At 38.9% G+C, this 243,793-nt stretch overlaps 3 protein-coding genes and 1 pseudogene across 7 annotated transcripts; 2 read left to right on the top strand and 2 right to left on the bottom strand.

The window, feature by feature from the left end:
* Positions 1 to 6,304: 6,304 nt before the first annotated feature.
* On the bottom strand, positions 6,305 to 166,455 carry LRRC49 (leucine rich repeat containing 49). Of its 4 annotated transcripts, XM_003818539.5 has the most exons (16): positions 165,975 to 166,455; positions 165,274 to 165,330; positions 162,979 to 163,066; positions 157,900 to 158,002; positions 154,169 to 154,372; positions 146,385 to 146,451; positions 138,785 to 138,928; positions 121,057 to 121,118; positions 94,056 to 94,203; positions 77,801 to 77,884; positions 73,726 to 73,889; positions 47,713 to 47,950; positions 46,337 to 46,522; positions 43,420 to 43,529; positions 19,028 to 19,181; positions 6,305 to 6,967 (listed from the first exon to the last, which is right to left on the bottom strand). In XM_003818539.5, exons 1-16 carry the CDS (start codon positions 166,020 to 166,022, stop codon positions 6,764 to 6,766), a joined length of 2,061 nt encoding a protein of 686 aa, XP_003818587.1. In that variant the 5' UTR covers positions 166,023 to 166,455; the 3' UTR covers positions 6,305 to 6,763. The 4 variants fall into 4 exon arrangements, with proteins under 4 accessions (XP_003818587.1, XP_054954912.1, XP_054954913.1 ...); XM_055098937.2 differs by lacking the exons at positions 165,274 to 165,330; positions 165,975 to 166,455 and adding an exon at positions 164,246 to 164,343; XM_055098938.2 differs by lacking the exons at positions 157,900 to 158,002; positions 165,975 to 166,455 and having other exon boundaries at positions 165,274 to 165,324.
* Positions 166,456 to 166,644: 189 nt separating this feature from the next.
* THAP10 (THAP domain containing 10) lies at positions 166,645 to 177,591 on the top strand. Its single transcript, XM_003818542.5, has 3 exons — positions 166,645 to 167,073; positions 176,021 to 176,168; positions 176,279 to 177,591. The coding sequence occupies exons 1-3, from the start codon at positions 166,645 to 166,647 to the stop codon at positions 176,473 to 176,475; spliced, it is 774 nt and encodes a 257-aa protein (XP_003818590.1). The 3' UTR covers positions 176,476 to 177,591.
* Positions 177,592 to 198,371: 20,780 nt separating this feature from the next.
* Positions 198,372 to 201,426, bottom strand: LOC100996100 (keratin, type II cytoskeletal 8-like; annotated as a pseudogene).
* A 3,107-nt stretch (positions 201,427 to 204,533) lies between these two features.
* Positions 204,534 to 227,218, top strand: LARP6 (La ribonucleoprotein 6, translational regulator). Of its 2 annotated transcripts, XM_034939053.3 has the most exons (3): positions 204,534 to 204,883; positions 222,264 to 222,474; positions 225,652 to 227,218. In XM_034939053.3, the coding sequence occupies exons 1-3, from the start codon at positions 204,684 to 204,686 to the stop codon at positions 226,714 to 226,716; spliced, it is 1,476 nt and encodes a 491-aa protein (XP_034794944.1). In that variant the 5' UTR covers positions 204,534 to 204,683; the 3' UTR covers positions 226,717 to 227,218. The 2 variants fall into 2 exon arrangements, with proteins under 2 accessions (XP_034794944.1, XP_034794945.1); XM_034939054.3 differs by lacking the exons at positions 222,264 to 222,474; positions 225,652 to 227,218 and adding an exon at positions 207,048 to 207,331 and having other exon boundaries at positions 204,558 to 204,883.
* The last annotated feature ends 16,575 nt before the right edge of the window (positions 227,219 to 243,793 follow it).

Below are 243,793 nucleotides of genomic sequence, written 5' to 3'. Positions count from 1 at the left end.
TGGCAGTTTCTTATGAAGTTAAACTTACAACTATTCTGACTCAACAGCTCCACTGCACAAAAGGATTTGTACAAACATGTCTTCATTCACAAGAGCCCCAAATTGGAAACAACTCAATAGAATGGATAAGAAAACCATGATACCTTTATACTAAGAAATAAAAAATTATTGATACATGAAACAATATGAATGATTCTCAAAAACATTATGTTGGGTAAAACAAGTCAGACACAAAAGAGTACCTATTGTATGCTTCCATTTACAGAAAGTTCCAGAACAGACAAAACTAATCAATGGTGAAAGAAATTAGAGCAATACTTGCTTGTAGCGGATGGCCAGGGATTGACTAAGAAAACTTTTCTGAAGTGATTAAAATGTTGGAATTCTTAATTGGGATGTTGATATTTTCAAAATTCATCAAATTATACACTTATGTGCATTTCACCATATGTAAACTTTGTCTTTTAAAAAAATCCTTGAAAGATCTCTTCTCTACACAAAAAGCCACTTTCACGTACACCCCCGCCCCCCACACACACAGGTTCACTAACACATTAGATTGTAAAAAATGAAAGTCCTAATTGTTAGTGAATATATGGAACAACTGGAAGTTGTATTCTCTACTTGTGGGAGTGTAAATTGATACGAATCACTCTAGAAAGCAATTTGACAATATTTAATGCAGTTGAATGTGTCCATATGGCTCAGCAATTCCACAGTTACTGTGTACTCCTAAAGCACACATGTGAACAGGCATATTCAATGCAGCATTGTCTGTACTAGTTTTAAACTAGAAAACTCCTGATGCCCACCAACAGGAAAACAGTTACATAAATCACTCATGGGCTGTACAACCCAATATCAAATAGCAGCAAAAATGAAAGAAGTGGAACTACTCCCATCAATGAATATAATCCTCAGGAACATAATATTGAGTGAAAAAATGCAGAAGAATACATATTGCATGGCCCCACTTATATAAAATGAGAAAATATAAAATCTTAATTCAATAAGCTCCCTATGCATTTATGCATAAATAGGAACAGCCAGAAAATATGAATGAGGTCAGGTGTGGTGGCTCATGCCTGTAATCCCAGCACTTTAGGAGGCAGAGGCAGGCAGATCACAAGGTTAGGAGATTGAGACCATCCTGGCTAACATGGTGAAACCCCGTCTCTACTAAAAATACAAAAATTAGCTAGGTGTGGTGGTGCACGCCTGTAATCCCAGCTACTCAGGAGGCTGAGGCAGGAGAATCGCTTGAACCCAGGAGGCAGAGATTTCAGTGAGCCAAGATTGCGCCACTGTACTCCAGCCTGGCGACAGAGGGAGACTCCGTCTCAAAAAAAAAAAAAAAAAAAAAAAAGAAGAACATGAATGAATAAGCATAAAATTCAGGATAGTGGTTACCTGGAGGGAGGGAAAGAAGGTGCATAGGGGTTCCATGTCTACTTGCAATGTTTGATTTATAAAATCTGAAGCAAGTGTGGAAAAATATTAAGATGTTATGCTTGGTGGTAGATACAGGGCATTTATTTGAGATATGATTCTACAGGCATTTCTGCACACTGAAACATTTCAAGATAAACAAAGAGAAGAAGTCGACTCTCTGAGGACTCAGGCTTAGGGGCACTTGTAAAAGGAATTAATAAATAGTTTCATTGTCTCCTGAAGAGAAACTGCAAACTATTCCACTCCCCAAGGAGTATATTTATTCTTTAGGAGTAATTTATTCTTTGGAGCTTTGAATATACTTTAACTCTTTCCATAAAGGATTTGAGGTATTTTGCAACAAAAGACACATACAATGAATCATGAAAACATAAACATAAGTAGAAAATCAGGATCAAATATACTAAACATTCCATCAATACTGGTTAACACAGTTGCTGTGATTAAATTTCAAACTTGGCTCTGAAGTTCTTGGCAACAGTAACCACTCCATCTCCATCTGACCCATAAAAGCAGATTATAAAAACTAACCTTTGTTCTTCAAGATTTAAATAAAATATTTTCCTGAGTAGTCTCTCTTTATTCTATTTTGCATTTTGCCTTGAGGCTAACTAGCCAGATTCTCTGTCCCTCTTCTTTCTCTTTTCTTTCCTTTTTTAATTTATTAAATAAACTGTGAGATAGGAGAATAAAGCCCAGGTTTGCCCAAAGAGATAAATAGGATGTTTTTTGGTCTGTCAACAAACTGTTAATGATAGAAAATCATGGAATCAAAACAGGAGAAAATATAGGTGAATCATTAACTGCTTTCTGAATAAGCAGTAAATTCTGAATTACAATAAATGAAATCACAAAGAAAAACAATAGGAGAAAAACAGAAAGGAAAATCACAAAGAAAAACAGAAGGAAAAACTCAGATAACAATCAAAATAAAAAGGCAAGTAGAGGCTGGGCGCGGTGGCTCATGCCTGTAATCCCAGCACTTTGGGAGGCCGAGGCAGGCGAATCATGAGGTCAGGAAATTGAGATCATCCTGGCTAACACGGTGAAACCCTGTCTCTACTAAAAATAGAAAATAATTAGCAGGGTGTAGTGGTGGGCCCCCGTAGTCCCAGCTATTCGGGAGGCTGAGGCAGGAGAATTGCTTGAACCCAGGAAGCAGAGGTTGCAGTGAGCTGAGATTGTGCCACTGCACTCCAGCCTGGGTGACAGAGTGAGACTCCGTCTCAAAAAAACAAACAAACAAACAAAAAAAACACAAGTACACTATGATAATCTTATTTAGCAAGTGATAGGTTTATTCTCTTAAATATAAAGATAGCATAAACAAGTACTGCTATACACCAATGACTCCAAATTCTATAATTCTAGCCCAATCTATACTTCTCAACTCCCAACTCATATTCACACCTACTTAACACCTGCACTTGGATATTTAACAACCATCTCAACATATGCTGAGATGCGTGGTATATCTTATATATATTGTACATGTTGAGATACATTGTGTATTCCATAAGACGGAATTCCTGATCCTTCCTCCCAGATGTTCCATTCACAGATTGCTCTCATCTCAGTTGATGGCAACTCAATCTTTTCGGTAGTTCAAGCCAAAAACCTTGTGGCCATCATTGACTACTGTTTCTCATACTCCATATCCAGTTCTGTCAGTAAATCTTGTTGCTTTATCTTTAAAATATACCCAAGATCCAACTACTTTCTGACACCTCTGCCGCTATCACCTTGATCCAAGTCACAATTATCTCTTGCCTAGAATAATGCAGTACCTTCCCAACTGGTCCCCTTAATTTAATTATTGCCCCCTCCTGAAGTTGATTCTCTACACATTATTGCAATGAATCCAGCTGCCAATATTTTATACTTTAATATGTATATCCTTAAATAATACACAATATTGTACATGTGTACTTATACATTTGTTAGTATTTATACTGCACATAATGTCTACGATATGCTTCACATGTAGACACAGTTGAGAAATTCTCATCTTTTATTTGCTATTCCTCAGCATAATGACAAAACATGAAAGTGGATTAGGAACGACCATGGACATCAAAATTCTTCCCAGATGCCAGATCCTTAAGACTAACAGTGAATGTGGGTACTGTCTACTATTTATTGGTTGAAATACCCTTAGTTACGTTTTTTTTCATCCTCTCTATGCCTCAGTTTTCTAGTGTTCAAATGGGATTGCTATCATATATATATCGCAGTGTTAGGAGATTAAATGAGAATGTATACAAAGAGCTTATAATAGTGCAAGACATTGCTCAATGAATCTTTGTTGTTATGATGATTACTCATTGAAGAGAATATGAATCCCAGTGCATTCCTTGCCCAATCAGGAATAGATCAGGAGCATGGTAGGGTTGCACTGTCTTACATGCCAGGCCTTCAGTGGAATGAAGCTCAGGAAGTGAGGAGCTGATACCAGCACCATCCTCTGACTCAGCAGCACAGTTAACAAGCCTCAGGTCCACCTGCACACTTGGTAACCATCCTCAGGTGTAGCAGCACACTTCACCATCCAGCTGCTGTACCAGAACATCGGGTACAGTATCTCCCTAAATGGGGGTACTAAATGTTTCTGCTTTTGAGGCAAACGCAATAGTGTTTCTGCGTGAGATCCCTTTTGAAAAAAAGCAATTCTTCAGCACACATTAGCCTAGAGAGTCTCAGACTATGGGATTTGCATCTCTTCCCCTTCCCTGAAAACCCTGGAAAATTCCAAGAAGAAATGGCAATTTGTTCCCTAGATCACCACTCACTTACAACATAGGACCCTCACTTGATCCCTAACCCAGCAGACCCAGGTCTCCTTGTCTTTTTATCTGGGGATTATCTTCACCAAGGAACTTCAGAATGCAAAATGAGTTTGGAGTGTAGAACTAGATGGGAGGATTGCCATTGGAAGTTTGAGACCTGACAAAATAAGGATTCAAGAAGTAGAAATCAGTATGGGGTAGTGGGAGCAGGTAGGAGCGAAAGGGAACTCAGGTAGGAAGGAAGCAGAGACCAAAGCTGAGGAATGAAGAGGCTTGGTTTCAGGAACAAGAGAGAGACCCTATTACCAGGCCTGAAGCAGGTCTGGATAGAGCCAGCAGTGGCTGGGATGGCTTGCTGCCATTTCACTGAGTGCTGACTTAGTGTTCCTAAGATTCCCAGGGTGACTGGGCCAAGAAAGCATGTGAGTGTCAAGTCTCTTTAGCAGCAGGGATGGGAGGGTTAGGGGAGAAGAGACATGCAGAAAGCTGGACAGATTACTAAACAGCTAGGCCATTCATCTGCAAAGCCTAGAGTGGGAACAGTTACCCAGACTCCCAAAGAGTCACAAGTTCTTACATCTTTCCAATCTGCCAGAATCCCACAGACAATATACTCTTGGTTCTCCTCTCAACATCACCTTCAAGCCGGGATCTCATTTCTATACCAAATAAGATATAAGCCCAGGAGAGATAAGTGTTTACTAGCCAGATGAGAAGTGGTCCATATGTTTCAGTTTGGAGAGGCTAAAGGATCAGAAAGCAATGCTAATAGCTCCTCTGTCCTAGGGCACCAACCCTATTGTTCAACCTACAGCCAAAAGAGTAATAATTAAAGCTCAATGTATTGGGTGTTTGCTTTGTGCCAGGCATGATGAGAAATGCTTTACATGCATTGTTTCTTTTGATTCTCACGACTATCTTACGAAGTGTGTGCTATCAGGAGGAAACTGAGGTTACACACTAGTAAGCTGATGGCCTAAGTGCCAAGATGAAAAAACCAGGACAGGACAGGCATGGTGGCTCACACCTGTAATCCCAGCACTTTGGGAGGCCGAGGCGGGCGGATCATGAGGTCAGGAGATCGAGACCATCCTGGCTAACATGGTGAAACCCCATCTCTACTAAAAATACAAAAACTTAGCTGGGCATGGTGGCGGGCACCTGTAGACCCAGCTACTTGGGAGGCTGAGGCAGGAGAATGGCGTGAACTTGGGAAGCGGAGCTTGCAGTGAGCCGAGATCGCGCCACTGCACTCCAGCCTGGGTGACAGAGCAAGACTCTGTCTCAAAAAAAAAAAAAAAGAAAAAGAAAAAACCAGGACAGCCTTTTAAGGCTATGATCAGAAAAATGGTAACCTGTTAAAGTTAAGCCCGCCTTTTGGGAGAAGAGTAATCAAGAGATCTTAAGGATGTGGGTCTTTCTCAGAACCACAATAGCAGCTTACCTAGCTTCCTTCCAGGTGTCTCTGCATGTCTCTGCATGTCTTTGCTGTCGTACATCTTCTAGTCCTGTTTTCCCATATCCTGGTGGTCCTGCTGACATAATAGCTGCTAGGTAAAATCTAAGCAAACCGAAAAATTCCTATTTATTGACTAAGATTGTTTTTCTGAAGTGGCATCATCTCTAGCTATGGTAATAGGCTCCTACTACCCTTCTCACCAGCATGAATTTGATCTTCAAATGAAATTTTAAAAATTAGAACCCTTCACTCATGCATCCCTAATACTTCTGAGACACAGGTACACATGCATGTCTATTAAAAGAGCATTTGAGAGCTAACAATGGAAGGAAACATCTTTCAGAGAAGCAGATTTACTGATTTGTAACAGCATTTTATAGTCATTCAGGATCTCCTAAGACAAAACATTTTCTTCCTATCCCAGTTTTGACTCATTTGCATATTCTCTGCCCATAGTGATTCCCAGGACCTCCTGTGGTTCCCTGAGAATGCATTCCTAGAAGAATGGGGCATCCTCCATATAGGTGAATAGCAGGAACCGTACCTAACTAAAGAGGAACATACAATAAATATGACAATTCTGACTGAATTAAGGAGGCAAACATACTTTATTTTGACTAATTTGTTAGTAAGTTTATTCTTCACTCATAAAAAGAACATATTTTTGGCTTTGAAATCATGACATAAAATAAAAAGGGAAATAACTGAAAATTATCAGCTAAAAGTAGGTAGATGCAGCTCATGCTGAATCATCAGCAAATACTACGTGCTTTGGGCTATAGCAGGGCACCAATCAAAGCAAGAACCAAGGATGCAGTGCCACGCCATCTCTGAAAACTGCTTAGTTCCCAAAGGTTGTTTGGTCATCACATACAGGCAATTAATCCTTCCTTTCTCCTGCTTTCCTTCTTAACTTTTAGCTATGAGAACAGTGGGCAATAATGCTTTTACACTAGTCTTTCTAGTTTATACGATAGTGTTGTTGTTGTTTTAACATGTATAATCTGCATATTTTCAACCTTCAAAAAATAAAACTGCCAAAATCAACTGTAACTAAAGGCCATTTTTATTTTTGGTCTGTTATCTGCTGTAGGCAGAGCTTCATATAGGAATTTTTATTGCGAATTTCTATGACTGCATCCCTAACAAGCTCAATGAACATCTGTGGCCAAAGCTTCTGCAAAGCCTCATTTTTCATGTTGATTTCTGTGGCTTCCTTCACAAGGTCTTCTATATATGTTTTACAGAATTTCTTCTTTTCCTTTATTTCCTGTTAAAAAAAAAGAAAGTTTTGTATTAAATCATAACTAATCCAAAAGTCAAAGCAACAATTAGCTGAACCACAGAAAATTGAAATAATTTATTCTGACCCCCTATTCCTCCCCCATCTACTCCTCAGAGCAGGAATTCTTTCCTAGTCACTGCTGACAGAGTTCTGCTTGAGTAAAGATAACAACAAGGGCCTCAGTACTTCTCAGTCTACTCCTACCTCTGTTGGACAGCTCTGCTAGAAAATGTGTTTCTTTACTGGAATTGTTGAATCATAACTACTATTTCTCCTATCTCAGTTCAGGTCATTTAGCTCACACAAGTCAGCTGAATGCAGACTCACAGATTCCTGTGGTAAATGTATCAGGATACAGATAGTGACAATTTCAATTGGTATGATATTAGTTAATATCTATGTAATACTTTAAGTATGTATACTCTGAATTTACCCTCTATTATGGGAAAGCATAAAATGGTACACTACACTGACTTACGCAGCCTTGACCATTTGGAGAAAGTTGGGGGGAAGTGTACAATTAGGAAGAGTAAACATATAGAAACCTGGGACCCAGGACGTTGCCTTCTAAAGAAACAGGTCTCCCACTCAACTTCTGGGTCTGGCAGTGTGCAAATGAAAAACCTGGTCCTAAACACAACAGAGGAATTTTGGAGCTGAGGATATTTGAATATTGTGCCCCAATTTCATCACAGAGACTAAAACAAAGTGATTTTGTTTAATGCAAGAATTTAACATTTATTTTGGCTATTGATACTTCTGAAGAGTATCAAGGCATAATCATGGAATGTATAATATATATGGAAGAATCAATGTAACACATCAGATAATCAGAATTACAAGGGAAGTAATGCACATCAATGAAGAAGGAAAGTAATAAATGTCAATGAGACAATACATTTAACTACTAGAAAAAGGATCCATTTAAATCTCCAACTCAAGTCAAAACACCAAAATAATTTCAAGATAAATTAAATGAGCTAAATTTAAAATATCATAAGCCAGGCATGGTAGCTCACATCTGTAATCCCAGCACTTTGGGAGGCCAAGGCAGGAGGATCGCTTAAGGCCAAGAACTCAAGACCAGCCTGGGCAACATAGCGAGACCCCATCTCTACAGAAAAACAAGAATAAAAAATTTAGCCAGGTGTAATAGCACATGCCTGTAGTTCCAGGTACTTGGGAGGCTGAGGTGGGAGAATCGTTTGAGCCCAGGAGTTCAAGGCTACAGTTTAAGCTATGATCATGCCATTGCACTCCAGCCTGAGTAACAGAGTGAGATCTTGTTTCTAAAAAAAAAAAAAAAAAAAATTTGGCCCGGTGCAGTGGCTCACACCTGTAATCCCAGCACTTTGGGAGGCCAAGGCGGGTGGATCACTTGTGGTCAGGAGTTCGAGACTAGCCTGGCCGGGATGGTGAAACCCCATCTCTACTAAAAATATAAAAATTAGCCAGGGTTGTGGCACATGCCTGTAGTCCCAGCTACACGGGAGGCTGAGGCAGGAGAATTGCTCGAACCCAGGAGGTGGAGGTTGCAGTGAGCCGAGGTCGTGCCACTGCACTCCAGCCTGGGCGACAGAGCAAGACTCTGTCTCAAAAAACAAAACAAAACAAACAAACAAACAAATGAAATCCTAAAAATCACAGATAGTGTCATTAAAATTATACCTACGAAGATTTCTAGGAAGTCCTAGCCAGAACGGTCAGGCAAGAGAAAGAAATTAAAAAGCATCTAAATAGGAAAAGAAGTCAAACTATCTCTCTTTGCTGACAATATGATTTCTATACCTAGAAAATCCTAAAGACTCTGCCAAAAGGCTCTCAAATTGAAACAATTTTAGCAAAACTTCAGGATATAAAATCAATGTACACAATTCAGTAGCGTTTCTATACACCAACAACATCCAGGCTGACAGTGAAATCAAGAACACAATCCCACTTACAATAGCCACAAAGAAAATGAAATACATAGGAATACAGCTAAGAAGGTGAAAGACCTCTACAAGGAGAACTACAAAATACTGCTGAAAGAAATCAGAGATGACACAAATAAATGGAAAAACATTCCCTGCTGATGGATTGGAAGAATCAATATCATAAAAATGGCCATATTGCCCAAAGTAATTTACAGTTCAATGCTATTCATATCAAATTCCCAATGTCACTCTTCACAGAATTAGAAAAAAAATTCTAAAATTCATATGGAACCAAAAAAGAGCCCGAATAGCCAAAGCAATCCTAAGCAAAAAGAACAAAGCCAGAGGCATTATGCTATCTGACTTCAAACTACACTATAAAGCCACAGTAACCAAAACAGCTTGGTACTGGTAAAAAACAGATACATAGACCAATGGAACAGAATAGAAAACTCAGAAATAAAGCTGCACACCAAAAACCATCTGATCTTCAACAGGGCTGACAAAAACAAGCAATGGGGAAAGGACTCCCTATTCCATAAACGGTGCTGAGATAACTGGCTAGCCATATGCAGAAGATTGAAGCTGGACCTTTCTTATCTTTCACCATATACAAACATTAACTCAAAAGGGATTAATAATTTAAAGGTAAGACCTCAAACTATAAAAATTCTGGAAGACTCTTCTTGATATTGGCCCTGGCAAAGAATTTTTGGCTAAGTCCCCAAAAGCAATTGCAACAAAAACAAAAATAGACAAATGGGACTTAATTAAACTAAAGAGCTTTTGCACAGCAAAAGAAACTATCAACAGAGCAAACAGACAACCTACAGAATTGGAGAAGATATTTGCAAACTATGTATCTGACAAAGGCTTAATATCCAGAATTTATAGGGAACTTAAATCACCAAGCAAAAACCAAATAACCCCAGTAAAAAATGGGCAAAGGACATGAACAGATACTTCTCAAAGGAAGACATACAAGTGGCCAACAAGGATATGAAAAAGTGCTCAGCATCACTAATCATCAGAGAAATGCAAATCAAAACCACAGTGAGATACCATCTCACACCAGTTAGAATGGCTATTACTAAAAAGTGAAAAAATAACAGATGCTGGCGAGGCTGTGGAGAAAAAGGAACTCTCATACACTGCTGGTGGGAATATAATTAAATTAGTCCAGCCACTGTGGAAAGCAGTCTGGCAATTTCTTAAATAACTTAAAACAGAGCTACCATTTGGCCCAACAATCCCATTACTGGGTATATACTCCAAAGAAAATAAATCATTCTACCAAAAAGACACATGCACTCATATGTTCATTGCTACACTATTCACAGTAGCAAAGACATAGAACCAACCCAGGTGCCCATCAATGGTAGATTGGATAAAGAAAATATAGTATATATACACCATGGAATAATAACTACATAGCCATAACAAAGAGTGAAATCCTGTCCTTTGCAGCAACATAGATGGAACTGGAGGCCATAATCTTAAGCAAATTAATACAGAAACAGAAAACCAAATGCTGCATATTCTCACTTATAAGTGGGAGCTAAGCACTGAGCACACATGGAAGATGGGAACAACATAAATATGGGAACAACATAGAGGGTGGTAGGGGTGTGGGTTAAACAACTACCTGTCTGGTACTGTGCTCATTACTAGAGTGACAGGATCCATACTCCAAACCCCAGCATCACATAATACTCTCATGTAACAAATCTGCACTGTACCCCATATCTAAAAGGTGAAATATTTAAAAATAAAATAAAATAAAAAGATTCATAATAAGAAAAAATGCTTAAATCATAATGTTATGTGAAAAAAATAAAATTTTTTTGATAGGGTTTGGGTTATATGAATGTATGAATTGTCAAAACTCAGCAATTGTACACCTAAGATTTACATTTCAGTATATAAGTTTTACCTCTAAATGGAAAAATTTACAAAGAAAAATACTCTGTAGAATACTGAATCTCAATTAATGAAATGCACGCTGAATTATTTAGGCAGAAGCATACTAATGTCTGCAATGACTGTGAAATGAATTTAAAAAATACGAAGGTAGACTGATGGATGGATAGACACATAGATATGTGATAAAGTAAGTACACTGTATGGTACGATGCTAATAGTTGAGTGTAGGTTTTGGATGTATGGATGTTTATTGTAAAATTCTTTCAACTTTGCTGTATGTTTGAAATTTTTATTAAAAAGTTAGAAAAGAATGCATAAAAACTACTGAAGAAAATATATTGAAGTCTCATTAAGATTGTTTCTGAATTCTTGGCTCACGCCTACAATCCCAGCACTCTGGGAGGCTGAGGTGGGCAGATCATGAGCTCTGGAGATCGAGACCATCCTGGTTAACATGGTGAAGCCCCGTCTCTACTAAAAAAACACAAAAAAAATTAGCCAGGTGTGGTGGTGGGCGCCTGTAGTCCCAGCTACTCAAGAGGCTGAGGCAGGAAATGGCATGAACCTGGGAGGCGGAGCTTGCAGTGAGCCAAGATCACACCACTGCACTCCAGCCTGGGTGACAGAGGGAGACTCTGTCTCAAAAAAAAAAAAAAAAAAAAAGATTGTTTCTGAGTTCTGAGAACATTAGTATGTTTTCCTCCTTTTTAATATTTTCTTCTGTTTCCCAATGCTTATGATTTTTAAAATTAATTTATTTTTTGGAGACAGGGTCTCACTCTGCTGCCCAGGCTAGAGTGCAGTGGCATGATCTCTGCTCACTGCAACCTCTGCCTCCCAGGCTCAAACGACCCTCCCACCTTACCTTCTCCAGCAGTTGTGACCACAGGCGTGCACCACCACACCCAGCTAATTTTATTTTTTGTAAAGATGTGGCTTTGCCATGTTGCCTAGGCTGGTCTCAAACTCTTGAACTCAAGCAATCCACCCACCTCAGCCTCCCAAAGAGCTGGGATTACAGGCATGAGCCACCACACCTGGCCCAAATGCTTATGATGTTTAAAATAAAATATGTTTTAAATTCCTGATTAATGTAAGTTAACAATAAGTCCAACCTGCACTAACTTTCCTTAACAGAGGCATATTTTAAGAATTTTCTTATGACATATAAGGCATCTCTAAGCAATCAATCACCATTCACAGGTCAAAATGCTGATTTGATATAGTCATGCACTAAAACAATAGGTCATAGATTGACCAGTCTTAAAAGTATGTACAGATTTTGATGTGTGATAAGCAACAAATGGTTCCAGCTGGCCTCTTCTCTGAAGATCTTCCCTCACTCTGAAATACTATAGTCTGAACATTAGCCACCTATACTAAGTTAGCTTGTTGATGAGAACAGAATGTAGCTGCTCCCTTTTCGCACTCAGTAAATCTGGACTACATAGGAACTCCTACAAAGAAGGACAAGTGTGAGTCACTAGAGATCAGCAACTAAAATGAGCAATATTTTACAAGCAATGCATTTACAAGTAGAAAGCATAGAGCATATTTAGTGAATGCTTCTTTTACAGATTTCCAAATTGCTTAAAATAGGATTTTGAATTTAAAAAGACAAAATTCTATTATTAAGATTGGAAGATTTTTTATAATAATTTAGGGATAACAAAAATTAAAACAATTAAATGATATATTTTGTTAAATCATTTATGTATTATACAAATGAAAATAAATTCTTCATAACTGGCACAGTATAATTTACAGTGCTTTAAAATTTTCTGCTATAGTTACTTCCATTGTTTCTCTAGGAACATGTTGATATAGAATTGTATCTGCTATAATAATCCTTAATTTAGTAACTGTGTTTGAAAGCATTTCTACTTCATGATTTCTCCTCTCCTCCAAGCCAACTATTCTGCATCTCCTTACAATATGCCCTATAAGTCATCAGGTGTCTGCCAGGATGACTCACTCTGCCTGTCCAGGATGATCCCATTGAAAGCATGTTAGAGACACCTCTCTTGCCCTGACCTGTCAAGGAGTTGTTGCTCCTTGAGTAATGCTTTTTCCATTCCCAAATGCTTTCATATGCTCATCTCTTTTTGTCTCACAATATCCCTGTGGGATTCATAAAGCAAGTATTTTACAAGTTCAATTCTGATGAGATAAACTATATACAATATTGTTTACATTATTTCATTAAACTAGAATTTTGTTGTTATGAAGATGGTTTGGGAAAAAGAAGGTCAACAGTGGGGTTTGTTATAGAGCAATTTTAACTATAATGGTACTTGTATTAGGATTTAATCCATATCTCCATTTTATAAATGGGAAACAAGGTCTATAGAGATTGAGAGATCTGCTCAGGATTAAGCATCTTCTATTAATACTTCCATAGAGAAAACTCTCTAATCTAGTCCTTGAAGAACTTACAGTCTAGTTGGGAGATGGTATGCACATATAAAAAGTCAACTAAAAGCATGAAACAGTAGATACATGCTGAGTAAAACGTCCAGACAGCAAATTACAAACAGTGTTCAGAAAAGAGAGAGCCCTTTGCACTAGGGTGGTCAAGAAAACTTGAGAGAGCACCATGATATACTATGAACGTGTCCAAGGTCAGAATTAGGACTCCATTCTAGAGGCGGCTCAGTCAATAATTCAACGTGACCCTCAGTAACTCATCTGAGTTTCCAGTTTTCCTCATCTAAGAATAGGATTAGATTCTTTAAAGTCCCTTTCAGCACTCTGATTCTATGTCCATCTTAAATCTTTTTTAGATGAGTCAGGAGAATAGATGGACAACTACCAAGCAACAGAGTTATGACATGTATAATGAAAGGGTCTGCTTAACCTGATTTGTGAAGAACTTACCTCAATTAACTTTCTCAACAACTCAGGATGTATGGAAGAGAGACTGAGCACTTTGTGCTGCAGTGATTTAAGTATTTTTCAAGATGTAAGGAGCATGGTATAAGTGAAGGAATGCTGGGCTGTGAGTCGAGAGAGTGATTAAGGGACTTCAGCAAGGTCTTTCAAGTACTCAGAAGTAGAATCAGGGGCTCAAATCCACATCTCCTGATTGTTAGATTAGTGTTTCTTTCCAAATATTTTGGGGCTTCAGATTCCTTCTTTCCTCCTTAAAATTTCTCAAAGCAGGAGTCAACATTCCCTGTCTTTACTTTCTTATAGCTTAATTATTGCTCAAATCACTTTAATCAAGACTCTGCTTACATGACTGCACTGAAGCTATCTGTTTTTAAAAATCTGCATGACTGTAGTTTCAGCTACTTGGAAGGACAAGGTAGGAGGATTTCTTGAGCCCAGGAGTTCAGGGACAGACTGGGCAACATAGAAAAAAACAAAAACAAAAAACACAATCACCTTGAATGACTGTCCAATTTACCAAAACATTTTCCTTTATAGTTTGTGCATCTATGGTGTTAAAAAATCATAGCCAACCCAATCAAGATCATAAAGATTTTCTCTCCTTATTAAAATAAAAACTTGAAACTTTTGCTTTTAATACTTGGGTTTTTATTTGGTCTGGAGTTAATTTTTTGTTGCATGGTGCAAAGAAGGGGTTCAATATGATTTTCTGATTGAATATCCCATTTCCTCAGTATCATTTATCCCATTAGACTATCTCTTTACAACCACCCTGTTTTAATTGATAGGTATTTATAATATGCCTTAAAATCTAATAGTGCTAGCCTTCTTCTCATTGTTCTTTTTTGGAGTTTTTGTAGCTAATTATGTTTATTTTTCCACATGTACTATAGTATCAACTTGTCAAAAAGCCTCAACAAAAAAAGTTTTTGGTATTTTCATTGGGATTATATGAAATTTTTAAGTTAAAGAAAATTGACAAAGTTTGCTTGAAATTCTTCTTATCTAAAACATGGCATGTTTTTCCATTTGTATAAATCTTTTGTATGCTTCACTAATGTTTGTAAAGTTTCTTTATAGATCCTGCATATTTGTTATTAGGTTATTACAAGATACATTATCTTTCTGTGTTGCTACTGTGAGTTAGGTTTTTCCTTATATCTTCTTTCTGCTTGTTATCTGTAATATGGAAGCTGTTGACTTCTGCTATATTACTGAATTTTCTTATAGCTTTTTATGATTTCTAAATTAATATTCTTGGGATTTCCAGGTATTCAATAATATTATCTGCAAATATGTTTACTTCCTTCTTTTCAAATGACCATTGATTTCCTTCTCTTGTTTCATTGCATTATCTGTATTGAGAAAAATATAATAGTGATATTAGGCATCCTTGTCTTGTTACTTACTTCAGTGATGCACTGGTGTTCTAGTCCTGTCTAACAAATTACCTCAAACTTGGCAGCTTAAAACAACGTGCATCTATTAGCTCAGTTTCCATGTATCAGGAACCCAGGCACGGCTTAGCTGGGTGTTCTGCTCAGGACTTCATAAAGCTGAAATGAAGGTGTTGCCTAGGTTGTGTTTATTTCTGAAGCTCAGAGTCCTCTTCTAAGCCTAAGTGGTTGTTGGCAGAATTCAGTTCCTTGCAGCTGTGGGAATGAAGTCCCTGTTTTCTTGTGGGCTGTTGGTCTGGGGCTGTTCTCAGGTCCTAAAAGCTTCTTGCAGTTCCCTGCCATGTGGGCCTCTCAAAACATGGTGACTTATTTCTTTAAGACCAACAGAAAAATCTTTCAGGGAAAGCTTGAATCCTTTTTTTTTTTTTTTTGAGACGGAGTCTTGCTTTGTTGCCCAGGCTGGAGTACAGTGGCGCAATCTCGGCTCACTGCAAGCTCCGCCTCCCAGGTTCACGCCATTCTCCTGCCTCAGCCTCCCAAGTAGCTGGGTCTACAGGCACCCACCACCACGCCCGGCTAATTTTTTTGCATTTTTAATAGAGACGGGGTTTCACCGTGTTAGCCAGGATGGTCTCAATCTCCTAACCTCATGATCCGCCTGCCTTGGCCTCCCAAAGTGCTGGGATTACAGGTGTGAGCCACCGCGCCCGGACGCTTGAATCCTCTTTCAAAGGACTTGCCAGATTAAGTTAGACTTTCTCAGGATGATCTCTCTCTTCATTAACTCAAAGTCAACTGATTAGGGATATTAATCATGTCTGCAAAACCCCTTTACCCTTGCCATATTCCACTGGTTAAAGGCAAGACACAGGTTTTACCTACACCCATGGGAGGGGATTATATAAGGTATGGATACTGGGGTGTGGGGATCACAGAGGCCACCTTAGTTAGAATTCTGCCTACTACTAATGCTAATGTTTCCAGAGTTTCCCCATCAAGCATAACACTATGCAATTTCCATTTATCCTATTTATTGAGTTACAAAATTAAGAATAGGTATTGAATTGTGTGAAATTTATTTTCAATGTCTATAGAAATAGTCATGATTTTTCACATTAGATCTATTAATTCACTAATATTGAATCTTCCCTGCCTTTCTAGGATAAACTACACTTGGCTATAATGTTTGTTATTCATTTAATGTTCTGCTGTATTCTGGCTGACAATATTTTTAAAAGGGTTTTGCACCAATATTTTTAAATGTATGGTTTGGCTTTTCTTTTCCTATGCAATACTGGCATTTTTGGAATCAATGTTATGCTGTCTGTATTGAAAACATGGAAGAGTTTTCCTTCTTTTTCAATACTCTCAAACAATTTTAAAATCATTAGAATTCTCTGTTTCTTAAAAAGTTGGTAGATTTTGCTGTGAAATCCTTGGTTTGAATGCAGCTTTTCGATATTTTACTAAATTTCTTTAATGTAAATTGGCATGTTTAGATTTACTAAATACAGTTGGCCCTCCATATCCATGGATTCTGCATCTGTGAATTCAACCAACTGCAGATTGAAAACATTTTTTTAAAACACATCTGTACAGACTTTTCTTGTCATTATTCCCTAAACAATACAGTATAACAACTATTTACATGGCATTTGCATTGTAGTATTATAAGTAATCTAGAAATGATTTAAAGTATATGGGAGGATGTGCATAGACTACATGCAAATACTATGTTACTACATCATTTTTTATCAGGGACTTGAGCATCTGTGCATTTTGGTATCTGCAGGAGGTCCTGAAACCAATCCCCCATAGAAACCAAACACAACTATATACATATTAATTTTTTCACTCATAGAACCAGCTGTATTCAGGAAGAGGAGACATAATCCTGCCACCTTGGCTTTCATTTTCTTCTTTTGGCAACACTAGGAAACCCCTATTGGCCAAAGGATTATGTTCAATCTCTTTCACATTGTTCTCTTACTATCTTTCTGGTCTCATCTTTTAATACTGTCTACCTCAATCTCTGAACTTCCACAACAATGACCTGCTTATAGTTCCTGGCCCTCTCCTTACATGTTTTATACTTCTATGCCTTATTTGCACTGTGCTATTTGCCAGAACTGCCTCTTTCCCCTTTTTAATATAGCTATATTTTATCTTTTAAGACTCATATCGGCCATCATTTTTTCTAAAACCCTACTTTGATCTGGGTTAGTTGTCTCTCTATGCTCTTGATAAACTGATTGATACTTATCCGTATATATGTCTATCTCCTCCATTAGAATGTGAGATCCATGAGGGCAAGGACAGTGTCTTTTTATAGCCCTAGTATATTACACAGTGTGTTGTGTATGACAGGTGTTCAATACATGATTTTTGAATGAATGAAAGTATGAATGTAGAGAGTGCTAAGATGAAAAAGGGAGTTGACTTCAAGTATTTGAAGCATTTTCATAAAGAACAGACTTGTTCTTTTTACTATGTAAGGTGGTACTAGGATCACTAAGTGAAGGTTATTAAGAGGCAGATTTAAGCTTAATATCAGTAAGAATTTCTTCACGTTTAGAGTTGTTCTGTGATAGACAACAATGTCATGAAACATTGACCTTTCACACTAGAAGAACTTAAAGTAGAACATCTTGTAGGATACTATTAAAAATAGTCTTGCATTGAGTTTTCAAGTAATTTTCAAGCTGTAATGCCTACAGCCCTATGGGTTCCAAAGAGACACTTCAGGATTGGGGGTGGGGAAGGAAAGGAAAGGAAAAGGAAAAGAAGACCCAAACAAATGAAACTCTGAATTTCCTACTTTTCCTCTATAACAACAGCAGCTCTGCTGTTTTGCTTTCTTCTGATACACTGGGTTTTCAGCTATAATACGGTGGTTTGAATAAAAAGGTCCAAACCTGTTAAAAACATTTGAAAACCACTTGACTAGTCATTTCACATCTACAGTATACACACTTCGCCCTGCCACACACACACTTCTAAATGTTATATCTATATATCTAGAGATATGTATGTAGATACTGAAAGATATCTATTATATATCAATCGTATAACCTGTGTGAGGGGATCTATAGATATACTTATATCTGGATATAGATGTATCACCTCATACAGCACCTTGCACATGAGTCATAGATGCTCAGTAAATGTGTTTTCTCTTTCTTGTTCTTTTGCCCCTTTGTTCCCTCAAAATCTCTTGAAGGGTCGCAACGTCGTATTGTTATGTAGATAAGTTGTTTCTTCAGCTTTCCTATGAGCTCCATCAAGGTAAATACTACATAGTTTTCTTCTTTGTAGTTCCTGCAGCACCACAACATTGTATTCCCCTATACAAAACACTCTGAACCTCTGACCACATAAAACATAAAGGTTTAGTTACCATTTTCCTGGCTAAGTAGCTATATTAGGAATAGAACAAGTTGAAATTATATGATTAGGTAATCATAAAAAAATGGTGTAGAATGAAAGGTATGAATTAAAACATCAATGGTCCCAGTAAGGAGAACAAAAACGGAGGTCCTGCTGTGTTCTCTGATGGTCTGGCATGATGTGGCTAAGTACCTACAGCAAGCCTATAACCTATTTCTTACATAGATCGGGACCCTTGGTCCTGCTTTGGACTAGATTTTTGCTACAGATTTATGGTACAGATTTCTTTTGAGCATTTTTTTTTCCTGCTGAAATAACGATACTGAAACCCTGGGTTCTTCTGCATCTCAGGGCTCTATTTCTCCCTAATTGCCTGGGTACCTACTGTCCCTGGCTTTGTAATATAAGGTTGACAAATATTCCAGAACAAAAAAGTTATCTTAACTAAGGGTAAAATGTACAACCCCCAAATTCCAAGCCATGTGGGATATATCCTGGCATTAGATCGCAAAGATTAACAGTAGTTTTACCTCTAGCTTTTCATTATAAAAGTCTCTTGTAGTATAATTTAATGTAGCACGATTTGTGTTTTCTCCTACAAGTCTTTTGCTGTCATTATTTTCTTCGTTGATAATACCAGGTTTTTTTCCTTTGGATTCTAGTAGATACTGAAATTGCTTTTTCCTGTAGAAAGACAGTAAAGAGATTTAGAGAGTTACTTATCAGACTTACTAAAACATGTCTATTTTTTGTTGACTTTAGAGGGGAACATATACTTTTTTGAATATATATTTTAATGAGTTTGAGCTTATGATTTATTTGAGTTCAGTTTGGTACCCCAAACTTTCTACTAATTAAGCTATTCAGCCCCAATTATTTTTTCCATAACTACTAATCATCAATGAAAATATGTCTCAAACATTTCTAAAATGAAAAAACTCTCCTTTAATAAAAATCAACACAAAAATTAATCACAGAGCACAAAACAACCCAAAAAGATATAGTAGGTCAAACTTTCAAAGTCTTTATGTCCCATAAAACATGCTAATTACCACTTATAAATCACACAAATGGTTAATAATTCCATTATGCAGCTTGGCAATATTACTGATAGCTAGAAAATGGAATGGGATCTTGGCTTAAGTTTAGGCAAAACCAAAATAACCCGGAAACCAAAAACCTCCAATTGTGAGCATATCATGGCAAGATTCTAGTAGGGGTTAAATATTGAAACAAGAAGCCTCATTTGATTATGAAGAGGAACATACATAGTGCTCATAGTATCACTTACAGAGCCATCAGCCATGATTCGTCCTTCATGAAGGTGGATTTTTGGTTTCCACCACTTAGGGTGTCTCAAAATGATACTACTACTTTACTGTGAACTGTGTACTGAAGATTGAGGGCAGAAGAGGAATATAACTTTTTTAAAAATTTATTTTTCTCTGATCTAAAAGTATAACACAATACTTTTAGAGATTTTAGGAAGTGCAAATTTGAAAAGTATAAAGAAATGGATAAAAACCACCCATAAGTTTTCATAAATTAATAATGTTCATATTTGAAAAGGTGACCTACAGAATGGGAGAACATTTTTGCTATCTATCCATCTGACAAAGGGCTTATCTAGAATCTACAAAGAACTTAAACAAATTTACAAGAAAAAAACAAACAACCCCATCAAAAAGTGGGCAAAGGATATAACAAACACTTCTTAAAAGAAGACATTTTTGCAGCCAACAGACATATGAAAAAATGCTCATCATCACTGGTCATTAGAGAAATGCAAATCAAAACCACAATGAGATACCATCTCACACCAGTTAGGATGGCGATCATTAAAAAGTCAGGAAACAACAGATGCTGGAGAGGATGTGGAGGAATAGGAGTTCTTTTACACTGTTGGTGGGAGTGTAAATTAGTTCAACCATTGTAGAAGACAGTGTGATGATTCTTTGAAGGCCTGGAACCAGAAATACGATTTGACCCAGCAATTCCATTAGTGGGTATATACCCAAAAGAATATAAGTCATTCTATTATAACATATACATGTATGTTTATTGCAGGGCTATTCACAATAACAAAGACATGGAATCAACCCAAATGCCCATCAGTGATAGACTGGATAAAGAAAATGTGGAATATATATACCATGGAATACTATGCAGCCATAAAAAGGATGAATTCATGTCCTTTGCAGGGACATGAATGAAGCTGGAAACCATCATTCTCAGCAAACTATCACAAGAACAGAAAACCAAACACCGCACGTTATCACTCACAAGTAGGAGTTGAACAATGAGAACACATGGACATAGGGAGGGGAACATCACACACCAGGGCCTGTCAGGGGGTGGAGGGCTAGGGTAGGGATACCATTAGGAGAAATACCTAATGTAGGTGACGGGTTGATGGGTGGAGCAAACCACCATGGCACGTGTATACCTATGTAACAAAACTGCACATTCTGCACATGTACCCCAGAACTTAAAGTATAAAAAAAAAAAATCTTTAAAAAAAATAATAATAATGTTCACATTTGACATATTTCGTTGCAAACTTCTTCTATAAATTTTTGTAAAAAATTAAGATTATACTAAACATACAACTTTGTATACTGTTTTCACTTAATGCTATATATTTTCTGTATCATTAAAAATTATAATTTTAATACCTGAATAAAAATCAATTGTGATATATATCACAATTTACTTAATTGGTTCCTCTTATAGGATAGTTACATAGTATAATTTTCTCACCTTTGTAAAGAAAAAAATGAGTAACATATAGATCTTTTTTTCTATTTATTTTAAGTTCCAGGATACCTGTGCAGGATGTGCAGCTTTGTTACACAGTGAAACATTTATCATGGTGGTTTGCTGCACCTATCAACCCATCACTAGGTATTAAGTCCCACATGCATTAGCTATTTATCCTGATGCTCTCCCTCCTCCTGCCCTCTGGTAGGCCCCAGTGTGTATTGTTCCCCTCCCTGTGACCATATGTTCTCATTGTTCAGCTCCCACTTATAAGTGAGAACATGTGGTGTTTGGTTGTCTGTTCCTGTGTTAGTCTGCTGAGGCTAATGGCTTCCATCTCGATCATCCATGTCCTTGCAAGGGACATGACCTCATTTCTTTTTATGATTGCATAGTATTCCATGGCATATTCCGTGGCATATCCATACCACAATTTCTTTATCCAGTCTATCACTGATAGGCATTTGGGTTGATTCCATGTCTTTGTTATTGTGAATAGTCCTGCAATAAACATACATGTACATGTTATAATAGAATGATTTATATTCCTTTGGGTATATACCCACTAATGGAATTGCTGGGTCAAATCGTATTTCTGGTTCCAGGTCTTTGAAGAATCACCACACTGTCTTCCACAATGGTTGAACTAAATTACATTCCCACTAACAGTGTAAAAGCATTCCTATTTCTCCACATCCTCTCCAGCATCTGTTGTTTCTTGATTTTTTAATAATCGTCATTCTGAATGGCATGAGATAGTATTTCATTGAGGTTTGATTTGCATTTCTCTAATAATCAGTGATGTCGACCTTTTTTTCATATGTTTGTTGGCCACATAAATGTCTTCTTTTGAGAAGTGTCTGCTCATGTCCTTTGCCCACTTTTTGATGGGGTTTGTTTTTTTCTTGTAAATTTGTTTAAGTTCCTTGTAGATTCTGGATATTAGGCCTTTGTCAGATGGGTAGCTTGCAAAAATTTTCTCCCATTCTGTAGGTTGCCTTGTTTGCTCTGATGATAGTTTCTTTTGCTGTGCAGAAGCTCTTTAGTTTGTTTAGATCCCCTTTGTCAATTTTTGCTTTTGTGGCAATTACTTTTGATGTTTTCGTCATGAAATCTTTGCTTGTGCCTATGCCCTGAATGGTATTGCCTAGATTTTCTTCTAGGCTTTTTATAGTTTTGGGTTTTACATTTAAGTCTTTAATCTATCTTGAGATAATTTTTGTGTAAGGTGTAAGGAAGGGGTCCAGTTTCAATTTTCTGCATATGGCTAGCCAGTTTTCCCAGTACTATTTATTAAATAGGGAATCCCTTCCCCATTGCTGGTTTTTGTCAAGTTTGTTGAAGATCAGATGGTTGTAGATGTGTGGTCTTATTTCTGAGATTTCTATTCTGTTCCACTGGTATATGTGTCTGTTTTGGTACCAGTACCATGCTGTTTTGGTTACTGTAGCCTTGTAGTATAGTTTGAAGTCAGGTAGCTTGATGCCTCCAGCTTTGTTCTTTTGCTTAGGATTGTCTTGGCTGTATGGGCTCTTTTTTGGTTCCATATAAATTTTAAAGTAGTTTTTTTCTAATTCTGTGAAGAATGTCAATGGTAGTTTAATGGAAGTAGCATTGAATCTATAAATTGCTTTGGGCAGTATGGCCATTTTCATGATATTGATTCTTCTTATCCATGAGCATGGAATGTTTTTCTATTTGTTTGTGTCTTCTATGATTTCCTTCAGCAATGATTTGTAGTTCTTCTTGAAAATAGAACAAGCAGTTCTCCTTGAAGAGGTCCTTCACTTCCCTTGTTAGCTGTATTCCCAGGCATTTTATTCTCTTTGTAGCAATTGTGAATGGGAGTCCATTCATGATTTGGGTCTCTGCTCGTCTAATATTGGTGTGTAGGAATGCTTGCAATTTTTGCACATTGATTTTGTATCCTAAGACTGCTGAAAAGTTGCTTATCAGCTTAAGCAGCTTTTGGGCTGAGACAATGGGGTTTTCTAGATATAGGACCATGTCATCTGCAAATAGAGACAGTTTGACTTCTTCTCTTCTTTTTTGAATATGCTTTATTTCTTTCTCTTGCCTGATTGCCCTGGCCAGAACTTCCAATACTATGTTGAATAGGAGTAGTGAGAGAGGGCATCCTTATCTTCTGTTGGTTTTCAAGGAGAATACTTCCAGCTTTTGACCATTCAGTATGACATTGGCTATGGGTTTATCATAAATGACTCCTATTATTTTGAGGTACATTCCATCAATACCTGGTTTATTGAAAGTTTTCAACATGAAGTGATGTCAAATTTTATTAATGGCCTTTTCTGCGTCTATTGAGATAATCATGTGGTTTTGGTCTTTAGTTCTGTTTATGTGATGAATTACGTTTATTGATTTGCCTATGTTGAACCAACCTTGCATCCCAGGGATGAAGCCAAAGTGATGGTGTTGAATAAGCTTTTTGATGTGATGCTTGATTTGGTTTGCCAGTATTTGATTGAAGATTTTTGTGTTAATGATCATCAGGGATATTGGCCTGAAGTTTTCTATTTTGTTGTACCTCTGCCAGGTTTTGGTATCAGGATGATAATGGCCTCATAAAATGAGATAGGGAGAAGTCCCTCCTTTTCAATTGTTTGGAATAGTTTTGGAAGAAATAGTACAGAATAGAAGGAACCAAGAGGGCCGAATAGGAACAGCTCCAGTCTGTAGCTCCCAGCGAGACCAACATAGAAGGCGGGTGATTTCTGCATTTCCAACTGAGGTACCCAGTTCATCTCATTGGGACTGGTTAGGCAATGGGTCCAACCCACAGAGGGTGAGCAGAAGCAGGGTGGGGCATCACTTCACCTGGGAAGTGCAAGGAGCCAGGGATCTCCCTCCCCAAGCCAAGGGAAGCCGTGAGGGACTGTGCTACCCCGCTGGGTTACTACACATTTCCTATTAATTTGCAATCTGCTGATCAGGAGATTCCCTCATGTGCCTACATCACCAGGGTCCTGAGTTTCAAGCACAAAACTGGGCAGCTGTTTGGGAAGACATTGAACTAGCTTTAGGAGTATTTTTTCATACCCCAGTGGCGCCTGGAACCCCAGTGAGACAGAACCGTTCACTCCCCTGGAAAGCGGTCTGAAGCCAGGAAGCCAAGTGGTCTCACTCAGTGGGTCCCACTCCCACAGAGTCCAGCAAGCTAAGAACCACTGGCTTGAAATTCTCACTGCCAGCACAGTAGGCTGAAGTTGACCCGGGATGATGGAGCTTGGTGGGGGGAGGGGTGTCCACCATTACTGAGGTTTTAGTAGGCAGTTTTCCCCTGACAGTGCTAAGGAGGCTGGGAGGTCTGGGCTGGGCATGGCAAAGTGACTCTGGCCAGACTGCTTCTCTAGATTCCTCCTTACTAGGCAGGGCATCTCTGAAGGAAAGGTAACAGCCCCATTCAGGGGCTTACAGACAAAATCCCCATCTTCCTGGGACAGAGCACCTGGGGAAGGGGTGGCTATGGGCACAGCTTCAGTGGATTTAATCATTCCTGCCTGCCAGCTCTGAAGACGGCAGCTGATCCTGACAAGAGGGATTCTCCCAGCACAGTGCACGAGCTCTGCTAAGGGACAGACTGCCTCCTCAAGTGGGTCCCTGACCCCTGTGCCTCCTGAATGGGAGAAACCTCCCAACAGGGGCCAACAGACACCTCATACAGAAGAGTGCTGGCTGGCATCAGGCCAATGCCCCTCTGGGACGAAGCTTCCAGAGGAAGGAGCAGGCAGCAATCTTTGCTGTTCTGCAGCCTCCACTGGTGATACCCGGGTGAACAGGGACTGGAGTGGACCTCCAGCAAACTGCAGCAGACCTGCAAAAAAGGGGCCTGACTGTTAGAAGAAAAACTAACAAACAGAAAGCAACATCAACATAAAGGATCCCCACACAAAAACCCCATCCAAAGGTCATTAGCCTCAAAGATCGAAGGTAGATAAATCCACAAAGATGAGGAAAAACCAGCTCAAAAATGCTGAAAATTCCCAAAACCAGAATGCCCCTTCTCCACATGATTGCAACTCCTCCCCAGCAATGGCACAAATCTGGACAGAGAATGAGATTGACAATTTGACAGAAGTAGGCTTCAGAAGATGGGTAATAACAAACTCTTTTGAGCTAGAGGAGCATGGTCTAACCCAATGTTCTTGATAAAAGGTTACAGGAATTGCTAACTAGAATAACCAGTTTAGAAAGGAACATAAATGACCTGATGGAGCTGAAAAACACAGCATGAGAACTTCATGAAGCATATATAAGTATCAATAGCTGAATCTTTCAAGCAGAAGAAAGGATATCAGAGATTGAAGATCAACTTACTGAAATAAGGCATGAAGACAAGATTAGAGAAAAAAGAATGAAAAGGAATGAACAAAGCCTCCAAGAAATATGTGACTATATGAAAAGACCAAACCTACGATTGATTGGTGTACCTGAAAGTGAAGGAGTGAATGGAACCAAGTTGGAAAACACACTTCAGAATATTATCCAGGAGAACTTCCCCAACCTAGCAAGACAGGCCAACATTCAAATTCAGGAAATACAGAGAACACCACTAAGATACTCCTCAAGAAGAGCAACCCCAAGACACATAATCCCCAGATTCTCCAAGGTTGAAACAAAGGAAAAAATGTTAAGGGCAGCCAGAGAGAAAGGTCAGGTTACCCACAAAGGGAAGCCCGTCAGACTAACAGTGGATCTCTCTGCAGAAACCCTGAAAGCCAGAAGAGAGTGGGGGCCTATATTCAACATTCTTAAAGAAAAGAATTTTCAACCCAGAATTTCATATCCAGCCAAACTAAGCTTCATAAGTGAAGGAGAAATAAAATTACAGACAAGCAAATGCTAAGGGATTTTGTCACCACCAGGCCTGCCTTACAAGAGCTCCTAAAGAAAGCACTAAATATGGAAAGGAAAAATTGGTACCAGCCACTGCAAAAACATACCAAAATATAAAGACCAAAGATACTATGTAGAAACTGCATCAACTAATGTACAAAATAACCAGCTAGTATCATGATGAGAGAATCAAATTCACACATAATAATATTAACCTTAAATGTAAATGGGCTAAATGCCCCAATTAAAATAATCAGACTAGCAAATCAGATAAAGGGTTAAGACCCATCGGTGTGCTGTATTCAGGAGACCCATCTCACATGCAAAGACACACGTAGGCTCAAAATAAAGGGATGGAGAAATATTTACCAAGCAAATGGAAAGCAAAAAAAGCAAGGGTTGCAATCTTAGTCTGTGATAAAACAGACTTTAAATCAACACAGGTCAAAAAAGACAGAGAAGGGCATTACATAATGGTAAAGGGATCAATGCAACAAGAAGAGCTAACTATCCTAAATATATATGCGTCTAATACGGGGGCACCCAGATTCATAAAACAACTTCTTAGAGACCTACAAAGGGACTTAGACTCCCACACAGTAACAGTGGGAGACTTTAACAGCCCACTGTCAATATTAGACAGATCAACAAGACACAAAATTAACAAGGATATTCAGGATTTGAACTCAGCTCTGGACCAAGCGAACCTAATAGACATCCACAGAACTCTCCACCCCAAATCAACAGAATATACATTCTTCTCAGCGCCACATAGCATGAATTCTAAAATTGACCACATAACTGGAAGCAAAACACTCCTCAGCAAATGCAAAAGAACAGAAACCATAACAGTCTCTCACACCACAGTGCAATCAAATTAGAACTCAGGATTAAGAAACTCACTCCAAACTACATGGAAATTGAACAATCTGCATGGGACTACATGGAAATTGAACACTCTGCTCCTGAATGACTACTAGGAAAATAGTACACAACTACATGGAAATTGAACAATCTGCTCCTGAATGACTACTCGGTAAATAATGAAATTAAGGCAGCAATAAAGAAGTTCTTTAAAACCAATGAGAACAAATAGACACATACCAGAATCTCTGGGACACAGCTAAAGCAGTGTTAAGAGGGAAATTTATAGCACTAAATGTCCCGAAACAGAAAGCTGGAAAGATATAAAATCGACACCCTAACGTTACAATTAAAAGAACTAGAGAAACAAGAGCAAAGAAATTCTAAAACTAGCAGAAGACAAGAAATAACAAATATCAGAGCAGAAATGAAGGAGATAGAGACATGAAAAACCCTTAAAAAAAATCAGTGAATCCAGGAGCTGGTTTTTTGAAAAGATTAACAAAGTAGACGGACTGCTAGCCAGACTAATAAAGAAGAAAAGAGAGAGGAATCAAATAGACACAATAAAAAATGATAAAGGGGAGTTCACCACTGATCCCACAGAAATACAAACTACCATCAGAGAATACTATAAACATCTCTATGCCAATAAACTAGAAAACTTAGAAGAAATTGATAAATTCCTGGACACATACACCCTCCCAAGACTAAACCAGGAAGAAGTCGAATCTCTGAATACACCAATAACAACTTCTGAAATTGAGGCAGTAATTAATAGTGTACCAACAAAAAAGCCCAGATCCAGATGGATTCACAGCTGAATTCTACCAGAGGTACAAAGAGGAGCCGGTAGCATTCCTTCTGAAACTATTCCAAACAACAGAAAAAGAAGGACTCCTCCCTAACTCATTTTATGAGGCCAGCATCATCCTGATACTGAAACCTGGCAGAGACACAACAAAAAAAGAAAATTTCAGGCCAATATCAATGATGAACATTGATACAAAAATCCTCAATATAATACTGGCCAACTGAATCCAGCAGGACATCAAGAAGCTTATCCAGCATGATCAAGTTGGCTTTATCCCTGGGATACAAGGCTGGTTCAACATACACAAATCAATAAACGTAATCCATCACATAAACAAAACCAATGACAAAAACCATATGATTATCTCAACAGATGCAGAAAAGGCCTTCGATAAAATTAAACATCGCTTCATGCCAAAAACTCTCAATAAATTGGTTATCGATGGAACATATCTCAAAATAATAAGAGCTATTTATGACAAACCCATAGCCAGTATTATACTGAATGGGCAAAAGCTGGAAGCATTCCCTTTGATAACTGTAACGAGACAAGGATGCCCTCTCTCACCACTGCTATTCAACATAGTATTGGAAGTTCTGGCCAGGGCAATCAGGCAAGAGAAAGAAATAAAGCGTATTCAAATAGGAAGAGAGGAAATCAAATTGTTTCTGTTTGCAGACGACATGATTGTATATTTAGAAAACCCCATTGTCTCAGCCCAAAAACTCCTTAAGCTGATAAGCAACTTTTCAGCAGTCTCAGGATACAAAATCAATCTGCAAAAATCACAGGCATTCCTATACACCAACAACAGACAAGCACAGAGCCAAATCATGAGTGAACTACCATTCACAATTGCTACAAAGAGAATAAAATACCTAGGAATACAACTTACAAGGGATGTGAAGGACCTCTTCAAGAAGAACTACAAAGAATCAAATAGGAAATAAGAGAGGACACAAACAAATGGAAAAATATTCCATGCTCATGGATAGAAGGAATCAATATCATGAAAATGGCCATACTGCCCAAAGTAATTTATAGATTCAATGCTATTCCCATCAAGCTACCAGTGAGTTTCCTTGTAGAATTAGATAAAAGTACTTTAAATTTCATATGGAACCAAAAAAGAGCCCATATAGGCAAGGCAATCCTAAGCAAAAAGAACAAAGCTGGAGGCATCACGCTACCTGACTTCAAACTAGGCTACAAGGCTACAGTAACCAAAACAACATGGTACTGGTACCAAAACAGACCTATAGACCAATGGAACAGAACAGAGACCTCAGAAATAACACCACACATCTACAACCATCTGATCTTCAACAAATCTGACAAAAACAAGCAATGGGGAAAGGATTCCCTATTTAATAAATGGTGCTGGGAAAACTGGCTAGCCATATGCAGAAAACTGAAACTGGACCCCTTTCTTACACCTTTTACAAAAATTATCTCAAGATGGATTAAAGACTTAAATGTAAAACCTAAAACCACAAAACCCCTAGAAGAAAAGCTAGGCAATACCATTCAGGACATAGTCATGGGCAAAGACTTCATGACTAAAACACCAAAAGCAATGGCAACAAAAGCCAAAATTGACAAATGGGATCTAATCAAACTATAGAGCTTCTGCACAGCAAAAGAAACTATCATCAGAGTGAACAGGCAACCTACAGAATGGGAGAAAATTTTTGCAAGCTACCCATCTGACAAAGGCCTAATATCCAGAATCTACAAGGAACTTAAACAAATTTACAAGAAAAAAACAAACAACCCCATCAAAAAGTGGGTGAAGGATATGAAAAGACACTTCTCAAAAGAAGACATTTATGTAGCCAACAAACACATGAAAAAAAGCTCATCATCACTGGTTATTAGAGAAATGCAAATCAAAACCACAATGAGATAATATCTCATGTCAGTTAGAATGGCGATTATTGAAAAGTCAACAAACAACAGATGCTGGCGAAGCTGTGGAGAAATAGGGTCTTGCTCTGTCACCCAGGCTGGGGTGAAATTCTTTTACACTGTTGGTGGGAGTGTAAATTAGTTCAACCATTGTGGAAGACTGTGTGGTGATTCCTCAAGGATCTAGAACCAGAAATACCATTTGACCCAGCAATCCTATTACTGGGTATATACCCAAAAGATTATAAATCATTCTACTACGAAGACACATGCACATGTATGTTTATTGCAGCACTATTTATAATAGCAAAGACTTGGAACCAACCCAAATGCCCATCAGTGATAGACTGAATAAAAAAATGTGGCACATATACACCATGGAATACTATGCAGCCATAAAAAAGAATGAGTTCATGTCCTTTGCAGGGACATGGATGAAGCTGGAAGTCATTATTCTCAGCAAACCAACAGAGGAGCAGAAAACCAAACACTGCATGTTCTCACTCATAGGTGGGAGTTGAAAAATAAGAACACATGGACACAGGGAGGGGAACATCACACACCAGGGCCTGTCAGGGGGTGGGGGGCTAAGGGAGGGAATAACATTAGGAGAAATACCTGTAGATATCTATAAGGTCCACTTGATCCAGAGCTGAGTTCAAGTTCTGAAAATCCTTGTTAATTTTCTGTCTCAATGATCTAATGTTGACAGTGGGGTGTTAAAGTCTCCCATTATTATTGTTTGGGAGTCTAAGTCTCTTTGTAGGTCTCTAAGAAGTTGTTTCATGAATCTGGGTGCTCCTGTATTGGGTGCATATATATTTAGGATAGTTAGCTCTCCTTGATCCATTTACTGTTATGTAATGCCCTTCTCTGTCTTTTTTGATCTGTGTTGGTTTAAAGTCCGTTTTGTCAGAAACTAGGATTGCAACCCCTGTTTTTTTTTTCTTTCTATTTGCTTGGTAAATTTTCCTCCATCCCTTTGTTTTATTTTATTATTTCATTTTATTTTATTTTGTGTGTCTTTGCACATGAGATGGGTCTCTTGAATACAGCACACAGATGGGTCTTGACTTTTTATCCAGCTTGCCATTCTGTGTCTTTTAATTGGGGCATTTAGCCCATTTAAGGTTAATATTGTTTTGTGTGAATTCGATCCTGTCATCATGATGCTAGCTGGTTATTTTGCAGACTTGTTGATGTAGTTGCTTCATAGTGTCATTGGTCTTTGTACTTCAGTGTGTTTTTGCAGTGGCTGGTAATGGCTTTTCCTCCAATCTCTTCTGGCTTGTAGGCTTTCTGCTGAGAGGTCCACTGTTAGCCTGATAGGCTTCCCTTTGTAGGTGACTGGCTTTTCTCTCTGGTTGCCCTTAACATTTTTTCCTTCATTTCAATCTTGAAGAATCTGATAATTGTGTGTCTTGGGGTTGATCTTCTCATGGAGTATCTTACTGGGGTTCTCTGGATTTCCTGAATATGAATGTTAGCCTGTCTTGTTAGGTAGGGGAAGTTCTCCTGGATGATATCTTGAAGTATGTTTTCCAGCTTGGTTCCATTCTCCCTGTCTCTTTCAGGTTCCCCAGTCAGCTGTAGGTTTTGTCTTTTTACATAATCCCATAGTTCTCAGAGATTTTGTTCATTCCTTTTCATTCTTTTTCCTCTAATCTTGTCTGCCTTCTTATTTCAGCAAGACAGTCTTCAAGCTCTGAAATTCTTTACTCTGATTGGTATATTCAGTTATTGATACTTGTGGTTGCATTGTGAAGTTCTTGTGTTTTTCAGTTCCATCAGGTTGCTATGTTCCTCTCTAAACTGGTTATTCTGGTTAACAGCTCCTGTAATCTTTTAGCATGGTTCTTGGCTTCTTTGCACTATTTTGTCAATTCATCCAAATCAGCCTTCACCCAGTTCTGTGTCCTTGCTGGAGAGGTGTTGTGATCATTTGGAGGAGGAGAGGCATTCCAGCTTTTTGAGTTTTCAATGTTTTTTTTTTTTCATTGATTCTTTCTCATCTTCGTGAGTTAATTTATCTTCGATCTTTGAGGCTGCTGACCTTTGGATGGGGTTCTTATGGGGACTTTTTTGTTTATGCTGTTGTTGTTGTTGTTGCTTTTTGTTTGCTTTCTTTCAACAGTCAGCCCCTCTTTTGTAGGGCTACTGTGGTTTGTGGGGGGTCCACTCCAGACACTATTCAACTGGGTCCCTCCTGCACTTGGAGGTGTCATCAGTGGAGGCTGCAAAACAGTAAAGATGACTGCCTGCTCCTTCCTCTGGGGTCTCTGTCCTAGAAGGGCACCAATCTGATGCCAGTGGGAATGCTCCAGTATAAGGTGTCTGGCAACCCTTGTTGAGGGGAGTCTCACCCAGTCAGGAGGCATGGGATCCAGCACCAGCTTAATGAAGCACTCTGGCTGTCCCTTAGTGGAAGGGGTGCACTGCACTGGGAGGAATCCCACTTGTCTGGACTACCCAGATACCTCAGAGCCAGCAGGAGAAAGACTAAATCGGCTGATCTGTGGAGACTGTGGCTGCCCCTCAGGGGCTCAGTCCCAGGGAGATCAGAGGTCTGTCCCTAAACCCCTGGCTAGAGTTGCTGAAATTCCTGCAGGGAGGCCCTACCTAGTAAGCAGGGATGGGTTACTGCAGTGATGGCTGCCACTCCTTTCTCTGGGAGCTCAGTGGTCTTAGGCAGCAGTCAGATGCAGTGATGGCATCTGCCCCTCCCCTGGGAAGCTCAGTCGTCTTAGGCAGCAGGCAGCTGCAGTGATGGCCTCTGTCCCTCCCCCAAGGAGTTCAGTTGTCTTAGGCAGCAGGCAGCCTCAGTGATGGTGACTGCCTCTCCCCCGAGGAACTCAGTAGTCTTAGGCAGTCTCCAGCCGAGTGGTCACTGAGAATCTGCACAGCTCTGTGCTTGAGATCCAAGGCCCTGGTGGCATGGGCTCATAAGGGGGATCTCCTGATCTGTGGGTTGCACAGATCCATGGAAAAATTGTGGTTTCCCAGGCAGGGTAGCACAATCACTCACTGCCTCCCTTGGCTGGGGGTGGGAGCTCCCCTTGCCCTGTGTGGCTCTCAGGTGGGCCATCGTACCACCCTGTTTTTCCTCTCTCTCCATGGGTTGTGCCAACTGCCCAAGTCAGTCTCAATAAGAGGGCCTGGATACCTCAGTTGCTGGTGCAGGATTCACTCACCATTTTTGTTCTTCTCAGTGGGAGTCTCCAACCACAGCTACTACTAGTTGGCCATCTTGGCCCCTATTTCCATTTATTTTCTTTACTGATTTTTTTAAAATTACAGAAGCAATGTCTGTACACATTTGTTATCACTTTTATTAGTCTTTTCACATAATCAACTTTACATTAATACTCTTTGAACATCATTTCTTTTCTTTAACTTTCTTCTGGATTATTTTGCTGCTCTTTTGCTATTTTGGTGAGATAAGTGTTTTAGCGCATTCACTTTCAGCTTTTATTCTTTCCTACTATACCCATTGCAAGGCTGTTTCCATTTAGCACCACTTTAACTTGATCCCACAAGTTTTGAAATGGGTATTTTTATTATATTTCAGTTCAAGGTAGTTTCAGATTTCTATTATGAAATTATCTTTAACCTGTGGGTTATTTAGAAATGTGTTTCTTAATTCAAATATATGGGAATTTCCTGGTTATCATTTTGTAATCAGGTTAAAGATTGACCACATTTTGAATAGAAAACATGCTCCATGTGATTTCAATTCTTTGCAATCTCTTGACATTTGCTTTATGAACAGTATTTGGTCAATTTTTATAAATGTTCCATGTATGCTTGACAAGAATGTGCAGTTGCTGGGGGCAATGTTCTCTAAGTGGTAATTAGGTCAAATTTATCACATTATTCAAGCATTTTATATCCTTTTTCTATTAATTACTCAGAGATGTGTTAAAACTTCCCACTAATTGTAATTGTGGATTTGTAGTTCTGTCAATTTTGGGGTTATACATTTTTAAGGTTATGCTAATAAGTGCATACAAATTTAAATGTCCTATATTTTTCTAGTGAACTGAACCTATTATCATTTTGAAATGATCCTTTTTATTTCTAGTATTACTTTCAACTTTCAAGTCTATTGAGTCCTCAATAGCTACTCCATTTTTATTTCGGTAAGTATTTATGTTGTTTATCTTTTCTCACTTTTTTACTTTCAATATTTATGTAAACATATGTCAGATGTATCTCTTGTAAACAACATATAGTTGAACTTCATTTTTTTATTCAGTCTGACAATCTTTGCATTTTATTTTTTTGGTTTTTTTTGGAGACAGGGTCTCGCTCTGTCACCCAGGCTGGGGTGCAGTTGCACAATCTCAACTCACTGCAACCTCTGCCTCCTGGGTTCAAGTGATTCTCATGCCTCAGCCTCCTGAGTAGCTGGGATTACAGGCACGTTCCACCACACCCAGCTAATTTTTGTATTTTTAGTAGAGACAGGGTTTCACAATGTTGAACAGGCTGGTCTCGAACTCCTGACCTCAGGTGATCTGCCTGTCTCAGCCTCCCAAAGTGCTGGGATTATAGGCATGAGCCACCAGGCCTGGCCAATCTTTGCATTTTAATCAGAACAATTAATATATTTGCATTTTATCATTGAGGTGGATTCATTACATTGATGGTTGTATTATGGCTTCCTTGCATCCACGTCCTTTACAATGTGATTTTACAATTACGTAAGGCCTACTCTCAGGCCCCTTAAGTGTTGCTCTGTTATCTGATTTGACCAAAAGTATGTGGGTGAAATGATGGTATGTCAGTTCTTAGCATAGGACTCAAGAGGCCTTGCATGTTTCTGCTTTTTCTTTGAACCCTGCCTCTGCCATGAGAACAAGCCCAGGCAGATTTCTGGAGTATGAGAGACCACGTGGAGCAGAGACAGGTTGTCCCAGCTAAGGCCTTCCTAGACCAGGTTACAGCCAGCCAACCCTCAAACAAGTGAGAGAGCCAAGGTTTGATCAGCAGAGCCACCTACCCAATCCACAGGTGACTACTGACACATGAGGACCCCAGCTGAAGGCATAAGATCCACCTAGCTGACCTATAGTCTCAAAGAAAAAAATATATGCTTCCTGTTTTAAGCCACTAAGATTTGGGGTGTTTGTCACACAGTACTGGCAAAGTGACAGGAACATACATGCTGATATACCACTATTTATGTTTAAATCTACCATTTTCATTTCTTTCTGTTTAATCCACATGTTCTATTTTTCGTTTTCTCTTTGCCTTACCTTACTAATTTGGAAGCTATATATTTGCTTATTATTTGGTTACCATAGAAATTACAACATGAACAACATTAACCCACTAATATCTAAAGTTAGTCACTATATTTATCTCCATCCCAGATAATACGAGGTCCTAGAATACAATATCTCCATTTACTCCTTCCGACTACATATGCTTCTGTTGCAGTGTATTTTAATTTTATATTTTTAAACCCCACAAAATGTTGTTACTGTTGATCTATATCGAACTTGTCCAACCTGTGGCTGACGGGCCACCACATGGGATCCAGGATGGCTTTGAATGTGGCCCAACATAAATTTGTAAACTTTCTTAAAACATGAGATTTTTTTTTTGTGATTTTTTTCTAGCTCATCAGCTATCATTAGTGTTAGTGTATTTTACGTGTAGCCCAAGGCAATTCTTCTTCCAATGTGGCCCAAGGAAACCAAAAGATTGGATACTCCTAATTTATATGGTCAATGTTCATTTAGCCTTATCCAACATAGTTAGTACTTTCCTTGTTCTTTAGCTTTTCTTGCATCTCAGACCTTCTAACTGGGGTCACTGTCCTGCCTTAATTATAAGCTTTATAATTTCTTTTAGTGTAAGAATACTAATGGGAATTCTCTTAGATTTTGTTTTCATTATTTTGTTTCAAATGTCTTTATTTCACCTTCATTCTTAAAAGACATATTTGCTGTGCATAGAATTCTAGGTTGGTAATTTCCTTCAGTACATTGAACATATCATTCATTATCCTATCTTCTGGCTTCCACCGCTGCTGTTATGAAATCAATTTGTTGATCTCCACTCTTTTGAAGGTAACTTCTCTTTTCCTGGTTGTTTTTAAATTTTTTCACCTTATATTTAGAGTTCTGTAGTTTCACTGTGATGTGACTAGGTGTAGATTTCATTTATCCTTTTTGCAATTAGCTGGGCTTATTTAATATGTAGTTTGTGTATTTCATCAGTTCTGAACAATTTTTGCCATTATCTGTTTTAATATTGCCTCTACCCTATGCTCTCCATTGTGTCTTTTTGAAACTTCAGTCAGATGTTAAACCTCCCAACTCACTTTATCCTCCAAATTTCTTAGCCACTTTCTCATATACTCTATCTTCTTTTCTTTTTGTACTACATTCCAGAAAATCTCTTCTAGTCTGTTTCTCAGTTTATGGATCTCTTTTCAACTGTGTCTAGTCAGCTGTTAAACCTCCTCATTAAATTTTAACTTTGTGTATTACATATTTCATTTATATAATTTCTTTTGGTTTCCTTTCAGGTCTTCTGGATCACTTTTTGCAATTTCTTATTCTCTTCAGATATTTTCATGCTTATCTTGTATATCATGAGATATAGCAGGCACAGTCGTTTTATAGTCTATGCATGATAATACCAATATTTAAAGTATTCATGGGTCTGTTTCTGTAATCTATTTTTTCCTTCCAGTTCTTTTACATGATGTCTTATTTTCTTGTGTGACTGGTTATTTATTTTTTCATTGTATGCTGGTAATTGCCCTTAAAAATTAGCCATGAGGATTCTTTGAGACAAGATGAAAGTAACTTCTTCCAGAGAGGAGGTACATTTGCTTTTTCCAGATATTTAGAGACAGTGATATTTAAATCTTTATATTATTTTAAACTAGTTATGTGTTATGAATTCAGGCTGCACATCTATATGAGGACTGCTTTTTGTTTACATTTGCTTAGGGACAACTTTCCTCTTTTCTGCTCATATCAAGGCAACCTTCCTTGGAAATTCCTGAGTGGGGAGAAGAGGTAGTTTATTTCTGACCTGATGGTATAGCCACTGGGGTTTCATTTTAACCCTTAGGAAGACGTCAATTCACATTTACCATTTCATTTCTACTGTTCTAGGCTAGCAGAACAAAAATTTATGTTTCCTTGAAATGCCTCTGGATCAAACAGTCTCTGTGATATGATAAAATATACATTTGGTCTTTGTCCATCCCTGTATTCTCTCCATTCCCATTTCCTGGCAAAAAGTTCCTAAAACCCTTGGAATTGCAAGAGTAACGAGAACGTTTTTTATGCTAATGAGATGGCTGATAACTGGGGTGTGTGAGCCAGATAGCTTCAGGATGGGGGCTGGTCACTGGAAAGACCAAGGCATAATTAGAGGGGTGGGACCTCCAGCCCCATCCCCAACCTCTGGGGAGGGGAGAGGAGCTGAAAATTGACTTGATTACCAATAGCCAATGATTTCATTTATCATGCCTACATAATGATGTCTCCACAAAAACCCAAAAGGACAAGATTCAGAGAACTTCTGGATAGATGAACACGTGGAGGTTCCTGAAGGGTGGTATGCCTGGAGAGGGCATGGAAGCTCTGTGCCCCTTCCCACATACCTTGCCCTTTGCATTTTTTCTATCTGGCTGTTCATCTGTATCCTTTGTAATATCTTTTATAATAAACGGGTAAATGTAATTAAAGTGTTTCCTTGTGTTCTGTGAGCCACTCTAAGCAAATTAATAGAACCCCCCAAGAAGGGGGTTATCAGAATCTCAATTCTTAGCTGGTCAGTCAGAAGCACAGGTCACAACTAGTGCTTGCAACTGGCATGTGATGTAGGGAGGCTGGGTTTGGTGGGGAGGAGCCGTCTTGTGGGACTGATCTTTCAACCTGTAGGATCTGACACTATCTCCAGGTAGGCAGCGTCAGAATTAAATTGAATTAGAGGGCACCCAGCTGGTGTCTGCTGCTGAATTGCCTGGCTAGTGTGTAGGGAAAACCCCCTCACATATCTGTGTTGAATGGTGTGTAAGAGCAGGAAAAGTAAGTTCGGTTCTAAGAGCTTTGTGTCTACCTTAATTCTCAATGTTCTCATTTTCCCATAGATCCTGGCCTAGTAATTATGTTATATCTTACCAGCTCCCCAAAACTTTAATGAAGGTTTTTATTTTGTCTAGCATTTTGTATTGTTTTTAACTCAAGAAATGGTAAAAACAACCAAACTCATCATTGTCAGAAATAGAAGTTCAATATATTCTTAATCTTATACAGATTAAAACTCAAAAACTACTCTTTTCAAACTGTACAGACATAGAATAAAACCTGAAAAGCACTCTTCAACTACTCTACCTTACTCCTCATATCTATATCCTCCCAGGTGTTCATCCTGTCAGTTCCCTTTCTGTGTTTCCATATTTTTAATGTCTACATATTTATTATGTTGTTTTAAAATAACATTGGGTCATAATATAAATAGTTTTATGCCATATTTCATTCAATGAACTGTCTCTGGATCATTTCATGTTAGAACAGGAGATTTACCTCAATCTTTCTCCCCCTCCTCCTCCTCCTTTTACAGTCATATTATCTACTGTAATATAAACAGTATCATATAGATTCTACATCTATAAATGTGGAAGTACTATGATATACTTAGTTTTACCAATTATTTGGCATTTGGTTACTTTCCAAAGTTAAGTAACTACAAACAATAAAGCATGGCAGCTTACTACATAAATAACTTGTGCATATGTGTATTTCATTAGAATATATTCCTAGTACTAAAACTACTGGGTTCAAATATATGTATGCTTTAAATTTTGATAGACATTGTGAAACTACCTTCCACCAAAAGTCATGTTACACTTCTACCAACATGTACAGTGTACATTGTCCTGAATACTAATAAGTCATTGATATTATTGGTTTTTAAATTTTTAAGTCAATCTCATTGGCAAAAATGACATCGCATTATTTTAATTTAAGTTGTATTTCTCTGATGAGAAGTGAGTTGGGCTTACATTTTCTGGCTATTCATATTTCTTCTTGTGAGTTTTCTCTTTATATGCTTTGCCTTTTTTTTCTATTATCTCAACTGTCTTTTTTCTTACTAAATTTGTAGGATTTCTTAAAAATTCTGTTAAATATGCTGCAAATATATTCTCCTGTCTGCTTATGTATTTTCACTTTATGATGTATTTCATCATATAAAACTGTAAAAATGTTTGTGAGCTACATGTTACAAACCTTCAGGAAGTATGAGAAAGTATAGTAGAACATTTTCATTAACATGAGATGATAAATGCCTAAGATATAAAATGTATCTTGTTTTAGGGTCCTGAGAAATCATATTGGGATTTGTGATTGGGAATTAAGTAAATTTGTAATTTAATTAGGATAAATTGGCATCTTTACAATATTAAGTCTTGGAATTTGTTAACATTGTAAATATTCATTTTTAAGCTTCCTTTTTGTTCCTAATTGTATTTTTATTTATTTATTTATTTAGAGACAGGGTCTTGCTCTGTCACCCAGATCAGAGTACAGTGGTGTAGATCATGGCTCACTGCAGCCTCAGCCTCCCAGGCTCAAGTGATTCTCCCTCCTGCCTCAAGCCCAACAAGTAGCTGGGACCACAGGTGCGAGCCACATGCCTGGTTAGTCTTTGTATTTTTTGTAGAGATGGAGTCTTGCCATGTTGCCCAGGCTGGTCTCAAACTCCTGGGCTCAAGTGATCCACCTGCCTGAGCCTCCCAAAGTGCTGGGACTACAGGCGTGAGCCACCATGCCAGGCCTGTTCCCAATTTTATTGTGTATGTCAGAGTTACTTTTTATAAGGTGTATTTTCTGATATTTCATAGTTTCTTTGCCTCTATAAATGGGGTACTTTTTCTAATACTATTTTCAACAGCTGATTATTGGTATGAAGAAATATTAATTATTTTGACATGTTAATCTAGTATCTGGCCTCATTGTTATATATTCCAATTAATTCCAAAAGTATAATAGTTGAATTCTTGGATTTTCTGGAGCGTCAGTGTTTGCTTTTATTGGTCAACTATTCTCTTTCAAATTCTTATTTCTTTAGAAGCTGCTATTATCTTTATGAACTTCTTTTTTCCATTTTTTAAAATTTTGCCTTACTTTGGTATTTCTCTAGGCTCCTGAAGTAAAAGCTTCATTCATTACTTTCTAATCTTTCTTGTTTTCTAATAAGTACATTAAAGATGTATAATTTCCTGTCAGCACAGCTTTGGTCACATCCCAGAGGTTTTGACATATAGTATTCTTATTGTCGAATTCATTTATATATGATTTATTATTTTAGCTTTATTTCCTCTTTAATTCAGAAGCATTAAAGTATTTTTAAATGCTTTTTTAAAAAGGATAAAAAATAAAAAAACAAGATAGAACAAAAAGCAAGAAGATAATTCAAGAGGTTCATAGAAACATAGAGTAAAAAGTATCTATGTACTTTGGAATCCTAGTGCCTCCCTCCAGTTCAACACTTAGAGGCAAGCATATTGAAAAAATCAAATATTTTTAAATTGCACAAGAGTATCTTTGACACATATGCCCCATTTCTCACAAATTGCAGCATACTATACAATTATTCTGTACCTTATATTTTTATTTTCTGAAACACCTTAACCATTTCATATAAGAACATCCAATTATTTTTAGAGCTGCAAGTAATTCGTCTCGCTCTATTGATGGACATTTAGTGAGTTTTCATATTTTTGCTAATATAAACACTGGCTGCAAAGAAAATCCTTGCACATAGATATTTGTGCTCATGTAAAGAAAATTATCTGTAGAAGAAATTCCTTTAAGTGAAATTGCTAAGTCTAAAGGTATGTACATTTACAATTTATTAGATATTGCTAAGTTACTATGAACAAGTATTACAGTAACTTTCATTACCACCAAAAGTATGTAAGAACTCTATTTTGCTATGCTGTATATCAGGGGTTCCCGAGCCCTAGTCCACAGCCTGGGGCTTGGAGACCCCGATATATAGCATGGTGAAATAACTGTGTTATTCAGGCCTGTCCATGGCTGTTAGGAACCGGGCCACATAGCAGGTGGTGAACTGCGGGCAAGCATTACCGCTGAGCTCCGCCTCCTGTCAGATCAGCAGTGGCGTTAGATTCTCATAGGAACGCAAACCCTATTGTGAACTGCACATGCCAGGGATCTTGGTTGCCCACTCCTTATGAGAATCTAATGCCTGTGGTGGAACAGTTTCATTCCAGAACCATCCCCTAGCCCCAACTGTCCATGGCAAAATTGTCTGTCACGAAACCAGTCCCTGGTGCCAAAAAGGTTGAGGACTGCCGCTGCATATCATCAAACTTCTAGTCTTTTCCCACAAAGTTATCTCATTATTTTAAAATTTGGTTGTCTATAACTTTGACCAAACATCCTCTTCTTAAAGTTTAAAGGCATTTGTATTTTGTTTTCTGGAAGCTTGTGTCCGCTGTCTACCCCACTACCCATCCCAATTCCAACTAGATAAGTTTTTGGCTATCCTGACCCATTATTTTCTAATTTTATAATATTATGATTAGAAAATGTGATCTGTATGAGTATGCTTTTTGAGATACTTGAAGATTTACTTTCAGTTTAATAGATGTTCAACTTTTACAAACATTCCATAGATGTTTGAATAAAATATGTGTTTTTTTCTGAATTGGGAATAAGGTTGTCAACACAAGATTTTAAGTATATTTATTTGATAAAATGTGTTAACTATGCTATGCAAATCCTCTATAGTCTTTCTTATGTTAGTTGATTTGATCTGATTTATGAAAGAAGCATATTAATGACTATTATAATAACTGAAAAATTTGTCAATATATGCTTGTATTTGTTGATATGTTTAAAAGCTGTAGTCTTAGTTACACTGTTTCATAACTATTTTCTTGTGGATTGTAGTTTTTAGTGTCATCAAGTCTATCATTATTAACCACTAATATTCCTGTATCTGTTTGTTGTTGGCATTTAGTTCATTATATATTTCCCATCCCTTTGTTTTAAGCCTTTAGGGTTTTTTTAGGAGTATCTCTGAAAAACATGTTTTTAATTCAATCTGAGAGCATCTATTAATAGAAGACTTTATTAATATTTATGGTGATAACCCAAATGCTTTTTTTTCCTTCCTGCTTTTCGTTGATCACTTTTTTCCTTTTAGTAGTTTAGAAATTATCCATCTAATCTTTTTCTATGAAAACCCTTAATATTTTAATACACACAAACGTGTATTTTTCCATCAATTTTTGTTGTTAATTAGTACCTATTATCTCACTTAAACAGGGAAAGAAAGTAAACTTTAACTTACATTCTCTTAGGATTTTCTTGGATTTTTCCTTTTAGGTTATTTAATCTTTTTAACATTATACATTAATACTTATTCAGACAACTATAATTTTTACCGATTTCTTTCTACATCATTGTTTCTTGAATTCAATGCCTCCTTTTTTTTTCAGAATGGTTTTGTGGGTTTTAGATGGGATTTATATTCCATCAATCAGATACACTTGGGTAAGATTTGAATTCAGAACTGGGCTAAGTGGGGAAGTAGGAGTAGCATGCAAAAGACTCACTTTGTTAGTGTAAATTATAGTAGGGTAACATGGTTCTGGAGCCAGATTCTGGGGAGCAGAGTAGGGAACTTCCTGATCCTCAGCGCAGCTAAAGCGGTATGATCCTGGTGCTCACAGCTGGGACAACAGTCTCCTATTGTCCTTGACTGTAGCAAAGTGCTCCATGACCATAGCAAGGAGGCAGTTTCCTTTGTGGGCTTGTTCTATGGTATAATTCTGGGAGATATCTCTGGAGGCTCAGTCTAGAAACTGCTTCCTCAACGCTTTCAAATATTTTGTAGATATCTAATTCCTTGCTTACTCTAACCAGAGTGATTTGTATGATCTGTAACTGAATCATGACTGGTCAACCATCCTTGACTATTTCTTCATCCATGCTCCACCTCGTCAGTTAGTGTGTTCTGTCAGGTTTCCTCTTCTCCAACTTGCTGCCCTGGCTCAGGCCCTCATAATCTCTCCTGGCCTACAGAGTAACCATTTGATTGGTCTTCATTACTTCAAGCTCTGCCTGCTCAAATGGCAGCCTTTCTACAATGTAAATCCAATTATATGATTGCTTGTGCTTCATTACAAAACACAAGTTTTCATTTTTGCTTGCCATGGATTGGAAAGCTCTTCAAAGTCAGACCACAATCAATCTTTCTAGCTTCATTTCCTATCATTTATTCATAATCATCCCATGTTCCAATTATACTGAGCTATTTACAATTACTTGTGCTTTTGCAGATATCTTTCCCCCATATCCTCTACCTGAAAACTCCTACTCATTCCCAAAGAACTAGATAAAATGTTATCTCCTTTGTGAAGCCTTCCCCAGTGTTATTCCAAAATATGGTTAGTCCCTCCTACAGCCCTCCCTTATAGCACCTGAAACATTACGTTTTAATTGTTTGTGTATATCTTTAACTTATTAGACTATAAGCCATATGAGAATAAGGACTTCATCTTATTTATCTTAAGATCCCCAACACTTTCAATAGGCCAGTCTAGGATACATGTTTATGGAACACATAATTAGCATAGTTAGGAGGTATGTGGAATTTATTTCTTTTTCTAGTGTAACAGTAATTCTATAAAAAACTACAAAAATTAAAGGTTACCTGGCATCACCCAGAATGGAAATCAGACGATACTGGGGTAACTCAGAAGATGCTACATGTGCTAGGATTCCAAAGAGCCTTTCAGCCATTATCATATCATTCTGTGTCACCTGAAGAGACACAATAGAAAGGGGTAAAAAAATGACACCATCTCTTAGCTGAATAAAACTCATATAATCCCAAAGAGAGATCCAAATTGAATATTATCTTTTAAGCCCACAAAAGCACATTCTCCTGTGCTGTGGAAAGAAGAGTTTTCATTGATATTTTTCTTTCTTGAGTTAAAATGAAGGCGTATAATTTTGGTTCATGATGATGGAAGCTGATTGGAGGTGATGAGTCAGCTCTGATTTAGAAGCTGTCTTTCCTGAGAATTACACTTGAGGTACCTTCAATTTTTAGTATTTTTTTTTTCAGAAATCCTATAGCTTCTTGGATTAGAATGATTTAGAGGAAAAAATTCCCAAGTATCAATGGGATAGATTCATTTTAATAATGTGTCAAAGGTAAGCCAAGGTGTTGGTCATACCTTGCTCCTATAGGGATAATTTTGTCCCTTCCTGAGAGATGGAACTTTCACTGAATTAGCAAGGATGCTCCTGTTCATTCTATCAGTCTTTCTCCCCAAAAAGAATAACTTGTCACAAGTATACCCTATGAGGACCCATTCTTACATTAACCAAGAAAGTACTAAAAGCTGAAAGCAGTACCTGTATTACTATCTGGGGATATTTTCTTTAATATAAAATAGGGTTGCTTACATTTTAAATACTGTTTTTTTGTCTATATATAATTCAATGATCCCAGCCAAGAGCCATTTTGCCCCCTAAAGAACAACTGGCAATGTCTGGAGACATGTTTAGTTATTTCTGGACATTACGGGCATCTAGTGGGTAGAGACCAGGGTTGCTGTTAAACATGTCACAATGCAGAGGACAGCCCCCACAACAAAGAATTATCTGGCTCAAAATGTCAACAGAGCCAAGGTTTAGAAACCCTGGTATAATTAAATTTTGGATCTTTTGAAAATTTGTTCCTGACACTATCTGTAATACTCTTCACAGGCATTTTCTTTAAAACAAACCAATAATTCACAAACATACATATGAATCAGTGCAGGCTAACTCTCTTCCCTTCCCTGGATCTTCACAGTTAAGGAGACTTCAAATTCTTCCTTAGCTAATAACTAAGTAGTGTTTGGTCCAATATAGTCACCTAGTGGCCAATGCAGGCCACTACTCCATGTTTTCTTGATGCTATTAATTCAATTTAATTCTACCTCAAGCAATATCATTCTTTTTTATACACAGAGAAGTAAAAATGCAGTGTAACATTACTATCTAAGGTCAAGGACCTAACAAACAGGAATATATTTTAGGTATTTTAATAAAGTGTCAAATATCCCTGGCATTGAGATTTTCAGAAATTTAAATCAGAATAAATTATATTGGTTCTTTCTAATTCTTTCTAATTCTTCTCCACTTTATATAACTACACTATTCCTTCCTGATTCAAAGTTTGATAATAATGGGTATTATTCTAGTAATAATCCATATCTGGGTAAATACACCATTTAGGGTTAACTGAGGTAACAGTGTGTTACCTCAATTAAGGGAGACTCACTCACCCACAGTAAAAATAACCATTCTATTTCCAGTCTGGGCTAACTTTGAAAACCTTTAGGACTAATTATTAGGTCCTTCCAGGGACTCACAACCTCACCTCGGGGTAAGTACCAAATAGTATACATGAGTACACAAGACTGAGCCAACCCTCTTGAGAACTAGCTGGAGAAATTAAAAGTCATCTGAAGATTCAGATTTACCCAACATCTTCAGCAGATGGCTGATTCTGAGGTTACAGAAATACCATGGTTGATGCAAATTTCATATAGCTGCTTGTACATTGATCCAGAGATGTACAGTCTCCTCATAGTATGCTGAATTTTTGGAGTTAAGTATCTACCTGTACTGTATCAGCTGCAGGGAAACACAGTTACTGTGCCAGAAAGTTGATTACAGTTAATCTTACAATAAAGAGGTCTTCTGAATTTCAAGAGATATTGTAATAAGACTAACAACATATTAAAGATGTTTTTTTTTCCTCTGGAGGAGTGCTTAAATTTAGTAGAGGTGGAAGCATAGCTTCTCTCTTTCCTTCCAAATTAATATTTTAAAAGAACATGGCTTTTGAGTAGCTGGGGGATTACCTTGTGACAAGCTTAGCAGAATCAATCTAAAAATAACTTTTCACTAATAATTTTCCAGCTATTCAGCTCCAGACCTGAGTTACCCAATGTAGTCATGGCACAGTGGTTGCTACCAGCTATTAACAAAGCGGTCCAGACATTTACTTATACTTATTTTATTTTCTTTTTCTCTTATTTTCACTTTCTCTTATTTTATCTTTCTTCCTGGCTTATTTCTCCTTTTCATCTCTTCTTTCTGTAAGTCATCTTCTTCCTCCCCTTTTTTCCATTTTATTCTTCCCTTTCTCTACCACAATACCCTTATTAGTTGACATTTAGGTTTTACTTCCTTATCCCCTCTTGCATAGCAGGCAGTCTGCAAAGTACTTTGAGAAATACAAAGATCACATTACTTATAAAAGAGTTACTTTTTATTTTTATTTTTAACTGTCACCCCACCATTTTATTTCACTGAATGCTTACAAACAACAGTATAAGTATTTGCCATTCACCATAACCTGGTTACTATTTTATTTTTACAATTTATTTAGTTCTTTGGAAGTTTTAAAATAGATTCTTAGCCTTTTGACATTTTAAATGTCAATTTAAGAAAAACCATTATATCTCAAATGTTCTATCATGGTTACTTAAATTCCTAAACATTTAAAGTAACTATTTTCACTAAGAAGGAATATTTTTATTCTATAGTTCATCTAGTTTTTAGCTTACCTCTGTTCCATTTATTTTCTGCATACTAAAATGGCTTAGCCTAAACAGTACATAGTATTTCCAGAGTGTAAAATTGACAACTGGATTTCCTTGAGGATCAATTGTCAACTGGTCAATACGACGGAGTTGGGCTAGTGCGTTAAATTGCTGCAGCATTACAAGATTTGTTTCCTTGAATTTAAGGTGCTGCAATGATAAAACACAAATACAGATCAGAACATTGATTTTAACCATATTGAAATATTAACATTAAAGCTTCACTAATCATTCCCCAGGTAAATATGTAAACTTTAGGCTTAGCAAATATGTTTTCAATTACATTAAATCAACTGAATGTACTAAACTTACATAACTTTAATTCATCCAATGCACCATTGATGGAATCCATCCAATATTGAATTCTGGGTGACTCCTTCTACAAATGACAGTCTCACTTATAAACCAACATTCTTTAAAGATACATAAATATCAAATAATGCAGATTCTTTCAGGAATTATTGATTTTATATGCTTTACACTGACATTAAATAAATTTTTTTAAAAAGACTGGAAATGAAAATTTCAGAACTTTATAAATACAGGCCCCCACAATTTTCCTGAGAAGAACTAGTTAGTTATTATTACTTGTATCTTGCCAAACACTACGTAGGATAGTTATACTGGCTATAGAAAAATCAAATCACTAAAACTGCAATGTTAACGCAAGCATTCTGTCTGTGAATCTAGATGCTCTTTTCTAAACATACTGTCTTCACCCCTAACTATCTTTTTTAGGGAGAATGAAGTGAAAATAAAAACAAAAACCCACCAAAAAGGCAGGTGAGGGAAGTCTCTCAGCTGACAGAGAAATACACAACAATAATAGAAACTCAAGAGAGAACTCATTACAGAAATCACAGTTTCTACAAATGCATACTAAATAATACAATGACACCATAATTGAGGAAGGCTAATTTCTCAAAGTAATTTTAATGAGCTATTAAAATTATTTTCAACATTGTTAGGGGACAACTGTAAAAATTATACAGTAAATATACATTTCACCATTACCAGGTACAATAGGTGAATACATAAGGCTATGTGGTAAGGTGAATCACTTATAAAGTAGAAATATATAACTTGAATAAAATTATATCAGTCTTTTTCTACTCCACAAAGGATCATTTTTTTTGAGATAGAATTTCAAATGTTAACATAAAACTTCAAGGCCATTTATGAATACTAATTTAAATCCTAGCTCAAGAAAATCAACACAAAACTTAAATCTTCCTGCCAGATAGAAACTACATAAATACAAGTTAAAACAGGTCTTTGGCCTGAACACACAAGTCATTGACTAAGAATATTCAAATATACTACTAAAAGGAAATATTTACCAGAGAATTAGGAAATTTAATCTTCAGTTTAGGAAGCACTTGGACGATTTCATCAAATTCTATGAAAGTGAAGGAGACTGTTGTGATCATTCCTGCTGTTTGAACACTCCAATTCCTATCCAGAGATTCCAGTGCTCCTGAGCCATACAGGGAAAGTGTATCCCCATCCACTTCAACAAGGTATGTGTCTATGACAGATAAACCTTGTAAAGCATTGTTGAGTCCTGAGTCTAGAGGCCTGGAAAACCCAAAGTATAATTTTAAATGAAAGATATCATGCAGAATACCTAACAGTATAATGACCTGTCAGAAAAGCTCTTCACAATTTTATATTCTTTTTTCATTTCAGTAATTAAACCTAGAGCATTAAAGACTAATTTTCAATAGACTATCTGGCAGTTTTGTATTATTCTAATCATATATTTTAATTTAAGAGGCATGTTATGAACAAAAAAGATCACCTCTAAACCCAAATTATTTCTATCCATGAAAGATAACTAATATTCCCTTTAGTTTTAAAACAAGCCGTTTACTACATTATGGTTATCTTTCCATGTCAACACAGATAGGTTTTCCCAATCTATAAACTTTTCTGACTAGAAAAAAGTACAGTTTACAAATCAGTATTTCTATAGTAAGAACCATACATATAAAAATATGTTTATGAACCAAGTAATAACTGCTAAAAATAATTTATTTCTCAGAGGTTGTATTAGGGGGTAACTCTAACTTTCTACTTTTGGATACTTCAATGGCTTTTGAAATTTTTAAAGTGTATACTACAGTTATAATCAGTAAAATCAGTGTAGATTTCCTCCTCACTTTGAAATAAGAAACAGTGAAAAGGAATCATTATTTATATTATATATACACACTATATATATATATATATACATGCTTCTCATACTGCACTGAATTTGGTAATTATTATTTCCAAGGTAGAAGCCACATTTTTTATATAAGGCTATCTAAATCATAGCTAGAGAATAAATGAAATATCTTAATCCAACTCATATTATCTGCTTTGTGAATAGAGACATAACTATTTGTTTTACCCAACCTCAAAACTTAAACAAAGCATGGTTTTTGTTTCTGCATTTTCCTTCTGGGATTTCTCCTTTCATCCAGTATTTATTTGTCCCTACTAAAATTAGTGTCTCACTCTTATTTGTGCTCCCATGGTCTTTGGTACACTCCTGGAACACACTTCTCATAACCATATTACAATTTTATGCTTACAATTTTGCCTGTTATTCCAGATAGTGAGTGAGGCTAGAGATTATATATTTTTTCATCTTTGGGGACCCAAAACCTAGTAATCAGCTTTTAACAATGTATACTGAATGAATTATTAAATATCTTCAAACATTTACAATGATGTTAAGGGATAAAACTAAGAAAGCGCTGCCCTGTTGTTTATCATACTTATTTCAGAGGTACCAGTTAACCTTCTACACATTCGTTTATTCAATAACAAGATGAATAATGACATCAGTCTACTTTAAGTGAATATGCAACCAAGAAAATACAAAAAGGCTTGATTTCTACCAGACTAGCACTTAAGACAATGATTATTATGTGACAAAAATCAAATATCCAATGAGTAGTAGTACATGAATGGTCTTAGATAATAATCTTAGAAAGGTGAAGGTTGATAATAGGAAAAACTAACTTAACAATTAGTTCCATACATTGTGCTTTGTGTGATACATTGAGTTAGATTATATCTCATTGAGGTTGCTTATATAATCAATACTGGAACAGAACAAAGGACAGCTTCACTGCCACTAAAACAAAGAAGATGAAAAGAGTGCATACTGCTATTACAATACTTGCCACATTGTACTGCAATTACTTGTTGCCTTATCTATATCTCTCTTACTAAACACAGTGATCCTTGAGGGCTTGAATTTTGTCACGATTACTATAGTAGATCCAACATCTAGTACAGCTCCTAGCCTATGCTCTGCTCAATACATATTTCTTGGATGAATTAATGAAGTGGGACAATGATGAAGTTTTTAATGAGTATGTATTATATCTTAAGAAGGATGTTTGAACCATAAGCTATAGTTTCAGTAAAGGGGCAGAATCAGTGATATAGACACAGAATCAGGGTTAGCAAGAAGGTTTACCCACATAGGGACGCTTGATGGCCACAGTAACCAGCAAAAAAGTTTAATGTAAAAATGATGGGGAATCAGAGTTATGTATCAAAAACATCAACAAATCCTTTGGGAAATGATGTTGCTCCACATCATATATTTAAAAGTGTCTTGCTTTTCTTTTTCCACATAATTAAAAGTTTAAGAATATAAGCTCCACAATAAAAAGTCTGTCATCAGAAAGGGATTATTTATTTTGTGTAAAGGGCTTGTCAAGTAAACTCTTCAGGAAATAAGTGACATAATAAACAAGGCTACATTCAGTAAAACAGTGACATGGTTACAAAACAAAGCAGAAGTAATTTCCAATTTATATAGCTATCACATGCCCATTTGGTAAAAACAAACGGCAAGTCTCCTGGGCTGCAGACAGGCTCATCCTTTTCACTAGCACCTAGTAAACAGGCCATATAACACCTAACCCATTTCAGTTATTTTCTGAAGGAAGCTTTTGAGTTTAGCCTTAAACTCTGGTCAATGTTTACAAATTTGCTCCTCTGGGAAAGTGTGTTCTGAGCTCCATTAAAAAGTGACTTAGCTTGCCAAACAATGTTTATATTTTGGGGATTGTTCTTCTAGTTTTCCTTGTATCCTTAGCAGATATGGGTACATCTTTTTAGTTATACATACACACATATTAATTAATTAACTAATTAATTCTTTCTTTCTTTCATTCACCAAACATGTCCTGAAAGCCCACTATCTACAAAACACTGTGCTAAGAATTCTGGCACATGCCACTAAATCATCTGTATTGATAAGAACAATCAACACTGAGATCATACAAAGGTTTCTGGATATAGCAAAATTATTGCTCACTTTTACTGGGTCATAGTTTCAGAAATATAACTGCTCTAATCCTACTCTGCAATCAACCTAATAAACACATGGGATATAATTTCTAAACTAAAATGACCTCAATATCTCATTAAACAAATAGGTTTTTGTGGAGAATTTATTATGTGTCCGATATTGTGTTAAGCATTGGGGATATAATAAATCAAGATATATTTGCCCTCAAAGAGCTCTCAATCTGGATGAGTGGGGCAGAGAGGAAGATGAATATATATATTAAATATAATATAATGTGCTTATTGTGATATAACGAATATTTAAACCATATACTAAAGGAACACAGAGAAAGGAATGACTAATTCTTCCAGAGGGGCAAAGTCAATTTTAAAAAGGAAGGTTGAATTTGAACTGATCCTTGAGAGATAAATAGCAGATTTTTATCAGGAGCAGAAGTTGGGAAAACAGAATGAAGAAGGGCGCAGGAATGACTACTTTAAGTTCAGGGGCACATGTGCAAACCTGACACAGACATTATTTTGTATGGAAAATAAAACCTGATTATGTATAATATATTTATGTAAGAATAATTTCTTTTTTTAACTCTTATTTTAAGTTCAGAGGTACATGTACAGGTTTGTAACATAGGCAAACTGTGTCATGGGGGTTTATTTTACAGATTACTTCATCACCCACATATTAAGCCTAGTACCCGTTAGTTATTTTTCCTCCTCCTCCCACCTTTTACCATCCAATAGGCCCTGGTGTGTCTTTCCCTTCAGTGTGTCCCTGTGTTCTCATCATTTAGCTCCCACTTATAAGTAAGAGCATGCGGTATTTGATTTTCTGTTCTGTGTTAGTTTGCTAATGATAATGGCCTCCAGCTCCATCCATGTCCCTGAAAATAACATGATCTCATTCTTTTTTATGGCCGCATAGTATTCCTTGGTGTATATGTACCACATTTTCTCTCTTTCTTTCTTTTTTTTTTTTTTTTAACACAGTTTCACTCTGTCACCCAGGCTGGAGTGCAGTGGCACAATCTCAGCCCACTGCAACCTCCGCCTCCCGGATTCAAGAGATTCTTGTGTCTCAGCCTCCCGAGTAGCTGGGATTACAGGCACATGCCACCTTGCCCAGCTAATTTTTGTATATTTAGTAGAGACGGGGTTTCACCATGTTGGCCAGGCTGGTCTCGAACTCCTGACCTCAAGTGATCTGCCTGCCTCGGCCTCCCACATTTTCTTTATCCAGTATATCACTGATGGGCATTTAGATTGATTCCACATCTTTGCTATTGTGAATAGTGCTGCAATGAACATACATGTGCATGTGTCTTTATACTAGAGAAATTTATATTCCTTTGGGTATACACTCAATAATAGGATTGCTGGGTTGAACAATATTTCTATGGCTGGAACACTAAAATACAGGGCAGGAACATTGAAACATGGAGGGGAGTAGGAGCTGGAGATGAGCCTGAAAAGTCAGATTTTATCCTGCATGGTTCAGAAGCAGAAAAAGGTTTTTAAATTTAAAAAGTGATGAGATTATATTCAATGCAAGTTTTTAAGCACCTCCAAAGTATCATGCATGGATCTAGGTACTGGTGTTAGGGATACAAAGATGAATAAGATATGCTCTCTGCTCTCAAAGCCCCACTTCAGACAGATAAGTCAGTCAACTTTGTGGAGGACATAGTAGGGAGAGGCTGAATGTAGGGGATGAGTAAGAGACCATTGCAAAAGTGTCAACTAGACCATATGCTGGCATAACAAAAAAGGGTATGGTGTAGTCAAAATGGCAATGGCAAGAAAGTGAGATAGACTTTAGTTCAAATTCCAGATCTGCCATTGGTAACTGATGACTTCTGGGGCAAGTTATTTAATTCTTTGAGTTTCAGTTTGCTTGTATGTAAATGATTATCATAATACATATATTTTCAGAGTTGTTGTGAAGATTAGAAAAAAATATTCTAAACTATGCCTCATACTTAGCTCAGTACATTTTCATGATTATTATTAATAAAAGAGAACACAGATTTATCAGACATTCAAGAATAAATAAAAGTAAGACTTAGTGGTTGACTGGAGAATGAAGGAAAGGGTGGAATTAAGTGTGAGTCAGATTTCTAGAGTGGGTAACTGGTCATCTGACCCAGTTTCCTACCTCTGTCTAGTCTAAATCTGTACTCTAAGAAAGCTGGTATTCTTCTCTGGAGGATCTGTTTAAAATGTGTTTTCCCATAAAGTTCAATACATTTCCAATTATATTCTCCAACTGAAATATTAATTATATAACAGCAGGCAGAATGACATCAAATATGAATTCTCTTCAAGATTTTTAGTGGTTAATTTAAGTCCAAAGTTTCATCTATTCAACTTGATCTTTACATAAGAATAAGTCAGGAGGCCGGGCACAGTGGCTCATGCCTGTAATCCCAGCACTCTGGGAGGCCGAGGTGGGTGGATCACAAGGTCAGGAGTTAGAGATCAGCCTGGTCAATATGATGAAACCCCATCTCTACTAAAAATACAAAATTAGCTGGGCATGGTGGTGCATGCCTGTAATCCCAGCTACTCGGGAGGCTGAGGCAGGAGAATTGCTTGAACCTGGGAGGCAGAGGTTGCGGTGGGCCGAGATTGCACCATTGCGCTCCAGCCTCAAAAACTCTGTCTCAAAAAAAAAAAGGCCAGAAAATATCCTATGCCTTTTCAATAAAGGACCCTAAGAAAAGACAGGGTGACTAGCTCAATGCAATAATGACTCTGAAAGCCCAGCTAAATGTAGAACATACTCTTAAATGTCTAGATGAAAAGAGACATTATTTAGGAGGATTATTATTGTTTTTTTAACCTTTAGGCTTTTCGTAACAGGCCTGAACAGAAAGACTTAAAACATTTCGGAAGATTCTTTTCCCAATGAATAAGTGGTGCTGATTCCTATAATAATTTATTTTATGAATTTCTATTACAACATTCATAGGTGTGAAAATTCATTGTATGCATTATATTTTATTATAGTAGTGTTGGCTAAAATACCACAGTGTTCATAGACAGGAAATGACCAAAAATAACCCAGCTTCACTGCATGCATCCAATGTAAGCAAAAAAAAAACATTACACCAAGTACTTTCCAATTTCTGCCAGAGAAAAGAAACCTGCAATATGTCATTTTACTGTAGAGCTGTCCCAAGTACAGTGAATAGTGAAATCATTAGTGGGATATAGCAAAGTTTTAGAGAATTTCTTCCCTTTTTGTGTCTATAATTTTTTCATAGAGACTTGTTTCCAGGCATTTAGTTACACGCCCCCCCCATAAGCCAAAGGTTACAGACATTGTAACCCAAGAAATATCCACTTTTTTGGCATTATGAAATACTAAAGACTATAAATATAAATGATTATTAAAAATGGAAAACCCTATGCAGTATTAAAAAACAAATAGAAACACTAGGTAAGAAACTTTGTGGCCCTCTGACTAGCTTTTTATGTTCAGAAATAGTTAAATTGTATCATTCAGGGTCCCAAATGATAAAATTTAATTATCTTTTTGAAGACTTACAGAAAATGTAGAAATATAACCTCTAATGTTTAAAATTCTTCACTTTGTACTTTCAGATAAAAATAGCAGATAGACAGCCAGGCACGGTGGCTCACGCCTGTAATCCCAGCACTTTGGGAGGCCGAGGTGGGCGGATCACAACGTCAGGAGATTGAGACCATCCTGGCTAACACGGTGAAACCCTGTCTCTACTAAAAATACAAAAAATTAACCAGGCGTGGTGGCGGGCACCTGTAGTCCCAGCTACTCGGGAGGCTGAGGCAGGAGAATGGCGTGAACCTGGGAGGCAGAGGTTGCAGTGAGCCGAGATTGTGCCACTGCACTCCAGCCTGGGGGACAGAGCGTGAGACTCCGTCTCACAAAAAAAAAATAGCAGATAGACTAAGCACATGTGTTTAAAAGCTCTCCCTCCAAGACCCCATTGAAGAATAGTAAAGTAATGAAAAAGACATAAACCCACAACAACAACAAGTGCAGTAGGGGAAGACTATTGGCAGCAGGAGATTTCAGAAAATTTCTGGAAGCTAGAAAGAAAAAGTGTTAAGTGATGAAGAAGGATAAAAAAGGGCTGTGTTCTCAAATATGCACTGGAAATAAGAAAAAGATGGCAGCCAAATTGCTCAGTGGAACTCTGGAAAGCAACTAACAGTAAGTATGATGGAGGATGGGAATGAGAAGTGAGACTGAACACAGGGGCATTAATTGAAGATCTGCAAAAGGTCTCTCCCACCTACTTCTCTCACTGCCAACAAAAGTCTCACAGAGTGGCATTGCAGTTCAATGAGAAAGGAAAGAACACTCAATAAATAGCACTAGGGTAACTGATTATTCCTATGGAAGGAAAACCCCTCCCCACCCAAATCAGAACTTAACCTCAAATATAAAAATCAATTACAGGTATAATAAAAATTTAACTAAAAAAGGCCAAATGTTAAACCTTTAGGAAGACAAAATGGGAGAATGTTTTTAAAATCTCAATGTGGTAAAGGACTTGTTTTCCTAAACACAATCTAAGTGGGTAAACCATAAAGGAACAGGTATATATTTTTGTGTCTTCAGTATATAAATGGTATTTAAAGTCAAAGGCATGTACGAGACTGCCTAGGAGGAAAGCAGAGAGTGTAAACAGAGCCCAGGACCAAAATCCGAAGAACTCTACTATCGAGAGGTTGAGAGGACAGAAATACTTGAAGATATGAGAAAGATACATAATACAAGAAAAAAATCAAAGGCTACTAATAATATGATATAAAATAATAAACTATAAAGAATGGCCCAAAAGCAAATGATGAGTCTAAATTAGATCCCGGAGACAGGCTTCAAAAGAGTAGTTTCTAGAAGTCAGAAATGTAGAAACAGCAGTACATTTCTTTGTTCAATTTTTTTAAAAAGGCAATCAGAAACTCCAGAGAAAAACAAACTATATATGAAAGGCATGGCTCAAATATGGGGCAAACTAAAATGTGGCATGGGTTTGGACAACTTTTAAGGTATAATGAAGAGGGGTCCATTTGAATTTGATGCTATGACTATTCTTAGAGTGGCTTAGGAAGCGGAAAAGGAGACAAACATAGCTTAATTCTTTACTGTAAAGTAAAAAATTGTTATATTATAGAGACTTAAATACTGTTTACCAGTTTTCAAGTTTTAAGTCCTACCAACTGACAAAGTTTTATGATTATAGAACAGATATAAATGACATTAATCTTGAAATTTAAAAGTATAACTCATAGAATAAAGCCAAATTGGAATCCCAAAGAGAGAGCAAAAATGCTAGAGTAGGGAACTCTGAAACACTCCATCCCTCCACAAAAGCAACAAATATGCTAGGAACAAAAAAACCCCAAAAACAAAATCAACTTTTTCAGAAATCTGGAATCTAATAAATTACAAAACCAGGGAAACACTTAATGAAGAAAAGAAAAACTGCTGAATTTCAATAAGAGAGTTCTGAAGCATCTTAACTTACCCTGTTACCATTCCCCACTCCCCAGCTTGGTGGTGGCCTTGAAGTTGAACAGCCCACATTCCTGGTGCAGGTTGCTGACAACAGAGGAAGCAATACAGACCATATTCTCAAAAAGTTGTAGTTGTGTGTTTTGACATGTTTGGTGGCTCTCTGAAGGATTAGCTCAAGGGCTTGCCTCTGTATCACTTGCCCTGGAGCTTCCCTAGGGCTGAGGTGGCTTCTAAGTGGCATTTGTTGAAAGTACTTAAAGGCAAAAATGTATTAGCTGCCACCACATTGGACAAAGGATAGTAGCTGCAGCAAGCAACAGACAGACCAAAAAGGCTGAGAAGGAAGAGGCTAGGGAAAGAGATGTCTGGGAGAATAGAGTTTTGAGAAGCTCCTGTGAGTCCAGGGAATCTAAAAGGCCACATATATGTCCAGGGTCAGACACATGTTTGGAAAAGACCTGAGAAGACACTAACCTTAACCCTAACCCTAACCCCTGGCTGATCTTCAGGTTCCACACAAGCAGGAATGAAGGTTAAGGCAGAGTGGTAAACTGCCTAGATAAGCAGTGAAAGAGTGCCTCAAAACAGAACCAATCTATAGAGTCTGGGAGAGGTTTATTTTTTCCTTTTTTCTCTAGGCATTTAAGAAAATCTCTGAAAATCACTAACTGACCACTAAGCTAAAAGAACAGAGATTTCAGTGGGTACACATGATAAATAATATAGTCTTCACAGAAATAATTAGGAAAGTCATTAAACAAATAGAAGACAACAATCAAAACAAGCAGCAACAACAAACCCTAGGGGGGAAGAATGATCTGATCTCCAGAGTTGTCACATAAATGTCCAGTTTCAACAAAAAATATGATGCATACAAAGAAACAAGAAAGACTAACCCACTCACAGGAAAAACAGAAATGAACAGAAACTGTCCCTGAGGAAGCCCAGGCATTGGACTTACTAGACAAAAACTTTTAAGTCAACTATTTCAAATATGCTGAAATAACTAAGGAAAACCAGGAGAATGATGTCTCACCAAATAAAGAATATCAATAAAGAAACGGAAATTAAAAAGGAATCAAATAGAAATTCTGGAGTTGAAAAGTACAATAACTGAAAAGCTCTCTAGAGGGCTTCAACAGCAGATTTTAGCAGGCAGGATAAAGAATCAGTAAACTTAGATAGGTCAATTAAATTATGTAGTCTGAGGAGTGAGGTTAAATAAAGAATAAAGATAAATGAACAGAACCAGGAAAACTGTGGGACACTATCCAGCATACCAATATAAACATAATGGGAGTTTCGGAAGCACAGACATGAGAGAAAAAAAAAGCAGAAAGAATATTTGAAAAAACAATGGCCAGAAACTTCCCAAATTTGATAAAAGACATAAAACAACATATCCAAGAGGCTCAATGAACTCTGACTAGGATAAACTCATAGATCCACACCAAGACACATTATAATCAAACTACTGAAAGACAAAAATAAAGAGACAATCTTGAAAGTAGTGAGAGAGAAGTGACTCATAATGGACAAGGGACCCTCAGTAAGAAAAACAGCTGATTTCTCATCAGAAATCATGGAGACCACAAAGTAGTGGATGATATATTTAAAGTGCTGAAAGAAAAAAAAAACCTGTCAACCCAGAATTATATATGGCAAAACTGGACTTCACAAATAAGAGAGAAATTAAGACATTCCCTGATAAACAAAAGCTGAGGGAATTTATTACTAGTATACCTGACCTACAGGAAATGCTAAAGGAAGTTCTCTGGAAATTAAAGAACACTAGTTGGTAACTTGAAGTCATATGAAGAAATAACATCAAGAAAGGTAATTACACAGGTGCATAATAAAAGCCAGTATTACTGAATTTTTAAGGTGGTAATTCCTCTTTTTAATATATGATTTAGAAGAAAAATGTATAAAATTAATTATAAATCTATAATGTGCACACAATGTTTAAAGACGTAATTTCTGAAAATAGTAACAGAAAAGGGAGTAGAGTTAAACAGAAGCAAAGTTCTTATATACTATTACAACTAGATTGGTATTAATTCTAACTAGCTAAATTAAAATGTTAATTGTAATCCCCAGGGTAACAACTAAGAAAATAGCTAGAAAATGTATGGTAAAAGGAACAAGAAAGGGATCAAAAATGGTACACTAAGAAAATCAGTTAAATACAAAAGAAGAAAGCAATGAAAGAATTGAGGAGCCAAAAAAGGATATACAACAGATAGAAAGCAAGTAACAAAATGGTAGATGTGTGTCCTTCCTTATCAGGACTTCAAAGATTAAACTACCCAAATTAAAAGGCAGAAATTAGCAGAAAGGATTTTCTTTTTTTCAAGATGGAGTCATGCTCTGTCGCCCAGGCTGGAGTGCAATGGCACAATCTTGGCTCACTGCAACCTCCACCTCCTGGGTTCAAGTGATTCTCCTGCCTCAGCCTCCTGAGTAGCTGGCATTACAGGCATGCACCACCACGCTTGGCTAATTTTCATATTTTTAGTAGAGACGAGGTTTCGCCATGTTGGCCAGGCTGGTCTCAAACTCTTGACCTCAGGTTATCCACCCGCCTCAGCCTCCCAAAGTGCTAGGATTACAGGTGTGAACCACCACTCCCAGCCAGGATTTTTTTTTTAAAGCTCCAAGTATATGCTTTCTACAGGATTAAAAGACACAAATAGGATGAAATGGAAAGAATAGAAACAGATATTCCATGCAAACAGTAACCAAAAGAGAGCCAGAGTAGCTACTAATATTACGTTAAATAGATTTTATATCAAATATTTTTATGAGAGTCAAGGAAGAACATTTTATATTGAAAAATTGGTTAATCCATAAGGAAGGTACAACAATTATAAAGGTATATGCACTTAACATCTAAAATACATGAAGCAAAATGGACAAAGTTGAAAGAAGAAACAGTTCTACAATAATAGTTGGAGACTTCAATACCCTACCTTCAATAATGGATAGAGCAACCAGACAGAAGATCAGCAAGTAAAGAGGACTTGAAGTACACTATAAAACCAACTAACAGACATATATAGAAAACCCCACCCAGCAACAGCAGAATACATATTCTTCTCAAGTACGCATGGAAAATTCTCTGGGATAGACCATATGTTCAGCCATAAAGCAAGTCTCAATCAATCTAAAAAGATTAAATTCTACAAAATGTCTTCTCTGACCACAATGAACAAATCTGGTAAATTCACAAATTAAATACTGCAGTCTTAAACAACCACTGGAAAAAGAAGAAATCACAAGGGAAATTACAAAAGTGTAGCTGATAGAAGTTGCAATGTACAAAGTGGGAAAAATAAAAAGGATAGACTCATCTTGCAAATGCAGACTTGAGGCCTATTGCCTATAGTGGATGAAACAAAAAAATAGAGATTTAGATACACATTACAAAAGCTACCAATAAAGCAACTATAGATATATAGTTTTGGGAGGAAAAGAGGTGAGGGAGCTGAATCTTCATCTATTTTAGCAAGTAGTATATCTAAATCTTACAAATTTAAAAAACTGCATAATATACATTTAAAGATTTGGTAGAGAAGGAGCCAGTAAAATACCACTTAAAAAAAAGAGAGAGTAGCCACATACATAAAAGGAAAATCAGGTGAATGAGGAGTTTCAACTACGTCAAATGCTGTAAGGAGGTCAAGTAAAATAAGGACTTAAAATTCAAGAAGCCAAACTGAATGCACTGGTTAAGAGTTCCTTGTTTAGACAAAATGCAAGGTATAAAAAGTTCTTTTAGAAATATCTCTAAATTTCAGTTCTAGGAGATTTTAAAGGAATCAGATAACTACAAACTGAACTGAAGAAAAATCTACAACCAGTAGAAGTTATAAGTAACTGATTTTGCATTATAATCTCTACCAGTTATATACTATTTATCCCTAAAATTTTATTTTTCTACCTTCATATATAAATATCTTCTGTGGCTACTCAACTTGCTAGTTTTCTGGTCATTAAAAAAAGAATCAAACTAAGAGAATGTAATAGTGTTTCCATGACACTTTAAACATACATTTGTAGAAAGTAAATCTTTTGCCAGAAATTGTGGATCCCTTTCCTAATTATTCATCATTACTCTTTACATCCTCTCCATTGAACCCCCCACATCACTTCTCCCATCTCTCCCAAACTCTTTCTCTATGCTCCCTTCTTAAAAGCTAACGACTTTGTGGAACTCCTAATAAAAATTCTGAAACTCTTGGCAGTAAGCATAAGGCACAACAATTTTCACTAACAGATACTTCCTCTTTCTCTTGGAACAGCTTGCTTGTTTTGAGACCATAAAGACGCTATGATTTTAAATTATTTTAGAGGGTCATAAAATGTTTGGCCATATGCCACTTTAAAAGTTCAAAATGTCATGAAAGTCACGTTAATAGTCTGCAATCCACTGATCAGAGATAGTTTTGCCAGATAAAAGAGTCATTTAATAAAAAAGATACTCCTGCATTCACTGAAGCTGCCAAAACTAGTAAAACTTAAACAGTGAATAGCCCTATCACAAGAGAACAGGATGTACGGCCTCTGGTAGCATACCTTGTTCTACCATCAGTAACTTCAATATCTATAATAATGGCTTCAACGGATCTCTCTTCTGGTGACCTTTTGCTTTTACTCTTTTCCAACAATCCACTCTGATAACCACAACAATGGCTTCCATATTGCTTAGATTTCATTACTTAAATGTGTTCTACCTCTAAAATATTTAACCTCAAAAACTTACTTTGACCATAAATTCCCACTATTCCAGCTCATTATTAATGCTCTTACTTTATATGCTCCTCATTTGCAACTTTAATTAGACTTACAGTCCCAGAAACAAAATTTTCTTCCAATCTGTTGCAAACCTTCTGGTTTTTAATTCTTTAAAAATCTCGCCTAGACTATCTGACCCATCATTTCTATCTTTTCCTTTGTCATCACACTTGAATTTTTTAATTCCTTGCCTTTGATCCCTTGTCTCTTTGTTCTTTTTCAGACATTTAGCTTCTCTTCTGTTATACTTAGCTACTCTGCGATCTTGGAATAAACTCACTCAACCATTCAGGCTAAAGTTGCTATAATTTCATGGTCTCTAACCTCATTTAGTTCCTCAGATTTTTCCTTCAATCTTTCAACATTTTCCCAGTTAGCTCCCTCTGGATATCAAACGAGACCTGTTTCTTAAAGTGACGTTACTGTCATAACAATGTTAATTCTTCTGAAATTAATAAGTAAACTTAAATGTGATTTGAACAAGATTCTCATCATTTCTTTTCTATTTAGGTAAACTGATTTTAAAGTTCACATGAGGCTGGGCACAGTGGCTCATGCCTGTAATCCCAGCACTTTGGGAGGTCAAGGCAGGCAGATCACTTGAGCCTAAGAGTTCAAGACCAGCCTGGGCAACATGGCAAAACTCCATCTCTACAAAAAATACAAAAATTAGCTGGACATAGAGGTGTGCACCTATTGTCCAAGCTATTTGGAAGGCTGAGGTGGGAGGACTGCTCAAGCCTGGGAGGCGGAGGTTGCAGTGAGCCGAGATCATGCCACCGCACTTCAGCCTGGGAGACAGAGTGAGGCCCTGTCTCAATAAATAAATAAATAAATAAATAAAGCTCATATGGAAGAATAGGTGTGTGACAATTGAAACTTGAAAAGAACAGTGGAAACCTATTTCCCCTACAAGTTGTGAAAACTTACTACAAAATTACTATAATCAAAAGAGTCTGGTGTTGGCATTAAAACAGATAAGTGAAATGGATAGTCCAGAAATATGTGCACATATTTACAAAATCTTAACATGAGATAAAGATGGCATTCTCATGAAAAAAGAAGTTTAATTTTTAAAAGGTTATTAGCAAATTGACTAGTCAATTGAAATAAAATCAAGTTAGACCCTTATCTAACATTGTGTATAAAAATAAGTTTGAGGCCATGTGCGGTGGCTCAAGCCTGTAATCCTAGCAGTTTGGGAAGCCGAGGCAGGAGGATCACTTGAGATCAGTAGTTCGAGACCAGCCTGGCCAACATGGTGAAACCCTGCCTCTTTCAAAAATACAAAAATTAGCCAGGTGTGGTGGTGGGCACCTGGAAAATCCCAGCTACTCAAGAGGCTGAGGCAGGAGAATCGCTTGAACCTGGGAGGCAAAGGTTGCCGTGAGCCAACATCGCACCACTGCCCTCCAGCCTGGGAGACACAGCGAGACTCCATCTCCAAAAGAAGAAAGAAAAAAATTTGATGGATTGAAGGACTAACTTCTAAAACCTTATTACAATTTTAGAAAATTAAATTCCATATTACTTGGATAAACTTGAAACTGAAAAATAATTTTTAAAAAAGAAATTAGAAATAGAACTGACATGTATTATTTCATAAATCTAAAGCCCAATGCTATAAAGTTTTAACATTATAAAGTATTATAGTTCTAACCAAGTAAAATTATATTTTGCCATTTAAATAATATTAAATATAGCTCTAGGGCTATATAAGAGTGGTATATTAGTTATATAAATTGTCGCTTCATTAGAATTTTTATTCTTGACACTAGGCCAGGCAGTTCCAAGATGGTTGAATAGGAACAGCTCCAGTCTACAGCTCCCAGCGTGAGTGCAGAAGACAGGTGATTTCTGCATTTCCAACTGAGGTACTGGGTTCATCTTACTGGGGCTTGTTGGACAGTGGGTGCAGGACAGTGAGTGCAGCCCACCAAGCATGAGCCAAAGCAGGGTGAGGCATCACCTCACCTGGGAAGGGCAAAGGGTCAGGGAATTCCCTTTCCTAGCCAAGGGAAGCTGTGACAGACGGCACCTGGAAAATCAGGTCACTCCCACCCTAATACAGCACTTTTCCAACGGTCTTAGCACATGGCACACCAGGAGATTATATCCCGCACATGGTTAGGAGGGTTCCTACGTCCACAGAGCCTCACTCATTGCTAGCACGGCAGTCTGAGATCTAACTGCAAGGTGGCAGCGAGGCTTGGGGAGGGGCACCCACCATTGCTGAGGCTTGAGTAGGTAAACAAAGCAGCCAGGAAGCTCGAGCTGGGTGGAACCCACCGCAGCTCAAGGAGGCCTGCCTGAATCTGTAGACTCCACCTCTGCAGGCAGGGCATAGCTGAACAAAAGGCGGCAGAAACCTCTGCAGACTTAAATGTCCCTGTCTGACAGCTTTGAAGAGTAGAGGTTCTCCCAGTATGGAGTTTGAGATCTGAGAACAGACAGACTGCCTCCTTAAGTGGGTCCCTGACCCCCGAGTAGCCTAACTGGGAGGCACCCCCAAGTAGGGGCAGACTGACACCTCACACAGCCAGGTACCCCTCTGAGACGAAACCTCCAGAGGAATGATCAGACAGCAACATTTTCTGTTGAGCAATATTCGCTGTTCTGCAGCCTCTGCTGCTGATACCCAGGCAAACAAGGTCTGGAGTGGACATTTGCTGTTCAGCAATATTCGCTGTTCTGCAGCCTCTGCTGCTGATACCTGGGCAAACAAGGTCTGGAGTGGACCTCCAGCAAACTCCAACAGACCTACAGCTGAGGGTCCTGACTGTTAGAAGGAAAACTAACAGACGGAAAGGACATCCACACCAAAACCCCATCTGTACGTCACCATCATCAAAGACCAAAGTTGGATAAAACCACAAAGATGGGGAAAAAGCAGAGCAGAAAAGCTGAAAATTCTAAAAATCAGAGAGCCTCTCCCCCTCCAAAGGAACGCAGCTCCTCGCCAGCAACGGAACAAAGCTGGACAGAGAATGACTGACGAGTTGAGAGAAGAAGGCTTCAGACGATCAAACTTCTCCGAGCTAAAGGAGGAAGTTCGAACCCATTGCAAACAAGCTAAAAACCTTGAGAAAAGATTAGACAAATAGCTAACTAGAATAACCAGTGTAGAGAAGTCCTTAAATGACCTGATGGAGCTGAAAACCATGGCACGGGAACTATGTGACGAATGCACAAGCTTCAGCAGCCAATTCAATCAACTGGAAGCAAGGGTATCAGTGATTGAATTTTTATTCTTGCTTTATTTTTGTAGCTGAAAGAGCTGACAAGGTCTACATGTGGATCCCAAGTGAGCTGAAGGAAATACACTGATATAAGTTAATTCTATAACTAAAATTTAAAAAGCATATTTGCCTAAATATATGTTAGACTCTAACTACAATTTCCAAAACATTATTCTCGTGTCACTCAAATTACTTCCTTTACTATATATATTTTTTGCATATGAAAGGCTTAAAGAATTCCAGCTAAAAACCTGAAGTAAAAGCTATATTATATTTAGTTTTAAAAGGTGTTTCAGAGTTTAGTTAAGGTAATAAGACACATATGCTTCATCAAATTAAATAAAACTAAAATGTATTCTATCTTTGATTTTTAGGCTTTATTTTAAAATTATGTAAATATAGTCAGCCCTCAGTATCAGTGGGTTCTGCATCCATAGATTAAACCAAATGGATCAAAAATATCCGAAAAAAATTCCACAAAGTTCCAAAAGCAAAACTTGAACTTGCCACATGCTGAGTACTATACCAAATCCATGCAAATGGAGTGATGTGTAGGCACTGTATTAAATACTATTTAAGTAATCCAGAGATGATTTCAAGTATATGGCAGGAAGAGTACAGGTTATATGCAAATACTATCCCATTTTATATAAGGGAATTGAGTATCTGCAGATTTGGGTATTTGCAGGGAACCAATCCCCTGTGGGACAGCTGTACAAATGTATATTTAAATTATACATGCACTATAAAGATATAAATGCTTTACGTCCCTCTGAATTTACTTGATTCCAATATGCTTTTCTAAGAGGAAGAGAAACATGTGGAGTCTAGATAATGCACTCAGCATTGCTCATAAACCTAGGGATATATTATCATGTGATAAATGTATCATAGAAGAAAAGAGGTTGTGAGCCACTGGAATAGACAGATAGTATAGATCACAGCTGGAGTAACTTTCAGATTATATGCCCAATTGCTTACTACCAGTAGTTAAAGAGTAAGGTTTTGTGCTGGCTGCTGAGGACACAGCAGGAGTCAAGTCAATCAAGCAGGATTCCTTTCCTCATGAAGTTTACATTCTAATGGGGAAGACACACATGAAACAACTACCTACCAACTTGGAGTTAGGGAAGGCTTTTTTGGAAGATGTGAAGTTTAAACCTCAGACCTCTGTGGGTTTGCTGAAGTTAGCTAGGGCGGGATCAGAGAAATAGTGCAGGGAAGTGATTGGTGTCAGGGCAGAAAAACACTATCCCTATAAGAAAGGTTCTGGCTGGAGCCAAGGTGGCCGAATAGGAACAGCTCCGGTCTACAGCTCCCAGCGTGAGCGACGCAGAAGACGGGTGATTTCTGCATTTCCATCTGAGGTACTGGGTTCATCTCACTAGGGAGTGCCAGACAGTGGGCGCAGGACAGTGGATGCAGCGCACCATGCATGAGCCGAAGCAGGGCGAGGCATTGCCTCACTCGGGAAGTGCAAGGGGTCAGGGCGTTCCCTTTCCTAGTCAAAGAAAGTGGTGACAGACGGCACCTGGAAAATTGGGTCACTCCCACCCCAATAATGTGCTTTTCCTATGGGCTTAAAAAACGGCACACCAGGAGATTATATCCCGTACCTGGCTCAGAGGGTCCTATGCCCACGGAGTCTCGCTGATTGCTAGCACAGCAGTCTGAGATCAAACTGCAAGGCAGCAGTGAGGCTGGGGGAGGGGAGCCCGCCATTGCCCAGGCTTGCTTAGGTAAACACAGCAGCCAGGAAGCTCCAACTGAGTGGAGCCCACCACAGCTCAAGGAGGCCTGCCTGCCTCTGTAGGCTCCACCTCTGGGGGCAGGGCACAGACAAACAAAAAGACAGCAGTAACCTCCGCAGACTTAAATGTCCCTGTCTGACAGCTTTGAAGACAGCAGTGGTTCTCCCAGCACGCAGCTGGAGATCTGAGAACGGGCAGACTGCCTCCTCAAGTGGGTCCCTGACCCCTGACCCCCAAGCAGCCTAACTGGGAGGCACCCCCCAGTAGGGGCAGAATGACACCTCACATAGCTGGGTACTCCTCTGAGACAAAACTTCAAGAGGAACGATCAGACAGCAGCATTCGCGGTTCACAAAAATCCGCTGTTCTGCCGCCACCGCTGCTGGTACCCAGGCAAACAGGGTCTGGAGTGGACCTCTAGCAAACTCCAACAAACCTGCAGCTGAGGGTCCTGTCTGTTAGAAGGAAAACTAACAAACAGAAAGGACATCCACACCAAAAACCCATCTGTACATCACCATCATCAAAGACCAAAAGTAGATAAAACCACAAAGATGGGGAAAAAACAGAGCAGAAAAACTGGAAACTCTAAAAAGCAGAGCGCCTCTCCTCCTCCAAAGGAACACAGCTCCTCACCAGCAATGGAACAAAGCTGGACGGAGAATGACTTTGACGAGTTGAGAGAAGAAGGCTTCAGACGATCAAACTACTCCGAGCTACAGGAGGAAATTCAAACCAAAGGCAAAGAAGTTGAAAACTGAAAAAAATTTAGACGAATGTATAACTAGAATAACCAATACAGAGAAGTGCTTAAAGGAGCTGATGGAGCTGAAAGCCAAGGCTCGAGAACTACGTGAAGAATGCAGAAGCCTCAGGAGCCGATGCAATCAACTGGAAGAAAGGATATCAGTGATGGAAGATGAAATGAATGAAATGAAGCAAGAAGGGAAGTTTAGAAAAAAAAGAATAAAAAGAAACAAACAAAGCCTCCAAGAACTATGGGACTATATGAAAAGACCAAATCTACGTCTGATTGGTGTACCTGAAAGTGATGGGGAGAATGGAACCAAGTTGGAAAACACTCTGCAGGATATTATCCAGGAGAACTTTCCCAATCCAGCAAGGCAGGCCAACATTCAGATTCAGGAAATACAGAGAACGCCACAAAGATACTCCTCGAGAAGAGCAACTCCAAGACACATAATTGTCAGATTCACCAAAGTTGAAATGAAGGAAAAAATGTTAAGCACAGCCAGAGAGAAAGGTCAGGTTACCCACAAAGGGAAGCCCATCAGACTAACAGCGGATCTCTCAGCAGAAACTCTACAAGCCAGAAGAGAGTGGGGGTCAATATTCAACATTCTTAAAGAAAAGAATTTTCAACCCAGAATTTCATATCCAGCCAAACTAAGCTTCATAAGTGAAGGAGAAATAAAATACTTTACAGACAAGCAAATGCTGAGAGATTTTGTCACCACCAGGCCTGCCCTACAAGAGCTCCTGAAGGAAGCACTAAACATGGAAAGGAACAACCGGTACCAGCCACTGCAAAATCATGCCAAATTGTAAAGACCATCGAGACTAGGAAGAAACTGCATCAACTAACGAGCAAAATAACCAGCTAACATCATAATGACAGGATCAAATTCACACATAACAATATTAACTTTAAATGTAAATGGACTAAATGCTCCAATTAAAAGACACAGACTGGCAAATTGGATAAAGAGTCAAGACCCATCAGTCTGCTGTATTCAGGAAACCCATCTCACGTGCAGAGACACACATAGGCTCAAAATAAAAGGATGGAGGAAGATCTACCAAGCAAATGGAAAACAAAAAAAGGCAGGGGTTGCAATCCTAGTCTCTGATAAAACAGACTTTAAACCAACAAAGATCAAAAGAGACAAAGAAGGCCATTACATAATGGTAAAGGGATCAATTCAACAAGAAGAGCTAACTATCCTAAATATATATGCACCCAATACAGGAGCACCCAGATTCATAAAGCAAGTCCTGAGTGACCTACAAAGAGACTTAGACTCCCACACAATAATAATGGGAGACTTTAACACCCCACTGTCAACATTAGACAGATCAATGAGACAGAAAGTTAACAAGGATACCCAGGAATTGAACTCAGCTCTGCATCAAGCAGACCTAATAGACATCTACAGAACTCTCCACCCCAAATCAACAGAATATACATTTTTTTCAGCACCACACCACACCTATTCCAAAATTGACCACATACTTGGAAGTAAAGCTCTCCTCAGCAAATGTAAAAGATCAGAAATTATAACAAACTGTCAGACCACAGTGCAATCAAACTAGAACTCAGGATGAAGAAACTCACTCAAAACCGCTCAACTACATGGAAACTGAACAACCTGCTCCTGAATGACTACTGGGTACATAACAAAATGAAGGCAGAAATAAAGATGTTCTTTGAAACCAACAAGAACAAAGACACAACATACCAGAATCTCTGGGACACATTCAAAGCAGTGTGTAGAGGGAAACTTATAGCGCTAAATGCCCACAAGAGAAAGCAGGAAAGATCCAAAATTGACACCCTAACATCACAATTAAAAGAACTAGAAAAGCAAGAGCAAACACATTCAAAAGCTAGTAGAAGGCAAGAAATAACTAAAATCAGAGCAGAACTGAAGGAAATAGAGACACAAAAAACCCTTCAAAAAATTAATGAATCCAGGAGCTGGTTTTTTGAAAGGATCAACAAAATTGATAGACTGCTAGCAAGACTAATAAAGAAGAAAAGAGAGAAGAATCAAATAGACGCAACAAAAAATGATAAAGGGGATATCACCACCGATCCCACAGAAATAAAAACTACCATCAGAGAATACTACAAACACCTCTATGCAAATAAACTAGAAAATCTAGAAGAAATGGATAAATTCCTCGACACATACACCCTCCCAAGATTAAACCAGGAAGAAGTTGACTCTCTGAATAGACCAATAACAGGAGCTGAAATTGTGGCAATAATCAATAGCTTACCAACCAAAAAGAGTCCAGGACCAGATGGATTCACAGCCGAATTCTACCAGAGGTACAAGGAAGAACTGGTACCATTCCTTCGAAACTATTCCAATCAATAGAAAAAGAGGGAATCCTCCCTAACTCATTTTATGAGGTCAGCATCATCCTGATACCAAAGCCGGGTAGAGACACAATCAAAAAAGAGAATTTTAGACCAATATCCTTGATGAACATTGATGCAAAAATCCTCAATAAAATACTGGCAAACCGAATCCAGCAGCACATCAAAAAGCTTATCCACCATGATCAAGTGGGCTTCATCCCTGGGATGCAAGGATGGTTCAATATACGCAAATCAATAAATGTAATCCAGCATATAAAGAGAACCAAAGACAAAAACCACATGATTATCTCAATAGATGCAGAAAAGGCCTTCGACAAAATTCAACAGCACTTCATGCTAATAAATTAGGTATTGATGAGACGTATCTCAAAATAATAAGAGCTATCTTATTATTTTCCCTTTGAAAACTGGCACAAGACAGGGATGCCCTCTCTCACCACTCCTATTCAACACAGTGTTGGAAGTTCTGGCCAGGGCAATTAGGCAGGAGAAGGAAATAAAGGGTATTCAATTAGGAAAAGAGGAAGTCAAATTGTCCCTGTTTGTAGATGACATGATTGTATATCTAGAAAACCCCAATGTCTCAGCCCAAAATCTCCTTAAGCTGATAAGCAACTTCAGCAATGTCTCAGGATACAAAATCAATGTGCAAAAATCACAAGCATTCTTATACACCAATAACAGACAAACAGAGAGCCAAATCATGAGTGAACTCCCATTCACAATTGCTTCAAAGAGAATAAAATACCTAGGAATCCAACTTACAAGGGATGTGAAGGACCTCTTCAAGGAGAACTACAAACCACTGCTCAATGAAATAAAAGAGGATACAAACAAATAGAAGAACATTCCATGCTCATGGGTAGGAAGAATCAATATCATGAAAATGGCCATACTGCTCAAGGTAATTTATAGATTCAATGCCATCCCCATCAAGCTACCAATGACTTTCTTCACATAATTGGAGAAAACTACTTTAAAGTTCATATGGAACCAAAAAAGAGCCCACATCGCCAAGTCAATCCTAAGCCAAAAGAACAAAGCTGGAGGCATCACGCTACCTGACTTCAAACTATACTACAAGGCTACAATAACCAAAACAGCATGGTACTGGTACCAAAACAGAGATATAGATCAATGGAACAGAACAGAGCCCTCAGAAATAACGCCGCATATCTACAACTATCTGATCTTTGACAAACCTGAGAAAAACAAGCAATGGGGAAAGGATTCCCTATTTAATAAATGGTGCTGGGAAAACTGGCTAGCCATATGTAGAAAGCTGAAACTGGATCCCTTCCTTACACTTTATACAAAAATCAATTCAAGATGGATTAAAGATTTAAACGTTAGACCTAAAACCATAAAAACCCTAGAAGAAAACCTAGGCATTACCATTCAGGACATAGGCATGGGCAAGGACTTCATGTCCAAAACACCAAAAGCAATGGCAACAAAAGCCAAAATTGACAAATGGGATCTAATTAAACTCAAGAGCTTCTGCACAGCAAAAGAAACTACCATCAGAGTGAACAGGCAACCTACAACATGGGAGAAAATTTTCCCAACCTACTCATCTGACAAAGGGCTAATATCCAGAATCGACAATGAACTCAAACAAATTTACAAGAAAAAAACAAACAACCCCATCAAAAAGTGGGCGAAGGACATGAACAGACACTTCTCAAAAGAAGACATTTATGCAGCCAAAAAACACATGAAAAAATGCTCATCATCACTGGCCATCAGAGAAATGCAAATCAAAACCACTATGAGATATCATCTCACACCAGTTAGAATGGCAATCATTCAAAAGTCAGGAAACAACAGGTGCTGGAGAGGATGTGGAGAAATAGGAACACTTTTACACTGTTGGTGGGACTGTAAACTAGTTCAACCATTGTGGAAGTCAGTGTGGCGATTCCTCAGGGATCTAGAACTAGAAATACCATTTGACCCAGCCATCCCATTACTGGGTATATACCCAAAGGACTATAAATCATGCTGCTATAAAGACACATGCACACGTATGTTTATTGCGGCACTATTCACAATAGCAAAGACTTGGAACCAACCCAAATGTCCAACAATGATAGACTGGATTAAGAAAATGTGGCACATATACACCATGGAATACTATGCAGCCATAAAAAATGAGTTCATGTCCTTTGTAGGGACATGGATGAAATTGGAAACCATCATTCTCAGTAAACTATTGCAAGAACAAAAAACCAAACACCGCATATTCTCACTCATAGGTGGGAATTGAACAATGAGATCACATGGACACAGGAAGGGGAATATCACACTCTGGGGACTGTGGTGGGGAGCGGGGAGGGATAGCATTGGGAGATATACCTAATGCTAGATGACAAGTTAGTGGGTGCAGCGCACCAGCATGGCACATGTATACATATGTAACTAACCTGCACAATGTGCACATGTACCCTAAAACTTAAAGTATAATTAAAAAAAAAAAAAAAAAAAAGAGGGAACCCCTGATGGCCCAGCCTCTGAGAGAGCAGACCTCATTTTGGAGAGCCCAGGAGCAGCAGCCCTGAGGGGCTTCATCCCCCTTTCCCCAACCTGATCCGATTTTCTCCTTCAGGCTTAGATGAACAGGGTGGGACCCCCTGCCTCTGGGACCCATAGGCGTCTCCGTCCCTTCCCACCCCCGCAGGGGCCCCTGCCTCTGCCTGCACAGGGTACTGTCTTCCCAGCTCTGGTCTGCGCTCTATCTGCATACTTATCAGTCCAGGAGCCTGAGGCCATTAGACTTCAAAGACTATATAAAATGTGTTTGTGATTGTGAAAAAAAAAAAAAAAAAGAAAGCTACTGAATCGTACACTTTAGATGGTTAAAATGGTAAATTTTATGTTATGTGAATTTTATCTCAATAAAAACACAGGGTGGTTGAACTATATAATATTAAATATCCCTTATAGTATACTCATTCATTAAATAAATCTCTACTGAGCTTCTGATGCAAAAAAATAAATAAATGGTGCTGGGAAAACTGGCTAGCCATATGTAGAAAGCTGAAACTGGATCCCTTCCTTACACCTTATACAAAAATTAATTCAAGATGGATTAAAGACTTAAACGTTAGACCTAAAACCATAAAAACCCTAGAAGAAAACCTAGGCATTACCATTCAGGACATAGGCATGGGCAAGGACTTTATGTCTAAAACACCAAAAGCAATGGCAACAAAAGCCAAAATTGACAAATGGGATCTAATTAAACTCAAGAGCTTCTGCACAGCAAAAGAAACTACCATCAGAGTGAACAGGCAACCTACAACATGGGAGAAAATTTTCCCAACCTACTCATATGACAAAGGGCTAATATCCAGAATCAACAATGAACTCAAACACATTTACAAGAAAAAAACAAACAACCCATCAAAAAGTGGGCGAAGGACATGAACAGACACTTCTGAAGAGGACATTTATGCAGCCAAAAAAACACATGAAAAAATGCTCACCATCACTGGCCATCAGAGAAATGCAAATCAAAACCACAATGAGATACCATCTCACACCAGTTAGAATGGCAATCATTCAAAAGTCAGGAAACAACAGGTGCTAGAGAGGATGTGGAGAAATAGGAACACTTTTACACTGTTGGTGGGACTGTAAACTAGTTCAACCATTGTGGAAGTCAGTGTGGCAATTCCTCAGGGATCTAGAACTAGAAATACCATTTGACCCAGCCATCCCATTACTGGGTATATACCCAAAGGACTATAAATCATGCTGCTATAAAGACACATGCACACGTATGTTTATTGCGGCACTATTCACAATAGCAAAGACTTGGAACCAACCCAAATGTCCAACAATGATAGACTGGATTAAGAAAATGTGGCACATATACACCATGGAATACTATGCAGCCATAAAAATTGATGAGTTCATGTCCTTTGTAGGGACATGGATGAAATTGGAAATCATCATTCTCAGTAAACTATCGCAAGAACAAAAAACCAAACACCGCATATTCTCACTCATAGGTGGGAATTGAACAATGAGAACACATGGACACAGGAAGGGGAACATCACACTCTGGGGACTGTTGTGGGGTGGGGGGAGGGGGGAGGGATAGCTTTAGGAGATATACCTAATGCTAAATGACGAGTTAATTGGTGCAGCACACCAGCATGGCACATGTATACATATGTAACTAACCTGCACATTGTGCACATGTACCCTAAAACTTAAAGTATAATAATAATAGTAATAATAATAAAAAAGAAAGGTTCTGAAGTAGGATGTAACTGAACTGAAAGACAGACAGTGATGCTGCAATAGCAGAAGAACATGGTTGATGGCATGAGATAAAAGAGATGAAGTGGGCAAAAGACATCATAGACTATATTAAGCAATCTAGACTTTTCCCTATAAAAAATATGAAATGCCCTATGAAGCATGTTCTAATTTGGAGAATGTTATAGTAAGATTTATATTTTCAACTTTTCCATCTTAATTTCTAATTTCAGCAAGTTTTCTTAAGAAAACCCTTTTAAAATAATTATATGTAAAATGGTTTCTAATTCCCACTCCAAATTCAATTATCAAAGATGCTTGTATCTTGAAAAAATACCATTGCATACCCTGTTTCCTCTGGGAATGCAGAGAGGGTGCTTCCATCAATCTGACAGGGGTCCTGAGGAGAGTCAGAATCTTTTCTATCTTCATTTGTAGCAATATTGGCTACTCGTTGTTGTTGCAAGTCCCACTGTCGAGCTACGTTGTTAATTGTTAACCTTTTCTTCTCCTATGAAAAAGTTAATTGTGACAAAAGTTATATAATGCAATTTTTGTAGCAGAAGTGACATCTAAGGGGCATATTGTTTGTACCTTCTTATAATACTTTTAAAAGGAGCCTGTTCCTTTTAAGTAGATACCCAATACATTCTAAAACAAGATTCAAGAGGCCTGTATTTACTCTCTGCATTCAAAATCTCAATAATTATCTAACTCTAAAGGAAAAAAATGCAAACAATTATTGTTCTTTAGGAACTTAATTTTATTAAAAATAAATATACAACCAACTAGAGATTAAAAATTCAAAATCTGAAGTTTTAATTTCACATAAATTTTTACATACTTAATGTTATCTGAAGTTTTAAACAGAAATTTATATGCCTCTAACACAGTAAGAAAAAACTAATGATATTTTAGTTTTTCTACTCAATAATTAAGACTGGTAAGGTGAAATAATCTTGGAGGGGGGGAAGGGAAGGAGTTGATCAATGTTCCAAGTTTCTCAGAATAAATTATAATGTCTGAAATTTAAAAATTATTCTCTAGACTATTAAAAGAAATTGTACTAGGTTGAAATGTCTCTAGATAACTAGTACCATTCCAGATGAGTAGGAAAGAAATTAATTCATTATAAGCAATGGATGTCTTAAGGTAGTGGTTCTCAAATTTCAGGGTACCTCAAATCACCTGGAGCTTATAACAGATTGCTGATTTAGAGTTTTGGGCGTAGGGTTTGAGAATTTGAATTTCTAACAAGCTCCTACGTATTCTAATATTGCTAGTTCATGGACCTCACTTTGAGAACCACTGACTTCCAGCATTGGAGCTCAGTCATCTCATAGAAACCCTCTTGTGAAAAAGCAGATCTAGACTACTGAAAGAAATTGTGCTAAATTGAAACGTTTCTATTCAATTTATATATATTAATAGAAAAAAAAATCCCTATTCTGGTAAAGTTTCCATTATTAAAAGATAATATTTAATTACAGCTTGTCAATTAGATCAGAATGCTGAAAACAGACACTTTCCTTTTCCTCTTTACTAAGACTACAATCCTGCATTGAAAAATCAGCTGAGTGTGATACTGACCCCTCTTCACCTGCTGGCCCTGAAGCCACAGAAGGCTAGTAGGAAGATTCTCTGTCCACTCCTTCAGTACATGTAGAATAATTCTTTTTAGTTGTACCTCTTTGCATATGTTTGCATAATTTTTGGTTATCTAAGATTTTAGCATGTATGCATGGCATTAGATAGGAATAAAAAGTGATATGGCTTGCTTAATTAAAACTAAAGTTTTAAAAGTTCTATTTCTGTTTTAAACATGTTTTCTGGGGGAGTGCAGTGGTGCACACTTGAAATCTCAACTACTTGGGAGGCTAATGCAGGAGGACTGCTTGAACCCAGGAGTTGAAAGCTGTAGTGTGCTACAGTCACACCTGTGAACTGCATTCCAGCCTGGGCAACACAGCAAGACCCCATCTCTAAAAAAAATGTTTTGGGCCTGGCTTTCTTTTTTTCTGTTGTTTGGTGTTTCAAATTTTTGTGTACAATTCAGTGGGTTATATTTAATATGTATATACTTTGGAGACTTTCTGACATTCTATGTATGTGCTCCTTATATAAAGCAAGTAGAAATCTGCAATTCCTATTGTAAAAACATTTTTTCCCCATTCTATAATAAAAATGCTTCTCACTTTAAGGAATTCTATTTAAGTTACTTGCTGATGACTATGCCAACCCAATTTTTAATCTAAGCAACTCTGTTTTTTTTACTCAGTATCAAGGCCACTTTGAAAGAGGCCAGGGCAGTGAGTTAATGGCTGATGGTTCTCATGTTGGCTTCATGCTTTTGGATTTCTGGCTGGCAGGGGTAGGCAAAAGAAATACTCAGAATGAGATAGATAAAGCAGTGCTTAGAAAAAGGGCATAAAATATCTTTAGACCACTGAGTATGTTAAATTTATAATAAGATAATCTTTGAAAATGCAAACGTTTTCCTATATTTGTGCAAAAGTTAAGCTTCTTTAATTTGGGTTATTAAAATCAGATCATTACCAGGTTGACTAAGAGAATGATTAATTTTACTGGGGCCCGGAAAAGGGAAGACATATTTTAAGACAGGAGTATAGCCTGTCTTAATGTCAGGTGGGGATTAATGGCTGGCCAGGAGGACACATAAGGGCTCTATGCATCTGTGGAGGAAAAAAAAAAAAAAAAAAGAAGCAGCAAAAGAAAGGTTAGAGAATGCTAGAGATTCTGCAAGGCATAAGGGGGTACCCAAAGTAAAGTGTAAAGATCACAGAGGCATTTGGGATATCAGCGACAATTATGTTTCTAATAGCTAGGTGCCAATAAATGGCCAAGTCTGTGCTAAAGTGACAAATATTTTAGAAGGTGCCAAATTCCAATTTCTGCCATTTGAGTCTATTTTTCATAGTCCAGGCAAGACCATACCAGTATATGCCATAAGTTTCACTTTCCTTCACTTTTAAGGTTACAAGGAAAATAAAAAAATAGAAAAGCAACAAGGCAGAAGACAGTATCTATACACTCTTCCTGTAACCAATCCATTCCATTTTCTTTTTTTTATTTTTTAGCATTCTTTTTTTTTAAAATTATACTTTAAGTTCTGGGATACATATGCAGAACGTGCAGGTTTGTTACATAGGTATACATGTGCCATGGTGGTTTGCTGCACCCATCAACCCGTCATCTACATTAGGTATTTCTCCTAATGCTATCTGTCCCCTAGCCCCCCTACCCTCCAACAGGCCCCGGTGTGTGATGTTCCCCTCCCTGTGTCCACGTGTTCTCATTGTTCAACTCCCACTTATGAGTGAGAACATGCAGTGTTTGGTTTTCTGTTCCTGTGTTAGTTTGCTGAGAATGTCCATCCCATTTTCTTAATGATCAATATGTAGAGTTGCACGAGCAATCCTCAGCAAATGCTGAGGGTCTGTTGTATCATGATTCCAAATCTGAGCTAGGGCTAGAACCTGGGTCTCCTGATTCCCCATGCTTTTCCTCTTACTAAAAATAAAAATACTAAGTAAACCTCGTAACTAAAGAGTCCTATTTAGTGACATTTTGTTTTGTCTCACTATATTTTCCAAGCTGGACTTAATTCCTGGGCTCAAGCAATCCTCTACCTTAGCCTCCCAAGTAGTTAAGACTTCAGGTACATACCACCTTGCCTGGCTAGTCATTTTTTTGAATTCTGAGTGCCACTTTAATTTTAAAAAGAAAAGCATCTATATAGAACATGAATGAGTAATGATAATCAGGGTGATGTCCTTAATTTTAGAACATAGCATGATGCATATTATGAACTATAAACTTAAAGCTGCCTTTACTTATACTTTGCAATGTTAATATAAAATATTTAAAAGCGAATATTTTATTTAAGGAAATTAATATCTGCTAAATCATTTAAAACCAGTTTAAAACAAATTTTCATTCCTAAGTTCCACAAAATCTTTATCACTTCTATATCATAAACTTTTTAAATTTAAAAAGCTATCATTAAAAAAAAACGTAGCAGAGCTCATTAAAATATATCAGTAAAGATGACAGTCAATTACAGTACGTTCCAAAATGAAGTGAATAGGCCATGGGATACACAAGATGATGCACTGGTATGAAATAAAAGTGTTATAACTTCAATTATATTTATTTATCATCTCTTCCTTTTAAAACTAGCCTTTGCATTTATTTTATAATGTATATCATATTTTATTTCTTAAGTACAGGTTTATTTATAGGTAATAACTTGTAAAAGTTTTAGGGGTACGTACATTCTGTTGATAGGAACAAAAAACTTACAAAGTTTAGAAACCACTTTTCCAGTAGACTAGCTAGCTGGCTTTGGGGTATGTGTGTCTACGTGTGCACACACATCCATGTAGACATCAGAGAAAATACCTTAAGCAAAGATTGTTTATGACTTTCCCGCTTCTTCTCTTCCTCTTTTTTGGCTAAAACAGATGCCATACGCCTTTCTTCTTCCTAAAAGACATTTTCCAAAAAGTATTATGAAGAGTTTAACCATTTTTTAATGCTAAATATCATTGGTCCTATTAAGCACAGTTTTCTTCTTGAGAGGCATAGTATTTACTAGCAGAAAATATACTCTCAAAGAAAAATTTAGTATGTTTCTCTTTATTTTCTTCTTTCCTCTTAATGCTAAAAATCTGTGCATTCCTAACTCTATACCCAACTCTGGAGGTGACGTGAACCTAGCTCATACAAGAAAGAAAAAAGAATGAGAAGAAAAGGAGAAGTATGTTTGCATCATTTTCCTTTTGTACACTGTGCATCATGGTTCCACATAGGTTTAAGCTTTCTATCATCGAGGTAAGAAGGATAAAAGTGATACATCTAACAATGTTGACTGGATCTGTGATAGAAAATCAGAACTTATTGATGAAAAAACCAGGGTAAATATCTTTTAAAACTCCAATTATATTAATAAATTATTCCCCATTAATATAATTACTTTTGGTTTGTTTTTAAATTGTGTTGCCCAGTCTCATTTTTTAAATTCTAAAAGCTATGAAATATAGCATGATGACCGTAGTTAATAATCTTGTATTGTAATCTTGGCATTTGCTAAGAGAATAGATCTTATATGTTCTAACTACAAAAAAAAAAGATAATCAGGTGAAGTGATAGAAATATTAACTAACTTGATTGTGGTAATCATTTTATCATATATATCAAATCACCACACTGTACACCTTAATTTTATATAGTTTCATCAATCATACCTCAACAAAGCTGGAAAAAGTAGAAATGACAAAATAACCTTACAGACAGTTTAGAAAAATGCTTAAAAATCAGTCATAATCCCAAACACCTAACTCAAATCTTACAATTTCTGTGTATCAGTTTATAATATTCACTATGAGCAATTTTTTAAAGGTTATAATCTATATATACAATCTGGACAATTTTTCCCCCGAAGACTGTCATATTTTAATAAATTATAACCATGTAACTTTTAATTTTCATTACCAAAAGATTTGTAGATACTCAAAATAATACAATAATTTGAGAAAACAATTTATTCATAAAAGACAAGCTTGAAAACATCTTCAGAGACAGGAAACCATAACAAGTAACTTAGCAGATCTGAAGAATAACTCTTTTAGAAACAAAAAATTACAAGAATTGAAATTTAAAATTCAACAAAGGGAGATTTAATAGCAGATTATACACAGCTGAAGAGAGAATCAGTCAACTGGAAAATAGAGGATGAGAATGTTTTCTATATGTTTTAGTATCACCCTACATACTTCTCTATCATAGCACTTAACCTGTTTCATTTTAATTTTTTCTGGTGCTATCCCTCTTGCCTCCCACGCCATAAAATAAGCTCCATGAATGTATGAACCATGTCTGTTCAGTAATTTATTAAAACTGAAACTGCTGTATCAAATGGTAGACATATTTCTATCCTTTTGATATGTCTGCAAACTGCCCTCCATAAATGCAGTTCTAATTTATACTCCTACCAGATTTCAACATTTGATTTAAAACCTGATGGTTATTCATAAAAGCTGTTCACCAAATATTCTTGTGTCTTTGCATATCCAAGACACATTGTGAGATAGCACTTCTAGCCCCCTTGAGGTTAGATGTGGCCATGTGACTTGCTTTGGCCAATGTCATATGGACAAAAGTGACATGTATTTACTTCTGGTTGAAAACTTTCAAAGACAATGTATGATACAACTATTCTCTCTCTCACCTTGCTACAGTACCTGCAAAACTCCACAGGTGGGTACTTTGAAAGCCTGAGTACTAGAATGAGGACAACACAGAGCAAAGATCCCAAATCACACATCATAGGCAGACAGGTATTAGAAGCCTGAAATAAACTTTGTTGTTTTAATTCACTGAAGTTAGAGAAGCTGTTACTGCAGCACAATCTAGCCTATGCTGACCAGTATATATATGTTATATTAGAATTAAAGAAGGTCAAAGAGACTATGAAAATGTGTTCTAGAGGATGGGCCATTATACATGCTCCTGAAAACAAAGAGAAAACCTAGATTAAATAATTATATTTAAAAATGCACAAACAGAAACCAACACAGAGTTTAAAAAGAAAACTAAGAAAGCATATACTAGACAACTCTAATTTTAGAAATAAGGTAACAAATGCTCCAAGACATTAGTAACTTGTATGAGGTCACATAGCTAGTGACAAGGCCAGGATCAGGACCAGAAGCCATGGCCTGCTAGAAACAAAATTCATATTTTTTTTATAATAAAGATGTATTTAAATTAATTTTACTGATTTTAGATAGATAAAGAAGAGTTTAGAACTCAGAAGTGATCTGCCATATGATTTAGTTGTTTTAAAGGAAATGGAAATGGAAATGTAATTTTAGTGAATTTAAAGTGTCTTTTACAATATGGAAAATAATAATAATTATTATTTTTTTAAGACAGTCTTGTATCTTGCTTGTTGCCCAGGCTTGGAGTGCCGTGGTGCAATGTCAGCTCACTGCAACCTCCGCCTCCTGGGTTCAAGCAATTCTCATGTCTTAGCCTCCCAAGAAGCTGGGATTACAGGCATGTGCCACCATGCCAGGCTAATTTTTGTATTTTTAGTAGAGACAGGGTTTTACCATGTTGGCCAGGCTGGTCTCAAACTCCTAGCCTCATGTGATCTGCCCACTTCAGCCTCCCAAAGTGCTACAATTACAGGCGCGAGCCACCAATGCCCAGCTGGAAAATAATTATTCTTAACTTTTAAAAACTAAATAGAGGTAATGAGGAGAAATAAACTAAATTAAAAATGCAGAACTTTGAATCCTAGCTTCACAAAATATCTGGTTTAATAATTCTATTAAATTCTTTTATTCAGTAAATACTGACTTGGTACCTACAGAGTACAATCTATTTCAGAATAAAGTGTTTAAAAGAGCAAAATACATTGATGTTCAATTGTTGACTCATCTATAAAATGTGAACTAGAAACAGATTGTTTTTTCAAAGAGCCAATTTCAAACAGTACTGGAAACTGTATGGATCACGTACTACACATACTTACGAGATGATTTCATCAGATTTTTGAAAAGAATTTGAGCTTCTATTAAAGGCAGTAGGGCTTAAAAGGAAAGCTAAACCTTGGAAAACTGGATTTACACCAAATCAATTCAAATATTGAATATTTTAAGGAATTTATGTATCTGAGAGCTATATTTCAGCCCAAATAATTACAGAGTAACTAAACTTAGAAAAAAAAACCTCTAATTGTGAAGATAAGTTATAAATCTGTTGGTAAGAAAGAAAAACTAAAATTCTGGTATCTTCTTGATAATAGTCCAATTTCTGGGACAAAAGCCATATCCTTTACATAGCAAAAAATAAAAATAAAAAAATAAATAAGTTGGGGGGGAATCTGGGATCTGGGACAAAAAACTACTTTTTCCTCACTTCATTTTGGCCATGAAGACCCAATATAGAAATGATTTCAAGTCAATTAAGCCTTGCAGTGATTTAATAGGTGTTTGATAACCTAGATTATACTTTGTTAGCAGATATTAAGGCCTAAAACAATGCACATATCACACAAGAAAAAGACTGATCCAAAATAAATAATAGTAGTCCTAATATAGGCAGCATTTTATGAAATTTTAAAAATCAAATGGCAAGGTGTGTTTTAACCATATACTTTAGTTATAAACATTATTTTCTTTGAACATATAAAATATTAAAACAGACTTTAAAATCACAAGGTTTTTTCCCTCAAAGAGGTGGTCAATAATTTTTACTCAAACAATCACTTTTAGCAAACAAAACTGATTTTTTTGCAGGGTCACACCTAGTGTTAGAGTGAAGATTAGAAGCCATGTCACCTGACTTCTGGTCCAGGGATATTAGCTGTTAAATACTGGGGAGGGAAATAGTCAGAACAGGATAGGTTATGCTGCTGTAACAACTTCAAAACTTTCACTGGCTTATGACTTTAAAAAAGTTTATTTCTTGATCACGCAAAGAACACTGCAACTGTCTTCAATGTAGTGGCTAAGTATTCCTGAGTGCTATGATCTGATGGCATCCTCAACTTTATATAGGCTTCCGCAGTGACTACCACATGGGAAGGAAGCATGACAATCATGCTTTTAAATGCTTCTGCCTGGAAATGATATACATTATTTCTGCTCACATTTCATTGGCCAAACATCTTCCCACATGTCAAAAAGGAGGAGAACCAGAGCATATTGGTGAACATTAGTAACGTCTACTGAAACAGAAAACGTACACATGAGATGAGCTCCTTTTTTTTTTTGGAGAGCAAATTGTAAACAAGTTCACACTAAGCCAATTAAATGTGAGCTTGAGGTGAAAACTTTAGACATTGTTTGTTTCTGAATTGTGTTGTTGTTTTGTTTTGAGACAGGATCTCATTCTGTCCCCCAGGCTTGAGTGCAGTGGTGAGATCTTGGCTCACTGCAGCTTTGACCTCCTGGGTTCAAGCGATCCTCCTGCCTCAGTCCCTCAAGTCTCTGGTATTACAGGCGCGTGCCTCCACACTCGGCTAAATTTTTTGTATTTTTTGTAGAGACAGGGTTTTGTCATGTTGGCCAGCTGGTCTCAAACTCCTGACTCAAGTGATCTGCCCACCTTGGCCTCCCAAAGTGCTAGGATTACAGGCATGAGCCACCACGCCCAACCCTGTTTCAGAATTGTGACAATACTGCCTGCATTCACAAAATGCTGCCTTAGAAATAAAAAGGAAAATTCTGCCTCCCAGAATTTTCTATATAAGGGTCCTTGTTCTAGCCCCTCAACATGTGTCTGTCCTCTCTTTTTTTGAATAGTTGTGAAAACAGTTGAAGATCACTGGGATATCTTCCTTATGTCTTCTCCTTTGTCAACTAATCATGTCAGATTCTTTGGAAATGCTCTAGTTTATTGTCTGCCCTCTAAAACTAGTAATAGTTCAGGTGTAATCTGACCACTGTAGAAAAAAATGGGATGGGACTGTCTCCATTGTCTGAATTCTCTTTTTCTATAAATGAATATTGTTTTAAGCCATATTAACTTTTAATAATCACATCTCATAATTAATTGAACTTGAATTTAGCAATTCCAAGTCACTTTAACACACGCTGCTAAGTCTAATCTTGTATAATACTGAATTTGTGCTAAGAATTGTTTTGCTTGATTGTTGTTATGGAATAAAGTCCAGGATGTTCAATTCATCTATTTTTTATGTTGTTAAATTCTGCTTACTTTTCTAGACTAGGCATAAACAAACTTTTTCTGTAGAGGGTCAGATAGTATGGTAAATATTTTAGGCTTTGTGAGCTGTATGTGATCTCTATCTCATATCCTTCTTTGTTGTTCTTTTTTTTTTTTTTTTTTTTTACAATGCTTTGAAAATATAAAAGCCATTATTAGCTTGAGAGCTGTACAAAAGGCAGGCTGCCAGATGGATCTAGCCCACAGGCTGTAGTTTGCCAAACCCTGTTCTAGACTATGGAGATACTTTTGGATTCTCATTTGATCAACCAATATACCAAGAACTCTAATTTCTCTAGTTTCTGTCATTCACATACTTTACCAGAATAACAAATATTTTCTCCTAGACATTAATAAAAATGTGAATAGAATGGGCTGGAGGAAAAAAGCCTCATGGCATGCCAGTACAGATTTCTCTAAAGGCTGGCATTAATCCATTACTTCATGTTCTGTAAGTATACTTGAATCAAAAATCTATATAACCATGTCATACAATTTACTCAAAATGATGCCATAAAAGACTTTGCCAAATGCTTTGCTTAAATACCAAAACACTGTCTATAGCACTCCTCTAACAAGGTCTATTTGTAATTTCTAGGTCAGGAAACTAATTTTTTTCTGGCATGAATTGTTTTTTAGTGAGCTAATGCTGCCTCCTAGTGACCAATTCCTAAGTACTCACAAACCATCTTTTTATTTTATTTTATTATTTTATTTTTTTGAGACAGAGTCCCCTTCTGTTGCCAGGCTGGAGTGCAGTGGCGCGATCTCGGCTCACCGCAACCTCCAGCTCCCTGGTTCAAGTGATTCTCCAGCCTCAGCCTCCCGAGTAGCTGGGATTACAGGCACGCACCACCATGCCCAGCTAATTTTTGTATTTTTAGTACAGATGGGGTTTCACCATGTTGGCTAGGATGGTCTCAATCTCCTGACCTTGTGATCCACCCACCTCAACCTCCCAAAGTACTGGGATTACAGGAGTAAGCCACTGCACTGGGCCACAAACCATCTTTTAATAATGCAATTTCAATTTATTTCAGAATCAACATCAAGTTGACTGTCACAATTTGTGGAATTTATATTCTGTACTTTTGACATTAAAAAAACCACAGTGCCACAAAGTCACTGTAGCCAGACTGACTGCCTCTCTAGATTCCTCTTCTCTAAGCTCAGCATCTCTGAAAGAAAGGCAGCAGCCCCACTCAGAGCTTATAGATAAAACTCCCATCTCCCTGGGACAGAGCACCTGGGGGAAGTGGCGGTTATGGGCACAGCTTCAGAAGACATAAATGTTCCTGCCTGCCAGCTCTGAAGAGAGCAGCGGATCTCCCAGCAGAGTGCTCGAGCTCTGCTAAGGGACAGACTGCCTCCTCAAGTGGGTCCCTGACCCCCATGCCTTCTGATGGGGAGATACCTCCCAGCAGGTGTTGACAGACACTTCATACAGGAGAGCTCCAACTGGCATCTGGCGGGTGCCCCTCTGGGATGAAGCTTCCAGAGGAAAGAGCAGGCAGCAATATTTTGCTGTTCTGCAGCATCTGCTGGTGACACCCAGGCAAACAGGGTCTGGAGTGGACCCCCAGCAAACTCCAGCAGACCTGCAGAAGAGGGGCCTGACTGTTAGAAGGGAAAAAACAGAAAGCAATAGCATCAACATCAACAAAAAGGATAACCACGCAAAAACTCCATCCAAAGGTCACCAACAGCAAAGACCAAAGGTGGATAAATCCACGAAGATGAGGAAAAACCAGCACAAAAAGGTTGAAAATTCCAAAAACCAGAATGCCACTTCTCCAAAGGATCACAACTCCTCACCAGCAAGGGAACAAAACTGGATGGAGAATGAGTTTGACGAATTGACAGAAGTAGGCTTCAGAAGGTGGGTAGTAACAAACTCCTCCAGGCTAAAGGAGCATGTTCTAACCCAATGGAATGAAGCTAAGAACCCTGAAAAAAGGTTACAGGAACTGCTAACAAGAATAACCAGTTTAGAGAAGAACATAAATGACCTGATGGAGCTGAAAAACACAGCACAAGAATTTCGTGAAGCGTACACAAGTATCAATAGCTAAATCGATCAAGCAGAAGAAAGGATATCAGAGACTGAAGATCAACTTAATGAAATGAAGCGTGAAGACAAGATTAGAGAAAAAAGAATGAAAAGGAACGAACAAAGCAGCCAAGAAATATGGGACTATGTGAAAAGACCAAACCTACATTTGATTGCTGTACCTGAAAGTGACGGGGAGAATGGAAGCAAGTTGGAAAACACACTTCAGGATATTATCCAGGAGAACTTCCCCAACCTAGCAAGACAGGCCAACATTCAAATTCAGGAAATACGGAGAACACCACAAAGATACTCCTCAAGAAAATCAACCTCAAGACACATAATCATCAGATACACCAAGGTTGAAATGAAGGAAAAAATGTTAAGCACAGCCAGAGAGAAAGGTTGCGTTATCTACAAAGGGGAGCCCATCAGACTAACATTGGATCTCTCTGCAGAAACCCTACAAGCCAGAAGAGAGTGGGGGCCAATATTCAACATTCTTAAAGAAAAGAATTTTCAACCCAGAATTTCATATCCAGCCAAACTAAGCTTCATAAGTGAAAGAGAAATAAAATACTTTACAGACAAGCAAATGCTGAGGTATTTTGTCACCACCAGGCCTGCCTTACAAGAGCTCCTGAAGGAAGCACTAAATATGGAAAGGAAAAAACAGTACCAGCCACTACAAAAACAAACCAAAATGTAAAGACCATCGACACTATGAAGAAACTGCATCAACTAACGGGCAAAAAACACCAGCTAGCATCATAATTACAGGATCAAATTCACACATAACAATATTAACCCTAAATGTAAATGGGCTAAATGCCCCAGTTAAAAGAAACAGACTGGCAAATTGGATAAAGAGTCAAGACCCATTGGTGTGCTGTATTCAGCAGACCCATCTCACATGCAAAGACACACATAGACTCAAAATAAGGTGATAGAGGAAGATTTACCAAGGAAATGGAAAGCAAAAAAAAAAAAAAAAAAAGGAGTGGTTACAATCCTAGTCTCTGACAAAACAGACTTTAAACCAACAAAGATCAAAAAAGACAAAGAAGGGCATTGCATAATAATAAAGGGATCTAATGCAATAAGAAGAACTAACCATCCTAAATACATATGCACCCAATATAGGAGCACTCAGATTCATAAAACAACTTCTTAGAGACCCACAAGGAGACTTAGACTCCCACACAATAATAATGGGAGATTTTAACACCCCACTGTCAATATTAGACAGATTAACAAGACAGAAAATTAACAAGGATATTCAGGACTTGAACTCAGCTCTGGAGCATGTGGACCTAATAGACATCTACAGAACTCTCCACCCCAAATCAACAGAATATACAGTCTTCTTAGCACCACATCGTACTTATTCTAAAATCAACCGCATAATTGGAAGTAAAACATTCCTCAGCAAATGCAAAAGAATGGAAATCACAACAAACAGTCTCTCGGACCACAGTGCAATCACATTAGAACTCAGGATTAAGAAACGCACTCAAAACCACAAAACTACATGGAAACTGAACAACCTGCTCCTGAATGACTACTGGGTAAATAATGAATTTAAGGGAGAAATAAAGAAGTTCTTTGAAACCAGTGAGAACAAAGACACAACGTACCAGAATCTCTGGGTGCTAAAGCAGTGTTTAGAGGGAAATTTATAGTACTAAATGGCCACAGAAGAAAGTGGGAAAGATCTAAAATTGACACCCTAACATCACAATTGAAAGAATTAGAGAAGCAAGAGCAAACAAATTCAAAAGGTAGTAGAAGACAAGAAATAACTAAGATCAGAGCAGAACTGAAGGGGATAGAGAACGAATGACCCTTCAAAAAATCAATGAATCCAGGAGCTGATTTTTTGAAAAGATCAACAAAATAGGTAGACTGCTAGCCAGATTAATAAAGAAGAAGAGAGAGAAGAATCAAATATACACAATAAAAACTGATAAAGGGGAGATCACCACTGATGCCACAGAAATACAAACTACCATCAGAGAATACTATAAACACCTCTATGAAAATAAACTAGAAAATCTAGAAGAAACAGATAAATTCCTGGACACATATACCCTCCCAAGACTAAACCATGAAGAAGTTGAATCCCTGAATAGACCAATAACAAGTTCTGTAATTGAGGCAGTAATTAATAGCCTACCAACCAAAAAAAGCCCAGGACCAGATGGATTCACAGCTGAATTCTACCAGAGGTACAAAGAGGAGCAGGTAGCATCCCTTCTGAAACTACTCCAAACAATAGAAAAAGAGGGACTCCTCCCTAACTCATTTTATGAGGCCAGCATCATCCTGATACTAAATCCTGGCAGAGACACAACAACAACAAAAAAAGAAAATTTCAGGCCAGTATCCCTGATGAACATCGATGCGAAAATCCTCAGTAAAATAGGGGCAAACCGAATCCAGCAGCACATTAAAAAGCTTATCCACCACGATCAACCCAGCTTCATCCCTGGGATGCAAGGCTGGTTCAACATACTCAAATCAATAAATGTAATCCATCACATAAACAGAACCAATGACAAAAACCATATGATTATCTCAATAGATGCAGAAAAGGCCTTCGATAAAAATTCAATACCGCTTCATGCTAAAAACACTCAACAAACTAGGTATTGATGGAACATATCTCAAAATAATAAGAGCTATTTATGACAAACCCATAGCCAATATCATACTGAATGTGCAAAAGCTGGATGCATTCCCTTTGAAAACTGGCACAAGACAAGGATGCCCTCTCTCACCACTCCTATTCAACATAGTATTGGAAGTTCCGGCCAGGGCAATCAGGCAAGAGAAAGAAATAAAGGGTATTCAGATAGGAAGACAGGAGTCAAATTATCTCTGTTTGCAGATGATATGATTGTATATTTAGAAAACCCCATCATCTCAGCCCCAAAACTCCTTAAGCTGATAAGCAACTTCAGCAAAGTCTCAGGATACAAAATCAATATCCAAAAATCACAAGCATTCCTATACACCAATAATAGACAGAGAGCCAAATCATGAGCAAACTCCCATTCACAATTGCTACAAACAGAAGAAAATGTCTAGGCATACAACTTACAAGGGATGTGAAGGATCTCTTCAAGGAGAACTACAAACCACTGCTCAAGGAAATAAGAGAGGACATAAACAAATGGAAAAACATTCTATGCTCGTGGATAGGAAGAATCAATATAGTGAAAATGGCCATACTGCCCAAAGTAATTTATATATTTAATGCTATTCCCATCAAGCTACCATTGACTTTCTTCACAGAATTAGAAAAAACTACTTTAAATTCATTTAGAACCAAAAAAGAGCCCATATAGCCAAGACAATCCTAAGAAAATGAACAAAGCTGGAGGCATCATGCTACCTGACTTCAAACTATACTACAAGGCTACAGTAACCAAAACAACAAGGTACTGGTACCAAAACAGATATATAGACCAATGGAACAGAACAGAGCCCTCAGAAATAATGCCACACATCTACAACCATCTGATCTTTGACAAACCTGAGAAAAACAAGCAATGGGTAAAGGATTCCCTATTTAATGAATGGTGCTGGGAAAACTGGCTAGCCATATGCAGAAAGTTGAACTGGACCCCTTCCTTACACCTTACACAAAAATTAATTCAAAATAGATTAAAGACTTAAACTTAAGACCTAAAACCATGAAAACCCTAGAAGAAAACCTAGGCAATACCATTCAGGACATAGGCATGGGCGAAGACTTCATGACTAAAACACCAAAAGCAATGGTAACAAAAGCCAAAATTGACAAATGGGACCTAATCAAACTAAAGAGCTTCTGCACAGCAAAAGAAACTATCATCAGAGTCAACAGGCAACCTACGGAATGGAAGAAAATTTTTGCAATCTATCCATCCGACAAAGGACTAATATCCAGAATCTACAAGGAACGTAAACAAATTTACAAGAAAGAAACAAACAACCCCATCAGAAAGTGGGGGAAGGATATGAACAGACACTTCTCAAAAGAAGACATTTATGCAGCCATCAAACATGAAAAAAAGCTCATCATCACTGGTCATTAGAGAAATGCAAAGCAAACCACATTAGAGAAACGCAAATCATGCCATTTAGAATGGTGATCATTCAAAAGTCAGGAAACAACAGATGCCGGAGAGAATGTGGACAAATAGGAATGCTTTTACACTGTTGGTGGGAGTGTAAATTAGTTCAACCATTGTAGAAGACAGTGCAGCAATTCCTCAAGGATCTAGAACTAGAAATACCATTTGACCCAGCAATCCCATTACTGGGTATATACCCAAAGGATTATAAGTTATTCTACTATAAAGACACATGCATACGTATGTTTATTGCAGCACTATTCACAATAGCAAAGACTTGGAACCAAAATGCCCATCAATCTTAGGCTGGATAAAGAAAATGTGGCACGTATACACCATGGAATACTATGCAGCCATAAAAAAGAATGAGTTCATGTCCTTTGCACGGACATGGATGAAGCTGGAAACCATCATTCTGAGCAAACTATTGCAAGGACAGAAAACCAAACACCGCATGTTCTCATTCATAAATGGGAGTTTAACAATGAGAACACATGGGCACAGGGAGGGGAACATCACATACCAGGGCCTGTTGGGGTGTGGAGGCAAGGAGAGGGATAGCATTAGGAGAAATATCTAATGCAGATTATGGGTTGATAGGTGCAGCAAACCACCATGGCACCTGTATACCTATGTAACAAACCTGCACATTCTGCACATGTATCCCAGAACTTAAAGTATAATCAAAAATAATCAAATAAATAAATAAAGCAATATTGCAAAAAAAAAAAAGTTACTTCATCTTACCTTTCAGCTGCTCCATTATTCTATAACCCTACCTAGACAAAACTCTCAGTGGTTCAGCGATTTATTCAGTGCTCTAGATTAAGGACTGCCAAACTCTAGGCCACAGGCCAAAGTCAGCCACCTGTTTTTCTAAATAACATTCTCTTGGAACAGAATCATGCTTATTCATATATGTATTGTCCATGCCTTTTTTCATACTACAATGGGCAAACTGAGTCGTTTCAACAGACAATATGCAGGCCCCAAAGCCTAAAATATTTACTATCGGGTCCTTTATAGATAAAATTTGCCAACCCTTGCTCTAGATGTGGGCCTGAGTTCCAACTTATTTATTTACCTATCCTAAGCTTCACTTTTATCTTATTAATCTTTATGCTAATCTTTACAAACTAAAACCCCTTCTTCTGAAGAAAGATAAAGCAAAATAGGAGTTGAGGCCAGTGATAGATGGCATCATATTATCTCTTGCCATTCCTCTGGATCAGATTCCCAGACTCTTACTCTGATTAATCTCCTTGCTTCTCATCTCATCACCCATCGCATCCTCTCCGATCCATCTTCAAGGCTGAACCCAGAAAGACAGTCTTCTTAATAGGCAAATCCAATTTAACTACCTTAAACTCTTCAAGGGTTTCTCCTATTATGTCCAAGACAAAAATCTAAACTCCTTATTGTGATATAAAATGCCCTAGCCCTTGCCTGTCCTTGCCTGTCAGACATAGTTGTCTCCCTCTATGTCCCTCAGCCATGTACACTCAATGCTTAGCCATGTTGAACTCCTGTCAGCTGCTATATTCTCTCAGCTTCCTTCTGCATTTTGCATGCCTTTATTTTCCACAAATACATCCTCCTCCTTCTTTACCACTCTTAAAGTCTTGAGTCAATTATTTTCTCCTTTGGAACTTTTCTGTTTTTCAGGTAGACTTGGGATTGCTTTGCTCTTTGATATCATTTTGCCCTGGGTGTGTGTTGACAAAAACATATATCTCTATTGATCCATCTAGTAATCTTATCTCTCTAGATTGTCATTTTGCATTGTAATCCAGCTGCATGGTTGCCTCTGCAGACAACTGCAAGTAACTTTAGGGCATGAACTGTGATTTTGATCTTTTCATCTCTACTGTCTAATATATATCCTAGTACAGAAACTCGTGAGTTCAAGATACCTAATAGTCTCAGGGATTTTTTCACAGTGCCTCTAGGCCAAAAGAAATATGTGACAACTCTGTTTACTAAGTAGTTTGGTCCAAACAATTTAATAAGTATTCATGGTCTAGCACTTTAGTAGCAATTAAAAAATAATATATGTAAATAGAAAGAAAAAATATTTTATATCATTTTTAAATAACCACAACTACTTATCAATGGAATGTGTACAACCAGGAGGACGTTATACAATTTCTCAAACAGAGAATCACACTGGACACTGCCATCCCCATTTCCTGTTCGATACTGATTTTGGCAAGGTATTTATTTTTATTACAACAACTACTGAAAATTCAGCTTTTCAAAGATAGGAAGTGATTGAAACAAATATAGTGTGAGGTCATGTTGAAATGGTAAACTATTTGAGCTACTAATTTGCCCACAGTTTCAGAGATGTCAAATCTCACTGTGTTTCCCCTGGAAGTTAAAAATCACTCCCTATGAGTTCACTGCAGCATCCTCTGCACGCAGTTTAGGAACCACTGCCCCAGTGCACAGAAGTTCATTAAATATTTGTGTAATCCAGCACAGTGAGAATGTTTATATGGTAATTTACACAAAAATTCAATTAAGATATTGTTTCTTAAAGAGAAAAAATAGTTACTGGCATCAGCAAACTTTTTCAGCCAGATAATAAATATTTTGGGCTTGTAGGCCACATAGTATCCATAGCAACTACTTGACTCTGCCATTGCAGCATCAAAGCAAACATAGATAATACATAAATGAATGGGCATCACTGTGTTCCAATACAACTTTATTTACAAAAACAGGTAGCCAGCTCACAGGCTGTTTGTTGACATTTGTTATCAAAAGTCCTTTAAAAAGGTACAGCTTCCACACTAAAGTTACTAAAAAGTTATAAATAAAAGATGAGACTAAATACCATAAGTCCATATAGATATGAATGAATGAATAAATTTACATTTTTATGAGGAATGGGATTACAAAGGGAAAAAGAGAATCTTCACAAAGAAAAGCTTGGCAGAAATCATCCTAAAGTAAGCATCCTCAATAAAGAGATAAATATGAAGAACATGTTGTAAGACATGCTGGTCTAAGATGCAATGAGAAGAATACAAAATCACTGCTATGATATTAATGCCAAAAACCTATAAGTAAAAATTAATCATGAGGAAACATCAAAAAATCTGAATTGAGGGTCATTCTACGAAAAAACTAACCTGTAATTTTCATAAATATCAGTCATGAAAATCAGAGAAAGACTGAGAAATAGTTCCAGAAAAATGATGACTTTAGAGACATGACAACAAAATTCAGCTATAATGCAATGTATAATTTTAAACTGCATCTTTTTGCTGTAAAGAACAATATTGATATAACTGGTAAAAGTTCAATGTGGTGTGAGAATTAGATGCTAGTAATCTGTAGGTGCCAGGCAAGAAAGAAGAATGGTTTCTGCCTTTAAAGACTATATATTGTTTGGGTAGACAAGACTGACAAATAAATTCACTATGAGGAACATACCATATAATTAAGTACTAATTTATATAAACGAGTTAGCTCTAAATCTTATCCCACTCATCTCAACCTCATTAGAAAGAGCAATTTAAGAAGTAGCATAGATGCTTAACTAAGAAAGACATGGAGATAAGGGTAAAGAGTCACCACAAAAATATGAAACAGTGTTGACACTATAGAGCTGAAATAACTAAGAGGACAAAGAACCATAGCTCCACCATGGAATAGAGAGAGGCAGAACCCTAGAAGACCTCTGGTATCCATCAATTCATCCACACTTTTAGCTATTAGCTAGCCACCTTAGAGGTCCACAGTATTGCCAAGGCATAAATGAAAACTGCACACATTGTGATGCTAATATACAAAGAAATAGGTCAGTTGGCAACTGCATAAACCTAGGTGATCAACAGAATTCACATGAAAATCAGCAGTCCAGAAGAGAGAAAATAGGTAGAGGCTTAGGATATTTTTCTAGGTCAGAGACTATCAAACTGAGATTATTAAAATGTGTTTTCTCATAACAAATAAACCTGGTCAAAGAAACAAAGTTAAACAAGTTTATTTAATTACAGAACTTCTTGGATCCTATAATATGCTAATACACATTGTATACCTAAAAAGAGGGGGATATTATGCACAGCATTTCACTTAGATCAGAAACCATATTAAAACATCTAAGTGTAGAAAATATCTTAACATGGAGATACGATGAATAAAAAGAGGTAGCTACTTTGGGAGATATAACATCAACAATAACAATTACATACAAATGCCTCCTAGGAGCCTCGCAGTCTAAGGTGTAGTACCTTATTTTCTAAGGTGTAGTACTTTATTTCATCTTCGCGACAAACCTATGACTTAATTCTGATCCCCATTTTACTTTGAGGAAAATGAGGTATACAAAGATTAAATACATTGCCAAAGGCCTATCGTTAGAAAGCAGTCAAGCCAGAATTCAGACGCAGGCAATCTGGCTCCAGTGCCCATGCTCTTAACCACTACGCTACGTAACTTAAAGAAATTCTCACTCATTCATTTCAAAATAAATTATTATTTGGATATTAAGCAAGAATGAAAAATAAACATGATGATTAATTTAAACAGAAGGCTAGGAATTTTAAAAGTCTTGCTCAGTTAAACTTGGGAAGGGATCAGGCAGTAAAAACTACATAATTGCAATTATGAAGTATACAATCATGATAACCCATAGTTCACTAAAATTAAGAAGCATTTCAAGCAAAGAATATGCATCCCAATTTCCTAATCCACACTAAGGACAACAACATGGTGAACACTTTGGAAGGGTTCTCACCGTGATTCTCTTCATATCTAGCTGGCGCAGCTGCATCATATTCTGAAGGACAGTGTGTTTGTACCATGACTCTTGAGCTATGGGATTGCCATCAAAGGTGATGTCCGAGAGGGAAGAAGAGTCAGCAAGGCAGGAAACACTGTCAAAACTGCAGGAGAGACAGAAACCACTGGATTATTCTGAGGCCTTAAGATAATACTTTCATTTTTAATAGATTTTATTTTTAGCACAGTTTTAGATTTACAGAAAAATTGAGAAGATAGTACAGAGTTCCCCTATACCCCATACCCAGTTTCCCCTATTTTTAACATCTTGTGTTAGTATAGTACATTTGTTACAATTAATCAACCAAAGTAAACATGTTCTTAGTAGCTAAAGCCTGTATTTTATCCAGGTTTCCCTTAGTTTTTACCTAATGTCCTTTTTCTGTTCCAGGATCCCATGGAGGATACCATATTACATTTAGTTGTCATATCTCCTGAGGCTCCTCTTGGCTGTGACAATTTCTCAGACTTGCCTTGTTTTTGATGAGTTGACAGTTTCGAGGAATACTCATCAGTTATTTTGTAGGATGACCCCCTATTAGGATTTGTCTGATATTTTTCTCATGATTAGATGGGGGTTAAGATACCTACTTTTTTTTTTTTTTTTTTTTTTTTTGAGACCAGGTCTCACTCTGTCATCCAGGCTGGGTTTCAGTGGTGCAATCATAGCTCATCCTAACCTCAAACTCTTGGGCTCAAGCAATCCTCCCACCTGAGCAACCCAAGTAGTTGGAACTACAGGTATGTACCATCATGCCTGGCTAATGTTTTACTTTTTATTTTGTCTACAAAATAAAAAGCGTCTCACTATGTTGTCCAAGCTGGTCTCGAACTCCTGTTTAAGCGATCCTCCCACCTTGGCCCCCCAAAGTGCTGGAATTAACAGGCATGACCACTATGCCCAGGTGGTATATATTATTAATATGACTTATTACTGTTGATGTTGACCCTGATCAACATGTTCAAGGCTGAGGCTGAGGTTATGTTCTTCAGGTTTCTCCAATGTAAAGTTACCATTTCATCCTCTCCTTTTCATACTCAACTATTTGTAAGGAAGTCATCATGTGCAGCCCACACTCAGGGAGTGGGAAGTTAAGCTCCTCCTCCTTGAGGACACAGAGTCTGAACTCATGGATATTTATTCTATGCTTTGGGTTATTATTATCCAATACAATTTTACTATTTTGTTGTTCAAATTGTTCCAGCTTTGGCCATTGGAAGCTCTTTCAATTGGCTTCTAGGTCCCTTTGGTTCCCATCGATGTGGATTTTTTTTTTCTTTTTCTGAGCACTTTCTTACTTTCTGGCACTATAAGATTTTCTATACTCATGTATTTTCTAGACTAATTCCGGTCCTGGTCCTAGAATCGGCCATTTCTGAGGAGCCATAGTTCCTTTTATTGGAGACTAGTATTAGAAACAAAGATCTGGGGGCTAAGTGTACTTCTTGCTACTGTGGGGTCATTTCCTTTAGTCCCTCTCAGCTGACACAGCAAGAAAATATATGTGTATACAGAAACCTGTGTATATTCATATATCTATAAATATTTCTCTAAGTAACCATCTGTCCATCTGTGCCATCTGTGTCTATATTAAGCTAAAGATGAGTTTATACTGACGTCTCCAACTCTAATCCATCACCAAATGAATCATTCTAGCCTCCTTCCCTTGCTTATCTGAACATTTCTACTTCAACAAGAAGTTTGGCTTCAAACCATCAACTCTCCATTTACTTAATTATTCAATTCCAATATGTATGTATAGAGGTATCAGAATGTTTAATGTGTACCCCCAATGAGAAACAACTTTATCAACTAAAGTACAATGATTAGGTATAATTGCTTTTCCATTTAGTCTTACAGGCTCATTTCCGAAGTTTCTTAGATCAGTGCCTTTTCCCCCACCCCTTTAGGGAGGTTGTTTCATACATTTTTAATACAGTTAGATTCTCTTGTCGGTCTGCATTCCTTTCTGAGATCCTCTAAACTCCTAAGTGATTTTTTAACATTTGCATATATTAAGGCTTACTTTTTAATTATGTAAATTTCTACAGGCTTAATGTCATGTATCCACCATTAAAGTATCTTAGAGAACCGTTTCATGACACTAGAAAAATCTGCTGTACTTTAGCCATTTGATCTTCTCTCCTCCTCCCAAATCACTGGCAGCCACTAATCTTTCTACTGTCACTATAGTTCTGCCATTTCTAGAATGTCATATAATTGGAATCATTTCAGATTGACTTCTTTCACTTAGCAATATGCATTTGTTTCATCCATGTCTTTCTGTGGCTTCATAGCTCATTTCTTTTTATCACTGAGCAATATTCCATTGTATGGATATACCATAGCTTCTTTATCCATTCACCTTCTGAGGACATCTTGGCTGCTTCCAGTTTTTGTTGATTATGAATAAAGCTGCTGTAAATATTCACCTGCAACTTTTTGTGTGGGCATAAGTTTTCAACTCAAATGGATAAATACCTAAGAGTATAACTGCTGTATATTACAGTAAGACTATGTTTATTTTAGCTTTGTAAGAAACTGCCAAACTATCTTCCAAAGTGGCTGTATCATCTTGCAATCTTAACAGCTCACCATCCTCACCAGCATTTGGTATCTGTGTTCTGGAATTTCAGTGACTCCAAGAGGTACATAGTGGTATCTCATTGTTTTAATATGCAATTCCCTAATGACAAAAGATGCTGAGCATCTTTTCATATGCATACTTGCCATCCATGTATCTTCTTTGTGTTTTCAGCTCTTCTGCCTATTTTAAATTGGATTCTTCCTTCTCTTACTGTGGAATTTTAAGATTTTTTAAAAATTTGGATACAAGTCTTTTATTAGATATATATTTTGCAAATATTTATCTCAGTCTGTGGCTTGTCTTTTCATTCTCTTAACAGTGTCTTTCACAGAACAGATGTTTCTAATTTTAATGATGCCCAACTTAACAATTTTCTCTTTCATAGATCCTACTTTCGGTCTTGTATCTAAAAACTAATTGCCAAATCCAAGGTTGTCTGGATTTTCTCCTAAGTTTTCTTTAGAAGTTTAATGGTTTTGTGTTTTACATTTAAGTCTATGATCCATTTTGAGTTAATTTAGTGAAAGGTGTAAGGCCCATGTCTATATTCCTTTTTTTCATATGGACATCCAATTGTTCCATTACCATTTGCTGAAAAGACTATCCTTTCTCTATTGAATTGCTTTTGCTCCTTTATCAAAGATCACCTGAATATATTTGTATGGGTCTATTTCTGGGCCTTTTATTTGGTTCCATTGATACATGTGTCTGCTCTTTCACCAATACCACACTGTCATGATTACTGTAGTTTTATAAGGAATCTTTATTAAATAGCTTTGAAATGATTTAAACACTTAGTTTATTTACTACATGAATGATACACGTTTTGCTCTGATAAGAACATGAAGTTTAATTCCTCTCCCTGTAAGATTGTTATATCACTCCTCATCAGACCACATACATGAGTTATTGGGCTCAACGACTGGACTTTAAAAACACATATAAACCCAAGATTTTGACAGATTGATAACTTAGGCTTTGTCAGGGCTACTCTATGTCAGACACTTCTCCAAAGACCAAAATATCAGACTAGCGGGGTTGCTCTCTGTCAGCCTTTGAACTATCCTCCAAAGCCCAGTAACACTGGCACTGCTTGTTAGTGTTGAGGGACCTTGCACATTGTTATGGATGTACACTGTGGTGATCAAACCATCCCTCCTGAAACCACTTATAGAAAAGTACTCTCCAAACTTTGATTAGACTTTACATCCACAGAGGCAAGCTTCCATCCTAATTTAGCAACTAGACTTTAAAAACTGGACTCTAAACTAAATTGGAACTCATCCAATATGTGGATAATGTACTTTATCTATTGAGTATATTCCCTATGATGTTTGTTCCTGTTATTCTTCCATTCTTTGAGCATTATGAATAAAAATGATAAGCTCTTTGTATGGCAATAAACTGTGTGATTTGTGAAAATATACTTTGATCATCTGTTTATTTTAACCATACAAAACAGTCTTGCAAAAGGTTAGTGTGACTCCTCCAACTTTTTCTTCAGTATTGTGTCACTATTCCAGTTCTGGCCTTTTCATATAAACTTAAGAATTCAATTGTTGATATCTATAAATAACCTATGGGATTTTGACTGGAATTTCCCTTCCTTCCTTCCTTCCTTCCTTCCCTCCTTTCCTCCCTCCCTCCCTCCCTCCCTCCTTCCTTCCTTTCTTTCTTTCATGGAGTTTTGCTCTAGTTTCCCAGACTGGAGCGCAATGGCACAATCTCAGCTCACTGCAACCTCTGCCTCCCTGGTTCAAGCGATTTTCCTGCCTCAGCCTCCCGAGTAGCTGGGATTACAGGCATGCACCACCACAGCCGGCTAATTCTTTGTATTTTTAGTAGAGACAGGGTTTCACCATGGCCAGGCTGGTCTTGAACTCCTGACCTCAGGTGATCCGCCCGCCTCGGCCTCCCAGAGTGCTGGGATTACAGGCGTGAGCCACCGCGTCCAGCCGGGATTTTCATTTTTTAAAGAAATAATCACTTTTCTAAATAATACCACAGGGCACCTTGGTAAAACTCATTTATATTAGAGTCATTCTCATTCAGTACACAAATACTTTATAAATACTTTATTTATTCAGGCACTAAATTACCAGTACTTTATAGTACTATAAATACTTTATTTATTCAGGCACTAAATTAAATATCTCTTCTCACTGTGTCAAGAAAAGCTAGATGATATAGAATATTCATGGTATAGAAAATAATGTAGGTACTAACAAGGTTGAGGCAAGTTCTACAGCAAGAATAAAGTTCACTGCTTTTATTGTCATATTTAAATATTTCTTCTATGTTTTCCTCACACTCAAGGTAAAAAGATACCCTGCTATTAATTATTTTACCTCAGAGCTTGTCTTTACCAATCTAAAAGGTAAACCTCACAATTTATATGCAACTCATAGTGTTTGAGACATGTTTAGATAAATATTGGAAGGCATTTTTTAACAAACTAGTATATGAAGGTGAAGATGTGAGTTTATAAATTTAAACTTAATCATCACTTAAAGTATAAACAAGCTTGAACAAACATAATTTTTCCTACCCAGCATTGCCAAAATTCATTTTCTTCATCAGTATAAAAATCTCAGAACAGTTTCTGGTATTTGTGATGGCTTTTCTCTCCTTCCCCCATAGTTGTGTACATAAAGCTTGAATCAAATAAAAATGCTTCTGAAGGCAATGTTTTATTTCTTCCACTTTGTTAAAGTGAACTAACTCATCACTTTCCCTCCACAAATCTGCTTTTCTATGTGTATTTTCTACTTGATAAATGATGCCACCATCAAAACAATAATTAAGAATGGGAACTGTAAAGAGTCATGAAGGGATTTTAAGCAAGGCAGGTAATATGATCAGAATAGTATTTTAGAAAAATCACAAATTAATAACGTCATGAAGGGTATACGAAAAAGAAAAGAGATAAGAATCAAAAGCTAGTTATAAAGTAGATTGCGGTAACAGAGGTGAAAAACAGGGCTTAACATGTCAAAAACCAAGGTAGTAGTCAGGAGAGTAAAGAGGGGAGAGGTTCTATGGAAGTTTAGAGTGTAGCATGGACAGAAATTAGTAATCATTTGGATGTGATAAAGAAAGGAATCCAGAATAACTCCAAGTTTCTCTCTCAGGTGAGCAACTAGAGTTATGGTTACAAGGGTACATACTCTGTCAAAATTCATTGAACTCTACACTTAAAATGTGTGCATTTTATTATATGTAAATTATATCTTTAAAAATTAATTTACAGAGAAATTTTAAACTATAAAAAATATATATTTGACAGATTATCTTTTCATCTATCAAGTCTCCTTTTCCTGGAACACTGTTATGTTGGTGGCCAATGGCCATTAAGATACATTTCAAAAGGGTTTTCACTAAGTTTTCCTCCAACTACCATAGGATGGGCTCACTAATTTCAACCTTAAGGTGTTAACTAATGTGAAGAGCAGAGGTAACAGAGCCAGTAGATGTTGAAGAGCATTTTTTTTTCCAATACTCAACCTAACTCAATAGAATTAAACTGTAAGTTTCTTGAAGACTGGAAAGATACTGTGACCACTGCCCCAACACCTACCTTAAGACCTATCTTTAGTAAGTGTGCAATAAAGTTTCGGTGAATGAATGAAAAAAATGTGATGAACTGGAATAATTCCAAAGGGCTTATCCTTGATTAAAAAAAAAGTGAATGAGTGAATTTTCTTACACTTTTATTGGAATTATTATTTAAAGGATAACGTGATATTTAAGTAGCATTATGACCCAATATATATTACTAATTAGGCAGATGCACTTAAAAGTGAAAATAATATGTACAAAAGCATAGACAAGCTGGAAAACTTAATTTTATTATAGATAGATTCTAATTTTATTGCTATTTACTATTTATTTACAAGCCAGATTGTAGAGTCTATCATTTGTTTCTCATTGCTAAGTAGAATTTTAAACTAAAATGATTGTAACTGTTCTCAGCCCTGTCTCTCAAGTATTCCTTTGGGGAATTAAATTGATCTAATAATTGCCAATGGAATTGGTCTAAGAATGGGTGGTGTCGCACACAAAACTAAACAGTATCTTCATTTAATTAAATACAAAGCACTTTTTTATGTATAGAAGAAAACAGTATGCCCAGTATACATTATAAAGAACTTCAGAGATCTAAAAGACCTGTAGATGCCCATATGGTCTATGTCTGTAATTCAAGCACAACAAAAAAGTGGCATCAGGAATGGGAACATCACTGCAGTCCTCAGCAAGTACTATCCGGGCAACTGCTCCCACATCAGCTACTACTGTTGACACTCAGACTGAAGTCTTTATGCTTTGAATAGTTTTATTAAAGTAAAAATAAATCTGTATTTGATCCAGAAGATTCCTCACAAAATTTCATTTCCATCTGCCAGGCATTTGACCAATAACCATGCCAGACATTCCTAGAAGTTCACTGACAAAGACCATATGATTTTAAAGACATTCTCTAACCAAATAAAACAATACTCTTAAGTACAAATACAGGCTAATGATGGGTTATATTTTACCTAACCAAACAAAATCAAAAGCAGACTGTTTAAAAAAAAACCTGGAAATAAAACAGTAAGTATAGTGAAATACTGGCTTTTAAAAACAGTCTCTCTCTCTCTCTCTCACCACCCCACCTTTTTTTTTTTTTTTTTGGCAGAGGGTTTAAAAACACTCAATTGCTCTCATCTCTTTAGAGTACCAAGAATGAAAAAGCTTTGGTCCAAAGGCTGACATTTAACTTATAATTGACTTTAATCTTTTTCCAGATTACTCATACATTTGTTCTTCCCCTAGTAGTCTCCTCACATTGCCACATCTGCTTCCTATCTGCTAAAGAACCTATAGAGAAACAGTCTGTCCCTACTGACCAAAATTCATATCCCGAAAGGAAAAGAAAATATTTTAGTCCATTTTATGCTTACTTAATAAAATACAGAGAAAGAAATAAAATTCCCATATATGCATGTATCACACAGCATAGATATTTAACTAACAATTCCTAAATATCAGTCAAATTTCTCCAATTAGAAATTTTCCTCCCCTAAGTAAGCTAAGTACTTTAGAAAAAGGGCTTTTACTCTTTTATACCAGCAAGGTACCATGATCTCTGAAATAATCTTAATGAAAAGCCACTTATTTTATATTGATCAGTGAGGATTTTTCTGAATAGTTACTATTTGCCTAGAGGGCTGAAGTGAAATGGAACAATAGAATAAATCATCAAGCGTGCTCACAAGGACTGAAATATACACAACTGACAAACATAAAATAACTAGAAAGATGTATAATATATGATCAAATATTAAAGAGTAATGCACAGTTAAAGAAAAGTACACATAATACAGGTGTTTGTATTCTGAGAGAATGATGAACTAAAACTACTGGTCTCAAATGCATTCATGATCTGCTAAAAAAAACAAATGAGGACTACATAGAAAACTAAATCAATAAATAAACGTAGGAACCAAGAGAGGTAAACAGAATGTAGAAACTGACCTTTATGCTGTGATGGCATTTTGCTAAACCTAATGAAATTGAGATTTGGTTTACATGATCTTCAAGGCTGAGAGATAGAAGACAATCCTAGGAGCCACTCAAGTTGGAGAGTCTAACTAGTAGACACCTGTTGATAAATCTGGGACCCTAAGAGCAAGACCCTCAAAATTGGATTAGTTATAAACTTTCTTACTGACAGCCCCTGAAATATTGCCTATCTCAAAGCTTGGGGCTAAAACTAGAAAGGGTAGAAAATTCTTCCCTTATTACTTGTAACCACAGACCACAACTGTCCCAGGGAAAAGTCTTCAGGGGCTTTAACATCCATGGAGCTGTCATCTCCTAAGATAACAATGCCTTCTTTGGGAATACTTCTTGAAGGACATGCCTGGGGCTGTTTTACAGTTAACTTTTTTTTGATAAGTAAGAATACACTCTAAAATAACAGTAAAAATATGGTCCAGTTGGCCCTCCATATCCATGTGTTCTACATCTATGAATTCAATCAACCTCAGATTTAAAAAAAAGTAAATTCCAGGCCTCCTGCCTGCGGCATTTCCAGCCAGAGCAACCCACCCACCCATGGTTTCCCCCTGCAGAAGTGACCCTACCCACAGCACCCCCAGCTGGAGTGCCTCCCGGCCACAACGCCTCCACCACTTCTGCTGGAGCACACCTCCCAAGCCCACGGTGCCCCCTACCAGAGCACCTCCCACCCTCAGTGCCCCTGCCAGAGTGCCTTTCGCCCACAGCCCCGCCCACTGGAGCATATCCTGCCCACAGTGCCCCTGCTGCCCCTGCTGGAGCACCTACACCCATGCCCTGTCAATGGTCTGGGAACACCCCAGCCTCTCTATCCCAGCCAAAGCTCAACAGTGAGAGACCAGAGGACAAAGCTGCTGACCCAGTCCCAGTCCCACAGGGTTAGAGCATGCATCCCAGCAGTATGGAGCTGAGTCTTGCCCCCTAAAAGCATCCAGAAATGAAGTGATTCAACTATATCCAGCTTACACCACAGTCAAAAAACCCTAAGGGCAATAAAGATCATAAAAACAAAAAGCCTCACCCAAAGGACAATAACTTCAAATAATAAAGCATCATCAGCTGTCACAGAAGAAAGACCCAGCACAAGAACTCTGGCAACTCTAAAAGCCAGCATGTCTTCTTACCTCCAGATGATCACACTAGCTCCCCAGTAGTGGATCCTAACCAGAATGAAATGGCTGAAATGCCAGGCAGAGAATTCAGAATCGGGATGATAAGGAAGCACACTGAGACACAAGAAGAGGTTGAAACCCAACCCAGGCAAAACAGTAAAACAACCCAACAGTTGAAAGATGACATAACCATTTAAAAAAAGACCAAACTGAACTTCTGGAAATGAAAAATTCCAGGAATTTCAAAATACAATTGGATGCATTAAAAGCAGAATAGACCAAGTTGAGAAAAGAATCTGGCAGCTTGGCCAGGCATGGTGGCTCACACCTGTAATCCCAGCACTTTGGGAAGCCAAGGCAGGTGGATCATCTAAGGTCAGGAGTTTGAGACCAGCCTGTCCAACATGGCAAAACCCCGTCTCTATTAAAAATACAAAAATTAGCTGGGCATGGTGGCACATGCTTGTAGAGTCAAGTACTCGGGAGACTGAGGCTGGAGAATCGCTTGAACCCAGGAGGTGGAGGTTGCAGTGAGCCAAGATCACGCCACTGCACTACAGTCTAGGAGACAGAGCAAGACTCTGTCTCAAAAAATAAATAAATAAATAAATAAAAATGAAAAATAAAAACCTCACAGCTTGAAGGTCACTCCTTTGAAGCAACAAAGGAAGACAAAAATAAAGAAAAAATAATTTAAAAAAATAACGGAATAGCTGAGAAATAGGGGATTACAGAGAGACCAAACCTGTAACTCATTTGCATTCCAGAAAGAGGAGAAACAACAAGCAACCTGGAAAATGTATTTGAGGATATAGTCCATGAAAATTTTCCCAATCTTGCTTGAGAGGGTGATATACAAATTCAAGAAATTCAGAGAACACCTGTGAGATACTATGCAAGATGATCATCCCCAAAGCACAGTCATCAGATTCTCCAAGGTCAATGCAAAAGAAAAAATCTTAAAAGCATCTAGAGAAAAACTTACAAAGGGAACCCTATCAGGTTAACAATGGACCTTTTAGTAGAAACCTTATAAGCCAGAAGAGATTTGGGGTCTGTTTTCAATATCCTTGAAGAAAAGAAATTCCAACCAAGAATTCCATATCATTCCAAACTAAACCTCATCAGCAAAGGAGAAATGAAATCCTTTTCAAACAAGCAAAGCTAAGGGTATTCATTACCCCTAGACCTGCCTTACAAGAGCTTCTAAAGGAAGTGCTAAACATGGAAATTAATGAATGATACCTGCCACCATAAAGACATACTTAAGCACATACTTCATTGATATTATAAAGCAACTATATGATCAAGTCTACATAATAGCCAGCTAATAGCATGATGACAGGATCAAATCCTCACAGTCCAATACTGACCCTGAATTTAAATGGACTAAATGCCCCCACTTAAAAGGGATAGTGTGCCCAGTTAGATAAAGAAGCACAAACCAACTGACTATGGTCTTCAAGAGACACATCTCACAAGTAACAACATATATAGGCTCAAAGTAAAGAAATGGAGAAAGATCTATCAGGCTAATAGGAAACAAAAAATGGGTAGCTATTCATACATCAGATAAAACAGGCTTTAAACCAACAATGATCAAAAAGGACAAATAAAGGGCATTACATAATGATAAAGGGCTCAATCCAACAAGAACACTTAATTATTTTAAATATATACACACCCAACCCAACAGTGGAGCACCCAGATTTTAAAAAAAGTTCTTAGCGATCTGTGAAGAGATTCAGACAACCAAACAATAATACTCAGGACTTCAACCCCCACTAATAGCATTAGACAGATCATCAAGGCAGTAAACCAGCAAAGATATTCCGGACTTAAACTTGACACTTGACTAACTGGACCTAATAGACATCTACAGAACACTCCAACCATCAACAAGAAAATATACATTCTTCTCATCTGCACATGGCACATACTCTAAGACTGACTACATGCTCAGTTATAAGGCAAGTCTCAGCAAATTCAAAAATCAAAATAAAATCAACCACACACTTGGACAACAGCACAATAAAAATAGCAATCAATATTGAACAGTCCAATAATGAGTTCAGAAATTAAATCAATAATAAAAAGTCTACCAACCAAAAAAAGCCCTAGACCAGATGGATTCACAGTTGAATTCTACCAGATATACAAAGAAGAGCTAGTGCCAATCCTACTAAATTTATTTCAAAAAATTGAGAAGGAGGGACTACTCTCTAATTCAGACTACAAAGCCAGCATCATTCTGATACCAAAGCCCAGCAGAGACACAGAAAAAAAAAAAAAAGCTTCATGCCAACGTCCCTGATGAACACAGATGTAAAAATCCTCAACAAAATACAAGCAAATTCAGAAGCACATCAAAAAGCTCATTCATCATGATCAAGTAGACTTTATTCCTGGGATGCAAAGTTGGTTCAACATACACAAATCAATAAATGTGATTCACCACATAAACTGAATTAATAATAAAAACCATATGACCATCTGAATAGACACAGAAAAGGCCTTCAAAAAAATTCATCATCCCTTCATGTTAAAAACCATCAACAAATTAGGCATCAAAGGAAAACACTTCAAAATAATAAGACCCATATAACATAAACCTATAGCCAATGTCATCTTACTGAATGGGCAAAAGCTGGAAGCATTCCCCTTGAGAACTGGAAAAAGACAAGGATGCCCATTTTCACTGCTCCTATTCAACATAGTACTAGAAGTCCTAACCAGAGCTATCAGGCAAGAAAAAGAAATAAAAGGCATCTAAATCAGGGAGACAGAAAGCTAAACTGTCTATCTGCATGGACAATATAATTCTATACCTAGGAAAACCCATAGACTCCATCATAAGGCTTCTAGAACTGATAAACAACCTTAGTAAAGTTTCAGGATACAAAATCAATGTAAGAAAATCAGTAGCATTTCTATACACCAATAATGTCTAGGCTCAGCAAAATCAAGAACACAATCCCATTTATAGTAGCCAGAAAAAGAATAAAATACCTAAGGATACAGCTTACTAAGGAGGGGAAAGATGTCTACAATGAGCAATACAATGCATTGCTGAAAGAAATCAGAGGCAACATAAACAAATGGAAACACATTCCATGCTCATGGATAAGAAGAATCAACATTGATAAAATGACCATACTACCCAAAGCAATTTACAGATTCAGTGCCATTCCTATCATACTACCAATGTCATTTTTCACAGAATTAGAAAAAAACATTATAAAAATCTATATGGAGGAACCAAAAGAGAGCTAGAATAGCCACAGCAATCCTAATAAAAAGAATGAATCCAGAGGCATAACATTACCTAACCTCAAACTATATTACAAAGCTACAGTAACTGAAACAGCATGGTACTGGTATGAAAACAGAAACATGGACCAATGGAACAGGATAGAGAACCCAGAAATAAAGCCACACACCTACAACTACCTGATCATTGACAAAGTCAGCAATAACGAACAATGGGGAAAGTATTTCCTATTCAATAAATGGTGTTGAGATAACTTGCTAGCCACATGCAGAAGATTGAAACTAGACCCCTTCCTCTCACCATATACAAAAATTAACTCAACATGGATTAAAGACTTAAATCTAAGACCTAAACCAATAAAAACCCTAGGAGAAAACCAAGTAAACACCATTCTGGACATTGGCCTTGGCAAAGAATTTATGACTAAGTCTTCAAAAACAATGCAACAAAACAAAAAATTGACAAGTAGGACCTAATTAAACTAAACAGCTTCTGCACAGCAAAAGAAACTACCAACAGAGTAAATAGACAACCTACAGAATGGGAGAAAATATTTGCAAACTATGCATCTGACAAAGGTCTAATATCCAGAATTTATAAAAAACTTGAATCAGTAAGCAAAAAACAAATAACCCCATTATAAAATGGTCAAAGAACATGAACAGACATTTCTTAAAAGAAGACATACATGTGGCCAACAAATATATGAAAAAATGCTCATATCATCACTAATCATTAGATAAATGCAAATCAAAACCACAATGATATGCTGGTGAAAAGGGAGAATACTTATACATTGGAGAAAAGGGAACACTTATACACTGCTGGTGGGAGTGTAAATTAGTTCATCCATTGTGGAAAGCAGTGTGGAGATTCCTCAAAGAACTTAAAACAGAATTACCATTTGACCCAGCAATACCACTATTGGGTTTATATCCAAATGAAAATAAATCATTCTACCAAAAAGACACATGTTAATCACAGCACTATTTACAACAGCAGACACGGAATCAACCAAGATGTCCATCATCGATGGACTGGATAAAGAAAATGTGGTACATATACACCATAGAATACTACACAGACATAAAAAATAATGAAATATCTTTTGCAGCAACATGGATACAGATGGAGGACATTATCCTAAGCAAACTAACATAAGAACAGAAAACCAAATATTGCATGTTCTCACTTATAAGTGGGAGCCAAACGATGAATACACATGAACACAAAGAAGGGAACAAAGACACTGGGGACCACTTGATGGGGGAGGGTGAGGGGAAGGCATATCTTGGAAGTCCACCTATCTGGTACTGTGCTCACTACCTTGGTAATGGGATCATTCATATACCAAGCCTCAGCGACCCACAATTTACCCATGTAACAAACCCGCATATGTAGCCCCGAACTTAAAATTTTAAAAATAAAAACAAAATATAAAATACAAAATTTCACAAAGTTCCAAAAAGTAAAACTTGAATTTACTGTGTGCCAAGTACTACACTGTATTCACACAAATGAAGTGATGTGTAGGTATTGTGATAGGTATTGTAAGTAACCTAGAGATGATTTAAAGTATACAGAAGCATGTGCATAGGTTATACACAAATATTATGCCATTTTATATTGGGGAGCATTGGTGGATTTTGGTATCCACGGGAGGGGTCGAGTGGGTTCCTAGAAGGAATCCCATAAAGATATGGAGGGAAAACTATATAGTACATCATAAACCAAAAACAGGGTCACTTATTATAATTAACAAGTATTGTGTACCACAGATAACTGTACGTGCTACACTTTGATATGACTGGCAGCTCAGTAGGTTTGTTTACATCAGCATCAGCAAAAATATATATGTAATAAGTTGCGGTATGATGTTATAATGGCTATGATATCACTAGACAACAGGAGCTTTTCAGCTCCTTTATAGTCTAGGTAACCACCATTGTAAATGTGGTCCATCGCTGACCAAAATGTTGTTACTCAGTGTATGACTATATAGGTATGTGTGTTGTATGTAAACTGAAAGTGTTTCGGAAAGACCAGGACTTGGCAAACTACAGCCCACAGGCCAAATATGCTCTATCACCTGTTTTTGTATGGCCCACAAGTTAATAATGGCCTCTATGTTTTAAAATGGTTAGAAAAAAATGTCAAAAGAAGAATATGTCATATGTGAAAATGATATGAAATACAAATTTCAGGGTCCATAAATAAGTTTTATTGAAACACAGCTCTGCCCATTCATTTACATATTATTTATGGCTGCTTTTGTGTTACAAAGGGAAAGTTAAGTACTTGAAACAGAGACCAACTGGCCTGCAAAGAATCATGTACATGATACCAATTTAAGTTATCTAAATACACACATACACACATACATATACACATGCATATTTCCTAATTCTATCCACTGAGATGGCCCAGAAACAATGATAACTCAAAAAGGATAAGCACACCTTGCACTCAAATCTTAGTTTCTAAACAGCATTCTCCACTAAAAGTCATTAGAACTCCTTGGAGAAATGGCTGATTCCAGAGCTAGGACTGCAAAAGTATAAGATGAGCCTGGAACATCTTGTTGGGCCAGAAAGGAAGGAAGTACTTAAAGAATGAGGACACATCAAAAGACCACAGGACCCTTCTTGAGAAATCAGAGAAAATATGAACATCAAAATAAATAATAATAGTAAAGGATTACATCCCTCTTTTGTTCCCTGTATGCAAAAAAAAAAAAAAAAAACTTTGCTAATGGAATCAGAATTCCTGAGGGCTAAAAGTATGACCCCCTGTAATATTAATACAAGTACATTTTAACAGATATTCACAGCTTTAAAAGGCGTGACTCCAAGGGTTAATGCCTTAGTGGTAGAATGAAAAGCAGTAGGTGAAGCACACATGCTCTATCAGGAGTGCAATGAAGTAAAGTTAGACTTAGGCAGAAGTATGTGTGTGCTTATCCATAACGTGTTTATATATATTTGAAAGATATGAACTCTCTGAGAGGGACAGGAGAACCATGCTGTGGAATAAGGAAGAACCTCTGATATCTAGGTCAGGCAGACAGATGGCAATGAGGGGTGGGGGAGATTGAAAGTAGAACACACACGAACACACATGTGTGCACACACATACACACACACAGGAAATGGGATGAAATGACCCAAAGTAAAGGAGTTAGCTAGTTCTAACATTAATGTGAGCAAAGGCATGAAAGAGGAAATAAGTTTATTGGACAACTATTGTTATTATCTTCTTTCCCAACTTCCCTTCCCTTGGTAATAAAACACCCCTTTCCTGTAGTAAACCCATTCCACAAACTGATCCCACACCCATTGTCCTAGGGGATAAGGACCATATGTCCCAGGATTGAGCATTCAGTATGTCCTGTATGTCCCTGGCTGCGGCGATTCATTCCAAGTGGGCACCTGACCTAAATGAACACAATCAGAATCCTCTGCAGCAGTGCTTCCCAGACTGTAATGTGCATTTAAATCACCAGGAGACCTTTTTAAAATGACAGTTCTCACCCAGAAGGTCTAGGGTAGGGCTTGAGATCCTGGGCTTCCAATAAGCTTCCCAGTGATGCTAATACTGCTGGTTCAAGGACACAATTTTGAACATTAAGGCTCTTCAGAACCTTTTGCCAGAGCAATCAGAGATGAAGCGCTCTTTATACCAGAACTGCTAAGTGACAGACTGTGATTCTCAAGCTGTTGGCTTTTCCAAAAGCTGCAAGGTTTTTTTTCATGTTTCTGTCACTCACGTCTTTGTATGTTCTCTGTCATTAGGTTATACACTCATGGAAAACAAAAGTCATATGTTTAACTTCTGTTACTCTCCACAATGCCTTTTTTGGTGTTTTAAACATAAAGATACATAATCAATGTTCTTCAACAACCAACTTGGAAAAAAACTTGAATTCTTTAGATGAAAGAGATGGAGAAGGTATTTTAATGAAATTGTAAAGGACAGGAAGGAGGAGGATCAGCTACTAGCTATCACTATTGAGGTAAAAATAACACATCCTCAGGATATCCCTAAGATAATCTTAGATCCTAAACCCACCCAGCTATGAAAAACTGGCATCACTCATAATCCCTGAAGTAGGTCATTTTGAAGAATAACAAGCCAATACCCATGAAATGCCAAAAAGCAAGCCCCAAAAACAAGTCTGAAGAAACTAGCAGAAAAATATTATTAATCTTATTTCACATTTACTCAGTGCTTCCCAGGATATTCCTAAACTAAAAACTATGGTCTCTAACCTGGGGGTCTATAATTGACATTGTCTATTTCTTTTTAAGCCATAAAAAGGAAGTCTTATGAAAAAAAAAGGGACTACAATAGACATTTCCCAAAAGAGGATTACAAATGGCCAAAATGTAGATGAAAAAAATCATCAAGGAAATTCATTAAATTAAAACCACAATGAGATATCATCTCACACCTGTTAGGATGGGTATTTTATAAAAAAGACAACAGATAAGTGTGGGTGAGAATGTGGAGAGAAGAAAACCCTGTACATTGTTGCTGTCAATATAAATTAGTACAATCATTATAAAAAAGATTATGGAGGTTCCTAAAAAAATTAAAATTAGAGCTACCATATGAACCAGCAATCCCATTTCCAGGTATATTCTGAAGGAAATAAAATTAGTATGTTGAAAACGTATCTGTACTCCCATGTTCATTGCAGCATTATTCACAATAACCAAGATATGGAATCAACCTAAGCGTCCTTAAATAATGAATGGATAAAGAAAATGTGGTATATATATGCACAGTGGAATACAATTTAGCCTCAAACAGAAGTAAATCCTGTAATTTTTGACAACATGGACAAACCTGGAGGATATTATGCTAAGTGAAATAAGCCAGGCACAGAAAAACAAATACAACATGATCTCACTCATATGAGAAATCTAAAAAAGTTGAACTCATAGAAGCTGAGAGTAGAATGGTAGTTATCAGAGGCTATGGTCATGTAGGGTGATTGGGGAGATGTTGGTCAAAGGATACAAAATTTCAGTTAGACAGGAGGAATTAGTTCAACATGGTGATTATATTTAATAACAATGTATTGTATACCTGAAAACTGCTAAGACTTTAAATGTTCTTTAATAAAATCTTTAAATAAGACATTAAATGTTATTACAAAAAAGGTAAGTATGTGAGGTAACATATATGTTAATTGGTTTTAGTCATTCTATAATGTGTGTATATATATATATCAAAACATTATCTTGTATACCACAAATATATACAACTTTTATTTGTTGATTTAAAAAATGTTTAAAACAAAACCAAACAATGCCCAGAGACTAGTTGACAGTTCTAAACTACTTTTTAAGATATTTTGGGGTGTATAATTAAGTCACTGTGATACCTTCCTGTGCATCCAGGATAAAGAAGCCTAACTGTTTCACTTCCAGAAGTATCCTCCTTATGGAGAATCCCAACTTCCTTACTTGCATGGAAGCAAAATTTTTTAAAGAAGAAAATACCCTCCTCTTTTAACCAAGCCCAATGCCCTTAATGGTCAGGCAATTATTTTCCTTCCTGAGCAAGCTGAGTTTCAGTCCTACAAAAAAAAAAATCTTTAATACTAAAAACAAATAAAAAGGAAACAAATTCACCCGTCTAATAACCTGGACAGACAGACAGATACACACACACACACACACACACACACACACACACACACACAGGTTGTTAAATACAGAAAGAATGTATTGTTGATTTAAGGGGAATTCCATATTCTTTAAGTACCAGACAGGTAAATGGCAGAGATGATATACAATCATGACAATTTGAAAATCTGGTAGATAGAGCTTGCAGTTTTTGCCATGACAGCATCAGACTCACCTTCCCAATGTAAACAACTATGAAACTGGACAAAATATATGAAGCAGATGTTGACTAGCTCAGGGCTGTGATCCTTGGGAGAAGACAGACATATAAAAGCCAAGTTCATCTCGGCTTTCTGCCTGAGGGTACTTACAGATCATAGCACAGGGAAGTGGAGCTAGAGACAGAACAGAGGTCTCACTGGGTAGATGAAATAGAAGTCAGAATTTGGGTCTGTTGAGGCTACTGGAATTTGGGTGAAGAGGAATGGAGAGGAGGGAACCTTGTAGAGAAGGAACTCCAGAAGTCTGCATAGGGGTCTCTTGAGTATTTGGCTAAATATTAGGATGTGGGTACACAGGGTATAATTCCACAAAGCTTAGCAAAATATAACTATTGAGGGGCTGTGAGATGAAGAGTATCTATGGGTCACATGGAACTGGGAGACATTGCAATTCCAACCAAATAGAGTGAAGAGACCTCAATGAATACCCAGATTATATATCTGAAGTCCAAGAACAGCCATGCCTTAGGTGTGAGGCGACTCTGTGTCAAGAAACAATGTGAATATTTTCATGTTTCTGCATGGTAATGGCCTTCTGAGCAAAGAAAATTGGCACTTTGATTAAAGGGTGACTGAATAGATAGAAATGATAAGAGCAATATGGACATTTAGGCCGGGCGCAGTGGCTCACGCCTGTAATCACAGCACGTTGGGAGGCCAAGGCAGGCAGATCATCTGAGGTCTGGAGTTTGAGACCAGCATGGCCAACATGGTAAAACCCTGACTCTACTAAAAGTAAAAAAGTAAGTCGGGCATGGTGGCACACACCTGTAGTCCCAGCTACTTGGGAGGCTGAGGCAGGAGAATTGCTTGAACCCTGGAGGCAGAGGTTGCGGTGAACAGAGATCGCGCCAGTGCACTACAGCCTGGGCGACAGAGCAGTGAGACTGGGTCTCAAAGAAAAAAAAAGAGTAATATGGAAATTTATCTCTAAGAACTATGTGTTTACATTTCAAAGGGTATCAAAAATGTGGAGCCATTTGTTTATATTCCAAAAGATTATTGGCCAAAACACCTTTGACTTTTCTCTTCAGAGAGGATTTGTTTACATTAGGAAGACAAGGTCTCAGTTTCTCTCTGTGTTCTCTCTTTCCGTCCTGGAGGGGAGAAGGTGCAGTTATGTAAGCAGCTTCTATATAAGCTTCAAGACTAATAATTTGGGGTTTCTCTCATGTACTAGAGGCCCCTCCTCATACATGCAGGTGACATCTGCATTTATCACAGCACCATGGGAAAAAAATGGAGCATGGGAAACTAATACAAGATATTCTGCAGGTAAATAATCAGTCTGCCTCGGATACACAAATCTTATGTTTACTGTCGTAACAAAAAAAATATGGATGTGTTACAGTAAGTAGCTAGCCAGGCTCCAGTGGGGCTGGAGAGGGCTCCCCAGCAACCAGGAATGTCAGGCGACCCTCAGGTGATGGTCAGGCAGTTGTTACACTGTTTCTCTAAAATAAGAATTGGTTGCAGCAGGCACCAGGGAAAGGCAGTCTCCCAATAGATAGAAAAAAACCTGAAACTGATACTCAGTAGTTTCCCAATAAGATCTACTGATAATTAGTGGCTTCGCACTGGAGTTGGGCAAGTGGGCTCAAGCATGTGCATTAAGAGGCAAAATGTTAGAGTTTAACTGGTATATGACCTTCTAGGAACAGTTGACTGGTAAGGGAAGAATGCCTCAAGTGAGCATGTGTGCAACTCCAGTAAACACACTGTGCATGCGGCCTCTCCCAAATGCCAGCAGGCCATTGCACATATGGACAGCCCACTGCAAGGGAAGAATCAGGGGAGAAGGGATGCAAGACCTGGGAAGTATGCCAACATATAAAACTCTAAATCAAAGGCCAAACTGGGCACTTGATCTCTCAAGTTGCCCACTTGGCCCTCTTCCAAGTGTAATTTACTCCCTTTCATTCCTGCCCTAAAGCTTTTTAATAAACTTTCACTCCTGCTCTAAAACTTGCCTTGGTCTCTCCTTTTGCCTTATGCCCCTCAGTCAAATTCTTTCTTCTGAGGAGGCAAGAATTGAGGTTGCTGCAGACCCATACAGATTTGCCGCTGGTAACAGATATAAAAATATACTACTCTAGTTCTATAATAAGTATCACTTTAGACCTCCCTTAAAAAAAAAAACTAAACTAAAAATAAACCTCAACAGGATCAACCTGATTCTCTAGTAGCTATCAAAACAAAACTCAATAATCCTTAAATCTCTCAACAGAACATCCACAATGCCCAGAATACAATCAAAACAATTGCCAGATGAGGAAGAAGCAATAAAAATTGAAACATATATTAACGAGAAAAAAAGTCACTATAACAGTACTAAAGATGACACAAATGTTGGAATTAGTAGATAAGAACTTTAAAAGAGCTATTTATATAGATTTTTAAAATCTATACAATCACGTAGATATTTTTGCTTCTGACAGAGGGCTATCTTACCTTTTCATAAATGAGTTAGGAAACAGCTGAAGCAAGATCTCTGTTTTTCTCCCCCCACTTCGAGTTGTCCTGCCTTTCTGGACCAAACCAATGTATTTCTTAAATGTATTTGATTGACGTCTCGTGCCTCCCTAAAATGTATAAAACCAAGCTGCACCCTGACCACCTTGTGCACATGTTCTTGGGACGTCCTGAGGGCTGTGTCACGGTCCATGGTCACTCACATTTGGCTTAGAATAAATCTCTTCAAATATTTTACAGAGTTTGACTCTCTTCATTGATACTACCTCAAATCCCTTTTGGAAGTATTTCTATAATATAAGTACAAGAAATGCATTAGGGGAAACTAGTTATATATCTTAAGTTTGTTTCTAAGTGGATTTTGAATTTAATATACTTATACTTTGTTTCTGAATATTCTTTGAATTTTCATGCCTTTGTAAAACAAAATACAAAGGAAATAATAAAACGTATGTTGCTCTCAATTTATCATACTTGTTTGTTTCTGAACACCACCCAGTATGTAATCATGAGTAATTAATTTTAAGGCCCTTATGCACCAAAATTTTTCCTGCAACTTTTAGAACCTTCACGTGAATAAAATCCAAAGGGACCTTTGGTACATCAGTGTTTTCAAAACTGCTAACTCACTGCTATGAATAGCTATCAGCCTCTCAAATATGTATGTGTGAACTCAGACTGACACAAGGTATGCAAGCAGCCTGCTCCCAGGCCTTAGTTTAATTTTAGTTCCAGAAGCCTTCTTTTTAGAAAAACTCTCTCTCTCGCTTACACACACACACACACACACACACACACACACACACACACGCAAATAACCTTTACAGTAATAAAAATGGAGGCTTACAATTATAGAAGAATATCTGGAAAATTTCCTGTGAGTTTGCAATCATATATATATTTATAAGTTGGTTGAGAAGGTACAGGTAAAAAACCCTCCAACTGACTCGTAATGTCCATTAAAGAAAGGCAATCTTTTAATAGAAAACGATTACAATTTTGCAAAGATTAATTTCAACAACATTTTATAAAATGAAGTTGGAGAGCATACACGGTAGCACTCTCCACTTTATAATGTTATAAATAAAATCCATGAGAGTATCTGTATGTATTTTTGTACTTACAGCATTAATGCTTTAAATGGTTATAGATGCTGATATAAGGAGGATAATAAAAGAAGCTATGTAATAATAATTTAAAAAGTGACTGCTATCCATTAGATTTTTTTGCTTTTTGCTGCTTCAAAGGTAATGCAAAAGGAATACAACATACGTAATAGAGGGTCCCCAGTTTCCCCATTACGTTGTACATTGGCCCCCTTTTCTTTTTTTCTTTTCTTTTTTTTTTTACTGTCTACTACCCCTGCCCCATGAACTCTGACTCTTCAGTAAATTGCAAGGCTTGTGGAAAATCGTCCTCAGAAACTATCATTCTATAACATTTTAGAATAATTTTTGCTTTTGATCTCTAAAAGGAAAAACAGCACTTTAATAAAGTAGTATTGAAATAAGATATACAATGAAAAACCATAGAAAAATTATTTTAGTTTAAGTGCTGTGTTTCAAATAAAATAAATTTAGACCCAATAATTACATCAGCCCTGAGGATGATCAAACAAATTGATCTTACCTCAAAGTCTATTTTTCTGAAGCGGTAGAACATATCTATCATTAGTTGTGAATATCTATTTTAACCTATTTTCTGACTAAAAGAATTCAAAAGCTGGAGCTAGGCTTTACAGTCAGACCTACTAAGGCACTATATGCCACCTTACTATACTCAGAGGGGTTTACTCACAAAGAAGGAATAAAGCAGCATGGATGAAAACAAATGCCCCTATTTTTAAATCTTGTTTTTATGGGTCCTCCTTACATTATGCCCATCACATTTAGAAAAATGCAATTAAATGTTTGTCTGAAGGCGAATCACGTGTCAACCATTTGGTAAACCCCTCAAGAGGAGTTCAGTAGATAAATGGGTACCGATAATGAAACTTCCTTGACAAGCATGTACTCATTTCTCAAATTTAAAACTTAGCAGATGGTCAGAAAAGATCTGTCAATAGTTGATTTCCTCTGTTTAACTCAGTAAGAAGATTTGCATATCATTGGTTATCTGCTAACAAAGGAAAAGTAAAGGCATTCTAACAGTATGCTGCATACTAGAACTAAGGGAAATGATTTTCCTTCAAGCCAAAATAATGTAAGTGACACTTGCAATCCTGGAAGGCACAAGAATAAAACCTTGTATCTCAACTACAGGAATACTATCTAACAACCTGAGCTCATAAAAAATATCCATATAGGCCGGCGCAGTGGCTCACGCCTGTAATCCCAGCACTTTGGGAGGCCAAGGCGGGAGGATCACGAGGTCAGGAGATCGAGACCATCCTGGCTAACACAGTGAAACACCGTCTCTACTAAAAACACACACAAAAAAATTAGCCGGGCAGGGTGGCGGGCGCCTGTAGTCCCAACTACTCAGGAGGCTGAGGCAGGAGAATGGCATGAACCCAGGAGGCGGAGCTTGCAGTGAGCTGAGATTGTGCTACTGCGCTCCAGCCTGGGCGACAGAGCGAGACTCCGTCTCAAAAAAAAAAAAAAAAAAAATCCATATATTCTGAAGGTCAGTGAAATAATTTCCTCCTTAAAATACCAACTAGTACTAAATTAGACAACTGCAGGGCAGTTTAAAGTTTCCTAAATAGAAATAGATTCTTTTCTAGAAATATAATTGATATAGGGTGACTTATCAAGTTGAAATATAACTTGAGAAAAATGCAAGGAGAATGATTTCCTGATAAAGGTAAAATTATAAACCATTTTCAGTAAAATTTTGAAAATAGCCCGGAGGATTATCTTGTCTTAGAGAATAGTGATGAAGGAAAAGTCACACCCCAAAGCGTGTGCTTCAGTGACCTTTAACCATACTATATGTACTAACATATGTACTAACAAAGGTCATTAGAGAACTTAAAACAGCATTCCTTCCTAAAAAAAAAAAAAAAAAAGAAACCTAGTTTAAAATTTTCAGTGATATCATAAAGAAAAAGCTGAGTCCAAATAACATTGTCTTACTAAAGTAAGAAAAGAGGTATGAGAGGTCATTCCGGCAGAGAAGACTATTTTATCAGTGACATAGGTTAGAAATTCCAATGCAAAGTGACAATAAAAAGCAACATTATTTTTGTCAGTTTTATTGTTTTTAAATGTCTTACAGACAATGCACCTCCTTATTGTCTGTACCCTGGGACACACCACACCCACCACCCTAACCCTGATATACCCCACTGCATAAATAAAATTTTAGTTTCTCTAGAAATTATGGGCAAGATCCTTACCGACAAATCAGTAAATTAACCTGGAAGCCCAAAACAACTGCCAAGAGAACTTTGATTTGCTTATGGCTTTAAACCTCACAGGTCCACACATTAAACACAGACTAAATGACCTAGTAATAACATAAAAATGGACACACCAAAAAGAGTTCTTAGATCACACAGAAAAATATTTCTGTTTGAGGAATTAAGTTCTCCTTATAAATCTTTTCAATACAACTAGTAATACGTGTACTAAGAACACATACATGCTAGATGCTGAAGAGGCTGTAGTAAGCAGTACAGACATATTCCTCTGCCTTTGTCAAGTTTACAGTCTAACAGAAGGGACAATATAAAATGAAAGTACAATAAACTCTAACACTGCAATAATAGTGGAAATATAAGAAGCTATATCTCACAGAATTTTTCAAATTTTTTCATCTAACCCATAGTAAGAAACATATTTACATTGTAACCCAGTTTCCATGTTGTCTGTAGTAAAATAACATACACACATATGCATAGACATATCCATATATAATTAAAACTGGAAAATTTTTATGCAACAGTGTATGCTTTTAAAATGTGTGACAAACTCTGATATTTTCCATTCCATTTTAATTTGTCTGGTTTTAAATCACTAAATTGATCTTAGGATCCCTATATGGGTTTTGACCTGAAGTTTGAATAACACCGACCACTGGTATTTTTAAGTCAGCTGCATTTTTTAAATAAAGGTACAAATTCCTGAGCCCTACCTAAAACTACTGAATTAGAGTCCATGGAAGATAGGTCCCAGAAAGCTGGCACTGTAAAACCTGGCAACTCTATTATGCCAGGATATAGAAGAACAATTGTGCCCTGAATATATACTGTAGCTATCACTACAGGTTATCTGACAGCCCAGCTATCTGAGATATCTGTTATCTTGAGTAAAGTTCACAGAAATGTTTTCAAAGTTGTTCTCTCTGATTTTTCCCTCCTCAGACCCAATATATTCGCTATACCACCTCCTGGACCACAAGCATCAACAAAAACAGAGCAGGAAACGCACTGTGCCTCAAAAGCAGATCCGCTGGAAACACTAGAGGAAGGTATACTGTGAAAGCTATATAAAAACACAAAGAAAGCAATCACAGAGAGAATAAAAGCCTCAAAATTGTCAGCTGACTTCTATCTTTATTTTCTTGAGAAACCACACTTTTTAAAGAAAGTTGTAAATATTAATCTCATTAATCTTAACTTTGTTTTGCTGGGTCAGCAGAACTCCTTTCCAGGTTGGGAAGAAAACTTCCCAGATATAGGCAACCAAAACCAACTTCCTACAGAGCTAGGAATTTAGGAGTTTAGAAATTCAGATATCCTGGGGACCTGGGAACATCATAACCCCTATATAACCAAATTTATATCTCTCTTTAAATTACTCCCCATAAACAAGAAGCAAAAGAAGTAATGAGTTCCACCACAGGTTGGGGGAATCTAAAAGTTTGTATCTTAAACAGAGAATATTTCGCATATTGTAAAAACGAGACACTATCTTCTCTAAAGAGTTGTTAATGATTTTTAGGAAGAAATTCCCCTAAAAAAAATGAGTGACCCTTCCATTGCCATTGAAAAGAAATTCTACCTCCCCAACAAGATAGAATAATGGCACCTGGAATGTTGCATTCAAAATATACTAAGAGGAATATGAAAAGTCTATCAAAAAAACTTTAATATTTTTTCCCACAGAAGAGAAAAAAGAGAAAGAGTATTTTCTTCAAAATAATGTCTATTTGCAAAGCTCACTGTCTTCAGATAATTTCTGTCTTTTAGAGACATAGTACAGGATGATTGGGTTAAAACAAGTCTGATGGCAGACATGCAAAAAACATGCCAACAGACAACACACAAAAATTAAACTAGTTTTTAATACAGAAGCATAGACCTGGAGTTCAGGAAAAGATATGCTCTAAATCTTTTTATATATATTTTTTACCCTCTTATAAAAGCAGATTCAAAGAACAGCTTTGAAGTGAAACTAAAGAACTGAGGGCATTAAAAAGCCCAGTTCAAACTAAGTGGCTCCTGGGAAGGAGGAGAAGGAAAGAATTAGTGAAAAAGTAGGGGCCCTTTTGCATTGAAAAGTCTTACTGTACGTCTCAGCTCCAATTCTAAATGAGACATCATCACAATATAAAGGATAATATGCTTCAAATAGTTAGAAAACTAAATTTATACATTTCCATATTCTAATCCACTGTCTCTTAGCAGCATTAATTCTAAGTAGAGATACTAAGTTAGAAGGCAATTTGGCCTAATTAGCAAGTGGCTCAGTGACAAATATAGCCTGCTGTATTAAAATTGCTTAGTAGCTATACAAATTGTAGCTGACAATTTATGAAAGAAATTCTAATTCAACTGACCAGTGCCGTGAATGTCAAACAAAGGACAGCAAAATATACATTGAAATTTCTATGTACTCATGTTTTACAAAAGAGCAACTCTAAAGCATAATTAAATCAAAAGCACATGCTATATTAATTTCATCATGTTAGCATTACAGGCAAGAATACACACAAGAGCTTTGCTTTTCCACAAAGAACTTTGTCTTATCATTTTCTAATTTAAAATCTTCCATGCTAGTAAAATTCTCCAAGGTATTTACAATCTTAATCTAAAGCACTAGAACTCACACAATCAAGTTATAATGAATGACAACTTGGGAGTTTCCACTTACCTAGATATATTATTGAAGCTGAGAAAGAGATGTTGGAGGCAGGGCAAATTATCCACATCTCTCTGGAAGAAAACAGACAGCAAAACTTAATCAGATGAAAGAAAAAAATATTATAAATGTCTTCTTGCTAAGCTATTGAAATATATAATCATTTCTATTTACTGCAACATTGCTACATCACTGATTTCTACTGGACACTGAGCTCCATTCTCCTCCACTGCAGATTAAATGGGAGGGTTTCAGTACATCCGCAGAACAAGCTGCACCACTCGCAAGGTAAAAAGCACTGAGGAGACAGGGAGAGATGCTGCCGCTAGCCTCTTTAAGCATGCTTTTGGGAAAGATGCCAAAATGCTACTTCAGCACTTCAACTGTAGCACAAATACAGTATGATCAAACATTTGTTAAAAATCACTGTTAAAAAGAAGCCATTCAAAAGCTTTAACATTTAAATTTATAAAATTAGCTTTCTAAACAATAGTGAGAATTTTAAAGCTATTTAACTCACTGGTCTCAAAACCTTGGAAATAAACCATCAGTTACAAATGAACCAATACACTAATGATTCCCCCATAAAACTAAAAGCAAATCATGGTAAGTGTCACTGAAGGGTACTGTAAGGGCAATTTCTCATCTAAGCTCATATCAGAGGTTCTTACAATAGGAAATCTACCATATTATATTTATGCACACCACCCCAAAAACATACCACTGCTGTTTAAATACAGTTAACCTTAACAAATATTGAATTGCTTAGGACCAAATTATTTTAAAAAAAAAACAACAAAAAATAAAGTAAAAGCTACCTAATTCATTTCATGAAAAGACATAAACCTTCTGAAAAGATTTATATATAATGGAGTAACAGAATCTTACAGATGCTTGGTAATTACCAAGTCTACAACTTTATTATTCACCTAGAAAAGTGACCAATCGAGGTTACTACAGGGGGAGAATAAGGGTGTGGTGGGAAGGTGGCCCAGGAGTACATACAGTCAGTCCCTAGAGGCTGAGACAGGGAAAGATTCCAGTATCCTGACTTCCAGTGCTCTGATCCTCAAAGTGTTACATACTGCCATGTCTCATATAAAATGTTTTTCGTTTTTAAGGGCAGTATCATTTGCAGTAATTCTCAGTTACATTAATTTGAATAATACAAAAATAAGTATATTTTATATGTTATTGTGACCAATATTTAATCCTAAATCAAAACTTGTTTTACTGTTTCCATAAATCATCGTCTTTCTTCCTCCCTCCTTTTCTTCCCTCCATCTGAAAACTACCATTTCTAAGACCCGAGTAAGAGTTTAGGCAAGTGCATTAAAATTATTGACAAACCTAGCTTTTCCCAAAATGCTGTATTTATTTTTTTAAAGTTTGTTATTCAAAGAAAATATAAAAGTGATAGAATTAGGACAGAACCACTTTTTAATGGTTTTTCAGGGAGCAAAGGAAAAATGAAGCTGCCTTGTTTTTCTACCTACCCTATGTACTATTCTCCAAACTTCTCTCAACCCTTTAGACCCTAAACAGTGTAAAATCAATACAATACACTGGCTATGTATACCATTCATTTGACATTACCATTCTGAGGCCCACTCCCACGAAGCCTATTCCACAGATGTGAGACAATGATTTTTAGAGCTTTTCATGGCCAAGGAGTAAGTCTGTGGAAACAGGAGGGCAGCCAAATTTCCCTCAGTAGGTGATATACTTCATATGTTGGCAAACTTTTAAAATCATCTCTTTCAGCTACTTCTCTCTGATATTCCCATAAATGGAGGAGGAGTGATAGACTAGTGGTAGGGCTCATTTCACTCCAGGGCCCTAGTTTCCAAAGGAAATGGCAGCCTGCTGCCTATCTGGTCTCTAGAAACATGAAGTCATAGCCAGACTGAAAACCCTCTCTGTATTCCTGGGGAAATCTCTTCTCCCAGATTCTTCCTGGAATCTACCTGAGATATTTCTGGGCACAATCATTGTTACTGGCACTCAACCTGGAGAAACTGAGAGGTAGCAGCCTTTAAAAATACATTTTAAATCCTTTGAATCAAGGCATCTCATTTAAAAAATACATTTGTCCCTTTGAGCTCCAGCATGCCATCTTCAGAGATTATAAACACCTTCTAAGACATAACTTTTTTCAATAAAAATAGAAAACTCAAATTCCATCAGGATATAATTTGTGAGAATTATATAGTTTATTTGACAAAATTATATTATAATTATTTAATCTTTGTTTATGAGACAAAATTTTACAAGTCTTTATGAAATTTTTAAAATCATTAAATGTCATTGCCTAGTAGAGTTATCGAAAATATAAAAATATTCACAAGTTGAAACACTAAAATGCAGAATTCAATTCTATATATCCTCATAATCACATAGATACCCTTTCCAGAACTTTAAAAAGCAAATAATTATACACAATCATTTTTCGTTGTTCCAAATTTCATTTCTGTAAGAAAATGTTAACTTTTCTCTAATTTTTTAGCAATTCTGTGATATACTTTTGTAACAAAATTCTAGCATTATAATAGACAAAAAGAAAACACCGTATTTACCGTATCAATTATCTATGCATGCATTATTTACAGAAGAAAGACCTGTTAAAAACTACTAGGGGATGGCTCCTCTAATATAAGAGAGTAAACAAAAGATGGGATATATATAAGATTCAGGGAGTACAATTCATCATCTAGGAGAGGCAAAGAGAAATCCAAGGATGAAATCTGTATAGCAGGGCTAAATGCAAGCAGACTTCATTAGACAGGGGACAGGAGGCTCTGGAAGGGTATCTCCAAGAGGTAAAAATGAAACACAGATCACCTGAAGTCTTTGCCTATACAGAAAGGGATTTTAGGATTTTGTTGGAGAGTTTGGACATTAATGATAGTTAAACAAGCCCTAAATTGAGACAGCTATTAATCTCAGGGAAAACAAAAGTTTAACATCATGGTCCAAAACTCACTTTGAAAACCTCACCTTGCTTTGTCAACCATCCTAATCTATTCTATCATAAATGTATCCATTTTCATTAAGCCCCTGCATTGAAAGACCCACCCTAAACCAGAACCCCAAGAAATTTCAAACTAAATCTCCTGTCTCTGCCTTTGAAGATACAGCCAAGGCTATGTCAAGGCAGTGTGCTTTTACTTGCCAGTAGTAATTTCTCCTTTGCTTTATCAACTAGTCATTCTGGCGGTACTCTGCAGGAGCCAGCACTCAACAATCTGCTTACCTAAAAATTATTTCGGAATGACAGGGAAAGTGGAAATGGGGGTTAGGGATAATGTAAGAAAGGTAAATTCTCATCTATTTAAGAAAAAGTATTTATTTTACTGTCAAGCATTAAATACCCCTAACATATCTTTTCTGGAGGTAACTATTTCAGCATCAGAGAAACTATAACAAAGAAGCCAGAATGTTAACATACCTAAGATGAGAGGGAAAAAAATGAAATAAAATGTTTACATGTAGGGGAATATTTATAGCTCGTTATTAATTTCCTCATTATCTTAAATTTATTATTTTTAATAAAACATAATACTGAAAATAATATTCAAAACATTTTTTGAAGTAAAATTCAAAACTATTTTATGTATTTGGAAAATATAATCTTTTAAAAAATAGAAAAAATTATTTACCACAAGATTATTTGAAAGGATTACAATTCTTTATTTTCCAAAAAAATACTGATTTGTTTTCTGAGAAAAATGCTTGTCCTACTCTGCTCAGGCACTGTTGTCCGTATCCCTAAACTGCATAAAAGAACTAAATGGCCAGGTGTGGTGGCTCGTGCCTGTAATCCCAGCACTTTGGGAGGCTGAGGTGGGTGCATCATTTGAGATCAGGAGTTCGAGACCAGCCTGACCAGTGTGGTGAAACCCCATCTCTACTAAAAATACAAAAATTAGCCAGGCACGGAGGTGTGTGCCTATAGTCCCAGCTACTTGGGAGGCTGAGACGGGAGAATTGTTTGAACGAGGGAGGCGGAGGTTGCAGTTAGCCAAGATTGCGCCTCTGTACTCTAGCCTGGGCAACAGAGCAAGACTCCATCTCAAAAAAAAAAAAAAAAAAGAGAGAAAGAAAAAAGAAAAGAAAAGAACTAAATGATTCAGCAATCTGATCACGTGGGGAATATCTATCACTGGAGCTATTTTTAGAGCAGCTTCCTCTAGAGGAATAAGGAAGAAGAAAGGTGAACAGATTTTGACATGCACCAAGGATTTTGACATGCAACAAGTAGGGCAAAGATGTCCATAATAAAATCATAGCTACTCTCATTTTTACTATGTAGGCTTTCATACAAAACAAGTTAGAGTAAAAATATATAGGGGTAATTATTCTAACTTTGAGAGCTGTAAACAGATTCATTCACAAAACATCAAACAAGCTTGGAAACAAAAAACAATGAAGTATTCCTTTTTAAAAAAAAAGACTTATTAAATTAATTCCAAAATAACTACTTGCTTCACCTATCACTTTGTGACACAGACACTTATTATATGAGGACTAATAGCTGCAAGCCATCATATTAAAACTCTAATCATATATATAAATGCCAATGAAAAAAGTCCATTATTTGGCAGTTATCCAAAGGCATTAATGGGTTTACCTGGTTTTTGTACTTGTTTACTACCCATTACACAGCAATAGATATCAGTCAATTCACCAGTCTGATTTTCTTCTACACACTGTTTTAATACCCCAGAGCAAAAACTGAAAGGGAACTTAAAACCAGACCAGTAAGAAGGCACTGATATGCTGACTAATTAGGGAAATGTCCAGTCTTTATAATCTAGGAGAACTAGATTTAACAGCTTTGAGGAAATCAATAAAAAGCCTCAATTTCATAACCATAGGCTTTCCCTCACTGGAATTTACAGTTCAAATTTACATCACAAACATAATCTAAAAAGACCCCTCATAAAAAGTGGTACCTGGCATTCATGACCCTAACACTCCTGGCAAAACTGTCTAGAAGGACACGAATTCAACTCAGGCTTTGCAACATCCTGACTATTCCAAACTATTAAACTATAAAGAAAAAATTACCATGAGTAACAGTCAGTAGAACTTTCAGGCAACAGATGAGGAAATGCCAAAAAATTAAGAAAATATAGTAACTTGATAAAGACTATGGAATATTTATCTTTAAATTTATAAGAGCAATGAAAAAAATTAAAAACAAGAAAAAATAAGGTACATGCATGCCTCGTTTAATCATGCTTTGCAGATATTGTGCTTTTTTTAAAATTTTACAAATTGAAGGTTTGTGGCAATCCTGTATCAACCAAGTCAGTGCCATTTTTCCAACAGCATGTGCTCACTTCGTCTCTAGGTCACATTTTTGTAGTTCTCACAATATTTCAAATTTTATTATTATTATATTTGTTATGATTATCCGTGATCAGTGATCTGTGATATTACTATTGTAATTGTTTTGGGGCATCACAAACTGTGCCCATAGAAGGTTGCAAACTTAATCAACAAATGTGTGTTCTGACTGCTCCACTCACTGGCACTTCCCCCATCTCTCTCCCTCTCCTTGGTCCTACCTTTGCCTCGAGGCACAACAATATTAAAACTAGGCCAATTAATAACCCCTACAATGGTCTCTAAGTGCTCAAGTGAAAAAATGAGTTACAAGTCTCTCACTTAAAATCAAAAGCTAGAAATGGTTAAGCTTAGTGAGAAAGGCATGTTGAAAGCTGAGATAGGCTGAAAACCAGGCCTCTTTCACCAGCTAGCCAAGTTATGAATGCAAAGGAAAAGTTCTTGGAGAAAATCAAAAGTGCTACTCCAGTGGAACACACAATTAATAAATAAAAACAATAGGAAGAAAGTTTGAATGGTCTGGAAAGATCAAACCAGCCACAGTATTCTCTTAAGCCAAAGCCTAATCCAGAACAAGGCCTTAACTCTCAACAATTCTATGAAGGCTGAGAGAGATAAGGAAGCTGCAGAAGAAAAGCTAGAAGCTAGCAGAGGTTGGTTCATGAGGTTTAAGGACAGAAGCCATCTCCAGAACATAAAAGTGCAAGGTGAAGTAGCAGCAAGTGCTGATGTCAAAGCTGCAGCAAGTTACCTAGATAATCCAGCTAAGATAACTGATGAAGGTGGCTACCCTAAACAACAGATTTTCAATATAGAGAAACAGCCTTCTATTGGAAGAAGATACCATCTAGGACTTTTATAGATGGAGAGGAGAAGTCAATAACTAACTTCAAAGCTTCAAAACACATGCTGACTCTCTCGTTAGGAGCTAACAAAGTTGTTGACATTAAGATGAAGCCAATGCTCCTCTGCCATTGTGAAAATCCTATGGCCCTTAAGAATTGTGCTAAATCTACTGTGCCTGTGCTCTATAAACAGAACAACAAAGTTGTATGCTGATGACAGTATATCTGTCTGCAGCATGGTTTACTGAATATTTTAAGCCCACCATTGAGATCTGCTCAGGAAAAAATTTTCCTTTCAAAATATTACTGCTTATTAACAATGCACTTGGTCACCCAAGAGCCCAGATGGAGATGTAGAAGGAGATTAATGTTGTTTTCATGCCTGCTAACACAACATCCATTCTGCAGTCCATGGAGCAAGGAGTAATATCAACTTTCAAGGATTATTATTTAACATATACATTTCATAAGGCTTTAGCTGCCTTAAATCGTGATTCCTCTACTGGATCTGGGCAAAGTAGACTGAAAACTTTCTAGAAAGAATTGACCATCCTAGATGCTATTAAGAACATTCATGATTCATGGGAGGAGGTCAAAATATCAACATTAACAGGAGTTTGGAGGAAGTTGATCCCAACCCTCATGGATGACTTTGAGGGGTTCAAGACTTCAGTGAAGGAAGGAACTGCAGATGTGGTAGAAAGGGCAAAAGAACTAGAACTAAAAGTGGAGCCTAAAGATGTGACTGAATGGCTGCAATCTCATGACCAAACTTGAATAGATGAGGAGTCACTTCTTACGGATGAGGAAAGAAAATAGTTTCTTAAGATGGAAACTGCTCCTGGTGAAAAGATGCTATGAACATGGCTGAAATGACAACAAACAATTTAGAATATCACATTAACTTAGTTGATAAAGCACCAGCAGGGTTTGAGAGGACGGATTTCAATTCTGAAAGAAGTCTTACTGTAAGTAAAATGCTATCAAACAGTATCTCATGCTACAGAGAAATCTTTCATGAAAAGAAGGGTCAATGAGGCAAACTTCATTTTTGTCTGAGTTTTACGCCACAGCCATCCCAACCTTCAGCAACCATCACCTTGATCTGTCAGCAGCCATTAACATCACGGCAAGACCCTCCCTCCACCAGCAAAAAGATTACAACTTGCTGAAAGATCAGATGATCATTAGCATTTTTTATTACTAAAGTATTTTTGAATTAAGGTATGTACATAGTTTTTTTAGACATAATGCTATAGCACATTTAATAGACTACAGTATAGTGTAAACATAACTTTTATATGTAAGCATTTTTTATTACTAAAGTATTTTTGAATTAAGGTATGTACATAGTTTTTTTAGACATAATGCTATAGCACATTTAATAGACTACAGTATAGTGTAAACATAACTTTTATATGTACTGGGAAACTAAAAACTTCATGTAACTCATTCCTACATTTATTCCTACATTTGCTTTATTGTGGTGCTCTGGAACTGAACCCACAGTATCTCTAAGGTATACCTGCATTAGAAATAAAGACATCTGGGCATTTATGAAAAAAATTCATGTAGAACTTCTACAAAGAAAAAACTACGGTCATTTTTAAAAACTCAATGGATGGACTGAAAATCATATTAGATAAATTGAGGATAAAGTTAGTGAATTCAAAGGTAGAACCAGATAAGTGATAAGAATGAAGAAATGAAGCAGAGAGAAATAAGAATGATGAAAATTATAGAAACAAAGAATAGAATGAAAAGGTCCATACTATATCTAGCAGGTGTTTAAGAAGTAGAAAGAGATAAAATGGAAGTGCAATATTTGAAAATATAAAGACTCAGAATGTTCCCATAATAAATGAAAGATATGTGCCAGGCACGGGGGCTCATGCCTGTAATCCCAATACTTTGGGAGGCCAAGGCGGGTGGATCATTTGAGATCAGGAGTTCGAGACCAGCCTGACCAATGTGGTGAAACCCCATTTCTACTAAAAATACAAAATTAGCCAGGAATGGTAGTGCACATCTGTAATCCCAGCTACTCGGGAGGCTGAGGCAGGAGAATTACTTGAACCCGGGAGGTGGAGCTTGCAGTGAGCCAAGACTGCAATTGCACTCCAGCATAGGCAACAAGAGTGAAACTCTGTTTCAAAAATAAATAAATAAATAAATAAAAGAAAATAAATAAATAAATAAATGAAAGTTATGAATCTGCAGATTTAGGAAACACAAATATTAGGTATGCTAATAAAATTACCACATTTTATTAAATCTAACATTATCTTACAACTATTTTATTCGGCACTTGGGGAAAATAAACTTAAAATTAACATAGTAGAATAATATATCACTTAAAATTTGTGTTTATTACTGAAAGAGCTCTTTTAGACTTACTTAACCAGATTTTTTTTACTGAATATCATTTTTATGCATACATAAAAAGTAAGTTACACAAAATAAATTTGTTGAACTTCCAGAATATCTCTACTTACTATATAGATGCGGTAGAAGGGCAAAAGAGCTAGAACTAAAAGTGGAGCCTAAAGATGTGACTGGATCTGGTATATAGTAAGTAGACGAATAGATGGAACAGAATAGAGGGTCCAGAAAAAAGATCCATTTGATTAGTACTCGATTTCAACAAAGACAACAGTTTAATTCAGTGGGGAAAGCAAGTTTTTTAAATAAAAGATAATGAAGAAAATAGATATCCCTATGTGGGAAAAATGAACTATGATCCCCTACCTCACAGCATACACAAACTTAACTAAAAATGGATGACAGGCTGGGCATGGTGGCTCATGCCTGTAAACTCTGACACTGTAGGAGGCCAAGATGGGAGGATCACTTGAGCCCAGGTGTTTGAGACCAGCCTAGGCAACATGGCAAGACCCCATCTCTACAAAAAATAAAAAAATTAGCCAGGTGTGGTGGCATGTGCCTGTAGTCCCAGCTACACGGAAGGCTGAGGTGGGAGGATTGCTTCAGCCCAGGAGGTCAAGGCTGCAGTGTGCTACGTTCGAGCCACTGCACTCCAACCTGGGCAACAGAGCGAAACTCTGTCTCAAATAAATAAACAAATAAATGAAAATAAAAATGAATCACATATCTAAATAGAAAGGTAAAACTATAAACCTTCTGGAGGAAAATGTAGGTGAACATAGTCATGATATTGGACAGGCAAAGATTTCTCAGACAGAACACAAAAGATAATAACAACTAACAAAAACAAATTGCTAAACTGAGCTTCACTAAAATTAGAAGTTTCTACATATCAAAAACACTGTTAAGAGAGTAAAAAGGCAAGCCTTTTTACATGGAGAAAATACACTCAATATATATATATCAAACAAAGGACCTGCATCTAGAATGATAAAAAGATAACCTAATTTTTTCAAACAGGTAACAGATTTGAACTGATACTTCATAAAAGATGAAAAGATGCTTGAAAAGATGTTCAGCATCATTAGTAATAAAGAAAATGCAAACTAAAAGCACAATGAGAATCATAGAATTGCTAAAATTATAAAGACTGACAAACTTTGGCAAGGATTTTGAGCAATGAGAACTCTCTATTGCTGCTGGGAGCATAAAATGGTATAATCACTTCATAAAACTGGTAGTTTCTCCACATCCTCTCCAGCACCTGTTGTTTCCTGACTTTTTAATGATCGCCATTCTAACTGGTGTGAGATGGTATCTCATTGTGGTTTTGATTTGCATTTCTCTGATGGCCAGTGATGATAAGCATTTTTTCATGTGTCTGTTGGCTGCATAAATGTCTTCTTTTGAGAAGTGTCTGTTCATATCCTTTGCCCAATTTTTGGTGGGGTTGTTTGTTTTTTCCTTGTAAATTTGTTTGAGTTCTTTGTAGATTCTGGATATTAGCCCTTTGTCAGATGAGTAGATTGCAAAAATTTAAACCATCATTCTCTGCAAACTATCTCAAGGACAAAAAACCAAACACCGCATGTTCTCACTCATAGGTGGGAATTGAGCAATGAGAACACATGGACACAGGAAGGGGAACATCACACACCGGGGCCTGTTGTGGGGTGGGGGGAAGGGGTAGGGATAGCATTAGGAGATATACCTAATATTAAATGACAAGTTAATGGGTGCAGCACACCAACATGGCACATGTATACATATGTAACTAACCTACACGTTGTGCACATGTACCCTAAAACTTAAAGTATAATAAAAATAAAAAATAAAAAACAAAAAAACTGGTAGTTTCTAATAAATTTAGACATCCACCTACCCTATGGCTCAGTAATAACACTCCTACATATTTACCTAAGAGAAATGAGAGCATTTGTCCACCAAAATATATATGTAAACTTAAAACTATGGCCATGTTTGGTGGCTCATGCCTGTAATTCCAGAACTTTGGGAGACTGAGGCAGGAGGATCAGTTGAGCCCAGGAGTTCAAAACGAGCCTGGGCAACATAATGAGACCCTATCTCTAAATAAATAAATAATTTTTAAAAACTGCAAGAATATCCACAGCAGCTTTATTTGTAAGAGCCAAAAATTGGAAATAACCAATGTGCCTGTGAACAGAAAAATGAATAAGCAAATTGTATGATATTTCAACAATGGAATACAGCTCAGTAATTTTTTAAACTACTGATATGCACAACAAAATGGATGAATATCAAGACATTATGTTGAATATACAAGAGTACATAATCTTTATATATGTACTTTTCAAAAACAGGCAAAATTAATCCACAGGGATAGAAGTCAGAATACCTGTGGGGCAGGGGAGGGTACTGACTAGAAAGAGGCACAAGGAAACTTTCTGAGGTGATAGAAATATCAGTCACATGAAATTACTCAGATTAAATAGAAGCTATTGAACTGTACAGTTGATTGTGTATTTTATTGTACCTAAATTATCCCTCAATAAAGTATGAAGGAAAAGTCTTCATATTTAGATTTAAACTTCTCAATAACTTTTCAACTAATAATGTCCATGCTTTTCACACAATATTGTCTTCTATGCCATTAAGAACATTGATGATGCAGTATATCCTAAAAGTGTGTTCCATTATTGTATATGGGATTTTCTTCCAAATACTGATACCCATTCTGTATGTTTTGATACTATAAGATAAAGAAAGCACCAACATGAATTGTTCACACAGCTTCTTGTTATTTTGAAATTTCTTTCATCTATTCCAAGCGGTTTCCTCAATTTCTTCTGCCTTCAGTTGCATTGCTTGACACATGATAGGCAAAATCTCTCTGAATCTATCTCAGTAACAAATGTAATACAGCTTCAGTAATACATGGCTATCTTCCTTTTAAAGTATTTGATTGTTAATTAGCAAGAGAAGGTAGAATTGCAGCCATTCTTCCAGTGAAAAATAATTTGTCTCACTAATATTGAACTTAATGTCTTTGCTGCCCTATTTCCATAACTTTGTGAATAGAATGTTTCATTTCAACGCCAAATCATGGTGTAATATTTTAAAATGTATTTTGAACAGTGATTAAACTCAAAATATACAGTACCAACAACTGAAATGACAATAGTACAAACAGCATAACCAAGTCCACATATATTTAGGCAATGAAATTGCTGTAGCCTGTATAACATTGATTTAAGCATGCTATAGATTGTAAGACATATCTAGATTTCAGAGTTGGAATATGGAAAATGTCTGTTTCAAATTAATAAAATAAGATAGTTCCACACCTAAACATATCATAGTAAATCTGAAGGACTTCAAAAAGAAATCTTACAATCTTAAAGGCAACCAGAGGAAGGAAAAGAAGATACCCTAGACACACACAAATGATAGTAGACATTTTAATGACAATAACAGAAGCTCAAAGGCAATGGAATATGATATTCAAACGTCTGGGAAAAAAATAACTGTCAGTCAAGTCAAACCATCAATCATGAATAAAAGCAAAATAAACTCATTTTTTGATAAACAAAAACTGAGAGACTTCAGAGTTATCTCAAGGAAACTTTTTCTAAATGATATATTTTGGGAAGAAGGATAGACAGAGATGCAGAAAGGAGTGGTGAACCCAAATAAGCATGTGGGCAAATCCAAATAAGCACTGACTGGAAACAATAGCAATTAAAATGTCTAATTTTGGGGGTAAAAGAATAAAAAGAAAATACTAGGCAACAAAAACATGTAAAATGGAAAGGTTACTGTATTAAATGATTCTAAGGTCCTTATCTGATAAGAGGGTAGAGATGTGTATTAACTCTGTGATTTAAGTCAAGTGTATATTTTAAAATGCTAAGAGTAAGCATTAAAGTGAATAAGAAAGAACAGAGAAAACACTATCAACCCAAAATAAGACAGAAGAAAATAAAAACATAGGGAAAATATAACAAATAGGAAGCATGAAATAACATCTAAGTAAAAAATCTAAACATATCAGTAATTACAATTAGTACAATAGACTAAAGTCTCTGGTAATAAGACAGATTCTCAGATTATATGTTTAAAAAGGGGGCTATGCATTCTTTATAAGAAAAAGGTTGGAAGTTAAAGAATACGTACTTCATATACACTGAAAAAAACTCAGCATCTTTTCTCTGACATTCCTGCCATACTCTTCACAAATGTCAATGTCATGAAATACAAAAAAAGACTCTTCTAGATTAAAGAAGACTAAGGAGGTATAACAACTGAATGCAATGCATGATCTTGTATTTTCTTTTGCTATAAAGAACATTATTGGGACAAATGGCAAAATCCAAATAAGATCTATAGATTAGATAAATGGCATCATATCAATGTTAATTTCCTGAGTTTGATAGTGGTACTGTTGTTATAAGACAATTCCTTGTTTTTAGGAAATACATACCGAAGTATGTGGCAATAAAGAGGCATTATGCCAGCAACTTACTCTTAAATGGTTGAAAAAAAGTATATATTAACTGATATATGGAGAAGGAAAAAGGGAGAAAGTAAGCAAGAGAGAAGATAAAGCAGATGTAGCAAAATGTTATCATTTAGAGAATCCGGGTGCATTTTGTACTGGGAATTCTTTATACTATTATTACAACATTTTCTGAAATTATATCAAATTAAAAATTTTTCTAAAAAGGTTAGGAAATAAAAAAGATATACCAAAGAAAAATAACCAGAAAAGCCTGGTATTAACATTAAATAAACATTAAGGTAATAAGTATTATTAGTGTCCTGTTATATCCCAACTACCTAGAACAATGCCTGGCATATAGCCCATGCTCATAAAATACTTGCTTAATGAAGGAGTTAGTAATAAAGAGAGTTAATACATAACAATAAAAGGAACAATTACCAAGAAGATATATTAATTTTAAACTTGTATGCTTCTAGAAACATAGCTTCAAAATACTGACAAATACTAGACAAATACATTGATAGTAAGCATCAACTATAGATACTGACCACATACCAGGCAATAAATAAGTAAATAAAAACCTCAGCAAACGTTAAAGTACCAATTACACATAATCTACATTTACTGGTCACAATGCAATTAATTAGAAAAGAATGGCCATAGAATAAAAAATCCATACATTTCAAAATGTTAAGGTGTACTTCTAAATAACACATGGATCACAAAAGAAATCACAGTAAAACATGGAACTTAGAAAATGTTTAGAACTAAATAATAAGAAAAATACTAAATTTCAAGACTTATGGGAAGAAGCTGAAGTGACTTTTAGAGGGAAATTTACAGGCTTAAATGCTTTTATGAGAAAATTTAAAAGACTGAAAACTAATATATGAAATATCCAACACAAAACTTGAGACAGCAACAGATAAAATAAAAGATATATACAAATGTTGGTAATATTAGTTCCTATTATTTTGGGGATATCTGAAATGTTTCAGGTTTTTTTGAGTTTTATTAATTTTTTGCTTTAAAATTTTTTATTAATTTTAAATTTTTGTGGGTACCTAGTAGGTATAGGTATTTATGGGGTACATGAGCTGTTTTGATACAGGCATGCAATGTGTAATAAGCACATCATGGACAACGGCGTATCCATCCCCTCAAGCATTTATCTTTTGAATTACAAACAATCCACTTACATTATTTTAAAATATACAATTAATTTATTATTGACTATAGTCACCCTATTGTGCTATCAAATGGTAGGTTTCATTCATTCTTTCTATTTTTTTGTACCCATTAACCATCTCCACCTCCCCTCAACCCCCCACTACCCTTCTCAGCCTCTGATAACCATCCTCCTACTCTCTATGTCTATGAGTTCAATTGATTTGATTTTTAGATCCCACAAATAAGTGAGAACATGCGATATGTGTTTTTCCATTCCTGGCTTATTTCGGTTAATGTGATCTCCAGTTCATTCATGTTGTTGCAAATGACTGGACCTCATCCTTTTTTATGGCTGAATACTACTCCACTGTGTATATGTACCACATTTTCTTTATCCATTCATCTGTTAATGGACACTTAGGTTGTTCCCAAATCTTAGCTATTGTAAACAGTGCTGCAACAAACATAGGGATGCAGATATCTCTTCCATGTCCTGACTTCCTTTCTTTTGGAAACATACCCAACAGTAGGACTGCTGGATCATATGGTAGCTCAATTTTTAGTTTTTTTAGGAACCTCCAAACTGTTTTCCACAGTGGTTGTACTAATTTACATTCCCACCAACAATGTACAAGGGTTCCCTTTTCTCCACATTCCTGCCAGCATTTGTTATTGCCTGTCTTTTGGACATAAGACACTTCATAATTTTTAAAGAGAAAGATGCCATACAAACTAAAAATACTTGGTTTGAAATTTATAAAATTTCAAAAACAAAGATTGGTAAATAAACAAACAAGCAATAACTTTTCTACATCAAAAACATCAGAGAAGGTGTCTGTTCAAGACGGTAAGTAGGTTGCATTTGTTTCACCTTCTTTCCAAGATTCAATGGGTGAAGCAATAAAAATACACACAAATGAGTATATTCATGAAAATCCTAACAAAAGAGTTATCATCAACTGACCAACACTTCTGATGAAGTTCAAGCAGCTGAAAAGCTGATGGGATCTTACTGAGATAACCCTGAGCAGAGAGAACTGCAGCTCAGAACTGCAAGAGAGATGCTGCACTCAAAGCCAGCAATTCTTTCTGACTGAATGCCATCTTACTCCATGCTGGGTCAGTGCATACAATGAGCAAGCATGGACTACGGTGAACTGTGCTGAATCAAGTAGTGTATAATCAAAGATCTGTCTACTCAACAGCTATTTTTGGAATACCAACAAACCCACCCACTCCCACTTCTGTCATGAACATAAACATGTACAGAGCATCTGGCTAAAGAAATCCTCAGCTAGAGCCTAAGGAACTGTTCTCCAAACAAAATAGAGTATTTGTCAAAAAAGGGTGGAAAGTGTGGGTGTTTTATCTATAGAGATTATTAACCACCTCTACATAAGAATCAGAGGGAAAAAAGAAATGGCAGTTTCACCTGGCACAAATGAAAACAAAGTCTTTCTACCCCTGAAAGTAAAGTCTCATTTTGGCAGTCACTGAGTGACTTTCCCTTTCACTTACCCTAAAGGGAAGTTCACAAATGTGTGGGATTCAAGAACTTACACAAATCTAGTGATTATTCTAGAGTGAGATCTTATGGTTAAAAAGATCTATTCAACTGCACAGGATACCCAGATACTCCTTAACATGGTCCTTCATTTAAAGATTACCAGCTACTGAGGAAAATCAAAACCATGAAAGAAAAAAAAGCAAAAAAAATAAGTGTGGTAACTGATACTGGAGAAAAAAATGATGGAAGAGAAGTATTCTCAGATTTTAAAGTCCCTTGAATCTTTTAAAAAAGAGATGCTTTGAAAAAGAAATGAGTTGGATGAAGTTTATTTATCCATATATTTCACAATATATGGATATAGTAAATTTGATATATAGCAAATTTCACAATTGACTGTAATTAATATGCATGATACTTACTACTGTCTTCTTAACTTTTAGAAATTAATACAATTTCCTCTTCCATAAGTTGTTTACTGCTGCCTAAACTATAACAGTAATGATTAAACATAATACTCAACGGGAAATTCAGTAAGCAATTTCCTAAATATGCATTATGCACTTTCCAAATGAAAGCCAAAATATAGGCAGGAATATGCTAGGGCCAATAGATTCCTGTTCCCTACTCTAACAAAGCTTTTTGGAATCTTACCAGACCCAAGGTCCTAAGGACAAACTAAGTCCTGACTGAGCAGTTCTTGGAGATTTAGCAACATAACAGGTTAACCCAATCTGAATGTCTTCTAAATAAACAGTCCAGTTCCAGTATTATATCTAATCTGGGAAGGGCTTGACAGAATTTAGAAGTTCTGGAATAAATCTGTGTCTTGGATAGCATGCTAAAATTATTCTAACCTTCTAGAAGAGATGAGTATTACCTGACTCATATTTTCTGGGAAACCTTCAAAATAAAACCAATCTGTACGATGAGACCTATAAATAAGGTATCCTCTGTCCCCCAGCCTTTTCAAGTGTACTATTTATAGTACACTTAGTTCTTTACAAGGGAACTCAAGGTATTGAAACAGTTAAGAGTTATATTGTGTCTTTCAAAGTGCATAAATGATACCAGAGAGAACTTAAAGCAGTTTTTCTATAGCATTTAAACAAAGGAAACTTCTTAAAAGAGCAAACAATGTTCCTCATTAGCTGTATCATATCACAAAGCAGAACAGTTATATTTCTAATGCTCTTCACATATGTACGAATACAAAATATCTCAGCATCAAGCTTCTATTTAGTTGCTGACCTTCAGCAAAATCATAAATTTGACAAAGTTCATCTCAGAGTTCCAGAATCCCCTTTTGTGTAGTTTTGCCCCCACAATCGAACTCTTTTTCCTCCTGCTCACATGCCAGTTCTCTACCATCTTCATGTCTTTTTTCAGAGTCAATAAACCAAAAAACACCCTAGAGTCAAACTGGTCCAATGTCCTCATTTTAGAAAAAGCTAAACTGAGGCCAAGAGAGTTGTGATTTACCCAAGGTCACACAGCTAATGAGAGATGAAGCTAAGACCATAACTAGGCCTCTGATGCCCTGTGCAATGCTTTTCCCACCATACCAAGCTCCTCTTTAAAAACTGCAAAGCATACAGTATGTGTATCTTCACAACTCTCAATCTCTCCTCTCTGTGCCTTTTCCCTGTTGGTACAATAATTTCTCAACTTTCAGTCACAAATAACCCTCTTTCTTATTAATTCTATACCCATGACAAAACAGAAGAGGGTTTACTACTCATTTACACCAAATGATTCATTTAGTGATAACACTTCTGTTGTGTTTCTAACATTATATTTATTCTTTAAAATGGAAAATACCTCAATACCTCCCAAATCAACATATTACAGAGCTTAATAATTACATCCACAATTTAAATTCAGAAAAAACCTAAATAACCGTAGATTCTTACTTTGCAGAAAGCCATATTACAACATTTGTTTCAATTCCTTGAAAGAAAGCCACAAAGTACATATCAACTCCATTTTAATACTCACCACGAAAGTGATTTGATTGTGTCGCAAGTTAAGTTCAGTTAGTGAATCCAGCCCATTAAGATTATCAACATGACTTAAAAAGTTCCTGGCAAGATTTAAAACTCTCAACTCACACAAATGATTAATATTTTCAATTTTGGTAATCTGTTAAAGAAAATAGGAGAAGGGTGATTAGCAGGCAAAAACCTGAAATATACATGTTCTAAAAACCCTAAAAATAAAATATTCGAAGTCACTAGATTTAGTGGCAAGTTTATATGTAGACATTTAAAAATCTATTTTCAATTTCCTATGCTGTAGATAACATGAAGTCACATAACTTGTGAACATTAGCTAAAAGATCATATTTTACAATTTGACCATAGTAAACACTTGACGTAAACGTCATCAAATAGTCAATGAGTCCATTGGGCAACTTTACGTGCCCAGTCTGTCCCAGGTTCTGTGAAGGCTACATACTACCTGACAAATAGAAACATACTGTGATCCCAAGGCATAAGCTCATCATGTTTTAACAAAGCAAGTCTGCCCTCTGACAGAAAAGGCAAGGGAAAGGAATGACATCAAGTTACCCTTATTAATTCTATTTAAACTGCAAGATCTTGAGAGCAGTCGAGTCTGAATGGAAAGAGTCAAGGAACTAGGATTCCCAGTAGAAGATGAGGGTAATTTTTTTTTAATTAATGGAAAGCTGTTCCATTAATAAGGATGGAAGATGTTTAGTGAGGGTACAAAATGGTGAACATTGTTTAAAACAAGAGGACTTGAATCATGGAACATGCATGTACATATAATGTTACAGGATCTTTGGGGTGTCATTTTTCTGACCAGAAACCTCTGTGGCCAGTGGTACCTTTGCCCAAGTTTTGCTCTGGCCCGCTGGGCTCATTTTGCCTACCCACCCTGGCAGGTTGCACTCAGCTCATGCTATTGGCCTGGGTCCCACGCCTGCTAAGGGCAAGTCAGGTGTGGAACTGAGAAGGGAGTGTGAGTGAGCATGGGGTCTGGCCACTGTGCACAGTCAGACATGCTGGCTGCTACAGCAGGGCAGGCAGCTCCAGGTGTTGGCATGGGCACCAGCTCTCTGCGAGGCTATGGCTGGACCAGGAACACTGCAAGCAGCTTCCACAGCTGGCACTGAGAACACAGTGGCACTCGGAAGCTTGGATATGCGAGGAACCTCAGGGTCCCAAAGAGAGAGTCACAGCCCTGGCTTGGGGAGCTCTCAAGTCTAGGTGACCTGAAGGGCCACAGTTTCCTTCTCTTTGCCTGCAACATGGCGAGCAAGGGGCATGTCTCAGCCCTGTTTGTGTTATAGCTCTTTTAGCCTTGCCATTCTGGGGTCCCAAATTCTGTGGGTCCCAGGTTCTTGTCCTGCGACCAGGAAGAATGAGGTATGCAGACAAGTGGAGGGTGAGCAAGACAAAGAGGAGCTTCTTAAGTGATAGAACAGCTCAGATGAAACCCACAGGGAGCAGCTCCTTTCCACAGCCAGGGTGTTCTGATGAGTGTTCAGCTCCTAGCAGAGAGGGTAGCTCCTCTGTACTAGGAAAGTCATCTTGACAAGTGTTCAGCTATCAGCAGAAAGGGCAGCCCCTCTTTGCAACTGGTCATCCCATCAACTCTGCAGCTCTCAGCAGAGAGGAAGCCCTAGAGTGAGGTGCTCCTCTCTGCAGATGGTCATCCCAATGTCTCTACAGCTGTCAACAGAGAGAGGGCCCTAGAGTACTTTGGTCCTCTCTACAGCTGGTTATCCCAATGTCTGCTCAGCACTGGCTGAGTCCAGGGCTTTTATGGGCTTCAGGGTAGAGGAAGTGAGTGCTGATTGGTCCATGGGTGGCCACAGGCAGGCCCAGAAAAGGTACCACAAGTTCCCACTCCAGTCGGTGGGACTGGCAGTCTGGCCTGAAGGTAGGGAGTCACCAGGGACCTGCCCCCTTCTGCTCAGGCAACTGTCTGCCTCCTGCTGCTGTTCATGGTGCCCAGGCTATAAGCATGAAGGGGCAACTGCAGGCCAGCACCTAGCTGCCCTCAGCCCCCCTCAGATTCCCTTCTATGCTTGTTGGCACCAAAAGTTCAGAGGGAGCTAAGGTGGCAAGGGACCGGTGTGTAAGCACTGCCCCAAGCAAGTGCACACTTGGCCAGGCTGCCACAGCACCCAGGCTCAACCACAACTTTGCTCTGAGATTGGAGCAGGCACCGACAGCAGGGAGAAGCCAGACAGCAGAAACAAACACTTCAGAACCTGTCGGGAGAGTGAGGGTTGGGGGGTACTTTCTGCGTCCCCAAGAGTGCAGAGATGCCTGGGTCCACAGCTGCAGTTTGGGAGGCTGCAGCTGTACCCAGGAGGGCAGGGCTCCTGCCTGCTTCCTGGCCCCAACAGCACAGGGATGCCCAGGTCTGCAGCCGTGGCTTGAGTGGCTGCAGCAGCACCGGGGGAGCTCCCGCCCCAACTCGGAAGGGGCAGGGCTCCCACTTGTCCCCAGGTCCCCCTGGCTCCATGGAGCCCACAGCCCCAGCCACGCCTCCCTGCTGCAGCTGGCCTGATGGCAGCAGCCACTCCAGATGGCCTGCTGCTGCCGTTAATAATCAGCACTGAGGCCAGGCGCGGTAGCTCACACCTGTAATCCCAGTACTTTGGGAGGCTGAGGTGGGTGGATCACTTGAGGTCAGGAGTTTGAGACCAGCCTGACCAACATGGTGAAACCCTGTCTCTACTAAAAATACAAAAACTAGCCAGGTGTGGTGGCATGGGCCTGTAATCCCAGCTATTCAGGAGGCTGAGGCAAGAGAATCACTTGAACTCAGGAGGCAGAGGTTGCAGTGAGCCAAGATCACGCCACTGCACTCCAGCCTGGGCGACAGAGCGAAACTCCACCTCAAAAATAATAATAATAATAATAAATAATCAGCACTGAACTGCAGCAGAGAAGTTTGAGCTGCACACTAAGGAGAGGGTAAGTAAAAACTAACACTGTGAAGTGATGAGAGCTCAAAGTGATGTTAAGCCCCACTATTATAATAGAGCAAGTGTAGCACAATGGGATGAGTTTCCGCATGACACAAAATAGAAGTCCTCATGGAGGACTTCATCAACCTGATGAACATTAAAATGAATTTCACAATCACTAGAGATTAATTTGCTCATTTGTATTGCCATCACAGTATATTTGAAATTTTTTACTAACACTTCAAAGCAGATGTTAGCTAAAAGAACTTTTCTCAGATGTCTAATCTATATTTCACATTGTTATTTGGACACTCTTATATTCAAGAAACACCATCTAGGTTCCATCCAGTTTCCAGAAAAGAAACATGTTTATTATAAATTCAATAATATATAAAAGTAACCTATGACCACGTTTAAAACGTGTTTTAAGATTTTTGATTTAACTAATGTAAAGTAAGATAAAATTATATAAAAGTTGACAAAGAAACAAGATTATGAGTATTAACAGATGATAAAACTGTATAATAAGACATGGAGTAAAATATTTTAAAACTAAACAGGTGATAGAATTTAAAATGCAAGAAGCCAGTAAAAAGCAAAATAGATACTGTAGAAAAAGTAATCAGTAATGTCAGCGCAAGCTTAGAAATCCTCCCAAAATGCTAAGGAAAAACAGAGAGGAAGAATAAAAGATAAGATGGAGAGATGGAAGACAAACAATACAGATATAACAAACATAAATGGAAAAGAAGCAGTGTTTAAATATAGAAAACTTTCCTGAGCTCAAGAAATATATAAATATATAGAGTTATGGGGGACAATTGTATGATCTGCACGGTGTGTTTTCTCCCTTCTGCTAATAGTTCTGGACATTTCTTTTAGAAAACTACCCTTCCACATGGTCCTGGTGGGGCTTACAATTAGAATGCCTGCATTTAGTTACCTTCTAGTTAGAAAAGTCTGAAAAGAAACATGGTTAATTCTTGTATATAGACCCATATTTTAAAAATCACTAAGAATATTATCTGGCTTCTTGGTTTGCAACCCAACAGGCCAGAATCATGTACAACATCTGCTATGGAATAAAGTCAATTACTCGTTACAGCCATGGACAAAGTCACAGGCATAAAGCAGATAATAGAAGCTTCAGGCAAAGGGTTGTATAAAGTGACAGCATAGGTCTTGATTGATTGATATACTTCACAGCAAGAAAAAAGATGATGGGAATGTTGGAAAGCCCATTTATGGGTCATACAGATCAGAGAGTGTCCCAATATAGACTGCAAGGCTTCTTAATACATCTAGGAAAGCTGGATACTCCAGTCTTAACCTTTGTGTATGAGAGTAACCTAGATTGCTCTGCCTGGATAAAGATAACCTTCCTACCTACCAATACAGAAAGGGCAAGTGTTTGCTTTCAGGTAAGCAGCCATAGAAATAGCAGGCTCTCCCTGGAGGAAAAGAGATCACTGAAAGAACAGATTCTTCTTGAAGCACATCTGTGTCTATGTTAAAGCAAAAATTCACTGAGAGAAAAAATTATGGTTAACCAACACAAGCTCTAGGTTAGAAATTCCTAGTCAACCTCCTAGATTCCTCTGTATTCACTACTCATATATAATTAATTGCTAAGTCTTGATGTTTCTACTTTTTAAATATTTATCCAATCTGCCCCCTTATCATATCCTTATTGCTACTACTTTAGTTCATGCCACCATCACTTCTCGCCAAGATTATTGTAATTAGTTTCTCCCAACTATTTTGTCTCCATTTCCCCTCCTTCCATCTCTACTTCCCAATCCATTTCCTGAACACCACCATCATTACTCAGAATGATTTCACATCCATAAACCAATTATGTTTTATTTCACAATGTGCACCAAGCATATTTTTATTACCAATAGAAGTAAATTCAAAAGACAAAAAACATTCACTTAATGTCTTTTAGCTTTTTTACTATAAGATGCTAAATTTTTAGAATTGGACATTAGTTGTTTCACCTAGAATAGTTCCTTCCTGGCTTTTTAGAAACCTAAGGTAACTAAGACTGTATCTTTGCTTTGAAATACTGTGAACTTTTGCTATTTGGATTCATATATTATGAAACAAGACTCAGATTTTCATTTAAAACTTTCTTCTTCCAGTCATAGAACATTTGTACTGCACAAATTACTTCTCAAGGTTCTATAACTGGAAGAACCTTGAGAAGTAATTTGTGCACTACAAATGATTAATTTTAACACACACAATATCACAAACATATGCTGAAATTATAAAATATATAACACAGGTCAGCTAACAAGGAACAGACATTTTTCATCAACATAATGATTGGTAAATAATGCCTATACATAAGGTACAGATCAAATGATATGGTATTCATTTATCAGGTGCTCTTGAAGATCTTGGGTAGTACTCACAAACTCTTAAAGATATATTAGAATTTGAAAATCATATGTTTATTATTTCTCATGTATACACTTTAAAATAAACAAGAAAAATACTGCTATCATAAAATGTTTCATTTATAGTTATAAACAGTTTTTAAAATACAGGATAAAACACCAATTAATTTGCCTGGCATACAAAGCCCTCCACAATCTGGCCGTTGCCTACCTTTCTAGTCTCTTCTCTCAGCATCCTTCCACACATGCTCTGTTCTCTGGTGGTAAATACTTACTGTGTTGTTTTCCATCTCAGTGCCTTTGCATATGATATTCTTTTACTGTCAATACTCTTTAATTCCTCTTCCCCTTCCAGCACCATCTAACTGGATAACTTCCCCTCTATTGGACAGACAGTAACTAACCTGCAGAGCCAGACAATTCCCAGGCCACCAACACTCCTCCCACTTACTACATGCACACACAGACAAACACATCAGGCTGAACTAGATTCGAACCTAATAGATGTGGCCTATTAAATCTATCAAGGTTTTTATTAATTACATTAGCTTTTCACCAAAACTACTGGAACTAACAGCTGTTAGAAAGCCTAGAGAGACCACACTGAGGTTTTCACCTGACCAACTGTAAGCAGCTGTGAAAGATCTTGTTCATCAACAGGCAGGGATTCCCCGATCATCCCAGGATGTAGGCTTATCACTGCAGAAGAGACTTTACATTCTGCATAAGTATGTAGCTCATGTAACTATTTATAAATATTACATTTCAAAGACAAATATTTAAATGGATGAGCAAAGGACTGAAAAACAGCCAATATGATCTGACAGAGAAGAATAAAGAGAGGGAACATAAAAAAATAGATATAGAGCTGGGCACGGTGGCTCATGCCTGTAATCCCAGCACTTTGGGAGGCCGAGGCAGGTGGATCACGAGGTCAGGAGATCGAGACCATCCTGGCTAACATGGTGAAACCCTGTCTCTACTAAAAATACAAAAAAATTAGCCGGGTATGGTGGCGGGCACCTGTAGTCCCAGCTACTCAGGAGGCTGAGGCAGGAGAATGGCGTGAACCTGGGAGGCGGAGCTTGCAGTGAGCCAAGATTGCACCACTGCACTCCAGCCTGGGCGACAGAGCAAGACTGTGTCTCAAAAAAAAAATAAATAAATAAATAAATAAAATAAATATAGAAATTCAGACAGATACAGGAGTAGACAAATTGAACATAATTGGGAGCCCAGATTATATAGTAATCAGGAAAATAGAAATCAAAACCACAAAGTGATACCACTTTATACCAATTCAATCAGAAAAAAATTAAGAAGTCTGACAAATCAAAATGTTGAAAAGAATAGGAAGCAACATGATTATGTATTAGTGGTACGAGTACAAACTGGTACAATCCCTCTGGAAAGCAATTTGGCATTATCTTTTAAAGTTAAACATTTAAATAGCCTATGACTCATCAGTTTCACTCCTATATACTCTAGAGTACATATGGAATATGAAGAACAGGAGACTTGTACAAGAAAGTTCTTAGAAGTACTATTCATAATAGCAAAAAACAAGATAAAACAAACAGACAACAACAACAATAAAAACAGGAAACAATCCAAATGTCTATCAATAAGAAACTGGAGCAAAAAGTTTTTGTATAGTCTTACCATGGAACATACAACTATAAATAAAACTATAGCTACTTGAAATAGTTAAATCTCAGTAATACAATGCTGTATTCAAAAAGTAAACACTAGATGACAACATATAGTATACCTTTTTTAAATTAAGAGACAATACTACTAAAGGATATATTATTAAGACACACCTATATGTGATAAAACCAACTGAAAAACCCAAAAAGGAATGAAAAGCATGAAACCTAAAATAGTGGTTACCTGTGATGCAGAAATAAGGAGATGGAATAAAAAAACAAATACCTAAGTAGAAGAAAGTCAGTAATATTCTAGGTCTTGGATTGGGGTTGCAAAATGTGTACTTTAAAAATAAGTTAATAAAAAACAAAATTGTCATAACTATAAGAATTTGAAATGTTTTATAAGCTGTATCTGTCATGTACTGCTGAGGAGTTACCAAATCTTCTATAAATAAGCTTGATACCTTAGAAATTTCAGTGAATCAATAAAGAAACTCTTGAAAAATTAAATGCGAGTATGATTCTTAAAACTTTTATACCATTTTCCTGGACTTTTTTTCAAAAAAGAAAGAAATGAAAGGGCTTTACAATACCTGATTTCCATGAAGATCCAAGACATCTAAGCTTTTCAGATTCTCCAGATTTGAGATTTTCTTGATTCTGAAAACCAGAATAAGTAGAATAGAAATACGGATGTATCACATCTATCTGTAAATCAAAGTATGCTAAGGCATAAAGGTGTAACTCATTTTAATTTACTCTATCTACATATATAGTTATATATATTCAACAATAATATATTTCCCTCTGATTTATTATAATTTTTAAAAAAATGCAATACCACTCAAGAGAAAGAGAGTTTAAATGTCACATCATTAGAAAAGAGCAATCCTATGTCTAAGAACCTTAAGTCAAGGCACTTATTCAAGGCAGTTCTTCACATTAAAATATAATCTAAACTCCTTACTTCTGCCTACAAGGCACTAACCTGGCTGCTGACCTTTCAGCCAGCCTTATCTCCTACCACAGGCTCGCTCACTCACTCTGCTCCAGCCACAGAGGCATTCTGGCTGTGTCTCTAACCTGGCAAGTACATTTCCACCTTAGGGTATTTATTCTTGCTATTCCTACTCCCCTAATGTTCTTCCCTCAAAACTTCACATTATTCAGGTCTCAGATCAAACAACTCTTCAAAGTTGCTTCCAGATGACCATATTTAAAATACCTTTCCCTTCCTGTCCCCATTACTCTTTCCTTTTTCTGCTTTGACTTCACAGAATTGATCGTAGCCTAAAATTATATTATTTTGTGTTTATATTTTTTAAAAATCTCTCTTGCCAAATCAAAATGTGAGCTTTAAAAGGACATTCTGACATGTTCTCTACTCTATCCCCAGCACTCATAACAGTGCCTGGTGCCAAGTAGGTACCCAATAAATATTAGTTTAATGAATGAACGAACATACTAACTAAATGAATAAGTTGTACGCACAAGGGTATTCATAATAGGATCCTTTATGACAGAGACAAACTGCATACCACCTAAATGCTTTCTACTGGGACCTGCTCAGTTTGTAAAATGCTTATATTTATTTGAAATTTTTGATATGCCAGATGGGAGCAATGGCAAAAAAAGAACAACAAATTAAGTTCATACAACCCATCTTTATCACCATATATTTATCACCATCTATTTTCGTTGTCCTTGTTTACTGCCTCAAAGAACCACTTCCACCTCTCTGTTTTCAGAACTTGGATCATCCATTGAATAATATACATGTTATCTACATATAGTGTGTATATATGTGATATATATATGTAGTGTGTATGTATATACATACATACTGATCATTACCATGTAAACATAATGCAGACTTAAACTTCATTGATTTCTGTCTCCACTTGATCTCAGTTATATCATTGCCAAATCAAGAATTTTATTACCACAAGCCAATTCAATCCAATTTAATTTATAAAAATATTTCATATGCCCACCATGTATCATCGCTGTGTAGCTGTAGATCTTCTTCACTCCCTTATCACACACACGCACATATCACACTGCCTTATGACCACCACCTCCTCATCAGTCTCCTCTCACATCATCACCCCGACAGAATCTGTACCCTATTCCTACCTCACTTCATCCAAATCATCAGCATTCTTCCGGACTCACTGGACTCTTTCACTAGCCTTCACCTAGTGCCAGGCATTTAATACTATCCTATCTAGGATTTAAATCTCTCAAATAGCTAAATTAATAGCCCAACCAGATGGGAAAACAGCTACAACTTTTTTTGTTTGTTTTGTATGTGTGTGTGTGTGTGTGTGTGTTTGAGATGGAGTCTCACCCTGTCACCAGGCTGGAGTGCAGTGGCGCAATCTCAGCTCACTGCAACCTCCGCCTCTCAGGTTCAAGTTATTCTCCTGCCTCAGCCTCTCAAGTAGCTGGGACCACAGGTGCGAGCCACTACACCCTGCTAATTGTTGTAGTTTTGGTAGAGATGGGGTTTCACCATGTTGGCCAGGATGGTCTTGATCTCTTGACGTGGTGATCCGCCTGCCTCACCCTCCCAAAGTGCTGGGATTCCAGGCATGAGCCACCGCGCCCAGCCCAGGTACAACTTTCAACACAATTTTTCCTCTGCCTGCTTTGCTCCTGAGATACCTACAACAGTTGCAGAAAATTATAGTACCGTAATCATACAGCTTAGGACAGAGCCATGCTTTCTAATAGCTATTAGAGAAGCCTTTTATTCCATTATTTTATACTTCCAAGTTCACATTCCCTAAAACAGTGGTTCTCAAATTTCTGGATTTATCAGAATCACCCAGAGTGCTTGTAAAAACACTGACTATTTATGAGTTCCTCTTACTCTCCTTTGAACCAGCTTTGTCATCCTGCTGGTTCCTATATTATTGAATTAATTAAAATGCTGGCCTGTGATTACTATTTGTCTGAGAATCATATTTTTAACACCTTGAAAATTATACATCAGGGATAATGGAGATTGTATCACCCCAAAGTTCTGCGATTTGAAGAATCAATGTAGTCTGTTTCTGTCTTTATGAGAAATCCTGAGCACCTTTAAGGCCCTTCAATCAGAGAAACCATCATGTGCAGTATGTATTCCCTCAGAATTCCACCAGGGCCTCACATATTCACTCCCTATCTGTTGTGACTGCAACCACCTTTGCAAAATTGAGAAATCTAACATAACTGACTCCATCTTGCTTCTAATCATACAAGCTAACTGTCTTTGCTCATTCCTGCACATAGGCCAAGCTCACTATGAGAAAAATTTAGTTTACAGTTTAACTTTAAACCAAGGATGATAACAGTCCCTTCCTGAAACTAACCTCATCTTTCTTCAGGAACCAAAAACATCTTCATAAAACTAATGAAAGATGATAAGGTTAGAATTATGTTAGGGGCCTGAATTCTGCTAATACGGAGGCATAATTAAATGATAATCAGTCATTGTTTTCTAACCTACCTTTTTGTAATTGCTTACTGCTCAGGAATCACAGAGCCAATGGTAATAAGATTTGTGACTTCTCCAATTTCCCCTATAAATAACATTGTTAGTGAAACTTAAGACTAGTGTTTGAGATATTTTTCAGATATATTTTCACATTCTCGTAGACCAACTGACACCACCCAGACTGGTGATTTCTACTCAGGAACTGACTCAGTGCAAGAAGACAGTTTCAACTTCCCTGTGATTCCATCCCCAATCCAACCAATAAGCAGAACCCATATTCCCTAGCCTCCTGCCTGCCAAACAACCCTTGACAATCCTAGTCTCCAACTTGTTAGGGAGGCAGATTTGAGAAATATCTCCTCCTCCATCCTCCTCACTTGACTGCCTTGTGATTATTAAACTCTTACTCAGTTGCAACACCTGCTGTCTCAGTGTATTGGCTTTTCTGTGCAGCAGGCAAGAAGAACCCATTGGGCTATAACATGACTTCTGGTATTCGTTAGCTTTGACACGTAGCTGCTTTATGACTCTCACATCAGATTCGGATCGCCCAGGTGAACAGGAAGAAAAACAGCCAAGTCGTTCAATCAGTTAAACCCAAGACCAACCAAACATCTTGCTCTCTTGTTCTCATGAGTTGCCTTTGGCATAAATTCTCTTTCCACCCCCCAACACCTGAAATGACCTAAAAACTTACCCAATTCTAAAGAATTCAGAGGTAAATGAAGGCATCAGTTGACCTAGAAGGCCCCTACTGGTCAGATTAGGTATTGATGTGAGGAATTTGCAGAATCCTAGCCAGTGCCCCCAAATTTGACCATTTTTACGTTAACACCAATGTGACCTGAAAGATTTATTTAAAAAAGAAGTTCTTCCATTGAATAGAAACTGAAACTAGAAAAAGATGAGGCTCACCCATCACCTGAGGCCTCTAGGGATATATCACAGCCTGTCTCCGCAGGCCACATTATGTTACTGATGCCAGGATAAAGACCTCACTACAGGACCTATATGAAGGCTTAGCTTTTCAGGTATCAGAAACAAATCCTTAAGTGGGAAACTTCAAGGAGTCAAAAGGAAGGAAACAGAGAATCCCAGGTTCTAAGAGTTTTGATCTATAATCCTGGGTGATCAGAAGAAAATGCAGAGAAGTTCTATGCGTTAGCCTGTAATGACGAGGGTGGCAGAGGACCTGGAGAGGATAAGCAGGAGATACTGAAGGCAGAACAATTAGAGAATAAGAACTTTGACAGCAATGTGGGGTCGGGAGTTCTTTAGTATCAACGGAAACCTCACATACAGAACCTGAGCAAGGTTCTTAGCTTTAGAGTAGAAATCTTTGTTGGAGTTGCCTGAACCCAGAGGCATGATTGCCCTGGATTTCCATATATGGTTCCACTGCCTTGGACCAAAAGACAATGCAGAGCTTTGTAATGTGGGAAGGAGAAAGCTTTCTGAACTTGACCAACAGGAAGCAACAAGTTATCTAACACAAATGCATGAAGAGACAGGGTAGCAGATGTACTTCCCTCTTTACCAGCATCCTCAGCCAGGTTTGCTTAATGTTCACAAGGTACTAACCCAGGACAGATTTCCATCTTCACAGCTCACAGGCCCCTTGCTGTGACAAAGTCAGCTGGCTGGAGACCACTTGGCATTTGTTTTAGGGCTCAGACTTGCATTTCACTGACACTTGAAAAACATGCAATAGGGGAGAATATGGAAAGTTTTCTTCTGACTCATTTTCTTTTTGATTCAAGAACACTAATAGTTCTAGAACTGTTCAACAGCTATTCCTTTATGTGAAAAATAAAATAAGGTTAAAACCAAACAAACAACAAATAAAAAAGATGGAGGAGTAGAAAGAGGAAAAAGACACAGCATTAGATTGCTTTTACTTCACTAAATAATGACATAGTAGAAAGGCATTAAGTGTCTTAGAGTTGAAAGAACAAAAAGACCTTAAATAAAGTCAGAAGCTCAGATAGACTGGTACCTTCAAGGCACAAGTTATCAAAAACAAAAACAACAACTTAATGAGTAAATTCTAAGAAGCCAGAGAAGCTGAAAAGTACAAATAGGAAAATAGAATAGATGGAAAGATGACTTAAAATGGTAGGAACCAGGAGCAGTGCTTAAATACGAGAGAAAGTGATTTTAAATATCACTAAAAATATTAACTGAAGGACTAAAAGCAGGGAATAATGATAATGATATTAAAGAATAACTGCAAGCAAGGCAAATAAATCAGTAACTCTGAGGATCAGAAACTAGTAAAGAAATCTCTGGGTGGCTGGGCGCGGTGGCTCACGCCTGTAATCCCAGCACTTTGGGAGGCCAAGGCAGATGGATCACAAGGTCAGGAGATCGAGACCATCCTGGCTAACACCGTGAAACCCCGTCTCTACTAAAAATACAAAAAATTAGCTGGGCCTGGTGGCAGGTGCCTGTAGTCCCAGCTACTCAGGAGGCTGAGATAGGAGAATGGCATGAACCTGGGAGGTGGAGCTTGCAGTGAGCGGAGATCACGCCACTGCACTCCAGCCTGCAGCCTGGGTGACAGAGCGAGACTCTGTCTCAAAAAAAAAAAAAAGAAAAGAAATCTCTGGGCAAGAGAATAGGGGAGCACCTGGGCAAGAGAATAGGGAGCACCTGGGCAAGAGAATAGGTAGACTAGGGAATGCCTTAAATGTATGAAAAGTGAACTTCCCTTCTCACCTTACTCAGTGAACTGCTCTGGTGGCATACCCTTATTGTATAGACTTTGTATATATCTAACTTTGCAAAAGTCAGTTTGCCTTTCCATTTCTCCATCTGTAAAAAGAGGAAGCTACTCTCTGAGGTCACTTCAAGCTCTAATACTCTGATTCTATAATCTCCCTGCTATGGTTTGAATATTTGACCCCACCAAGCATCATGTTAAAATTTGATCCCCAATGGGTTGCCTAATAGCAACATAAACAGACTAAGATACTCTCCAAATTTGCTCAGACTACATAACGCTTAGCTTAACACTGAACTAATTAATAAACTACACTGATAGGAGCCTTCATAGAAACTATGGAGGACAGACAAGAGCCTAGCACTCTGGGACATGATATTGGGAAAAGTATCTTATATTATCACTGGGTAGTGAGAATAAAGACAGTCAAGGCTTTATTTTGGGTACACAATACCCCAAACTATGGCACATTGGCATACTGAGTAATTTAAGCTGAAGGAAATTGAGAAAATCATATAAGGAGGAAGCTCAGGCCGGGCACGGTGGCTCACACCTGTAATCCCAGCACTTTGGGAGGCCAAGGCAGGCGGATCACAAGGTCAAGAAATCGAGACCATCCTGGCCAACATGGTGAAACCCCATCTCTACTAAATATACAAAAATTAGCTGGGCATGGTGGCACGTGCCTATAGTCCCAGCTACTCGGGAGGCTGAGGCAGGACAATCACTTGAACCCGGGAGGCAGAGGTTGCAGTGAGCTGAGATGGCGCCACTGCACTCCAGCCTGGTGACAGTGCGAGACTCCATCTCAAAAAAAAAAAAAAAAGAAAAAAAAAATGGAGGGAGCTCACTCTCTGACCTTCTCCCACCTTTCTCCCCTAAGGCCATAAAAAGAATTCTCTGATCTACCTACCCTACCTTAAATTTAAGATACTTTTCCTAAGCTCACTGTCTGAGCTTCTCTTACCTTTCTCCCCGAGGCCATGAAAAGAATTCTCTGATCTATTTTCCAGATAGATAGAAGTATCTGATCTATCCCTTCCCTTTTTGGATATAGGGCAGGATTCCTCTGGAATGAGGGTCTTATGACGCTCATGGAAGGAAGCAATGGAAGTAAAATATATAATATACCCCAAAAAAGGGAATGAAGACACAGAGACACCAAGAAGAATCTGAACAAATAGGCCTTGCTAAGTTCCCCCAGTTTATTACCATTAGATCACACCTCCTTTTGTCCAATCATACTGTCCACTTGTTATCAAGCCTCAGCCTAAAAATACACAGTTTTCCCTGTTTTGGAGGATATTCATTTATAAGGGCTCTTGTGTCATGTAAAAGTTGTATTAAATAAATTGTTAATGCTTTTCTCTTGTTAATCTGTCTTCGTTATAGAGTGTCGGCCATGAACCTTGAGATGGGTAAGGAAGAGATAATACTTTTTTTTTCCTGCAACGAGTAATCCAAGACCCATGCCAGGGTGGGAGGCAGGGAAAGATGGAGGAGGAGAACCTAGCCTGGTTATAATATATATCTAAAGTCTTCATTTGATAATATAAAAATCATTTTTGGATTTTACTATAAAGCCCTTCTTTGTAGGCATTGCAAAAGCTATTCAGTAAAATAGAATGAAAAGTAGTGAATGAATCTCAAAGAAATGAGTCAAGAACTGTATAGTTGCACTACGGAATAGAGTTGTATAAAAGGAACTGGGAAAGTTCATATAGGATGTAATGTTAGATACAAACTGAAACTACTGTCTGAAAAAGAATCAATTTGTGAGATAATCACAAAGTATCGAGTGTCTACCCTCAGTCAAACACTGGGAAGAGTCACAAGTGAAACACATAAGCCTAAAGTGAATACACATGTCTAAAGTAAGTTCTAAGAAAACAAAATCAAGGCCAAAGTCTGCTATTTACTTCCCTATAAGATACAGCACTGGAAAGCAATGGAAGTAAAATACATAATAAATGTTATCTGGTGTGACAAATTGTCATACTGAATCTCATGAAACAAATTATGACTGGATCTTAATCCATTCAACTAATTCAAATAATTTTTTAAAAATTTTAGCCTATTCATTTCTTAAGTATTATTCAATTCTAAGTTGTCATCTCCACATTAATCCTACACATAACATTAGGCTACAAAAACTGCTCTACAAAGAATACCTGTTTTTCCCCAACAGAAGGACACGAAGACATCTCAGAGTCGAAAGCCCACTAATTTCTTCAATCTGGTTATCATATAAATCCAATGATATTAACTTCTGTAGATTAGAAATATTTTGTATCCGAGTTATAAAATTGTGTTGAAAGTTCAACAAACGAAGGTGGTCTTCCCCATTGATGATTGGACATACGGTCAGCTTTTGTCTAGAAAAAAATGTTAAAAAGTTAATTAGGTTATGATTCAGCCACTTACCTCTTCTTACAAATATTATTAGTAGTATCTTTGTGCTCCCATTCTGTGAGGAGAAAAAAATAAGTTGGACCACTTCCAACCCCCATGAACTAAGCGACCTATATTTAATTGTAAATCATTCACACAAAAAAAGCCAATAGACTTTGACAGGGTTTATTATTAAAATTATGTCTAAGGTCTCATTGTATTTAAAAAACTCGAATATAAGTTATTTCACATGAAATTGACTTAACATGAGAAAACATTCAACATAATTGCCTTTTGTGATAGAGGTTTAAATGGCTGAAGGAATCTTGTCACATAACCAGACAAATGCCCTTGGCATCAATCCACCGATGTAACGATTGCCCAGGCAACTAAGTCATCAGAGTTAAAAACATATAAAAATCTCAGAGAATCATAGACTCTTGAGCCAGATGACATCTTCAAAAGAGCAAGAAATTCAGTCATCTAGAGTTCACTTTGATTAAAAAAAAAAATTCAACCTGAGATCCATTAATGGCAAAGTGGTCCTTACTTAACATTTCCTTAGAAACTAAGATTTTAAGTATATGTTTACATGCTCAACACTTTGAACTTTGCAGAACATTTAGAGTGCTACAGGGTAGGATGAAACCTTAAAAATATATGCTTTGAGCTATATTTAAAACAGTAAGCCTCTATTATGCAAAATGTTGTAACATACTACATGTGAAGTAAATAAGTTCAGGGCCCTTTAAGAATTCTAGTAGTAAAATAATAGGGGCAGACAGGAGGTCCTGCGTGATGCTACTCTGAGAGGTTAAAATACAGCTCAAGGAAAATACAGCTCTATCTGAGTGTGAACAACTCTAATAGGGAAGTTTATTAGAAATATTCTCTTTCAGTAGAAATCAAGTTAATGAAAGCTTTAAAGAAAATATATCAGAGTGTTACTAGCATAAGTGAAACTACGACAGTGATCAGAATCTTCCTGATAAAGAGAAAAAAGAATGATTCGCAGAAAAAAAATAACTGAATGTTAATGGCTAACAAATCTATGATGTTTAAAAATATAGATTCTAAAGAAACCTGTTTAAGATAGAGGAAAAGAAAAGGAAATTTTGGGCAATAGTTTAATTATTTTAATGTGTGGTTAATTTTATAATTCATTTCATGTATTCAATTATTTTTTCACAGAATATTTAAAATTCATTTCATATATTCAATTATTTTATCACAATATTTTATCCAACTATTTTATCAGAACTGTGATAAATCAATAAATTTAGTATATAAATTATAAATTAATAAATTGTAAGTATTCTACCTTAAAATTTGTATCTTTGTGCATCAGCTTAGCAAAAAATTTAAATCATCTCACTTTTCCTGCTTCAGTCTTTTTCTTTTTCTCTTAGTTAAACTTACTGATACCCCCCAACTTCTATTTCATCCAATTCTTGAATCGGTCATCACTAAGACAGGAAAATAAATAACCTCCATCCTCCCTCTTACCTGAACTACCGTAGATTGAAATAAAGTCACTTTCTCTGATTCTAAACACAGTGGTTAAGTCCCAGTGCCAAGGCTCACTTGTATACTGCTTAACCCCACAAACCCCTGTCACTCCAACAAAACAAGCAAGCAAACATACATAATAACTAGAGACCCACTGCCCTCAAGGGGAGTTTCTAGGCCTACAAAACTCCCGAGTTGCTACATCCTACCCCATTACTGATACATCTAACAGACTATGCCTTTGCTTCTGTGTTTCCTTCTTGGTGCTGATAGGCTGCCTTCCTGGTACTCCAGGCCTAACCTAACTCCCAAAACAGCCAGAGCCTAGCTCTTCCAAGTACTTCTTCTCAGGGTTGGCTTCTGCCCTTGACCCCTCAGGCTCCTAGCTAAGAAGCTGCACAGCATGGCAGATCTGCCTTCGGAAATCACTGGCACTACCCACTGGCTCTCAGAAATGATACCTGAGTTAGTTCCTTGCTGCTAGCCAACCTTTCTTGACTGCACATCCTGGTTCTTGTCAAATGATGCCTAACTTTATGATATCTTTGTGATTCTGTCATTTTACAACCAACTTTTGAAGCGGAGTCAGTTCTCTCAATCCTGACTTTCTTGATAAGCAAGTCTCTGCCTGATCAAAGTTTGCTTCTCCACCCCAGAGGCCCATGCTGTTAAGGACCCATCTTCACAATTGCCTGAGTCATCCCAAGCTACAAAGGAAGTGCCTAACTTGTTATGTCACAGTCTTACAAATACTGGCTCCTGTTAATGTCAAGTAACATGAAACTGAAGGGCTGAGGTACTATTCTTGGCCAATCTTTTAAAGATCAAGAGAAAAGTTACCAAAAAAATCCCTCAAAACATTAAAATAATACCATGAAAGTTATAAATATTAGACAGCATTCTCACAAACCACTTATACCGCAAAGATGTCATGAGAGATACTGCCCTTCAGTGTTACTTTTCCTACAAAAGAACATGTTAGAACCTCCAGCAGTTTTTCCCAACTATAAACACAGATAGTTCATTATAATTTGTTGTCAGGTGTGCACTGCTAAGCTAAAGGTATGCAAAACAGAGATGTTTTCTCTGCTGGTTATACCACTGGGGTAGATAGAGACTGGGATCCTTCACCCACCATGCTACTGTAGATAGTTTCTAGATGTAAAGATGGGGATCGAGTTCTAAATATATTCTTCCATTAAAAAAAATTTTATCAAGAGCGTGTTTTGTACCAGGTTCTGTTCTAAATACCAATAATACAGAACTGGACAAAAATTTCTGTGCTTATGGAACATATATTCTAGTAGGAGACAGACACTAAACATAATAAGTAAATAGTTATTATGTTATAGGGTAATAAATGCTAAGAAGAAAAATAATGAAAGCAGAGAAGGGGGCTAGAGACTTCAGTGTGGAAGGGGTTGCAATTTTGGAGAGGATGGCCAGAGAAAAATCATCCCTGAAATGATGACATTTGAGCAAAGACCTGAAGGCAATAAGCCTAGAGATATGAGAAGGAACAGCATTCCAGGCAGAGGGGATAGCAAGTACCAAATTCCTGAGGTATAATCACTCTTGGTGTATTCAAGGAACAGCAAGGTGGCAGGTATGATTGGAGCAGTGAGTGAAGGAGAGTGTAGGAAGAGATGAAGCCAGTGAAGTAACAGGAAACTAGACTGGATAGGGCCTGGGAAGCTCATGTGAGGATTATATTGTGGTTTTTTTCTATACTACAATCCATTTTTCATCAATGTCATATTTTAGAATTGCTGTAGTACTCTTGTGAAGTATAGTCAAGCTCTTTTATGTTATATAGATATAAAATTCCTCACCATACCTCAGGAAGGAGAAGCAAAAAACTGGTTAAAAAAATTATATCTAAATAGGAGAATTGAATAACTGGGGAACAGGAGGAAGGAGGGAGACTTGCATCTTTCAAGTCTTGTACCACGTCTATGTATTACCTAGTCAAAAAAAAGAAAAGAAAAGAAATTGTCCTCACCTTTCTAGGCTCAACCTGTCTGAGTAAAGAATTTTCTCTTCAGAAGAACGTTGAAGAATAGGAAATGATGACAATGATGAGCTCACCAAATTAATATGATCACCTATTAAAAATGATATACAAATTACTTAATTAAGAAAAACCTCCGAAGTCTGAAACTAAAGTCATCTTATATTTGGAGAATTTTAGCACCATAAATATCTTATCTAGAAAGTATAGTTTCCATAGCTCTCCATATTTGAAATTAATTACTAAGCTGAATTTGTTTCTTTCCTTCTTAAACCTAAACTATGTGTTCCATGTATGCCAAATAATTTTTCCCTTGCCTTACAGATTGGTTGAAAGTACAGAACTAGTCCAGTGCTATCTTCATCCCTTTGTAATCCTGACTCCTTGCCTTAAATTCTAACTGTCTATAACTAAAATGATAGTTCCTCATTACCAGATATATTTGGGCCAGCACTATGACAGCCCTGCTGTATTCTGGATTTTGAAGGTGTCTTAATGGAAGAATCTCCAAATGCTGATAAGGACCTCGTGGCAGTTTTCATTTCCAGCCCATATAGTTCTATCACATTTGTTGTGGATGAGATGCATAGGAAATACACAAAAAGTAGTTTTGGATAGCAGATGTAAACCTCGCATCATCTCTTTCTTTGTAAGTTCAGCCACTATTAGTAGAGAATATTGCCAAGATACCAAAGTGGATGTCAGTAAATCTAGCATACCGTAGTTAGGGTCCACAAAGTATATGACACCCCTCTAAGGTTTATAGGCTGTTTGTTAGATGGTGTCCTTGCCATTACGTAGCTTTCAATCTAGCAGACTGAAATTAATAAATACACATATGAAATTCATAAATAGAACAACATACATAAATGCAGAATAAAAAGAATACCTATTTGTAAGTTTGCACATAAGTGTGTCTGGTTATTTTTTACTTAATGAAGGTGGTTACAGATGGGTTTGAGGGGAGGTGAATATTAAGATATTTTCTAAAGAACTAGAAGAATGTAAATGGTCAAGAAGAAACAATGAGAAGTTCCAGAAATGAGGTAAGAATTTGAGTAATGGGTCAAACGTGACAGTTTGAATGCCAGAGGAAATCTACCATATTTTCCTCTATGAAAAGAAAATCTTCTGAAAGCAGCAACTGATGTTGAAATGTCTGAAGGGAGCACTAAGTATAATAGTAAAACAGAACCTGATGTTACCACAGAATTCTGCTGTTGAAACTAACAAAAAGATGAAAACCAAATCTAGAAAGCTAACCTACTCTTTGGGAGGTCACCAGACAATATGACAACTTAAAATCAAGTTCTATATAAATCATATTAAAAAGCTATAAGGCAATGGCATTTGCTAGCTACCTCAGGTCTGCAAGGCATAAACTGAAGTATCTCACCCCTAGTTTCTTGAACAAAATAATCAGTGCTCACATCCCACTTTTCTGAATATTATGAAATATCAAGATAATAATGATGTTCTAGAGTATAAGCATTCAGAATTGACATCATATTCACCAATAAACTGATTTTCTGGCATGTCCACATGCTAGCAGGATACCTAAAAGCAACCACAAGTCAGTAAATTGATTTGGAAATCAAGTCAAGATGGTTAAAAAAACAAAAACAAAACAAAAACCAGTCTAAAGACTGACTGCAGTCTAAGAATTAACTAGTTAAAGATTAATTGGTCAACTAAAGACAAAAGATTGAAAAACTCCAAGCAGCAGACAACCTCAGTTTCTCTTGTTAGCATTAGTTAGGTTTTCTGAATGATTTTGTTAAGGCTTCAAGGCAATCCTCAATTTTTAAGAGGCAAATTTAAACTTTACAAGACTTGAGATACAGAGGCAATAATCAAAGATTAAATTTACACTCAGTGAATAAAGGAATTTTATCCTTAAACTTTCTAGCTCTTTTTATACACAGAAGTCATAATCACTATCAGCATAATGAACTTACTATCGATGTGATATACTGCTTACAATAAATAGAAAGACATAAGAATGATTAGGGTAAAAGGCCTTAAATCTACCATACAACAAGACCTTCTAAATAACTGGGAACCAGAGAGATCCGCAGTTAAAATATCCACATATATATGTGGGTATACAAATATCCACATATATATGTGGGTATATAAATACCCACAAAAAAACTACATTACTATGTGGCAAAATTTTCATCATAACAGTTTGTTACTGTTTATTTCCTTTTTCTCTCTTTCTTTTTGAGACAGGGTCTTGCTCTGTCACCCAGGCTGGAATTTAGTGTGGCATGATTACCGCTCACTGCAGCCTCAAACTCCCAGGCTCAAGTGATCCTCCTACCTCAGCCTCTCGAATACCTGGGACTACAGGCATGTGCCACCACACCCAGCTAATTTTTGTATTTTTTTTACAGATGGGGTTTCATCATATTACCCATGTTCAAGATGGGGTCTTGAACTCCTGGGCTCAAGCAATCCACCCACCTTGGCCTCCCAAAGTGCTGGGGTTACAGGCATGAGCCATAGCAACCGGCCTGTTATTATTTATTTCTTATATTACTATTTAACTTACCAGATATGTAGCCCTTGTCTTCCCAATTAAATCTACAAGCTCCTTGGGTGATGGACCTCATTTTACATTCTTTATATTCTTGGTAAAATCTAAATTCAGTAGGCAGTCAATAGACAAATTAATTGTTTTTCCAGTTTACTAAGATTTAATTGAAAATCTATTTTGCGTGTGTTACTTCTGTTAAAAAAAATCTCAATACAAATAGCATCTCAAAGTGTTAAGAAGTATAATGGTCTAAATTTGGTAAGAATGTTCACTGCACTGTATGCTAGATACAGAGATGGCTGGATGGCTGGTTGGAAGTATGACTATATAGATGAAGAGATGGATGCATGGATAGATAAATGAACAGATGGGTGGATGGACAGACAGGTGGATGGATGGACGGCATAGTACATATGGCCATATATGTGTGTCCACTCGGCCATGTCTTTGAGATTGTTTTGGTAACCAAAATCTTAACTCCAGATTTTCAGTGATTTATCATTATCTTAAGAGCAAAGTATTGCCTCTTCCCTTCTACACACACATTTTAAAATTCCTAATTAAGGGATTTAATCAATAAGGTCAGGTTAACTGAAATTTTATTATATAGTAGTTCCTGCAATATATGGCACTTATAAAATCTCAAAGACACAGGGGTTAACTCTTAACAATATTCTAAGAAGCCTAAAGAAATCACATATCAAGTTTTAACTCACTAGCTTAAATAAAATATCAAGTGTCTTTACTTTTGACTGAGAGTACCATTGGTTAATTTTTGTGGACAGGCTATGATATGTTTGATTAATTTTGAAAAATAAGAAATGGCTGAAATTAATTATAATGATTGGGTATCAAGATACAGTTTATTAGACAGACATCCCTAAACTTTTCCTGATGAGGTGCTACTTACAATTTTTCCAAAATTTTATACCCTTGGAAGTAAAATTTGAGTACAAAAGTCAAGAAAATAAGTTGTGTGGCCTTCTTTGCATGAAACTGCCTGGAACTATGGAGGGAGCACATTGAAAGTAACCAGGTACACATTTAAGACATTTCAAATTAATATCCTGTCACAGAACCCAATTTTGAATAAATTTTTTAAATGAAAAACCAATTAGGTTTTTTTTCCTAAAGAGTTAATTCATACTGAATGGGTCATTACTTATGTATAAAACTTTATTCATCTCTCAGGTTCACAAAATTCAATACATCCATACTATTTCCTCATTAGCGAATATCTAGTAATACTTTACCACTTAAATAAGTTTGCCTGGCCAGCCGTCCTCAAATCTGTTTACTAACTGCCTACTCTAACTCAAGAAAACCTTAGTGAAAGTACTTAATTTTGATTCATGATTTCGGGAAAACTTTTAAGATATTGTTACCAAAAATGTCAAGGAAATTGACAATGCAAGCATAAAAACCCTAGTTGAGGCTTCACATCTATAATTCTGTACCTAAAACAGTGATCGGCACACAATACTTGCTTTATAAATAAGTATTGAACTGAATCAAATAAGGCAAAGACAGATGTTTTCCACACTGTGGAACTGCAGTTAGGCTGACGTCATGTCCAGCAATTGGCCAAGACAAGAGTGTAGAATGTAGGACAGAGAAAAGATATGTCAGATTAGATGGGTCCAAGAAGTAGGTCCAGAAATAAAAAGAGAGAGAAAATTAACCAATATTTAAAATTGCCATATTTTCCCACAGTAATAACATGAACAACCTAGAAAGACCTATACTGATCAGCCCTCTCATATAAACTCCTAAGAGGTAGAGGCAGTTTTGTATATGTGGATTCAGAAGTGTTTAACATGAGCACATTACAGAAAGCTAATGGCTGTCAGCAACAAACCAAGATTCAAATGTGAAGGAACGTTTTCCTTGATTTGAAAAATATATTTCAGAAATATAACCAGATCATGTGAGGCAGTATTTGTCAAAGGATGACCCACAAACCATATACCTCAGAATCACCTGTGACATTATTAAAATGCACATTTCCAAATCCCGCTCAAGACCTACAAAATCAGAATGGGGAAGATGGAGGGGGAGCACTAAGAATGTGCATTTTTAACAAGATCCCAAGTGATAGACACTAGAGTTTAAAGCCTTTAATATAAAATCTATAATTATATGTGATAGTAACAGGGAAAGATTGTTTCTTCTCTACTCCTGACTTTACATTCTTTCCTGATTTCCTTAATATTTGTGTTCCCATACTCTTACTCTAATTAGCGACTTCCAAATACTGTTCTAATACAGTATTTGAAACATTCTTTTTCCATTCTCTAGTGTATAGCCCACCCTCAAATAATAATAACAGCTTTTTTCTGTATTGGAAATAATCTACTATGCTACATATATATAACCAATGATTTAAAAAAATACCAAACCAATTTGGTCCCAATGAACCATTTCATTTTAAATTCAATTTTATTTGGATCTAGTAATTCAACATTATTAAACACTTAATATTATTCAAAAATGATGAACCACATCTGATCTCTATTCACTGACAATACCTTGCCTACTTGAGTAGTTTCTTTCAAGGTCATGTTGTAAAAGTCTACCGGGGAATGACGACGTGTCTTTATTTAGCTTGAATTCAACCTGAAAAACATTATTAAAGAAAAAAATATTTGGAGACGAATTTAACACCAAGCAGTGAAGATAAATTAAAAAAACATATAATAACTGATACACATGGTACAATGTGGATGAACCTTGAAAACATCATGCCAAGTGAAAGAAAACTGACACAAAATACCACATTGGCAAATCCATAGAGATGGAAAGCATATTTGTGGCTTCCAGGCATTTAAGGGAAGCAGGGAATGGGAAGTAACTGCTTAATGGGTACAGGGATTCCATTTGGAATGATGAAAAAATTCTGGAACTAGATAGAGGTGATGGCTGCACCTCTATCATTGTATTTTACCACCCACAAAATCAGGATCAATTTTATGAGGTCAGATAAAAGATATTCCAAGCTGAGACACTTCCAATCCCTCCACGCTCTCACCACAAATACAATGATTAAAAGAATCATTTGCTTCAAAAAAAACCACACAATATAAATAAAATGCTGTTGAAAAACATCACTGTTTTGATCATTATAATCCTTTTAAATGTCCTATTATAATATAATAAAATTGTATATTTAAGCCTTCTAAGAAAGGTTTTCACTTGATCTAAAACTGATATAAAATAATTATCTGGTGGGAGGACTGAGAAAAACAAAACCAGAACAACTTCTTATGATTAGCCACAAAAAACCCCAAATATGTATCTTGAATAAATTAAGATGCTTCTAATGTATCCATACTATAAACATTATGTTGGCATTTGCATTATATCCTTGGGAATTATATGACCTAAAGGTATTTTCTCAGAATAGATGTCCACACAAAAGAAAGTGAATGGTTTGGAAAAAATATTTAGATGAGGCACACAGTTCTAGAAACATTATAATGGTGGAAAAGGATTTGTCCAGAGAAATCAATTAGGAAAGCTCTGGAGAGAATCCATTATGCTCAATTATAATAAATAATATTTTCAATTAATCTAACTGCTGTTTATTTGAGATGATCAAATTGTCTATTTTCTGGTGTTTAACATTTTCATATTCATATATAATGTAATCAACAGCTGCCTCCTTGACTAATGATGTCCTTCCATTTACCTTCCTCATGCCTTTTCTTACCCTTCTTCATGCTGTTATGTGTGAACTCTGCCCTTCACTTTAGAGTTCTTCCAGTGACGCCTATTTAATAACTTTTTAGGACACACCTGAATTGTGATGGTTAGAGGTTTCCAACTTGGTCAAAGGAGGAAAAATCATGTTGTGTCTTGAGACATAGTGTGTAGAAAGTAGGTAAGTATAAATGCTGAGGTGAGACAGAAAGGAAAGAAAAACATGTTTATCTCAAAATCTCAAAAATTAAATCAAAAGCCAGAAATTCTAGAAATGCTAGAGACATTATGGGCAAATAATCTTGGGGAAAAAAATTTCATATTCATATCGTAACTTCTAAATAACGTTAAGTCTAACATGTGTCCACTGCTAACCTATTTTTTTCTTCCCTGATTTTAAATGGGATGTGTGGATATGCCCTCCCAATTACCATTTTATCTAAGGTGTCATTAGTAGTAAGACATACCATTATTTTACCCTCTATTAAGAAAGAAAAAAAACCTCCCCAATTAAACTATGACATGCCATCAATTTTAAGAAGGCTCCTGATTTCAGAAATGTGTAAATATCACTGGGTGCGGTGGCTGTTGCCTGTAATCCCAGCAGTTTGGGAGGCCAAAGCAAGCGGATTGCTTCAGCTCAGGAGCTCGAGAACAGCCTGGGCAACATGGTGAAACCTGTCTCTACAAAAAATACAAAAATATTAGCCGGGCGTGGTGGCATGCACCTGTGGTCCCAGCTATTCAGGAGGCTGAGGTGGGAGGATCGCTTGAGCCTGGGAGGCAGAGGTTGCAGTGAGCCAAAATTGTGCCACTGCACCCCAGCGCCCTAGCCTGGGTGATACAGCTAGACCCTGTCTCAAGAAAAAAAAAAAAGTGTAAATGTCAAAAAAAAAAAAAAAAACCCTTAACCTTTTGTAATCAATAAAATCACATTAAGTTTTTTAAAGAGGGCTATTTTAGCTTTATGTAGGCAGAAAGTAAGAACTAGCTTTAAACTGGAAATCAAAGCAAATCTACTTAAATTTTTCAGTTTAGAATCTATCTACACTTTAAGTCATGCTGCTATTTGTGTAGAATTTAAAACAATCTTCAATTTAAATGCCAACCTTCTTAAATCTTACTTTGTTTTTTTCAGGAAGCGATGATGTTTGAATAACCAGATGAAGCCCGCAGTTCACCTGAAATGTAAAAATTAAACCATAAAATTTGCTCTTAATACACAAACACATATTTCCAAAAAAAAAAAAGGTACAAACAGAAATATAACAAAAAATTAGAACACAATGCTCTATTTCTGTTTCTGGTAAATGATCTTGTTCTGAGGATTTGCTGAAAAGAATAAAATCACATCTAAGAATTAAAAGGTTTCACTGATTTATTTTCCAAAATGTCGGCAGCAATTTAACCCTCTAGTTAGTACCTCAGGCTTTCGACATTTGCCATTCAGGTCTAAATAAACATCTCAATGAGACAGGTGAAGGAGGTGGGAGTCCCTAATGATAAATTCTCTTCACAGTTAAAAGGAAAAGAAAAGAAAAAGGAATTGACTGGCCAAAGGAATTTAAATAAACCCAAGCCTTTCACAGCAGACCAGCTCCACCTTCTGGGGAGCCCAGATCCTGGACAAGACTTTGAGTACCCATCATACAATATTAAATTGTGCCTTGGTCCAGCCCACGAACCTCAAACCCTGGTCAGACAATAATAGCTTGAGTAGACCCAGCGGTGCCCGTCCTAATAATACAGCCCATCTCCTAGGACAAAGACGCCAGTCAGAAAGAGTACCAGTGGGAAGAAAGAGAAAGTAGAAGGCCCAACTTACGTTGTTCGCAGCCCGGCCAGAAACAGAGCGATATTTCCCGGGAATCATGATAGGAGACAGTCCAGGTTCTCTGTTAGATCTGCCTTCCAGGTGACGCTACAGCGGAGATTCAAAGAGACCCGAAAGAGGTCATCTCCCAGGCAACCTGCTCAGGGTTACCATGGAAACGACCATTTCCGGCCTGGACCTCTCCCGAAGCGATAGAGCCACACAGTCGTTGCAGCTTCTAGTTGTATTCGTGAGAGCCCAGTGCGTCACCACTTCCTCGTTCTATTTTCCCAGCCTCATAAAAACAGAGCGGGAGTATTGGGAGGAGGATAAGCTGGGGAAGAGGCTGGCCACACTGGTTGCTATAACCACCACCACTTCCGGTCCGTTCTTCTTTACGGCCCACCTCAGCGCTGCCCGCGCGAAATTTGTATCCCTCTGCGTGTGTCCACTGGCTCCTGGGGAGCAGCGCAGGGAGGAGGAGGAGGAAGATATCAAAGAGCCCTCCCATTGGGGGCCCCAGATCGCCACTTCCGGTGACCAGAGGTAGGGAAGGAAACAATCCCGACCCGGAGTGGACAGGTGAGGAGGGGAGGACTTGCCTCGCCGAGGCCGCTGCGAGGAGCGTGCCCAAGGGCGAAGGTCCAGGGAGCCCGGCTCCCGCGCACCGAAGACGGCCGCCATGCCGGCCCGTTGTGTGGCCGCCCACTGCGGCAACACCACCAAGTCTGGGAAGTCGCTGTTCCGCTTTCCCAAGGACCGGGCCGTGCGGCTGCTCTGGGACCGCTTCGTGCGGGGCTGCCGCGCCGACTGGTACGGAGGCAATGACCGCTCGGTCATCTGCTCTGACCACTTTGCCCCAGCCTGTTTTGATGTCTCTTCGGTTATCCAGAAGAACCTGCGCTTCTCCCAGCGCCTGAGGCTGGTGGCAGGCGCCGTGCCCACCCTGCACCGGGTGCCCGCCCCGGCACCTAAGTGGGGAGAGGAGGGAGACCAAGCAGGCCGCCTGGACACGAGAGGAGAGCTCCAGGCAGCCAGGCATTCTGAGGCTGCCCCAGGTCCAGTCTCCTGTACACGCCCCCGAGCTGGGAAGCAGGCTGCGGCTTCACAGGTAAAGAGAGACCACCGAAGGTTGTGTAAGGACCCCTGGACTCTGGCTGGGCTCCTCCACTTAGTGTCACCTTGGGAAAGGCACCTCATCTCGAAAGTTCCTGTTTTCTAATCTGCAAAGTTAGGGGTGTGCTTTAGAGGTGATCTCCAAGGTCCCACTTATCATTAACACTTTGGAATTAAGTGACCCAGTTAATTCCTTCTAACTGCTCCTCCCCCAAAACACACACACACACACACACACACACAGTCTTGTCCTGCAGAGTAGTGAGTTGCTTTCACTCGCTGCTCCAGAGTTTTTAAATAGAAAGGGTTTAATTTGAGCAAATCTCCAGGATTGGAGTGCTTGAAACTGTGTTTGCATAACATTACATAAGCTTGAGGAAAGTCCCTTATTTGTATCACAAATGATGGGGCGAAGGAGATGTGGAGCTACAGATGAAGATGATGGAGCTTGCTAATAAATCCCTTCCCACCCCAAGCTTCCTTTATGACTGATAACTAGCTCCAGCTGCCTTTAAGTTCAGTATCCCTAGTGAGCTGACTTTCCCCATCTTGCTCTCTTCTGCCTACTTTTCTGTTCCTTCTAAACATTGTTTGCACTCATTTTGCATCTGGTTACTACTACCTTCTTCCCCACGTACCATTTTAAAGAAAACTTTCCAGCCTTCCTTGTGATAAACTTCAGCCTTACCACCATTACACAGATTAAATTATAGCAAGAGGTTAGTAATTTCCTCAGGGGTCTGTAATCCTTACTTAGGTCCGGTTGCCAGACCAACACTCTTTCTGCAGCACTAACCTGCTTCCTACATTGGGGTGGGTATTTAAGACCCTTTAATGGCATCTTGCAATTATTAAGATAAAGAGCAAAATTATTAACCCAATTTACATGGCCCTGCATGTTTTTTCCCCCTGCATACCACACTAGCCCTAACCAAGGCCACTGTCCCTGTTGCTCACTGTGTACCATCATGCTGACCTTTCAGTTCTTGGACATACTATACTATATTACTTCCTACCAACAAGACTTTGCTCAGTTGTTGCATGTATTATAATATCCTGGAACTATGCCCCTCCCACTCCCATCATTGCCAATTAAGTCTTTTTCCCTTAAAAATCAGCTAAACATCTTTCCCCTTGATCCCTTAGTTATGTACTCTCATTCTTTGTGTACTCCATGTGATTCAATAGCACAGATACTTCAGTAGCACTTACCATAATTGCCATGAAATAATTGTGTAGTTTGCTTAATATTTGTTTCTCATATTAGAATGTAAGCTCCATGAGAGCTAGGATCATGTCTGATTTCTTTGCCATTGTATTGCAGTGCCTAAAACAATATTTTACAAATTTAAGTAATTCAATAAATATTTATGGAATGATTACATGACTATAAGAACAAATTTTTGCATAATTGAATTTTCAATTATCTGCCAGTTTCCCTCCTCACCAAGCTGTATACCTGTCAAGATAGCTGTCCTTTCCTTGAACCATCTGTCCACCATCACCACCTATACAAACTTTGCCCAAACATATACATCCACATACATATATATGTGTGTAGCAAGAGAGATAAATACTAAACATGTGCCACACACATCCCCCTACACCATTTTTCTTCTTCATAATTACACAACCTAATCAAAAATTGGGAGAAGAAAAGCCAAGCTAGTCAAACAACCAAAGTCTTTATAACCCATAAAAACTAACCATTGGGAAACAGATCCAGCATACATAATAAATCTGTTTTCCATTTAGTAAGTATAACCAGCCAAAATTTATAACAATCCATAGTACATTAATATACTTGCTGAATTACTAGAAAACTATGTGTGAGTTCTAAAATAGTCACTTTAAAAGTATATAAGGTTAAAAAGATTTTGAGTTGATAGCAATAAATGTTTAGCCTGGTCTGGATAAAGAACCCTAACCACATCGCTAAAAAATTGGCTTGTCTATCTGACTTCTTCCCCCACCCAATGTTTTTCTTCCCAATCCCAGGACTAACTGTCTAAAAATCAGATTTCCAGTGATTCTGCAACATTTATTGAAGAGCTATTGTAGACACTGTTCTGGGTGCTTGGTGCTATATATAGATCAATATAAATATGAGTGTTACATATCTTTAGGGGGCTTCCGAAAAGATAAGACACCACTTCCAAGGAAAGAAAGGGGCTTATTTATTGTTTTCCCTTAACTGTTAATTTTGTATTCTTTTTTAAAAAACCCAACTGAATTTTTTAAATTGTTGACTTGAACTATAGCAAATACACAGAAAAGTGAACAAATCTTAAGTAGACAAGTCATTAAATTATCATAAACTGAACATGTGTAACCACAACCCAAGTCAAAGAAACAGAACATTGCTAGCACCCCAGGAGTCCCTATATCACCCCATATCCAGCCCCTCCCCTCTCCTCAAAGGTAACCAAGTTTGCTTTTTTTTGGGGTGGGGGGGATTTCATATAAATCAAATCATACTGTAGCCATTTTCTGTGTCTGGCTTCTTTTGTTCAACATTACATTTTTGAGATTCATCCATATTGTTGCATATAACAGTAGTTCATTTTCATTATTATGTAGTATTCCATTGTATGAATATACCAAAATTTGTCTGTCTATTGTTGAACATTTGGGTTGTTACCCATTGGGGCTATCATAAGTAATACTACCATAAACTCTTGTATATGTGTTTTGGTCCACGTGTGCACACATTTCTGAGGATATATACCTAGAATTGCTGGGTCATAGTATTACATTAAACTTCAGTAGATAATACCAAATAGTTTTCTAAAATACTTGTACCAATTTACACTTCTACCACAAGTATGATAGTTTCCATTGTTCCACATTCTTGCCTATACGTGGGATTTCTAGTCTTTCACATCTGAGTCCATTTGCAGAGTGCGTAGTAATGTTTTTGCTTTTCATCCCCCGATTACTGATGAAATTAGTAAGGAAACACCTTTTCAAATATTAATTGGATATTTAGGTAGCCTTCAGTGACATGCCCTTTTAAATCTAGCCCATTTTTCTGTTGGATTGTCTGTCTTTTCTTGTTGATTTAGAATTTTTAATAGATTCTGCCTGGAAGTCCTTTTTCAGTTAAATGTTTTTATCTTCTCCCACTATGGGTTGCCTCTTGGTTCTTAATAATGTCTTTTGATGTACTGAAGTTCTTAATTCTGATGTAGTCCAAATTACCAATAATTTTCCTTATTCTTAATACTTAAAACATTTTTACTATGCTGTTTGTAATAAACTTTGTTGTTTTTACTTTTTATATTTAGATCTAATTCAGAATCGATTTTTGTGTTTGGTGTGAGGTAGGATTTAAGTTTCATTTTCCCCAACATTGATACCCATTTGACTCAGCATCTTTTATTGAAACTACTAGCATTTCTTCTTGGCCTTGCAATGTCAAGTTTGTCATAAATCAAGTGCCCTTTATATGCATAGGTCTGTTTCCACATACTTTATTCTGTTTCACTTATCTGTTTGCCTAAGCAAAAGTATCACAGTGTCTTATATAGCTTTATTAAGAATTAATATTCAATTGATTAATACCTCTTACCTTGTTCATGTTTGTGGATATTTTGACTATGTGGGGCTCTTTAGATTTCTAGATACATTTCAGAATTGATTTGTCAATTTTCACAAGTTACTCACTAGGATTTTGATTATGACTCCATGGAATTCATAAATGAATATGGGAATAAATGGCATATTGACAATATTGACTCTTCTAATCCATGAACATATATCTCCATTTATTTGGGTTTTTAAATTTTTCTTAGAAGTGTTTTATGGCATTTGTTGTAGAGGTCTTACATATCTTTCATTAGATTTATTCACAGCTATTTGATTTTGCTACTATAAATGGTATTTTAAATTTTATAATCTATAAGTGCATATTGATAAATTAATTTTTGTTGAACTTGTATCCAAAAACCTTGTTAAACTCACTTATTAATTTCAATAGTTTATAAATTCTCTTGAATCTTGAATTTTATACATGTACAAAAATATCATCTGAGAAAAGCGTTTGATATTCGTGTTTTTATTTCGTATTCTTCCTGTTGCACTGGCTTGAATGTCCAGTACAGTGTGGGAACAGAAGAGGTGAGGGGAATCCTTTTCTCATTCCTAATTTCAGAGGGAAAGCCTTTAATATTTCCCCATTTGATTATGATTTTTACTATAGTTTTTTATAGCTTTCTTTGTAATAAAAAGAAATGTTCCCCTTTATTTCTAGTTTAGATTATAAATAATGGTGAATTTTATCAAATGGTTGTTCTGAATCTATTAAGGACAACATTTTTATTATGTTAATATAGTAAATTATATTGATTGGTTTTAAAATATAGAATCAAACTTGCATGGCTAAAATAAACTCAATTTGGTCAAAGTGCTTTATTCCTTTCTCATATTGCTTAATAAAATATTAGCTAAAATAAAATATTTAGGATTTTTGTATCTGTGTGCACGAGTGAAACTGGTCTACAGTTTTTTTCTTTCTTGGAATGCCTTTCTCAGGTTTGGTATGAAGATTATGCCAACAGATTTGGAATTGTTCCTTCTTTTTTCATTCTCTGGAAATGTTTATATAAAATGGCATATATCCATTAATAAATTTGGTATTAATATTTGGTAGAACTCATTGATAAGACAGGAGTTTTCCTTTTGGAAAGGTTTTTTATGATGGATTCAATTTCTTTGTTATAAGGTTATTCAGAGTTCTTTTGTTTATCCATTTTGATAAATAGTATTTTGTTTATCCATTTTGATTAATAGTATTTTTTAATTTGTCTGTTCCATCTAAATTTTTAAATGTATTGACACAAAACCTTCATGATAATCTTGTATTTGAAAAAAATTCTGTTTGAGCTGAGGTAATTTTTGCTTTTTCATTTTTTCTCGATCAGCTTCACCAGATGGTTTATCGATTTTTTTTTTTCTTTTCTAGACAGAGGCTCACTCTGTCACACAGGCTGGAGTGCAGTGGCGCAATCTCAGCTCACTACAACCTCTGCCACCCGGGTTCAAGCGATTCTCCTGTCTCAGCCTCCCGAGTAGCTGGGATTACAGGTGCCTGCCACCGCACCCAGCTAATTTTTGTATTTTTAGTACTGATGGGGTTTCACCATCTTGGCCAGGCTGGTCTTGAACTCCTGACCTCGTGACCCACCTGCCTTAGCCTCCCAAAGTGCTGGGATTACAGGCGTGAGCCACCGCACCCCACCGGTTTATCGATTTTTATTAGTCTTTCCAAAGAACAAACTTTGCCTTGTTGATCTCTCTAGAATTTTTTTTCATTTATTTCACTTATTCATTATTCCCTTCCTCTGCTTTTTAAAATTTTGTCCACTGCTCTGTCTTTAACTTCTTAAGAAGTTAAATTATATCATTGATTTTCAGAATTTTTATGGTGAATGTTAAATGGTGCAGCTAAGTTTCACAAGCTTATTTCACAAATGTAGAATTCAGTAAAGTGGTGTTGATAGAGGAAAATCGGGTCCTGAGAGGGGGCTATGTTAGAGATATTTTGTGGAATACCTTTTGCATGATATTAATAATTCTAACCTAAATTAAGCCCAATTAATTTTTCTATCCTAATATATGCATTAAAGATTATAAGTCCCCACCTAACATGGCTTTACTGAATCTTACAAGTTTTAGGTATGCAGTATTTTTATTATTTAGTATAAAATATCTAATTTCCATTGTGATTTTATCTTTTAGTCGTGGGTTAATTAGAAGTATATTTTTTAATTCCCGTATCTCTGGGCATTTTTTAGTTAAATTTTTGCAATAGATTTCTAGGTCAATTACACTACTGCCAGAGAAAATACAATATATGGACTTAATCTTTTGAAATTTGTTGAAACTTGTAACATACTCAAAATAGTTTTTTAAATGTTCCATATGTACTTGAGATGAATGTGCGTACTGCACTTGGATAGTGTTCCACTGATGTCTATTAATCATGTTTAAATTTCCTATATCCTTTTGGAATTTTTATCTTAATTAATTACTAAGAAAGTGATGTTGCAATCTTCCACTGCGATTTTGAATTTACATATTAATCTTCAAATTCTACCTATTTGGTGGTATATATCTTGAAGCTATGTTATTAGGTTATTAGCAATGTTACTAGGTATGTATATATTTTGAAGCTATGTTATTAGGTATGTAGTGCTAATATAGCAACACCAGCTTTCTTTAACTTAGTGTTTGCATAGTACATCTGTTTCCATCCTTCTACTTTCAATCTTTCTGTGTCCTTAAAAGTTTAGGCATTATTCTGTCCTATGGTTACCCCACTGAAGAGAATGTATCTTTTTTCCTCTGGCTGCTATTAAGTTTTTCTCTTCATTTTCCAGTTTTACTGTAGTGTGCATAGGTTTGGTTTCTGTTGTTTTTATTTTGATAAATAGAAAGGGTTTATAGTACTTTTGTAAAGGCATGTCTTAATGCCTTCTATCCATTTTGATAAACTCTCAGCTGTTATTTGTTCAAATATTGCGTCTGCCCCATTTTATGTTATACTTTTAAATCTTATCCCCTATGTCTGTTATGACATTTTCTGTATTTTCTATTTTCCTTTTGTCTCTTTCTGCCTTGTTCTAGATATTTTCTTTTGACTCATGTTCTAGTGGATTAATACGTGCCTGGAAATTCTGCCTCTAAGCTTTTAATCTGAAGAAGCAATCGGATATCTACACAAGAGATTTATGTTCAAATATTCCTAGTAATATGGATTGTTTTAATAAATTGTAGTATATCTGTAGAATACATTCCTATGTGGCAATAAAAATTATGATTTAGAATATTTAATAACAGATTATATATAAAATAAGTGGGAAAAATAGGTTATAAAGCATTATATTATCTCAGTTTTTAAAAATACACATAAAAAGACAACATCAAAATATAAAGTTTTAGCTATGGATTGTGAGATTATGACTAATTTTTAGCTTCTTTTTGCTTCTCTGTATGGTGCAAATTTTTGCAGTAAAAAATGTATTATTGTTATAAAGGGAATAAAAGTTATTTTTTTAACCCTGATTAAATTTCTAAAACTCTATTTTATCCAGAATACACCTTTTTGTAAAGAAATATGTGTTTATTCTGGACTTTGACAATGCTTGGCTTAGAAGTAGATATAGCTAGTGAAAATTGGTCATGATTTAATAAACATGGAGATAAACCCTTTAAATAAGATTTGTGTTACAAAGGGACTCTTCACAAGAATTTCTTTACAAAGTTTCTTTCTTTTTTTTTTTTTCTGTGTGTATATATGTGTGTGTTTGAAACAGAGCCTCACTCTGTCGCCCAGGCTGGAGTGCAGTGGTGTGATCTTGGCTCACTGCAACCTCTGCCTCCCGGCTTCAAGCAATTATTGTGCCTCAGCCTCCCGAATAGCTGATGTACCACCATGCCAGCTAATTTTTGTATTTTAGTAGAGGTGGGGTTTCACGATGTTGGCTAGGCTGATCTCGAACTCCTGACCTCAAGTGATCTTCCTGCCTCAGCCTCCCGAAGTGCTGGGAGGCGTGAGCTACTGTGTGTGGCCACAAAGTTTCTTTAACTTGGGTATCAATAGCCTATGATACAGCCACCAAAGACACCTACTAAAATATTTTTTCAGTGGTTTGAAGGCAGCTGCCACTACTGCTAAACACTGTAATTTTGTTTTCATTTCTCTATCACTTACTTTCTCTCCTCCCAGGCTCTCTTAACTTTTCCAGATATCTTTTCTTACCGTCTTCCACATAATCTCTAGGTACCCTGTCTTATATTACCTTTTACATATCAAAACCCTCCTTCTTTCTACCTCTCACCCATATTAGTTCCCCTACAAATAAAATTTCACCGCCTGGCACAATAGCACACGCCTGTAATCCCAGCACTTTGGGAGGCTGAGGCAGGCGGATCACTTGAGGCCAGGAGTTTGAGACCAGCCTGGTTACCATGGTGAAACATTGTCTCTACTAAAAATACAAAAAATTAGCCAGGCATGGTGGCAGGCACCTGTAATCCCAGCTACTTGGGAGGCTGAGGCACGACAATTGCTTGAACCCGGGAGGTGGATGTTGCAGTTGCAGTGAGCCAAGATCATGCTTCTGCACTCCGGTCTGGGTGACAGAGGGAGACCCCTGTCTCAAAAAAAAAAAAAAAAAAAAAAAAAAAAAAAAAAAAAAATTCCATTTCACAATGTAGTTTTTCTCAGGAAAGTATTAAAAGTCACTTATCTTATTAAAGGAGACTTCTATAAAGTATAAAGAACAAATGATTAGGTTTTCTAGAATAATATGACTGCTAAGATATCAAATAAGTTAATACTGATAGTATCATCTTGGTTGGGTGAGGTGCCTCACGCCTGTAATCCCAACACTTTGGGAGGCTGAGGCGGGCAGATCACCTGAGGTTAGGAGTTCAAGACCAGCCTGGCTAACATGGTGAAATCCTGTTTCTACTAAAAATACAAAAAAATTAGCTGGGCGTGGTGGCGCCTGCCTGTAATCCCAGCTACTTGGGAAGCTGAGGCAGGAGAATCACTTGAACCCGGCAGGCGGAGATTGCAGTGAGCCGAGATCGCACCATTGCACTCCAGCTTGGGCAACAAGAGCAAAGCTCCATCTCAAAAAAAAAAGTATTATCTCTTCTAGCTTTTGATTTAAGAAAAAAAAAAATTAGTTGTAAGCAAATAGCTTATGCATTCTGGCTGACCAGAATTCATGATTTATAAGTGGAAAAAAGACAATATGGCAGAATTCATAAAAGGTTGGACTATAGATTCACCTTGCCTAGGTTCAAATATCAGCCTTACCAATATGTGACTGAAAATTTTCAGCTATACTGTCTTACTACTTGTAACTTTTGAAAGATAAAACCCTATAAGGTACACTTTAATATGTTTCTCCTCTGATTTGTATTTTTAGATTACGTGTGAAAATGAACTTGTGCAAACCCAACCCCATGCTGATAATCCATCTAATACTGTCACTTCAGTACCTACTCACTGTGAAGAAGGCCCAGTGCATAAAAGTACACAAATTTCTTTGAAAAGGCCCTGTCACCGTAGTGTGGGTATGTTTTGACTCTTCAATGGATTAAGCAATTGAATTGATCTTTTGTATATTAAAGATATATGAAAAGCAAAGTCTAACTCATAGGTACTTATGCTTATTCTCTTTCAGGTATTCAAGCCAAAGTGAAAGCGTTTGGAAAAAGACTGTGTAATGCAACTACTCAGACAGAGGAATTGTGGTCTAGAACTTCCTCTCTCTTTGACATTTACTCCAGTGATTCAGAAACAGATACAGACTGGGATATCAAGAGTGAACAGAGTGATTTGTCTTATATAGCTGTACAGGTGAAAGAAGAAACATGTTAAAAACTCAACATCAAATGCTCTGATGTGCTATAGATTTTCAAATCTTTACTCACATAATTATCTCTTTGCTATTGTAAATCTTTCACTTCAAGATAATTTGACAGTTGAGTATCAGCATAATTTGTTTAGCTCTAAGGCAAAAGTTTGCTTGCTTGCCAACACAATGAAGATAATACCTACCCACAAACATCCCTATTCTCTACTTTCACCTTTTTTTTTCTTTTAATCCTTTTGGTAGAAATCAGGTTACAAAGCAAAACCACAATATCAGCAACACTTCCTAATCAAAATTAAGCATTGAATATTTGTTTAAGCTTAGTTCAGAAGCAATGCTCCTACGGGACTTGACATTTGCTAGTTAGAATGGCCCTACTCTTCTAAATAATTTGAAAGTATGGAGCAGTAACACAGTAACAGTGAGCACAGCCAAGCCTGACACTACTAAATGATTTGGTAGTGAAGCCAGGACATCTACCCTTGACTATTTTTTATGTTATTTATTTATTAGTTTGTCCATTTGTAATGTGTATAGATCTGTCCTGTGAGCATTTCTGATGAATCTATGGTTCTTACAGAAATTTTTCAAAGGGAATCAATTTAGAGATAGAGTTTTCATATACTTATATTAACTTATTAATGAAATCTGTTTGCATCAGTGCTTACTGCGACACATTAATTAGCTTGATTAATTTAGTTTAGAATCATTAACATCATGAAAAATAAAAGTACTACATTTCTAACGTATTCCCATTGCAGGTGTTAGGTATTTTTTCTGTCAACACCTCTCTTTTGAATTCTACATTTGAGAAATAAGCATGGAAATATTAGCTACCCCGTCTGCCATTCACCAGGAAAAATTTCTATGGCAATTTTGTACCATGAAGTAAACTGTTACAATAGTTTCTGAGAAGCATACTATAACTCTGATCTTCCATTGAGAATAACAAAAATAAATATCAATTTTACACCTCATATGTCTTCTTAGTTCTGAATGATTAGAAGAACTTGCATGTATTTTTATCCTAGAAGGTTTAAATAATAATACATCGAAGTTATTTTCTTCCAAATGTAATTTTATGTCTGCTTTAAGGAAAATAAAATAAAATATTAATAGGAGTTGTGAGCCTGAACAATGATTGTGTAAAAACATAGCATTATTATTACTTTCATTATTGTTACTGCTATTTTGACTTCAATTTGAGATGACTGTTTTTTGTTTGCTTGTTTTAGAGACAGGGTCATGTTCTATCGCCCAGGCTGGAATGTAGTGCTGCAATCATAGCTCGTTGTAACCTCAAACTCCTGGGCTCAGACGATCCTCCCACCTCAGTCTCCTGAGTAGCTAGGACTAATAGGTGTGTGCCACCATACCCAGCTAATTTGTTTTTTAAATTTTTTGTAAAGATGGGGTCTCACTACATTGCCCAGACTGGTCTCAAACTCCTGGCCTCAAGCAATCCTGCCACCTCGGTCTCCCAGAGTGCTGGGATTACAGGCATGAGTCACTGGACCTGGCCTGTTTTAAGAGAGCATTATGTTTTAAAATGAATCACATAAATCTTCTGAAGCTAAATCCCATCAATAAGTACCCTTTGAGCTTTGAAATAGCCTATCTCCTTAATTCAAACCATAATGAAGTTACATGCCCATTTGTCCCCAAATTTCACTGCGATGAATCTACTTCATTTCTACATGTTAAACAGTTTTGACAGCCATGTCAACACTTTTTTTTTTACTCTTCACTTAGTTTTCTTCCACCAATTGAGTATTTATACTTGATTTGCTGATTTACATGATCTCATAATTTACTGTGTAGTGTTTCACTGCCCTTCACAGTAAAAGGAAATACTGGCTTTATTTTAAATGATGTATAAGGAACTTATAGTTTATATTATATTGTTTGATTTTTGCACAAATATTTTTAATTTATTTAGTTGCTAGACCAGTTTAGTGGGGGGAAAAGTTATATTTACCTTAGTACCTCCCATATCATTATTCAATTTATTTATTCATAAGTATTTATCAAACATATACTCTGTGCCAGACAAGTGTTCACTAAGGATACATTGGTGATTAAGACAAAGATTCTGTCCTGGCGCTTACCTTTTGGTGGGGGAGGCAGACAATTAACAAGAAAATGAATGGATAATTTGAGATAGTGATTAGTGCTTTGAAGAAGACAAAGTAGGAGAAGATGTTAATTGAGGTGGGGGGAGAGGTTTGTTGAGCTGTTTTAGATAGGGTAATCAGAAAAGACCTCTCTGAGGAGAGCATATATGATCAGAGACCTGGATATCAGAAGGAGTGACCACGCAATGATCTGAGGGAAGAGAATTCCAGGTGATAGGAACAGCAGTTGCTCTGGTGTGTCTGAGGAACAGTAAGAAGACTAAGGTGGCTAGAGATAATGAATGAGGCAAAGAATGGTAAGAGATGAAGTTGGAATGGTGTATAGGACCAGACCATGTTACGGTATCAGAGGCTACAATCTGGAATTTTTGTTTTATTCTGGGCTTAAATTCTATTTTAAATGTGTTCTTATGACTGGTTTAATTATCTGCCAGTATTTATTTCTTAAACTTACTTGGAAAAGTAAGTTTAAAAAATCATTGGACTTTAGGTGAGAGAAGAGAGACATGTCAAGAGTATGTGAATGTAAAGCTTATTCAGTCAAAAATATTCCTCTGTGGGATTTCTGGAAAGCGGCAGGCTTACTGGCCTAAGGAATCAGAGGTAGGAATTCAGTGCTGCCAGAGTGAAAAGTGATGGGGCAAGTCATGGAAAAGAGGAAGCCAGAGGGGAGGAGACCCCAAATCTCATAAACTCCACCCAAATCTCTGACTAATCATGAGCTATGCCTGTGTTGTGACCTCTGGGGGCCCGGCATAAAACAATGGTTGCAAGCCTTAGCTTAGCTGCTACTCATCACAGTGGAAATGGAGTTTGGAGTTTGAGTCCAGCCAAGTTAACCGGTTGTTAAAACAAAATTCAAGTGTTTAGGAAGAAGTTAACAATTTATCATCCAAAATGTCCAGTATAATTTAAAATGACTAGTCATGTGAAGAAATTAGAAAGTGTGACCTAATATCAACACAAAAAGGAATCAATAGAAACCAACCCCAAGATGACCAGAAGTTGGAACTGGCAGACAAGAACTTTAAAGCAGTTATTATACATATATTCCAAGAGGAAAATGTAGTCATAATGAAGAGACACGAGGAATCTCAACAGAGAGATGGAAACTAAAAAAAGAACCAAATGGAAATTCTAGAGCTAAAGCAGACAAGCTATCGAAACTGGCACAAGGAGAAACAGAAAGTCTGAAGCGCCTATATCTGTTAAAGGAATTGAATTTCTAATTATAATCCTTTCCACAAAGAAAACTCTAGGCCCAGACGCCTTCACTTTCAAATTCTGTCAAACAACATAAGAAAGAATACCAATCTTATACAAGCTCTTCCAAGAGAAAAGGACTAGAGAACACTTCCCATCTCATGACTTCAGCATTAACCTATTACCAAAACTAGGCAAAGACATTGCAAGAAAAGAAATTATAAACCAACATCCCTTGTGAAGTTATATGTGTATCTTAACAAACTATTAGCAAACATATCCTGCAATATATTATACAAATAATACATCACATCTAAGTACAGTTTAGCTCAGCCACACAAGGCTGGTTTCACATTCAACAACCAATCAATGTAATTCACCATATTAAGAGAACGAAAGAGAAAAATCATGTCACCTTCATCTTACTAGATTTAAAGAACATTTGACAAAAGTCAACATCTATTTATGATAAAAACCTACCAATAAACTAAGAATAGAAAGGAATTTACTTTCTTCACCTAATAGCAGCCATGAATGTATGCCACTAAATCCATAGTTAATGTTCCCTTACAGGTTTTATCCCTAGGTCAGGAAAAATGTGAGGATGTCCATTCTTCAATACTTTTATTCAACCTCATACTGAAGATCCTAGTTGGTGCAATAAAGGCAAGGGGAAAAAAAGGAAAGAAGGCAAAAAGGAAGAAATGGCAAAACAAAATGCACAGATGTTTAAAAGGAGGAAATAAGGTTGTCCTTTTTTTAGAGATGATATGATTATGTACGTAGAACCTCCTAAGAAATCTTTTAAAAAGCTACTAGAACCAATAAATCAGTTTAGCAAACTAAATGTGCAAAAATCAACTTCATTTCTATATGCTAACAATGAACAATTGGAAACTGAGATAAAAAAAACTGGTTTCATTTACAATATGGAAAATGCAATGAATTTATTTATTTATGTATTTATTTATTTATTTTGAGACAGAGTCTCACTCTGTCGCCCAGGCTGGAGTGCAGTGGCGCGATCCTGGCTTGTTGCAAGCTCGGCTCCCTGCAAACTCTGCCTCCCGGGTTCACGCCATTCTCCCACCTCAGCCTCCTGAGTAGCTGGGACTACAGGCGCCCGCCACCACACCCGGCTAATTTTGTTTTCATATTTTTAGTAGAGACGGGGTTTCACCATGTTAGCCAGGATGGTCTCAATCTCCTGACCTCGTGATCCACCTGCCTCAGCCTCCCAAAGTGCTGGGATTACAGGCGTGAGCCACCGCGCCCAGCCGCAAAGAATTTAAAATAACAAAGTGTTGGAGAGCAATAGCAACTGGAACTCTCCTACATTGCTGGTAGTAATACAAAATACTACAAGCACTTTGGAAAACAATGTGGTAAACTTTCATGAAGGTAACATACCCATATCATTCAACCAAACAATTTCACTCCTGGGTACTTTACCAAGAGAAAATACATGTCCACACAAAGACTTTTACACAAATGCTCATAAGAGCCAAAATCTGAAAACTCAAATGTCCATCAACAGGTGAGTGGATAAGGAAATTGAAGTATATCCAAATAATGAAATTATCTTAGAAATAAAACAAACATATACAAAACAACCTGGATTAATTTTGAAAGTATTATGCTGAGTGAAAAAAATCCAGGCACAAATAAAAGTACACATTCTATATTTCTATTTGTATAAAATTCTAGAAAAGAAAAAATCAAATCTATAGTGACAGAAAGGAACCCATCAGTGGTTGCTTGGGACTAGGGCAGGGGAACATTCCCTGCAAAAGTACGCAAGGAAATGTTTAGGGGAGATGGAATGTTTTATACCCCAATGTGATGAGGGTTACATTAATACATATATTGTATTAATAGTTGTATGTAAATTATACCTTTATAAAGCATGTTAAAGAAAAAGCAATACACTATTATTTTGCCAAATGATAGTTCAAGCAATAAATTCTGTAGTTTCTTAAGGTAGGCTTCACAAAATAGGTGGAATTGTAATGGTCCTTTAAGGAGAGAGAGGATACAAATATGCTTTAAAAACCAACAGGAAGGACTGAAGGCCCAGAAAAAGTCAGTAGAGACACGGATGCATAAAAAGCAAAGGATGAGTGTGAAGGAGAGTGGCATCATTAGACTGAAGATTTACAAAGGAGTTCTGAAAGATTCAGATAGACAAGCAGAATGTTGCCAGAACAAGCGGAATGGCCTTTAACCTTTGGGCACTGAATGAACTTTTCAGATTTGGGGTCAGGAAAGTATGTTAGGCAAATGAATCTGGAGCATAGCGCAGGAAGAATTGGAATGGATTAAATTTGTTAGAGATGGCATGCCTTTGCAATAGTCCTGGCTTGAGAGGGTAAAATATTGACCTAGAGTGAGGAAAGGCAGAAAATGGAGAAGATAGAAAAGGAAGAATTGACTGGACATGGTGGTTACTTTACGAATTTGTGAACAAGGAAAGAGTAAACAATGACTGAGTTTTCAAGTGTGGGTAACAAGAACTGGCAGTACTATTAGTAGACATAAGAAGGAGCCAATCTGGGGAGAAAGGTGCTGATTTCAATTTTAGAAATGAGTTGCCTGAGAAACCTACCCTGACCCTACCCTTACCCTCTCTGAAGACTGGATGAAATGTCACTGCATACTACCAAAGCATGTCATGCATAGCCCATCATGGCATTTATCACCTTGTGTTGTGACTGTTTACTAATCTCCCCCACTAGACTCTACACAGCCTGAAGGTAAAGACAGTAGTTCACTGTGCCAAGCACTGTTCTAAGGGTCTAAGGGGTTTCCAAATGTTCTTCCTACATGGTAAGGTTTTACAAGCATTTGCTAAATGAATACTGAATGTTGAGTTTCAGAAGATAATGAAACAGGAAAGCAGATGTGTTTCTCAGGCAATTCGAGTAGTGAGGTGTAGAGATGTAGCTTTCAGAGGCATTTACATGAAAGTGATCGTTGAAACCATGATGTAGGATCCCTAAAGGAGAGTTTTTAGACTTCCTGTGGCACTTAAAGTCTTCATTATTTACCTGGCAAAAGTGATCGAAAATGAGAAGCTGGAGAGACCAAGAACATGCACCTAAGCCTGTCTTATCCATTAATTGAATTAGCTTCTGAATATTCAAGAGTTGGCTCTGCAGATAATCCACTAAAAAAAAAAGAAAAAAGAAAGAAACTGTCTAGCACTTGCTGCTTGCATCTTCCCTTTATGTACCAAGAATCATGATCGGTGACATTTAGGAAAGTGGGAGAAAAAATTATTGGGACATGGCAACAGCCTGGATGCTTCTTTCACCCTGGCTGAATACCGAAGTTCCAATCTAGGCTCCAAGACGCTTATAGGCTATAGTGTACTTAGATAAATTACATTATCTCTCTGGGCCTGAGTCTACTCCCATGCAAAATTGTGATTTTAGTACCTACAACATATTTCTGTTGAGAAGATTACAGTATGAAAAACCTAGAACACTGCTGGGCACATGGTAAGTGTTCCATAACTCTTAGCTAGAGGCAGGAAAGGATATTGCCTAAGAGGATGGACTTTGTAACACACTACCTAGGCTTCCATTCTAGTTCTGCCAATTACTAGGCAGGTTACTTTGCCTTTTTGGGCCGTTCCCTCATCTGTAAAGTACGGCTGTTTTTAGTTCCTCGATCATAGGTTTGTTGTGAGAATTAAATGTACGCTAACCACTTAGAACAGCGCCTGACACATTGTAAACATCATGTTAAATATGACTTATAACCCATCAACCCCTTACCCATATATCTTGATTCCGAGCCCTGCCTTTAGTTATGTCCAGTCTCTTTTGTGGCCTCTCATTTTAGTCAATAGTTGGTACACTGGATGTTTTCTAAGTTCATTTCACAGAGACACTAGATGGAGTTGCTGAGCTAAAGCACCTAAGAACTGCTGGGCAGCCGAACTGGAATTTTGGAGCTGAATGGAACTTTAGGCATGGTCTGGTTCACACTTTTTATTTTGTAGATGAAGAAACTGAAGATCAGAGAAGTTATCTGGTATAATCCCCGCCTGCAAATTGTCTTAGCAATCCAATGTCTCCATTTCTAGCAAAGTTGATCCCACTCTTCATCAGAAATGATTGAATAATGAAGCTGGATGTGCTTGCAACTCTTACTTAGTGAAATCGTCTAGAACCATTTGATCAAACTCAAACAATCCTGTAAGCCCCACAGGGGCATGCTGCTGTTGTTCGCTGACTGCTCTGTCTACAATGCCTGGCATGTAGTTCAGTTAATATTTGTTGAAGAATGATAGGGATCTATCATGTTTTTAAAGCTTTAGAGATTGAAAATCTTCCTCAGTACTTGTTCCAATGCTTTCTGAAGGGGATTCCTCCTCATGTAGACTTATTCCTTTCACATATATGTCAGTCCTTTTTCTTCTTTTTCTAGATTCCCTGAAGGTGTTATAGCTGGAAAAATCTTCCAGTTAAAATGCCTCATTTTGTCAATGAGGAAATTAACTGAGGCAATTTGTCCATACTCACATAACTGATTAGTGGCAGAGCTGAGATTGAATTTTCTGTAGCTTGTCATCTAAAAACCAAAAAATGCAAACCGCTTCAAAAGACTGTCAAACTTCTTCTACCTGCCCTTTAAATGTTCCCCAACTTGTCTCCAGGTCATAGTCTCCAGCTTATTATCAAATTATCAATTTGATTGCTTCCCTCTTGGAGCAGGCTTACTATTTACATCCTTCCTTTTCTTGATCCCAGTTCAAATAACTAGCCTATTCTATCATTGCTGCCCACCCACCTGCCCTTTGTACCTCCTGGTTCTTAATCCCTGTCTTTGAGAAGAAAAGGTAGATCCTCTTTCTCAGCTGAACCAGCAGGGATGGGTTTGCAGATATTCCAGGGAGCTCATCCCTCCCTCGTTAGTGTCAGAACAGAAGGATCCCAGACATCTAGAACACTTCCAGGATTGTTCCAAGATGGCGTTTGCAGTTCTGATCAGAGTCTCAAAAGTTATGTTGGGCTCTGAGATAACATAACCCAGGGAAATCCCCAAACAGAAGGTTCCCTAGCTGGACTAAATGACATTCACACACTGGTTTGCTAACAACACCCAGGAAATGTAGAGTTTCTACAGTCAAGGACTGTATCCTTGACATCTCAATCCCTTTCTACAGTTCCATGTACCTATTGGTTTATTTCTTTACTAAGCCTACCACCTAGTTGCAGTAGATTGTAAAAATAGCCAAAAATTCTTCCACTCCCATCAAGAGGTAAAATCTATTTCTCCACTTCTTGACTTTGGTTTGGTCATGTGACTTACTTTCACCAATAGGACATTAGTAAAGGTAATATAAACTGAGGCTTTAAAAGTGCTTGAGCCCTGGGCTTGTCCTCTTACTGTGTTTGGAACTCTAGGACTACCATGTGACTGAGTTCAAGCTAGCCCACTATGGAGGAGACTCCATGTGGAGAAGCAGCTGGTCCCTTGCAAAGAGCCCTCCGACTGTCAGACACATGAAGGAAGTCATTCTAGATCATCTGGCTGCCTCCAACATGTCAGCTGACCAGAGAAGCATGAGGAAGTCCAGCAAATCCGCCAAGCATGCCCAGAGAGAAGAGCTGCCCAGTCAGCCCATGCAACTGTAAGATGAATCAATGGTTGTATTTTAGGCCATTAAATTGTGGGGTTGTTTGTCATGCAGCAAGCACTACCTGATACACTAGTGGTAAAGACTCCCTAAGGAAAAGGCAATCACTATTTTCCTGTTCCCTCCTCACCATGACCTTCAGTTTTTTATTCTTGTATAATAGCTTTAGTTAGTATTTTGACCGTATATGATGTTTTAGTTCAGTGAGGGGATAGCAGAGTATAATTGTTATACAAAATTATGTCAACTGAAAGTGTAGACTTACCTCAGCTTGGCAATCCATCTTTAAAAGTTACGTCAAGTTGGCTGGGCGAGGTGGCTCACTCCTGTAATCCCAACACTTTGGGAGGCCAAGGCGGGTGGATCACTTGAGGTCAGGAATTCAAGACCAGCCTGGCCAAGATGGTGAAACCTCGCCTCTACTAAAAATACAAAAATGAGCTGGGCATGGTGGCGGACACCTATAATCCCAGCTACTCGGGATGCTGAGGCAGAGAATTGCTTGAACCTGGGAGGTGGAGGTTGCAGTGAGCCGAGATCGCACCACGGCACTCCAGCCTAGGCGACAGAGTGAGACTCCATCTAAAAAAAAAAAAAAAAAAAAGTTATGTCAAGTTTATAAGATATTTTGAGCCAGAGTCGTTTCTCTCACAAGTCTTGGAATCTCTTGGAGAAAACGTCCTCTTTATCTCTAGGGTCTCCATGGCTGTACATGCAAATCACTCTCCTCAGTGGATACGAGAGTTTTCTGAGATGCTGCCTGTGGAACTCGTCTGGTCTCAATTTCCTCTTTTTAAAAAATGCCAGCAATTTCTCCTTCTTGACAATTTTCTCATCTTTTTAGAACACACACTTTTTGGAAACCCTAAAGCGTATCACAACTTTATCTTCGACATCATCTCAAGCTTCTAAACCCAGTCCCAGAACCGGACCCTTTGGAAAGTTACTTCCCAAGCACTTATTCCCTAGGCTCATCTCTTAGCACCAATATGAATGTTTTTTCAGTCATTCAACAAACCAGGGATAAAACTAAGCACCTCTCCCTCCCCCTCCCCCTCCTCCTCTCCCTCTCCCCTACGTCTCCGTCTCCCACTTTCCACGGTCTCCCTCTGATGCCCAGCCGAGGCTAGACTGTGCTGCCGCAATCTTGGCTCACTGCAACCTCCCTGCCTGATTCTCCTGCCTCAGCCTGCCGAGTGCCTGGGATTGCAGGCGCGCGCTGCCACGCCTGACTGGTTTTTGTATTTTTTGGTGGAGACGGGGTTTCGCCGTGTTGGCCGGGCTGGTCTCCAGCTCCTGACCGTGAATGATCTGCCCGCCTGGGCCTCCCGAGGTGCCGGGATTGCAGACGGAGTCTCACTCACTTAGTGCTCAATCTTGCCCAGGCTGGAGTGCAGTGGCGTGATCTCCGCTTGCTACAACCTCCACCTCCCAGCCGCCTGCCTTGGCCTCCCAAAGTGCCGAGATTGCAGCCTGTGCCCGGCCGCCACCCCGTCTGGGAAGTGAGGAGCGTCTCTGCCTGGCCGCCCATCGTCTGGGATGTGAGGAGCCCCTCTGCCCGGCCGCCCAGTCTGGGAAGTGAGGAGCGCCTCTTCCCGGCCGCCATCCCGTCTAGGAAGTGAGGAGTGTCTCTGCCCGGCCGCCCATCGTCTGAGATGTGGGGAGCACCTCTGCCCCCCCGCCCCATCTGGGATGTGAGGAGAGCCTCTGCCTGGCTGCGACCCGGTCTGGGATCTGAGGAGTGTCTCTGCCCCGCCACCACCCCGTCTGGGAGGTGAGGAGCGTCTCTGCCCGGCCGCCCAGTCTGGGAAGTGAGGAGCCCCTCTGCCCAGCCGCCACCCCATCTGGGAGGTGTGCCCAACAGCTCATTGAGAGCGGGCCATGATGACGATGGTGGTTTTGTCGAGTAGAGAGGGGGGAAATGTGGGGAAAGGAAAGAGAGATCAGATTGTTGCTGTGTCTGTGTAGAAAGAAGTAGACATGGGAGACTCCATTTTGTTCTGTACTAGGAAAAATTCTTCTGCCTTGGGATGCTGTTAATCTATAACCTTACCCCCAACCCCGTGCTCTCTGAAACATGTGCTGTGTCCACTCAGGGTTAAATGGATTAAGGGCAGTGCAAGATGTGCTTTGTTAAACAGATGCTTGAAGGCAGCATACTCGTTAAGAGTCATCACCACTCCCTAATCTCAAGTACCCAGGGACACAAACACTGCGGAAGGCCACAGGGTCCTCTGCGTAGGAAAACCACAGACCCTTGTTCACATGTTTATCTGCTGACCTTCGCTCCACTATTGTCCTATGACCCTGCCAAATCCCCCTCTCCGAGAAACACCCAAGAATGATCAATAAATACTAAAAAAAAACAAAAAAACAAAAAAAAACTAAGCATGGCAGAATCAGTCCCTGCCCTCAAATATCTTACAGCATATCTAGAAATTCTTAAAATAAGTTGCAATCATTTTTTAGTTACAATTTGATTCCCAGTGGGGAAGAAATTGAGATGATGACCTTGAAAGGGTTAAGAATTACCTACTGCTGGCTGGGCACGGTGGCTCACGCCTGTAATCCCAACACTTTGGGAGGCCTAGGCGGGCAAATCACCTGAGGTCAGGAGTTTGAGACCAGAATGACCAACATGGAGAAATCCTGTCTCTACTAAAAATACAAAATTAGCCGGGCGTGGTGGCACATGCCTGTAATCCCAGCTACTCGGGAGGCTGAGGCAGGAGAATCGCTTGAACCCAGGAGGCGGAGGTTTTGGTGAGCCAAGATCATGCCATTGCTCTACAGCCTTGGCAATAAGAGCAAAACTCCATCTCAAAACAAAACAAAACAAAAACAATTACCTACTGCTTATACCAAATGGTCCTGTCTTGAAGTGTATCACTCTTTGGGATTGATACAACTGCACATGAACCTCAAGTGTCACAAAAAAGTGGTAACCAACTATAGTGCATTTGCTCATGTTTCTAAAAATGGTAAACCACAGTTGAGCTAGTGTGATACTGCAGCAGAATTTTTATGACAAAGTGTGGGCTGCTCTGCAGCAATCCCTCCCAATTCAATTTGCTGATGACTCATCCATTCCAATCTTCATGTTTATAAATCAATGGAGAAAACCATGCTCTATATCTTTTATTCTGCATCAGTCTTTGCTGTTGGAATCCTCTTAGCTCAGTACAGAAAAAGAATTTTGCTTGGACACATTCCAAACTTAAATTGTCCTCTGGATTTTGTACCAAACTGAAAGAAACCAAAGAAAACCTCTCAGTTTCTGAAGCTCAGAGTGTCAGAAATAAGAGGGTCTGGATGTAGGGGCTAGTGAGCAGATAGGAAACTTTGCACTAAATAATTTTTTTTTTTAGCTGCAGCTCAAGATTTTAATTTTAATATTTTTCTGTTAATAAAATCAGTAATAAACTCAGTGTGGGAAGTTGATTTTAAAAAAGCAAACATGCACAAATAAGCAAATAAAAATCACCTGTTAATTTAGGACACAATTGCAAAGAAGAGAAACCCACTTTCACTAGCTCAAGGCAAAAAGGGAGAATATTGGAAGCATAACGGGGACAAGGGTATTACAGTTTAATATTTACAACCTCTCCCCATTGCCTGCTTTTTAAGAAGGATTTGTGCCTGTGTGGGTGGGCTGCTGCATGTGTGTGCTGCTCAGCTCCTGGGCCTGTATTGTACTGACAGTAATTGCTGATAAAGCAGCAGATCTGTAGTAGCCTCCTCTGCTTGCACACAGCCTAAAATGCCCACCAGCCCTACTTAAATATATGTACATCCCACAGCTGTCTAGCCCTAGTTTCTGGGTTTAGCAGTACAGTGTTTGATAGACACTCACTAGTAGGTTCACCTTGGATCACATGTCCCTACAGCCAATCGCCTACCACTGAAAGGGTGGGATCATTTGGTTTAAATATGGCAGTCTAAGAAGCTCCTTCCAGAAGAGGGGAGGCTTTGAGTGGGATAGATTATTTTAGAAGATTAGGCAGGGGAGAAGTGAATGGCATCTATAGAACAAATATAATACTATCCAGAAATCATCACTGTTAACATGTCAGTGTGTTTCCTTAGTTGATACGCTGTTTGTAGAAGTATATATGTATTATATAGTTGATAAATGATAAATATAGCTCTGTGACCTGAGCTTTGCATGTATTATAATAATCTATCATAAACATTTCTTTTTATCATTAAAATTTTTTCTCCAATTACTTTAATGGTGGCATAATACTCCACTGTAGAGATATTATTATAATTGATAAACTACTGAATATTCATGTGATTTCCAAGTATCTATCATTTTACATAAAGCTGCAATAGACATCCCTGTACTTTAATCTTTGTGCTTATTTCTGATTATTTTCTTAGAGGTACCTAGAAGTGGGATCAATGCCTACAAATATTTATTTACTGCCAGTTTGTTTTCTAAAATGTTTATACTAACTTGTACTACCACCCACAATGATTAGATGGGATTATCTCATCTTAGCATCAGCTCTTACCTATTTAGAAAAACGAAACAAAGCATGACACTGAAGCTTGTCACTGTATATAGTTTTTGCCTCTCCTGTATATTGTATTCAATTCCACATTTGGGGTGACCCAAGTTTAAAGCTGAGATTCTTATGGTCCCCAGACCGGTTGCATCAGCATCACCCGGGAACTTGGTAGAAAAGCAAATTCTCAGGCTCTACCCTAGACCTACTGAGTCAGAAACTCTGAGAATGGGAGCCAGAAATCTGAGTTTCAACAAGCCCTTTGGGTGATTCTGATGCATGCTCAATTTTGAGAGCCACCAGTTGAAAGCATTGAAGAGTTCTGCCTAAGCCCTCACAGTGTTTCCCCAATTTTGAGTGATCAAATATCATTTTCTTGGCCCTGACCATTTATAAGGGACAGTGTGATGTAACATAAGGATAAGGGATTTTAGTTTAGAGGGCCTGAGTTGTAATAATTGGATGGCTCCCTACTGGGTACGTATCCAAGCGCATGTCATAATAACGTATTACACTGTCATAGCTTACATTTCAAGGTGAAAATTTCTCTATATCATTTAGCCCAAATAGAACACTGGAAGGAAGTTTTAGCTAAGGTTACCCCAGATGTTTCATGGTTACACAAGAATACAAAACAAAACATGTTTTCCCCACAGAATGAAAATACAATATAAGTTTTCTTTAGCAGCTGTGGCTGGAGATTGCAAAATGGAATAGTCTGGCCACCCTCCAAGCCATTAGCACCCCCTCCCTTTCCCCCAAGGGTGAAAGACAATCAAGCCAAAGAGAAGGAAAAACACTCTGCTCTCAACTTCACAGCTAATACCCAGAAACGGAGCTGCCGGAGCATCTGCGATGTGTCAAAATAGAGATGACAGAGAGGAGTACAGAGCACCTCACCCCACAACCTCTAGATCAGACTAGTCCACTTTGAATGGCTCTCAGAAGCAGGACCCCAATACTCATCTCAAAGAAATGCGTGACAAGATTGCAGGCATTGTGATAGATGTGGTAGAGAAAATTGGGGAGCAAAAGTCTTTCCAGTGCCCTTCATATAGCACACCAGCAATGACTGTCTTTTTCACCTGGATTTAATAATGCCCCCACTTCTGAGACTGTTAAGGACTGTTAGGCCCATGGCATCTTCAGAAGAGTGCAGGGTGGGATAGTGGGAACAGCATAGATTTGGAGTCTGACAGTGTGAGGATAAATCTGTATGCACTTCCATATCCCAGCCGTATAACCTTTAGCAAGTCACTTAATTTTGCTGAGCCTTAGTTTTCTAACAATACCTCACTGGGATCATTGGGACTTGGGACTGCTGCAAGGGTTAAATGAGGTCATAGGCCAAGAACACAGTAATTGCTCCAAAAATGGCCATTCCCGTCATGTCCTGGACAGTACTTTGGTGTCTTCTTCACCCTGATGTGAAGGACACAAAAAATACTCTGTTGATGCTCAGAAGAAAAAAACAAATCTCATCATGCATTTCAAAACTTCTTCACAGGAAGTTCTTTTCTTCTCTATGCTCTTGTCTATCAGTCTTTCTTTTGATACTTCATGGTGCCCCTTACAAAGCCTCTTTCTCTGGAGAGTGTCTGATGTGAGGATTCCCATCACAAAGGCAGGCCTACATGACTCAGCACAGTTCTCAACTAGACCTTCTTCCAAAGAGGGTGAAAGGAATGAGAGAGCAGGCATTGAGATGTGCTGTCTTCTGCTTGGACCTTGATAGCCTTGGGCACTTGGCCTTCAGGATTCCGTTCCGATCAGCCTCCACTTGAATTCTCTATAATCAGGTACCCAATGCTACATTAAGTCCATTACCAAATCTTTAACCCCAAAGACTTTCCGAAGGCCAGACTTGGCCTTGAGTCGATCTGGAGTTCAGGCCAGGTTCATAATTATACCTTATTTCAACTTTCCAACCCCAACCTCTACTTGGCCAATCATTTAATGACCCTGGGGGATTCAAATCTGGAGAATAAGGCAAGGACTGAATGAAATTGTGTTAATTTCTGTCCAATTTAATTAAATTTTCTTAAGGTGTGATTGATTTCCTTAGGACCTTGGTATATGGTCCAGTGCTGCTTAGCCAATGGGTTACGTATCTCCAGATTCCCAGATATTTTTCTACCCTTATCTATATCCCGTCACTGCATGAAGACCCTGAGGACTTAGAAGTTAAGGTCTTAATTTGATCTTGAAGATGATTTAAACTTCTGGAGTCTCATCCGTAAGGCCAGGACAGTTGCACAGAATGTTTGTTAAGATTTCTATGCAGAAACCTAACCTAATAATACTCAGTGAACAGGGGTACGGAAATTACCAGTGGGCTGCAGCCTCACTATTTAAACATGTCTTAGTGGCCGGACGTGGTCGCTCACGCCTGTAATCCCGGCAATTGGGGAGTCTGAAGTGGGCGGATCATGAGATCAAGAGATGGAGACCATCCTGGCCAACATGGTGAAACCCCATCTCTACTAAAAATACAAAAATGAGCAGGGCATGGTGGCACACGCCTGTAGTCCCAGCAACTCAGGAGGCTGAGGCAGGAGAATCACTTGAACCCAGAGGCAGAGGTTGCAGTGAGCCAAGATCGCACCACTGCACTCCAGCCTGGGTGACAGAGCGAGACTCCATCTCAAAAATAAATACATAAATAAATAAATATATAAATACTTTACATGTACCAGAACTATGGGGATACAATGAGATTAGAGTAATGAGAAAGACATACATGTCTCTGCCTTTGTGGAGTTTACTATCTATTGGGAAATTCAGACGTTAAACAGAGTCAAAAATATGATGCATATTGCAAGAGTATAAACACAGGATGCTATGAACCTACTTATTAACCAAGTGTGGCTGCATAATATTGGATTATTCATTTTAAATAATGTTTCACTCTATGCCTTGCAACCATTCAAGCAAATATCCAAGTCCATACCTCCTTGCCTCTAGGGTGACCAATTCATCTTGGCTTGCCCAGAATTTTCTTGGTTTTGACACTGAAAGTCCCATGGCCAGGGAAAACTCTCAGTCCTCAAAAAACCAGACAGGTAGGTTATACTTCTTGCCTCAGGGAAAGTCTGGGGCAGAGTTCTCTGGCTTTTGTTTTCAAAAGCCTAAATTCTTTAGGATAACGGACATGAATCCTTCAAAAATTCAATGTCATGAAGCAACAATAACAATATAAAATGGTGAAGGGACTTTTCTAGATGTAAATAAATTAGAAGGACATAAACAGCAAATGCAATGTGTGACTCTAAATTGGATCCTGGTTTTTGTTCTGAAGCATAATGAACATTCTTAGAATGAAACATTTTGGGGAAATGAATATGAACTCGCTATTAGATAATTTTACAGAACTATCAACAGTTTTGTTAGATGCAACCATGGTATTGTGGTTTTGTAGGTGAATATCTTTCTCTTTAGAAGACAGGCTGAAGTACTGAGAGGTGAAAAAAGATGGTGATAAATTTTTAACGATTTTTGAATTCAGTAGAGTGCATAAGAATGTTCATTTTATTATTATTTCAACCTTTCTGTATTTACGAAACTAATACAAAGTTTTGGGAAAGAAGTCAGTAACCACTAAGCAGAATAGAGATTTGGGTTAAGAGAAACGGCCAGGCATGGGGCCCACACCTGTAATCCCAGCACTGTGGGAGGCCGAGGCAGGAGGATTGCTGGAGGACGCAAGTTCAAGATGAAAGAAACTTGTCCCTGAATTGGAAAAGGCTTCTTCCAGAATGGAAGCAGGAGAAAAAAGGAAGAAAATGACTGTGCTGGTGGTGTTGACTCTAGGCATATGGGGTTATAGAGGGCCTAGCAAAGATCCTAGTGCCCCAAATTTGGCATTGAAGCAGCTAAGAGAGCCCTGACTTAATGATATGGACATCTCAGTTGCTAGATTCCTGGATACACAGATGACTGATGAACAGACACCTGGAATTTTGACCCTAGCCCAAGTTATGAGAAGAACCCAAACTGAAACTGAGATTCCATTTCCATTACCCCAAAGAGTTACATTTTCTCCACATCTGAGTTTATGGACAGCATTGAATGTCCTGTACACTAAACTGGCAAATCCAGAAAAGTTCCCCTGAGTGATATCTTAGCTAAAACCTGAAAGATTAGAAGTTTGCCAGGTAAAAAGGAGAGAATAATCATGTCACGCATCTGAAACCGCACGTTTAAAGGACAGAAGAGTGGTGCCTTCAGATAAACTAAGAGAACTTCAGTATGGCCAGAGCAGAGGGAGTGAGGGCAAGATGGACATGAGATGAGGGTGGAAAGGCAGCCTGGAGCCAGAATGCGCTAGGCCTTCCAAATTAGGCAAAGGAAATCACCCACACCTCTCTCCTTGGGAACTCCAGGGCCCTGCTCTTCCCTCTCAATGCCTCATCCATCCTGGTGCCCATGCCTCAGGGCCTCTCGGTGTCTTTAGAATGTGCAGTCTGGGCTACAAATTAGAAGTCATCCTGATTAGGCACAAAGTTCTTGCTGTAAAAGTGATGACAAATGGAGAGAAACTGAGTCTGTCACCCATTCTGGGGGGAGCTCTTTCCACTTGAGCCCTTTTACCCACTAATGTTATTAATACACAAACCTAGCCCCTCAAACACTGCCCAAGTATCTGTGGACATTCCCTGGGGGTGTCTCATATGTGTTCATAGACAAATCTAGCTAGTCACCACCTGGTGTCTGCATGTTGTCCCTCCTTTACTGCCCCAGCCTCCTCTGCTAGACTATACCCTATCCAATGGGCACTACAGGCACTTCCCTGGGCACAACTGTGTCCACCAGGCACCAAAGGCTCCTCCTGCAGCTGATGAGCAGCACAGAAGGTGCCAAAGCTGTGAGATGTTATTCTGAGCAGTGGCAAAAAATGCCTCCCCTCGTGATGTGCACCCTCAGATAGTGGGATCCCAAAGTCATATTCCTTGTGCTGAAATAGTTTATAGGGGTTATAGGAAAACAGGCTTTTCAGTTTTCATGTACAGTCCCCCTAGCTTTCCATGGGGCTCAGATACATGACCACAGAGGTTGGGTAGCAGGGCCTTGGCCCACAGGCAAACAAACACATATCAGACGCTACTCTGTCCCCCAAATCACTCATCTTTTCTGACAATGGAGGCTTTGTTAGTGAGTCAGGCTTGTGGTGCCTGGCTCCTATTTCTCTGGGATGACGATTCTTCTGGGAGGAGCTTCAGTCCCTCCTGTAGGGATTTTTGAAACTGCTAACTGGTTCTCTGAATATGCCAGATATCTGAACTCCAGCAGAGGTCATAGTTTGGGGTCCTCCTGGGACCCACAGCTTTTGTCTGTCTTCTATTAGACCAAAATACTTGAGAAAAGGATGGGGTCTTATTTGCTCTCATATCCTTGAATGGTGGCATGGGCCTGGCATGTAGGAGATGTTCAACTTGTTGTTTTTATTGAAAGACCATCCCATACCTTCGGTCAGTGGCCACCAAACTTCAGCTTGATGGAAACCACTTGGGAGATTATTAAATACACAGATTTCTAGGCGATATCTTCAGAGATATGACTCATTTGATCTGGAGTGAAGATGCAGGACTATACATTTAAATAAGTTCCTTAGTAATTCTGATGCCCGTGGTCCTTGAATTTCACTTTGCCTCTACCTTAGGCAGGCCTGAACCAGGGCCACTATTGGCACAAAGGGCCACTTTAGCTCATTTGTGAGAATTAGAAATAGTTACCCTTTTCCCCTCTAGTTGCACCAAGTCTGAGGCCAGGGTGACAGCTTGGTGAGCAGAGTTTAGGCAGTCATTTCATCCCTTTATCCCCTATGCCAAGCATCCTCGTGCTGTGTACAACCTGAACAATTGTTTGCAGCAGCCTGGTCTGATGCCTGCTCCTGCTAAGAAATAGTGCACATGAGAAATGCATCTTTGAGTCACCCAGTCCCTCAGTAAACTCTAGGAAGATGCTGGGGTTGAATTGTGCTGGTTACTTGCACCTGGAGATCAGATGAACCACTAGCCAGAGTCTCCAGACCTGTTGGGAAGAACCTGAAAAATATGGCTTGAAAGACCGAACACAGAGGTTCTTGAATTTTGCTGCATGTTGGAATCATTTTGGGAGCTTTGAAAGCTAGGTATAATGCCTGATGCTTGATGTCTAGGTCTTAACCCCAGAACTTAATTGGTAGGGCATCAGAATTTTTTTTTTTTTTGGAGACGGGGTCTTGCTCTGTCGCCCAGGCTGGAGTGCAGTGGTACAATCTCAGCTCACTGCAACCTCTGCCTCCTGGGTTCAAGCGATTCTCCTACCTTAGCCTCCTGAGTAGCTGGGACTACAGGCACATGCCACTGTGCCCAGCTAATTTTTTGTATTTTTAGTAGAGACAGGGTTTCACGGTGTTAGCCAGGATGGTCTCGATCTCCTGGCCTCGTGATCCGCCCGCCTCGGCCTCCCAAAGTGCTGGGATTACAGGCGTGAGCCACCGTGCCCGGCCAGCCTCAGAATTTTTAAAAGCCCCCCAGGTGATTCTAAGATTCTAACATGCAACTTAAGTTGAGAATTTCTGACCTAATGGAGCCCTCACCCTGATCAGGGAGAAGCATTGACTGCTGTGTGTCTTCCTGGGGAATGGAGGACCAGGGTGGGCTCGCCCTTCAGGCCGGAGTAGGCAGCTGGCTCTCTTGCTATGTGTGGTCCAGCTTTGTGTAAGTTCTTTAGGTTTTCCCTCAAGAAAAAAATGAGTACCTGTGCCTGTGTTTCTTAGAATTTCTACCAATCACTTTCATACCTGCTGTTACTGATCACTCGCCTAGATCTAGTCCTTCTTTCACCCCTCTAAAATAAAACCCATCTATTTTTTCTTTTTAAGACAGAGTCTCACTCTGTCACCCAGGCTGGAGTGCAGTGGTGTGATCTTGGCTCACTGAAGCCTCCACCTTCTGGGTTCAAGCAATTCTCCTGCCTCGGCCTCCCGAGTAGCTAGGACTACAGGCGCACACCACCACGCCCAGCTAAGGGTCTCCATCTATTTTTAACTTGTGACATTCCTCATCAGTTTGATAAACCAGTCCTCCACAAGACATAAATGGCAGGTAAAGCTTGAATATACTTTCCAAAGTATGTGTCAAAACAATTTGATAATATGCCACAAAGAAATTAATATTATGAGAGCAAGACGTTGTCTTTAAATGGTGGGACCCAAACTGGGGATGTTGTTGCTTTGTGGGGAGCACCTCAAACTTAGGGGAGTGGGAGACAGTACTGAGGGCCTTTTAGAAAACCCTACTCTTTTTACCACCTGCAGCAATGACCTGACTTCCATTGATAATGCTGATAATGCTATTCTTCTGAAGGGAGAGAAGAAGAAGGAATAAAGAATCTGGTTCCCCCACTAGAACACGAGCTCCTATGCTAATAGGGGGAACTACATTCTATTCCTTTTGGACTCCTGCATCATTCGTACCACATAATTTGCATGCTTTTGCCATGCAATAAATGTTTAAGTTGTTACATTCAAATTCAACACCAATTTATTGAGTAGCTACTATATCCTAGGCCCTGAACTAGGTACTTCCATGTGTTATATAATTCAATCTTCTATTAATATTAGGCATTAATATCTAATACTTTAGACATTAAGTAGGATATAGGTTAAGTCTGTGACAAAAATATATCAAAATACAGTCTATTAGACAAAGTGTGAGATTATTTCTTTCTAAAATAATGATCCACATTACAGCCCAGCAAACAAATCCAGAGCGTATTTGCTGGTTCAACTCTCCTCAACATGTGACTTCCATCCTTGGGTTCGACAAGGCCACTTTAGCCAATGGGTAGAGGAAAAAGCCAGAGACACACAACCCAGAAGGGCCAGAAAACCTTTCTGTTCACATCCTATTGGCCAGAATTTAGTTACATGATTATACCAATATGCAAGGCAGGCTGGGAAATGTAATCACTAATTAGGTGGCCATATAGCCATCTAAAACTAGGGATTGATATTGTTAGACAAGAAAGAATAAATATTAATGGATAATACTCATAAAAATCTCACACCTATGGATAACTATCTTAATTCATATTGAAGTTAGAAATAAACTATAGGGCAGAGTGCAATGCCATATACCTGTAATTCCAGCACTTTGGGAGGCCAAGAGTTAGAAACCAGCCTGGACAACATAGAAAGACCCTATCTCTACAAAAAACTTAAACTGGCCAGGTGTGGTGGCACACCTGTAGTCCCAGCTACTTGGGAGGCTGAGGCAGGAAAATAGCTTGAGCCCAGGAGTTTGAGGATACAGTGAGTTATGATCACTCCACTGCACTCGAGTCTGGGCGACAGAGTGAGATCTCATCTCTCCTTTTTGTTTTTTGGTTTTGTTTGTTTGCTTGTTTGACAGTTGGTAGGGCTAGCTGAGGTTTTATTTTTGGACGGAAAAAAAAATTTAAAAAGCAATTGAATTGTTTTGTAGCTGGAGGTATGGGTAATGGGTGTCCCCAGGTAGTAAACTCCCCCGCGGGTGGGCTGAGGGCTTGGGCTGAGCCTCAGGTGGGTCTCCTGTTCCCTGTGATACCATGCACAGCGGCCTCCCTCCAGGGCCCTGGGGCAGCCACAGGAGGGGTAGGACGGGAGGGGCTGCCGCGTCTGTTCACTTAGGCAGGACGTCAGAGGACTTGGACACCAGCTTCCCATCACGGGTCTCAATTTTCTTCAACCACAGCCCTGGTGGAGCCGGTGCGGCTGAAGGAGCTGGAGCCTGCGCCAGAGCCAAAGCTGGAGCCCAGGCTGTAGCTGAGGCCGGGGCTTGTGAGGTCCCCATAGGTTGAGCTCAGACCACCTGCATAGCCGCCGGTGGTCTTCGTATGGATAGTCATGTTCTGCATCCCAGACTCCAGCCGGCTCTCCTCACCCTCCAGCAGCTTCCTGTAGGTGGCAGTTTTGATGTCCAAGGCCAGCTTGACATTCATCAGCTCCTGGTACTCACGCAGCTGCCACACCATATCCTGCCTGGCCCATTGCAGAGAGGCCTCCAGCTCGGACAGCTTGGCATTGGCATCCTTAACGGCCAGCTCCCCACGCTGCTCCACATCTGCGATGGTGGCCTCCAGGGAAGCCGTCTGGCCTTTGAGGCCCTTAATCTCAGCCTGGAGCCGGCTGATGTTCCGGTTCATCTCGGAGATCTCAGTCTTTATAGGCTGCAGGTCATGCCCATGCTTCCCAGCCAGCGTCTGCAGCTCCTCATACTTGATCTGGTGCATGCTCTCAGCCTCCGCCTGGCTACGGTTGGCAATCTCCTCCTACTGCACCTTGACCTCAGCAATGATGCTGACCGTGTCCAGGAAGTAGCTGTTGTCCATGGACAGCACCACAGATTTGTCCGAGATGTGGGACTGCAGCTCCCAGATCTCCTCTTCAAACAGCTGCCTGAGGAAGTCCATCTCGTCAGTCAGCCCTTCCAGGCAAAGACTCCAGCTCTATCTTGTTCATGTAAGCTTCATCCACATCCTTCTTGATTAGGACAAATTCATTCTCCACCTCTGTACGCTTATTGATCTCATCCTCATATTTGTTCTTGAAGTCCTTCACCAGCCCCTGCATGTTGCCAAGCTCCACCTCCAGCTTCAGCTTCTCCTGGCTCAGAGTCTCCAGCTGCCACCTAAGGTTGTTGATATAGCTCTGGAACATGTTGTTCTTGTTGTTCCGAGCCATCTTCTGCTGCTGCAGGAGGCTCCACTTGGTCTCCAGCATCTTGTTCTGCTGCTCTGGGAACCATACCTTGTCTATGAAGGAGGCAAACTTGTTGTTGAGGGCCTTGATCTGCTCCTTCTCTGGGTGTGTAGAGCCTGGATGTTGGGGTCCACCTCCAGGTTAAGAGGGCTCAGCAGGCTCTGGTTGACCGTGACAGCGGTTATGCCTCCCATACCACTGGCCCCACCACCCAGCCTCCACCCAGGCCACCCCAGAAGCTGCTGCTGCCCACTCGGGAGAATCTCAAGTAGCTGATGCGGGCACTGGGCCCACTTGTGTAGGAGCAGCTGCTGAAGGCCCGGGGGCCAGAGGTGGACATCTTGTAGGACTTCTGGGTCACCCTGATGGACATGGTGGAGGCAGGAGTGGAAGCAGGCGGGCTGAACCAGGCGGAGATTCCAGAAGGAGCAGAGAAGCTGCTTCTTGGTCCTTTTTTTGTTTGTTTTGTTTTGTTTTTAATTTAGACCAAGTCTCGCTCTGTCGCCCAGGCAGAAGTGCAATGGCACAATCTCGGCTCACTGCAACCTCCACCTCCCGGGTTCAAGCGATTTTCCTGCCTCACCCTCCTGAGTAGCTGGGACTACAGGCACCCGCCACCAAGCCTGGCTAATTTTTTTGTATTTTTAGTAGAGACAGGGTTTTGCCATGTTGGCCAGGCTGGTCTTGAACTCCTGACCTCGAGTGATTTGCCCGCCTTGGCCTCCAAAAGTGCTGGGATTACAGGCGTGAGCCACTGCACCCAGCTGTGAGAGGCTGTCTCAAAAAAGAAAAAGAAAAAAAGAAACTATAGAAAGATGCTGGTTTCTGGCCAGGGAAGTCCTCCATTTTGTCAGTGTATTCAGGATTAGGTTGGCTCTGAAGCAAAACACTTCTGCAGACCAGATTCAACTTTTAAGAGTATGGCATCTAGAAAAAAAACTGATTTATTAATTTACAATGGAGCAATATACATACTCAGCAACTAGAATGTTTGTGTTTCCCATTCAGGCTAAGGCTTTCTTGGTATGAAGGTTCTTGGAAGGCCGCATCATAATCTACTAGCATACACTGAGTGTCTAATCTGGGCCAGGTCTGTGCTAGATATTTTTCACAAACAACCTAGTTTGATCTGTGTGCCCAACTCAATTAAGTGAGGATCATTCAGAACATTTTACAGGTAAGAAAACTGAACAGCAGAGAGGTTATGAAGCTAAGCAGCAGCAAGGCTGGAGTCTGAATTCAGATCTATTTGATAATAAAGTGAGCGTGTTTCCATTATACCCTGCTGCTTATGTGTGAGCTTTTCTAGTCAGCTTCAAAGCATCCTTGGGGATGTTTTCACTGGCTGTGCCTCCCTGTATGGATTTCTGTTACAGCATTTAGTGCATAGACACAGTCTTATTATTGAAGGCTGTCTTTCCTAGGCTCCCTCCATCTCTTGGTATTCATGGATCATGTCTCAGGCATTTTACAAAATTGAGTATAGCACAGGTCCTGGTATTTGGTACATGCTTAAACAAATAATTAAATGAATAGATAAAAATGCCCTCTTAACCTACAGTTAAAACAGACCCCTTTTTTTTTCCTTTAATTCGAAGATGGGGTCTCTGTTGCCCAAGCTGGAGTGCAGTGGTGCCATCATGGTTCACTGCAGCCTCGACCTCCTGGGCTTAAGGGATCCTCTTGCCTCAGCCTCCCGAGTAGCTAGGACTACTCTTCTTCTCTTCAACGCTTAGCCTTGCCCCAACTTCCCAGCTTCACCACAATATCTTATTCCAAGTCTTTGGTTTCCAGCTGTAGTGCCAGGCACACTCAAAAATATTTCCAATTGATTCCAAACAACACCCTTGTATATACTGGAAAGGTCTTCTAGGGTTGAGTTTTTCCTTCAACCTAATCTCAGTCCATCCTGATGGCTTGTCAATGTGTTTCCTTTTGTTTCATCCTCAGGAGCTATGGAAAAAGCTGTTTCCCCTTGTGAGTTTACTATGAAAATGAGCTGTCAAGATTCCAGGGAAGGGAAAGACGCCAACTCCAGGCTGAGGTCATGATTTTGTTTAAAGAGGCTTTGCTAATCATCTCAGTGGTGATGCAAACTCCCTGCAATGATGTTCAAGACAGGCCTGGGTGGGACTGGCCTCCTTCCCCTGCCACGGCTCTGGGGAGGAATAAGCTGGAAACCGAAAGGAGCCCTTTAAAAGCCCTGGTTTCTTCACCAGTGACACAAATGATGGGTATGTGGGTAGGACTAATCAAAGCAAATCAGCAAGTGTTCCTAGATGAAGGCTCCCTGCTAGACAAAATCGGGTGCAACAAAGTGGAAGAAGAGGCCCTTCCCTCTAAGCCTCACTGGGACTCACTCTCCTCATTGCAAACGTGATCGAGTTGGACTTCTCCCATGAAATACCCCTAGTGCAAATGAGGGTTTCTGTCCTCCGCTCCTCTAGGCATTATTCTAAGCCAACTACTATAAATGAGAAACTTATGTGAGTTGCCTTAAACATTCCGTGCAAGTTTTGCATTTGATTTCACAGATATTCCAAGTTGTTTTAATATATACATTGTGGCTGTTCTCTCAAATAGCTAAGTAAAATTGATACCCCAGAAAGATGCCCCATATTTATGCTATGACTTAATGGGTACCCCTAAGAGTACCCATTCTTGGGTACTCTGCCAGACTACCCATTCCCTACCAGGAGCAGCTCCGAGCTGGATGATGTCTGACATTCTTTCTAGATCCAAAATTCCTTTATGAGGAGTCAGAAATAAGTAATAACAGAAACAACATAGGCAGATATGTTTGAATGTAAGGACATATAAATTCAATTTCTTTTTTTCAAAACTCTCACCAAGTAAAACGCTTCTACAGCCCAGATTCACCCACCAACTGTCAGTTTTCAAACTGTATTTTCAGAATCTGTATTTTAAGAAAAGTCCCCAGGGGACTCTTATGATCAGGCATTTGGAAACCCTGAAAAGACATGTATGAATTGTTCATAAACTATAAAACCTGAGACGAATGTGAGCCATCATTGTGGGTAAGGATAACAACCCCTGATGTCTTTGCCACACGAGATGGCTTAAATGAGATAGATAATGGGTATCACTTTGTGAAATTCAGGAACCGAAATTATCAAACTGGAAGGCATGGTGGCTGCTGCAGCTCTTTCCTTCTGAGCCTCATCACAGGTGTTTGCAGAGGATCTATAGCCCTGGAGGGAGGCACAGCTGCCTGGAAAAAGACACTGTCAACCTCTTGCCTCTTCCTTTCCCAGTAGCTCAGATCCAGGGCTGTGAGCTGTTCTGGTGCGGCAACAGCAATAGCACCAAAGGTCTCTCTCTCTTCCTTTACTTACTTATTTTAGGACCTCTTCTATCAAAACAGAGGTCTGACAAAGAAAGGGACACAGATTCTAGTGTCCTTAAGAAGAGGGGCTGTCCTCGCTGGGCCCCTGGGTCTCTCCCCAGCCCTGCCCAGACACCCAGGACCCTATACATGGTGTTCTTTTACAAGGACACTGCCCTCCAGGAGACCTCATTTCCTAAGCCTATCCTAACTTGCCTTTCTATATCAAAACAAATGTATTGGTCCAGGGTTCTGTTGTTTTGGGGTCCCAGTGTGGCAAATTAATATGATAAATTATGTTTAAGGCTCTAAATAAAGTGCTACATGAAAGCAGATTCAGGTCTTATTCATTTCTTTTTCTTCTTTCCTTCTTTCTTTTTTTTTCTTTTTCTTTTTTTTCTTTTTTTTTTTTTTGAGACGGAGTCTCGCTCTGTTGCCCAGGCTGGAGTGCAGTGGCACAATCTCGGCTCACCACAACCTCTGCTTCCCAGGTTCAAGTGATTCTCCTGCCTCAGCCTCCCGAGTAGCTGGGATTACAGGCACGCGCCACCACGTCCAGCCAATTTTTGTATTTTTTTAGTAAAGACAGGGTTTCACCATGTTGGCCAGGATGGTCTCGATCTCTTGACCTCGTGATCCGCCCGCCTGGGCCTCCCAAAGCGCTGAGATTACAGGCGTGAGCCACTGCGCCCGGCCAGTCTTATTCATTTCTATGCTCCTGTCCCTAGTTTCTGGGTCACATTTGGAGAGGTGAGATGGAACTCAATTTGAAGTTACACGTGAAAAGGTGGCAGTGTTTTAGAACATCCTGACATTTCAATAGCTCCCTTTATTCATTCAACAAACATCTGAGTGCATACTATGTGCAGGGCATACTCTATAGGCCATCGGCTTTCGAACTTTTGTGAACTTCAGCATCACCTAGAGGCCTTGTTAAAACACAAAGTTCTGAATCATAGATTCTGATTCAGGAGGTCTGGATGAGCCCTGAGAATTCAATTTCTAACAAGTTCCCCGGTGCAGCTGATGCTCCTGGTCTGGGAACCACACTTGGAGAAAAACTGATACAGGGCAAGGCAGGAGCCAAGCCCCTGACCTCCTAAGACGCGGTCTAGGGTGGTTATTATGTCAAGGAGACTAACGATGGAAATTTTCTGATCTTGGCAGGCCAGGGCGGGAGACACGCAGGAGGCCTGGAAGCCCCTGGAGCTGTGGTCTCTGGCTGCCACCCCCGGAGTCAAGCACAAACAGAAGTCAGCTGTGCTGCGCCCATCCCTGCGGCGCCGTGAAAGAAGGCGCAGGAGGAGGGAGCCCTGACACCTCCTCTCGGGCTGGGGCCCCACAGCGGCGAAAAGACGGAGGGAGTGATCGGGGGTCGCGGGGATCCTTCCGGGACGGGCCTCTGTCGGAGGAGCTCCGGAAAGCCGCCCTCCACCTCCGAGGCCCCGCCTGCGCGGGCGCTCCACTAGCGGTCGGGGTGGTGGCGGCGGCGGCGGCGCGGGGCGGGGCGCCGCGACCCCTGTCCCTCCCCTGGGCCGAGCGGCAGGCGCGCTCGCACCGCCCCCGCCCCCTCGTCGCAGTCGCTGCCGACCGGCTGGCTGGGCCTTGCGGCGTGAGGACCCCGGCGGCGCCGCAGTCCCGCGAGCCATGGCCCAGTCCGGCGGGGAGGCTCGGCCCGGGCCCAAGACGGCGGTGCAGATCCGCGTCGCCATCCAGGAGGCCGAGGACGTGGACGAGTTGGAGGACGAGGAGGAGGGGGCGGAGACTCGGGGCGCCGGGGACCCGGCCCGGTACCTCAGCCCCGGCTGGGGCAGCGCGAGCGAGGAGGAGCCGAGCCGCGGGCACAGGTAGGCGCGGCGGCTGGCCCGGGAGGTGGGCCCCGAGGGGGCGCCGGGCCGCGCGCGAGTTCGGGGCGCTGACTGCGCGCGACAACTCCTCGGGCAGAGGGGGTTGAGTCAGCCCCGCCGCCGGGGAAGCAGCTCCGGGCCGAGCCCCTGAGTCAGAACCGGCCCGTGGAGGCAGCTGGTGCCCCAGCCCGCAGCTTCGTCGCCCCACCGAGGCTCCCAGGGCTGGCGGCCGGGATCTGAGGGGCCTGGACGTGGGGATGTTCAGGGATCCAGGAGGAGGACTTTCACGGGCCATCCAAGCCACCCCCTCCTCTGGAGGAGGCCTCTTCTCTGTGGGCTCCCTCAAGACACCACCTCCCCATCGCCGCAAAGTCCATCCCTGCCCGCCTTCCCCTCCCCTTGCGAGTGGTCCCGCTTACCCTTCACTGCCATCATCGCCCTGCCTTTCCCAGTCCTGCTGGCTGCGCTCAGTCTTTAGGTGGTAGCAGGCCAGGTACAGCGGACACTTGCTGATGGGGGATTCCAGGAGGTGGGATTTCAAGGTAATTTGAGACGGATACAGGACTTGCTGCTTTACTTCCTCCGCCCTGGGGGATTCCCATTTTCACACAGCCTTTCCCACCAGACCTTTATGTTTGCATCATCTTGCTGCCTTGCGGGGGGCGGGGGGTGTTCCTGGGTTTTGGGTAGTTTGGAGCTGCTATGGCACTTGTTTAACCTTGTCCCGGGTCCCGAGCTTTGTCCTCAGGCGCCTTGGCTCCTGTCCACTAATGCCCAGGCCCTTAAGGACTGGTGTTTTGTTCCTGCTGTTGAAAGGAGATAAAACATAGACATAGACATGAGAGTGGGGAAATGACAGAACTTGCACATTCTGGTGGATGCCAACAGGCACTTATTAGGAGCTCTCTTTCTTCTAGGACCCTGTCCCAGGCGTTTAGCTGTTAAGGTTCTGCAGGATTGTCCTGGCAAGCGTATATCTACTTCACTGGGAGAATACTCAACTCAAGAGTGGAAGAATACTGGGCCCAGAGCCATTCTCTATTACTGGCTCACTCTTCCCCAGGTTAAAGGGTCAGACTTCTGGACCCAGAGATTCGGGGCAGACCAGTAGAGACAGTTGTTAGGGGAGAAAAGTCAGCCCACCAGGGTAGGGCAGGAAAGCTGGACCATAGTGTATGACAAAGTAGATAGATCAGTGCTTTATAATGCAAGGCCTGATTCGTTTAGCTCTGTGCTAAGTACCGAGAGCATAAAAATGATGAACCCTTAGTCACTGACAGCTCACAGTCTCGAGAAGGCAGTCCCCTAGTCAGACAATATCAGAGTATGTAAAATAGCCCCAAGTGGTTTATCCTTATAACTTTATTTTCCTGTGGCAGTGGCAAATAGCCATCCCTATCCTGAGGGCTAAATTTGTGAGATTGTATCATTAGCCAGGATTAAAGCTCTACTTATGTTTAAGGCCTGGAAAGATCCCCTATGGAGGTCTAGGAGAAACCAAGCCTCAGTATGGGTAGGCCTCTTGCCTGAACCCCTCTTGCTCTTCCTCCAGAACTGCCCAGCTCCCGTGGCTTGAGTCTCAGCAAGTGTTCAGTCTGAAGCCCTTCCTGCTGCCCACTGGCATAGAGTTGACCCCAGAAAATCCCTGGGGTTCTTCGGGGAGCTGACAGAGCCCAGTGGGCAGGCACCCAGAGCAGGAGGAGGTGTAGCCAAGAACAGGATCCACATTATCCCCTGTTTGGACCCAGGCTCACATGGCAGCAGCCATCACCCGATGTGAATGTTCTCAGCTCCTGGAGCCTACAGGAGAAAACCCAGATTCCTCAATCTGCTCATTAAGATGCGACACCCACTTACATCATCTCCTCAGCCCATTGCCTCAACAGTTCACGCTGTCAACAGTTCACGCTCCCGTGATTCCAGCTAGTTCCCTGAGCATAGGGGGCTATTTTGTGTCTACATGCCTCTGCACCCCCACCTCTAGGTCCTCTGATTGACTGATTTCTAGTCAGCCTTTAAAACTTCGCCGCCTCTTCTCCACCACCCCCAATCCCCACCCCAGAGCTGGCTGTGTTTCCTTTCTTCTCTGTTGCTGTAGTACTCTGTACATTTTATGCCTAGCACCTTCCACAATTGTGATTCTATCATTGTGTCTCCCTCACAGGAATAGGAGCTCGGTGAATTCAAGGACCATGCTTGCTTCGTTCATTGTATCTTCAGCACCTAGCACAGCACCCAGCACATAGGACATGTTTGTTGACTGAATGCGTATCTCTGTCATCACACTCACTCCGTGGTGTTGAGATATTTGTGTTTCCCCTTCCCTAGACAGTGAGATCCTTGAAGGCAGCTGCCTTATCTTATTCCTTTTTGTATTTCCATACCTAGCCTAATACCTAGCTTATATAAGGGAACAGAATAAATGAACAATAAAGAAAAGTCTTTACAGCCTCTAAAATGTTATTGATCATCTCCCCACATCTCCTTCATTAAAAAGATGCCTTTCCTTTTATTCTCACCTTTTTAACATAAAAATTTTCAAACATAAAGAAAATATGAAAAAATAGTACTATGAGCATTCATATACCCATCATCTAGATTTAACACTTAACATTTTGCCATATTTGGTGAATGGATATACAATGTATGTGTTTTCCCCAAACCATTTGAGGTATGTTTTACACAAGATTATACCTTAAATACTTCATTTTGTAACTCCTAATGACATTCCCTATAAAGCCCTAACACTATTATTGCAACTGAGAAAATTAACTATCATTCCCTAATATAATCCTGAAGATAAGCTAATAGCCAAGTTCCACATTCAAGATTCCCCAAATTGTGCCACAATTGTCTTTTACAGCTGTTTCTTTTTTCCCCTCAAACCAGAATATGGTCTGGGTTGAGGCATTTGCTTCTTATGTCTCTAGACTCTATTAATCTAGAAATTTCTACCTTTTTTTTTCCCTAATGCTTTGCTATTTTGGACAGAAGAGGTCAGACATCTTGTTGAATGTCTCACATTTTGGATTAGTCTGGTAATGTTCTCATGATCTTATTTTACTTGCTCCTTTGTACCATGTGCTTCTTATAAACTGGAAGATAGGGCTAAGGTTTTGATTTGATTCTGTTTAAACATTTTGTCAAGAATGCCTCATACTCTGTGCCTGGAACTTGATGTTCTATCACTTCAGGAGCCATCCCACCCTTAGTGATGCTAAATTTGACCATTCGATTAAGGAGATTTCTCTGTCGTACAGGTTGTCTTTCCCTTTGCAGTTAACAAGTTATTGTGGGCTTCTCATCCTGGGTTCTGTTAAGTTGATGTATCACACTTATTGATTTGCATATGTAGATCCATGCATGCATCCCAGGGATAAATCTCACTTGATCTTGGTGAATGATCCTTTCAAGATGCTGTTGAATTCAGTTTGCTAATATTTTGCTGAGGATTTTTGCATCTATGTTCATCAGGGATATTGGCCCATAGTTTTCCTTGTTTGGCTTTAGTATCAGGGTTATGCTGGCCTTGTGAAATGAGTTTGGAAGCATTCCCTCCTCTTCAAAGTTTTAGAAGAGTTTGAGAAGTATTGGTATTAGTTGTTCTTTAAATGTTTAGTAGAATTCAGCAATGAAGCCATCAGGCCTTGAGCTTTTCTTTGATAGGAGATTTTTGATTCCTGATTCAATCTCCTTACTTGTTATTGGTCTGTTCAGATTTTCTGTCTCTTCATAATTCAGTCTTGGTAGGTTTCATGTTTCTAGGAATGTATGCATTTCTTCCAAGTTTTCCATTCCTCTTGCAATATTCTTTCCCCAATGACTTTTCACCTAATTATTTTAGCGTCTATTGATGATCCTTACCTAAGTTGGTTATTTCACTGGGGACTGGAAATTGAGGATTTTCTAATTTTCACATTTTTTGTACACTTATTAGCCAGCATTGCTCTATTTAAAAAAAAAAAAAGCTTTGTCTCATCATCTGGATTGAACAAAAGTTTCTCCTAAAGAGGCAAAAAAATGCTTAATTATTTCCCTTTAATTACAGTTTTCAAAGAGATAATTTGATATAATAGTCACACTAAATAATTTAAATGAGGGCTCTTCCTCAAGCTTATACTCTTCCTCTCTCTCCAATTCATAGATTTGTATTTATTCACTTTTTAATAATTCATCACAGTCATTTTTGGTGCTCAAAATGTCTATATTGCAGCCAGCAGACCCCCTTGAAGCTGGCCTCCTTGTGTCTTTTTGTAACATGCCCATTAGTCTTTAAGCACTTCTTTGCTTTCTGGTACTAGATATTCCAGGCATAATTTGTACTTTTCCTACTCCAGTCATGGAATTCAGCCATTTCCACAGGAATCTCTGCTTTTTTCAAATACCAGTAAGAAAGTATTTAGAAACTAAGACCTGGAATTAGGAAAGCTAACTTCTGCCAGGGTATTGTTGCTTTCAGAGCCTTTCAGTGGACAGAACTAAGAAATATATATATTTTGTTTGTTTGTTTGTTTGTTTTGTTTTTGAGACAGGGTCTTGCTCTTGTCGCCCAGGCTGGAGTGCAATGACCTGATCTTGGCTCACTGCAACCTCCACCTCCCAGGTTCAAGCGATTCTCCTGCTTCAGCCTCCTGAGTAGCTGGGATTACAGGCGCCTGCCACCATGCCCAGCTAATTTTTGTATTTTTAGTAGAGACGGGATTTCACCATGTTGGCCAGGCTGGTCTCAAACTCCTGACCTCGTGATCCACCTGCCTTGGCCTCCCAAAGTGCTGGGATTACAGGCGTCAGCCACCATGCCCGGCCAAGAAATATGTTTTTTAAAAAACACTTATATCAATAATTCCAATTCAAATTTACATTACAGGATTTTTGCTGTTTACTTCTTTTATTTATTATACTGAAAATCTTGGTTCCTAATAACATTAACATAATTACTTATTTTCTTTGTCTTACAATGTGTAAAAATGATTCAAAGTTATAATATTAAATATTAATATGAACAATGAAAACCATTGAGCCACCTGCTTTTCATTTAACAATACAATCTTCTAGGTTTCTCTTTTTTTCCATGATGTTTTTGGGACATTGTACAGGCTGTCTTTTCCCTGCTTTGGATGGTGATAATGAAAGCCTCTACTTTTTTTTTTTGAGACAGAGTCCTGCTCTGTCACCCAGGGTGGAGTGCAGTGGCACCATCTTGGCTCACTGCAACCTCCGCCTCTCAGGTTCAAGTGATTCTTATGCCTCAGCCTCCCGAGTAGCTGGGATTACAGGCACCTGCCACCATGCCCGGCTAATTTTTGTATTTTTAGTAGAGACAGGGTTTCACCATGTTGGCCAGGCTAGTCTCGAACTCCTGACCTCAAGTAATCTGGCCGCCTTGGCCTCCCAAAGTGCTGGGATTACAGGCGTGAGCCACCATGCCTGGCCTCTACTTTTTTATTAATGTCAATTTTTTTGTCAGATGTAGAACTAAGTGCCTTATACACGTAGTCTCTACTCCAAACTACGAATCCTTATTTAGACCCGCGGAGACATCCGCTAGTTGTATATCCCTTTCCCAGGCTCAAAGGCTTATGCCAGAACAGCATGGCAGAAGACAGGGTCAGAGAGGAAGTTCATGTCTCTGTAATAAATATATAAGAACCCATGGGCCACGCAAGCATAACATGTGCCCCCTGCTAGCACCATCCAAAATATGGTTTGTAAAAGGGTGATGCCTTTAACAAAGTTGAGAACATACCTGTGTATGTTTTCAATCTGTCTCGGTGAAAAATCTTTATCTTTTGAATCTGCCCTGGTGTTTTTATATTGCATTATCAATTTGCCCTTTTTGAACCATTTCACATTCATTATCTTGTTCTAGAGGTGAGTCAAAAGAAATCTCACACGGACAGGACCTGGACCCTAGTGTTTTTCGTAAATGATGTTTTTGTGTTTGGTACCTTCCTTATTGGTGTCCACCATTTTCTTGGTCTTGGTGGTCAAAATACCATATTCCACCATCTGCAATGATAGACAATGAGTCTGAGAAATCATTCCTGGACTGAAAGCTGTAGTGAGGGTGTCATTATTCCACCATCTTAGTTTGGATATTCTCCTCGTGTAGGGTATCATTTGATTAACTGCGCAGTCAGTGTAACCAGATTCGATATTTTATGAAAAAAGTAGCCTTGGATGTTTTATGCTACAAATCCTTTTGTTTCTCTAAATCATTTACAAATATGACACACCTGTAATCCCAGCACTTTGGGAGGCCAAGGTGGGCAGATCACGAAGTTAGGAGTTTGAGACTAGCCTGGCCAATATGATGAAACACTGTCTCTACTAAAAAATACAAAAATTAGCCAGGCATGGTGGTGCGCACCTGTAGTCCCAGCTACTCAGGAGGCTGAGGCAGGAGAATCGCTTGAACCCAGGAGGCAGAGGTTGCAGTGAGCCAAGATAGTGCCGCTGCACTCCAGCCTGGGCGATAGAGTGAGACAACATCTTAAAAAAAAAAAAATCAGCACTGATTCATGGAACCCAATTACCTGTTTTAAAATGTACCTCTTTATTTCTACCCATTTCTCACAGGTTTATAGCTATAACAAAAGACCTCATCACTCCCAGTTTACAATGTTTTGTTAAAAAACAAAACAAAGCAAAACCTAAAGTGTAAAACTTTTTCAAGCCTCCTTGAAAGGCTACTAAGAGCATATTCATCAGAAACCATACTTCCTCCCTCAAAGGATCCTGATAGGTATGATTTGCCCTCAAAACTATTTGCTTTACATTGGTGATACTTTTTAAATTCCCATTACATGCAAGGCTCTGGGGTAATACTATAATGAAAGAAACCAGCTTGAGTTCTACTCTCAACTCAGTGTTCAGGCTGCTAATAAAATGTACACACAAGTAGCTATAATACAAACATAGATAAGTGTTGGGAGAAGTAGAAATGATTTTTTCTTCCTAGGAGAATTGCATTTAAGATGGACCTTGATGTGTGACTAGAATTTAGACCTGAGAGAGAGGAGCAAGGCATTCAGAGACAGGAACAGCAAGCTCAAAGGCACAGAGTCCAGAAAGTTTGTGACACTTACAGATAACTATGTCTTTCTGTTTGTTTGGAGCAAAGGATCTGAAAGGAAACCGATGGAAATAAGTTTTGATGCTGGTTACAGCCAGATTCTAAATGAGTCTGAATAAGGAGCTGAAGACTTTGTTGGTTTTTTTTTTTATTATGTATGTATTCATTTTTTGAGACAGGGTCTCACTCTGTCACTCAGGCTAGAGTGCAGTGGCGTAGTCATGGCTTACTGTAGCCTCGACCTCCTGGGCTCAAGCAATCCTCCCACCTCAGCCTCCCAAATAGCCTAGACTACAGGTGTGCACGGCCATACCTGGCTAATTTTTAAATTTTTTGTAGAGACAGGGTCTTGCTACGTTGCGCAAGCTAGTCTCGAACTCCTGGCCTCAAATGACCCTCCTGCCTTGGCCTCCCAAAGTGCTGGGATTACAGGCGTGAGCCACCGTGCCTTGGTTGGGAGCTGAAGAGTTTGAATTTTATTTAACAGGAAATAGAAAACCTTTTATTATTATTATTAAAGTAAATCAGTGACATCAAGTAAAGCAGTGACATACTCTAGCTGTTCTTCAAAACATGTAATATGGCACAGAGTGGAGGAGGCTGTAGCCTAAAATATAACATGGGAGGTGGCAGGAGGTGGGAAGACAGAACCCTAGAAAGACTCTGGTTGGGAAATATACCAAATATGCAGGAGTAAAAAGGGCTACAAATATCTGAAAGGTAATTTAAATTCTTCCTTTAGAACAATTTCCTAGCCTCTCTGTCTGCCAGTGGAAAGTAGCAGGTATTTTATTTTTAAGGGGGAAAAAAAGAGACAAGATTATTTTCTAAAGGAATTGAATGAGCTCACTACGGAGATCTAGGGATGCGAAAGCAGAGCTGGCAGCCGCAGAGTAAAGCCTTTGCCATTTGAGTAGAGCCCCCAGCTTAATCATTCCCTGCCTGCTCACCCTCATGTGAAGCCTGCCACTTGGCATGCCCCACCTGTGTACATAGAGCCATCTAGGAAGAAAACCAGTGGGAGTGTGCAACTGCAGAGGGAACCCATACAACCCACCAAAAAAGCATGTACCTTTTGTCTTCACAGTGAATAGCTGTGGAGTATAACTCCCCACACCCTAAGTGTGGGCTGTGTACAGTGGCCTTCTTCCAAAGAGCACAGTATGGGAGTGGGGATAAAGGGAGTGGTTTTACAGGGGAGAAACCTGACAAACACTACCTCAGATAGGTGATCAAGGTTAGCATCCACAGTGATCATTCATGTTGATAGCATGTACCCTGATAGGATGTGCTGAGAATGGAAATTTACCTCTGTGGTCCTCCTGCCAAAAACCCATAATCCCAATCTAATCATGACAGAGAACATCAGAAAAATCCCAGTTGAGGGACATTCCACAAAATACCTAACCAGTACTTCTCAACACTGTCAAGGTCATCAAAAACAAGGAGAAGTGTCACAGCCAAGAGGAGCCTCAGGAGACATGACAGCTTAATGTGTTAATGTATTGTGGTGTCCTGGATGGGATCCTGGAACAGAAAAAGGGGCAATAGGCAAAAACTAAGGAAATCTGAATAAAATACAGACTTTAGCTAATAATAATATATAATGAACTAATGAACTAATTGTAATTAGTTCATTGGTTGTAACACATGTACCATACTAATGCAAGATATTTATAACAGAGCAAGCCTGGGTGTATATATATGGGAACTCTCTGTACAATTTTCACAACTTTTCTGTAAATCTAAAACTATTCTAAAATAAGTTTATTAAACCCTTTAATAAAGAAAAAATGAATTATTTATTAGTCACATGAAGAAAATCAGTGGCATGAAAGTTAAATGGAAGAACTGACCCCAAAGGAGACAGAGGTGATGATGTTGAAACAAAAGACTCAAAAATGTATACTCCAACTAGCACCCTGAGAGTGAACTTAAGATACTGCATCCACAAAACAAGAGTAGGAAGCTCTTAGAAGGGAACGATCTAGGATCAAAAACAGTTCTTAGAAACTAAATAAATAACTACTAAAATTTAAAAATTCTGTAGGAAAGGTTAGAATATAATGTCAAAGAAATCTCTTAGTGTGTAAATTACAAAGACAAAGACAGATCATATGAAAGAAAAAATAAACATAGAGGACCAATCCAGGTGGTCAGTCAACTAATAGGACTTTAAGACAAGAAATGTAATCTTAGCAAATGACTTAGCCCTGTAGGGAACAGTGTTTACATAGTCATAATAATAAAATACAACTGATTGACTTTCAATTTTCAGTATGTATCTATAGATAAAATATAGAATATTAGTTACCAAATGGAATGAAATATTATGAACCATGGCAAAATGAAATAAAAGTACATCTGATGCAATATGGAAGGTTGGAAATAGGTGAGATGGAAGAGAGAGTAGGACAATAGTGTGTATTAATATATCACATGTAACAACGAATTGAAAAGTACTTTTTAATATTTATGGAATAAGAAACCACTTAAAGTATATTATTTTAAAACACAAATAGGGCCGGGAATGGTGGCTCACACCTGTAATCCCAGCACATTGGGAGGCTGAGGCAGGCAGATCACATGAGGTCAGGAGTTTGAGACCAGCCTGGCCAACATGGTGAAACTCTGTCTCTACTAAAAATACAAAAATTAGCTGGGTGGGGTGGTGTGTGCCTGTAGTCCCAGCTACTTGAGAGGTTGAGGTGGGAGAATTGCTTGAACCTGGGAGGCAGAGGTCGCAGTGAGCCGAGATCGCACCACTGCACTCCAGCCTGGGCGACAGAGTGAGACTGTCTTAAAAAAAAAGAAAAAAGAAAAAAAAGGTCGGGTGCGGTTGCTCACACCTATAATCCTAGCACTTTGGGAGGCCGAGGTGGGCAGATTGCCTGAGCTCAGGAGTTTGAGGCCAGCCTGGGCAACACGGTGAAACCCTGTCTCTACTAAAATACAAAAAATTAGCCGGGCGTAGCAGCGTGCGCCTGTAATCCCAGCTACTCAGGAGGCTGAGACAGAAGAATCATTTAAACCCAGGAGGCAGAGGTTGCACTGAGCCAAGATCATGCCACTGCACTCCAGCCTGGGCGACAGAGTGAGACTCCGTCTCAAAAAAAAAAAAAAAGACACCAAAACCATAAATAGAAGGTTAATAGAAGAACCAAAACTAAAAGAAAATTTGAAGAAGGGGTTATTTAGGGACATAAGTCATAAGTGACCCCAAATACTCATTTTATATAGTAAGACATGAATAGAGAATGACTACAGTTGGCAAGTGAGAAATAGAGCTATAAGCATATTTTATAGAGCTATGAGATAACTCTCCTAAGAATTAAATGGCTGAAGAGAAGTTACCTCTAGGGAGGAAAGGTGGAATGGGGAATTGTTGGTTTCTTTATAAGTTCCCTACTATTTTATTCTAGTTTTTGCTATGTTTATCTATTACTTTAATTTTTTGGAAAAATGTTTTGATGAGCTATTAATAAGTGTCCAAGGGAGAAATAATGAGGATGGTTGGAATGGCAAAGAGAGAACAGATGGGAGACCCTGCAAAATGAAATAAGCACTTTATAATTGACTAAATGTGGGGGCAAAAGAGAGAGTGAAAGGACACATCCTAGGTCTTGAGCTTAAGTACATAGAAGAGTGAATAGGGAAAGTAGTTGGCGGGGTGGGTTGGAAGGGAAGATAAATGATTGTCACAGGATGGTTGTAATCGGCAATAAGTTGACAATATTCAGGTTTAAAGGATATAAAATTAATATTCATAAAAGATATGGTATCTTTTCCCTTTTGAAGGCTATTTCACAAACAGGAAACAATGCAGCCTGCTCCTGGATATAACATAGGCTTTTCAACTCCCCCAAGATCCCCCTTTGGAGATGCATAGTTGCTGCTGACAGCACTCATGCAGAGGGTGGAGTCCTCCAAGCACAAGAAGCTCACCTCTGCACTCGTATAGGGGTTTATGTCACCTCCACAGTATCACCCACCTGTTCTGGAATCTCTAGCTATCTGCCTGTCTGCTCAGTGGGTGCAAATAATTGATGCAGAGTCACCCCCGATACATTATGGATAGTCTACTGTGAGACTGTGTGAAAGGAAGGTCAACTTCCCAGATAGAATGCCTATTGATAGGCCCAGGCTTCAGTCCTGCCTGAGGTCAGGTTCTGCAGAAGGTGAGAAGTTAGATTGTGGACATATTTAATCTGATGCTACATCAGATTGTCCTAGTGGAAATGTCTGGCATGCAGTTAGGAATTGAGGACTGCAGCTCAGGAAGGAGAGGAAGGTGTGGGGCGGTGGACAGGCTGGGGGGTAGATTTGAATTTGATGAGCTTATAGGAGCTGAAGTGTAGAGGTTGCTAGGGGATAAAGTGTCAGGGATAGATTATTGGGTAACACCTACACTTAGAAATGAGGAGAGAGGCCAGGCATGGTGGCTCATACCTGTAATCCCAACAGTTTGGGAGGCTGAGGTGGGTGGATCACTTGAGCCCAGGGTTTCAAGACCAGTCTGAGCAACAAGGCAAAACCCCATCTCTACAAAAAAAAACCAGAAAAATTAGCCAGGCATGATGGCACATTCCTATAGCCCCAGCTACTTGGGAGGCTGAGATGGGAGGATTGCTTGAGCTTGGGAGGCTGAGGCTGCAGTGAGCTGTGTTCATGCCACTGCATTCCAACTTGAGGCGACAGAGCAAAATCCAGTCTCAAAAAGAGAAAAGAAAAGAAATGGAGAGAGAAAGAGGAGACATAAAATGGGGAGAAGAATCAGAAAAGAATAAATCACATAAGCCCAGGGGGGAGAGTATCAAGAAGAAGGTGGTCAATAGTGTCAGATCCTGCATCAGGGGCAAGAAGACTGTGTGAGGCCATTCTTGCATTGCTGTAAAGAAATATCTGAGACTGGGTAATTTATAAGAAAAGAGGCTTGATTGACTCTTGGCTCTGCAGGCTGTATAGGAAGCATGGCACTAGCATCCGCTTCTGGGGAGGCCTCAGGAAGCTTACAATTGTGGTGGAAGGTGAAGGGAGAACAGACACATCACATCACAGAAGCAGGAGCAAGAGAGAGAGTTGGTGATGGTGGGGATGGGAGGGAGTACCACATACTTTTAAATGACCAGGTCTTATGAGAACTCACTATCAAGAGGGCAGCACCAAGGGAGTGGTGCTAAACCATTCATGAGAAACGACCCCATGATTCAATCACCTCCCACCAGGCCCCACCTCCAACACTGGGGATTACAATTCAACATGAGATCTGCCTAAGACATACATTCAAACTATATCAAGGACCAAGATGGAGAAGAGACACCTGGATATGGCTACAAGTTCTTTGATGGATGTCTAGAGACACAGAAGAAGCTGGAGCGAAGGTTAGGAAAAGGGAGAAGGAGTTGCCCAACGGAGGTCTAGAGAAGCTTGATTGGATGAACTCTATCCTCTCCATCCAGTCTGAGATAGAATCATCTGCAGGCAGTAAAGCAGACATGGCAGACCTTGGGAAGATTGGGAAGCTCTGGAATAAGCATTAGAGAGATTGAGAAATTATACTGTCCGGCCGGGCGCGGTGGCTCACGTCTGTAATCCCAGCACTTTGCGAGGCCGAGGTGGGCGGATCATGAGGTCAGGAGATCGAGACCATCTTGGCTAACACGGTGAAACCCTGTCTCTACTAAAAATACAAAAAATTAGCCGGGCGCGGTGGCGGGCGCCTGTAATCCCAGCTACTCAGGAGGCTGAGGCAGGAGAATGGCATGAACCCAGGAGGCGGAGCTTGCAGTGAGCCGAGACAGTGCCACTGCAGACCAGCCTGGGCGAAAGAGCGAGACTCCGTCTCTTAAAAAAAAAAAAAAAGAGAGAGAAAAGAGAAATTATACTGCCTTCCTTCTATTATGCTTTTTTTGTTTATGAGTTTACCTTTTGTAATAGCATCTATTGCTCTAGTTTGGGAGTAGGACTAACTTGTCCTGGGAGTAGGACCCCACAGGGGTCCCTTTGGTAGTGCAGTCACTTCTGAGATACTAGCTATTTGTAGTAAGTTAGACCATTTTGCCAATACCCCTGAGTCTGCTCAAAACTCTTCACCGGCCATTAGCACACACCCGGCCCCATCCCCTGTGATTTACTGACATCTTTGTTAGCTGGGCCGGGAATTCCCTTTGCATTTGTAGTTATTTTATCTGTTATATCCAACCCATCTGTTTTTTGTTGGTTTGTTTGTTTGTTTTTGTTTGAGACAGAGTTTCGCTCTTGTCATCCAGGCTGGAGTGCAGTGGCGCGATCCCGGCTCACTGCAACCTCCGCCCGCCGGGTTCAAGCGATTCTCTTGCCTCAGCCTCCTGAGTAGCTGGGATTACAGGCGACCACCACCACACCCAGCTAATTTTTATATTTTTGGTAGAGATGGGGTTTCACCATGTTGGCCAGGCTGGTCTCAAACTCCTAACCTCAAGTGATCCGCCTGCCTCAGCCTCCCAAAGTGCTGGGATTACAGGCGTGAGCCACCGCGCCCAGCCTCAACCCATCTGTTTTAACTACTATTTAGGGGATAAACTTTCCCTAATAAAGTGAAATTTGTTCTGTCCATCTTGCATCTCCTTTTTCATCCTATTGGTTGTCCCACTGATGTTTTCCCTTTGGCATGTTTTGAGGACCTCTTTTCTCCATGTAGTGTTGCTGAGGTTACTACTGTATTTGGCTGTTTAAGTAATACAAAACCCAACAAGTGAATTAAACAAATAGGATTTGATCTTTCTCATGTAATAATAAAAAATCTGCAGGTAGATAGTTATAAGAGCTGGCCCAACAACTCAATCATGTCAGGGCCAATAATGTCAACAAATCAGGCCAAGCCAATTCTCTTGGCCTTTTCCTTATGGTAGTAAAATGGCTGCTGCAGATCCGACCATCACATCCACATTCAAAGCAGACAAAAGGGGAAGGGACAGGGCCAAGAGATTTTCACTTAAGTGTTACCGGCCATAACATTTAGTTTTTATAGCCTCTAGAGTAAAGACGGCAATTAAAGCCGGGCGTGGTGGTGGGCGCCTGTAGTCCCATCTAAGCGTGGTGGTGGGCGCCTGTAGTCCCATCTACTCGGGAGGCTGAGGCAGGAGAATGGCGTGAACCCAGGAGGCAGAGCTTGCAGTGAGCTGAGATCGCGCCACTGCACTCCAGCCTGGGCGACAGAGCGAGACTCTGTCTCAAAAAAAAAAAGGAAAGGCAATTGAGAAAGTGTTTGTTATTGGATGTTGGGTGAGTCAGCTTAATGTCTGACTTTTATCATCCCATTTTAACAAGACTTAAAAAACTTTAAAATTGAGTCTCCCTATTATTTTCTTCACTATACTTTTTTTTTTTTTGAGACAGTCTCACTCTGTCACCCAGACTGGAGGGCAGTGGTGCGATCTCCGCTCACTGTAACCTCCACCTCCCAAGTTCAAGGGATTCTCCTGCCTCAGCCTCCCAAGTAGCTGGGATTACAGGCATGCGCCACCACACCCGGCTAATTTTTTGTATTTTTAGTAGAGATGGGGTTTCACCATGTTGGCCAGGCTGGTCTCGATCTTCTGACCTCAAGTCGTTCGCCCACCTCAGCCTCCCAAAGTGCTGGGTTATAGGTGTGAGCCACCGTGCCAGGCTTCTTCACTCTACATTTACCTTGAGACATCAATAAGGCATTTTAAAAGCCATTCCAGGCTGCCTACAGGCAAATAGCTAAAACTCTTTATTTTTAATCAACCAATGCCTATATTTTATACTAATTATAATTTCTGAATTTGAAAAATTTTTAAATAGATTTATTTGCTTTTTTCTCTCTTGCCAGAATATTTTTTTCCCTCATTTTGAGTATTCCACAGTTGCTTCTTTTCTTTTTTTTTTTTTTTGTTTTTGTGAGGCTGAGAGCCAGTGAAAATTTTGTTGAAGGACATATATGTATGTGTCTTTTCCAGCTTTAAGCGATCACAGTAATAGGCCTTGTTAAGATTACTGGTCCTGACATTGAGTTGCTAAACCAACTCTTATAACTACCTACCTGCGACTTTCTGCTAACTTCTAATAATGGCATCAGTTATGACGTGGATAATCAGTATTCTCTAAATGTTTATTGGTTTGAAATTGTTATAATCCCCTTATGAAAGATTAGCCCTCCTAAGGAAGCTCTGTCCAGGATTGCTTTGGCTTGTTCTCATCACCTAATGATCTTAGGGAGAGGGAGAGGAGGAAGTCTACCCAGGTGGTGCTGCTGGTGATAGTGGGCTTTATTAAGAAGGGACCCCGTGATGGGATTGTTTCCAGAGTCCATTACAGGGTCCTAGCAAAACATATAAGGTATTATGTATACTGGCTTTGGAGACAGAGGATTTGAGTTTAAATCCTAGATCTGCCTCTTATGAATGAGTGAAGGAATTTGTCTGTGCCTACTGAGCTTTAACGGTACGCTAGGCACTCTTCTGGATATTTTCATGTATTAATTCATTGAATCGTCACAACACTCACATGAGGGTAGGGACTATCATGATTCCCAATTTACAGGTAATAGAACTGAAGTGAGATGCAGTGGAGTTCCTTGCCTAAATTTACTTAACTAATAAACAATGGTACAGGTTGAACATCCTTAATCAAAAAATTCAAAATCTGAAATGCTCTAAAATCAGAAACATTTTGAGCGCCACCATGACACTACAGATTTAACATGGGTTAAAAACTGAGATAGCGACACCTTTGCTTTCTGATGGTTCAGAAACTTTGTTTCATGCACAAAATTATTAAAAATATTGCATGAGATTACCCCAGGTTATCTGTATAAGGTGTCTATGAAACATAAATGAATTTGCGTTTAGACTCGGGTCCCATCCTTGAGATATCTCATTACGTATATGCACATATTCCAAAATCTGGAAAAATTGGAAATCTGAAACACTTCTGGTCCCAGGCATTTTGGATAAGGGTTACTCAGTCTGAACCAAGCATTTGGACCCAGGCAATCTTAACTCTAAAGCCAGGACTCCTAGAGCTGGCAGCCCTAGGAAATTACACTCCCATCTGTAATTCCAGCACTTTGGGAGGCCAAGGCAGATGGCTTGAGAGTCGGTGATCATGTATCCACATGGAGATTGCACCACTGCAGTGACTCCTGAGAGGCAGTGGTCATGTATCCACATGGAGATCGCACCACTGCACTCCAGATCTTGTCCTGAACCAGCTAAGAAATCAAGCTTTTATTCTTTAATAAATATGGATGATCTTACCGAAAGGTCAAGTAACTCTGCTATACTGTCTTCTAGAAACCAGGATTTGAGGGGATGGAGTAGAGAAGGAAGAATAAGAGAGTATATGCGAAAAGCATTTTGCCCGTGGCAGAGCACCACATATATGTCAGCAGAGGGTGTTATTATAATAATAATAATTATTATTATTTTGAGACAGGGTCTCACTCTGTCTCCCAGTCTGGGGTACAGTGGTGCAATCTTGGCTCACTGTGACCTAGACCTCCCGGGTTCAAGCTCTCCTCCCACCTCAGCCTCCCAAGTAGCTGGGACTATTGGCATGCACCACCACACCTGGCTAATTTTTGTTGTTGTTGTCATTTTGTAGCAACAGGGGTCCCACTCTGTTGCCCAGGCTGGTCTCAAATTCCTGGGCTCAGGCCACCTACCTCAGCCTCCCAAAGTGCTGGTATTACAGATGGGAGCCACGATGCCTGGCCAGTTATTATTTTTATGATCCTCCATGCTTGTTAAAAATGAAAGATTGACTTCTTAGCTGTTTGGGGGCAAACCTCTCCTTCTGTGGCCATGTGACCCAGTGTCAATTCCTAGGGCTGCCGTAACAAAATACCATGAGCTGGATGGTTTAGAACAACAGAAATATATTGTTTTATGGTTCTGGAGGCCTGAAGCCTGAAATCAAGGTGTGAATAGGGCCATGCGCCCTCTGAAAGTACTAGAAATGGATCCGTTCTAAGCATCTTTCCTCGCTTCTAGTGGCAGTCTTTGGCGTTCCTTGGGTTTTGCTACATCACCCCAGTCTCTCCCTTCGCCTTCACATGATGTTCTCTCTGTGTGCATGTCTGTGTTCAAATTTCCCCCTTTGGTAAGGACCCCAGCTGTGTTGGATTAGGGGGTCCCCCCTACTCCAGTAAGAGCTCATCTTAATTAATTGCATCCGCAGTGACCCCCATTTCCAAATAACATCATATTCCAAGGTATTGGGGGTCAGGACTTCAGCATATGAATTTTTGGGGGACACAGTTCAACGTTGACCCTAACACCCGGTGTCTCCTTCTGGTCTCAGTGGCACCACTGCAAGTGGAGGTGAGAACGAGCGTGAGGACCTGGAGCAGGAGTGGAAGCCCCCGGATGAGGAGTTGATCAAGAAACTGGTGGATCAGATCGAATTCTACTTTTCAGATGAAAACCTGGAGAAGGACGCCTTTTTGCTAAAACACGTGAGGAGGAACAAGCTGGGATATGTGAGCGTTAAGCTACTCACGTCCTTCAAAAAGGTGAGGCTTGGTTCTCAGAAGCTGCTTCAAGGATTTCAAGTTTGTTCTGGGTTGTGGTTTTAAACATTTTTTTTAACTCCCTTGAAACCTGATGACGAACAATTTTTAAAATTAAGTCTGTGCCTGAAAAAGAGAAAAATGGCTAGGAGAAGGGATTTAGGATTGTTAGGAATATACTCCCACACTATTAAAAGGGTCCTGGGCATTGGGACAAATCTCAGCTGGCAGCAGTTATGAAACAATGTTACTTGTTCTTAGTAAAGTTCAGGCACTTTTGCCAGGCAAGTGGGTGGCCAGGAGGATGTGATACCAGGACAGACGGACTCGAAGGCCTTGAGAGATACCTGCCAGGCCTCAAATTATATGAAATTCAAGCTTTTCATTTGTCAAGTTGAATAAGCAAAGGGAGAGAATGAGCACCCAGAACTCTCAGAAATGAGCCTTCTCTAAGACACACATGCTCTGCCTGTGTGACGCCATCATCCTTATCTATACAATAGGGAGATGAGATTTGTAATTATTGCTGCCATCTGGGCAGCAGACTGCTTGTCCCTGCCATATATAGATCCAGTGTTTGGGCTGTGTACTGTCTACTTCTCAGAGAGTTGACAGACTAGTTGGAGTAAGAACTCTGTGTCTCCCTTAGGGGAAGTGCATTTACTAGAATGGAAAAGCACCACGCGGCCTGTTGCATAACGGGATGCGTAACAAGTGGGTCCCGGCCAAGTTGTCTGTGTACTTTGTCAGAGAGCACTGGAGGAGAGCTTTTCTCCTTGGACCTCTTCCCTGCCTCACCCACTGGTGTACTCTGCCTGGCCCTGTCGCTCTTTTTCCTTTATTCATTCACCAAATATGCTCATTGTCTCTGCTGAGTGCCGTGCTAGGCGCAGGATGTACAGAGTGAAGATCGTACTCCCCCTGTCCTTGACAAGCTCACAGTCCAATAAAGGAGAGAGATCTGAAAGATTACAATGTGACCACATATAGTAGGACAAAAGAGAGAACACAGTATTATTGGGAACTAGTTGATCAGAGCAACTAATCCTGCCTGGAGAACTGAGAAGTCTTCCCAGAGAAGGTGACATTGAAATAGGATTTTGGAGGATGAGTAGGAGTTTTCTAGGTACAGGGGAATGGAAGGGATATTTTAATGGTCAGAGAACAGTGAGCAAACCTTCATATGAAAAGTGTTTGTGGGGGATCCCAAAATGAAGCAGCCAGTGGAATCATCCAGCACGTCTCTTTATTCCTCCCCAGGGACCCCGAGAGTCAGCCTGTTTTGCTTTCCTCTTTGAGCTGCCACTTATGGTCCTATTTAGGAATGTTCTTCTCTGTTGAAACCTGGCTGCAGAGTACAGACTCCCTAACACCTCCAAAATCAGAGCAAAGATCCTTTTCATTCTGAAGGATTTCCTATTAATCACAAAAGGGGAACATACATGACAAAGGTAAAAAACACAGGGAAACCTTAGAGTTCTTCTAGCAATTGCACAAGGATGAACGCTCCCTGGTCCCTTTTCTCAGGTGCTACCTGGACCTTCCTTATGAATGGTCATGGACCCAGGCTTAGGATGCTCAGACTGTAACCGAGATTTCCCAGTGGACCTTGCTTCTGGCTCAGGAGGGATATTCAGTCCTAGCCAGAGCCTGCTTCTCTTGCAGTGAGATGTGGTCCCCCGCAGACTTCTGTAGCCCTCTGAGTAAGGCAGTGCTGTGCTTTCCCAGGTGCTCCTAGCTCAAGCTTCAGGCTTAGGAAATTGTCTCTTTTTATCTCCCAAGTGCTCCCTCCCTAGCTGTTTTCGGAGAAGGCTTCACCATGTTTCACCCCACAGTGAGCCACTGCCTGGCTTTCCCACAGCCTCACACGCACCCGCAGTCATCAGCTTCACCCTTTCTGGATTCCTCATGGACTCTGTCCACCTGAAATCCGACCCTTTGCCTGGGCCTGCTTCTCTGTGCCCTTGGCCCCGTGTTCTTCTAGTAGCCTAAGTCTGAGCCATTTCTCCCAGAGACCACAGGCTACAGTGGACAGTGCTCTCTCTCTAGGAGCCTGTGTATAGTAATGGGTCTGCCAAGGTTTCCCCATCTTGCCCAGTGAGTGAGCCTTTCCTTCTTGAGTTTCATGAGGTTCCTGTTTTATGCTCAGAGGCACCTGGAGTTCCCAGTTCTTTTGCAGAGCAGCTTGTTGGCCTGTTCTCAGAGGACTCAGGGGGATCTCGCCATTACGGGCTCAGGTTACCCACCCCACCCACCTTCACTATTTGTTTGGGATGACTCATTCCCCCTGGCATTCCCTTCACCGGAAGTGGGCCTCTAGAAAATTACTGTTTTACAGTATAAATATAGCTTCCATATACTGCAACATTGATACAATTTCCACCAACAGAGGAGGAGGGAGGGATTATTATTTCACCATTCTTAGTGAGGCCCAAGTTGGATTTAATTTCAAGTTGAAGTAGTCCATGTCATTCTCAGGAGATATTGCAGTGAAATGTGAAAGATCTTTTGGAAACTTCTCTGTATCAAATGCAGAAATGCAGAAATACTGCTTTAGAGAAGCATTTGAATGTTAAAATCTCCAAATCCTATCAAAATAATAGCATGTAATATTGGAAGTAATGATAGCACATGATTATTTAGTACTCACTGTGAGCTAGACACTATTCTGTTTTATGTGTAAATGAGTTTGTATGTGTCTGTACATACATATGTACATGTATGTATTGATTCGTTTAATCCTCAGGACAGCTCTTTGAGATGGCACTATTAACATCTCCATTTTCCAGGGCAAGTCGAGGCACTAAGAGGTTGAATAACTTTCCAAGTCTTACTGCAAGCTAGAGGTGGGCCTTTGATTTGTGTATACAGCAGCCTTGTTCCAGAGCCTGCAAATTTAACCTCTCAACTTGCACAGAATGGAATATTTCCATTTTCATGGACAGTTCTGTTGGACAACACTGCTGTGGTGCCCTTGTTTGAAATGGCAGAACTTGTTTTCATTCACTTATTCATTCACTAGATTTTTGAGTGTTTACACATACCACGTATGATTCTAGACACTAGAATACAGGGATTCTAGTGTTACAGGGATAAGGAAGTGAGGGAGGGAGCTTATAGCGTACACAAGGATGGACAAGGACATTAGATACTATTTCAGATTTGCTTTATGTTCTGCAGGTGAAACATCTTACACGGGACTGGAGAACCACAGCACATGCCTTGAAGTATTCAGTGGTCCTTGAGTTGAATGAGGACCACCGGAAGGTGAGGAGGACCACCCCCGTCCCACTGTTCCCCAACGAGAACCTCCCCAGCAAGATGCTCCTGGTCTATGATCTCTACTTGTCTCCTAAGCTGTGGGCTCTGGCCACCCCCCAGAAGAATGGAAGGGTGCAGGAGAAGGTGATGGAACACCTGCTCAAGCTTTTCGGGACTTTTGGAGTCATCTCATCAGTGCGGATCCTCAAACCTGGGAGAGAGCTGCCCCCTGACATCCGGAGGATCAGCAGCCGCTACAGCCAAGTGGGGACCCAGGAGTGCGCCATCGTGGAGTTCGAGGAGGTGGAAGCAGCCATCAAAGCCCATGAGTTCATGATCACAGAATCTCAGGGCAAAGAGAACATGAAAGCTGTCCTGATTGGTATGAAGCCACCCAAAAAGAAACCTGCCAAAGACAAAAATCATGACGAGGAGCCCACTGCGAGCATCCACCTGAACAAGTCCCTGAACAAGAGAGTCGAGGAGCTTCAGTACATGGGTGATGAGTCTTCCGCTAACAGCTCCTCTGACCCCGAGAGCAACCCCACATCCCCTATGGCGGGCCGACGGCACGCGGCCACCAACAAGCTCAGCCCGTCTGGCCACCAGAATCTCTTTCTGAGTCCAAATGCCTCCCCGTGCACAAGTCCTTGGAGCAGCCCCTTGGCCCAACGCAAAGGCGTTTCCAGAAAGTCCCCACTGGCGGAGGAAGGTAGACTGAACTGCAGCACCAGCCCTGAGATCTTCCGCAAGTGTATGGATTATTCCTCTGACAGCAGCGTCACTCCCTCTGGCAGCCCCTGGGTCCGGAGGCGTCGCCAAGCCGAGATGGGGACCCAGGAGAAAAGCCCCGGTACGAGTCCCCTGCTCTCCCGGAAGATGCAGACTGCAGATGGGCTACCCGTAGGGGTGCTGAGGTTGCCCAGGGGTCCTGACAACACCAGAGGATTTCATGGCCATGAGAGGAGCAGGGCCTGTGTATAAATACCTTCTATTTTTAATACAAGCTCCACTGAAAACCACCTTCGTTTTCAAGGTTCTGACAAACACCTGGCATGACAGAATGGAATTCGTTCCCCTTTGAGAGATTTTGTATTCATGTAGACCTCTTAATTTATCTATCTGTAATATACATAAATCGGTACGCCATGGTTTGAAGACCACCTTCTAGTTCAGGACTCCTGTTCTTCCCAGCATGGCCGCTATTTTGATGATGGCTGATGTGTGTGAGTGTGATGGCCCTGAAGGGCTGTAGGACGGAGGTTCCCTGGGGGAAGTCTGTTCTTTGGTATGGAATTTTTCTCTCTTCTTTGGTATGGAATTTTTCCCTTCAGTGACTGAGCTGTCCTCGATAGGCCATGCAAGGGCTTCCTGAGAGTTCAGGAAAGTTCTCTTGTGCAACAGCGAGTAGCTAAGCCTGTAGCATGGTGTCTTGTAGGACCAAATCGATGTTACCTGTCAAGTAAATAAATAATAAAACACCCAACTGGGAGTGCTGACTTTGAGGTTATAGATTGTGCCTGACAAAAGTCTGTGCCTGTCTGACAGAGCTGTGGGTGGTATGTCATGAGGCCCTGAGGAGCTTAGCAGAGACATCTTTCTTTTCTTTAAGAGAACATTTAAAAATTTTTTTATTTGTACACATTTATGGGCTACATGAGAAACTTTGTTACATGTTTATAATGCATAGTGATCAAGTCAGGGCATTTAGGGTTTCTCACTGTACCCCAGGGCAGCCCCAGGGCTCTCCTTGGGCTTCTGGCAGCCTGAGTGGTGTCTCATCACAGGGAATTTTACTGAGCAAAGGCAGCTTGGCGTATACTGAGGGTGTACAGTGCAGGACCCACAGCATTGATCTCACCTGGGAACTTATTAGAAATCCAGATTCTCAGGCCAACCCTAGGCCCACTGAATTAGAAAGTCTGGGAGAAAGGCCTGGAATTTGGGTTTTAACAAACGCTGCAGGTGATTCTGATGCACGCTGGAGAACCACTGGATGGACAAAGGCTGCAGGACTTGAGGTCAGTCCATTTGACCCCCAATCTCTCACTATTTTGTGACCTTGGGAAGGTTACTAAGCCCCGTGAACCTCATCATCTCCCTGTGAATTGCTTTGTTATGATGTCCATGTCTGGAATGCAGCTGGCCCTCCATAAATGTTAGCTCTCTTTCCTTCTCACTTGGGTTAATGTTTGTTATCATCAGGAGCTGCCTTGGTGTAGCAGAAAGAGCATTGGCCTAGATTCCGGTGTTGGCTTATGCTCTGGCTATTTGGCAGGATTTAATAGAGCTTGTTAATAATTATTGAACAGTGATTAGGTGCCAGGGACTATGCTAAGAGCTTTCCATGCATTATCTCATTTAATCTGCCCAAAAACTACAAGAGAAATGTTCAGGTATTATCTCTATTTTATTCCAGAAAAAAACAGACTTTACTTGGGTAATTAACTTGTCTAAGGCTTAACAGCTAAATTGGTAGAGTTGGGCTTGAAACTAGTGGTCTGGCTTTGGAGCCCACACTGTTTAACCACTAAGTGGTACTCAACATTTCTGATCTTTACTATCCATATTCAAAAAAGAATCCACCATAAAAGGTGCTAATATTTATTCAGCACCTTCCTACGTGCTAGGCATTGGGTTAGACACATTTCACTTACTCTCAGTGTCCATCATAAGGAATTATTATGCCAGTATCACACATGCAGCTGCTGAAGTAGGAAAATAATATCCCAAACTTGTGAAAATGGACAAAGATAGTATATCCTAAATGATATGGCTCTATACAAATTAGCAGGTGATTGTGATCTGGATAGTAAGATGCTTTGTCCCTTAAGATGCAGAAGAGTTCGTGTTAACTGGCAAATGCCTCCAGCAATGTTCTGGATTTGCCATTTCCAGCACTACCCGCTGTAGGTAGCCTGAAGGCTTGTGCCTAGACCACCAGGACTCCTGACCTTGGGCAATGTCAGGGCCCCCTCCAGCCCCGCCCTATGCTTCCCTCCCTGACTCTGCTCCCATCACCCCCTGCCTGCTCCTTCCCTGCAGCCACTCCACCTGCTCCTTGGCCATCGGGCCATCTGGGCTTCACCAGCTCTTCTTGGCCTGTGACATTCAAGGCTGTTCCACCCTATTATGCCTGTTACACAAGCCACAGCTCTATTTTTAGATTAACCCTCGTGGATCATAGTTACTTTTAAAAATACCTACACCCTCACCTTTACATGTGAATACAGATGAACTTGGCCTTCCTTTGGTCATATTGCCCTGTGTGACATTATAAAAGAACCCTGAAGTGGGGGTCAGCAGATCTGAGGTCGAGTCGTGGCTTTTCTACTAAGCAACTGTGACCTTCAGCAAGTCATTTATTTTATTGGTTCACAGTTCTTCCCACAAACCAGTGGATAATAAGAAGATGTTCCTTAAATAAGGTCATATATGTGCAAGTGCTTTCTGAATGGAAAAGTGCTTTGCAGGCATTAGTCACTACTTATCCTGCTCTCTGATCATCACCTCCAAAGGCAAGCCTCCTTTTGCTGCAATTCTTAACCCTGGCCTCACATTAGACTCACCTAAAGAGCTTTTAAAAACTGCCTATGGGGCTGGGCACGGTGGCTCGCGCCTGTAATCCCAGCACTTCGGGAGACTGAGGCGGGCAGATCATGAGGTCAGGAGATTGAGACTATCCTGGCTAATGTGGTAAAACCCTGTCTCTACTAAAAATACAAAAAAATTAGCCGGGCATGGTGGCACGCACCTGTAATCCCAGCTACTTGGGAGGCTGAGGCAAGAGAATTGCTTGAACCTGGGAGGCGGAGGTTGCAGTGAGCCGAGATCACGCCACTGCATTCCAGCCTGGGCAACAGAGTGAGACTCCATCTCAAAAAAATAAAAATAAAAATAAACAAACCTGCCTATGGGCCAGGCATGGTGGCTCATGCCTGTAATCCCAGCACTTTAGAGTTGCTTGAGGCCAGGAGTTTGAGACCAGCCTAGGCCACATAGCAAGACTGTGGCTCTACAAAGATAAAAAATTAGCTGGGCAGGGCGATGTTCGCCTGTAGTCCCAGCTGCTAGGGAGACTGGGGTGAGAGACTTGCTTGAGCCCAGGAGGTCAAGGCTGCAGTGAGCCAAGATCATGCCACTGCACCCAGCCTGGGTGACAGAGTGAGACCCTGTCTCAAACAAAACAAAAGAAAACAACCAACTACCTCTGGCCATCCCTGAGATATTCTGATTTAATTGGTTCTGGGGTGAGGCCAGGGCATGAGTATTTTTTAAAACTCCTGGTGATTCTTGCCTGTAATCCCAGCTACTCAGGAGCCTGAGGCAGGAAAATTGCTTGAACCCAGGAGGCAGAGGTTGCAGTGAGCTGAAATAGTCTCACCACACTCCAGCCTGGATGACAGAGCCAGACTCCTTCTCAAAAAAATAAAATTAAAATAAAAATTAAAAAACTTGGCCAGTCATGGTGGCTCATGCCTGCAATCCCAGCACTTTGGAATGCCAAAGCGGGTGGATCATCTGAGGTCAGGAGTTCGAGACCAGCCTGACAAACATGGTGAAACCCCATCTCTACTAAAAATACAAAAATTAGCCTGGCATGGTGGTGCGTGCCTGTAATCCCAGCTACTCTGGAGGCTGAGGCAGGAGAATTGCTTGAACCTGGGAGGCAGAGGTTGCAGTGAGCCGAAGTCGTGCCATTGTACTCCAGCCTGGGCAACAAGAGCAAAACTCCATCTCAAAAAAAAATTAAAAAATAAAAAATAAAAAACTCCTAGGTGATTCTAATAGGCAGGCAGCATTGGAAAGCTCTGGCCACTGGAATGAGGAGCACATTAATTCCCTCCTCCTTTCTCAAGGCTTAGTCCTGGTCTCTTGTAGGCGTTCCAGGGGTCTGAGCACCTTGTTGATGAACCTGCTCCTTCTAACTCTCTGGCCAAATCTTCAGCTGGGGCATGGGCTTCCTGTTTGTTAGCATAGCCGGCCTTTCTTGAATAGCTTGACTGAGAAACTCAGCCAATGGTATTTTTACAGATGTTTCATTATTTTTAATGAAAACCAGTTCCTTCTCCACACTGGGACACGAGGCCTGGTGACCATCTCCGCTTGAGGTGCTGGCAGAACATCTACACACTACACATATCCAAAATACCACTTTGTCCACCCTCCCTCCCGCTCCATACACATGCCCATCTGCTCCTTCTCCTGACTTCCCCATCTCAGCCAGTGGCATCACCATCTCCCGTGTCACCCAGACTGGAGATGAGGCCATGTGGAATACGTGAAGAATGCAGGTTCTGAAGACCAAGTGACCTTTGACTAACAACTGAGCCTCCCTATGTCTCAGTTTCCTCTCCAATAAATAATAGATAATAATAGTAGATAATAATAATTCCTATTTCATACAATTTGTTAGAATTAAATGAGTCAGGCCAGGCGCGGTGGCTCATGCTTGTAATCCCAGCACTTTGGGAGGCCGAGGCAGGTGGATCACTTGAGGTCAGCAGTTCAAGACCAGCCTGGCCAACATGGTGAAACTCTGACTCTACTAAAAATACAAAAATTAGCCGGGCCTGATGGTGCATGCCTGTAGTCCCAGCTACTCAGGAGGCTGAGGCAGGAGAATCACTTGAACCTGGGAGGCGGAGGTTGCAGCGAGCCGAGATCGAGCCACTGCCCTCCAGCCTGGATGACAAAGTGAGACTCCATCTCAAAAAAAAAAAAAAAAAAAAAAAAAAAGAATTAAAATGAGTCAATACCTGTAAAATGCTTAGTAATTTGCCCATGGTAAATGCTCAAAGAACGTGAGGCTACCATATTTGTACCTTTCCCTTCCAAATCTCCCGTATTCAATCAACAATCCAGAACTGTCATTTTTTGGCTCTGAAATATTTCTTACACGCTCCCTTCTTCCCCAGTGCTTACTTAGTTCCACATACCCTCCTCCCAAGGTCTCTCTGTCTCTAAGCCTCTGCATTAACTTATCCCCCATCATGCTACCAAACCTATCTTACTAAAATAGGGCTCTGGTCACATAACTTCCTTACTTCAAAAAATAAAAATAAAAAATTGCAGTCTGCCTCTTCCTGTACAGAGAAAAAGAGCCCAACTGCCTGTTATGCCCTGCTGTGCTGTATGCTTTGTGGGGAAGGCTCTCTGAACATTCCTCCTTGATCCACCACCCGTCTGACTCTGGGGTAACTTCCTGAGCTGGCAGGCTGGCTTCATATCCCGCATATGTGACCATGCCTGTGTCTCATTTACTATTGCATCACTCCAGGGTGTGGCTGGGTTGAAAAAGGCTCTGTTTGGTTTCTGCCACACAAGACAGACACATGAGCAAGTACTCATTGAAGGCATATTGTTCATCGATTATTTTTAAATACTTTTTCCATAAAATGTGAGCTAGCTTTTCCCAGTAATTTTCATCCATATACTCTACTTCTTGTAAGTTGTAAACATGACAGAAAAGCTACCTAGAAACTAACAGCAAAGATCTAAGGAAGAAAGGATTGAACCAACAAGGACTGTTGACTTTTTATTCCTAACACTGACATAGATCCTGGTGAGTGCTAATTCCCTTAATGAAAAAATAATCCTGGGCTGGGCATGGTGGCTCACACCTGTTATCCCAGCACTTTGGGAGGCTGAGGCAGGTGGATCACCTGAGGTCAGAAGTTCGAGACCAGCCTGGCCAACAGGGTGAAACCCCGTCTCTACTAAAAAATGCAAAAAATTAGCCAGGCGTGGTGGCATGCGCCTATACTCGGGGGCTGAGACATGAGAATCACTTGAACTCAGGAGGTGGAGATTACAGTAAGCCGAGATCGCACCACTGCACTCCAGCCTGGGGAACAAGAGGGAAATTCCCTCTCAAATAATAATAATAATCCTGTAAGCTACAATCTTAGTACTTCATCCTCATGAAGCATCCCTCAGGATGACAGTCATGTTGATTGCATCAGTCCTTTGCGATTCATTTTGGGTAGTGGGAGATATATCTGGAGTGTGTAGACAGCCCATTGGTGAACCAAGCTACCTTTATTTGGACCAATTTCCAGCTGGGCAGCTGTTTGCACAACACCCCAGATTTGGAATCAGCTGTGGGATGAGCAGAAGCCAGCTAGATACGTGCCTTGTGATGGCACCCAGATATTCAGTTCAATTTCAGAAAGATTCGGCCGGGCACAGTGGCTCACGCCTGTAATCCCAGCACTTTGGGAGGCCGAGACGGGCGGATCACGAGCTCAGGAGATCGAGACCATCCTGGCGAACACGGTGAAACCCCGTCTCTACTAAAAATACAAAAAATTAGCTGGGTGTGGTGGCGGGCGCCTGTAGTCCCAGCTACTCGGGAAGCTGAGGCAGGAGAATGGCGTGAACCCGGGAGGCGGAGCTTGCAGCGAGCTGAGATCGCGCCACTGTACTCCAGCCTGGGCGAAACAGCGAGACTCCATCTCAAAAAAAAAAAAATTCACAAAGATTCCTGAGCAACTACTATGGGTAAAAGAAGCAGCAGGCTGAAGTGCTTTGGATGAAAGATAAATCCTAGGTGATCCTTTTCCTTACCTATAACCAGAGAGTGCAGTAGGTGCAGACCTGCCTTCTCAATGCTGTATTTACAGTTAACTCGCCTTCAAAGATGAATTTGGGAAGTTCAATTTGTTATGGTTGTTCAAAGTGGTAGCCAGAGGCAAATTCCTCCGATTGTTTTGCTATCTCAGTGCCCTCTAGTGTCCAACCGGGACATAGCCTTATCTAAACAGCTGATAACCTGGCACCTGCTCCTAGTTGAGGGTATGCTCCTGTAGTTGGGGAACAAGAAAGACCAGTTGAAATTCCAACCTTGCCACTTGCAGAACTCTCAGGGCTGTCTCACTTCTCTAAGCTTCAGTTCCCTCACTTGTAAAATAAGGATGATAATGCCTACAACATCTGGTTTTTTCGTAAGGAATTAAAAGGATGATACGTGGAAAGCATGACACCATCCTACCATAAAGAAATAGCTCCCAAAAATATACCATCACTAAAGCTCCCAGACATAAACTCATCGTAAGTAAGAAGGCTGGGAAAGACTAATCTAGCACACTCCTCCCTCTGCATTTTAGCTAGTTGTTTATGCATCATTTCCTTGCTGAATTATGAACAATGAGGTAAGAGACCATGTATCTCCACACATCTTATAGTGACTGGCCCATGGCAAGATCTCAGAAAATATTTGTTGAATAGGTACTGAATAAAACGAATTTTTCCTGGCCTTAAAAATATTGTACAATGTAAGATAAATTCATGGTTTCCAAATATCCAAGCCGACTCTCTTGGAGAGCATGTAAATCCTAAGGGCTCTATAATTCAACACTGTTTGGCAACTTCTCCTTGTCCTGAAATACTCCAGCTCTGGAATACACCTTGGGGTAGCTGTAGGTCTCATTGTAAGCTATGGAAAAGCATATTCAGCATGATAAAATCTGGGATGAGAACTCTTGAGCTCTGACCCCCTGATGCATCTGAAAAAAATGAGTGAGCTCCTGGGATAAATGGGGAAGAGCTTGGTTAATAAGAGTGGCAGCCAAAGGCCAGTAGGGACCTTCAGAAGTCAGGACCCAAGAGACCTCCTATATTGCCTCTCTTATGTGTAAAATGAGAGTGATGGTCCCATCCTGAAGCCCCTGGAATACACTCTGATGGGCCAACTCAATCAACAATGCCCAGATGATTTCAATTATAGAAATGTAATCGAGGCAGGCGCGGATCACCTGAGGTCAGGATTTCGCAACCAGCCTGGCCAACATGGCGAAAACCTGTCTCTACTAAAAATACAAAAATTAGCTGGGCATGGTGGCGGGCACCTGTAATCCCAGCTACTCAGGAGGCTGAGGAAGGAGAATCGCTTGAACCCAAGAGGCGGAGGTTGCAGTGAGCTGAGATTGCGCCATTGCACTCCAGCATGGGCAACAAGACTGAGACCCAGTCTCAAAAAAAAAAAAGAAAAAAATGTAATTGAGTCTGTCATATGTTAAGTCGGCCATGACTTCAGACTTCAGTGAAGAACATATAGCAACTCTTATGAACATGAATACATATTTTCTTTATACAAAAGTTATTCTTCTAATACTATAAGTCTACAAACCCACAGTAAATAAAAGAAAATAAACAAGGCCGGGCACGGTGGCTTACGCCTGTAATCCCAGCACTTCGGGAGGCTGAGGCGGCTGGATCATCTGAGGTCAGGAGTTCGCGACCAGCCTGGCCAACATGGTGAAACTTCATCTCTACTAAAAATACAAAAATTAGCCAGGGATGGTGGCAGGCACCTGTAATCCCAGCTACTCGGGAGGCTGAGGCAGGAGAATCGCTTGAACCCGGGAGGTGAAGGTTGCAGTGAGCCAAGATTGTGCCACTGCACTCCAGCCTGGGGGACAGAGCGAGACTCTGTCTCAAAAAAAAAAAAAGGAAAGAAGAAAGAAAATAAACAAGACAGATGAGTAGATCAGCTTCACTTTTTTTTTTTTTTTGAGATGGAGTCTTCTTCACAAGAGGAAGAAGCGGACTTTGACATTAAGAACTGATCAGAAGCCAGTAATAACAGATTTATGGAGTGCAATATCTGCTGTTCGTTTAGTATAACTTTAAAACAATTAAAGGAAGATTGAGGCTATAAAACCTCCAAGTTCTCAGAAAATAACAACCTCACAGGGGAACTTAACAGTTGGTCAAATTAAAGTGCTGGGCCTTGTAGCCTTTACTGATTGGCAAATAACCAGATTTGGGGCCATGAAACGATTGTAAAGAACTCTGGAGGGGATTTCGTCTCTGCATCAATCCAAATCATGCCGTCCATGCAAGGAGAAAAGAGCTGGGTCACTTATGTAAAGAGCGGGGATCCCTTTGGCACAAAAAGTAGAGCTGTACTAAGGTCTTATTGTTTAAAAAACATCAAAAATAAATTACCCATCAACTACAACACACTACCTGCTTGAAAAATCATGTTACTTGTAATGTGCTGGTAAAATTAATTGAACATCTGCTCCCTGCCAGGAACTGTTTGAGTTGCTAGGGAAAGAGGAATGAATAAGACTCAGGTACATCCTGTGTTTATTGCACTTATATTCTTCTTGGGGGGAGGCAGGCAATACACAAATAAACAAGATAATTTCAGACAATCGTTTGGAAAAAATAAAACCATGTAAAGGAGTAGAGAATGACAGTAAGTAAGAGTGCAGGGCTATTTTTAATTTTTATTATGAAAAATTTTCAAGGACATAAAAATGGAGAATATTATGAACTCTAGTATGTTCCGTAGATTCAACAATTATCCATTTTTTCTACATTTACTTTTGTTGTCCCTTTTCCTATCTTTCTCTTTTTTTTTTTGGCTAAAGTATTTTAAAACAAATCCCAACCATCATTTGTTTCATCCCTATATACGTCAAGTATGCATCTCTAAGGGCCAGACAAGGTTTTAAAGAACTGGCTTAAATAAATTTGCAATTCATAAAAATTATATTCTATAAATTATAAACTTATAAATGATATAATAATATAATATAACTTGACATTTCAATGGTATTGTTATATAAATTGTTTCATATAATTATAAAGTTAGAAGTTATAAAATGATTACTAACCATTATACAATAACATTTTAAAAATTATATAAATAGCCCATAATCTAATCACCAGAATTTGGTAACTGAATTTAGGTGCTTGTTTTTCCGTCTTTCAAAAAATTATCTTTATTACAATATAACATGCTATTGAAAAGTAAACAGGCCGGGCACGGTGGCTCATGACAGTACCATTTATAATAGCTCCAAAAAGCATGATATACTCAGCCATAACTCTAACAAAGTATATATGCAGGATCAATGTGCTAAAAACTACAAATTATCAAAGACCTAAATAAATGAGGAGATATCCTGCTCATGCATTAGAAGAGTTATTGGCCGGGCACAGTGCATCACGCCTGTAATCCCAGAACTCTGGGAGGCGGAGGTGGGCGGATCACAAGTTCAGGAGATCGAGACCATCCTGGCTAAACATGGTGAAACCCCATCTCTACTAAAAATACAAAAACAAAATTACCCGGGCATGGTGGTGGGCGCCTTAGTCCCAGCTACTCGGGAGGCTGAGGTGGGAGAATGGCGTGAACCCGGGAGGTGGAGCTTGCATTGAGCCGAGATGGCGCCATTGCAGTCCAGCCTGGGCGAAACAGCGAGACTCTGTCTCAAAAAAAAAAAAAAAAAAAAAAGAAGAGTTAAAATGCCAGACTTCCCCCCAACTGATCTGTAGATTTAAGACAATTCCAAATAAATCCCAGCATGAGTCTTTGTAGATATAGGCAAGTTCATTATAAAATATATGTAAAAGTAAAGGAACTGGAATACCCAAAACAATTTTGAAGAAAGAACAAGGTTAAAGACTCGTACTACCCAATTTAAGACATACTATAAAATAGTGGCCAGGCGCGGTGGCTCATGCCTGTAATCCCGGCACTTTGGGAGGCTGAGGGGGGAGGATCACGAGGTCAGGAGATCGACACCACAGTAGAGACCCCGTCTCTACTAAAAATCCAAAAAATTAGCTGGGCATGGTGGCGGGCACCTGTATTCCCAGCTACTCGGGAGGCTGAGGCAGGAAAATGGCGTGAACCTGGGAGGCGGAGCTTGCAGTGAGCCGAGATGATGCCACTGCACTCCAGCCTGGGCAACAGAGCAAGACTCCGTCACACACACACACAAAAAAGACATACTATAAAATAAAACCACAGTGATCATAACGGTATAGTATTGACCAGAGGATAGACACAGAGATCAATAAAACACAATAGAGATTCTAGAAATAGATCCCCAAAATATGCTAATTTTAATGAGTTTCATTGAGGTATAATTGAATTACAACAAACTGCAGATATTTATAGTATAAAGATTGATACATTTTGATATATGTATACATATGTAAAACCATCAGCCCAATCAAAATAGTGAACATAAACATTATCCCCAAAAGTTTCTTCATGTCCTTTAGTAATTCCTTCTTTCCTCCCCTCTCTACTTCTCCACCTCATCTCCTGGCAATCACTGATCTGCTTTATATCATTTATATTCGTTTATATTCCTTGAATATAAAATATTCCTTTATATTAATTTATATACTATTCCTTGAATATAATATATTCCTTTATATTAATGGAATCATATAGAATGTACTTTTTTGTCTTGCTTTCTGAACTCAACATCATTCCTTTGAGAATCATCCATGTTGTAGCATGTATCAATAGTCCATTCTTTTTCATTGCTCTGAGGTATTCCATCATATCCACGTACCATATTTTGCTTATCTAGTCACTTGTTGATGGGCATTCAGGTGTATACCGTTTTGGCTATTACAAATAAACCTGATATGAACATTCATGTACAAGTCTTTGTATGGACTTATGCTTTCATTTCTCTTAGATAAATACCTAGGAGTTGGAATGGCTGGATCATACAGTAACTATGTGTTTAACTTTTAAAGAAACTGGCAAACTGCTTTCCAAAGTGGTTGGAAAGTGTATCTGATGGTATCATACACCATTAGAAGTGTATGATTGTTCCAGCTTCATTACACCCTTACCAACACTTAGTATGGTTAGTCTTTTTAGCCAGTCTAAAAGATGTGTGGTGGTAATTCATGGTTTTAATTTTCATTTTTCAAATATTGATGGTCTTTTCTGAATGTTAAAGATTTTTTAATGTGCTTGTTTGTCATCTATCTTCTTTAGTGAATTGAATGTTCAAAGTTTTGACAAAGATATGAAAACACTTCAACAGATAGTGCTGGAACAATTGTATATTCATATGCAAAGTTTGAGTCTCAACCTATACGTCACATAATATACAAAATTTAACTGTAAATGAACCATAGAACTAAATGTAAATTTTTAAAGCTATAAAACTGTTATTTTTATAAGTGTAAAAAAATAAGAGAAAATCTGTGATTTTGGCTCACAAAACAAGATTTAAACAAAGATAAAATAGGCCAGGTGTGGTGGCTCACGCCTGTAATCCCAGCATTTTGGGAGGCTGAGGTGGGTGGATCATGAGGTCAGGAGTTCAAGACCAGCCTGGCCAAGATGGTGAAACTCCGTCTCTATTAAAACTACAAAAATTAGCCAGGGGTAGTGGCAGACGCCTGTAATCCCAGCTACTTGGGAGGCTGAGGCAGAAGAATCGCTTGAACTTGAGCAGCAGAGGTTGCAGCGAGCCAAGATCACGCCACTGCAGTCCAGCCTGGGCAACAGAGTAAGACTCTGTCTCAAAATAAATAAATAAACAAACAAACAAACAAACAAACAAACTAGAATTCATTGAATTAAAAAATTTTGCTCTGTGAAAGACACTTAAAAAATGAAAAGATAAGTCAAATATTTGCAAATCACATATCTGAAAAAGGATTTGTGCCCAGAGTATATAAAGAACTCTCAAAACCCAACAATAAGAAAACAATACATTTTTAAAAAATGAATAAAAAATTTGAAAGTGCACTTCATCAAAGAAAATATATAGATGGGAAATAAACATATGAACAGTTCTTCAACATCATTAGTCATTAGAGAAATGCAAATTGAAAACCACAATGAGATACCATTACATACCAATTAGAATGATTAATATAAGAAATTCTGATAATACCAAGTGCTGAAAGATGTGGAGCAACTGGAAGTCTCATAAGTGGCTGGTTGGAATGCAAAATGGCACAGGATTCCTGGGCACTCTAGAAAAGGCTGATATTTTCCCTTTTTTTTTGAGACAGAGTCTTGCTCTGTCTCCCAGGCTGGAGTGCAGTGGAACGATCTCGGCTCACTGCAAGCTCCACCTCCCGGGTTCACACCATTCTCCTGCCTCTGCCTCCCGAGTGGCTGGGACTACAGGCGTCCGCCACCATGCCCAGCTAATTTTTTTTTGTAATTTTAGTAGAGACGGGGTTTCACGGTGTTAGCCAGGATGGTCTCGATCTCCTGACCTCATGATCCGCCTGCCTCGGCCTCCCAAAGTGCTGGGATTACAGGCGTGAGCCACCACGCCTGGCAAGGTTGATATTTTCTTACAAAATTAAACATATATTTACCATTTGACTCAGAAATATCATTTGTGGGTATTTCTCATACAGAAATGAAAACTCACATTCACAGAAAAATCTGTACATAATAATGGTAGCGTTATTCAGAATTGCACCAAACTGAAAAGTACCCAAATGTTTGTCAACAAATAAATGGATAAACAAACTGTGGTACATCCACACAATGGAATACTACTCAACAATAAAAAGGAATGAGCTACTGATACACTCAACAATGTAGACGAATATTGAATGCCTTATGCTAAGTGAAAGACACCAGTCTCGAAAGATTTATACTGTCTGATTCCATTTGTATGGCTGTCTGGAAAAGGCAAACTTATAGGAACAGAAAACAGACCAGTAGTTGCCAGGGTATGGGAGGAAAACTGACTGACTACAAAAGGCCAGCATGAAGGAATTCTATTAGATATTGAAATTGTTTTGTATCCTGTTTGTGGTGGTGATTACAAGACTCTATGCATTGTGAAATGTCATAGAACTGGACAACAATGGGAGTGAAGTTTACTGTAAGTTTTGAAAAGTAATAAAGGGCCAGATGTGGTGGCTCACGCCTGTAATCCCAGCAGTTTGGGAGGCTGAGGCAGGTGGATCACAAGATCAGGAGTTTGAGACCAGCCTGGCCAATATTGTGAAACCCTACCTCTAATAAAAATACAAAAATTAGCCCGGCATGGTGGCATATGCCTGTAGTCCCAGCTACTCAGGAGGCTGAGGCAGGAGAATTGCTTGAACCCAGGAGGCGGAGGTTGAAATGAGCCGAGATCGCGCCACTGCGCTCCAACCTGGGCAATAGAGTGAGATTATCTCAAAATAAATAAATAGATAAATGTAATAAAAATGATTGATTTGTGGTTTCAGGTGTGTATGCAGCCTCACCTATCCTTGTAAGTTCCCTGAACCTGAAGTGCTCGGTGCATAAACTAAAGGCCAGTGTGGCTGGAGCTCAAAGAGCTTGGGGGAGAGTGTCACACAGCGAGGTCAGAGAGATGGGCAGAGCCAGCCCATGTAGTGCCATAGAAACACTTGGAAAGGAATCTATGCCTCTTAAAGATCATTCTGGCTACTAAGTGGAGAATGGGTATATAATAGTAAATTATGGGAAAGGTGCTTTTTCATTTTTAAAAAGTGATTAAAGAGAAATTAATCATGTTTTGAGAAGACAGATCCAAATAATTGAAACATTTAACTGTGACTGAGGACTGGGAAGGAGAAGAAAACAGTTTGGCCTTTAAAATGAGGTTTAGCTTTGTGGTTAGAGTTTCCTTGTTTGTCCAGCTCCACTGGTGCAGGGACAGGGCTTCTTCCAATGTGTTTTCTTGGCCTTCTGTTTCAGAATAAACAAATATGACGTCTCCAAGCTATTCAGAGGGTCCCAGGTATTCAGGGTGGCCTGATCCAGAACACAGAAGCTTTCTCACAGGTCACAGCTTGGGCTCTGTTGCTATAAACACAAGACGCAGGAGGCCCGAGCAAGTCTGAACACTTCCTGGAGCTGTTTTCTAGGCCATCCCAAGTCCTCATGGACAAATGAGGCTTAACCATGGGGAACTGAGCTTCATGGGTAGGGCTAGCACCTCTGACCTCAGAAACACTGGAAGATGAGTGTGGTCAAGGCTGTCGGGAGCCCCATGAATCACTGCTTGAAGGGGCTTGACATGTGATGGCTGGCACTGCAGACAGGAGATGACAGTCGAGAGCCAACAGAGGAGTCTGTTTGCTGGACCCTCCAGCTGGCAGCAAAAATGCCAACCCAAACCCCCAAGTCTATTCATAAAATGGCTGCAAAGACATCAATCCTGATTTTTAAAAAGAGAAAGACTTCAGCCTGAGCTGAGGGAGGCCGATTCCTTCTCCTTTGCGGTTGCGGGATAGCTGCAAAAAATTGTGAGATTATTCAACATTTGACAGGCGTGAACACAAAAAGAAAAAAGTCTCAATACGTGCATAAAAACAATTTTTAAAAGTAACATCTACTCCTAATAGCAATGTTTTATATAAGAATAGAAAGATACCTTGGGTGATGGGGGCACCAAAGTCTCAGAAATCACCACCAGATAACTTTTCCATGCAACCAGAGCACCAAAACGAGAATGGAAGGATAGTTGCATAATATAACCAAAAACTTCCACATGCACATCAAATGACTGCCGGCATCACGCTCAAGGGAAGACACTCATGAGCATTCTCCTGGCATCAGAGAAAAGACAAAGGCGCCTGGCATTAGCACTGCTTTTGTATTCTCTTCTGGAAGTGCTTTCAAAGTCACTAAGCAAGAGAATGAAATAAGAAATACAAATAAGAAATATAAATATTAGGAAAAGAAACCAGATGATCAATTTTTGCACATTTCATAATCTTCTACCTAAGGAAGAAAAAAACAAGAAAATGAGTTTAAAAATCTGTTAGAGGCCAGGCGCGGTTGCTCACCCCTGTAATCCCAGCACTTTGGGAGGCCAAGGCAGGCAGATCACCTGAGGTCAGGAGTTCAAGACCAGCCTGGCCAACATGGCAAAACCTCTACTAAAAATACAAAAATTAGCCGGGCCTGGTGGCAGGCACCTGTAATCCCAGCTACTCGAGAGGCTGAGGCAGGAGAATCGCTTGAGCCCAGGAGGCGGAGGTTGCAGTGAGCCGAGATCACACCACTGCAGTCCAGTCTGGGCAACAGAGCGAGACTCTGTCTCAAAAAAAAAAAAAAAAAAAAATCTGTTGGAAATAGTAACAATGGCCATTTAAAGAGGCCATTTCATTTGGTTCCTGGGATGCCTCTGCACCTCTTTCCTGCTTTATTTCTCCACTTGGTAATGGGCAAACATCTCCTCAATAAAAAGGTTAGCCTGTCCCCATTGAAATCTCTTAGCATGAGGACTGCAGCCAAGCCCTATGGCTCAATTTCAAGTCCCCTGTTAAATGGAAACCATTTGATACCTTTTGCTCATGCATCCTGAAATCTTTGAATATGCTGAAAGAAAGCGGGGAGTTCTGACTCAGAGATTTAACCCTCTGTCTACACAAACATTGGTGACTACTCTACTAGAAAACAAACAAAAAGAGCAAAAAAAATTTGTTTAAACCAATAACACAAGGAAAGTCAATAAAAGACTATTGGTTAGTGGGTTCCCCAGCATGTCCCGCGAAGTGCTTTTCATGTGTTCACCATTGTCCGTGTTCAGATTACCAGGACCAAAATGACACCTGGGCAAACAGAAAACAAAAACAAGACCTGAGTTGGGAGTGAGGAGAGGCGGAGTCAAACCATGGATGCCAGGAGGAGTAGCTCTGTTGTCTCAAGGATGTCAGTAGTCCTTGCCACTCTCTGGTCTCAGTTTCCTCACGTATAAAATAAAGGGCTAGGACTTGGTCTATGACTTCAAACCTGTCATACCTAGACAATTTTCATTCTGCTTACTTACATTTTCCAATTTTTACCACTGGTCTTAAATTCGCACCTTCTCCTTATCACATATGTCTTCATATCTATGGGAAGTCTCTGCTTGAATATCCTGCTGCCACCCAAAATGAATTGAGTTAAAAATCATAACTCTAGATCAGCCTTCTCTGTCAACCACCTTTCTCTTTCCCATTTGTGAAAGGAAAATATCTTGAGCCCCTAAAATCACTAAGCTAAAGGGAAAAGTCAAGCTGGGAACTGCTTAGGGCAAACCTGCCTCCCATTCTATTCAAAGTCACTGAGATAAATGCATATCTGATTGTCACTTTGGAGAGGCAAAAGAATGCAACCATTTGTCTCTTATCTACCCACGACCTCGAAGCCCCCTCCCTGGCTTCCAGTTGTCCCACCTTTCTGGACCAGACGGAACCAATGTTCATCTTACATATGTTGATTGATGTCTCATGTCTCCCTAAAATGTACAAAACCAAACTGTGCTCTATCCACCTTCGGCACATGTCATCAGGACCTCTGGAGGCTGTATCACAG

Source organism: Pan paniscus, chromosome 16 (genome assembly GCF_029289425.2).
Source record: "Pan paniscus chromosome 16, NHGRI_mPanPan1-v2.0_pri, whole genome shotgun sequence".
Taxonomy (NCBI): Eukaryota; Metazoa; Chordata; class Mammalia; order Primates; family Hominidae; genus Pan; species Pan paniscus.
The sequence above is the reverse complement of the archived record's forward strand: the minus strand, read 5'-3'. Positions and strand labels throughout refer to the sequence as shown.

Coding starts and splice junctions, on each gene's coding strand:
- LARP6 (XM_034939053.3), top strand. CDS start 204,684: ATGGCCCAGTCCGGCGGGGAGGCTCGGCCCGGGCCCAAGACGGCGGTG. Junction 204,884..222,263: donor GAGCCGAGCCGCGGGCACAG/GTAGGCGCGGCG, acceptor TTCTGGTCTCAG/TGGCACCACTGCAAGTGGAG. Junction 222,475..225,651: donor TACTCACGTCCTTCAAAAAG/GTGAGGCTTGGT, acceptor TATGTTCTGCAG/GTGAAACATCTTACACGGGA.
- LRRC49 (XM_003818539.5), bottom strand. CDS start 166,022: ATGATTCCCGGGAAATATCGCTCTGTTTCTGGCCGGGCTGCGAACAAC. Junction 94,204..121,056: donor AGCTTCAATAATATATCTAG/GTAAGTGGAAAC, acceptor TCTCTCCTGCAG/TTTTGACAGTGTTTCCTGCC. Junction 19,182..43,419: donor TCCATTCTGGGTGATGCCAG/GTAACCTTTAAT, acceptor GTCTTTCTACAG/GAAAAAGCAATTTCAGTATC.
- THAP10 (XM_003818542.5), top strand. CDS start 166,645: ATGCCGGCCCGTTGTGTGGCCGCCCACTGCGGCAACACCACCAAGTCT. Junction 167,074..176,020: donor AGCAGGCTGCGGCTTCACAG/GTAAAGAGAGAC, acceptor TTGTATTTTTAG/ATTACGTGTGAAAATGAACT. Junction 176,169..176,278: donor GCCCTGTCACCGTAGTGTGG/GTATGTTTTGAC, acceptor ATTCTCTTTCAG/GTATTCAAGCCAAAGTGAAA.